Source organism: Bos mutus, chromosome 25 (genome assembly GCF_027580195.1).
Source record: "Bos mutus isolate GX-2022 chromosome 25, NWIPB_WYAK_1.1, whole genome shotgun sequence".
Lineage (NCBI taxonomy): Eukaryota > Metazoa > Chordata > Mammalia > Artiodactyla > Bovidae > Bos > Bos mutus.
In genome coordinates this window covers 15,949,205-16,180,948 of record NC_091641.1, presented here as the reverse complement: position 1 = coordinate 16,180,948, position 231,744 = coordinate 15,949,205, and the positions used below count along the sequence as shown (strand labels likewise).

Here is a 231,744-nt window from a genome sequence, read left to right as displayed (position 1 = left end):
AGCCCTACATATATATGTATCTAATACCTATTTTTTAAAAACATATTAAATTTTTATTTTAAAACTTTGAAAATAAAATAAAACAGGGGAGGCTCTACCCAACTCTGGCCTGTGATTGCCACACGGTAACACAAAGCCAGTCTTGCTAGACCTGTCGTGCTTCTAGAAGAAGTGGGAACTGAATTCCATATGGAAATTACCCATGTTCTTCACGGTGGCAACGGTGCAGAGCCCACTGTGACACTCCCGTTGCTTATTTCTTCCTTAGTTACAGAACTCTGATCTGAAGTCACGATGTGATCACATTAAAAAAAAGAAAGTATTTCCTGGCCTCCTTTGCCATTAGGATTAGCTAGTGAAACAGAATCTGTGGTCTCCCTGAGTGGAGATACACAAAACCTGGAATAGGGGCTTTGAGCTGGTGGGAGAGGAGCCCATTTTGCCTGACCCAGCCCTTCTTCCTCCTGCTGAAGCACAGATGTGAGTACTGCCAGCCATCTTGCGACTCTGAGGATGGAGCTAAGAGCTGACGATGGTCACACAGACATACAGAAGGAAGCTGGGTTCTTGGTAATACTGTGGAGCTGGCACACCTCCTTGGACTGGGCCTACTTGACTTGTAGGGCACATTCACACAGTAGACATGGCAGGTTCACATGTGTACGTGACCATTTTCTAGACGACAATAGTGGAAAGTCTTGTTTGAACAAAATCAGCATAATCACGACAGTTTTTTTCAACAAGTGGAAAAAAGTCTTGGAGAATAGGGTATCTTTCTCTAATTTACACAAAGAATTAAGATTATTATTTGCCTAAGCTACTATAGTCAGGTCTCAATCAAATATAAATCCAACTAACCCAGCAACTACTTTTTAAAAATTAAATAGAAAAAAATCCACCCTAAAATTCATATGAAATCTCAAGGAACCCTGAATAGCCAAAACAATCTTGATAAAGAACGAATTTAGAAAACTCATACTTTCTGATTTCAAAATTTATTACAAAGCTACAGAAATCAAAAGAGTGTGGTGCTGCCGTAAAGACGGGCATATAGATCCACGAAAGAAAATAAGTCCTCACATATATGGGCAAATGATTTTCAACAAAGTTGTTAAGACCATTCAATGGGAAATGGATAGTCTTTTTGACAAATGGTATTAAGAAAGGTGGATATCCACATGCAAAAGAATAAAACTGGGGACTTCCCTGGTGGTCCAGTGGTTAAGAATACACCTGCCAATCCAGGAGACACAGTTTTGATCCCTGGTCCAGGAAGATTCCACAAGCCAAGGGGCAACTAAACCCATGTGCCTAGAGTGCATGCTCTGCAACAAGAGAAGCCATCACAATGAGAAGCTACCACAGCGAAAATCCAGGATAGTCAAAAATAAATAAATACAAATCTTTTAAGAAGTAGAATAAAGTTGGGCCTTTACATAATACCATATACAAAAATTAATTCAAACTGGATAAAATACCTAACACTGTAAAAACTCCTAGGAAAAAATAGAGGGGAAAAGCTTCATGAATCGGATTTGGCAATGAATTCTTGAATATGACACCAAAAGCATAGCAACAAAAACAAAAAAAAAGATAAAAGGGACTATGTCACACTTAAAAGGTTCAGCGTCTCAAAAGGCATAATCAACAGAGTGAAAAGGCAACCTACAGAATGGGAGAGAATATATAAAGAATCCCACAACTCAACAACAAAAAAACAATAGCCAGATTTTTAAAATGGACCAAAGTCTTGAATAGACATTTCTCCAAAGATGATACACAAATGGCCAATACGCATCATTAATCATTAGGGGAATGCAGAAAAATCACAATGAGATATCAGCTCACAGTTATTAAGATGGCTGCTATAAAGAACATTTTTTTTTTAATCAGAAAATAGGGAATTCCCTGGCAGTCCAAGTGGTTAGGACTTGGTGCTTTCACTGCCCATGGGCCCCAGTTTGATTCCTGGGTAAGGAACTAAGTCCCTGCAAGCCACGTAGCACAGCCAGAAAGCAAACAAATAAACAAAAAATAATAAGTGTTGGGGAGGAGGCAGGGAAATTGGAACCCTTGTGCACTGTTGGTAGGAATGCAAAATGGTGCAGCCATTACAGAAAACAATATGGCAGTTCTTTAAAAAATTAAAAATAGAATTAGCATGCTGCTGATGCTGCTAACTCACATCAGTCGTGTCCAACTCTGTGCGACCCCATAAATGGCAGCCCACCAGGCTCCCCCGTCCCTGGGATTCTCCAGGCAAGAGTACTGGAGTGGGTTGCCATTGCCTGCTCCAAGAATTAGCATATGATCCATCAATTCACAATAGCCAAGAGGGGGAAGCAACCATCCATCAACAGATGAATGGATGAGCAAAATGTGGTGTATACATACAATGGAATATAATTCAGCCTTTAAAAAGGAAGGAAATCAAGGGTTTCTGGGGTAAAGAATCCACCTGCCAATACAGGAGACATGGATTCGATCCCTAGTCTGGGAAGATCCCACATGCCTCAAGCAACCAAGCCTATAGGCCCAATTACTGCACCTGTGCTCTAGAGCCCAGGAGCTGCAACTACTGAAGTCCATGCGCCCGAGAGCCTGTGCTGTGCAACGAGAGGAGCCACTGCAATGAGAAGCCCCAACACCACACAGAGGAGCAGACCCTACTCACCACAACTACAGAAAAGACCTCGCAGCAACCAAGACCCAGCACAGCCAAAAATAAATACAATTACTGAAAAAAAAAAAAAAGGAAGGAAATCATGTCTCATGCTACAACACGCATGAACCTCGAGGACATTACACTAAGTAAAATAAGACCATCACAGAGGGACAAATACTGTATGACTCCACGGATATGAGATCACTCAAGCCAAATGCATAGAAACAGAAAGTAAACTGGTGGTTGCCAGGGGCTGGGGGAATGGGAATGGGGAACTGTTTGATGGGCCTAGTTTCGGTTTTGCAAGGTGAAAATGTTCAGGGGACCTGTTATACGACAACATGAATTTATTTAACACTACTCAACTGTACACTTAGAAATGGTTAGTATGGTGATCTTTCTGTTACATGTGTTTGTTTGTTTGTTTTAATTACAAATTAAAAAAAAAAATTAAACACCGTAGTGGGTCAGCAGGTTGCCATCCTTCTCTTAGATAGTGCTTCCCTGAGGCTGGATGTATTAGAACTGCAAGAGCCGTGGGGAACTTGTCTCTTAGGGGCTCATATGCTTGTCTGAGGCTCTCTCTGTCTGTCTTTATTGAATTTGTTATAATATTGCTTCTGTTTTATATTTTGGTTTTTTGGTCACAAGACATGCGGGATCTTAGCTCCCTGACCAGGGATTGAAGCCACACCTCCTACGTGGGAAGACGAAGTCTTAACTGCTGAACCACCAGGGAAGGCCCTTAAGCTCCCTTTTAATTCATTCATTCAGCAGTACTAATTGAGCACTTATTCTGTGCCAATATCTATGCCAGGCCCTGGAGTGACAGAGATGAAGTAGCTCACAGTCTAGAGAGGGGACAAATGATAAATGCCAACTGCATAAAAAGATCAGTGTTATTGACTTTTCAGCCAATTCAGGGGGACGACGGGAACCAGGGTGATTTTGAGGGGGGACATGATTACTTGAAGATCCAAATGACGGAAGGAGAGGGCCATGTGAGGACATGGGAGAAGGGCTCCTGGCAGAAGGAAGGGCAAGTGCCAAGACCCAGGGGCAGAAATGAGCCTGGCCTGTTTGGGGAGGATGAGGCAGGAAGGCTGAGTGACTGACTCAGAGAGCAAGGGGGAGGTGAATTGTTAAAGTACTGGCAGCAAGCCCACGTATACGAAACAGAGAAAAAGCAGTGTTTTATCAGCATAAACTCTTTTTTTAAAATCAGCATAAACTTGATTTGGGAGTTCAGATATATCATTAGATTTTATGGCAAAAATATATATTGTAAAACCATTATCCTTCAATTAAAAATAAATTTAAAACAACAAAAATACCAGGCAAAAATAAATTATAACAATAATTTTGTTTTAGAGAAAGACTGGGTCAACAGACACCCCTCATAGTCTGCTGTTTACCTCAATACATCCACTGTCTGCTGAATCTCTGAACTAGTTCCTCGGGAAAATTTAAAAACCACTGATCTGCGTGGGTCCCATCGCCCCAGTCAGCCGCTAGGTGTACTGAGGCCCGGAGCAGAGAAGGAGCTCCAAGTAAGGCCAAGGGAGAGCAGGAGTTAGGCCTGAAGGTGAGGTGCACCTCTCCCCAGTGTGGGCTCGGTGGGCACGGGAGAGGAAGCAGGCCACAGCCTATGACCCTTACTTTTGTGGTAGGAGCTATGAGTAGTGGGACACTGAAAGGCCCTGAACCCACTTCCTGTATGGGGAGAAACCTCTCCCTCACCTACCCCCACAGCCTGGGCACAAGTGTGGGGCCTGGGAGGGACCACTGAGGGTCAAGCTAGTGGCCTGCTGGCAGGGCTGGGAGTGTCTGAGCAGAGCCACTTGTGCTGAGACCTTCCCCTCACTTCCTGCTGGTTTTCCAAGCCCGCCTCGGCCCTCTGCCATGATCCTCTGGGCCTGGCTCCCCGTCTAGTGCTTCTCTTTGAAGCCAAGAGTCTCCCTTGGTTTCTGTTGCTTGTTGTCAGGAACTCTGCAGGATCTGGAGGGTCTCCCAAGCTGTGGGGCTTCCATCATCAGTCCTGTAGCCCCTTCAACGGCCGCTTGGGTCTCAGCTCTGCTACTGACTGGCTATGTGGTCTGTGAGAGGCAACCTCGGGCTCTGCCAGGCTGGGAGGGACATTGGCAGAGCAAGTAAAGGGCTCTCAGTCACTGACTGGCTCTGGGTTTCCTAAAACTCAGTTCTGAACCCACATGCAGGATCTTTACCATATCCAGAACTGCCTGGACTCAGTCTTCCCATTTTTCTTTAAAATGACTTCCTTTTAAAACTTAAATTCAGGGACTTCCCTGGTGGTCCAGTGGTTAGGACTCCATACAAGGGGTACTGTACTGCAAGGGGGTACAGGTTCATTCCCTGATTGGGGAACTAAGATCCCACAAGTTGCACAGCAGAGCCCAAACAAAACAGAACACTCAAATTCGTTTAAAAGTCAACTATGTGCTATATTCCTAAATGGAAAACCTGTATTAATTTCCTCAAACAAAAGGAAACCCTAAAAGATAAATCCATCAAAATCAAAATGATTAAATTCTATCCAGCTGTCTTCACAGGGCATGGAGCTTGAGGTTTCCTCTCACTGCAAAAGGGAGATCAGCAAGTGTCTAGGTTGGATGACATCATCGACTCAGTGCATATGGGTTTGAGCAAATTCTGGGAGATAGTAAAGAACAGGGAAGCCAGCATGATATGGTCCATGGGGTCACAAAGAATCTGATGTGACCAAACAAAGCAAGTGTCTAAGGGTAATTAACAGCACCCAAAGAGCCTTTCTCCATAGCCATAATCAGAATTGAGGAGAAAATTACTCTCTTTCCCCAGGATTTAAGGTGAGTTGATGACGCTACTGAAGGAGGGCATGGCAGCCCACTCCAGTATTCTTGCCTGGGAAATCCCATGGACAGAGGAGCCTGGTGGGCAGCAGTCCATGGGGTTGCAAAAGAGTTGGACATGACTTAGCGACTAAACAAGGACAATGTTGCCACTGTTTAAAACAGGTGCATATACGGTGAACCTAGACATTGGCAACGACCAGTCTAATCCAACCAGAGTCCTGTCACGTCAACAGTTCCTTCAGAGTGACCTTGGGCAGGTTGTTCAACTTCTCTGTGCTTCAGTTTCCCCCTCGCTAGAATAGGATAAATAACAGAACCCAATTCCTCAGGGTGCTGTGAGGATTAAAGCCGTGAATAGAAAAACCTGCGATGGAGAAAGGGTCGAGAAATCCCTTGAAATACATAAGCCCACCGCGTTACAGGCGGGACTCCTGAGGAGCAGGTAGGGGAATGGAGGAGCTCAGAGCATCTGGGAGCCCCCTTTCCTCAGCCCCTCACCAGCCCCAGCCAGCCTCACCCCACCCCACGCGCTCTCTCTACCCCTCACTCGCCCCATTTCCCGCCCCCCAACCCCAAGCCCCTGCTCCAGCCAGGAGACTTGGTTGAATTCTCACAGGAACCCCGAGAGGGAGGCGGGTTCATCAGGCCCAGTCCCCAGAGGATAGGGCTGAGCCCCGAAGGGGTGACATAATTCCTGTCAGTCTCTGCGTGCAGCAGGGCCGGGAGGAAGACGCGGTGGAGTCTGGGCTCCCCCATCCCCCATCCAGCCCGCGCCCCCCACATGCACTTTATCTCTAGGCAGCAGCAGCTGAGCCTCCTGGTATCTCTCTGATCCCCCAAATTTCCGGTTCCCCAAAGACAACTCAGGATGTGGGGAGGGAGGGGCAGGGAGAGGAGGAGGGAGACAGAGAACCAGAGAGAGAGAGAGAGAGACAGGGCAGAGAGACAGACAAGAGAGAACAGCTTCAAGACAGAAAAACAGATTGAGGCCCTCAGAGACGGAGACAGATAGTCAGACACGGGACAGGGACCCAGAGGCACCCAAGACGAGAGGAGACGGGAGGGCATAAGTGGAAAGTGGCAAGTGGCTCAGGGAGACAGGGGGCCGGAGTCAGAGCCTGGGGTTGGGTGTTGGGAGGGGACCCGGAAACAGAACGACAAGGCAGACCTGAGAGTCAGTGGGAGAGAGTAAGAGGCACTCAGAGGCCCCTGCCAGGGCGCACGAGGAGGCAGACAGGGACCCCTAGCCTGGAGGCAGGAGGGGCTCCGGGTCCCCCTCTCACGCAGAGCTCAGAGGACTCCCAGCCCCCACAGGGCCACAGATAGTCCAAGTATCCACTCCTCAGGCTCACGTAGTCTGTGTGTCCTCAATAAGAGGGACTCAGCTCAGGCCCAGCTGCTCACAGCCCTGCATCTCTCTTCTAGATTCAATTATTCATCTCCCCAGAGCTAGCAGCCCATTTGAAGTTCTGCCAGGGAGTGAGTTCTGAGTGGCCTTGTCTACCCGCTGAGAGACACAGGTGGACAGAGAGGCTGAGGGGGGATTTGGTGGGTACAGATGGAGGCACTCGGGAACAGGGGTTGCTTGGACCACTCGGTCAATCCCCTGCTTGGTCTGGCCACCTACCTGCCTTCTCTGAGCCTCAGTTTCCTCATTTGTAAAAGGGTGATAATGAGCAGAACTTACTCAGGGTCACAGAAGCCACCGAACATATGTGAAGTGTGTGGCATCTTGCGTGGCCTATGTCAGTGCCTGCAGGTGGGCCTTGTTGAAAGTCGATGATCCACAGCATCCTGTCTAGATGAGTCAGGGCCCTTTTATTTGCAAATGACAGAAACCCAGCTGGAGCGGAGCCAAGTGAGGGGTGGTTATTAACTCCTGTAACTGAGCAGTTCATGGGTGGCGCCAGTTTCAGGAACGAATGGATCCAGGACCTCAACCCACAGTCTCAGAAGCCTTTTTCCCCCTACCTGGCGCTGCTCACCTCTGTACTGCCTTCTCCCTCACAGGTGCCCTTCACATGGTGGCCCCTGGCAGCTCCAAGCCCACATCCTCCATGTTGAGGGGTCCCAGGAGAGAGAGAAAGAGACAGCCTTAGTTCCAAAAGTTTTAGCAAAAGTCCCTAGGCCAATGATGTTTATAATTGCCTTTATTTATTTGGGTTGCACTGGTCTTCCTTGCTGTGAGCAGGTTTTCTCTAGTTGCATCGAGCGGGGGCTACTCTTTGTTGCGGTTCGCAGGTGTCTCATCACTGTGGCTTCTCTTGTGGAGCACAGGCTCTAGGCACACGGACTTCAGTAGTTGCAGGACTCGGGCTCAGTAGCTGTGGGGCCTGGGCTTAGTTGCTCTGCAGCAAGTGGAATCTTCCTGGACCAGGGATTGAACCCATGTCCCCTGCATTGGCAGCTGCATCCTTAACCACTAGACCACCCGGGAAGTCCTGCCAAGCAGAATTTATTCTCTGTGGAATTTCTCCTTTGCTTTGCCTCTCTCTTTTCACCTTCTGCACCAACTTTTAGGGGCTTCCCTGGTGGCTCAGACATGAACTTCTAATATGGCCTCCCTCCCTCCCTTCCAAAGTAGGCCCTGCTTTCATAAGTAACTTTGGGATTGCTATATGACCTGAAGCAAATCACTTAACTTCCCTGAGTCTATTTCTCTTCTCTACAAGAGGGGCTTCCTCATACCTTGTAGACAGGAGTGTTGTGAGACTCGGTGAAATCATGAGTGTGGTTCTCAAAAAATGTGAGAACCTCAAATGTGCGATGTCATCCCAACCACCATCTTCCCTTCTACCAGCAATAGCCCCTAATTTTCTTTCGGCGCCTTCCCCGTTGCCAATCCCTCAGAGAGGAACATAGGACCCAGGCCCAAATCAGTCAGTTTATGGCATTCTCCCAGCCAATGATTGGTTCAGGCAGCCTTGTATGTGTGTGCTAAGTTACTTCAGTCATATCTGATTCTTTGAGATCCCAAGGACTGTAGCCCGCCAGGCTCCTCTGTCCATGGGATTCTCCAAGCAAGAATACTAGAGTGGGTTGCCATTTCCTTCTCCAGGGGATCTTCCCGACCCAAGGATTGAACACACGTCTTTAACGTCTCCTGAATTGACAGGCAGGTTCTTTACCACTGGTGCCACCCGGGAAGACCAGGGAGTCTTGCGACCCAAGCTAAGGTCATTAGAGTAAGCTTACGGCTTTTGTTGGAGATGCTGGGACATCCCTCCCTTCCCCCCACACTGCCCCAAGGCTAGAAATTGGAAGGACATATTCCCTGCAGCTGCTCGAATTGTCACATGACCACAAGGGAGAGAAAACAAAATCAGTGGAGAAAGGAGAGATGAAGAGGAACTAGAAGTTGGTGGTGATACTTAAGCCTCTGACTCCAGCCATACCTGAGTTCCAACCTTCTCAGCAACAAGGGATTCCATTCTTTTACTTTCAGGGACACCTTGTGGGGCTAGGGACCCCAGAATGAGAAGGTTTTAAAACTTAAGTTCAGGACTTCCCTGGTGGTCCAGTGGCTAAGACTCCTCACTCCCATCTCAGGGGGCCTGGATTCGATCCCTGGTCAGGGAATAGATCTCACCTGCTGCAACTGAAGATTCTGCATGTCACAGCTAAAAAGATTCCTGCATGCCACAACCAAGACCTGGCACAGCCAAATGAATAAATAAGTTCTTTTTTTAAAAATCATGCTTTAAGGAATTAGCCTCCAATTAAAATAAATAAATTTGTATTAAAAAAAAAAAAAAACCAACCCAAAACTTAAGTTCAACGTCCTCAAAGATTCCCAAAGCCCAGAAATCTCATGGCAGAGTTAGGATTCAAACTTCAGTCTCCTCACTTGTATTCCAGGGCTCTTGCCACCAAACTTGGTTCTTTTTCTGGAATTCTTGCTCATCAGCTCTAAGACTAATAATACCAAGTAAGTAAAGCAAAAGTTAAGAAAAATACAGAAGTATTTCCCTACAGGGTTGAGGAGGAAGATAGGCACAGGACAGATGGGTTACCAGCCATAAAGTGTGCACCCAGGTATCTCTGAGGGGTAGTTAGAAGGTGAAGAAAAAGGTGAGTTTCACACATTGATCACCAGCCCAGGCTGGCCTGATTGTGGCTGGGATTTGGTGGAAATGAGAGGAGCCATGGCTATCCACGAGCAATCGTTTTGTGGCAAGTGAAAGAAAGCCTGGCTCAAACTGGCTTAACTGGAAAAAAAAAAAAAGATAAACTCATCAAGGAGTAATGCCTTCAGGCACAATGGATCATTGGATCTGGGAGTTTATACAGCTATTAGGATTCAATTTTTCTGTTTTTATTTTGTGTTGACTCTGCTTTCCTCTCCGGAGTCTTCATTCTCAGGCAGGCTTCTTCCAAGTGGAAGCCTGCAAAAGCTCTAGGTCTATGTCTTATGGGCTTAACACCCCCAGTGGACAACCTACTAGGAACTCTTCCCCATTAGTTCTACCCAAAGTCTCAGGAATGTGTCTCATTGGCCTAAATTTGGGCATGTGCCCTTCTATCAACCAATGACTGTGGTCAGGGGGCGGGATATAATGAATGATTGGCCAGTTCTGGGTCATAGGCACATCTAAGACTTCAATTCCACCTGAGCCACATAGACATTTCAAATCCAGGTGGCATCATTGAAAGAAGGCATGGATACAGACAAGGAAAAACAAAAGAGGTCTTCTGTAGACATTAAAAAGGTGGCCAGCAAAATGCTAATAATAACATTTTTTAAAGGTTCTGAAGTCAAATATATGTGGGGAGTACTAGGTTAGACAAAGAGTCACAGGAGCCCTCAGAGCCAGGAACTCATCAAAGTGCATCCGACCCTGCCAGAAGGATTCAGAGAAGGTGGTTTTCCCAAACTCTTCTGAATGCAGAATGCTTTCTTGAGAAGCTTCTCCCAGAATTTATGGGCCATACAGTGCATTTTGAGAAAAATGGGATTGCCCCAAGCTCTTTATTTATGGCTACACTGGGTCTTTGTTGCTGCATGCAGGCTTTCTCTAGTTGCAGAGAGTGGGGCTACCCTCCAGTTGAGGTGAGCAGGCTTCTCATTGCAGTGACTTCTCTTGTCGCAGAGCACGAGACTCTAGAGCACAGGTTCAATAGTTGTGGTGCACGGCTTAGTTCCTCTGCTGCATGTGGGATCTTCCCGGACCAGGGACTGAATCTGTGTCCCCTTCGTTGGCAAGTGGATTCTTAACCACTGGACCACCAGGGACGTCTCAGCCCAAGTTCTTGTAGCAGGCACTGACAATGCCTTGTCAGTCTGCACCTCCTCACCATTTCAGGGTGCAGTGGCCCACGCATCTGCCAGAACCTGCCTTCCTCTGTTCCAGGCTTGCTGGGGCCACGGAGCCCACTGTGTCCACATAGGTGGGAGGCCAGAAGTTCTAGAGAATAAACATCCCCGGCTTCTCCTGGAATTGCCCTCAGTGGTAACTGGTGGGAGATGTTGTCAAACACCTCAGCTCCCTCCCAGGGCAGCATGGCTCACACCCACCCACTACACTAGGCTCCCAGCCCGCCCCCGCTCCTCTCCTCACCAGGCTGTTGACTGCAGGGGAACTGGCTCTTTCATACACCCTTTGTTAGCTGCCATCTCTTTCCTATCTCACTTTCCTGTCATTGTTTTTGGGACCACCTCCCAAATAAACTATTTCACTGGGACCCCTGTCTCAAGGACTGCTTCTGACACTAAATCTAGAGAGCTGTTACCTCCTGATGGCCTTTTTTCTTTTATTATTATTATTTTTTAATGTTTAATTTTATGGTGGTGGTGGTTTAGTCACTAAGTCATGTCTGACTCTTGCAACCCCATGGACTGTAGCCCACCAGGTCCCTCTGTCTCCAGACAAGAATACTGGAGTGGGTTGCCATTCCCTTCTCCAGTGGACCTTATATATTTCTCTGACGGCCGGACTTCCCTTAAGACTTTTAATTATATTTGTTTTATATTTATTTGGCTGTGCCAGACCTTAGTTGCGGCATGCAGGCTCTTTAATCTTCCTTGCAGCACGAAGGATCGCTAGTTGCAGCACTTGGGGTCTTCCAGTTGAGGCATGGGGAATCTTAGCTGTGGCATGTGGGATCTAGTTTCTGGACCAGGGGTCAAACCCAGGCTCTCTGCATTGGGAACGTGGAGTTTTAATCATCAGGCAAGTCTGGACCATCAGGGAAGTCCCCAAACTCAGGAGACTGGCTGTACACCTATGTATCAGACCTTGCTTAAAAACAAGACATTATACATATCATGAAGGCCCTCTTGAACCCCTTCCCAGGAACCCTCCCACTCTGGCCTGTGGTAACAACCACTCTCATGAGTTTGGTATTCCTCATTCCTTTATCTTTTATTTTTTGACTGGGCTGAATAGCTTGTGGGATACTTAGTTCCCTGACCAGGGATTGAACCCAGGCCCACAGCTGTGAACGTATGGAACCTTAACCACTGGACCACCCGAGAATTCCCTCGTTTGCCTGTCTTGGTATCTTTGCATATATGTGTATCCCTGGACAACATATACAGATCTTTCATGTATCATTTTTAAGTTTATATAAATAAAACCATTTGTTTTCCTTTGCCCACTCCACATCCTGTTGGTGATATTCATCGGAGTTGACAGATGTTGCTCCAATCCAGTTTTCTCTGCTGGTGGGTTTCCACCGTGTCACTAGACTGCACCTCCGCTGCCCACTCCCCCAGTGACGGCCTCTGCCGTGTCCACTGTGGGCCATTACAATCTGCCCTGAGCCCCTGGGGCCCACTCCCTTAGCCCACGTGCTGGTTTGTCCAGGTTTATACCCAGGGATTTGCTAGGCAAGGGGACACACCGTCTTCTTGACAGATGCTGCTAGATGACCCTCAGGGTGACCGCACCAACATAACCTTTTGGTAAACTCTTTCTGTGCCTCAGCCCAGGCAGGAAGGTGCCTCTGCCCTTTAACGGCATTTGGAATTATTTCAGGTTTGGGTTGTTTCATTTATTTATTTGGCTATGCCGCATGGCATGTGGGATGTTAGTTCCCAAACAGCTTGTGGTTATCTTAGTCCCTAGACTAAGGGATTGAACCCATGCCCCCTGCAGAGAAAGTCCACAGTCTTAACCAGTGGCCTGCCAGGGAAGTCCCCCTCTGCCTTGTAACTACCTCCAAACCAAATGACTTAATGCCACCTGTTGACATCTAGCTTGTCAAGCCCCTCCCCAGACCTCCTTCCCCCACTTTTACAACAGGCCTCTCACAACCTCCCCGCCTGGGGCAGCCAGCAGCTAGTATAACACCCAGAGCAAAGGTGTTGCCAGCAATGATTCTGAAGACCAACAGGCAAACATCTCACCGTAGATTTGCCATTCTGGCTGTTTGCCTCTGGGCAAACTGCTTTTCCTCTCTGAGCCTGCATTTTCTCACCTGCAAAATGGGGATACGGGATAGGCACCTTCACTGACAACAGGGGCACGATGATGATAAAATAAGCCGGAAGATGCGACAGGCGCTCCACAGACGAGCTGTGACTAGCTATCACCTTTGGAGCCCACAGCTTTGCAAAGGATGCCAACGACTCTGCATCTCACTCAGGCCTACTCTGGTTGTGTAAGACAGAAACCCCCCCATCAAGCTGGTTGAAGGAAACTGGTCATTTATTGGCCCAAGTAACTGGCAGTCGGAGGGGATGTCTATCTTCAGCTTGGACTGGGTCCAAGCATTCTGACACCCCCAGGAAGCCAGCCCTGCCCATCTCCAGGCCGTCTCTCCCCTCCACGCTGGCTTCGTTCTCGGGAGACTCTCCAGGTGGGGGGGCTCCAGGGCCACGTTCTCCCTGCTCCACGACTGCCGTGAACAAGAAAGCTTCTCCTTCTTGATGCTTCTCACCCACATCCAGCACTGGGCCTCATTCTGACCAGGTTGTCACGCGCTTGCGCAGGGAAGCCAGTCACAACAACCAGGGTATCCACCAGACCCTGCGACTTGGAACAGGGTCTCAGAACAGCAATCGTAGAATCACCACTTGGGAGCTCCTTAGGAATGCAGAGTCCATCCAGGCTCCATCCCAGATTGACTGAATTTGAATCTGCATTTTAGCAAAACCCCCCCAAGTCATTTGTATATCCAAGCCTGAAGAAGACTGTGCTGCCCGTTAACATTTTCAGTCGCTTAGACAATTTTTTAAAGTTCTGTTTTATTAAGAACCACAAAAATTAAGAATTAAGAAGGTCCTCTGAGGTCAGTGAGTCAACTCCTTTGTTTTAAAGATGGGGAAACTGGGAGCCAGTGGGGAGGTCTTGCCCAGCCAGTGCTTTCCCATACCCCCTTCTCCCATCATCACAGTCGTCGCCTGCCACTTCCAAGGACTATCTCGTGGGCAGATGTGTCTGAGCCCCAGGAGTGCCAGTCGGGGTCAGAAACAGCCTCACTCAGAAAGCAACGAATCCCAGGCTTCAGTGCAGTCACTCACACATACCTGGTCGGGACCCTTGGGAGCACGAAGGGCCTGTGAGAATGGAGATCCAGAAACACACATGCATTCACACAACCACACAAGCCTTCAGACACAGCCCACCCTCACCCTGACTCCAACCCACTGGCCAGCCAAAGCCAAGAGTACTGCAGACCGCACCAGCCTTTATTCTCTGACAGAGTAGGGCTGGGGCCGGGTGGTTCACTCTCAGGCTGCGTCAGAAGGTGCAGAGTTCGGGGCCCACAGAGACTGGACCCCAAAGTGACAATAAGTTAGGGGGAAAATTCTCAGGCTTTTGTCAGGCCGCAGCTGGGGCAGGTTGCCAAGTGGGGCCCCGTAGAGCCACCGCCAGCCGCCCAGCTCAGCACTCCCAGGCGAGGCTGGTTCCAGATCAGGCACGGCCGCACACTGAAACACAAGAGGACAGGGAGATGGGGAGGGGCTGTGAGTCGGGGGAGATTGTCGGTGGGGGTCAGAGGGGGTCCCCAGAGTCAGACAGAGAGGGCTGAGAGGGTGGGAAGGGTCAAGGGCCTGCAGGCCCAGGGCAGGGCTGGGGCGGGCAGGGCCTCTCACCAGGCCCTCAGTTCAGCTATAGATTCTCGTAATCCGGAGCTTCCTCGTCCTCCACCTCCTGGGAATTCTGGGTGTCTGTGAGGGAAGGGGAGGCTGCTCTTCAGCTCATAAAGCGAACCCACCCCTATCTCCAAGGCGGCTCCCACAGGGTCTGCCCCACCTCCCCCACCCCCTCCACACACACACACACACAGACACACACCAGGCTTGGTTTTCGCCCCGGGCTGCAGCTCCTGGGACACATTCACATATTCCCGACTCCCATCTGTGGGGACAGATCAGAAGGTGGGACAGCCACACCCAAAGGGGGACAGGTCACACGGAGGATGAGAGAGCAAGAGGACACCCAGGCAGAGGGCGAGGGAGCCACGGGGGGCAGGGGACTGGAGACACCCACCCCAGGATGGCATGAGAGTAAGGATGGGGTAGGGGCAAGAGGGAGGGAGGGAGGGATGGCAGACCCCAGGAGGGCATCAGGAGGGCCCCCCACACTCACTCAGAGATGCGTCGGCACTCTCCTCACTCTCAGGAACATTCACGTAATCTTCCCCTGACTCCACTAGAGGAAAAGCATGGGTGCCCCGGGGACTGTTACCCAGACCCCCCAAATGCAGACACCCAAGACTTCGCACGTAACCAGCCCGAGACGCCTGCATACAGGAACCCCCACCACCACCCAGAGATCACGCCCACCATCAGCCCGGAGTGGTACAGAGAGGCTGGCCCTGTGACGCCCATGGCCATGGAGAGAACCTGGGCAACTTAACCAGAACTGATCAGAGAAAACAGAATTGTGGGAGGAGAGGCAACAGACCCCAGCACATCCCCCAGGCTGGCGAGCAGGGACACAGGGAGCAGCTCGGGGCGGTGGGGCTGGGCGACACGTGTGGAGAAGGAGACAGCACGCAAGGCTGGGTGGTGTCAGGGGCGTCATCAGCCCCATTGGCTCCTCCTCCTCAGCCAGGCGTGCCCTGACCCCCTCTCCTGTCCTCGTCCCTTCCTGGTGCCTTGCGCCATTGACGCCATCTTATTCTTTCAGGGGTTGACTTATTTTCTCCATGAGGCTGTGGACAAGCAGGTTTCAGAGCCAGAATGCCCAGGTTCAAGTCCAGCCTCAGCATTAACTAACCTCAGATGATCTACCTAACCTCTCCAGCCCTCGGTTTCGTAAAATAGGGTGAGGAACGGTACCCACCGCAGAGGGGTGTTGTGAAAATGTGAATTAAATAAAATAAGGTCTGTCATATAGTAAGCGCTGCCAATCTTCTGTTAAATACACAAATCATTGTACAGATGGGACAAATGAGAGGCAGGAGGGGAAGGGAGAAGCTCAAAAGCCCCTGGGAATTATGAGGTTTAATATTAATAAGTTGGTCGGGAAGATCCCCTGGAGAAGGAAATGGCAACACGCTCTAGGATTCTTGCCTGGGAAATCCCGTGGACAAAGGAGCCTTCTGGGCTAAGTCCACAGGGTTGCAAAAGAGTCGGACATGACTCAGTGACTAGATAACACCAAATACACATAAAACTCTTAGCAGCGCATGTACTAGGCCCTCAGTAATGTTAGCTGCCTTAATCACAACTTTATCTCATTAGCAGTGATTATTTCAGGGGCAACCAGTAAGTATGCTGGATGAATTGTGTGAGTGGATGGATGAACATGAGTGAGTGAATGAATGGATGAAAATAAGCACCTGGACAGATGGTTTGGGGCCCAAGAGAGAGGCCATGAGCTAGAGAGGATCTGGATGGCAAATAAAGTCAGGGTGTGGACACGATGGCACAGAGCAAGCATAGAAGGAAGAGAGTAACGGACACTGAAGATCACAAGACACTGATAAAAGCCTCCAAGAGGCAGGATGAAACCAAAACGAAGAGCGAAAAGTAGCCCAAAGGAAACTGAAACAGCACTGGAAGCAGAAGAAAACTTTCCAAAGAAACCCAAAAAAGACAGCTGATCATCACTATCCTTCAAGATTTGCAAGATGATATCGCCTTCATGAAACAAGAGAGGAGGCTCTGAGAAAGGAATATTCAGAAATGAGGGAAGAGCTTTTGGACAAGAAAGACAAAAGCTCGGAGTCAAAAGAATAGAGTCAAGGAAATCTTGCAGACAATAAAGGCAAACGACAAAGAGGGAAGAGGAGAGAAAAGAAAAGAAGACTGGAGCCGGAAGTCCCCTAGCTGAAGGACAGGAGGGCCAGAAAGAGAGAAGCGAGAAGATGGAGGGCCGCAAGGATCCAGGAAGAGAGGGAAGACCCGAGGCGCCGCAGCACGGAGGGGCAGGGAGTGGTCAGACGGCCGACTCACTGGAGAAGGCGCTGTCTCGGAGGCCGGGTTTGCTGGACGCAGGAGCCGGTGAGACGGCGTTGCCAGTGCTGGTGGCCGGGTCCCTGTCAGGAAGCACCACCCTGCGGGAGTCAAGGGTCAGGTGAGCGAGCAGCCCTGGCCTCGGCCCCCACCTCCCGCCTGGCCACTCACAAGTAGCCCTCGTTGTTATAGTCTTCTTCATAGTCATCTTCGTCTGCATCCTCACAGGCTGCCTCTGGGGGTGACCACACAGGGTCAGCGGAGCCCAGGATGGGTCTCAGCCGCCTCCCAGCTGGGGCCACAGGGGTTCCAGTCACACCCTCGTTCTCGTAGCTGGCCACGCTGTTGGCTGCAGAGAGAGCGCGAGAAGGAGACTGAGTCAGCTCAGAGGGGGCCTTTGCCCAGAGGCCCCAGCCCTGTGGGTCTCGCTCCACACTTACCACTATCTGAGTCCTGCCGGGACGATGCCATACAGTGGGAGCCTCCGAGGGGCTGCGGGGACCTTCTGGATGTCAAAGGTCAGAGGTCATGCTGGGATGGGGCTCTAAGGGGAGAGGGCTTGCAACAGGGCAAGAGGCCCCCAATCCAAGGAGGTGAGGGGGTAAAGGGGGGGATTTGGCAGGGGGAGCGGTACTTACGGGATGGGGAGCAGGTCTGGCTGGCTCGGGAGCGGATAGGGAGTGGTGGATGGCCGTGGGACGAGTGTGGCTGAGGACACAGTACCAAGCTGAAGGAATGACTCCACACCTCACGCGCCTATCCTGGACAAGGCCTCAAAGGGCAGACTGACCCCTGCCACCCCTGGGGCCCTGGAGAGGCCTGGGCAGAGGGACACCATCTCCCTCCCCACCCCCAGCTCAGGTCATGTGGGCGGCCACAGGGGGGAAATAGAACATAGGCACACGCTCTCCCAGGCCAGGGGACCCTCTCCCCGAACTCAAGGGAGGGGACACTCATGTACTCACGAGGCAGTTTGATCATGATGCTACTTGGGGTCAAACTGGCAGGAGAGACACAGCAGGTCAGCAGCTGGGAGAGGCCCTGGACCCCACCCCAGTCCCCCAGGGGCCCAGCCCCACACTGGGCGTTGAGGGAGTCGAACGGGGTCGACAGGGCGGACTCACCTATCGGAGACGGCAGTGTCATATGAGCCTGGGGAAGAGAAGGCCCGTGAGGCAGGAAAAGAGGGTGACGAGGGCAGAGGGTGATGGAGTATGGGGCTCTCAGCGTCTCCGCGTGCAAGAAAGAGTTACAGACAGTTAAAGGGAAAGAAGGGATCAGAGAATGGAGTGAGGATCCCTGGCATTGTCTGGGCATCTGGTCAACCCACCGGCACCCACTCACCTGGCAGCTCCCGGCAACGCACACACAGAGCCATCAGCAACACAGCCAAGAGAGGCAGCAGCAGGGGCCCCAGCACGTAGACAGCCGGGCTGACCGCCTCCATCTGCTTGGACCAGGCCCAGCTGCTTGCTGCACACCCCTCCACACAGAGAAGCAGCAGGGCAAGGGCCAGGCCGGGAAGGGTACTGGCGGCCAGCTGGGAGCCTAGTGGAGGCGGGGGTTCCTCTGGATCCCCTCCCCTCGCTGGGCTGAGCGGGCGTCAGCGCTGGCTCTGGAAGACCCTGGACCCCAGGGTGGTCAGGCCAGGGCCTGGGCTGGAGTCTGGGGCACCAGCCACCCCTACACAGACCCTGTGCCCCAGCCCTACCTGCCCCTCGCTCCACGCCCGCCTCTCCTCAGCGCCTGCCTGCCTGTGGCAGGAAGCTGTGGTGAGCGCCGGGTGAGGGCAGGAAATCATCGGGGCTCAGCCGGCTGCACCCGCCCCCTTCCCACCCCCACTCAGCCAGTGAGGAGGGGGAGGAGGCCACCTCAGGAGCCACCCTGGGCCCTCCAGAAGGGTCAGCTGGTCTCCCTGGCAAGGGGCAACTCATACTGGGGGGAGGAGGGAAAGATGTTTACAGGCTGGCCAGTGGCTGTGGCCTCCACAGCCATGGCTCACAGAGGCAGCAAGGAGAGCCTCCAACACCGGGAATTCTGAGGGGCCCCCGGTGTGCCCACCCCCACCTCGCCCAGGCCGGCCTGCTAAGGAGGGCGGGCTCTAGGGGAGACACGGGCATGACTCACGGTCACACAAAGCCAGCTCACTCCACCCCAATGCTCACCGGCCCAGAAGGACAGGGCTTTGCCCCAGGGCCCACGGGGGTCACCCAACAGCCCCTGGGACCCTGGGCCTAGAGAGGGGGCATCTCCCACCATCCAGAGGTCAGAGGTCCCTAACCCAGAGAGACTCCAGCAGGCACTTGGGGTTCTGGCTACAAATTTTATTCAGTTACAAATAGCACCGAGCCCCAGGGCTGCTCCAGGGGCAGGGGCTCCCCCGTCCCGAGCCCCCAGTGTCCCCACTTGGCCACCCATGTAGTGTGTGGGAGCTGGAACATGGCCCAAGGCCCCTCCCAGAAAATGGGCTAGCCGAGGAGTTGGGCCCCGGGCACCTCCCAGGGTGGGCCCAGGGCCAGCTGTGATAGGTCTGCAGATAGCAAGCGGTGATCCCTCAGATAAGCACGCTGGACACAGGGACCCGGGTGGAGCGTCCTCGCTGGGGCACCACGATCCGGTCATCGGTGGGCCCAGTTTCAGGCAACAGACCTGCCGGGGAAGAGAATCAGAGCCAGGGCTGGATGGAAAGACAGACACAGGCCCAGGGAGGGGACAAACAAGCAGTGGCAAATGGACAGGGCAGCAGAGCTGGGCACACAGCAGGGTATAAGCTCATGGGTCAGGCAGCCCGGAAGCCAAGGAAGGGGAGGGCTGAGGACTAAGAGAGGCCAGGTACACGGGGCTGGGCGGGCAGACAGACGGACCAGCAGGCAGCATCATGAAGCTAGACAGGGAGCTGTGGACGGACAGAGGGGAGGCCCGACCGACCCTGCACGTGCAGCTGAGCCTGCCGGCGGTCGCTCTCGATGAAGATGGCGGTGCCCAGGAAGGCCGCGCCCCCGAGCGCCCCCACAAAGGCGCAGAGCATGAGAGAGAACTGCAGGGCCCGGAACTCGGACAAGAAGGAGGGGGGCCAGTCCCGGCGCAGGCGGTCAGAGATCTGCAGGGAGACAGGGAAAGAAAGGTCAAGAGAGGGACTTCCCTGGCGGTCCAGTAGCTAAGACTTGGCCTTCCAGCGCAGGGGGTGCGGGTTCGACCCCTTGTCCGGGAGCTAAGATCCCGCATGCCTCACAGCCAACAAACCAAAACATAAAAAAGAAGCAATACTGTAACAAATTCAACAAAGACTTTGCAGAATTTTTCATCAAAAAAATTTAAAAAAAAAGAAGGAAAAGAAAAGTCAGAAAAAAGAGGCATGGAAAGGAAGCCCCCAAACTCCAGAAGAACAAAGAAGACTTAAGCCAGGACCTCACCGGCGGAAATCTACCAAGACAAAATCCTGCCGGCAGAGCTGAGGCTTCGAGGTGAGGGGTGCCTGGCACTGGGACTCGGATGCCTCACTTGGACTGGACCCTCTTATTTGGCCTGTGCTCAGGCCGCTGGCAACTGGCTGGTGCCAGGAACGTAGGGTGCCCCTGAAGCCTACCCCAGGCCTGGCCAAGAGGTCCTGCTCACCGAACCAATGAGGTACGGGCTCCCAGCATCACCCAGCAGGTGGGACAGTACAATCTGGAAGGCTTCGGCAGTGGAGCGTCGTGTGGGGATCACCACGTACTGGTGGGAGAGAGGAGCAGGAGGCAGAGGGTAAGGACAGGACCGAGGCACACCCCAGGCTGACATCAGGGGAACCCCAGCTCAGAGGTGTGGCTGGGATGAAGGGCAGGGCAGGCCCAAACTACAGGCCCACTTGGGGCTGGAAGTCAGTCTCAGGACTAGGTTCTGAAAAAGGGGTGACCATCACAATTCAAGACAAGTGAGGTTCCCTATGGGGCTTCCCAGGTGGCCCTAGTGGTAAAGAATGCGCCTGCCAATGCAGGAGACATAAGAGACATGAGTTCAAGCCCTGAGTCAGGAAGATCCCCTGGAGGAGGGCATGCAACCCACTCCAGTATTCTTGCCTGGAGAATCCCATGGACAGAGGAGCCTGGAGGGGTACAGTGTCCATAGGGTTGCAAAGAATCGGACACAACTGAAGCGACTTAGCACACATGAGGTTTCCTACCCACCGCCCGCTCCCATCCGCCACTGGGGTAACCTTGGGCCAGCCACCTACTTACCAGCAGAATATCAGCCACGATGGCCCAGTTCATGGACAATAGTGTCTCTCCAATAAAAATGAAAATCTGGAGGATGGGAGGTAGGTGGTGAAGGAGGGGGCATGGGGTGGGTCTCACCACAACATGAGCAGACATGTGGAGGGCTCACCAGGTACCAGGGCCCTCTGTTAACTCCTTTAACCTGTTAACTCTGTTAACCCTCACAACACCCGCAGGAGACAGGTACTAATAGCAATCCCATTTTACAGCAGTTGACACTGAGCACAGAGAGGTTAAGTCACTTGCCCAATGTCACACAGCTAAGAATGGCCAGAGCTGAGATGCAAACCCAGGCATTCCTGCTCCAGAGTCAGCTCTGACCCCAATCCTGCCCCTCGGTGCACCATCCCTCCACCCTGGACCCAGACCACCCCCCTAGACACCCGCTGGCTACTCACATAGGTGGCCACGATGCTGCCACGGGCGCAGGCGAGGGCCAGGAAGAGGAAGGGCGCAGAGCCCAGGAGGCCAGCAGCACAAACCAGTGGGTCAGCCCGGGGGTTGGTGCGGCGGAGGCGGCGGCTGATCTCCACACCGAGGCCCACACCCAGGACCCCGGTGAGGCAGGTGATGAGTCCGAAGATGAGGCTAGGGGAGGGGGATGAAAAGGGGGGCTAGTCCTTCTGCCTGGCAAGCCCCCTAGCCTCACCCCCAAGGCCCAGAGATGGTCCATCGCAGCCACGCTCACAACCCAGGTCTATCTAGGCACAGAACCCCATGGCACACAAAGCTCCAAGAGGAAGACACCTACTCCCAGACCAGGAAACCGAGACTCTGCGAGAGGAAGTAGCTGTGGAGTCAGGATTCAGACGCTCCTTGCCTGAGTCTGAATCACAGACCCTCTCCACTTCATCCCCTGCCACCTGCAGGGCCCCCCAGCCCAGTCCCCATCCAGGTACCTGTCAGAGGAAGAGCAGGAGTCTCCAGGAAGGCAGGGTGGGGTCTCCCCCAAGACCACACGGGAACGCAGCAAGAAAGCAGGGGCCCAAAGAGCCAGGGAGCCCGTGACAAAGGCCACAGCAGTGAAACCAAGGGAAGACAGGATGAAACTGGGACTGTAGACAATCAGGAGGGAGGAAGTTAGACTCCACTGAGGTATCAGGGTCAGAGACCTCTGTTCTTCCTCTCTGGCTTATTTGAATTATCTGGGCACTGGGTGTAATGGTTGTCCCAGCTCCAGGATCTGGGCCTGTAATTCAAGCAGCTGCCACAAAGGGGCCAAGGTGATAGCATTCCTTGCCTTGGGGTAGGGTCAGCTGGTAGAACACACAAAGACCACACCCAAGTAAATCTCAAAACAGACCCCAGGGCATCCCTGGGGGCCTCAGATGTTAGGTTAGGATGGAACTAAACTCAGATCAAACCAGTCAGTTTCCTGTAAAGGAAATCAGTCCTGAATATTCATTGGAAGGGCTGATGCTGAAGTTGAAACTCCAATACTTTGGCCACCGGATTTGAAGAACTGACTCACTAGAAAAGACCCTGATGCTGGGAAAGACTGAAGGCAGGAGGAGAAGGGGACGACAGAGGATGAGATGGTTGGATGGCATCACCGACTTGATGGACATGAGTTTCAGCAAGCTCCTGGAGTTGGTGATGGACAGAGAAGCCTGGCGTGCTGTAGTCCATGGGGTCACAAAGACTCGGACATGACTGAGCGACTGAACTGAAACTCACTTTCTTGCCAGAGCCCTCAGATCTGCCCACCACGACGTGGGGTTCAGGGGTGGTGAGTCTGAGTGGCGCTCCACAGCTCCCCTTGGTGGCTCCCGTACTACCAGGAACAGCAGCACAACAGCCAGCACTCCTAGACCTGGCGTCACCTGGGGAAAGAGTGGGCTTCAGGAAGGGAACAGACTGGGAGGTACTCAGCCCTGGGGAATGAGAGACCGTAAGGGTGTGTAAAGGCAAGACCTCAACCAACCAGGGAGTGCTTGCTCAAGGGAGTTAAACCTGTGACTGAGGGGAGGGATGACTGTCACTGTCAATGGATCCCGTTTCTGCAAGCCTAACTGCTCCCTCCTTGGCAACCACGGACTTTCCCTAACTTTCTTTTGGGAAACCACTCCCTACATCTCTCTCAACTCATTTGGTTCAAACAGGGTGGGGCTTGAAACCCAGACTTAGCCAACAAGAGTCACATTAACCTCCCAGGCCTTGGTTGATTCAGTGGAAGGCATGTGACCTGCATTCATCTAATCAGACACCATCCAGGACTACTACTCAAGGATCCAGGCTGCTAAAGTTTATAAGTGGGAAGATAAACATGTGGAGCTTTTATTTGCTTGAGAATGAAGATAACACAGAGGAAAGTAGAGCTGAGAAAAAAGATGAGCAAATTCCTGGGACAGTGTGGGTGTCTTGATCCAGCTTTACCTGAAGCTCACCCTGGGACTTTCCAATACAGTCCCATTAGGGGGCTTACAGTTTACAATGGCTTCTGTCACCTGTAACCAAGAGTTTTATCTAGTGTGTGGCTTCATAGTGAGGGCAGCTAGGCTTCCCGCAGGCTTAGCAGAGTGAGTAATGCCTTAAAAGGGGGGTGCCTGAAGGTAAAAAAGGGTCAGTGAGCATATTGCTGACCTTCACCCAGGCTGTGACCCAACTCACCCGCAGAGCCCAGTGCCAGTCTCCGGCCACATCCTTCACTTTGGAGCCTGCAATGTAACCCAGACCACTGGGGAAAGAGGGTGGGGGAGGAGACAGCTGGTCAGTCACGTCCCAGGCGAGGCCCTCCTGCCTCCCTATCAGGCTCGAGGTCCACTCACCTGCCCACCGGGATGGCAAAGTAGAAGACGCTGAGCATCCGACTCCGCTGGTCTGCCACGAAGAGGTCAGCGATGAGGGTGGGCGCGATGGTGGAGTAACTGGCCTCCCCAACCCCTACCAGGCCCCGGGTCAGGAGGAGCAGCCAGAATCGCTGGGGAATGAGATATGGGGGAGGTGGCACCCCGCGCTGCGGCCAGCCTCCCCGCCAATCTCACCAGCCTGCTCTGGGGAGGTGGCGGGGATGGCAGGAGAGGCCTGGGGTTCAGAAGCAAACAGACCTGAGCTTGAATCCTGGCTCCACTACTTACTAGCTGTGACTTTGAGAAAGCAACTTAACCTCTCTGAGCCTCAGTTTCCTTATCTGCAAAAGGGGATAATAACAACAACTTGTTCACATAACTACTGTGAGAACTGGACCACCAAAGGTCTACTCATTATTTTGCACCTATTGGTGCAAAATAAATCTTTATTTCTATCTCGTCCACCCATCCAAGACACCCCAGTAGTGAATAATGATCTTAGGTGGGGGTTTACTTGTCTGCCAAAGACACTAGAAGCTAAGGACAAGGCACGATCACCCAAGGAGAGTACGTAGTGTCCAGGGCTGAGGAGACAGAGTCCCAGGGCAGAGAGTGACAACAGACAGAGGAGAGTTTAAAGGAGTAAAGAAGCAACAGCCAGAGAGGCGGGGCAAAAACCAGAAGAGGGGAGTCAGAGAAGTCAGAAGAGTTTCCGGAAGGAAGAAGTGGGTCAACAGAGCCAGAGGCTTCCAGGAGATTAAGGGAGAACAGGCCTAGGAAGTTGGGAGCTACAGTTAGCAATTGAGAGGGCCCTGTTGACTTTGGCAATGGAGTGGTGGGGGCAGGTAAGCCAGCCGTGCTCAAGGCGAGAGTGAGAGGAGAGGAAGTACAGGCAAAGCAGAGCCTTTGACCGGTTGCCCCTTCACCCAGACTGGAGCTGGGTAAGGGGGCCTTTGGGGAAGTCTGGCTAGGAAAAGGAAGACAAACAGAGGGCAGTCGGGTAAGGTTTTTCCCATGGCAGAGGAACAGAAGCGTTTGGTACGCAATGGAAGGAGTCAATCGCCAAAGGGCGAGAGGGGATGATGGACAGAAGAAGGTTCTGGAAGAACAGGGGAGAGGATGGGGTGGGCAGATGATTCAGGCAGGCAAGGGATAAAAGATGGTATGGACCAAGGGAAGCACACAAGCTCCGCAGGCCCACTCTGCAGTGACTCCAAAGAGCAGCAGCGAAGACTGATGGGAGGGCTGGGGCAGGGGGTGGGGGTGGGGGTAGGGGTGGGAGCAGGAACCAGCATGGGACCTCACCTCTCTGGGGATGAAGGACGACCCCAGTGTCACCAGAGACCAGAAGGCAATGCCCCCGCACATGAGATACTTCCGATTGTACCTGTCACCCAGGTAGCCAAACACAGGTGCCAACACCATGTAACTGGAGATGAACACTGAGGGGAAGCAGAGAGTCACAGCCCAGCCTCAGTACCCCGACCCCAGCCTCCACCCCAGCTTGGGAGTATGAAGAGGGCTAGAACAACTCCCAATCCTGAAACCATCACAGCTTCCTTCTGGGGTGTGGATGGATTGGGGCGGGGGGAGTAGTCGTCCAACCCCGTCTGCAATGTCTTTCAAATCTCCCACTGTAGAATGGATGGCCCAGCTGACTTATCCTATCCTCCACACCCGGGCCCGAAATCTTATCTGATCCACCCCTCCCTACCTCTCCAACCTCACACTTATCCACATTTCCACTTTGCACCAATGGCCCAACTGCCAAGTTCAATACCAACTTAAGGCTTTGGTATTGAAGGCTATGGAGATGCTGTCCTCTCCATCTCTCCATCTCTCCTCTCCCCTGAGCTTCACAGACCTCAGCTCCTTTACCTTCGGCTCAGAAACCTTCCCAACCACCACATATCCAATCTCTATCTCATCTACTCTGTCTTCTTTGACATAACAGTTATTCCTATAGAATACTACCTCATTACTAGTTTAGGGACTGTTGCCCGCTCATGCACAGCAAAATGTTAGCTCCAGAAGAAAAAGACCTTGCCTGTAATGGGCATGACTGTGTTTCCATCCCTTAACACAATGCCTGGCACAAAACAGGTGCCCAGCAAACATAAGGTGAATGAAAACGTGAACAAGGTTGCCAAGAAAGACCTGTTTCTTCCCTAACTCAACAACTCTTTGGAGCTGGGCAGAACTGGACCTGTGATCCCATTCTCATTCCATCCAACTTTGGCTTAAATATCTCCATTTCCTTAGTGGCCTGGAGTGGAGCAAAAAACACTGCAAGACCTTGTTTCAAACTCTTCTTCTGCCTCAAACTCGTTGTATGACCCTAAGCAAGTCTTAACTTTTCTCCAAGCCTCAGTTTCTTTATAAAAGTATAGCTTTAAAAATATTTTTTCTTTATAAAAATACTACCTACTTCCTTTATAAAATAAGAATAATAACCCAGATTCTTTGGCTGATAAAAGGGTTAGAAGACAATGAGACTAAGAGGTCTTGCCATGCTCTTTGGATGTCATCAGCACTCCCTCCAGAGCCTGGCACAGGTAGGTGCTCAGAAATGAATGAAGGAGGGAAGGAAGGTAAAGAGGAGTAGGTCTTGGCTTTGCCTCTCCCACAAATCCCAAAGTTCTGAACAAGTAACACTCACCTCTTCCCCTCCTGCCACTATTTACTGGGTGCCTACCATTTGCCGACATTGCACAATCCACTTCACAGGCATTACCTCATTTAATCCTCACATCAGCCCTAGGAGGTGAGTCTGGTTATTATGAGTTCCATCTCACCCACAAGGAATGTGAGGCTTAGAGAAACCGAGGGCCTTACCTACCATCACATTCAGTGAAAAGCTGATGTTTAAACCCATGTCGGCCTAAATACCATTACACTAAACTGACTCCCTCTTGAAATCTCTTTAAATGTGGTGTCCTATTCAAACAGGACAGCTTCAGGGTAGAGTCGAGGCCATCTCCCCTAGCTCTGGCCACAGTACCTCCCAAAAATGAGGCCCCAGGCAGGCCAGCATGTGGCCTCAAGGAGGGCAGGACAGAAAGAAGAGCCGCTCTGTGTGCCTAGCCTCCACTTACCGGTCTGGATGAGGCCGGAGCTACCGTCTCCGATGTCGAAGAACTGCTCAATGTCCGGAAGGACTCCTGGGAAGGAGAAGACTCAGGATGGGCCGTCCGAGGCAGCCCCACTCAGGACCCCGCTCCCTTCCCCTCTTCTAACTTTCTCCCAGAAGTCAGTACCAGCCACGGTGAAGCGGTCCATGTAGTTGAGGAGATTGATGTAACACAGCACGGCCACTATGAGAGCCGAATGGCCCGAAGACAAGCCCGTGATGCGCTGCAGTCCTTCCTGGTCCGGGACCGCGGGATCCTCGGACTTCGGGTTCCCCATGGACCCCGGCAACCCTGGGGTGCCGGGCGCCGGCCCGTCGTCCGTGTCATCCGCCTGGCTGAGGAAGGGCGCGGTGTCGGACCCGGACATGGTCCCGGTGGGCCGCGGGTCCCACCGACGATCCCACCTGCGAGAGGAGGAGGCTGGAGAAAGGAGGGAATCCAGGCGAGGGAGATGTGCCTGGACACACGAGAGGAGCTTGCCCCGAAGCACAGAGCCGGGGGATGGCAGCCGGGCTCTATCATGCGTCCCCGCGCCGGCGGACACACCGCGCGGAGGGGACCAGTGGAACTCGGGTGAGATCGGAGACAGGAAGGGGTTGAAGAGAGTTTGTGATCCTCTGCTCCCCGGTTGAGGCCACCCCTCGGCCCGGGTAGGAGCCCACTTGCACTCGCGGTCGCTCAGCCAGGGTGCTGCAATACGGCCACCGCCATGTTGCCAAAGAGCCTGTCATGTGACCCTGGAGCAGGGGCTGGGGCGGTAGACGCCCGGGCGCCGGCGCGGCTACGGAAGCCGAGCGCGCCCCTGCGGCCTCGCAGCCTCTCCCGTGTCAGGTGACTCTGGCCGCTCGCTGGGGTCCTCCGCCGGCTGCGTTCCCGCCGCGACCAGCGACCTAAAGGTGTCTGGGTGAACTGGTGCAGTGCCTCCCCGCTCCGAATCTCTGGCTTCCTTATCTGCAGCGCTACTGGGCAGACCTCTTATCGAAGGAGATCAAAAGAGATAATGGAGCCTTAAAAGGTTCTGGAAGTAGTAAACATCTCTCATTTCAGTTCAGTCGCTCAGTCGTGTCCGACTCTTTGCGACCCAATGGCCTCTAGACGTGCCAACAAACAGCTCTTAGTCTCTCCCCCACGGTGTCCAGGTTGGGGCTTTCATACGTGTTGGATGAATAAATGAATGCTGAACAGCGCGACCCCGTCCCTACTTCTCCAGTTCCCCAACCCAACTACCGGTAAACCCCTGAACTTTCCCAGCGGATGCTGAAGAAAGCATCCCTAGACTCCACCTTCTGGAGCCAGTGTGTCCTCACCTCCCAGCGGGACCAAGGTCCTTGCGCCCTCAGATGGTCTCACTTGAAATAGGCAGGGGATAAGGACTGTGGCTCAGACCACGAACTCCTTATTGCCAAATTCAGACTTAAATTGAAGAAAGTAGGGAAAACCACTAGACCATTCAGGTATGACCTAAATCAAATCCCTTATGATTATACAGTGGAAGTGAGAAATAGATTTAAGGGACTAGCTCTGATAGAGTGCCTGATGAACTATGGACGGAGGTTCGTGACATTGTACAGGAGACAGGGATCAAGACCATCCTCATGGAAAAGAAATGCAAAAAACCAAAATGGCTGTCTGGGGAGGCCTTACAAATAGCTGTGAAATGAAGAGAAGCGAAAAGCAAAGGAGAAAAGGAAAGATATAAGCATCTGAATGCAGAGTTCCAAAGAATAGCAAGGAGAGATAAGAAAGCCTTCCTTGGCGATCAGCGCAAAGAAATAGAGGAAAACAACAGAATGGGAAAGACTAGAGATCTCTTCAAGAAAATTAGAGATACCAAGGGAACATTTCATGCAAAGATGGGCTCAATATAAGGACAGAAATGGTATGGACCTAACAGAAGCAGAAGATATTAAGAAGAGGTGGCAAGAATACACAGAAGAAGAAAAAAAAGAATACACAGAAGAACTGTACAACAAAGATCTCCATGACCAAGATAATCACGATGGTGTGATCACTCACCTAGAGCCAGACATCCTGGAATGTGAAGTCAAGTGGGCCTTAGAAAGCATCACTATGAACAAAGCTAATGGAGGTGATGGAATTCCAGTTGAGCTATTTCAAATCCTGAAAGATGATGCTGTGAAAGTGTTGCACTCAATATGCCAGCAAATTTGGAAAACTCAGCAGTGGCCACAGGATTGGAAAAGGTCAGTTTTCATTCCAATCCCAAAGAAAGGCAATGCCAAAGAATGCTCAAAGTACTGCACAACTGCACTCATCTCACACGCTAGTAAAGTAATGCTCAAAATTCTCCAGGCCAGGCTTCAGCAATATGTGAACCGTGAACTTCCAGATGTTCAAGCTGGTTTTAGAAAAGGCAGAGGAACCAGAGATCAAATTGCCAACATCCGCTGGATCATGGAAAAAGCAAGAGAGTTCCAGAAAAACATCTATTTCTGCTTTCTTGACTATGCCAAAGCCTTTGACTGTGTGGATCACAATAACTGTGGAAAATTCTGAAAGAGATGGGAATACCAGACCACCTGACCTGCCTCTTGAGAAACCTATATGCAGGTCAGGAAGCAACAGTTAGAACTGGACATGGAACAAAAGACTGGTTCCAAATCGGGAAAGGAGTACGTCAAGGCTGTATACTGTCACCCTGCTTATTTAACTTATATGCAGAGTACATCATGAGAAACGCTGGACTGGAAGAAGCACAAGCTGGAATCAAGATTGCTGGGAGAAATATCAATAACCTCAGATATGCAGATGACACCACCCTTATGGCAGAAAGTGAAGAGGAACTAAAAAGCTTCTTGATGAAAGTGAAAGAAGAGAGTGAAAACGTTGGCTTAAAGCTCAACATTCAGAAAACTAAGATAATGGCATCTGGTCCCATCACTTCATGGCAAATAGATGGGCAAACAGTGGAAACAGTGTCAGACTTTATTTTTGGGGGCTCCAAAATCACTGCAGATGGTGACTGCAGCCATGAAATTAAAAGATGCTTACTCCTTGGAAGGAAAGTTATGACCAACCTAGATAGCATATTCAAAAGCAGAGACATTATTTTGCCAACAAAGGTCCGTCTAGTCAAGGCTATGGTTTTTCCAGTGGTCATGTATGGATGTGAGAGTTGGACTGTGAAGAAAGCTGAGCACTGAAGAATTGATGCTTTTGAACTGTGGTGTTGGAGAAGACTCTTGAGAGTCCCTTGGACTGCAAGGAGATCCAACCAGTCCATTCTAAAGGAGATCAGTCCTGGGTGTTCATTGGAAGGACAGATGCTAAAGCTGAAACTCCAATACTTTGGCCACCTCATGCAAAGAGTTGACTCATTGGAAAAGACTCTGATGCTGGGAGGGATTGGGGGCAGGAGGAGAAGGGGACAACAGAGGATGAGATGGCTGGATGGCATCACCGACTCGATGGACATGAGTCTGAGTGAACTCCAGGAGTTGTTGATGGACAGGGAGGCCTGGTGTGCTACAATTCATGGGGTCACAAAGAGTCAGACATGACCGAGTGACTGAACTGAACTGAACTAAGGAGACTGCTTTCCAATTAGTGTTGGAGAAGACTCTTGAGAGTCCCTTGGACAGCAAGGAGATAAAAGCAGTCAATCCTAAAGGAAATCAACCTTAAATAATCATTGGAAGAACTGATGCTGAAGCTGAAGCTGCAATACTTTGGCCACCTGATGCAAAGAGCTGACTCATTGGAAAAGACCCTGATGCTGGAAAAGATTGAGGGAAGGAGGAGAAGGGGGCAACAGAGGATGAGACGGTTGGATGGCATCATCAACTCAATGGACATGAGTTTGAGCAAACTCTGGGAGATAGTGAAGGACAGGGAAGCGTGACGTGCTGCAGTCCATGGGGTCAAAAAGTGTCAGACATGGCTCAGTGACTGAACAACAAGGAGACTCCTAGCCCCAAGGGGACTTGAACACAACAGAGCCCTGGCACCAAAACAGCTTGGTTCTTAAGCATCTGCTCACCCCAAATCGCCAAGCTACAGTTAATAAACATACACTCTAAGTAAAACTAGTGTTGTCGTTTAGTTGCTAAGTTGTTTCCGACTCTTTAGTGACCCCATGAACCATAGCCAGCCAGGCTCCTTTGTCCATGGGATTTCCCAGGCAAGAATACTGAGGCTTCTCCAGGGGATCTTCCTGACCCAGGGATTGAACCAGAGTCTCCTGCATTGCAGGTGGATTCTCTACCACTTAGCTACCCAGGAAGTTAACACTCGTTGAACTGTAGGTTTAAAATAAGTAAACTCTTAGGCATGTAAATTAAATTCCATTAAGCACCTCTGGACATGAATGCAAATAAAACTTTCTGGTTATAAAGACAAATATTTTGATGCTTATTGGTTTTGGCAAATGGGAAAAATATTTGATTCTTCACCAAGTACAGGTACCTTTTATTTTATTTTTGGCCATGGGGTATATTAGTTCTCCAACCAGAGGTTGAACCCATGCCCTGCAGTGGAAGTGAGGAGTCCTAATCACTGGACTGCCAGTGAGTTTCTCCAGGTGTCCTTTAATTTTATGGATGTCACAATTAAAATTCCTTTAAGGTCAGATAAATAAGATTAAAATTCCTTTAAGGTCAGATAAATAAATACTGTATGAAACCATACAGGTCTATTGGTTTCAACTGGAGCCCAACTTTTTGCTCTGGAAATTGTGGTTTGTGAAATATAAGTACACGTGGAATTTTTTGGGAAAAAAAGTTCATCTATGACAAGTGTCACAAAAAAAGAAGTCTGGCATATGGTGTTATAAGGACCTGATATCAGGGGCATTTGACCTGGTCAGGGAAGTTTGATAGCCTCTCTGAGGAAGTGGTCCTTGAGCTCTGCAAACAAAATAAGAGCACTTAGCCCTCAAGCCTGGTCTTCCCTGGTGGCTCAGACAGTAACAAATCTGGCTGCAATGTGGGAGAGCTGGGTTCAATCCCTGAGTCAGGAAGATCTCCTGGAGAAAGAAATGGCAACCCATTCCAGTATTCTTGCCTGAAAAATCCCATGGACAGAGGAGCCTGATGGGCTACAGTCCATGGGGTTACAAAGAATCAGATACCACTGAAGGTCTAACACTTTGATTTCACTTTTCGAGCCTAGAGCCCATGCTCCACAACTCAAGAAGTCCCCATGTGCCTCAACTAGAGAAAAGTCCGTGGGCCACTCTGAAGACCTACTGCAGCTGGGAAAAAGTTAAAAAAAAAAAAGAAGCATCTCAACATCGTACAAAGATTAACCTGCCGCAGCTGCTGACCAACAGCACACGTGGTGTTCAGACGAAGAGATTAAGTTGATAATCAGGTGAAGCACTTTGTGCTCCAGACAGAGGAAGTTAAGGATAATAGGATGCTCTGGGATTGGAATTAACAGGCTGTTAGGTAGTTAATACTCATTTCAAGAAGAGTTTTAATGAACCCTGATGGGTGCATCTTCCCGTACATAGAAAAGTACTATAATCATTAATTTGAGAAAACTGTTCTTTGTTTTTTGTTGTTCTTGTTTTCTGTTTTTGTTTGTTTGGGACCACACCTTGGGGCATGCACGATCTTAGTTCCCTGACCAGGGATCAAACCCGTGCCCCCTGCAGTGGAAGCATGGAGTCCCAACTGCTGGACCGCCAGGGAAGTCCCCGAGAAATCTGTTCTTTGTGACTGTCAGTAATCTTTTACCAAAAAGTATACTGACAGCTTGTATTTCCTGACCAAAATATATACATGTAAATTGGCCTTGCCTGCTAGCTCTTTGGAGCAGTTTCTCAGTAAGCTCCTGAATAAAACCTCAGTTGTTGGGGAGGAGTCAGGCAGCAGAAGAGCATGTGCAAAGGCCCTGTCACAAAAGGAAGCACAAGGAGCACAAGGATCTGAAAGGGCAGTGTGGAGAGCAGTGAGAGTGGGAGACTGGCTCGGGAGTAGGCGGGGAGCAGGCTGGGCAGGCCCGGGCCATGTTTAAGGATTTCCTTCATTTTGAGTCCAATTTGCATTTGAGAAAATCACTCTGGCTGGATGGGAAGGGTTCAGAGATGCAGCAACCCGTGGCACTAGGCTGCAGGCTGTGATGGCCTGTAACAGGATGGGACAGAGGCAGGGAAGTGAACTGCTTTGGGGCAGTTGATTTGGTGATGGAGAAGATATGGGAATGAAAGGGGTGTGTGTTAGTTGCTCAGTCGTATCCAACTCTTTGAGACCCCATGGACTGTACATAGCTCACCAGGCTCCTCTGTCCATGGTGTTCTCCAGGCAAGAATACTGGAGTGGGTAGCTATTCCCTTTTCCAGGGGATCTTCCTGACCCAGGGATCAAACCCGGTCTCCTGCACTGCAGGCAGATTCTTTACCATCTGAGTGTGGCTCCATGAAAGAGGTATCAAGAATGAAACTTAGAGGGACTTCCTGGCAGTCCAGTGGTTAAGACTTTACAATGCAGGGAGTTGGGGTTCAATCCCTGGTCAGGGAGCTAAGATCCCACATGCCTTGTGGCCAAAAAAACCAAAACATAAAACAGAAACGATATTGTAACAAATTCAATATAAAGACTTTTTAAATGGTCCATATTTTTTTTTTTTTAAATCTTGAAAAAAAAAAGAACAAAACTTAGGGAATTCCTTGGCAGTCCAGTGGTTAAAATTCCTAGGACTCCATGCTTCCACTGCAGTGGGGGCTGGATTAAATCCCTAGTCAAGGGAACTAAAATCCCACATACTGTGTTGCTGCTGCTGCTAAGTCACTTCAGTCATGTCCGACTCTGTGCGACCCATAGACGGCAGCCCACCAGGCTCCCCTGTCCCTGGGATTCTCCAGGCAAGAACACTGGAGTGGGTTGCCATTTCCTTCTCCAATGCAGGAAAGTGAAAAGTGAAAGTGAAGTCGCTCAGTCATGTCCGACTCTTAGCGACCCCATGGACTGCAGCCCACCAGGCCCCTCCATCCATGGGATTTTCCAGGCAAGAGTACTGGAGTGGGGTGCCATTGCCTTCTCCGACAGCCAAAAAAAAAGAGTTGGACTTAGGTTTGCGGCTCATGGATGGTAATGGGATTCTTTGAGATGAAGGATTTATTTATTTATTCAACAGACATTTGTTAGGTTAACTACTATGTGTCAGACACCGGAGAAGGCAATGGCACCCCACTCCAGTACTCTTGCCTGGAAAATCCCATGGATGGAGGAGCCTGGAAGACTGCAGTCCATGGGGTCGCTGAGGGTCGGACATGACTGAGCGACTTCACTTTTACTTTTCACTTTCATGCATTGGGGAAGGAAATGGCAACCCACTCCAGTGTTCTTGCCTGGAGAATCCCAGGGACGGGGGAGCCTGGTGGGCTGCCATCTATGGGGTCGCAGAGTCGGACACGACTGAGGTGACTTAGCAGCAGCAGCATGTGTCAGACACAGAGCTAGGGAATCTTTGGGAAAAACAAGATATAGTATTTTTTTCAAGGAACTTACAGTCTAGTAGGGATGAGAGACACAGACCAAGGAAGACAGCTTGGGAGTTTTGAGCTAGATCCTTGGTCCAGGCTAAGGTGGGACACACACAGGAGAACATGACCAGTCCTGGGGGGGTTTTATGGAGGGAATGGAAAGGATGGGGTCATGGGAAGCTTTAAAGTTGTGAAAGTGAAAGGGTTAGTCACTCAGTCCTGACTCTTTGCAACCCCATAGACTGTAACCTGCCAGGCTCCTCTGTTCATGGGATTTTGAACACTGGAGTGGGTTGCCATTCCCTTCTCCAGGGGGTCCTCCCAATTCAGGGATTGAACCCAAGTCTCTTGCATTGCAGAAAGATTCTTAACTGTCTGAGCCACCAGGTCACCTTAAAAATGTGAAGCTCTAACAAAAAAGGAAAATGGCATCTTGCCACTCAGCAGTGTGGCAGCATCTGGGAGCATTGTTAGACATGCAGCAGCGGACCTCTCCGGTGGTCCAGTGGTTAAGAATACGCCTGCCACTGCCGGGGACACGCATTCAATCCCTGGTCTAGGATGATCCCACATGCCACAGGGCAACTAAGCCCACGCACCTAGAGCCCGTGGCTCCACAAGAGAAGCCACCACAATAAGAAGCCCAAGCACTGCAACAAAAAGTAGCCCCCGCTCACAACTAGAGAAGGTGGCATGCAGCAAGGAAGACCCAGAACAGCCAAAAATAAATAATTTTAAACCAGAAATGCAGCATTTCAGGCCCCGCCCCGAACTGTGGGTCCCCCATCTCCATCATGACAAGCTCCCCACCTGATCTGTGTGCACACTGAAGTGTGAAAAGCACCCAGCTCCTTAATTGAGTCATCAGCAGGCCCACCTGGTTTTCCTTCTTGCTCTGCATTCTGTGGCTATGTGGCCAGGGACAGGTTATTTCATCCAAGCTTCTATTTCTCTTCTGTAAAGTGGGAAGTATCACACCTACCTCCCAGGATCTCCCTGAGGATGAATGTGATTAGGAAAAATGCTGAGCTTGGTACGTGCTACCAGATTAGGGCTCCTTCAAGTTGTGAAGTTTCTCATCGGGAGAATGGTAGAAAGATGTCCTGACAGGTGATCAATCTGTTTGATTAGAAGGATGAATAATCACTCTCATCAGAGAACTGCAAATCCTTTTACAATGCGGAATCTTTCCTGAATCCTCCCCAGATGAAGTGCCGAGAAAGAAAAGAAGAAACTGGAACCTTCTAGTATCTGCTAAGGCATTTATCATAAAGAGGTCCAGCCACTTGTACTCAAGTGAAAATGGGTAGGTGCACATTTGAGGATCCGTGATTCCATCCCTGGATATAAACCTGAGGAAATCCCACTCAGGGTCACTACACCACTGCTTGTAATAGCACCATCCTGGGCTAGGATGGGGTTTGCTTACAAATGACAGAAATCCTCCAAAAGTAGGGGTTTTTTTTTTTTTTTTTCTGTCTTGTCATATGGCTTGTAGGATCTTAGTTCCCCAACCAGGGATCAAACCCAGGTTCCAGGAGTGAAAGTGCGGGGTCCTAACCACTGGATTGCCAGAGAATTCCCATCCAATAGCAGTGATTTAAATAAGACAGGAAGTTCCCCTTCCTGCCAAATCCAGAGGTCAGTGGTGCGGGGCTAGTAAGATACTGTATGGAAGTTGAGACCCACGTGCCTTCTCTCCTCGTCCTGCCCTGCGTGGCTTCCTTCCCCAGGGTCACCAGGTGTCCATGCGGATGCTCCACCTCCAGTCAGCAGCTTGAAAAAAGCCAAAGAGAAGGGCACACGCTGCCCACTTAGGACTGATCCTGGAAGTCAAACCCCATTTCCCTGTATTGGCATTTGGCCACACTAGGGCTACAGTGGAGGCTGGCAGGCACTGTCTTCACCCTGAACACTCTGTGCTCTGCCAAAAACCGGGGCTTCTGAAGAACAGATGTGAGGGGCCAACTGATGGTCTCAGCCACGGGATTCATGGGGGTGGTGGGTCACACGGGGAGGCAGAGACAGAAATCCTCAAATATATACAAGTTTAATGTATTCCTGTTTATTCTGTTGACACTGAACATATCATTTTAATGTATTCAGACTTATTAATGGATATATCTTACCTGAAAAAAATGAGCTATACCATATCATGGATTATTTAAATATTAAAAATTTTCTTTCTATATTTCCCACATTATAAGTTCAAACGAATGCTACATTCCAACAACAAGAAAAAAACTTTTTGAAGAGAGTGATGTGCTTTTGCCAAAATCATACCACATATCAGGTGGAAAATTCATGGCTTTATTAGTAGATGGCAGAGAAAACTGGCTCATTATACAGTGAAACTAAAACTTGGATCTCATAGACAAAGGTGAATTTTAAATAGTTTAAAAGTACTATTCAACATTTCAGCCTGGCATCAAGCAATGAAAACAAATATTTGACCACGCAGGGCAGATGTCAGCCAGTACACACACCAGCATGTACTGGCTGGACTTCAGCCCAATATTTAGTGGCCTAGATGTGAAAGAAAAGCCAATAAAACTAATAGAAGAAACTGCAAAAGTATTGTTAACTATTTTTAAATAAGAAATCAAAAAGCAACAAATGATATAACAAAATAGCTAATTAACCTACATTAAAATTAAGAATGTCTGTTCAGTGAAGGACACCCCTGGTTATACAAACACAAGTGCCATCTTCAGAGTTTTTGCAACTTCCCAGGAATATAGGAGGAACTTTTGAGAGTAAACAAAAAAAAAATGCTAAGAAGCCCCCATGAGAAAAGGAACAAAGATAAATTAGCAATTCACAGAAAGGGGCACCAGAAAGGCTGACAGGAAAATGAAGAAATTCCTCAAATTACTGGTGACCAGATGAATGTACATTAAAACAGGGCACCACTTTCTACCCAAGAGACTGGCAAAAGTTAGAAAGTCGGGCAGTAATAAATGCTGGTGGGGATGAGCAGAAATAGGAAGCTTTAAGTGGGAGAGTCAAAGACCATTCTAAAAAAACAATAGAGAAATTAATCTGTCTGATGCATAATTCCATCCTGGGTACCTCTGCTGGAGAACTTTACATAAGTATGGAAGGAGACATAGAAAAAGATGTTCACCATGACCATGGCCTTGCCTGTGGGCCGAGGAGTTGCAGGTAACCCAGGTGTCTACCACTTAGCAAATGTCTAAAAGAAATGCACTTAACACCCACCATGGAATATCTTGGAGCAGCTCAAAGAAATAAAGCTGATGTAGCCTAAGCAACCCATGTTGAGTGAGAAAAGCAGCAGGGCAAGATCAACGGGATTATATTACATGTGGGCAAAGTATATGCACACAGATAGCAGAGCATGTTCAAGGAAACATTCATATTCAAAGACATGGAGTCAACACACTAGAATGGATGCTTACAGGAGAGGATGACATGAAGGGAAAAAGCCATAAACCCTGTGTGGACTGCGATCCTGAGATCAAAACCAAAAGGTTCAAGGTGCTCAATTATGCTTTAAACAACACGTGTGCATCAGGAAGGTGGCTCAAAAGGGTCCTAGGGTGAGGAAGACACCCAAGCCTGAGAATCTACTGTACTCTTCAAAATAATAACCCACTGTTTGCCTCTGGTGAAGCTATTGCATTTGTGAGGCTCATCATCTAGTTTCCGGCTGGGCAGAGGAACCACACCTTGGTTCAAGTCAACTTCACCTCCATCCCCCGATGACCCTGAGGCCACGGCTGGTCCTGGATGTGGCAGAATTCTGAGGCCTGGAGTCCCCTTCCAACCCTTACTAATTTCAACTCACTCTTTCAGTATGAGAAGTTTCATATAAGAGACATTTCAGTGAGTGATGGTGGACGAGTGAAGGTGAGGGATACCTTCTCCATGTCCCAGAGGGCCGTAAAATTCAGCACACCCTGTGGATGGAGCCACAGTCCACCTAAGGCAGCAAAGACCATCATACAATTAAACCAGGTAGCTAACGGCTTGAAACTGGGGTCAAAGGAGAGGGAGTCAAAGATCACTCCTGGATTTTGCTTCAGCTTGAAGATGAGTTCTAACTCAGCTGCAGCTAGCAAGCCCTTACGGGCCAAAATGGGGCAGCCCATTCTCCCCAACTCCAGGCTGGGCCTCCAAACAGGGAGTGGGGTTTCAGCCCCAGACCTCGATGAGGTCCCCAGATTCCATTCCCAGGTCAGCCGGCAGCTCCTTGCCTGAAAGCTTCGTCCCATCAAAAAAGAAGGAGAGCTTGTGGCCGGAGAGTCCCATAGCCTCCTCGTAGCGGGACATGAGGGTCTTGAGAGGAGAATCCTGGGCGGAGAAGAAAAAAACATGGACGTAAGAATCTGAAAAGAGAGACTGAGGAAAACTTGTAGGGACAGACAGAGAGCTTGGGACATGTCAAGTTGGAGCCCACAGAGGGGGATACAAGTGGACGAAGAAGCCAGCAGTAGCTGGTTCCTTTCTCTAGGGAGCTGGGCCATGGAGCCCAGGGCTGGGATGCTGGCTCTGGGTCGGATACATTCTCCAAAGCTGGTCTCCTCACCTAACATGGAGGCATGATGCATAAGGAGGAAGCCAGCCAGGCTCTGGAGTGAGCATGACCCAAGCTGGGGGCCAGGTGCCCTTATTAAACTAGATGTGTAAGCTTAGCCAAGTGCTATGGGTTTGAGAGTCCCTTGGACAGCAAGAAGGTCAATCCTAAAGGAAATCAACCCTGAATATTCATTAGAAGGACTGAAGCTGAAGCTCTAATACTTTGGCCACCTGATGAGAAGAGCCAACTCATTGGAAAAGACCCTGATGCTGGGAAAGATTCAGGGCAGGAGGAGAAGGGGACAACAGAGGATGAGATGGTTGGATGGCGTCACCGACTCAATGGACATGGGTTTGAGCAAACTCCAGGAGATAGTGAAGGACAGGGAAGCCTGGTGTGCTGCAGTCCATGGGGTCCCAAAGATGGGGACACAACTTAGTGACTGAACAACAACAGTGGATTGACTGTGTCCCCCAAAAACATACCGTATGCTCCTAACCCTTAAGAAATGTGCATGTGACCTCATTTGGAAGATACGATCAAGATAAGATGAGGCTGGGACTGCCCTGTGGTCCCGCTGCTAAGACTCCACCTCCCAACACAGGGGGCCCAGGTTCAATCCCGGGTCAGGAAACTGGATGCTACATGTTGCAACTGAAGATTCTGCACGCTGCAACAACTAAGACCCAGTGCAGCTCAATAAATAAATACACATTAAAAAAAAATGAGGTCATGGTTGATTACACTGTGCACTAAGGTGACAGGACTAGTGTTCTTGTAAGACGGGAAAACAGATACATACAGAGATACACAGGGAGAACGTCCTATGACAAAAGAGGCGGGAGGCAGCTGCAAGTCAAGGACTGCTGGCCACCCGCAGAAGGTAGGAGGAAGCATGGACCCAGAGGCTCCGAGGGAGCGTGAACCTGCTGACAACTTGATTTCAAACTTGCAGCCTCCAGAACTGGGAGAGAACACATTTCTGTTGTTTTAAGCCGCCCAGCCTGTAGTGGTTTGTTACAGCAGCTCTCAGAAACAAATACAGCAAGTCATTCCACCTCTACAGATGTTGGTTTCCGTATCTGTTAAATGAGGGTAGCAACAGTGCTTTCTCATACAAGACTGCTGTGAATTTCAATAATATCCTGAATGTGAAATAATTAGCCTTAGCACAGGGACTGTCACTTCTATGGTACTTTTGATCGGTCTTACTGGTTACTATTCAAGGGTGATTTCCACTTTAACCAGGAGGAGTTAGGAGACCAGAGCCAGCTTCCCAGAAGAGGGAGGGAACCTAAACACTGAACGTCATACACTCTCTAGGATGGGCAGGGACCCAAGACCACAGAGGGCAGGGACTCCATCCTCCACCCACTGAAGGGAGACTGCAGAGCACAGGGCAAGGGGCGTGGCCAGCCGGCTCCCCCACTCACGGGAGGCAGCGAGACTTCCAGCGTCTGGTGCTTCTCTTTTCCCTGGACCCGAAGTTGGAGCAGTGGCGACGTCTCTGCAGCCTCCGGAGAACTTGCTAGAACCACACAGTCTGTGGCAGGCAGGATAGGGAAGCCAGGCCTAAACAAGGGTTGGAAGCCAGGCCCCCTCTGGGCCTCTCCCCACATCCCCTCCCTGTGGCAAAATCCTCCTCAGGCCTCGTTCCTCTCACCAATGATGTCAGCCACGCCGAGCTTTAGGGCCCTGGGGGTGGCGGTAGGGGACAGCTCGGTCTCTCCCAACAGCAAGAGGATCCTGCTTGGGGACACCCCAAGGCGGGCGGCCATGTGGTCCACCACGCTCTTAAGGGGCTCCGACTAGGAGGGGGACAGAAAGTAAAGGAGGCCTTCCTGCCTTGACTTGCTTCCCCATCCCCATCCCCCAATTTCTGGCCTTAACTACTCGCTGAATTCCTCAGCAGTGAGTTCCATCACATTTACCTGGAAAGGCACAAAATAAAATCATGTCAATAAGGGGTTCAGGCAAGTGACACAGACACAAAGCAGCCATGAGTTAGGAGGGGAAAAAAGGGAGTGGTGGGGGTTGTGGCCAACCAGAACTGGATATGCCCCATCTAAGCCTGGGCAGCTGTTCCGCAGCTCTGGCTAATTGGTACCAGCTGGGAATATGGGCCAGGTACTGATGCTTTTGAACTGTGGTGTTGGAGAAGACTCTTGAAGAGTCCCTTGGACTGCAAGGAGATCCAACCAGTCCATTCCGAAGGAGATCAGCCCTGGGATTTTCTTTGGAAGGAATGATGCTAAAGCTGAAACTCCAGTACTTTGGCCATCTCATGCGAAGAGTTGACTCATTGGAAAAGACTCTGATGCTGGGAGGGATTGGGGACAGAAGGAGAAGGGGATGACAGAGGATGGGATGGCTGGATGGCATTACTGACTTGATGGACGTGAGTCTGAGTGAACTCCGGAAGTTGGTGATGGACAGGGAGGCCTAGCTTGCTGCGATTCATGGGGTCGCAAAGAGTCAGACACGACTGAGCGACTGAACTGAACTGAACTGAACTGCATCTTCCTATTTAAGAGAAGCCAGAAATCTGGACCTCAGTATCCAATCACCCATTGCAAAGGTTGGAAATGAACTATTTGGTTTTAAAATCACCGTACAGCTTGAAAGAAGATGCACGGGACTTCCCTGGTGGTCCAGTGGTTAAGATTCCCCGCTCCCGATGCAGAGGGCACAGGTTCAGTCCCTGGTTGGGGAACTAATATCTCACATGCCAGATGGCATGGACAGAAAAAATAAAGAAGATGATGCACTGTTGATAAGGCCATGGGTTGCTAGTTGGCAAGTTTTGGCTTAGCTGCTTGTCTGATACACTGTTACTACTCAGTAAGTAGTCATTTCTGTTCTTCTTTTGGAATGGGGGTCATCCCTATAATAGTAGTCATCACCAGGAAGCTAGGGGAGCTTGGAATGACCAAGTGACCCCTGGGTGTCTGAAGCAGTAAGAACAAGCACAGGAGGGCAGTACAGGGTCCAAGGGAAGGAAGGAGGGAGGGATGCCCCTCCCCCGGAGAGGGCCTACCAAGCAAAGTTTCTTAGGATGTTTTAGTGGAGCCCTGAAGAATAGGTGGGAAGTTTGCCAGATAGGCAAAGTTTTCCTTCTCCTTGGAGAAGGAAATGGCAACCCACTCCAGTATTCTTGCCTGGAGAATCCCATGGACAGAGGAACTATGTGGGCTACAGTCCACGGGTCACAAAGAGTCGGACACGACTGAGCAACTTCACTTTCACTTTGCCAGATAGAGAGGGCAGAGGGAGGAAAAGATCTGGACAAAGGGGACAGTGAGTGCAAAGGCGCAGAGGGCTGAAAGCGTGCTGGGCAGCTCCAGACAGCAAGATGGGCAAAGGAAGACACTAGTCTCTCCATGGGCAGCTCCTGGAACCCTGCTCCCAGACCCTTCAGGCATTTACCATTCTGATGGGCAACCTGACCAGGTCAGCTCGGCACCGGATTTTGAGTGGCAGGAGTCGAGAGTTCTCTGGGAGACTGGGCCCCTCCACTAGGACCACCTCATCCTCTTGGCTCAGGTGGTCTTGGCCCTGGGATTGCTTGGGACTCAGGCAGGAACGGAGATCTTGGAGACGCTTGTTCACCTCCCTGAGGTGCAGAAAGGACTGTGCGTCAGTCAGGGTGGGCCCCCTCCTGACCGTCCCTTCTCCAATCTAGCCCAGAGCAGAGCACACTCCCCACCCCTGCCCTTGGTACCTTAACTTCCGGAGTGCCTGAGTATGCTTCCTGCTTTTGGTACGTGGCAGAGGTGAGGGCAAAGGCGAGGTGTCCTGATCCCTGCAGACAGAAGAGAGGGACAGAATAGGGAAAGAGATGAGACCCCAGCCTCACCCACAGCTCTCCTTCCAGGGGGCCCCTGGGCACCAGACGGGGACCAGGAGGATCAAGACGGAGCACTTCTGGTGACATCCGTCTTATTTGAAGACTGGGGTGGGTATGGGTAGGGGGTGAGGGGTGGAGGACAGGGAAAACCTGAGTCATGATTTTTATACTTATATGGCCCAAATATGAGGGAGGAGAATGCCTCACTTTTAAGATAAGTTGCTTTCCAGGTGAATATCTGATAAAATCCAAATGACACCAAACACTTACTATATGTTAAGGGTTAACTCTTCATTTACCGTAAAATTTTGACCCAAGTACCACTATTATCTCCATTTTACAGAAGAGGAAACTGAAGCACAAAGAGGATGGCCAGGGAGTCCCTGGTGGCCCAGTGGTTAAAAATCTGCCTTCTAATACAGGGGACGAAAGTTCAATCCCTGGTTGGGGAACTATGATCCCACATGCAACTAAGCCCTTATGCCACAACTAGAGAAGCATATACACTGCAATGAAGACCCCTTGCAGCCAAAACAGAGAGAGAGGATGGCCAAAAGACAGGGTCTGAAGCACAGGGCAGCCTCCAGAGCCACACCCTTCAGTTCCACATCACTACCTTCTTAGACACAAAGCGGAACCCCTCCACTTCCTGGCCAGTCTGGAGGGTCTGCTGTCATCCTCCAGTGGGACTCACTGCTTCTCCCAAGAGTTTCATTCCTCATCCAAGCCTCAGGATGCCTTATGGGAAACTTCTTACCCTTCCAGGAGCCACCCAAGGGTCCTGCCCGCCTCAGCCCACCCTTCCAATTCCCGTTCTGCTCCTGAGGCCCCAGTACTCTTGCCTCACTCACAGTAACATCTTTTTCTTCTCTTCTCCATCCTTACTCCTCAGCTTCTTCTTCCAGGGGGAACTGGGACATGGGAAATCCACTGCATGGGGACTGCTGGCATCCTCCACATCTGCCTCTGCGGACAGGGGAGGAGGAAGTGGAAAGGGTTAGCCAAGAGAAGGCAGTGGGAGACCAAGAAGAGACAAGGCAGGGGCTTCAGAAGGTTCTGAAAAAGGAGGAGATTAGGGGGCCCCGGACACACATGACCACCGGGGAAGGGTTTGGGGGGACGAATCAAGAGAAAAGCCTAGAGGGCTTCCCCAGCAGCACTGCAGTGGTGCAGTTAAGACTCTGCCTTCCAATGCAGGGACGTGGGTTTGACCCCTGGTCAGGGAACTAAGATCCCACATGCGTGTGGCCAAAAAAAAGGAAGGGGGCGCCTTAGAGAGAAGGATGAACTGGAGTCTGACAGTGAGATTAGGAAAGTGTCCACACCTCGCACCAGTGCATGACACAGGGCCAAGAGTGGACAACGGGCAGTGGCTCACCCAACTACAGCGTGCTCTTCTCATTTTGATCACCTGCACCTCACAAATCAAAAACCCTGAGCACACAACCCGGAAAACATGTATTTACTTAATACACAGGTACTACTGACTATACATGTACAAACCATTATATATGTTATGAATCATACAGTATAACAAATGCTATCAAAGGATGATTTTTTTTCCCAGCTATTTCTCTTGTTTTCTGCCCCTACTCAATTTGGTGGGCACAAAGAAGACGTGTCTGGGGCGGGGGCGGGGAGCGTCTTTGGTAAAGAGGTTAAGTACAGGCCCTCTAAGTCCAGGCTTCTCAAACGTCATCCATGTGAGTGTCGTTGTGGTATTTTGCCATATCTCGGTATTACGTGATATGTTTCTTTAAATCACTCATCTTCACTTAAATGTCTTAGAAAAGGAAACCAGGTATTATTCTAGACCACAGAAGCTCTTTTCCGTTTGCCTGCCACCAGATCATCGTTAACCATCGTTATTTATTTTTATAAATAAATACCATGAATACAAAACAATGGTAATAAATCCTAGATCAGTGGTTCTCAACCAGAGGCAATTCTGCCTCCTGCGGGACATGTGACCATGTCTGGAGACAATTTTGGCTGTCGCAGCAAGGGGAGGAAGGGGTTGCAGGGGGTGATGACGTTTGCTGGGTGGAGGCCAGGCTGCTGCTCCACACCCCGCAGGGCATAGGACAGCCCCACACAAAGAAGGATCCAGTCCAAATGCCAGTAGCACCAAGGGTGAGAAACCCTGTCCTAGGAGCTGCCATTGGCCTGAGACTCTGCATTTCTAACAAGCTCCCGGGAGATACCCAACACTCCTGGGCCCACATTTTTTTTTTCTAAAGATTGTTTTTATATGGACCATTTTTAAAGTCTTTACTGAATCTGATACAGTATCGCTTCTGTTTTACGCTTTGGTTTTTCCATGTAGGGCATACGGGATCTTAGCTCCCAGATCAGGGATTCAACCTGCACCCCCAGCATTGGAAGGTGAAATTCCGAGCACTGGACCACCAGGGAAGTCCCTGGGCCCTGCATTTTGAGTGGCGAGGACAGAGGTGCCTTGGTACTTCTCTGTTCCAGATACCATATATGTAAACCTTATATGCAGCCCAAGGTGGGAGGGGGGACGTGTTATTAAAACATATTTTCTTTCATTGGGCTTCCCTGGTAGTGGCTCAGCTGGGAAAGAATTCACCTGCAACGCGGGAGACTTGGGTTCGATCCCTGGGTTGGGAAGATCCCTGGAAAAGGGAACAGCTACAGACTCTAATATTCTGGCCTGGAGAATTCCATTGACTGTATAGTTGCAAAGAGTGGGGTGGCATGGGGTGGCAAAGAGTCGGACATGACTGAGCGACTTTCACATACGTATATAGTTCCAAGTACCATATATGTAAACCATATATGTAGCCCAAGGGGGGAGGGCTTTCTATTAATACATATTCTCTTTAATTAATTTCCACCAGAATCCTTTGACACAGGTCTATTATTTATCCCCATTTGGCTGATGAGGAAATTGAAGCCTTAAAAGATTAACTTGCACAAGGTCACACAGCTACTAAGGGGGAGAGCTGGTTCCTAAATCAGCTCTTCATCGCCCTGCCATACTCCCTCGTGGCACAAAAGTCTTAGTCCAAGGTCTGCATTTGCCCACTGGATCTCTTCCCTAGCAGACCTGATTTCTATTCACTGCCCTTGAGCAGTTTGCAAAAAATCACGTCACTGCAGGAGGACAAAGGCTGGGCAGCCCTGATAAGATTCAGAGAACACCCTGTTGGCTCAGAGTGTTCCCAGGAAACTTGCTACAGATGTAAAAAGATGTTACAAATTCTCAACACTTCTCCCTTCCACTGCTCCCAAGGTTATACAATCAAAGTCTCTGGGGATGACACCTGGAAACCTGTATATTAGAGACTTCCCTGGTGGTCCAGTGGCTAAGACTCCAGTGCTTTCACTGCTGAGGGTCCAGGTTCAATTCCTGCTCAGAGAACTAAGATCCCACAAGCCACGCAGTGTGGCCAAAAAAAATTTAGCACATTCTGATGCTTATTAGAGCTGGGGGAAGGAGTCTGGACAACACTTTCTGTGTCTTCTGGTTAACAAGCCAGCTCCTTTCAGGACTGGAGGTTTTTCTGGCTAGGATGCAGAAGTCACCTCTTTCATGTCCTCCCCTTTAGCTTCAGGAAACAACTAACTACAGGAATGTAAACTCCAGAAAGTCTTCTCAGAGAGGCCAGTGCTGGACAACTCTCCCTAGAAGCCCTCCTTACCTTCTTCAGCCTCTGGGGGACATAATTTCAGGAGGGACACGTTATCTGGGATAAGGTGGAGGCTGCTTTTCACCTGCAAAGAAATAGTAGATCAGTACCAAATGCTCCCTTACACTTAAAGAGAAAACCGGGGTCAATTCTCTCATGCTCAGCCTCCTCCAGCTCCCAAGCCCACCCTGAGGATGTAGATATTACCACTCTCCCACAGGGACGCAGGAGCTCAGCTTCACCAGGATCCAAAATTGGAATACTCTACCATATGATATTACTTGTATGTGGAATCTAAACTATAACATAAATGAACTCATCTAGGAAGCAGAAACTTAGAGAACAGACTTGCGGTTGCCAAGCAGGGAGATGGGGGAAGTTGGAGGGGGGGTGCGGTTGAGAGATGGACTGGGAGTTTGGAGTTAGTAGATGCATATTACATACAGAATGGATGGACAACAAGGCCCTACGGTATAGCACAGTGTCAATGTCCTAGGATAAACCATAATGGAAAAGAATATGTGTATATATATATATATAACATAACCTCAGATATGCAGATGACACCACTCTTATGGCAGAAAACGAAGAACTAAAGAGCCTCTTGATTAAAGTGAGAGAGGAGAGTGAAAAAGTTGGCTTAAAGCTCAACATTCAGAAAACTAAGATCATGGCATCTGGTCCCATCACTTCATGGCAAATAGATGGGGAAACAGTGGAAACAGTGGCTGATTTTATTTTTTGGGGCTCCAAAATCACTGCAGATGGTGATTGCAGCCATGAAATTAAAAGACACTTACTCCTTGGAAGAAAAGTTATGACCAACCTAGACAGCATATTGAAAAGCAGAGACATTACTTTGCCAACAAAGGTCCATCTAGTCAAGGCTATGGTTTTTCCAGTAGTCATGTATGGATGTGAGAGTTGGACTATAAAGAAAGCTGAGTGCTGAAGAATAATAGATGCTTTTGAACTGTGGTGTTGGAGAAGACTCTTGAGAGTCCCTTGGACTGCAAAGAGATCCAACCAGTCCATCCTAAAGGAAATTAGTCCTGAATATTCATTAGAAGGATTGAAGCCGAAGCTCCAATACTTTGGCCACATGATGCAAAGAGCGGACTCATTTGAAAAGACCCTGATGCTGGGAAAGATTGAAGGCAGGAGGAGAAGGGGAAGACAGAAGATGAGACGGTTGGATGGCATCACCGACTCAATGTACATGAGTTTGAGTACACTCCGGGAGTTGGTGATGGATAAGGAGGCCTGGCGTGCTGTAGTCCATGGGGTCGTAAAGAGTCGGACACGACTGAGCGACTGAACTGAACTGAACATATATGTGAGTCACTTTGCTGTACAGCAGAAATTAATCCAACATCGTACATCAACTACACTTCAATTTAAAAAACACAGGAGTACTCTGATGAGGAGCACCCTTCCCTAATGCACTCTAAGGATGCAAGTTTCATTTCCCTTTCTTACAAAGGAGCTAGCCATCCTGCTGTCTTAGAATCCTTGGCAATTTCAGGCCCCTCGCTCACCATACCTCGTGGGGACCCCAGTCCTCTCTGAATTTTCATGGACCCCAGTCCCCATCTTCCTGAATCTTTAGCATCGAGAAACCCAACATGCCCCAAATCCCACCCAGCCCTAGGTCCTCCAGCTCTTCCCTTAACCATCAGATATCTCAACCTCTTAGGCTCCCTATACCCCCCGCCCCGACACTCCAGCTCCTGGGAGTCTCAAACTCCAAGCCCACTCCAAACCCCTTCAAGCTCCCCAATTTGCATCTTTCTGCCTCCAAGGCCCCTAGCCCCTGCTTCCATTTCGTCTCCCAAGACCAACCCTAGAACCCTACCTCAGCACTCCTAAACCCAGTCCCTCCGCGCTAACCGTCCCGGGAACCCGGCTGCACCTTCTCCGAGTACACTGGAACCGCCGGTGCCTCCCCAGGATCCAGCAGCAGCCGCCGCCGCCGCCTGACCAAGACCCGAGGGGCTCCACCAGGCTCTGCGTCCGCCCCTTCGCTGTCACTGTCGCTGTCGTCCCGGGACGCGGCCGGGACGGGGGATTCGGGAAGCGGGACCTCGGCCGCGGCCGCAGCGCCGCGCGCGGTTGCAACCTCCAAGACATCCTCATCGCTGTCGCTGACCAAGTCCACGAGCCCCGAGTCCAAGGTGCGTCGAGCTGGGGATCGCTGGGCGCCAGGACATCGGCTCCGGCCGCCCCGGGATCCCCGAGCCCTTCGGCCGCCGCCGCCGCCTCTGGGACGACCGGGTCTCCTCACCGGCTCCGCCATGGCACGCACCGGGTCTCCACAGTCGCCAGCTTCTGGTCGACTGGCCTGGCCCCCTCCAGCGGATTCCGCCCTTCATTGGGCGAACCGCCTGCTAGTCAACACCTCTCTCCGTCCACGCCCTCTGGCTCCACCTCTCCGCCTTTTCATTGGTCGCTGGACCCGCCCATCACGCATTCACCACTGAAACCAAGGCGCCAAAGATTCCAATCAACCTCGGCACAATCGTCGTAGGTTTCGATTCGGTCCGCCTCACCCATTGGCCTGGCCTTCTACAAGGCCCGCCCACTGGATGGAGTCTTTTTCCTGGTTGATGGAAGGGCGAGGTATCCTGGGAATTATAGTCCGCAAACCCTCAGGCTGGCGTGGAGGAAATCGGGCTGGGAATAGCTTTTAGACACTGCGGATCTCATAGGTATCCGCTTCCCCTTTCCCCCAACTGCGAGGTGGGCTCAGTAATTACACTACACGCCGAGACCTCGCATACGCCCCTCCTCATGTACAGAATCCACGCAACACACACCCGGAGCCACACTTCAGTACCATACAACTCTCCGAATTCCCTCCTACAGCGTTCCTCACACAGGACGTCCCGACAGACACTACACGGGCTGTATCAACACAACATGTACTCTTGCAACACTGTCCCTCGATATACACCTAAGAACACCCGCCTCGCAAAAAACCTGGAAGGGCAAATACAAATGAAAAATAAGAGGTTTAATTCTCCCTGTTGAAAATAAGGATCATGACTTCACTCTTTCAGAATTTCTTCCTTGAAACTTTTCAAAATGTGTGTAAATCTGTGTGTGTGTGTGTGTGTGTGTGTGTGTTAACTGAAGTAGAGTTGGTTTAAAACATTGTGTTAGTTTTTGGTGTACAACACGGTGATTCAGTTCTTGTTTTTGTTTTTGTTTTTCTAAACGTTAGCTTTTTTTACATCAACATTTTATTTTATTTTTTTGGCTGGACTGGGTCTTCCTTGCTTTGTGCGGGCTTTCTTTAGTTGCAGTGGGGGGAGGGGGGTGGGCAGCTACTCTTTGTTTTGGTGCCCAGACTTCTCACTGGGGTGACTTCTCTTGTTGTAGAGCACAGACTCTAGGCATGGGCTTCATGGGATCAGTATTTGTGGTGCACAGGCTTAATTGGCATGTGGAATCTACCCAGACCAGGAATCAAACCCATCTCCCCTGCTAACGCAGGCAGACTCATCCACTGTGCCACCAGGGAAGTCCATGATTCAGTTTTATATATATTTTCTTTTTCAAATTCTTTTCCATTATAGTTTATTACAAGATACTGATTGTAGTCCTCTGTGCTATACAATAGGACTTTGTTGTTTATCTATTTTATATATAGTAATTGTATCTGCTTAAAGCTCAACATTCAGAAAACGAAGATCATGGCATCCAGTCCCATCACTTCTTGGGAAATAGATGGGGAAACAGTGGAAACAGTGTCAGACTTTATTTTTGGGGGCTCCAAAATCACTGCAGATGGTGACTGCAGCCATGAAATTAAAAGACGCTTACTCCTTGGAAGGAAAGTTATGACCAACCTAGATAGCATATTCAAAAGCAGAGACGCTACTTTGCCAACAAAGGTCCATCTAGTCAAGGCTATGGTTTTTCCATTGGTCATGTATGGATGTGAGAGTTGGACTGTGAAGAAGGCTGAGCGCCGAAGAATTGATGCTTTTGAACTGTGGTGTTGAAGACTCTTGAGCATCCCTTGGACTGCAAGGAGATCCAACCAGTCCATTCTGAAGGAGATCAGCCCTGGGATTTCTTTGGAAGGAATGATGCTAAAGCCAAAACTCCAGTACTTTGGCTACCTCATGGGAAGAGTTAACTCATTGGAAAAGACTCTGATGCTGGGAGGGATTGGGGGCAGGAGGAGAAGGGGACGACAGAGGATGAGATGGCTGGATGGAATCACTGACTCGATGGACGTGAGTCTGAGTGAACTCTGGGAGTTGGTGATGGACAGGGAGGCCTGGCGTGCTGTGATTCATGGGGTCGCAAAGAGTCGGCCACGACTGAGCGACTGAACTAATTGTATCTGCTAATCCCAAACTCCTAATTGATCCCAACCCACCCCGCACGCTTTCCCCTTTGGTAACCATGAACTTGTTTTCTTCTGCTGTGAGTCTATTTCTGTTCTGTAAATAAGTTCTGGAGCCATCTTTTTGAAAGCCAAGTGTCAGGGGAAATAGCTCCAGCTCCAACGGGAGACTAACAGCCTAACTTGTAGAAGCTCCTCTGCAATATACAAAACCACCTACCATCTGAAAGATGCTAGAAGCTTGTTTCACCCTTGGATAAAAGCCAATCGCCATGATAAAGGGTGATCTACTACGTATGTCTTAAAGGTGAAGTCAAGTCCCCTTCTTGAGGCCTAGTCATTGGAAACAGGATACAGTTTTGAATATTTATCTTGAAAAGAGGATAATGGGTTATACCTGCTTGGCCTATATGAAAGTGTGAGATTTCTTTCGGCTTTTGCAATCAGTCTCTTAGGGGACTGCCTGTGATGTGCATCACATTCTGTTTAATGCTTATTTAATAATAAAATGGTTTTCTGTCTCTACTACCTCTGTAGAGAGGTTTTCTGGGTTGGAAGAAGGTTTTGTTTTTTCATTATATTTTCCCAACCAACCCAGCAATGACACTGTGTACCCCAGAGGTTACCTACCCTCCACGCACTACAGTTTTCACAACTCCTGTATCAGATGCACCCCAACACACACAGCACAGATACACTCCCTCCTACATGTCACACCTCCCACATTGCCTCCAATTGCATGACACTTGTTGACCTAAATAAAAGTCAGTTATTGTAGAGAATTCCCTGGCAGTCCAGTGGTTAGGACTCCTCGCTTTCACTGCCAAGGGCCGGGGTTCAATCTCTGGTTAGAGATCCCTCAAGGGGAGTGGCACAGTCAAAAAGACAAACAAAACCGAAGTCAGTTATTTTTACCAGCAAGGATAGATTTATTCAGGAAGAGCAGAGAACAAGGAAGTTATAGCAAAAGCCATAGGCAAGGCCAACAAACAGAGAAGGTTATTGTATAGGGAAAAAAGGGAAGACATTGGGAGGGGTTGTTCTGAAGGAATGTCCACTGGAGAAAAGTGAGAGTTCAGGGTAATGATGGCTTCTCACTGTCCGAGTTGCTGGGGTAATGGATTTCTTCTAGGAGATGAAATGTACCTCTTTCCCTCTTGGGACCTATAACTGATGATTCTTTCCAGTCCATGGTTCTTCCATTAGGGTCTTTAACTGACAGTTCTTCCTGTAATTGATGATGAGTGTCTTCAACTGACAACTGTTCCTGCAATTGACGAAAGCATCCCCTTCAACTGCATTTTAGTGAAAGTGAAAGTGAAGTCGCTCAGTCGTGTCCGACTCTTTGCGACACCGTGGACTGTAGCCCACCAGGCTCCTCTGTCCATGGGATTCTCCAAGCAAGTACTGGAGTGGGTTGCCATTTCCTTCTCCAGGGGATCTTCCTGACCCAGGGATCGAACCCGGGTCCCCTGCATTGCAGGCAGACGCTTTACCCTCTGAGCCACCAGGGAAGCATTTTAGTGAGGGTTCCCTTTATTAATTTTCACACCCTGACACCTCACACTATACATGCTATACCATATTTCACTCAGAACGCCCACCCAGCATACAGCCAATACCACCTGTCTCTGACACACATAGGGTTCATGTGGCTTGTGCTTCACACACCCATCCAATACAGCATCTTGACATCCACCCACATCCTATCCCATCCCCCTCTTCTACCACACTGATATCCACTACACATACACCTCAAGTCAGCCAAAGTCAAGACTGAGGTCACACAAGCCCAGCAGGTGGGGCTGTTTCCCAAAGGACAAAGACTGGCTCTGGCAGTGTGGACTCCAAGGACTTCCCAGCCCCAGGAAATCATCTTCTCTTTGCAGCAAAGCTGGAAGAATAGAGACTGCACCAAAAGTCTTTCTGCCACCTTGGTCCCTACCTGAGCATGCTCAGCCTCTGTCGTGTCCGACTCTTTGCAACCCCATGGACTGTAGCCCGCCAGGCTCCTCCGTCCATGGGATTTCCCAGGCAAGGGTACTGGAGCAGGTTGCCATTTTCTCCTCCAGGGGATCTTCCCGACCCAGGGATTGAACCCACGTCTCTTGTGTCTCCTGCATTGGCAGGCGGATTCTTTATCACTGTGCCACCTGGGAAGCCCCTCCCTACCTGAGAGGCTCCTGCAAACTAGGGGTGACTCAGGGCCTGAAATTTCCTTCAAGCCTCTGTCTCCCTAAATCCTGTTCACGAGATATAAGCGGTCCAGTACCTGCCAAAGAAACAGATCATGGGGTGGGAAGTTGGGAAACTTTGGAGTGTGGCCATCTTCTGAGCAGGTGCCTACGCTGGAGGAAGTCCTGACCCAAATGTTCTGGGTGGCCTCTGGCTCTTGGGACACAGAGGCCCTTAATAAATGCCAAATAATTATAAGAGCTAGGACTTCCCTGGTGATCCAGTGGTTAAGACCCCATGCTCCCTATGCAAGGGGCAGGGATTCAATCCCTGGTCAGAGAACTAGACCCCCACATGCCCCAACTAAGATTCTTCATGGTGCAACAAAGATCAAAGATCCCGTGTGCCACAGCTAAGGCTCAGCACAGCCAAATTAGTAAATACATATTTTAAAAATAATAGTAAAAATAGCCAATGTTCGAGTGACTACTATGCCACTGTCACATGCTTCATGTTTCACTTAAGACTCTTTAATGTAGCTATCATTACAATGGTTATTTTACAGACCAAGAAACTGCAGCACAGACAGCTTGAGTCACACAGTCAGAAAAGAGTGGATCTGGGATCAAACCCAGATAGTCTGATTCCAGAGCACTGGGCTGGAGTTGGCACACCTTGGTTCCTCTCTTCCCCCAAGCGTTCCCCAGGTAACCGAGTTCACAAGACTCTTGTTTTTGCCCCCAAATCTCAGGACTTGCCAGAGTCCTTCATTCACTCCTCCTTTTCCACTCATTTCTTCATCTTTGCCATCCTCTGATTGGGTATTGGAGGCACAGAAAAGACCCAGACCTGAATTCACCCTCAAGGAGGAAGGATGTTTTCACCAGGAGTCACAAATTCACATGCTTCAGGCAGAGACAGGAAACCTACATGAATGAAGCCCACTGGGTGAGAGGCAATAGAGAATGGTGGGGACTATGGCAATATGGAAAGTTCATATTAGTTGAAGGATAAGGTAGGGAGAGGGTGAATCTTGAGCTAGATGTGGGAATTTTATTTTATTTTTTGCCACATGGACTGTGTCCAAGATGGAAGCCTGAGGAAATGCTGAAGGTTCATTTCCCAACCCCCACACTCCAAACATACACTATGCAAATATAACAGGAAGCATCACTTTCTTTCTTTTCTTTCTCTTAGTACATACCTGAGCTCAAATGCAGGACAGAATTTTCCCAGTGCTAGAAATCAAGAAGGAAATCAAAGTCACAGCAGTGAAACAGAAGCCCATCAGAATGCTGGGGTCCCTAAGATTGGAGTTTTAATGTCCACCTGGGGACAGAGGTCAAGTCTGCAGTTTCAGGAAGAGCAGCGAGCTGAAACTAAGCCCCCTGCACAAAGCTGGGAGCTGAGAAAAGACTGTCTCTCCTGGGCACAGAAGACAGAGGGGGGAAAAAAAATCCATCCACAAACCTTGGGATACAGCTTGGAAAAAGTCATCAGAATTCCCGGAGCCATTGGAGTATGGGTTTGGATTCAGACCAAACCTCTAGGGTAAAAGCTTGCTCTGAATAAAATGATAAGAAACCTGTGTAGCCTGTAAAACTGTGGCAGAAGCCAAATCAAGCTGGCCCCAGGAGATGTGAGTGGGGCCCAGGGAACTCAGGGGACTCCTGCAGGAGAAACAAAGAATGCTTCCATGGTGACATCGCCATGTACAGATGACAGTAATCACCTCCTCCCTAATCCTACTTTATAACTGGGAACACTGAGGGTCAATGATTTTGAGTAAGTTACTTAAAGTCAGTTAGCAATTAAAGTATTTAATTTCTCTGTGCCTCAGTCTTCTCAGCTTTAAGGCAACAATAACTTTAGTGTAACTTCTTCATAGGATTGTCATAAAGATAAAACAAGATGCTACTTGTAAAGCATTTATTAATATTAGAACTATGCCTGATACATCATCCTATGAGGAAGGCATACTAAAATAGCTAAAATCAAAGTGTCAGTTGCTTAGTAGTGCCCGACACCACTACCCCATGGACTACAGCCTGCCAGGCTCCTCTGTCCATGGAATTCTCCAGGCAATAATACTGGAGTGGGTTGCTATTTCCTACTCCAGGGGATCTTCCCAACTCAGGGATCAAACTCGGGTCTCCTGCACTGCAGGCGGATTCTTCACCGTCTGAGCCACCAGGGAAAAAGTAAGTTCTAAAGTTTCAGAGACAAGAAAGAACCGAGTCTCAACAATAAACATAGGACATTATGAAGAAGCGGAGCATTAATAAAAGGAATTCTAGGACTTCCTTTGTGGTTAAGGTGGTTGAGAATCCCCCTGACAATGCAGGGGACACGGATTCGATCCCTGGTCCAGAAAGATTCCACATGCCACAGAGCAACTAAGCCCATGCACCCTAGAGCTCTGTGCTCTGTGCAACAAGCGAAGCCACTGCGATGAGAAGCCCACACACCGCCATGAAGAGTAGCCCCACTCACCGCTACTAGAGAAAGGCTGCTCACAGCAATGAAGACCCAGTGCAGCAAAAAAAAAAAAAAAAGATGTATGGCTGAGTCCCTTTGCTGTCTACCTGAAACTATTACAACATTGTTAATCAGCTATACTCCAATACAAAAGTTTAATTGAAAAAGAAAAGGAACTCTAGAAATAAAAATGTAGGTATTGAAAAAGTCTAGCAGTCTTACAGAGAGCAGGAGAGGGACTAGGTTTCAGATACCAATTTTCAGAAGAGCACTGGAGCTGGGGCGGCCAGGCAGAAGATCCCAAAACCGTCAATGACCAAGTCCCTCTTTGCCTGAGACAGGAACCCGGGTGTGGTGGAGCTTGCTACATCATAGTTTCAGGGCCTGGAGACTTTTAGCTTTGAAGTCTTTGTGATTTACATCACAGGCAGTTTACCGGGTAATAGGCACAGTGGCTGGAACAGGAGCCAGGTTTCTGGATTCAGCTCTGTGAAGTGCTAGTCATGTGACCTGGCCTCTCTGACTCAGTTTGCCATCTACAAAACTGCACTTAGGAAGGGAGGGTGTCAAGAATGATATAGGTTCTGGAATTAGACTGCCAGAGTTCAAATCCTGACCCCAATCTTTATTAACTAGGCAAGGCTTGTGCATGTAATTTAGTGTCTCTGCCTCAGTTTCCTCATCTATGAAATAAGGTTGTTCATGAAGGTAAAATGAGTTAATATACATAAACATACATACACATGTAATAAATATAAAATACTTTTATACAGTCTTGGCACATAAGAGCTCAATAACCTTGTGAGGTGATTGGAAAGATTAAATGCGTTCACTGATGTCAGACTATAGTAGACACTCAGTAAATAACAGTGATGGGACTTCCCTGTGGCTAAGACTCTGTGCTCCCAAAGCAGGGGACCAGAGTTTGAGCCCTGGTCAGTGAACTAAGATCCTACGTGCCATGGACAACTAAGCCCATGTGCCACAACTAAAGAGAGCCATGTGCCACAACGACTGAACCCTCTAGAGCCCATGCTCTGCAACAGGAGAAGCCTATGCTCCGAAATGAAGAGCCTACACAGCAGGGGGGGAAAATGCCGAAGCTAGAGCCCACATGCCGCATCCAAGGTTGCAGATCCAGATTGCTGCAACTAAGACCCGCCACAGCCAATACCATAAAATAATAAGTGGAAGTGATGACTGCCAATTCCTGGATTGCTTCCTCTTCAGTTGGCGCCCCTCGTACGACTGTTGAATGAACCATGGTTGAATGCCTGAATGGCGGGAATGGCAGGCAAGTAAGGGAGATGAGTGCAAGCCAAGTCACGGGCGTAAAGGCCCGGTGGTCCCCAAGACACAGTTCTTGCTGGATTCCAGAGGACCACAAGCGTTTGCGTCTTCCCTTCCCCTCTCCCACAAGGGCACTATGTCCCAGGATTGGAAGAGCTCACTGAGTTTCGGCTTCCCAGGTGGCTCAGTGATAAAGAATCTGCCTGCCAATGCAGGAGACACAGGAGACATGTGTTCAATCCCTGGGTCGGGAAGATCCCCTGGAGGAGAAAAATGACCATCCACTTCAATATTCTTGCCTGGGAAATCCCATGAATGGAGGAGCCTGGCGGGCTACAGTCCATGGGGTTGCAAAGAGTCAGGCATGACTGAGCGACTGAGCACACAAACATACACAGTTTATTTGGGGAGTGCAAAGGGGGCTGAAGTTTCACTTACACACACACACACACACACACACACACACACACAGAATTATGCAAATCCAAAGGGTGACATAACATTGCTCCAGAGGCTCACGCTGTCTTCTTGGGGTCCCAGATTTCAAAGTCGGGTGAGGACTTCAGGGCCCTGAGGAGGCCCAGGCTATGCAGAAGAAAGGCTGATGGGGAACGGGCCCAGCAGCCAGCACCCCACTTCCATCCCTTTTCATCTCCCTCCTTTCGCATCCTCTGGAGGGCAGTTCCCAGCTCACCTGAAGGGAGTCACCTAGTGCTCCACCCTATTCGAGCCCCTCCTCCCCATGCCGGTTCTGGTCCATCGGGATTATCCATGTTCTCATAAGAGTCTGCATCTGGTCAGAACCAGGAAGGAGTAAGGTGGGAGTAGAGCCTGAAGTCAGCCGGGAGGGAGGAAGTCTCAGAGGACCACAGGAGGTGGCAGGAGATGCACCCACCTTCCTCATGATTGGCACCAGGCTGGGCTCGAACGAAGCGGAGCTGGGGAGCTGCATACAAGATCCCTCTCATATCCTCATAGGATTGGGACCCTGTGTGGGCAGGGCACAGAGAGTTGGAGGCCTAGGAGCCATCCTGGGGACTTGGGGAAGGGAAGTGCAACCTAAGATATGGAGGGGGGTCTTAGGGCCTTGAGCAATATTGTGCTAGGAAGAGTTAGCACCAGGTTCTGGGCCCTTGTTCATTGTAAGGTTTGGTCACATGTGGGTTAGATTACATTCATGGTCAGAGGAAAAAGTCAAGAACAGAATTGGAAGGAGTAAGAGTCAGAGTTGTCAGGAGGTTGTAGAGAGAGCTTGGGTCAAAGCTGAGGTCTGCACTGGGGCTGGGGCGAGCTGGAGGTCAAAGTCCAGGCTGGAACCGCACTGAGACTGGGGCACTGAGACTGGGGCTGCTGTTGATAGTGAGGGATGGGGGTGGATACTGGGAGTCAAGATAGGCCGTGGGGTCAGTGCTGAAGTTAGGGTTAGGAGTCCAGTCTAAGGTTAGGATTGGGCCTGGGTTGGGGGTCAGAGCCAAGGTCAAGGTGGGGCTTGATTTCAGAGCCAAGACCACATCAACCCAATCTGGGCAAGACAGGCAGGTCCCAAGCACTTCTCACCAAGGGAGGCTGCCTCTCTGCTGGGGTCCCAGGCTGATCCATGGGGGCTCAGCAAGTCTGGAGAAGGAAGAGGGAAGTCATTTCTGGCTTTTGGGTCACACACACACCCACCCACCCCACAGGAACGTGACCTCCTCACACACACCTGTTGTCCTGGTGACGGTAGGGGCCAGTTCTTCATCTTCATTCTCGTAAGACTCAGCTCCTGCAGGAAAAAGAGAACTTCAGGGACCACTCCGCCCTGTAGGGGATTCCCAGCCTCGTGGATTCTCCCGAGTCTCCGAGGCCCCACGAGGTCCCCAGATTACCGTTAGAGAAGGAGTCTTCATCCTGAGGATCCAAGCTCCCTTCCTCAGGGTTCTCATAGCCGCTGCCATCTGGTGGGAAAGGAGGAGCATCCACCGACAGCCCACAGCCCACGGCCCCGAGGAGGTGAGGATAGGGGAGGGCAGTCTTACCCTGGGAGAGTTGGTCCTGCCCAAGGTCGGAGTCGTTCTCGTAAAACTCGGAGCCCTCTTCACTGTCCGGCTCCTCGTAGGCCTCCCCTTCCTCTTCTTCTGGGCCTGGGGTTCGGGGATGGAGGTGGGAACCGGGTCACGGGCCCCCTCCTCTAGGCCCCAGTCCACTGTTCCTACCCCAGACCGCTCCGACACCTCTCAAGTGAGTAATCACCACCCCCATCAATCACCAGGTCCTGGCGGGCTCCGGGACCCCGCGGCTCTGGCCTCCTGGACGTCGCTGCGTGGGTTTCCGTAGGACGGCGCGGCGGCTCCGAGGCCCGCAGCCCACCGCAGGGCGCGTCCTGGCGGGTGAGAAGAGATGGAGGCGGTCAGGGGTACGGGCAGAGGATGCTTCCAGGCCCTGCTGGAGGACTCCGCGTCTTGGTACCCAGCCTTGAGCCAGGGCAGAGGCGGGACCTAAATATAGAGGCGAGGTTCTGCTCTCGCAACCAGACAGGGGTCTCGAGTCCTGGGGGCGGGGATATGAGTTCTGAGGGCGGGCCTTAGTCCTGGGGGCGGGTCTCAGATGTGGGTGGTCTCAGCGTCGTGGGGGCGGGCTCTTCACTGAGGGCGATGCTCCGGGCTCGGGAAGACTTGGAGCTCAGGAGATTGGAGGAAAATGGGTGGGATGCCCGCTCTGGGTCAGGTACCTACCCGTGCCAGAGTGGGGCATGGAGAGGGAAAGCATGTTTCCGTACTGGCTGTTGGCCCCGTTTCCCGGGGGAGGCGTCACTTTGAAGAACCTGGGGGAGGAAAAGGGAGTTGCACTTGAGGCCAGGCCTCAAGATTCAGGCTAGGGCTTCCCTGGTGGCTCAATGGTAAAGAATACGCCTGCCAATGCAGGAGACACGGGTTCGATCCCTGATCCTGGCAGATCACACATGCCGCAGAGCGACTGAGCCTGGGCGCCACAACTATGGAGTCTGTGCTCTAGAGCCCCCAAACCGCAACTACTGAGTCCACGCGCTGCAATTACTGAAGCTCTCTCACCCTAGAGCCAGTGCTCCACAACGAGAAGCCACCGCAAGGAGAAGCCCGGGCACCACAACTAGAGTAGCGCCCACTCTCCGCAGCTAGGAAAAAGCCCGCAAAGCAACGAAGACCCAGCACAGCCAAAAATAAATAAATAGAACTATTTTTAAAAGAGATTCAGGTAAACCCTTAGAGGTTAAAATGTGGTCACTTGTTGAAACTTCGCTGGTGGTCCGGTGGCTAAGACGTGCTCCCAGTGCAGTGATTGGGGAACTAGATCCCACATGTTGTAACCAAGAGTATGCATGCCACAACTAAAGATTCCGCATGCAGCAGGGAAATCAAAGATCCTGCATGCCTGAACTAAGACCCAGTGAAGCAAAAAAAAAAAAAAAATTGTAATCACTTGTTATTAGTTAGCACCTCTCTTCTGACATAGTGAAGCGACTTAGCAGCAGCAGCTTCTGACATAGCCTACAGAGGGATCTGTGATCATCCAAGGAGGACTTCACAGAGGAGGTAGCTTTGGTGCTGGGCTTTGAAGGCTGGGCAGCATTTCAACCATAGAGATGGAGAAAAGACAGCATGAGCAGAGGAAACTGAGAGCAAAGCATAAAGTGAAAGTGTAGGAGTGAGAGCCTGGAGGGCACTGGAATAATTACCTTCTATTGGGATCTGTCATTCGCTTTCTTTTCCTCCTCAGGATCAGGGCTGGTGGGAGTTAAGGGGAATGATCAGAAGAAAAACTCGAGAGTGAAGATTTGGGAGATGCTGGGGAGATAACTTGGAGGAGAAGGGAGTTCAAATTTCAAAGGGCTCGGGTAGTTTGGGGAGGGTAGGAAAGGACGGAGGGCGGGATTCTGAGGTCTGTTAGGGAGGTGTGGGAGGAAAAATGGTTGTCAGACTGGCTAGAGTGGGCTCTCTTGAGGAAGGAGGGATAAAGCTTGGGAAGACAAACATGACTCACCTCTTCGAAGATAAAGAAAACCCACCAGGGAAGTCAGGCAGAAGATCAGATAAATTAAAGTCACAACAGGGACTTTCCAGACACCAGTCTCCAGCAGCCAATGCCATACTGGTAGGGGGAAGGAGCTATGAGATGAAGATCCCAGGCTGGCATCTTGCTTTTCAGCCTCAGTTCCTCAAAGCGCCATAAGTCTGAAAGACCCTGGCCAGATATAGATCCTCAACATCCCAAGCTACACGGAGGGCTCTCCTCCCTCCCTCTGAGGACCCGGAACCTCACACAGGGCCTGGAGCGGCATCTATTAAGCAAATTGTTGACGAACTACGACTATCAGCAGATGCTATGTTAGGATTTAGAGGAGCAAGATGATCAGCTTCCTGCTGCAGCTAAGAACAGCTATGGTCAGTGTGAAGGGCAGAGTGGGGTTCACAAGGTTAGATGTGGGATGTGGCCATGTGCTGAGGTTAAGTTAGCAGGGAAAATTCAGGTTGAGTATGAGAGTTGTGGTTGCAGTAGCACAGTAGGATTGAATGAAGGGAGACAGAATGGGCAGAACATTATGACCAATTTAATGGACGGGAAAGAAAAAAGGAAGGATGCCCAGGTTCCTGGCTTGGGCCTGTGGGCAGGTGTCCTTCACTTATGCAGGGCCACCCAGAAGACTATCGAGTTTGATTGTGTAAAGGTTGAGCTTGCAGTGTCCATGGGATATCAAATGGCAATTCCAGGTGTTGGCTGGGTGTGGGGTGTGATGGAGCCTGAAACCATGCCTCTTTAGGCATGGTGGCCTAAAGAGGCATGGGGGTAAAGGAAGTCAAACAGGATGTGGGAGTGTAGACAGACATAAGAAGAGGGCTCAGGGCTTCAACAGTGAGGCGTGAGGGAGGGAGGAAGACTCCCCCAAAGTTTATGGGAAGAAATAACCAGTGGTAGGAGAAGACGGGGAAAAGTGGGTGTCTCGGAAGCAAGGGAGGAAAAGAGTTGGGGTCGGTGTTCAGTGTAGAGGTTGGAGTTTGGGATGATGAGACTGGTACTAGGTCTCAGGTCAAGGGGCCAAGGTTGCCTAGCATCCAGTTCTTCCCTCTCCTCAGCCAGCCCTCCCTGCCCCAGCTACTCAGATGAGCCACAGTTGGGAGAAACTCACCTGACTGGGCAGTGACCTTCAGCTGCATCTGGGTGGTCTTGTTGCCGTGGTTACAACGATAGATGTCAGCATCTTGAGCTGTAGCTTCAGGCAGTAACAGAACCACCTTTCCCCCAAGGGTGCCCATGACCCACATCTCTCTGAGCTGGGCATGTTCGCTGACATATAGGCTCAGCAGTTTGACCTCAGGCTTCATGGGATACTTGTGGATCCAGGAGACGGAGCCTCTGACCAGGGAGGTATGGGAGGCCCCACAGGACAGCAAGAGCGTGGAGCCGGGGCCACAGTGAGATCTGGGGCAGGGAGATCCATGGCTAGGAAGGCGTAATCCTTGGGGTGGGGGCTCCTCCTCCCCTGTAGATCATCCAGTTCCCAGTCACCTTCCCCGCTCTTCCTGGCACCACCCCCCCCCCCCCGCCCCCGCCATCACCTTACCACGGTTGTCGCTCTGGTTCAATGTGCTGTTAGGTGGAGCACAGGGCAGGTCTGCGTGTGAGATCTCCTTAAAGTGGTCCGTGCCCCACACATTCAGCTGGGACTTTGTGGGGTGACCAGAAGAGGACCTGGGGCCCTTCGAGGTTTTGTTCCTCAGGTCACAGCTTGGGTCATTGAGGTCTGAAGCATTCCACCGGAACAGTTTCCCTGGGAAGATACCCAGAACCAGAATACAGAGACCAGAATACAGAGACATCCAGGAGAGGAAGAGAGATACAGAGACCCAGAAAGGCAGATGCAAAGACCCAGAGAGAGACAGAGAAAGAGCGACTCAGAGAAAAGAGTGAAAGACACAGAGCCACACGGCGCTGACGTCATAAAGCCGCAGGGGGTTTAGAAGCCACCTAAAACTAGCTCCCAGCGTGTCTCTTGGCCCCTCCGGCCCCTCCCTCCGGATTCATTTCAGCTGCTGGACCTCCTCCATCTCTGGTGGGCCTCCCTCTTCTCACTCAGCCCTCCCTGCCCCAGCCCGGACCTCACCGCTGCCCTGCACGCTGACTGTCCAGCCGGGCTGCCAGCCCTGCTCAGAAGACAGGCCTGGCTGGCACAGGTAGAAGCCCCCCATATGTTTGGAGACATTGAAGAGGAACAGCAGGGTTCCCTGGGGCTCCTTCAGGGTGCCCAGAGGCCCCACATGGATGCCCAGGCCTGGTAACCCTAGGCTCAAATTTAAGAAGGGTGTTGTTTGGGAGCCCCGAAACCAGGCCAGTTGTTCAGGGGGACCAGCCGAGGAACCTTCGAGGCATGGCAGCACAGCATCGCCTCCCTCTGTGGAGAGAGAGAGAGGGACAGGGTGGGGTGGCAGGGTGGAAGCGGGGAGAAAGGAACCCCCAGCCCCCTTCACTCCTCACACTGGGTGAGGAACCCCCAGTCCCTACAGCAGGGAGTGGATGAGTCCTCAGAGTCCTTCCAATCCTCCCCTGGATTTTACAGATAACAAAATGGAGGCTCAGAGAGGGTAAGTGACTCAGCCAAGGGCACCCAGCCGGAACCCAGATTTCCAGCCCTTCCATCCACCTCTGCCCTCCGGACATACCTTTAGCCTCCACTAGGCGTGGATCCTCGGGCCTGACTCCTACAGGGGTAAGGAAGAGGAGGAGAAAGAGGAGAGGAGGTGGCATGGTGGCCAGACTCCCCGGGGCGCCCAGCTTCGCCGCGCGGGGGATGCTGGGGCAGGCGGGGACCCGGTGGGCACTGAACCATGGGCGTCTGTGGGGGCGGGCGGACAGTCCCCCCGGAGAGGAAGGGGTGGTCACGCCTCAGGCCCAGTCTCCATGCACCCCTCCAGAACCACAAAACTCGCCTCCTCCCTGCTTCCCCGTTTTATTTTCATCTCAGCACTTACCACCATGTGAATGACCTTGTCTGTGTGTTTCCTTATTTGATCGCTTTCTGTTCCCCACCCCTCTAGAATGTAAGCCTCTTGTGGCAGAGATTGTCTGGTTCAGACTGTACACACGGTGCCCCAGAACAGGGCTTGGCACGCTGTAGTTGCCCAAGGAATATTTGTTGAATGAGTGGGTTCAGACTCCTTCCTTCTCCCCCTCCTCCCTCCTTCAACCTCAGGCTCTGAATTCATTTCCTTTCACACACACACACAACCCCGTTCATTCATTCAACCGACATCTCTTGGGTCTTCTTCCACCTCCATACAATCAGCCCATCACACATAAGGTGGGATCCGGCAGACCTGAGTTTGAATCCTCTGCCTCTGCCGCTTGGCTAAATGTCTTCATCTTTCTGAGCCTGAGCGTCATTCTTTTTATCAACTGGGGATAATAATAGTACTATCCAAATATTGTTTGTGGAGATTAAACCAGATGATATACATACAGCATTTGTAGCCCAGTAGAGCACATAGCAAGCCCTCTTTGTCTGTGAGAGACGGGGTCCATTAAGAGCTAAGGGTTCAAGTCATTTTGCCATTGGGGCTCCTTTGCAGTGGTCCTGAGAAATGACTAATGGTTAATGCCCCTTTGTCTCCGGATGTCCCCCCATGAAGCCCCTGCTTCAGTTATGGGAGGAACCCATTCAGAAATGGGACGACTGAGGCCCCCCAAAGGGCAGGGTGTGTCTAAGAGCACACATTCCGCTGGTGGTATAATTAGACATCAGAACGCAGGAGTCCTGACTCTTAAATCTTTTCTCTGCCCCACACAACCCACCCCCACCACGTCTCCTCCCACCCTGCTTTCCCTCTCTCTCTCACCTCGCCCCACCCCTGCATGTGAAGCTCTGTGTCTGTCACTGCTGCAGTCACGCAGGGAAAAGGGCCAGACCCAGGAGACTGGCTCTCTCAGTTGCTGGTTCCCAGGCCCGTCTCACTGGGCTGTGGCTTCCTGTTTGCCTGAGTCGAACCTCAGGGGACCCTCCAGCCGCCAGGGCCCCCACTTCCCTTTGATCGGGTTGGGGTGGTTACAGGGGAAAGATTGGGGCATTGGGAGAATGGAAGGGGCGAGGAAGCAGGAGCCCATGTGCCTTTCATTCAACAGAATCTCTCTAATCCCTTCACTGGCTACTCAGCTGCCTCACACGTCGAGTCTTCTTGCTAAAGCATGTCAGCCCCTTGCTTAGAACATTCCAACGACGGTCATCTGCCTAAAGTCAACATTCCAAACCAGGGCCTCCAAAGGTCTGAGTGAGGCTACCCGTGACTACATTTGCTGTCTCAACCCTCTGACAGTCTGCCCCACTTAGGGCCTCTGCACTTGCTGCTCTTCTTCCTGGAACGACACTCGGCTCTGCGCTCCACTGGCTCCTTTCCATCACTCAAGTCTGTTCAAACGTTACTTCCTCCCAGAGACCTTCCCTGACACCCCAGGTACTTTTTTTTTTTTAATTATTTATTTGGCTGAGGTGGGTCTTAAATGCTGCTTATGGGATCTTTTGTTTCTGCATGCCAACTCTTAGTTGCAGCATGTGGAATCTATTAAGTTTCCTGTCCAGGGATCGAACCCAAGGCCCCTGCATTGGGAGCATGGAGTCTTAGCCACTGGACCACCAGGGAAGTCCCACCCCCGGGACTTTTAATTTCACACCTCTGTTTTATTTCCTTCCCAGCATTTGCCCCAGTCCCAAAGTCTGCTTGTTTATTTTTCAAATCTTCTCATTGGCCTCCTACCCTAGATTATTCACTCTGCTACAACAATGGTCTTTGCTTCACTGACATCCAGAAGGTGGTCATTAAGTGTTGGTTGTATAAAGGAAGGACGTTAGTTATGGTCACCAAAGGGGAAAGGGAGGGGGGTTATACACTAGTAGTATGGGATTAACAGGTACAGACTGCTATACAAAAAATAGATAAGAAACAAGGATTTACTGTATAACTCAGGAAACTCCATTCAAAATCTTGTAATAACCTATATTGGAAAATAATCTGATAAAATACATGTATATAATTGAATCACTTTGCCATACACCTGAAACTAACACAATATTGTAAATCAATTATAAAAAATTTAAAAGTAAAAAGGAAAGGAAGTTGGGAAGAGTGACAGAATACTTTTCTCTTTCCCCCATGTACAAAGTCACCAGTTAGTCCATTTCTGATCCTTAATAATTCTAGTGTCAATTTCCCCTATTTTGGACTCTTCTCAACCAGAATAATTTCAACAGCTTCGTTTATTTATTTGGCTGCATCGGGTCTTAATTGTAGCACATGGGATCTAGTCCCCTGACCAGGACTTGAATCCCAGCTCCCTGCATTGGGAACTTGGAGTCTTAGCCATTGGACCACCAGGAAAGTCCCTCAACAGCATCTCCTTGGGGCTCTCTGTCCTCTACCTTCTAATTCCCATCCACATGGCTCACAGAGAGATTTTCCTTGGGATCAGCCATGTGCTTCCCCTGCTCAACAGCCTTCAGTGACTCCCAGGGTGTCAGGTTAAAATCCAAACCTGATAGTTGACTTACTTACAGGCATCATTTCATGCCCTCATTTCATGCCTTTCCCAAGAAACCCTGCCGCATATACAGGGAGTCTGGACTTTATTCTGAGGGCAAGAGGCTCCTGGGGATTTGTAAGCTAGGAGTTGACCTGGTCAGATTTATATTTTCTAAAACTCTTCTTGCCTCAGTGGCAGAGGAGGGGATTGGAGGGAGTCCAGAGAGATCAGAAAGGGAAGCGTTCATTCATTCATTCACAAAATATTGACTACTTTAACAGTCAGTGTCACGGTTTATTTATTATTACTATTTTGGCCGTGCTGCCTTTCTCTAGTTATGGATCTCGGACTTCTCATTGCGGTCGCTTCTCTTATTTCGGAGTATGGACCCTAGGGCGAGCAGGCTTCAGTAGTTGCACCACCTGGGCTTCAGCAATTGTGGCACACAGGCTTAGCTGTGCCACAGCATGTGGAATCTTCCCAGACTAGGGATGGAATCCATGTCCCCTGAAAGGCAAGGTGGCTTCTTAACCACTAGAGCACCAGGGAAGTCCTGTTTACTACTGTTTATTTACCGGACACTGTGCTAGGTGCTGGGAAAATAACAGGGGACAAGAAAGACAAGATTCCTAATCTCATGGAGCTCTGATTCAAGTCCTGGGGCCACAGAAGGCTAAAGGGTGCCAGGTAATAAAGTGAACCAATAGACAATTGGTTTGTTTATTATTAACCAATAAACAAATGGGGAGACGTCTCTAACGTGATCTAATGGTGGACAGGTTATTGAGCTGGTGACTTAAGACAGCGTGATCAGGGAAGGCGTCACTGAAGAGGTGACTTTTTAAAAAATTATTTATTTTTCCTTTTGATTGTATCGAGTCTTCGTTGCCATGTGCAGGCTTTCTCTAGTTGTGAAGAGTGAGGGCTACTCTCTAGTTGCAGTGTGTGGGCTTCTCATTAAGGTGGCTTCTGTTGTGGAGCACAGGCTCTAGGCAGTTGGGCTTCAGCAGCTGCAGCATCTGGGCTCAGTAGTTGTGGCTCATGGGCGTAGTTGCTCTGCTCTGTGGTATCCTCCAGGACCAGGAATCAAACCTGTGTCCCCTGCCATTGGCAGACGGACTCTTATCCACTGCACCACCGAGGAGGTCCAAGGAGGTGACTTCTGAGCCAAGACCTGGGGTGGAGAAAGCTTGGTGTGTTCAAGTAAGGTCATGTTTAGTCTCTAAAAAAAACTGTCATACCCTTCCACAAAGCGGCTATACCATTTTACATTCCCATCAGGAGTACTTGAGAAACTGTTTCTCCATCTATTCACCAGCATTTGGTATTATTACTCTTTTTAAATTTTAGCCATCCTGGTAGGTGTGCCAATAGGAAATTTGAACTTCTCTAATGGCTAATGAGGTTGAGTACCCTTTTTCATGGTCAATTTGCCACCTACATCATTGAAACTCGTGTCCTTTGCCCATTTTCAAATTGGATTGAACCAGATTTTAAGCAGGGATGAGACATGATCTGTTTTACAAAGATCACTCTAACTGCTTTGAGAATTAATTAACGGGCCCAAACGGTGACACAGGCGGAGCAGGAGGCAGTGTGGAAGTTCAGGAGACAGATGATGGGGACTGGGGCTGGGTGTCAGCGCTGAAGATGCAGAAATAGGGACCCTTTCTGGAACATTCAGTCCTTTGGAGGTAGAGCTTGCAAGATTTGCAGGCTCCTGGAATGTTACTTTACAGAAGGAGAAGCGGGTTTGGGAGAAGGGGAATCACGACTCTAGACTTAAGTCTGAGTTACCTGTCACTGACTAGGGGAGATCTCAGGTCGGCTGTTGGAGGGAGAGGTCACAGATAATGAGGGCTTGACCTAGGGCAGTGGCCGACAGAGGAAAGGAGGGATTTGAGCGGCACTGGGAGGGGAAGATTAGCAGGAAGCGGTGACTGGCTGAATATCAAACTGGGGTTGGGACATGGAAGTTTCAGACTTCCACGACTGACGACGCGGGGGCCCAGGCGCCCAGAAAAGTGAAGTCGACCCAGCAGCCCTGCTCCGAGGGACGCTCCACGAAAGCGGAGGTGCAGGGAGGCTCAACTACAATTCGTTGTAACCTGAGCCAAGCTCCGGCGGAAGGGCGGCCAGGGACCGATCAAAGGGGTCAGCTCCGGGGACTGGGCGAGACCGCGAGAGCTTTGTCCTCCTTAGGCTGAAGCCGGCGGGCGTCCCGGAGGACGTGTAATTTGAGCAGAGCTTCCAAGGTCACGCGGAGACGCGCGAGGCCTTTGATGAAAGAGCTACTTTGGGATTTGAAGGGTAGGCGTCCTTGTCCAACAGTGGAACTCAAGAAAGAAGGCGGGAGCGGCGGGACCCCGGGCCGCGGCCGGGCGTCCACTCGGCAATCTTCGGCTGAGGCTCGGCCACCGCCCCCACTAACTCCGGCCTCAGCCTCGAGCTCAGGGCCGATCCGGAAACAGCCGAGCGGATCCGGAAACAACCGAGAAGACCCGGAAGCGGTGAGCGCCGTCACCAGGGAGTGCGGGAACCCGCCGTTTGCGCGGAGGCAATGGCGGCAGCTGCGCCGGCGGCCGCGGGCGAGGATGGCCGGCGGCGGCTGCCAGGGGCCGGTACGTGAGGGCTCGTCCGTGCACGCGAGGGGCGGTGAAGCCGGAGGCGGGGCCGAGTTCGGCGTCGCTGGATGGGGGGGGGGAGTGGGGGGAGCCTGGAGAAAGGGGCGGGACCACGCCGCCGGGAAAAAAGGTGGAGGGGGCGTGGTCTAGGATGCAAGGTGGAGGGCCAGTGGCAGGTTAGAGGTGGGGCCCAGTGTGGGAGGGGCGGGGCGGGGCCAGGTGGGCAAGGGGCGGGGCCACTGGAAGGGAGGGGGCGTGTCAGAGAAAAGAGGGGATTGGGTGAACCGAGGGAGGAAGAGGCGGGGCTCTAGACAACACGAGGCAGAGCTAGGTGAGAAGGAGGCGGGGAAGGGGCGGGGCCAGGTGAGCAGGGCGGGGTTAGGTAAAGGTGCAGGGACCTTGGCTGTAGTACTAAGTTGCAGCACTTGAGGATTTGATACCTTGGGAATATTGGGAATCAGAGTGATGAGAAAAGAGGCTGATCCCTGTGCTCCACAGCGCTGGACATCCAGCCCCAGGAGGGGGCAAAAGTTGAGGCTGAGTCCGGGGAGCTCGAGCGGCTTCGGGCTGAGCTAGCAGGCGCCCTGGCAGAAATGGAAACCATGAAGGCTGTGGCCGAGGTGAGCGAGAGCACGAAGGCCGAGGCTGTGGCGGCGGTGCAGCGGCAATGCCAAGAGGAGGTGGCCTCGCTGCAAGCCATCCTGAAAGGTGAGGCAGGTGGTCCTCCCAGCCTCCCTCGGCCCCATAACGGGGAGTGCATGACAAGAAAGGGGTCATGACCTACACCCATGGGGTAGTTTGGCAGGACTGCCTAGCACAGGCAGGCTCGGGACTCCGAGGAAGAAGCAGAAGAAGCGTGCTTTTTTAATTTGCATAGAACCCCAGCCTGGGCTCCAGCAGCACCTCTGTCAGTTCCAGCTAAGTTTAGCTCAGAAGGCTACCTCTTCCCTGGCCTCATGTCATTTCTGGTCCCTCACTAATGACTGATCAACCCTGAAAGTGAGCAGTTTCTCAGTTCCCCGAGAACTCGTTTGAGTCTTTGGCCTTCAGACTCAGCCCTGGGCCTCATCTCTGTAAATCTCATTATCTGATTTCCTTGCTTCCCCAAGCAGCCCTACATCCTCTGCTTCCATGGCCACTGCTATAGTAAAGCTCTCTGTCTGCTCCTGCATATTGTTGCCTCAGCCTTCTTAAAAGTGTCCCTCCATAGTCTGGCCTTGACCTTGGCTTCCAGATTAAACTTCTTCAATTCCCATCCCACCATGCCATTTCCCTTTCTAATGACCACTCCTGGCTCCAGACTTCTCTGGGCCCATATTTCTTACATTTTAGGCATCCGTGTCCCATCTGTGCAACGTGGTTGTCTCCTTGTATGACTTACCTTGTAATCTACTTGATGTTTGTTCTTCAAATAGATCCACTTTTTAAAAACTTACACACATCTATTTTAAAGGGAACTTCCTATCTGTCTAAGAAACTGTGTCTTAAATAATAATGATAACCAACATTTATTGAGTGCCAGGCTTCACTGGTGGCTCAGATGGTCGAGAGTCTGCCTGCAATACAGGAGACCTGGGTTTGATTCCTGGGTTGGAAAGATCCCCTGCAGGATGGGATAGCAGTCCACTCCAGTATTCTTGCCTGGAAAATTCCATGGACAGAGAAGCCTGATGGGGTAGAGTCTGTGGGTTCCCATAGTCGGCCACAACGGAGCGACTGACACTTTCACTGAACTAAATACTTGATGAATATTTAATCTTCATCAGCTATGGGGTCACACAGAGTCGGACACAACTGAAGTGACTTAGCAGCAGCAGTAGCAGCAGCAGCAGCAGCAGCAGCAGGAACTGTTATCCATCTCCGTTTTACAGAGGAAGCTCTGAGGCTCAGAGAGGTTAGATAACTTGCCTAAGATTATATAGCTGGAAAGGAGAAGATTTGAACCCTGGCAGCCTGACAACAGAACCTTTACTTCTGATGTTAGTACGTGTTAAAATAAGTAACTATGCAAATGAAAAATGACCATGTTCCACTCAACATCACCTTTAACTCCCACTGACCTGTTAAGATGAATTCTAAATCCCAGCATGACATTCTGCATCTTCACTGCTGTTCTTCCAGTGTCCACTATGCCCCAGCCACACCATCCACTTTCCCACCCGTGAGCCTTTGCGCCTGTTACTTAATTAATGTGTCCTTTCTGTCCTTCACCGCTTGCTGGTGTCTCTCCTGGCCAGGCAGGCAGAGCGAGGGTCTCCTTCTTCTGGGACCCCCAAGCCCAGGAGTGGTCCTCTCACAAGCTCTTCTCAGACTGCTTTGTAACTTTCCACGGCTGTCTTTCTCATTGGACTGTGGGCTCCTGGTGTCAGGGTTTGTGTTTGATTAATTTCTCTATTTCCAGAGCCCAGTTCAGAGTCTGGTCCAGAATGAATATTTATCACTATTATTAGATATTGCTTATTATTCTTATGTATTAGTAGCAACAGATAGCCTATCTTTAGCATTTATTATGTACCAGGAAGAGGGTTAAAGCCCTTCCCGATATCATGTCATTTGATTCTATAACAAGCCAGCAGGGTTATCATTAGCTGAGGACATTATGCAGAGAGGCAAACTGCCCAGGACCTTGCTGTGCTGTGCTCAGTTGCTCAGTCATATCCAACTCTTTGCGACCCCATGCACTGTAGCCCGCCAGGCTCCTCTGTCCATGGGGATTTTTCAGGCACGAATACTGGAGTAGGTTGCCATCTTCTCAGTCCAACTGCAAAGCCTCCTGTCATCACCACTCTGGTAAATTGCCTTGCAGAGAGCAGCAGTGATGGAAAGCTCCCTGTTCGCCCCCAGGTAGGGCTGACGTACTGACCCTCCCTCTCCTCTGCCCTTCCTGCCCTGCCAGACTCCATCAGCAGCTATGAAGCCCAGATCACGTCTCTGAAGCAGGAGCGGCAGCAGCAGCAGCAGGACTGTGAGGAGAAGGAGCGGGAGCTGGGGCGCCTGAAGCAGCTGCTGTCTCGGGCTCACCCCCTGGATTCCTTGGAGAAGCAGATGGAAAAGGTTGGGGTTGGGATAGTCTACTTGCCCCCTCCCCGGGGACTTGAGAAGATGTTGAGGCAGCCAAAGGTGACCTTGGGGCACAGGGTTTGTTGATGTCCCACTGCCATGTCACTGGGAGCAGGGCACTCAGCAATAATTCTAGGTGCTAACCCTGTACTCAGCATGGGAAAATTGGGACTTCTCTGGTTGTCCAGTGGTTAAGACTCCTTGCTTTCACTGCAGGGGCCACAGACTCATTCCCTGCTCGGGGAACTAAGATCCAGCATGCTGTGTGGCATGACTCAGAAAAGTTAAGTCATGTGTGGGGGGCGGCTAACATTTAAGGATACCTCTTACGCACTAGGTACTGTGGACAGACTCAGTGTCCCCAGTCTTTCCCGTGAAAGACAGGTCCATTAGATCCATTTAACAGATGAGTAAGGTGAGGCTCAAAGACGTTTAGTCATTCTTGCCAGGTTATGCGCATAAAAAGGAGCAGATCTGGGACTTTCCTGGTGGTCCAGAGGTTAAGAATGCTCCTCCTGCCAATGCAGGGGACACGGGTTTGATCCCTGGTCCCGGAAGATTCCGTATGCTGCGGAGTAACTAAGCCCGTGTGCTACAGTTACTGAAACCCAAGAGCCCTAGAGCCCTTGCTCCACAACGAGAGAACCCACCACAATGAGAAGCCCACGCACCATAACTAGAGGGTAGCCCCTCCTCGCTGCAACTGGAGAAAGCCCATATGCAGCAAGGAGGACCCAGCACAGTCAAAAAAACAAAGGAGCAGATCTGGGACTTTAAAATCTAGGCAGGCTAGTTCTAAAGCTTTATTCTTAATCTCTATGGCATACCATCACTTTTATTCCTGCTGTCATAAACAATCATAGGAAACACAGATTACCAAACTCTTCACCTTTCAGGGCAAGTTCACATTTTCCCTCATTTGAACCTCACAGCTGCCCTGTGAGGTAGGTACTTACCTCACATTATGCATGAAGAATGTGAGGCTCACCTTATATGTGAGGCTCAGGGAGATGGAGTAAATCTCCTGGTGAGAAGGACAAAGATCTAAACAGGAGCCCAAGAAAGGAAGGCTTCCAACCCACCATTTGCCTGCAGAGGCTGCCACTATACTCGGATTCCGAGTGTTCCTCAGGGAGTGGTTGCGCAGGGTGGTGAAAGAGAAGGCTCTGCTAAATTAAATCTGCCAGGTACGGTGGAAAGAAGCACAGGCCCAGAGTCAGGAAGTTCCGATCCTGGCCCTGCATCCAGCCGTCATTCATCCACTGTGTGGGCATCTGCAGAGCATGTACTTCAGGCCTCCAGATGGGATCGGAGGTGTTTTGTGTGGGCCACACAGGCTTACCCTACCTGCTGGCAGTGTTCACATAAGAGATTTGGAGGTTTGCACTGAGCTTGTCTGAGATGGGTTTTTGAATTACTCAAGAGGCAGAAATTGTATGAATTGGAAGAGGATAGATGACTGGCCAGTTTCTGCCTTGGACAACTGGGTGGATAGCAGGGTCATTGTTGACCTGGTGCTAACGAGAGGAGAAATGGCAGTGTGAGGTGGTTTAGATTGGCTGTACAAGGACAGAAGAGCCTGTCCAACACCCAAGTTGAGGTGTCCAGAGGCTGTTGACTGTACAAGTTCAACAGAATCCCAAACCTGAAAAGAGAGCAAAAGAAGCAGCCAGCAATATGGCGGTGACAGGAGTGTGGGGAGACATAACAGGTAGGACAAAGTTTGAAAACCCAAATCAACAGTGGCTTAAACGAGGTAGAAATTTATTTTTCTTGGGCTTTCCTGATAGCTCAGTTGGTAAAGAATCCACCTGCAATGCAGAGACCCTGGTTCGATTCCTATGTCTGGAAGATCTGCTGGAGAAGGGATAGGCTACCCACTCCAGTATTCTCGCCTGGAGAATTCCATGAACTATATAGTCCATGGGGTCACAAAGAGTCAGACACGACTTTCACTTTTCACTTTTATTTTTATTAGAGTTCAGAAGTAGACATTCTAGGACTGATGTAGCAGCTCAACAAGTCATTAGGAACTCAGGCTCCTCCTATGTTGCTGTTATGCCATAGGTAGCGTACTGCCTCATGATCCAGCATGACTGCTTGAGCGCCAGCCATCACGTCTGCATTGTAGCCAGCCAGAAGGAGGAGGAAGAAGAGTAAATACAGCCTTTCCCCCTGAGGGGTTGACCTGGAAGTTATACCCAGCACATCTGCCTACATCTCATTAGCTGAAACTTAGTCATATGACCATGCTTAGTTACAGGGAAGCTGAGAAATGTAGATGGTATTCTAGGATTCAGGTCACGAGCCCAGCTAAAAATGTGAGGCTCTATGATTTAAAAAGGGGACACATGATATTGGGGGAGAAAAGTATGTCACTCTACAAGTGGGCAACAGGAAGGTGGTTGTGACTTTAGCCACCTACCATGTGACCTGGGGTAAGCCTTGTAACTGCTCCGAGCATCTGTGTTTCTGTCTCTAAAATGGGGGTGATAGCACGTGCCTGGGAGGATTAGAAGAGCTGATGTGCTTGGAGGGAAAGCTCTGGACAGGCCTGAGGCTCCTGCAGTCGGGAGGACTGCCTGTCACTGCCCAACGCCCCTTCCCCTTCCCCAGGCCCATGAGGACTCGGAGAAGCTGCGGGAGATCGTGCTGCCCATGGAGCAGGAGATCGAGGAGCTGAAGGCGAAACTGCTGAGGGCGGAGGAGCTCATCCAAGAGATCCAGGTGAGGGGGTGGCCAGGGGGCGCTGAGGGAGGCAGGGGCGCTGCAGGACCCCAGCCCCTCAGCCTCTTCCCTGCCCCATCTCCCTAGAGACGGCCCCGGCATCCCCCTTCCCTGCACGGCTCCACGGAGTTGCTCCTGTCCCGGGACCCATCTCCCCCGCTGGAGCCTCTTGAGGAGCTGAGTGAGGACGGGGGCCCAGCGGCTGAGGCCTTCGCCCACAACTGTGACGACAGCGCCTCCATCTCCTCCTTCTCCCTTGGTGGGGGGGCCAGCGGCAGCGCCTCCCTGCCCCGCAGCCGCCAGGGCTTGAGCCCCGAGCAGGAGGAGACAGCCTCTCTGGTGTCCACGGGCACCCTGGTCCCCGAAGGCATCTACCTGCCCCCTCCTGGTTACCAGCTGGTCCCAGACAACCAGTGGGAGCAGCTGCAGTTGGAGGTGAGTGGAGAGGGCAGGGCGGGCTGCCAACACACATGCATCTATCCATCCATCTCTCCCTTCAAGTCCTGACTGAGCTAGAGCCGGGCATCCTGCAGTGAAGAAGAAAACTACTCTCTTGGAGCTTCCTCTAGTGAGGGAGCCAGGCCCAGACAGACACACGGGCCCATGAGGAAGACAGCGTCACAGGGTGAGACTCCCACCACAGAACTCAACAGGGCTGTGGAGGGACTTCCATGATTGTCCAGTGATGAAGATACCGCCTTCCAATGCAGGGGGCCACAGGTTCGATCCCTGGTCAGGGAGCTAAGATTCCATATGCCTTGCAGCTAAAAACCCAGAACATGGAAACAGCAGAAGTAACATTATACAAATTCAATAAAGACTTTAAAAATGATCAACATACAAAAAAAAAAATCTTAAAAAAAAATTAGGATTATGAGGTAGAGACTGGCAGGGCAGGAGATCTTCCTAGCTGGCAAGAGAGGTGCTTTCTGAAGATCAGAGACCAAAGGATCTGCAGGTTCCAAGGCCCAGAGGATGGACATACCGTGGTGTGTCTGAGGAGCTGGAAGGCTGCCAAGGAGGGGAAGAGAGATGAGGTCAGAAAGGCAGGCAGGGGCCACAGGAGGTCGGCCTCGGCTTCTGGGCCAGCCATGAAGTTTGTGTTTCAGACCAAGAGCTGTGGGAAGCGTCTGTGGGGTTTAAGGCAGGGAAAGGCCTGCTCTACTTTGGGCTCATCATGGGTCACTGGGCTCTCTGGGTGAGAATGGATTATAATCGGGGGAAGGGGCAAGGGGAGAAGCAAGGTGGCTGCTTGGAAGGGTGACGCTTGATGTAGTTTAGAGGAAGGTGGTGACTGGGGCCGTGGTCCCAGGAGGTGGCAGCCGAGATGGAGACGAGTGGATTTGGAATTCATTCTGGAGGCTGCCGGGCAGGGCCTGCTGGTGGTCTGGACCCGGGTAGTGGAAGACAGAGAAGAGTCAACGTCCGTTCCTGAGCTTTCAGCTGGAATGACTGGGTGGATGCTGGTGCTACCCAGGGAGATGCAGGAGGCAAGGCGTGAGAGGCCTGGAGAGGAGGGAGGCCTCCCCTTGGCCGTCGAGCCTGAGGCCGGGATCTATGGCAGGGGCGGCAGCTGCAGAAGGACCTGGAGAGCGTCAGCCGGGAGCGGGACGAGCTGCAGGAGGGCCTGAGACGGAGCAATGAGGACTGCGCCAAGCAGGTGGGTTTGGCCTCAGCTCCAGCCCCGGGGGCCTCTACTCCCGGCTTCCTTCTGGCCCCGCCTCACCCTCGCCTCACCTCCACCCACAGATGCAAGTCCTCCTGGCTCAGGTCCAGAACTCAGAGCAGCTGCTGCGGACCCTGCAGGGAACCGTGAGCCAGGCGCAGGAGCGCGTTCAGCTGCAGATGGTGAGGGCTGCGGGGCCAGGGAAGCCAGAAGAGGAGTGGGAGGGGAATTGGTTGAGGCCCATGTGGAAGGTCAAGACACCTGTCCTACAGCCCTCCCCCTCCCCGATCCGCTCTGGCTTCGCCCTGGAGTTGGTACCAGGCAGATAAGAGGGCTTCCAGGGCACCCAGTACCTCATTTAGACAGAGCCCACCACACACTCAGTGATCTTTAAGCTAATCCCACAAGCCCAGAGCCTCAGCGTTGACGCGTTGAAATTGAGATAATGGGTCCTAGCTTGCAGAGTCATGAGGATGAAAAGCAGAGATTGCAAAATCAGATGCTTTTTGAGACAAGAGAGGCAAATGATTGAACCAGGTCTGGTGTATGGCCAGAAGGAGCAGCAGGCAAACGGAGACCCTGTAAAGGTCTCTTCATTTGTCAAGAGAAGCCAGATCCAGATATTTGTGTGTAGTCTCCCAGGTTTTAAAGTTGTGGTTTAGTCGTTCAGTCATGTCCGACTCTTTGCGACCCCATAGACTGCAGCACACCAGGCTTCCCTGTCCTTCATTGTCTCCTGGAGTTTGCTCAAACTCATATCCATCAAGTCGGTGATGCCATCGAACCATCTCATCCTCTGTCATCCCCTTCTCCTCCTGCCTTCAATCTTTCCCAGCATCAGGGTCTTTTCTAATGAGTCAGCTCTTTGCATCAGGTGGCCAAAGTATTGGAGCTTCAGCTTCATCATCAGTCCTTCCAATGAATATCCAGGGACCACATAAAACAACCAGTGTGGCTTGTGGCTGCCACTGTGTGACCTCAAAATCATCGAGGAGGCTGGAGAAAGAGCTTGAGGGTCTTCCAGGTGGTCCAGTGGTTAGGACTCCATGCTTCCACTGCAAGGGGAACCAGGGGTTCCATCCATGCTTGGGGAACTAAGATCCCTCAAGCAAACAAGGGAAAAAAAAGAAAAATAATGAGCTTGGGAGCCAAAGACGCTTACTGAAGGGTGTTTCTTCCTTTCTCGGCTGAGAAGGAGGGCGTGGGCTTCCTGGTTCTCCTTCCAGTGTCTGGGAGGAGGGCTCAGGGTCTGGCCTCACAGGAGACGCCGATCCCCTCATCGCCTCGTCCTAACTGTCCACCCCCAGGCAGAGCTGGCCAACTCCCACAAGTGCCTGAGCCACGAGGTAAAGCGCCTGACGGAGGAGAACCAAGGGCTCCGCGCTGAGCAGCCGTCGTCCTCAGTCCCCCGGGTCCTGGAGCAGGATGAGGGCTGGGAGGAGTCTCTGCCCAGCTCGCTGCCGGTAAGGGGGGTGTGGCCCTTCCTCTCCACGCGCAGCGAAGCACTGGCCTGCGGCCAGGGGACGCAGGGACAGACTCAGGCTGCTGTATCAGCTGCATCACTGTGGTCAACTCATGCGGCTTTGCTAAGACTCAGTTTCCTCCTCTGCAAAATGGGGCCACACCCCTTCCCAGCATTGGCACGGAGAGAAAATGAGTTAACAGAGCGCTTGACATGAAGAGGGGCTTCCCCGGTGGCTCAGAAGGTAAAGAATCTGCCCGTAATGCAGGCAGGCTACAGTCCATGGCGTCACAAAAGGTCGGACACAACTGAGCGACTAACACTTTCACTTTGACACAAAGGAAGCAGTCATTTGGCTTGTTATTTTTACTTTATCAATTCTTTTGGCCACACAGAACAAGCCTGTATGCTAAGTCACTTCAGTCACGTCCAGCTCTTTAGGACTCTATGGGCTGTAACTCAGTAGGCCCTTCTGTCCATGGGATTCTGCAGGCAAGAATACTGGCGTGAGTTGCCATGCTCTCCTCCAAGGGATCTTCCCGTCTCAGGGATCAAACCGATGTCTCTTAGGTCTCCTGCCCTGGCAGGAGAGTTCTTTACCACTAGTGCCACCTGGGAAGCCCACCAGCATGCAGGACCTTAATTCCCCACCCAGAGACTGAACCTGCGCCTCCTGCGATGGAAGTACCACTTCTGAAGCCCTGGACCACCAAGGGAAGTCCCTGACTTATTTTTAAGTGACTGGAGATCCACAAAATTGAATTCATCGGAATCTTTGGTTTGTTGAAAGCTATCATTGATCCGTGCATGGCCTCCGTCCATCAATTGACTTTATTAAGAATATGAAGATCACCTGGAACCCTTGCCCACCCTGAGAACTATGACTGACATCTCCTTACGTGCGACCCCGCCCCACATTCCTTGGCTCTGCTTCTGCCGTCCCCAGCTTTATCATTCCTTTGCCTTCTTTGGTGTCATTTTATTATTGGGTTGGCCTAAAGAGTCGTTCTGGTTTTTCCATAACAGCGCCCAGAAAAACCCGAATGAATGTTTTGGCTAAGCCAACACACATGCATGTCTGCCTAAACTGTGGAGTGCTCATAACTTTAGTTGTTTCTGAGCATTACAAGAGCTCCAAGTCTTGCTCTGGGTAATCTGGAACTTGCACTCAACTCCACTCCTGAGGGTCCTCCTACCTGGGCTTGTGCTGCAGGAAGCAGCCATCCAAGGGTGTGTGTGTCCACCCTCCCCACCATCCCCTTTGAGTCCCTGGCCCCCACGGCCTCTGCCCCTCCTCCCCCCCCCCCCCACACACACACACACCACCCTGCAACCAGCCAGTGACTTGCTTCCTCCCAGGAGCTGCAGCAGCTGGTGCGCCGCACGCAGCAGGAGGCACGGGCCCGCCAGCAGGCCCAGGAGCACGAGGCCGAGAGGCTGCGGATTGAGATCGTGACTCTGCGGGAGGCGCTGGACGAGGAGACGGCGGCAAGGGCCAGCCTGGAGGGGCAGCTGAGGGTGCAGCGGGAGGAGACAGGTGAGGAGAGGGTGCCAGCCAGCCCCCCTCCCTCCCCAGGAGGCCAGCTCTCACGAGGACCCCCCCACCCCCCCAGGCTCTGGGAGGGGTGAGAGGTGCAGGGCGAGAAGGATGAGCCTTGACCTGTCTTTCTTTCCTTCCCACACAGAGGTGTTAGAGGGTGAGTATGGGCGGGAGCCTGTCCCCGCCAGGCCGGGAGGGGAAGGAGCAAGGGTGTGGGCCTGACGTTTTGGCCCTGCCTGACTCCCCAGCCTCCCTGTGCAGCTTGAGGATGGAGATGGAGCGCGTCCAGGAGGAACAGAGCAAGGTGAGGCAGGACCCGGGCCAGGCCGGGGTGATGGGGGAGGCTGGCAGTGCGGACAAGACCCTCACCGGTCCCTGCTGCCCTTTATGTCTCCCTCAGGCCAAGCGGCAGGAGGTCCTCAGGCCATCACAGGGCACGGGCCGCACAGAAGAGGTCAGGATCAGGGGTGGTACTGAAGGGGTAACCCCGTCCAGACATCCCATCCGAGACCCCAGCTCTATGTCCTGTGCCCCCAGGCCCAGCTCACAGACCTGCTCTCGGAGCAGCGGGCAAAGATGCTGCGGCTGCAGGCGGAGCTGGAGACCAGTGAGCAGGTGCAGCGGGATTTCGTACGACTGTCCCAGGCCCTGCAGGTACTGCATGTCCCTTCCCCACCGGGCTGGCGTGACTCCCGGCGACTTGTCCTAGGTCTTGCAAGGACAGGCCCCCGGCTAGAGGAGTCTTCTTCCTCCCCCTGGGGCTGGCACAGTCCTTTCCTCTTAGCTGTTGCTCCCTGTTACTCGAAGCCCGTGGCCCAGGGCCGGGCTTGTGGGCATGCCACGTGCTCATCTCGTCAGTCCCGCCTGCCCCTGCCCGCCCCTCCTCAGCCTGCTGTCTGAGGACCTACTTCTTCCCTTGAAGTCAGTTTCACTGTGGGTTGGGGAGGAGGAGTCCTGAGCCCTTGCCCCTCGTGGCGGGGAGCAGCTGGCCGGCGGGGTGGAGGCTGCATTTTCCCACCGAGGGCCCTCTGCCTCCCTTGCCGGCCCCCACAGGTGCGCCTGGAACGGATCCGCCAGGCAGGGAGCCTGGAGCAGGTGCGCGGCATCATAGACGAGGCGCCCCTTCGGGACGTCAGGGACATCAAGGACACCTGAGGGGCCGGCACCCGCCCACCCTGGGGGAGACCGCCCTTCACTCCTGAACCGTGAGGCCGAGGCTTGAGGGGGGTGGTCTCAGGATGGAGTCGTCACCCTCTCCAAGGCCAGGGTCGAGGTGACAGGGCCACTGCTGCCCTGGCCCCTGCAGCACTCCTCCTAAAGACGGCTGGGCCTTCTGCTTCCAAAGATGACACCCGGGCGAGGGTCCCAAGCCCCTCTGTGAGCCAGCTCGGCCCTGTGGCTTTCTGGCTGCCATGCTGCCTCCTGGGTTCCAACCCTCCTGCGCCCGCCGCCACCCAGACTAACAGCCACACCCGTCACCTCACGTCCCCTTCCCCCAGGGACAGCTGCGAGTGGTGGCCAGGAGCCTTGGGGTGCGTCCCCAGGCCCTTCTGCACCCGCGCCCTGGGCCAGGTGGCTGCTTCCCAGACTGCGTTGACACTAAGATGCTTGTCCCCAGGGGCCCGAGCCAGGCCCCAAGATGTGTGCATGGAGACAAGGCCAGATTTTTCTGTCATTTATTTTCAATAAATAAGCAGCTCAGCTCAATCAGTCGCCTTGTCCCTGCGAGCCCCACGGGGTCGGGGAGGGGAGGTTTCACAAGGGCAAAAGGGGGACAGGTTGCTGAGGGGGGAGGAGAAGTGAAGGGGACATAGTGTTTATAAACAAGAATGTCGGGCGGGAGGAATAGGGAACGTTGTGGAGGGTGGGGCCTGTGCCACAGCTCTGGCCGAAGATGCGTCACTATGGGGTGGGGAGGGAGGGCAAAAGGCCTGGTTGCTTCCTTCTTTCATCTTCTGGATCTGGAAGGGGAAAGGGAAGGATGAGACTTTCTCATCTTAGGTGGGGTGGGTGGAGTGGGACCTGAGAAGAACAGTTCCTCCCAGCTCCCTGCCTGTCCCCCGGCACACTCACCTGGAGGGCCCCACCACCACCCAACCACTCACCTGTGTCCCCAGCCCCCCTCCTCCCAACCACTGCAGCCCCAGCAGCAGACAGCTCAGCGCCCAGCCAGCGCAACGCAGCGCAGCCCAGCACACAGTGGTGCCCGACACCCGGCCCCACTCAGAAGCGCGGCGGTGGCGGCAGTGGCTCCAGGTGGAGCTGCGAGGATAAGTGACCTCGGCGCCACCTGAAGGGAGAGGGGCGGGCAAGGGGCACAGCAGCTGGGGCGAGGGCAGGAAGAGGGGTGATACCTGTGACACGGTTCAAAGAGATGGAGGAGGGGGAAACGGGTTATCCTATGGCCAAAGAGGACAGAGAGACACCATTATCCAGGGAAGGAGGCAGGCACAGGGGCCAAGAGGGCTGGGGAGGTTGTGGGGGTGCCTAGGAGACCATGTCTGCATGGGGTTCAGAGGGGCGGGTGGGGGGAAAGGAGGGAAGGGCCCAAGTGGGCCACTCGGCGAAGGGCACGGGCCGGCGGAGCCCAGGACTCACCCACCTGCAAAGGAAGGAGGAAGGGGGCAGGCGCCTTGGCAGCACGCAGGGAGGGGGCTATGCTGGGGCTTTGGGGGGGGGGGCAGATGGGGCTCCGAGGAGGGGAGCCTCTTACCCTCCAGGTAGTTTCGAGCAACGAACTTGAGGATTTCGTCGAGCCCAATGACTGGTAATGAGATCTTGAGGACCATGAGCCAATGGTACAGGTCCAGGGCTTGGAGCTTGAAGATCATCTAGGGGGGAGGCAGGAAGGGCAGTGAGAAGGAGCCCGCGGAGCTGCCACTGCGCCAGCCTGACTATCCCTCCCTCTGGATCCCTGAAGAGACCCCCATGGGTGAGGTGGCAGGTGGCTCCTGGCCAGAAGAAGGCTCACCGGCAGAGGGTCCACGTAGAGGATGAGGAAGTGGAGGGACATGGAGAGGCCGATGGAGCCCACCAGCCAGATGTTCACCCAGGGTGGCATCCGCACGAGGGACTGATTCTCAGACAGGCTGCAAGCAGGCGGCAGGCGGAGCCAGGGTGGGGGGCGCACAGGGGAGAGAAGTGATGAGCGGGAGGGCTGGAGGACAAAGGCGGTGGCCTCCAGACAGGTGGCGGGAGGGGAGGTAGGCCCACCTGTTGAGAGCATTGCACATCTCGATGGTGACCAGCACAGACAAGGCCATGGTCATGGGCTGCGGGGCCTCGAAGACCTCACAGTCCACACCCTCGAAGTCTGTGTTGTGCTCCGAGCACTTCATGAAGTGAGTCTGCCGAGGGCGAGGGGAGAAGCTGGGATCCCCAGAAGCCTCCGCCACCCTCCTTCACTGCCCCCTCCTCCCGTCTCGGTCCTGCCCTACCAGCTGGCTGTAGGTGACGTGAGGCCCGTCCTCAGCATACAGGAACCACCAGGCCGCTGCTCCCACGGTGGCTGCACCCACATAGCCTGTGTGGAGAGGAGATGGGCATTGGGGGGGCGGTGCCAGGGCTGGGGAGACAGGAGGGCTTGAGAGGGCTGGTGGCCATGAACAGCGGTGCAGGCAGAGGGCCCACCAGCCAGGGTAGCTGCCATGGGGAAGCTGAGGGTGGGGAAGAAGCTTGGGGTTCCGTCCTGCTCACCCCCAATTGCCATGTAGCGGAAGAAGAGCCAGCCACTGATGAGGGGCTCCTTGGGGGTCCGGGGGGGCCGGTCCATGATGTCCAGGTCTGGGGGGTTGAAGCCCAGGGCTGTGGCTGGGAGCCCATCGGTCACCAGGTTCACCCACAGCAGCTGCACAGGGATCAGGGCCTCGGGCAGCCCCAGGGCAGCTGTCAGGAAGATGCTGCCAGAAGGAGGCGGTCACAGGTCTGTCCTGCCTCCCAGGCCTGTGGTCACCCCATCCCCCATACCAGCCACAGGTTCCCCGCTGATAGCCCTTCCGGCTGCTCACCAGACCACCTCGCCCACGTTGGAGGAGATGAGGTAGCGGATAAACTGCTTCATGTTGTTGTAGATGGCCCGGCCCTCCTCCACGGCAGCCACAATGGTGGAGAAGTTGTCGTCGGCCAGCACCATCTCGGAGGCTGTCTTGGCCACGGCAGTGCCGGATCCCATGGCAATGCCGATTTCCGCCTTCTTCAGCGCAGGGGCGTCATTGACGCCATCACCTGTCTGCAGGGAGAGAAAGAAGGTGGGAGCTGGCCCCTTCCTCGTATCCTCCTTGACACTCTTCCATCTGGGCCCGAATTCCTCCCCTCTGCACATCTCAGCAGGGCCCCCGCTCAGCCATGTCCTCCCTGGGCCCCCAGCTTCCCAAGACCGACATCTCAGTAGACACTGAGCAGACCCCACGTGCCCCGGTCCCCGCACCATCGCCGTGATCTCATCGAAGGACTGCAGATACTCCACGATCTTCGACTTGTGGGTGGGCTCCACGCGGGCGAAGCAGCAGGCGCGTCGGCAGGCCTCCCGCTGCTCGGCCAGGGGCAGGTCATCGAACTCCCGGCCAGTGTAGGCCCGGTCAGCCACATCCTCGTTCTCCCCGAAGATGCCAATCCGTCGGCAGATGGCAATGGCCGTGCCCTTGTTGTCTCCGGTGATCATGATTACTCGGATTCCAGCGTCTCGGCATAGTTGGATGGAGCCCATGACCTCCTTGCGGGGCGGGTCCAGCATGCCCACGACGCCAACGAATGTCAAGTCCGTCTAGGGGGACAGAGCAGAGAGTGACAGACTCAGGGGAGGAGGCTGGGGGGTGGGAGGGAGAGCTGTGTCTACGCCTGGTGCTCAAACCTCAGCCAGGCCTCTAAGCTCAAGGGCAGGAAACATTCCTTGTTCCCATGAGGGCCTGTGGGATGCCAGGCCCATCCTAGGTGGCAGATCCTGTCTTTCATAGAAAGAACTCGACCTGGAAGTGAGGGAAGTGCTTTCTGCTTTCAGCAGGGCCACTTGCTTGGTCTCCAGCTTTGAGTGTTACCTGCCAGACCACACTGTTCTCTCTATAAAATGGAGTGGACTTCCGTGCTACTCAGAGCAGGTCCGCTATGAGATAAACAGCCGGTCCCAGGATACAGGTTGATGCACCTCTTAAGAAAACCTCACTGTGGGACTTCCCTGGCAGCCCAGTGGCTAAGACTTTACCTTCCAATGCAGGGGGTGCGGGTTTGATCCCTGGTCAGGGAGCTAAATCCCACATGCCTCAGGGCCCAAAAAATCCCAAAACATAAAACAGAAGTAATATCATAACAAATTCAATAATGACCAAAAAAAAACCCCACAAAACCTCACTGTGAAAGCACGTCAGCTGAACCCAAGCGTGCTTAGTGACCCGGCTGGCTTCTGTTCTGGAACAAGTGCCTCACCCTCATATCAGATGAGTCCACGGACCACAGGCCAAGTGGCCTGGACTGGAAGACTCCTAAGATTCTTTCAAACTCTGACGTCCTGTGACTCCAGGCCCCGTGACGAGGCAGGACATGACGGGTGGCAGAGGGGGTGAGGCAGGTGACTCACCTCGTACTCCATGAACTTGGTAGAGTCATCCAGGACCATCTCCTCTCGCTTGGGGGGGGTGTCCCGAGTGGCCAGCGCCAGGCAGCGCAGGGTGTCCCGGCCAGTACCCCACTCTTTGATCACCGACAGAATCTTCTCCTTCACCGGCCCTGTCATGGGCACCCGGGTGGTGCCCACTCGCACGTAGTTACAGCGATCGATGACCCCCTCAGGGGCACCCTAGTGGAGCAGAACAACACTCAGAGACGGCTGTTCTTTCCAGCACGTGGTGAGCGGCACGGGTAAAGAGAAGGGCTCAGGATTAGGAAGAAGGGGGGCCAAGGCACACTCGGAAATTCCTGACCTTGACAAACATCTTATTGCCCACAGCAGCCCGGGATTTTGCTGGAGAGCAATAGACAGACATGGACTTTCGGTCCCGGGAGAACTCCAGGGTGAATTCCTTCTTCATTAGCTGGCGGATCACCTGAGAGAGAGGAGACAGGGAGAGAGAGGCCAGACTTGAGATGGATGGGGAAAGAGCAATGATGCTGTGCTAGAAGGGTCCCAGACCCTTAAAAGCATAGCCAAAAAAGATCTGGAGGTCAGAGCAGACCGCAAGCTGAGTCTGAGATAAAGCTGAGTCTGCTACCTACAGCAGAAATGGAGAGAATTCCAAGGCTAGTGGAGCTATGGTCTTAGTGTCCAACTGAAAGCACAATAGAAACAAGATGACGTAGTGCAGCACTGTCCAATAGAACCTTCCAGAATGATGGGTATGTTTAATAATCTACGTGGCCGAATGCAGTGCAACTGAACAGTGGCTACTGAGCCCAGGATACGTGCTTAGTGCATCTGAAGAACTGAGTTTTCACTTTATTTAATAATTTAAATGTAAGCAACCACATGTGTGGGTCTGTGTGTTGTTAGACAGCGGGGAGCTGGTGCCTGGCATGCAGTACCAAGCACCTCATGAAAATGAATGTGCCAAATGCAGTCTGGATGTTTCTCCACAAAACAATAATAGCAACAGTAAATAAAAAATGTTGATGTTTATATTATAATTTGTAAATTTTAAAAAATGAATCCTCTATTGATACTTAGGTGGCTTTCAATATTTTTGTTATATTAAAACAGCAACAAGCATCTTGCCTTTACCAAAAAAAAAAAGAATGAGCAGTGTGGGAAATTTAATAAGACAACCCTGAGGAAATCAATATAGACCTTTAGTAAATATTAACATTGGGAACTTAGAGTAATAATCTCAGATTTGGACTTGTGTATCAGGGAAGCAGACACATATGAAGTAGTCATATTTCTCAAATCCTAAATCAGGTCTTGAAAGCATTAGTCATTCAGTCGGGTCCAACTCTTTGCGGCCCCATGGACTGTAGCCTGCCCCCTTGACTGTAGCCCACCAGGCTCCTCTGTTCATGGAATTCTCCAGGCCAGAATACTGGAGTGGGTAGCCATTCCCTTCTTCAGGGGATCTTTACGACCCAGGAATTAAACCCAGGGTCTCCCACATTGCAGGCAGATTCTTTACCATCTGAGCCACCAGGGAAGCCACAAATCAAGTCTTGAGATCTGATAAAAAAAAAAAATGAGTGTGTTCCTAGAGGCAGTGGGTAGCAGTTGACATTGGGCTGTCCCAGGATAGGTCACTCATGGTTTCTGGGACCAGCTCAGTCCCTTTCCACTAGGAACATGGTGGGGAAGGTGACTGTCGGTGCATCCAGGGATGCTCCAGCTGGGCACCAGAAAGAGCGGTGTAAGTGAGGGTCAGGAGACCCCACCCCAAGTCAGCCTCACCAAGGAAAGCTGTGGACAGGCCAGCTGCTTGTTGGGGCTGGCTCCCAGCACAAGGCCCTGCGGGGCCCCATCTCCTGAGGTTCCTTAGGTCCTGGCCTGTACAGGGTGGAGACAAACGGGAGGGAGCGCCCAGACTCACCGAGTTGCAGGCGTTGGCCCTCTCTACCTTCGAGAGGTTTCTCACTTCAGTGTTGAATACATTCATCTTCTCCACCAGGGTGGTGAGGGCTGTCTCGGTGGCCTCTCCCACCTTCTCATAAATACCTTTGGTCTGAGAGGGCAGAGAAGGAAGAGGAAGTAGGTGCCCTGGGCTCCTGGCCCCTTGCTCCCACCTTCCACCTAGAACGGGAAGGGAGCAAACTACTCTCTTCCCCTTACACCCAGGAGAGGCTTGGTATGAGGGACCCCCTCCCCCAGATCCCTTCTTTGCAGCCTGTGGGGGAGGCCTGGACGCAGCCAGCTCGAGGGGCAAGGAGGGGCCGCTTCAGGAGAGGAGAGGTTACCTCATTGAAGTCCAAGGAGGAGTCATTGCAGAGGGCACAAATGGTGGCCAGCTCCACCAGCCCGTCATACTGCCCTGAGCGGACTGGCTTATCATTCTTCAAGCTGGCGGCGGGGCGGGGAGGAAGGAAGGGAAAGAGACAGGTAGAGAAGATGGGGAATGAGATGCAGAGAGAGCACGGGGAAAGCAGCGAGGGACGGGGGCAGGTGGCACCAACGTGGTGATGAGCGGCGGCGGGAGAGAGAACGAGGCCAGGGAAGAACAGGAGAGAAACAGGAAGACAAAACTAGAGGGAGGGCCCCGGGGGAGAGAGGAGGTGTGTGTGTGTCTGTGTGTGTGGTGGGGAAGGGGCACAGGGAAATGGAAGATGACCTTTGAGGGGACTTACACCTCTCCTTCAGGAGCGTAAGTGGAGCCAGTGACAGAGAACTCGTTCAGCAGGCAGAGGTCCCCATCTATCCTGTCGATGATGAACATCTGCAGAGAAGGGGGTGTGCACACATGGCTAACTCTCCTTGTGTCCAAAGGCAGTCTGCACCAAGGCAAGGCCCAGGCCACGAGCATCCCTGTCCAGCCAGCTGCACACACTCACCCAACTTCCCCCCACCATCCCCCCACTCATTCTTCCTTTTTCCTTCCTGCATCCTCCCCTTTCCCACCACTCCCTTGCAAATCATTCTTCTTATTCTGTGTCCATGGCCTTAAAAGTTACGGGACTTCCCTGGTGGTCCAGTGGTTAGGACTCCACACTCGCAATGCAAGGGGCCTGGACTGGCTCCCTGGTCAGGGAACTAGATCCCATGTGCTGCCACTGAGAGCCCACATGCCGCAGTGAAGATCAAAGGCCCCAGGTGCCACGACTAAGACCCCGTGCAGACAAATAAATAAAATGAACATGTATGTATTTTGTAATTATTGCAGGGCTTTCCTGGTGGCTCAGTGGTAAAGAAGCCGCCTGCTAATGCAGGAGACACAGGTTTGATCCCTGATCCGGGAAGATCCCACATGCTACGGATCAACAAAGCCTGTGTGCCACAACTGTCGAGCCGTGCTCTACAGCCCGGGAGCCGCAGCTACTGAGCCCACGTGCCATGGAGCCCAAGCTCGGCAACAAGAGAAGCCACCAAAAGGAGAAGCCTGCACACTCAACGAGAGAGTAGACCCTGCTCGCCACAACGAGAGAAAACCTTGCGCAACTAGAGACCCAGCACAGCCAATAAATAAATAAAATTATTTTTTTTAAGTTATTGAAGGTCACACTGAAGGTCCCTCCAGATCAACTGGTAAAATAAGAGGTGCATCACAAGGTGTTCTGGGGACTGTGGCCACCGGTCCACGTGCCAGCACGTGACCCGTCTACAGCTCCAGCCTCTTGCAGCCAGACCTTCCAGTTTTGCAGGAAGAACTAGAAGTTCAGGTTATTTTTCTATGAAATCTCTTAACTTTTCAAATGTGGGCAATGAGTTCATTTTTATGAAACATGACAGGAGCCCAGTGGCCTGGCTTTGACGCCTGTGCTTTGGAGGGAATGTAGGTCACACAGCACAGAGGCGAGAAGCCCACCCTGAACCAGAGCAAGTGTGGAAGGGATGGGGCTTAAGACATGTTCCAAGATAAAATGGTTCTGCGGCCAGCAAAGTCTGGGAAAATCTGGGTTAAAAAAAAAGTGAAATCCACCCTCTCTACAGTCAGCCTCCTCTGAGGCTTTCAAACGCCAGCAGGCCTGTGCCTGGTCTGAGAGGCCTTGATTCTTTGGACAGTCATTTCTATTTCACAGATATGGTAGTCCAGAGAATTGTTTTTAGGTCAGGGGTTCTCTGCCTGGGGTCCATGGATGACCCCGCAGACCAAGGGATCTGTGAACTTTGATGGCAAAACAAAACTAACATCTTTTTCAGGTATACCTATGGCTGATTCATGTTAGTGTTTGGCAGAAACCAACACAATACTGTAAAGCAATTATCCTTCAATTAAAAATGAATAAAAATTTTAAAATTACATTTCATTTTTTCTCTTATATTTAGCATTTCCTTCCAGTTATGAATGTGGGCAATGCACCACGTTAGCATTAGCAAAAGCTGTGACTTGGCCACCAATAAAATCATAAACACTCTCCTATCACGTTGCACTGTTTCAGGGCTCTCAAAATAGCATTTATACTCATCCCTGCCTCAGCGTTACGGCGCTTATGAGAACTACTGTTGGACTTGCTACTTAATACATTATTAAAGGAGCATATGTGTTACCAAACCACGAATCTGTTTTTAAAATATTTTGATTGCTATATTTCAATCAGTGGTTTCCTCTGTAATCCAGCGCATTTTATTTCTGTTTTTGCCTGCGCTGCCCGGCTTGACAGGATCTTGGTTGCCCGACCAGGGATGGAACCTGGGCCACAGCAGTGAAAGCATCGAGTCCTAATCATCGGACCGGCAGCAATTCCCAATCCAGTGTATTTTAAAAACAGGATCTTGTGTGTTTTACTTTATACACTGAAAATATTAAATGTAGAGGTCCAGACGGTCAAAGGGTCCAGGGCACAGAAAAGATCAAGGGCCCTGGCTCAGGAAATGCCATTTGGGATTCATGCGACCAGGTTCCTCCTGCCCCGTCACAGAGGATCACTCTGGAGGGTAGTGTGGTGCACAGGCAGGTACTCTAGGGCCAGATAGACTTGGGTTTGAAACTCAATTCTGCTCCTTATTAACTGTGCATGGAATTTCCCAGAGCCTCAGTTTCCTCCTCTGGAAAACTGGGTAACAAAACCTTCCCCTGGTGGGGCAGCTGTGGGGGATTAGAGCTTACACACGGCAGTGTCTGGCACACGGATGGGGGCCACAGAGAGCTGTCTGACGAGGACAGGCGGGCTTCTCTGCCCCCTCTCACAGCTGGCAGGATGGCGCCCTGTGCCCTCCGAGCATTTCTTTCTCAGGCCCAAATGAGAAGCTGCCCGTGATGAAGGGGTCACGCCCACCATTTCACCTCCCATCTGAGTGGGAGTTGCCACCCTGCCCTGACCTTGCAGACAGACATCTGGTTGGTGGTGAGGGTGCCCGTCTTGTCGGAACAGATGACAGAGGTGCAGCCCAGAGTCTCCACGGAGGGCAGGCTCCTCACGATCGCGTTCTTCTTTGCCATCCGGCGGGTGCCCAAGGCCAGGCAGGTGGTGATGACTGCAGGAAGGCCTATGGGGAAGGAGGGGGTGAGGGAACTAAACCGGGGCACAGAGGGAGACCTAGTGGGCTAGGCTGAATGCGTGTGCGTGCGCGCGCGTTGTGTGTGTACAACGCGTGCTCAGTTGTATCCAACTCTTTGGGACTCCGTGGACTGTGTAGCCCACTAGGCCTTTCTGTCCATGCAATCTCCCAGGCAAGAATATTGGAGCAGGTTGCCATTTCCTTCTCCAGGGGGACTCTTCCTGACTCAGGGATTGAACCCATCGCGTCTCCTCCACTGACAGATGGATTCTTTTACCAACTGTGCCACCTGGCTGAAGAGCAGCCCCCAAAGATACCCGGTCCTAATCCTTGGGGCTGGTAAATGTTATCTTATTCAGATAAAGGGTCTTTGCAGCTGAGAGGAGCAAATGGGAGGAGACAGAGAGGTCGCCCTACCCTCGGGGATGGCAGCCACAGCCAGGGCCACGGCGATCTTAAAGTAGTAGATGGCACCACGGATCCAGGAGCCCCCATGCACGGGGTCGTTGAAGTGGCCAATGTTGATGAGCCAGACGGCCACGCAGATGAGGGAGATGACCTTGGAGAGCTGCTCCCCAAACTCATCCAGCTTTTGCTGCAGAGGGGTCTTGTCCTGCTCTGTGGCGGCCATTTGGTCACGGATCTTCCCAATCTCGGTGCCCACACCGGTGGTGGCCACAATGCCGATGGCCTTGCCGGCTGCGATGTTGGTGCCCTGGGAAGGGGAAGAAGAGGCAGGGAGTCAGGTGAGGCCCCAGCTGTGGGCCTCATCTCTTCCCTTGCCGTCACATCTCTCCCAGACCAGGGCCCCCTGGCTGGAGAACAGGACAGCTGGCCCTGAAGGGCTCACCGAGAAAAGCATGTTCTTCTTATCCTGGTTGACAGCTCGGGGGTCGGGAACAGGTTCTGTGTGCTTGATGACAGAGACAGACTCGCCTGTGGAGAAGGGCCGGACGGGCTTTCAGATGACGTCATATCTTTCACTCAGACTTCCTGCCCCTAACTCTCTCCCTTCTCAGCCTAGGAAGGATCAAGCAACAATCCTGGAGGAAGTCTGGACTCTGAAAAGAAGCCCCTGGAGGTAGATGGGAAACTCATTGCCCTTAGAGTAAAAGGCCTTGACCCCAATCCCCGCCTGACTATGCACAAACTGCCTGGCTTTGGATGACTTAACCTCGGTTTGCTCTGCTGTGAAACGGGGACAATGATGTGCACATTTCAGAACACAGTCTTGGTAAAAATCAAATAAGCGGATGTACCTGAAAGTGCGCTCTCAATTGGAGAGCGCTTTCGTGGAAGGGAGAGGCCCCCACCCTGGGGACCTTGTATCCCTCACCGGAAGGGCAGGAGCTCAGGCAATCACCCTGAGCCAGCCCAGCTGGCCTCCTTGGACCACAGAGCAAGCTCACTGGCTCTCTCTTCTCTCTCCCAGGGCAGAAACGGAAGCAGCTGAGGTGTTAAGTGGATCTGAACCCTGTATCTGATCCTAGAACCTATGCTTCCTCACTTGAGGGCTTTTGAAGAGGCAAGATGGTTCTCTGGGTGACGGTGCCCACGTATCTGTGTGGAAGGGATGAGTTATGGGCGATCTGGAGATGGGCATAAACATCCCACTGTCTCCCATGACCCCCTGTGTTCCAGGCTCAGGCTGTGAGCAAAGCTGACCAGGGCAGACATCGCTGCCACGATGGGGCCAGGACAGGGGCCCTATGGCCAGGGGTCCCCTTTCTCTCTGTCCACTCAGTTCCTCCCACATGAAATCCTCCTGTGATGCATCCCCCGCCCTGCCCTCTGGCCAGTAGACCTGTCAGGATGGACTGGTCGACCCGGAGGGTGGTAGACTTGATGGTGAGGATGCGGATATCTGCCGGGACCTTGTCCCCCACTGTGGAGAGAGAAGAGGGGCATGAAGTCAGCAGAGAAGGGAGAAAACCCCATCTTTGTCTGAAGACCCCTCCTCCTTCAGGTCTCAGGGGGTCGTCCTGTCATCCCAGCAAGGCTCTCCCTCTAACCCTCACTGCCACTGTCTCCCTGCCGAATGTTCTTCTCCCTATTAGGCAACCACACGGACTGTAGCCCACCAGGCTCTGCTGTCCATGGGGATTCTCTAGGCAAGAATACTAGAGTGGGTTGCTGTGCCCTCCTCCAGGGAGTCTTCCCGACTCGGGGATCAAAGCCATGACTCTTGAGTCTCCTGCAGGCGGGTCCTTTACCACTGAGTCACCAGGGAAGCCCTAAAAGTGAGGATGCTAAGTCACTTCAGTCGTGTCCGACTCTGTGCGACCCCATAGACAGCAGTCCACCAGGCTCCCCCGTCCCTGGGACTCTCCAGGCAAGAACACTGGAGTGGGTTGCCATTTCCTTCTCCAATGCGTGAAAGTGAAGTCACTCAGTCATATCTGACTCTTCGTGACACCGTGGACTGCAGCCTACCAGGCTCCTCCATCCATGGGATTTTCCAGGCAAGAGTACTGGAGTGGGGTGCCATGGCAGACAGCAAAACAGAGAGGGAAACGAGAGGGAGAAAGGTGAGGAGGGACAGGCATGAAAAGAACTAGAGTAAATAGGGTGAGTCAGGGACCTCCCTGGCAGCTCAGTGGTTAAGACTCCATGCTTCCAATGCAGGGGTTGCAGGCTCAATCCCTGGTTGGGAAAGAAGACCCCACATGCCACAAGAGGCAGCCCCAACCCGCAAAAAATAGGGTAAGTTGGACAGACGTATATCCATGGACGAGAACAAAGTGGAACAGCTGGAGAAGGTACAAGAAACAGGAAAAAAAAAAATTGGGAGTTGAGAAAATCAGTGTCAACCCAGACAAAAGGTGGAGTAAGAAGACAGGAGAGGGAATGAGAAGAGAAGATGCAGGAGGAGAGGGGACAGCGGTGGAGGTCCTGCCAGGTCCACATGGAAGGGATGGATGCACATCAGAAGCCTGCTGGGCCGTGGTCTGAGCATCAGGGGAAGGCAGGAAGCCAGCGTGAGTGAGCTGGGGAGATGGGCTGGGGAAAACGGGCATCTGCAGGGAATAAGGCAGGGGTGGTGGCTTCAGTGGGGTGGGGGCAGGGGGGAGCCATAGACAGCAAAGAGCTGATAAAAGTGGGGGGAGGCCAAGGGATGTGCACAGAAAGGGGGGTCAGCCTAGGAAACCGCCTGGGAGACACGGCGGATGCCCCACCAGACTTGGAGACCTCTCCACGGAAGAGAACCACCCCCCAGCCTCATCCCGCCTGGTCCCAAGGCTGGTCCTGGGGATGGGGTTTGACTGCTCTCCTTTTCCTGCTCCCAAGGTTCCTCCTCCCGTGCCAGAGGAAGCTGACGGAGGAGGGAGGAGGTCAGCAATGGAGTTGGGCGGGACACCCTGTCACCCAAGCCAAAGGGATATTTATAGACATTCATGGCGCTGACTCCAAAGCGTCATGGTGGCAGATGGGCCCTGGGATGCGGCACTGGGGTCTTCAGCCCGCCCTCCCTTTTGCCAAGCTTCCCAGGGTAGCAACTTGGGTGTCTGGTGGAGGGAAGCAGGCCCTAGAAAGACACAACTCCCTATGCCAGGGGCCTGGAGACGTGGGAAGGCCTGCGTGGGGCAAATATAAAAACCGCTGAAGGGGGCAGAATCCCAGTAATCTTAGCCTCCTGGCCCCCACCCCTCCCTGGTCAGGCATTAAGTGTCCCTCGCCGGAGAGGCGGGGCCCTCCTTGAGCTCCCCTCCTCCAGGTCCCGTGCTCTCTGCTGGGGCCTGAGTTTCCCTTACATGGTCGGGGGCTCGAGCCTCTGGCCCCCCCTTCCCTTCTACCGTCGCTCCTTCCCCTTTGAGAGGCCTCAAGGGCACGGAGAGGTCAAGATTTAAAGCTGACCAAGCTTGGGGGTGGGTGGAAGGAGAGGGAAGCCAGGCCTCAGGAGGGGGTGGAGACGGGGCCCTTGGCAGGGCCTGGGTTCCACCTGTCGCTCGCAAGGGCTGGCTGAGAGGAGGGGGAACAAGGGGTCTGCCTGCAGCTTCGGGGACAGGACTGGCTGTTCCTGCTCAGACTCTGGTAGAGAGGATGTGCCGTGGCCACAGTGCCCTGGAGTGACCCCCGAGGAGTCTGAGAAGGAGAAGCCGAGACTACCAGACATCATCCTGGCTACCTCCTGGACATGGGATCGGGGCTGAGCAGCCCCCACCCTCCCCACACACATCTTCTTGGCCTCAAAACCCATCCTGGACCACTCGTTCCCATCACTCACCAGCCACCTCCACGATGTCTCCAGGAACAATATCCCGAGCTTTGATCCTTTGTACTGACTTGCGGTCAGCCCGGTAGACCTTCCCCATCTCGGGTTCATATTCCTTCAGAGCCTCGATGGCATTCTCTGCATTCCGCTCCTGGGGGGAATAGGGTTGAGGAGAGGAGGGTCAGCAGAGAAAGGAAGGTAGTGGAGTGAGAAGGGACCGATCAAGGAGGATGGGGTGGGGTAGAGATGGAGGAGCAGGGGCCAGAGTCGTGGGGGAAGTTGGGGCATCACAGAGGAGGCAGGTTATGTGGTCTTGGCTCCTGGCCCAGGGGAGCAGACAAACTTCACACGATGAGTGAGGATACCGTCACCCATAGCTGAGAATAGGTGAGGGGGTTTAAGGCCTTTCCTGGTGGCTCAGACAATAAAGAATCTGCCTGCAATGTGGGTTTGATCCCTGGTTGGGAAGATCCCCTGGAGAAGGGAATGGCTACCTACTCTGGTATTCTTGCCTGGAGAATTCCATGGACAGAGGAGCCTGAAGGGCTACAGTCCATAGGGTCGCAAAGAGTTGGACACGACTAAGCAACTAACACTGCTACTACTACTACAGGGGTTTTGGGAAGAGAAAGAAGGAGAATCAAAGAAAATCAGGAAGCAGGGGATAGGAAAAGCAGAGGGTGGGAGAAAGCAAGAGGAAGAAGGATATCAAATGAGCATTTACTGAAATCTTCCTACATGCCAGACACAGGGCTGGGTACTTTCACACTCATCATCTTGTTAAATTTCACCACAACTCAAGGGACAGGATTATGAGTCCCATTTTATGGATGAGGAAATTGAGACTCAGAGAGATGAAGGCATCTGCCCAGGGTTGAACAACCAGCAAGTGAAAGTGGGAATACCAAGTCTCCTGAACTGGGCAAAAGGACCAGATACTAGGCAAGCCCAGGGTAAGTGATGGAGGAGGAGGAGACAGGGAGGGAGGCTGGCCTCAGGTCCAGTGTCAGGATGTGAAGGAATGGGGGGGTGGGGTCAAAGCTAACCTGCCAAACCCCCACGATGGCATTGGCAATGAGGATCAAGAGGATGACAAAGGGTTCAACAAAGGCGGTGACAGTCTCTTCGCCTTCCTCAAACCAGGCCAGCACCTGGGGAGCAAGGGAAGGAGATCAACAGATAATAAAGCCCCTCAGGTGGTTAAGGGGAGCAGACAGAGATGAGAACACGTGCAGGAGCAAAGGGGGCGGGGCATCACGGAGGCACTGCAGCCCCACATCCCTTTAAGTGCCTACACGGTCCACTCCTTTAACTCACACAAGCGCAGCCACTGCTGTTATTCAGCGAGAACAGGCGGGCACAGACATGCACAGCTCGGGGATTAACTGGGAATGCTTTCAGGTTTCCCTGACCAAGTTGCTGGCTTGTAAACGAAGCTCAGGGGACACCCAGGCCAACTACCCCCAAGCCACATCCATCCCACGGGAGCCAAAACCCTATAGAAAAAACCCTGTGGTCCTCGCAGGCGCCCTGCCCACCCACAGCCCTCCCCCACAGCCCGAGGCAGGGAAGCTCCAATTTCATGAGGGAGCAGGAGGAGGGGATAGTGTTACGGGGCCTCCTGTACACACCCCACCCCAGCTGTTGCCACTGCCAGGCAACAGCCCCAGGCAAATGTCAAGGAGCAAATCTGAGAAGGGAGAAGTGAGGTTCTGCCAGCTAGTACTCAAGGGCCCGCGAGGCCTCTACCACAGAGACCAGGGGACAAGGAGACGCTTTTGCCTCCAGAGTCCTGTCTTCCAGGAGGACTACGATGTTAAGGAAGTAAGTCCAAAATGCAGGCGGGACTGCTAGGCTGGTGTGTGCGCAAGGAAGCTCCAGGGCAGGAGCGGAGGCAGGCCCTTGAGAGGGAGTGGGGGCAGCCCTGAGGTTGAGGGGGAAGGGGAGGGTCAGGTCAAGTGGACGAGGAAGGGGGTCCCGGGAGTTCCAGCGCTGATAGGGGGAGCAGGGAGGCGAGGCCCAGGGACAGGTGAGGGGTCTGGGCCTTTGGGAGCCTTTGGAGTCCCCCTCGCACCAGCAGCTCTTTCCCGCCTCTAGGAGGGAGTCTCTGTCTCGACCAATCAGCGTCAGGAGGGAGGGGCAGGAGCTTCTGGACGCTCGGGGATTGGCGGAGCCCTGTGTGAGCCCCGGGGCATGCTGGGAGCCGCAGTGGCCTGGGAACAGCAGTAGTGTCTGAGCCCCGGAGCCCGGCGCTGGGGGGGTAACCCGAGCCCTCGGAGCCCTTGAAGCTCCGGGGGCGGCTTAGCTTCAGTGTTTTGGCTGAGAACATCCTTAAAGCTTAAAATAAAACCTGCCTGCGGGGTGTGGGGGAGGACAGAGGAGTATGCAAGTCAGCGTCATCCCACTCCCTCAGTTCTAGTCTGTAGGACAGGATGCTGAGGGCTTGGACCAAAGGAGCCGCTGATTTGGGGTTGCCCACGAGCAGATTCTCCAGATCCCCCCAATCTACAGCCCAGGCTAGCCCCTAGATGCACCCCCCTCCCCCCACCACCGCGCAACACACTTACAAAGGAAATGCAGGCGGCCAGGAGAAGGATCCGCACCAGGAGGTCTTCAAACTGCTCTAACACCAGCTCCCACAGGGACTTCCCTGAGGGCAGAGGCAAGGGGAGGGGAGGGAAGTGGGGGAGGGGGGCGGTGTTAAGGTCTAACGGATGAATGCAGGGACTCCAGGTGCAGGCTGGGGTCCAGCCTGGAGCAGGAAGGGTCTAAGGTGACGGGCAGGCCATTTGGTACTGAGAAAAGGGCTGAGGGAGCTGGCCCGAAGTCCAGAAACAGGCTCCTCAAAGTGGTGGGCAGTTGTTCAAGGATTGGATGCCTCAAGGAGAACGTGCCTGGAAACTTCTGCCCCCAGCCAGACTCTAACCTTTGAGGAGGAACATTTCCCCCGGGAATTGGAAGGAGAGGACTGGGAGAAGGGAGTGGGGCCCAGAGGGAAGGAGGTGTCATTTATGAGAGCTCAGGGCTTCCAGTAACTTACCCTCCTCAGCAGGGAGCTCTGCCCGGGGAAAAAGAAGAAAAGGACATTATTCATTTGGCACTCAGTCTAATGCCACCCACAACCAGGACTTTGTGGCTAAGGTAAGAGAATCAGGCCACGAAAAAACTGAGGTTCACTGAGGTTGTCCCAAAAAACTTCCCAAAACTCAGGGACTCAGGGATCCTGCTTTCTCAGTATCCTCCCCTCCCTTGCCCTCAAGTGACCAGGTCTTGCCTCTTCCCTAAGATACCCTGGAGGGAGAGGCTTCAGTGTGTGTGTGTGTCAGTGTGTGTAAGTGAGTCTGTGTGTGTGTGTCTGTGAGTGTATGTTGTGGGGATGTAGGAGGGCATTACCAGCCTTTTCCTCCAGGGAACACTTACCATTATGGCCATATTTCTCCAGATGCCGCTTAACTTGGTCCGGGGTGAGGCCTGTAGTTTCGCTCACCCCAAAATAGGCCAAACATTCTTCTGTGGTCTTGGAGTGCGCAGCCTCCATGGTGCTCCCTTCCTGGGGGCCAGGGGGCGGTGTGTTCCTTCTGGGGGGGTTCTCACACGTCGGGGGCCTTCCTCAGTGTGTCCACCTGCCTGTTTGTCTGGGTTTCTTCCTTTTTCTTTCCTTCCCCCCCCCAGGTTATTCTTCCCTCCACGAAGCTCTGACCCCCGTTCTACTTACAGCAGCCAGCCACCCCCCCAGCCCCCAGCTGGTCCTTATGAGGGAGTGGGGGGGGCCAGGCTCCCCCCTCCCTCAGACCAGGGATTGGCTGGCAGGGACTCTAGCAGGAGGGGTCAGAAGAGAGAGATATTTCTGCTGACGAGGGGGAACAGTGGGGCTGCAGCCTGAGATGTCACTCATGAGGGAAGCTAAGGTGGCCCCAGCTCTAGGGAAGGGGGGCAGGGAGAGACCTCAATTTCTGTCTTCTGCTGCTGAGCCCTTCCCCAATTGCCCCAACTTCTTGAGCTGCACTGAATTTCTTATTCCAGAGTCACCCCTTCCAGTTTTCCCTTCAGCCCCCTTCTCTCTATTCCCTTTCCTCGAACCCCCTTCCCATCTCATCCACCCTGAACCTACTACTGCTGCAGTCTCATCCTTCCTTACTGAGTTTGTTGAAATGGCAGCAGAGATACCCAGCCCTCAGGGGGCTGAAAAGGGGGAGAACATCCTTTGGGGGCAAGAGGAAGTGGCTCTAGAGGGACAAGGGGAAGCAGGGAGGGGAGGGGGTCAAGGGGACAGGGCAGAAGATGGTAACCCTACCCTAGGGAGGGGTTGCTGCAGCCATCAACAAGGGATTTAGTGTCCAGGCCCTGGTGAGCAGAGCCAGGACTGCTTGTCTCTCCCCTAAACCGCCCCCCCCCCCATGGCTCTAACTCAACCTCTGGGAACAGAGCCTTCAGGGCCCCCCCATCCTTGAGAGGGAATCCCCCCCCCAAGAAAATGGGATACCCAGGCAGCCCGGAAACCCAAGAGCCTACAGAATGTGCTGATGGCAGACAGAGAGGGATCAAAGTTTCAGAATGGGGGCAGGGGTCACCCCAAGTCACGGAATGAGGGTCACCTCGTCCCACGCTGTGCTCTCTTCAATCCACAGGGTTTACATGGCAGACCCTGGATGGCATGTGGTCTGCACTCCACCCTGGCCCTGAAGGAGCTGCGCTCAAGGGGAGTGAAGATGGAACTGTGTGCTCAGGCGCTGGGCATACCCCGTGGGCAGAGGCACGAGGGAAGGGGCATCAAAGGCAGGGGCTGGGGAAGCAGAGGCTCCAGACGCAGAGAATGGACGCAGGCAGATTGATGGGAACAGGTCTAGGGGAAATAAGGACAGACAGAGCTGGGGGACTAGAGACCAGGCTTCCAGGGTCAGAGGGAAGTCTGAGGAGCAGTGGGGAAAGCGGACAGCAGGGAGCTGGCAGGCGGCAGCCAGGTGGGTGGGGGCCCAGAGCTGGGTGCAAAGCCACAAGCTGTTGCTGAGCGGCTGGCCTCGGTGTCAGCTTCCTCAGAGAAGCAGCTGCTCCGAACCCCCCACCCCCACCCCTGCTCTGGGATAGGGGCGTCTGTTGGTCACTACTAGGGTAGCGGCGGGAGGAGCAGACAGAGGGTGGCGTGGGGCGTGGGCAGGGGAGGAAACGGGGGCAGAGACGAGGAAGGTTCCGTGAGAGAACGGTGCGAGGTCAGTGAGGTGAAGCAGCAGCCTCGTGGAAGCAGCCCTGGCCTCAAGTCCTTCTGTCTGGGGCTCAGTTTCCTAAGTGCACAGTGAGGCACATGGACCGCTGCAAGGGTTCTCACGGTTGCTTCCTGTCTGGCGCCCAAGTTCCCAAGCAGACAGTGGGGCAAAGGAAAGGGGAGCCCCACTTTTGGGGGTGGGTAGGCCAGCAGGGGTGGATGGCACTGCAGGATCTAGCCGCCCCCACCAGCTCATCCTTTCTTCTGCCTGCACTTGGGGGGAGGGTGGCCTCTCGGGTGACTTAAGGACACGGTGCTCCCTGCCTCCCCCATTTCATAAGTCCAATAACCCTCCCTGAAGCAGAATCCTGTGGTGACCTGGGGGAGTTTGGGGGGCTCATACAAGGGGGTATGCGTGTTGGGGGTCACATCACCAGGCACCCCCACCTGGGCAAGCACCCACCTTCTTAGGCCAATATCAAGCCTTTCGGTGCTGGCTGGCCTGTCCCCGCCACCACCTGGAGGAGTGACAGGGGCACTGTCTTAAAGGAACAGGAATGCCCAAACAAGGAGAAGGGGGAGAAGACTGGACAGATCGTGGCTTCAAGGGCCTCAGACCATGAGGCTGAGGAAGGACGCAGGCTTTGCAGGGCACCGCTGCCAACGAGGCCCTTTAAGGTGATTCATTTCTGCCTCCCCCAACTTCCCAGAGAGGAAATGGCAGCCAGGAAGGGAAAGCCACCAGCCAAGAGCTGCAAAAGGATCACCGTCAGGGAGGCTGGGTGTGAACGGGGATGGAGGCGCGTGCTCTTTTGGAGCACCCCCCGCACACACACACACACCACTATGCCAGGGTCTCCAGGCCCAGAGTTGGAAGGTGTTCATCCCATCCTGAGGGCTGGAGCTGAGAATGGGAATGGTGGACTTCTGAGGGACCACTGAAGCACAGCCTGGCCATTCCCCATCAGTTCGGAACTTCGGCCGAAACATCCGTAGACAAGCTTAGAGAGAAAGTCTCTTAGGCTCCTCCAGCCAAGACATACACATCTTGGGGGGGTGGGGGAGGGGGAATGAGGGGGTCCTGGTACTCTTCGCCCACCCACCTTCAGAAGGCGAGGCCCTGAAGGGTGGCAGGGTTGGGGGCGGGGAGGGGGAGCCTCGCAGCACCAGTTGCTGCTAGATTAGGAGACGATGAGCTCCTGCTTACCCTGGGGCGCCACAGCCTTCTCTCGCCACCTCTCTGAGAACACAGCATCCAGATCCCCAATCCATCCCCCTCCCTCTACAAGGCCAATTCTATCCCCAGGCTCCTGAGGCCCAGGTTTGGGGGAGCCCCAGGGATGAGACCAAACCAGGAGAGCTTCCCCCAGCGAGCCCCCAGGCTGGGTGGCCCGTGAGCCCAGCTGTCTCCTGTCCATCTCCCAACAGGACGCAAGGCCCAGAATAGCAAGGTCATGAGCATGGGTAGGGCCTCCTGGAGGTGGGGGCAGAGGCTGAGGGGCGTGAGCGTGGAGCCTCCACACTGCCCGGGAGGGGAAGTGGGAGGCAGAATGGGAAGGGGCCCAGCCAGATGGAGGTGGGGGAGGGAGAGGGCCAACAGAACAGGTGGGATTCTTCAGAACCCAGCTCCTCCTTGTTGGCACCTGCAGAGCTGGGAAGCCCAGGGGTGCCCTCAGTTGGAGGAGAGCACAGCCGCAATTCAGTCCAGAGAGCAGAGCCTGGGTGCTATGGGGGGAAGGGTACAGGGAGGAGAGGGAGATGTCACAAATTCAAACACTCACAGGCCCAGCTAGGCGCCTCCTGGGAGTAAAGTGGGCTGGTGGGCATGGAGCAGATGTGGAAGGCGGGTACCACGTGAGGCTGGATCTTCTGACTTTGGGGAGGAACCAGTGATCTGAACTTGTATGTGAAATTCCAACGGAAACATCATTCAGGCCAAGTAAATCATGTCAGTGGCTTCAACCTAGATGAACCTTCCCATTTTACCGATGAGGCTACTGAGGCCTAAAGAGGTTACACTTTGCCCAGGACACACCACAAATGAGAAGCAAAGGCCAGAGTGAAGCCAGCGCTCTTTATCATCCAGCCTTCAGCTTTCCAGCTTGGCTCTGAGAAGAGAGGTGAGTCAGCCTGCCCCTGGGGCTCTCTGCAGCTAGGCTGTGGTGGCCACATTCAATCTCTCCCAACACAGCCACCGTGCCCCTAGCCCAGCCCCTCACAATCTCTCCTGGCCTGCTTTCTCCCCAGGGTAAGAAGCCTTAACTGAAGAATTCAGAGTAGGAAGGTCTGAACTGATTGGAGATCATCGATCCTGCTGTACACGGTCCTGTCCCATCAAGTTAACTTGGCTGGAGACCCCGAGAAGCATGATTTGGCTCCGCACTTAACCCTCAAGAAACAGGACAGCCCCCCGGGGAGCAATGGGCCAAAAGCTCAGGTCTGGGAGCAACAGGGATTCAAGCTGACCCAGACCTCTGGCCTCTCAGCTCTGAAGTTGGCAACAGAGTGGGCTACCTTCCTGACCCGCCTGTCCCAGCCCCCCACTGCAAACACTGGCCACAGCCATCACAATGGAACTGAGATAAACCCTTTTATTTAGTTATGCTTCTCCATTTTGTTTAAAACAACAAGAACAACCACCTTAATATAACTGACAGCCCTTCCCCCTCACCCTTCCTTGGGCTGAGGGGTGGTTAATGGGGAAATGGCCCCCAGGGGTGGGGCTGGCCATAAGAGCCCCGTAGGGAGGTAATGGAGCCTGAATCCCCTGCCCAGGGGATGGGGCACCTGTAGTGTATGAACTGGGGAGTTAGGGCTTTTGAAACTTTTTGTACCAACATACATGCCCTTGGCCGTCAAGGGTCAGGAAGCATGTGGGGAGGGGATTCCCACCGCTCCTCTGTGTCTCGGCCCAGCCCCAATCTCACCAACTGTGGGCTGGGGAGCAAGAAGAGAGAAGGTGGGGTAGGGTGTCTCACACAAAGGAGTACTGGTTATTTATGGCTCTGGGATGGCCCCCTTCTTCTCCGTCGCCCCCTAGTGGTAACTGCTGGAGCTGCACCATCAGGGTCACCCCCGGGGCCCCAGCAGATCCAGCGCCTCCCTGGGCCTCCGTGCCTGGGGCTACGGCCTCTTCCAATTCAACCACGGGGACCAGCTCAACCACGGGGACCAGCTCTTCCTGGATCCCTCCACTGCCCGCTTTCTCTTTCTCTTGCCTCTCTTTGGCTGCTGCGGCTGCTGCTGCCGCCACTTCTGGCGCCCCCGACGCCTCTTCTGCCCCAGGATGTGGGGGATCTGTCCATGAAGGGGGTTCAGGGGGCTGGGGTGGGTCATGGGAGGTGCTCGGTTCTGGATAGGAACGGTAAGAAGACAGACTGATGGTGGAGGGAGGCAAGGTCTTGGAGCAGCCTCCCCTTCGCTCATCCCCTCCCCGGAGCCATGTGCTATCTCCCCCAGATCCCGTCTCCTGAGCAATCCCCCCATCCATGGAAGATGGATCATGGGCGGCGGTGAGAGGACCACACTTACACACAGTCACTCGCTCCGAAGGGCATGAGGGTGGAGGAGGCATCGGGGTAGCATCGATCTCCCTCGCACACCCCTGCATGGCTCCCGGCCTGCTCCCGGCCTGGGGGGGTAGGGGAGGGGCAACGTGGGGACAGATGGGACATTGGGGGTGGGGAAAAGGGAGAGATCAGACAGGGACATCAGACATCAAGGGAGGAGGGAGGGGGATCAGACCGAGCACCCCCAAGAAGGGCAGGCCCAAGGCAAGGCTGTGATGGAGGGCAGAGACAAGGCCAGGGAGGACGCGTCTAGGAGACAGACAGACGATGGAACAGACGGGCCGATGGAATGGGAATGCGCGAAACCCAGGTCTCCACTTCCTCCCAGCTCCAGCATGGAGCCTGCTGCCTTCCTACGTCCCCATGGGCTCCTTTCCCCCGAGAGACCCAACACACAGGCATCTCCTCTGCCCCCGCTCTCCTCCTCGGGCCCCCCACCCCGTCTCGCTGGCACACACACCTCCTCACTTCTTGGGTGCACGGGCACCTCCTCCCCTGCAGACCTGCTCTGCTCACCCTGCTGTCGCTGGGAGGACACGACATAGCTGACAAGGACAACGTCACTGGAGCCTCCAGACTCCAGGGGGATGGGGTGCATCCGGAAATGCTCGAGCATATCAAAGATGGACTGGAACCACAGGTGCTGGACCCGGCACTGACCTTCCTCATTCAGCGAGAGACGCAGGTGCTGAGGGTGGGACGAGCGGGATAAAACGGGAGCCTGAGCCCTACCAGTCATAGAACCCTCCTCCCCCGATGGCAGCATTCCCCGACTAGACCCGCAGGCCCGCTGCCTGCAATGGAGCCTCCTCCTCAGGCACTCACCTTGGCCTTGCCCTGGAAGTTGAAAGTGAGGACATATTCACCCCGCCTCGTCTCACTCTGACGTACCAGGAAAACCCCATGGGAGCCAGTGCCTCCAGCCAGCACTAGCTGGGCGGCCTTGAGTCGAGAAAGCATCCCATGGAACCAAGGATACCCTGAGAGGGGCTGGTCCCCCTCGCCTCCCTCTGGCTCGCCTTGGAACAGTAAGGACCCTTCAGGAAAGAGGGAAGGAGACCGGGTGTCAGGGAAGCCATCCCGACCCAAAGAGAAGCCTTGCTCCTCCCTCACGGGTCACTCCCAAGCCCCCCAGGTCGGACCCCTGAGGATCCCAAGACAAGAGTTTCAGGCAGCTGGGCACCAGGCCTGGAAGCAGACACACACTCACACCTCTGGTACCTGTGGCTGTTTCCGGAGTGTCCAGGGGTGGGTAAGGGGCTGCGAGGGGATGAACGGTCCCTGCTGGGGGACCCTCTTCAATAGGGATCCGGGGGGGCAACTCTGGGGGAAGCAGTTCCATTGAGTCAAAATGGGAGGCGGCGATGGAGGCAGAACTGGGGGAGATGGATGCTGAGGGGCGGTCTGACAGGCCTCCGTAGGCCCCTGGAAGAAAAAGGGGAGAGCAAAACTGAGAACTTGAAGCTTCTTTTTGGGAGGACTGGTCTGCCGGACCCACTTCCCCAGCGGCCAGGCTACCCTGTGGGCACTGGCATCAGCCGGCTGAAATGCTGGCTCCTTCTTCAGGCACTGAGCCTGATGGTTCTCATCGGTGGCTCCTAACTTATGCTTCACACACTGCTGAAAGGGCTGCAATGATTCCAACAAGGTCTTAGAATCCAAATGTGCCCACATCTCTTCTGAATCAACAGTTGAAATTACAGCAACTCTATAGTTGCAGAATTGGGGGGTAGAACCCCTCAAGTATTTTCACATTAAAAATAGGTACTTTGTCTACAGGACAAAGCCCTCAACTCTCAGTGGCATCAAAGATTCTCCTGTGAATTCTGTCAACCTAACCAACCTGATCTTCATGTTATCCTATATTCCTGTGTCCTCTGATTTAGCCCAATTACCCCACCTAACTTTTTCAGATGTCCAGGGCTCTCCCCATCTCAGGTCTCGGCTTGCACCATCTCCTTTCTCCAAGCCATGTTCTTTTCTCCTCCTCTGTGCAGAATTCCTCATCTAGCCCACCTTCCCTGATTCTCTTCCTCCCGAGTTCCCAAGGCCTCCTGCTGGTGCTGTTCAGGCTCACCAGGTCGAAGCCCTGCTTTTTAGGAGGGATGTCAACTCAGATCTGAGCTCCTCATCCCGCCCAGAGCCTAGCACAGGGTCGAGGATGTACTAGGAGTTCCTGAGTGTCTGCTGAGCAGCAGGCAGGAGCCTACAGGCGCGTCCTACATATTAGTGCTCAGAGAACAGGAATATGCGGGGTGCAGGGCGCTGCGGCTCAGGAACAAGCTGGCATAGCCTTTGTCTTTGTCAGTGATCCTCGGATGACCTCAGAAAAGCCATTTCTCCTCTCTGCTCTTAGCTGCCTGAGAAATGAGGCGATCAGAACTGAAGACCTGGTAAAGCCCATTCTGGTCCCTAAATTCTTTAATACATTTCTTTACTCAGGCTGTGTGCAAGGCACAGTGAAACTGGAGCTCGGAATGGGGAATCAGAAGAGTGTAGTGGAGTCTAGAAAGGTGAGCTGGGGCCAGGTAGACACGTCTTTTTGTGTTTATGTGTGCGGGCAGCGTACGTGTGTTTAGAAGTTGGGACTCAAAAGAAATCCTAGTACCATCAACATATGCGTGGAGGTCAGAGTAAGAACACAACAAAGATGTACACAGTGTTCTGCGAGCTTGAGAAGAGAACCATTATCTCCGGCCAGAGTGGTGGCCAGCACAAGGCTTATGGAGAAGGTGAAGGGGCGGGGATAGAATGCTGGAGAAGGGCTGGACTGGGGCTTGGGTCGGGGCAGTGATGATGATGGTTCCAACTGGTAAACCGTGGCTGGGCCTGTTCAGGGACAAAAGTCAAATGTTTGGTGGGTGGCAGCTGAGGTGCACAGCGGAGCCTGGAGAGAGGGCCAGGGCCCGGGCCTCCCAGCTGGGGGGCTTGCATGGCAGGTCCCAGGGTCCTCGGCTCTCTGAGGCCCCACCCTTACCCTGCGAAAGGCGGTCGCTGCTCTCACTGGGTCCCAGCAGCAGGCCCTGGCTGGGCAGACTCTCCAAGTGGTTCAGGCAGGGCGGCTCCAGGCTGTCTGTGTTCTCCCTTGTCAGGAAGGAGGTCCCAGGGGCCAGGGGGAGGGTCATGGGGCGGGGACTGGTAGCAGGGTAGGGTCTGCAGAGACAGGGAAAACGGTGCTGGGAGGACAAGTCACCTCGGAGAGGCGGACAGCTGCTCCCCACCCCCACCCCTGGGCCCCTCAGTGACAGAAGTCGGGCTCCTCACCCCGGGCTCAGGCATTCTTGGATGTCAGACACCCAGGCCTTCACATGTAGCGCATCAGCTGTCTCCAGGATGTACTCCGAGGGGCCTTCCACCTATGGGGACGAGAGGAGGCCCACAGGCCACTTCCAGGTCTCAAGGCCCTAATGCAACCCTAACAGGAGCAAGGACATCCTCCTGCTCACCCCCCTCCCAGAAAAGCCGCCGCCCTGGGGACACATTCTCAAGGCACCTGGCATCTGTGCCCTTCCTTGCATGTGTATCCCTTGCTTCAATCTCCGAAAAGAGCTTTCTCTCTAACGTGAGTGCTCCAAGAGGGCAGGGAGCCCAGGCCTCCTACCTTAACCACAAAGGTGTTCTCCCGGTCAGGCATCTCCAGGGCTGTGGTTGTCCGCACGTCGGTGATGGTGGAGCAGGGAATGCTCAGTCGAGGCCGAGATGCCTAGGTCACGAGAGAGAACAAGACCCAGACTGTTGGTGCGGAGAGACAATCGTACCCCTCCCTGCAGAGAGATTCAGCCTTCCTTCCACACCCAAAGGGAGTTAGACAAGTAACACTGCTTTCTCTGTCGTGCCCACAGCGACTAATCCAGAGTCAGGAGCTAGCTTTAAAAAACCCAGGCCCTCCCGGGTGGCTCAGTGGTAAAGAATCTGCCTGCCAGTGCAGAAGACACAGGTTTGATCCCTAGTCCAGGAAGACCCCACATGCTGCGGGACAACTAAGTCTGTGCGCCACAGCTACTGAGTCTGTGCTCTATAGAGCCCGCGAGCCGACACTATGGAAGCCGGAGCGCTCGAGAGCCACGTGCTCCTCAACGAGAAAAGCCACCGCGGTGAGAAGCCTGCAAACCACGAAAGTAGCCCCCATTTGCTGCATCTAGAGAAAAGTCCACGCAGCAACGAAGACCCAGCACAGCCAAATAAATAAATACAAATTATTTAAAAAACAACAAAACAAATGAGCATAGCTCGGTATACGGGCCAAGGCACCACCCTGGTTGCTCAACCCCTTGCTCCCAGCCACTCCACCTCTGCTGGGCCTCACCTTGGGGGGCACGAAGAACTCCAGCCGACTTCCTCCTCCTTCTCCTTCACTTCGAAGCAGCAAGCGACACTTCTGCCACTGAGGCTGTCCCCCTCCCCCTGAGGTAGGCCCCGCTGCCCCTCCTCCCCGGCCCACTCCGGCGGGATCAGGGGCAGCCTCTTCAGCCCCCATGAAACTCAGCAGCTCTTCCCGCTGCACCACGCCTGCACCATCCTTCAAGGCCCCCCCTCCCCGACTGAGTCTCAGCCTCTCAAAACGGTGAGTCCATCTGTCCCCGGGGGACGTCCCGTCGCTGACCAGTCCCCTGCTGACAGTCCCAGCCCCGCCAGAGGAGTTGGAGTTGCTGTTCCCACCTAACGCCGGGGGTCCCGAAGCCGTCTCCAGGGGCCCCGCTGGAGAGGGCGGGTCAACGGTCCCCCGCCACTGCAGGATGCCGCGGACCGAACCGCGGACCGAGCGACCCACTGAGCGGAGAGAGAAGCGCTTCTTGAGCTTCGGCTTCGAGGAGGTTGTAGAAGAGGAAGAGACCGAGGAAGGGAGGGGGCCGGCCAGGTCCTCAGATGAGCGAGAAGGGCCCAGCACAGCCAGGGGCCCGCCCGCCCTGCAGCTCTCAAGGGACAGGTCGTGTGGCGGGACCTCCACACCAGGACTCAGAGGAGCCAGGAGGGGTGGCGACAGGGAGCCGGAGGCCCGGGCCACCTCCGCTTCAAAGTGCTGCAGGAAGAGCTCGGCAAAACGGCGGGAGAAGGCGGCCTCGGCCCCTGGCCCCGCGTACTGGGGGTGAGAGGCCAGGTAGAGGCGAAAACGGCGGGCAAAATCCAGGGCGGCCGCCCGGGCGTGGGACTCGCAGAACTCCCGCCAACTTGGGGGAGGCGGCGGGGGCAACGGGGGAGGGGAGGGCGAGGCCCCATCCTCCGGGGAAGGGGCACCATTCATGATGGCCCCCAGGAGGTGGAGAGGGGGAGCCTGTGGGGAGGGGCGGCAAAGAGAGAAGCGGCCAGAAGACACGGGGTGAGCGGCAGCAGCTGCAGAAGGAAGAGGCACATATATGGAGTCACTGCTGAGGTGGGACGGGGCCAGACCCCCTCCTCTGGTCTAGACTTCTTAGAGTGCAACTGGAACACACACCACACTGCCTCCCTGCCCTTCCCCAGGTCCTTGCGCCCCACAAGCCCCAGCCAATCAACCGCCCCCCTACTCCAATGTCTAGCCTGCACCCCTCCCCCTGCTGTCTCCCCGATCCACATTCCCTGGCTTCAGCTCCAGGTGTGATGGACCGCTGGACAGCGCCTTCCTCTAAACAGGAATCTGTTCCACGTTCCCTCCCTTCTCTAAAATGATCCTTTGATATTTATCACCTGCTTCCCAGTTGCCATTCTTACCTTTCCCTGCGAGAGGTTTTAACAACCTCTGTAACAAAAGAGGAACCCGGAGCTCAGAAAGTTTCAGAACTCCAAGTCTCCTGTTTTTCCCACTGCATAGTCCTCGTCCCCAGGCACTGACTGTGCCAGTCTCAAGCCACTGCCCCTCACTGCCCCAGCTTGCAAGGGAGCCAGGCCTGCAGAGCTTAAGAGACCCTGCCTCCCACGGTCCATCACTGAGGACGGAGGTTGCTCATTAAGGACAGACCGATGAAAGCCAACCCCAGGGCCCAGTAACCAAGCACTGTATTTGGAAGGCTTGGAAGGGCCAGAGCCCACTTCTTGGGTGGCCCTCCAGCCTGGGGCCCAGAGGCAGCAGCAGTGTGGGCTGGGTCTGGGCGAGTCTTTGCTGGCCACAAAGTAAAACAAAACAGGGAGCTGGGGCCCTGGGTTTCTCACCTTCCTCTTCTCTCACAGAGGAGTGTGCCCTAAAGGCTGGTTAGCTTGGTAGTTAAGGCCATAGGCTCTGGAGTTAGACTTAGGATGAAATTCCATCACTGCCACTTATTAGCTGGGTGATCTTGAACAAATTACACGTCCTCTCTGAGCTTTGGTTTTCGTATTTATAAAACAGGACTAATGATCCCTAAGCCCTAGAACTGTTGGGAGAATTAAACAGGACGTGTCCCGGCTTGACACAAAGTAAGCACACAACAAATGACAGTCGTTATTACTATTTTTATGGGGTTCTGATTTTCTCAAAGAGAAATCAGCAAAAGGAAGAGCCTTCCCAAGGTCTTACAACTAGCAAGTGGCAAAGCTGGGCAGGGAATTTACAAACCCATGGCTCTTCTGTTAGTGTTCCTCCCCCATGTTATACTTGAAGATGACTGGCACCAAGAAGGGGGTGAAGGCAGTTCAGGCAAATCTCCCCAAACCCCAGACTCCTGTTCAGACCCAGGTCAGCGCCCCCTCCCCTTTCTCTTTGGCTTGGACCCTACACACTGAGATGGCTCCAACCATAGGGGCAATTCCAAACCAACGAGAAGACGCCAGGAGATTAAAGAGTCATGGAGCACGGGGGAACCGAGCCAAGAGGTGTAGACACAGCAGAGAGCCCAATCTCCAGGCAGAGGCCACCTCAGCTCACACCGGCCCACCCAACCCTCTGCACCACAGGCAGACCAAGCCCCCCTTCAGGCCCGCTGACCCTGCGGGCCCTAAGCTGGTGAGTCAGTTTCTCTTTCGTCAAGCGGGACTCAGATACATTTTCCCACTGCACCTGCCTCTTGGCTCAGTTCTGATATTTCCCGAAGGGCGGGTGGTGGAGGGTGCAGGCTCCGCTCCTGGCTCGGACCCTCCGGACCCGGTGGTCAATCCACTTCGACCCGACCCTCCTCCCCGGACACCCTCTACCCGCCCATTCCCCGGGGCCGCAGCCCCCAAGGAAGCAGCCCTGTCTGCTGCACTCTCCGGGGCCGGGCGCCCCTCCTGCCTCTAGACCCCCCCACGCCCGCCCCCACCCAGGGCTCCTCGCAAGCGTCGGGGCCGGGTCGCGGAGAGGGAAGAGGGACTTGAAGAGGGGGGTTCCGGTTCCGGTCCCACCTGCATCTCGGTCCCCGCGGTTAGCTCCGGCGGCGGCGGCAGCTCCCGCTCCTGCCCCACCCCCCTCCGCGACTAGCTCCCAGCCCGGTTCTGCGCAGGCGCCGGGACCCCCTTTTTTCCCGTCACCGTAGGAAGCGACCATAGAGAAGAGCGGGGAGAAGGAAGGGCACCTTCACACTCACTTCCGCCATCCTCCCACTCCGTGCAGCCCTTCCAGAGCGGAGAGTATGTGAGTCTCGGAGGGCTCAGTGACTTCTCCAGTTGCGCCTACCAGGATCGGCAGGAGCAGCCATAAGAAGGGGTTGGGTCCTACCAGAACATCCTCCCGGAGGAAAGTCGGGACAAAGGGGAGCTGTCAACCATAGCAAAGGGACTTTAGTGGAGTAGAGTCTCGGGGGCCTGACGGAGGCTAGAGGAGCCAGGTACCGGAAACCAGCGAGTTGGGAAGGCTGTTTGAAGGGCCCGCCGCAGCCTAGAGCGCCGTCCTGGGCCGCTGAGGGGTTCGAGGACACCGCCCCCAAGGAGCTGGGGGAGGGAAGATGCGGGTGACCTTGGTGAGGCCCTGAGAGGAGGCGGAGCCTGAACTTACGACCTTGGTGGTTTCTTTGACGAAAGTACTGGATGTTCCAGGAGATTCCATCTCTGAGCTTGGGAACTGGAAGTGGGGGCGGTAGGAATAATGAGGTCAGTTTTGGGCGTGTTTGTGGGACGTCAGGAGACAGTTGGACACACAGTCTGGAGCTCAGGAGAGACATCAAGGCCAAATACAGAAATTGAGACGGTATTAAGGTGTAGAGGGCAGTTGAAATCATGAGCAGGATGAGATCCTAGTCACTCAGATCTCTCATTGACCCAGCTCCACTGGCCTAAGCAATAAGGGACTCTTTGGACTCAAGCCATTGAAAAGAATGGATCAAGTTTATTCAGGAACAGCTGAATAAAAGGGCCAAAAGATATCAGTAACCTGTGGTTCACCTCTAGACTGAGCTCTCCCCGTGCCTCCCTTAGTGGCAAAATAGATTTCTATAGCTCCAATTTTAAGTCCTAATAGCCTAGCAACTCTTGCAGGGGCATGTTTTTGCTCTGATATTTGCAGTAAAATTTCCAGAACTGACTTTAGCTGATTGGCTTGGATCACTTGATATTCCTGAAACACAAAGTCTTGGCCTAGCCAGTCTTAGTCCCCATCTCTCCCCCAGCTCTAGCCGAATTAGCATCAGCTCACCAGGTGGCCTTTGTTAAGGTCTTCGTCACCATCTTTGTCCATCCATCTTTCCAATTCAGAAGATGTCAGTGGAAAGGACTCTAGTTCTGTGATCACCCCGCTCCTCCCTGACAGGTTCACACTCCCTTTCTCTGTAGTTGGCCCATTGTTGTCCAGAAGAGAGACAAGGTGAGGAATACAGAAAGGGGCTGGTGATGATGAATTAAGTTTGGAAATACTGTCTAAACTGTCCAATAAACTGTGCAATGACTGAAATGTTCTCTATCAGGACTGCCTAGTATGGTAGCCACCAGCCACATGTGGGTTTTGAGCACTTGTAATGTGGCTAGTGTGACTAAGGAACTGAAGAGTTTTTTTAGTTAATTAAAATAGTCACATGTGCCTAATGACTTACTGTATTGGTGTAAGAGATGTCTGAGGACGACTAGGTGGAGCTGTCCACCAGAGACAGATCTACAGTCTGAGCAGTGTGATCCGTGATCAGACACAAGTAGTGGTTAAAGGCATGGACATGAATTAGTTTGTCCTGGTATTACCTGTAGAGAGAATAGGGCCTAGAACTTAATTTTGGGAAACAAACCACATTTAACGGGCAGGCCAAAAAAAAAAAAGAGTAGAAAGTGCCGAGATGATGTCTTGGATCAGGTTTTCCAGAAGCACACCCAGAGATGAGAATTTGTGTGCCAGTGATTTTTTTTTAGAGTGCTACCAGGAGAAACTAGTAAAAGAGTGGGAGGGGCAGGAGAGGAAACCAAGAGAACGTGTAATCTCAGAGAACGTGAGAGTAGTTCAGCTTGATCCCTCAGGGAAGTTCTGGATGTAAGTTGTGACTCAGATTTATCCAGAAACAAGGGAGCTGGGCCTTTCCTGTACTAGCATTCTTCAGCGGTTAACTAGGGCTTCCCCTGGGAGACGTCAATTCTCAGGCACTTCATCAAGGCAAAGCTTCCAGTAGCCTGAGGACAGGACAGTTATCAAGAAAAAGAAAAAACATCTAGAAGGTCTAATTGTATGAAAAACACCACAGACCAAAGACCAGGGGGTGTGGTAATAAGAGCATGTGCATGCACATAATTGGGTGGGGTGGGGTGGTTGGGCAAACACTTCATACACAAATGATAAGGGATCCATGGGACTGGGCATTGCTCTTGTCTCCTATAGAAAACACTGACTTAGATTGCTTAGTGACTTTGAGAGTCATTTTTAGGGAAGTGAAGGAAGCAGAAGCCAATGGTAGCAGACTGAGGGATGAATGGAAGGTGAACAAGTGGGGGTGGGAATGTGAAGAGCTGTGCTACACAGTTTGGCCAAAAAGGGAAGGAGATACGGAGGGCTGTAGAGGATGGAAAGGTTTGCTTGTTTGTTTATATCCTGAGGGAAGCTGGATTTTATGTCTGAAGTCTTAGGAGAAAGGAGCCAGTAGAAGGGATGGTAATTGAAGGAGTGAAGTTTCAATTACCATCCCAGGGGAAGGATGGGTCCAGAGCCCAGGTTAAGCAAGCTGTTAATGTGAAAAGCAAAACACTTCTTCCTCCTTAGGAACAGGGGATGTAATATTAAGGATGCTTTCAGCTACAAGTAATAGGACCACTGCTTCCCCTACTCCATTTAAGGTCCTAAAAGAGGTGGAGTTTGTTGGTTCACAGAATTAAAAAGTAAGAGGTATGGACTTCCCTGGCAGTCCAGCGGTTAAGACTCTGTGCTTCCACTGCAGGGGGCACAGTTCCATCCCTGGTCTAGGAAGACCCCATGTGGCATAGAAGATCCCATGTGGCATGGCTAAAAAAAAAAAAAAAAAATCAGAGATAGAATGACACGAGGCATGGCAGGAGCCAGAGGCTCAAACAGGGTCCATGTGAACTTGCTCTCTTAGCTCTGCTTTCCTCTGGGTTATCTTCCTTCTCAAGCAGATTGCCCCCTCCTAGGGAGCAAGATGGCCACCAGAGTTCCAAGCTTACATTCTACTAGCTTCGGTCCCAGCAGAGATAGATCATAGCTTTTCCAATAATTCTAGCTCAAGTGAAGTAGGGCTACATCTCATCAGCTCAGCTTGGGTCACCCAGTGCCCATCTTTTGTATAATAAGGAATTTGTCTGGTCTTTGTTGCAGGTTCCTAGCACAGAACTTTTAAAATTCCTGCAATTTCCTGAGTGACAGAAGTGTGTTACTTGTGAACCCCTTCGATCACACCTGAGTTTTTGCTGATGAAATGACTAATGGCAAGCCTCTACATAGCTTCAAGTTGGGGGCTGGTCAGCAGAAGCCCCAACTTTATGATTAGAGGGTTGAGATTTTGAGCCAGTTTCATCTCCAGAGGGAAGGGGACTTGAAGATTGAGTTCAGTCACATGGCAGTGATTTACTCCACTGTGCCTAAGTACTGAAACCCCTAATAAACACTTTGGACACTGAAGCTCGGTGGGGCTTCTTGTCAGTGAAGACACTGATGTGTGGAGAAAGTGATATGCCCCAAGTCTATGTGGACCCTCCAGGACTTCTCCCTATGTAGCTCCTCATTTAGCTGTTCCTGACGTATCCTTGATTATAAAATATAATCGTAATTGTACTAAAATGTAAGTATAGTGCTTTTCTGTACCCTGTGAATTCTAGCAAATTATCAAACCTGAGGGGGCTCACGGACACTCCCGGATCTGTAGGTGCTTGGCAAGAAGGATAGATGGCCAGGGGACCCCACTTGCAGCTGGCATCTGAAGTGGGGGCAGTCTTGTGGAGTGAGCCCTTACCTTGTGGGGTCTCTGCTAACTCTGGGCAGTAAGTGCCGGAACTGAACTTCAGGTCACCAGTGGGGGCTGAAACACAATACTAACCCTGAATGGACAGTTGTGACCATGAAGGATAGATTAGGTTGATTGGTAAACACTGGATCATGGACCGATCAATCACCTGAGGTAGGGATGGGCTGAGCACAGCAGAGGGTGGTTCTTCAAAGGAAAACCAGAGTCTCTCCCTGAGGGGAAAGTGGCTGCTTACCGGCTGCTTCTGGAGGTCATCTGGACCCTCCCCCACCCCAAGAGATGGAGACGTCAAATTCAGCCTTGGTGTTTTGGCCAGAACTTCCTGCCCCTCCAAACAAATCATGCTTTGCTCAGTCAGAACATCTGACAGCTAACACACTCCACCTTCATGTAGGCTTGTCTCTACGTAATATTACACGTAGGTATTACACACGCCATTCCCCTGCTTCTGCCAGTCTTCCTCCTCTGGTTTCAGGCTCCAAAGTGTAGCCCCCTCTAAGAAGCTACGCAAGGCCAAGGCACTGAGGCAGCCTCTCAAGTGCCTTTTATTTAGCAGCTTTTGTGTGAGCTTCACAGAGTGTTTCCAACTGGAATGTCTCCACTCACATCTGAGTGACATGAGTGTGATCGGAGTTCTGTGTTTGGAAGGATAATCAGGGCCAGTATGGGAGCGTTGAGACTGGACATAGAGAGGAGATGGGTGCAGTGGTCCAGGAGGGGGGTGATGCTGACCCGGCCAAGGCAGAATTCCAAGGAGAATGTCCAGAGGGATTTCTGAGGAAACACTGCCAGGCTGGCTGGAATATCCTGAGTGACAGAAGTGTCTGTAACTTGTGAGCCCCTGAAAAGAGTGAAAGATGCCCCTGAGTTTCCAATAAGTCTGCTGAGTGGTATCAAGGACAAGGCTTTAAGTCCTAGTCCCCAATTTGCTACTAAGTTATAGGTCAGCCCAGAACCCATTTCAATTACAGCAGACCCACCTCCTTTTAGAAGTTAAACAGCTACAAAAAATCCTTACAGATCATAAATTTTAGCCTCTTCACTCACCCCCATTTTATAAAGCAAAGGCCTCAGAAGTTATAGTGATTCACTTGTATTTTTTAAGTGAATGTGAATACAAAATTTGCTTTCCACTGAAAACACTGAGAAACTTAAGCCCAACACAATGCGTCACTGAATGATCAACTGAAATGATTCAACAAATTCTTCCTTCAACAAATGTTTCTTGACCTAATTGTTAGAAACTATTCCTAAAATAAAAAATAAGTTATTAGTATCATGAGCTGGTGAGAGAGAAAAAAATAACAAAAAACAAAACCCAACAAACAAGCCAACTACTAAGATAATTTTGGATACTTAGGTGCTATGAAGAAAATAAGAGGGCCGTTGGTAAGAGGGTGTCAGAAGAGGTGACATGTGAGGTTGGAAGATGAGAAGGAACAAGCCATGGGGAAAGCTCCGGGGAAGAACATTCCAGGAAGACGAAAGCACATTTGCAAAGACCCTGAGGTAAAAGCAATCGTGGGGTGTTTGTGGAACAGAAGGATGCCCAGTGTGGCTGGAGAGAGTGAGAGGAAAGTACCAGATGGGGATCAGAGGGGTGGACAGGGGCTAGATCATGCCCATGCCAGATCACAGGCCGTAGGGAGGATGTCGGACTTTTTTTTCTTATGTTTACTGACCAAAAAAATATATGTTTACTGAAATATATTTACCTGCCATACAATTCACCCATTTAAAGTAGGAGTTTGGATTTTATTCCACGTGTACTAAGGAGTCATTGAGGGAGGATTCATTTCTGATTCACATTTTAAAGACTGATCTGGTCGTGTGGAAGATGGATTTGACAGATATTGAGAATAAGGACAGAAGCTGGAGGACCCACTGGAGACATCATGAGGTAACTTAGGCGAGAGATGATCCCAGTTTGAACCCCAGTGTTGACAGGGGAGAGAGAAGCGGTCACACTGAGATTTATTTTGGAGAGAGAACCAGTGGGACTGGGTAATGGACAGATGTAGGGGTGGGGGAAAGGACAAAGGTGGTGCCATTTATTCAGATATGTAAGGAGAGTAGGGGAGAAACAAAGTGTCCTGTTTGGGGTATGTTAGGTTCATAGCATCACAGTGGTAGCACCCTTCGATTTGGAAGGCTCGTGAACAGTTCAAGTGCAAATATGCACAGAGGCCTGCTGTGGCCAGGCACACAGTATATGGACATAAAGGAAGCCCAGTCCTCACCCTACTCAAGTCACTTAGTCTCAGACAAGTGACACCAAGAAATACGTCCAAGTGCTGTAAGGCAGACTTAACTGTTAGGGTGTATTTGGCTTCAAGTAACAGACAACTCTTAACACTATCTGCCTTAAACAATAAAGATACTTGTCATCTCACACCATGTAGAGTCCAGGCTTCTAAGATCCTCTTTGCTTTGCCCACTTCTGGATTTTTGGCTTCACCATGGATGGGAGCATGATGGGCATGATAGTTCCAGGCTTCCCATCCTGATGCAACAACTCCCAGAGTCAGAAGGTGGTCTGTCTCCTCGGTGTCTCCTTCTTTTTAAAATGTTTATTCATTTATGGCTGTGTCGGGTCTTAGTTGTGCCAGGCGGGATCCTTGTTGTAGCTTACAGACTCCAGAGCACTCCACCAGCTCAGTAGTTGTGGCACATGGGCCCAGTTGCCCTGCAGCTTGTAGGATCTTAGTTCCCCATCTGGACTTGAACTCAAGTCCCCTGCACTGGAAGTCAGATTCTTAACCACTGGACCACCAGGAAGTCCCAAAGGTCACTCTCTTGATGTGGAAGTGGTTGCAGGACCATGAGCAGCAGCTGTTGCAGACAAGTCCAAGTCCTGGCATTTAGTGTCTGGTGGCAGTGGCGGTAGAAGCGGCTTTCTTAGCAGGTCAGATCAGACCTATGGCTTAGGATCTGTTTCTCCAGCCCACCCCACAATTCTGTAGGCCGCCTACCACCTTGACACAATTTTCCAACCAGCCCATGTAAATTCTGTTATCTGCAAATCAAGACTCCTGTGACATAGGGTGCAACAGTCAACAGCTCTACAAAAACTCTCTCTCTCTGGACTCTTCTGAGCACTGTGTTTTGCAAATTTCAGTCATTCATATACACCTCTCCCCAGATTTGCCATATATTCATATCACCCATTTTATCTACCAAGTGTTTCTTTTAATTGATTCAACATTTTTTTAAACATTTACAATGCCAGCCTTTCTTTCAAACTAATACACATTAAAATAAATATAGCACCACTAAAAAAAGAAAGCATTAATTTAAGTACCAGCCCCCAATATTTCATATCCTGGTAGTGGCTGACAGTGTCTTAGGATAAATTTCTAGAAGTGGAATGACTGAGGTTCAGGTTGGGGACAAGCCCTTCCTCATATTGTACAAGCCCTTCCTCATCAAAGCTGATGGGTTTAGAGGGCCAGGAAGACGGAAGTCTTAGGAAGTTTCTCATTGTAAAATGACAGTTAAATTATAGTATGGTGAAGTAGCTAAGTGCACACTTTTTCGGAGTTTAGCTGTGTTGGGTTCCTTAATTACCTTGATGCTCAGTTTTCTCACTAATAAAATGGGGTCCTATCACACAGGATAACATTGAATGTGATACTGAATGTGACGCAATATGAAGCACAACGCCTGAACCATGAAAAGCTCTAATTCTGAGTCCCCCAAACTCCTCTGAGTTTAAGAAGAGTGTTAAAAATAAATATGGTTTTCTTGTCTGTACCCAGACACTACTGAATCATAATCTCCAAGGGAGGAATTAAGGAATCTATTTGAAACAGACACCATCAACTGAGTCTTAGGAGCTGATGAGTTTTGGAAACATTAATCAAGGTTAAGCAGCTGCTATTATCATCCCACGGTGATGAGATGATGGATGAGAAAGTTAAAGGTCATTTACTATCCTTGCACTCATTCATTCAGTCAACAGACATTAATTGAGCACTCACTGAGTGCCCCGCCCTGTGGTAGGTGCCAGGGACACAGCGGGAACAAGACAGACTCAGGCTGCCCTTAAAGGCACAAGAAGTTGGTCTCTCACCTGGTCATCTGTAAAACTAGGTGGGTTGACCGACGGTCGAGAGAATTACTCTCTGGCCTGCTGAGGGGCGACAGGGGTGGGCAGGAAACTCTGTCCCCGCAGGCTGTGAGCCGGGGTGTGGGGGTGTCTCAAAGACTGTGGGCTTTTCTGTCTCTTGCCCAGCTCATTTCCTCTCAGAGCTAGATGTCACGATCTTCCTGTGAAATAGATACTATTCCCACTTTACAGATAAGAAAACAAAGGCTTAGGAGAGAGGTGGGTCACACTAGAGACCCACGCCCAACAGGTTCCCGGGAGTCTTCCCTCAGCCTGGCCGCAGCGGCTGGTCCTACCTCCAGCTGCGACACAAGGCCGCCAGATCTGTCGTCAGACCCGCGCGGCGGGTCGGACTGGACTCCAAGTGGTTCAGGGCCAAGACGTTCTGGAGTCACCCACGCCGGGGCCGCTGCCTCTGCTTCAAGAAGGCCTGGACCGTCCCTCCGGACCTGGCCTCGCCCTCCCACGATACGTGCCAGCACAGATTACGGCCCTGGGAACTACAACGCCCATGAGCCTCCCGGGCGTAGGCGCGCTATGAGATGCTCCACATCGCCGCCCGGCGCCACCAGAGAGAACTGCGTGGCTCCTGAGCCCGCGAGGTCGGAGGGCGCCTTGGAAAGCTTCCCCACCCTTACACCATCAGCACTTTCCTGGACGAGTTAGGTCGCGCGCCCGGAAGTTGATAGGGCCATAGAGATTGGAGGCTAGAGGGGCCCAGACGTGCCCTCTCGGCCCTAACTTCCGCCGGAAGCGACTTCCATTCTCAATTGCCCTTTTCCTGCTGCACGCGCCAGCGCCGGTGCTCGGTACACTCTACGGCGCCAGTACGACCACAATGGCGGCCGCTACCCTGCTGCGCGCGACGCCCCTTTTCAGCGGTGAGGGGGCGGGGAGGGCCATGGCAGCCCGGGTTCACGTGGGGGTCGTCGGGAGCTGCCGGGCTCAGACCCGCGCGGTGACTCCAGGCATCTGCCCCGGCAGGTCTCGGCGCCGGCCCGGCACCACTATTGCAGGGTCTTTTGCGGCCGCTGAAGGCTCAGGCACTGCCCGTCTTGTGCCGTGGCCTGGCTGTGGAGGCCAAGAAGACCTATGTGCGTGACAAGCCCCATGTGAACGTGGGTACCATCGGCCATGTAGACCATGGCAAGACCACCCTGACCGCGGCCATCACGAAAAGTAAGTGGGGTTGGGGTGGGGGGCTTCCAGCAGCGCCTGCTCTGCAGGTGGGACTTGGAGCCAGGGGGGCGGGGCCCGCGGAGCACCTGCCTAGATGTTTAGTGCGGCCCCAAGGCGCCAGGTGGCTTCCCAGGTGGCGCTAGTAATAAAGAACCCGCTTGCCAATACAGGTTATGCGTAAGAGACGCCGGTTCGATCCCTGGGGTCGAGGAGATCCCCTGGAGAAAGGAATGGCAATCTACTCCAGTATTCTTGCCTGGAGAATCCTATGGACAGAGGAGCCTGTCCATAGACTGTCCTTTTCTAAAGTGAAAAGGGCCTTGCTGAAAAGTGTGTTCCTTTCCGGGAATTCCCTTAGTTTTAGCAGGCTACAGTCCATAGGGTCGCACAGAGTTGGACACGACTGAAGTGACTTAGGGCACAAGGCGCCAGAAATTGGGCGGACAGTACACTGCAGGATGCAGAAGACATTTCCCATGAACACGAAGTTTTTGATGCATAAGTTGGGGGACCCCCCGCAGTGGCCTCCCTCCAGCCCTGGGAAGGTGCCCTGTAAGCAGAACTGTTAGCCTAGAGAAGTCACAGGGCTAGCCCTTGAGGCTCTATAACCTTTTTTTCTGACCTGAAGTTACTAGCCCCAGGAGTTGAGGGAGGGTATCTTGGAAGGTTGCTTCTCCTAGACAGTCCTTTTCTAAAGTGGAAAGGGCCTTACTGAAAAGTGTGTTCCCTTCCTTCCCTTAGTTTTAGCGGAGGGAGGTGGGGCCAAGTTTAAGAAGTACGAAGAGATTGACAACGCCCCAGAGGAGCGAGCCCGAGGTATCACAATCAATGCGGCTCATGTGGAGTATAGCACAGCCGCCCGCCACTATGCCCACACTGACTGCCCGGGTCATGCAGATTACGTTAAGGTGAGAGAGCCACTGGGGACAGGGCTTGGGAACTGCCCCCCTCAGGAAAAATGTTAGGATTGTGGGGAGGAGGTTAAGATATTTGAGATGTATGGGTTGGAGATCCTGGATCTGTGGGCCTGACCAGTCATACCAGGTGGTAAAGAAGTGTCTGTGCTTAGCTAGGTGGCTGGGGAGCGGGGGAGGTGTGGAATCGCACTACTTCCTCTCCTCTCTCTCCCCAGAATATGATCACAGGCACTGCCCCCCTCGACGGCTGCATCCTGGTGGTGGCAGCCAATGATGGCCCCATGCCCCAGACCCGAGAACACTTACTGCTAGCCAGACAGGTACTCAAGAGCCTGGGAAAGGGTGGAAGGAGGGTGGGGTGGTGGGCCATTCAGGACACCATCTGTGTGTCTTTCTTACCTGCAGATTGGCGTCGAGCATGTGGTGGTGTATGTGAACAAGGCGGACGCTGTGCAGGACTCTGAGATGGTGGAGCTGGTGGAGCTGGAGATCAGGGAACTGCTGACTGAGTTTGGCTACAAAGGGGAGGAGACTCCGATCATTGTCGGTTCTGCCCTCTGTGCCCTTGAGGTGAAGGCGGGGTCAGGCTGGGGATGGGGCTGGATGGGCACCCAGAGCTCTGCTCTGCGGGGCCTGGCTCTGGGCAAGTAACAGGAACAGAATGGAAGTTTCAGAGTCTTGTCACCTCCCGCTCATAGCAACGTGACCCTGAGCTAGGCCTGAAGTCTGTGCAGAAGCTACTGGATGCTGTGGACACATACATCCCGGTGCCCACCCGGGACCTGGAGAAGCCTTTTCTGCTGCCCGTGGAGTCAGTGTACTCGATCCCCGGTGAGGACCTGGCTCACCGCATTCCCTTCCCCTCTCTGCTGCTTCATCCGGTGTCCCTGATGCCCTGTCCTGTTCCGTCCCAGGCCGGGGCACAGTGGTGACAGGCACGCTCGAACGTGGCATTTTGAAGAAAGGAGACGAGTGTGAATTCCTGGGACACAGCAAGAATATTCGCACTGTGGTGACAGGTACAGGAGGCGGCCTTGGGACCCAGAGCCTCCAGGATGACATCTCCCCCCGCAGACCCTCCCCCGGCCCCCGTGCCTTCCCTCTGCCCCCACACCCTTCTCCCGTGTGTCTCCCCTCTCTTAGGCATTGAGATGTTCCACAAGAGCCTGGATAGGGCAGAGGCGGGCGACAACCTTGGGGCCCTGGTCCGAGGCTTGAAGCGGGAGGACCTGAGACGTGGCCTGGTCATGGCCAAGCCAGGTTCCATCCAGCCTCACCAGAAGGTGGAGGCACAGGTGAGGGCTCCAGGTGATGGTGGGCAGGCGCTGTGGAGGGCCGGTGCTTCCAGCCAGGCCCGGCTCCACCATGCTCCCTCTCACAGGTGTACATCCTCACCAAGGAAGAGGGTGGCCGCCACAAGCCTTTTGTATCCCACTTCATGCCTGTCATGTTCTCCCTGACTTGGGACATGGCCTGTCGGATCATCTTGCCTCCAGGGAAGGTATGATGTATATGGCAGCGAGGGTGACTTTTCCCTGGTAAAGAAAGCCTGGCTGATGATGCAAGGGGAGAGCTGGTGATGGAAGGGTCAGATCAGTGGATTCAGGCGGAACGAATCCTCACCCAGGGTTTCTTAGCTGTGTTAGCCCTGACCCACAGATTCCCCAGCAGAGTTCGTATAGTAGAGAGTCCCACTGTATTTTACGTAAAGGCTCAAAAGCAGTCTTGAGCCCAAGACCTGCATAACCCAAAATTTTATAAACGTTTTTTTTCTCAAGAAAAACTTTAGAGACACTAATTGCTAGTCCTTTTAAATTTTTATCTTTATAGTTTGTTTATTGGCTGCCCTGGTCTTCGTTGCACTGCACAGGCTTTCCTGTTGGGAGAGTGGGGGCCCCTCTCTAGTTGCAGTGCATGGGCTTCTCATTTCGGTGGCTTCTCCTGTTGCAGAGCACAGGCTCTAGGGCACGTGGGCTTTAGTAGTTGTGGCACAGGGGCTTAGTTGCTCTGCGGCATGTGGGATCTTGTTTCCCAGATCAGGGATTGAATCCATGTCCCCTACATTGACAGGCAGATTCCTAACCACTGGACCACCAAGGAAGTCCCATCAGTCCTTTTCTGCCTTTGCATATGCCTAACAGCTGGGACAGAAGTTTCCCCAGAAGGAATCACCCTGCTGCATTTTCCCATAACCTTTAACCTTGGTAACCAACAGGAAGTGAAGATGCCCTGAAACACGCATGGTCTGTCTCTGCCTTTCAGGAGCTGGCCATGCCTGGGGAGGACCTGAAGCTCACTCTCATCTTGCGGCAGCCAATGATCTTAGAGAAAGGCCAGCGTTTCACCCTGCGGGATGGCAACCGGACCATCGGCACCGGCCTCGTCACTGACACGCCGGCCATGACCGAGGAGGACAAGAACATCAAGTGGAGTTGAGTCTGGACCTCTGCTGGGGCTCTCTTGTGCTCAGGGCTGCACTGGCCAGCGTTCTCTCCTGCCTCTGCGGCCCTCTTTGCAGGGCAGAGGCTGTGGTCCAGCCGAATTGCAACTAGACTGATACTTCCCCTGGCCCAAGGGCCGTGTGGCCAGCCAGGTGAGGTAGGTCAATAAACCGTTCTGTGAATAGAAAGACAGCCTGTGTGTCTTGTGTCATCTGTACTCTGGGAGGGTGGGGGATATAGAAATGGAGCTGAAGCCCAGGATACATGAGCTTGGGAGTGATCCCTGAGCCATTGGAACTGAGAGTACTTCTCTGGCCTCAAGAGTTCATCTCTGGTACATGGTGGAAGAGCTCTTAAAGCACTGCTGTGGCAACGTGAGGAAGGTAGAGAAACTAAAGGACTGAAAGCTACCCTAGTGAGCTTTGTATGATTGCTTCAGTTCAGTTCAGTTGCTCAGTGGTATCTGACTGCGACCCCGTGGACTGCAGTACACCAGGCTTCCCTGTCCATCACCAGCTCCCAGAGCTTGCTCAAATTCATGTCCATCGAGTTGGTGATGCCATCCAACCTTATCCTGTCGTCCCCTTCTCCTCCTGCCTTCAGTCTTTCACAGCATCAGGGTCTTTTCCAGTTTGTCAGCCCTTCCCATCAGGTGGCCAAAATATTGGAGCTTCAGCTTCACCATCAGTCCTTCCAATGAATATTTAGGACTGATGTCCTTGAGGATTGACTGGTTTGATCTTGCTGTCCAAGGGACTCAAGAGTCTTCTCCAACACCACAGTTCAGAAGCATCAGTTCTTTGGTGCTCAGCTTTCTTTGTGGTCCAACTCTCACATCCATACATGACCACTGGAAAAACCACAGCTTTTAGACAGACCTGTGAAGTCTTTTAATATGCTGTCTAGGTTTGTCCTAGATGCTCCTTTCTTCCAAGGAGCATCCCTTAATTTCGATTGCTTAGCAAAATGCTACATAAAACAGGCTAAATGTTGGATATTCCTGGAGATACTGGTCAAACGGTTATAGCTTGGGCCCAGGTCAGGTGCCTGGTCTCTTTGAGTAGGCACCAACCTATTCATGTCTACCTACCCTTATTTAAACTTGATACTGGGTGTTCTATCCTGCCTCTAGACCCAGCACATAGAATATTATACTTGGTAAATAATTTGTAGGCTTGATGGGTTATCACTAAGTCCAAACAGGAGTGAGACATTATAGAATGAAAGTTTCATTTTTAATGTTAATTACTGAGATTTAAAATTAACAAGGTTTATCAAATCACATAGGGTAAAACGCTGAGATTTTGGGATGACCCCCAGTAACACAGGTGGCATTCAACAGGGATTAATGGCACCCTTTCAAACTTGTATCCTGACAAATGAATATACTCAGGACAGGCAACCTACTCACAAACAGCTCAAGAGAATGGACGCTCTTAGGCCCAGAACGAGGCAAACTTCAGATAAAGCAATTTCATGAAAAGTGCTGTCCACCAGGAAAACGTACTTGTTTTACTTCAGCGTGCAATGAGAAGCTGAGAGTTTTCAGGCAGATTCAGTCAAGGTGGAGGCTAAGTTCCTTATAGCTCATCAGATTTCTGCTCTTAGGAATAAATTATTAAGAGGGCTACCCAGGAACAGCTGCAATTACGTACGTCTCCAGCACTACAGAAACCAGGTCTCCATCTGCACTGCAAACATCTGGAGCCCACCGGAAAGCTTTCCTGCTGCTACTTCCATCAAGGCCTCCCAACCCCAGTTGGAGAGCTGTCACTTGGGACCGCACATCTGCGTCTTTAAAAAACATCTGGCTGCACCGAGTCTTAGTTGCAGCATGTGGGATCTAGTTCCCTGACCAGGGATCAAACCCGGGGCCTCCTGCATTGGGAACACAGTCTTAGCCACTGGACCACCAGGGAAGTCCCAAACCCGGCCCTTTTTAACAGCCAATTAGAGGCTACAGATGAGTCCCATTCTCTATCCTCTACTGGTAAAATATGCACTTTACAGATAAGAAGCGAATACCAGGTCCTATTAGTAAAGAATTCCCAACTCCTCCTGGAGCCTATTCTTTCTCCATCCCATACCTGGCCCCCGTCTATCTAATCCAGCCCCTGCTTCCCTCAGCCTGGCTCAACCCAGCCCTCCGCCACTTTCACCAGCAGCTTCATCCTATAGCTCACCCACAACCAGGACCTCTCAGCTGTGCACCACTCCGCCCTTATTTCAGGTGGCCCAAAACACAACTGTACTTTTTAGTGCAAAGAGATGTAATTCACAAAGTACTTTCCTTAGAAATGAAAACCTCAAGTCACACCTCACGATGAGGCCAGTTTTGAGGTGAGAAAACAGCCTTTGAGACAATGGTGGGCCTGCACGGCAGAGCCAGAAAGGGCATCTCTAGATACTCTGGGCGGGCACCTACAGTGCCCCCACCTTAGAAATCTCGTAAAACCAACCGCTACCGTCTTCCTATTCAAACAGAAAACTACAGGCTGGTTAAGTTAGTTTAAAATTTTATTTTTTTATTTTTTTAAATATTTTTATGTAATAAAAAGTAAAAGTCCTTGTCCAACCATCCTTGCGGGGCGTGTCTGTTTCTCTTACGCAGGTGACTCAAGTTAATGGGGAAGAAAGAACAGGGGGCCCAAGGTTATAAATAATAGAAAATAAAAGATCTTCCGTCTCCAGCGGGGAGGGGGGGATAGATGAGGACGGGAGGGCAAGATGGGGTGGGGATGGGCAGGGGCAGAGCAGGAACCCCCCCCACCCCCGCTGGACCCTGGCCCTGCCCACTTTGAGGCCCTTCCCATTCAAGGTGCTTGGCAGGAATTCCCCAGCTCCCCCGGGGCGGGGACAGGGGGTGGGGGGCTGGGACTGGTCCGAGCTGCTGGGGGAAGAGACATAGATCACTCTTCCCTCCACTCATGGAGGTCTCAGGTCGCGGCCAGGACAATCTTCAGTTCCCCGGGGGGTGGAAGGGGAGCTGCTGGGAGGGATGAGATTGAACTGGTTGGAGGGGAAAGAGAAGAGAGCAGGAGCATTAGAACCCAAGCAGCTGTCCCTTCATCCAATGCCGTCCAGTGTGGGGTGTGGGGGGGAGTGTTGGTAGGAGCGGCCGCCTCGAGGTGTCTCATGGGGCTGTCAGAAGCACAGATCAATCGCCGTTTCCCCGTGAGCCAGAGCCCTTCCTCACGTGCCCAGCTCAGCCCCCCACACCCCAGCCTGGCCCTGTCTACTGCGCTGACCTTACCTCGGCTAAGTCAGGAGACAGTCGGGGTCACTGAGAGCTGGGGAGGCAGTGGGGAGGGGGGCTGCTGGATCACAACTGAGCGAGGACGGAGGGAAGCAAAGGACAGAGCCAGGAGCAAGCCCCTGGCGGCGGCGACTGTGGCTTCTGCCCACCCTACATACTTCACAGACAGGTGCAGGTCGGCAGGCGCCCTGTGGGACAGCCCTGCCTCCAAGACCCCTCACTCCCCGCCCAGAACCCGTGCATCCTGCCCCACCTGCAGCCCATCAGCTCTTCCATGCCAAATACCCCCAGCTAACGAGAACTCACGAATCCTGTCATCGGCTCCTCCTGGAAATCCAGGCGCCTGGCCAGGCTGCTCACCTTGGGGGTGTCCGATGTAGGGATAGGGTGAGGGTGTGGAAGCTGAGAGTGCAGGCACCCCACTCTGGGGCACCGCGCCTTGGGGGGGGCCCCCATGGCTCTGGGGTGGGTGCAGCAGCATCACCTGGGGCGGGTGGGGAGCCCCAGGGTGCGGGGGCGGGGCTGCTGTGATTCCAGTTTGGACATGGGCCTGTGGAGAACAGAAAAGGGGCTGCGAGCACCATGGCAGCTTCACAAGGTCGGAGAACCCCAGGCAGCGGCACAGAGGGAACAGGCGCACCGCTGATTCCAGGAGGGGCACCCCACGGCTCAGGGCAGGTGGCGTGGGCTCTTACCTGGGTAACATGGGCCATGTTGGTGAAGCCGTGGGGCAGCTGCTGGTGGGCATGGATGGCATATACAGCGGCTGGTTGGGGGAAGCTGCTCTGAGGGGACTGGGCAGAAGGTCCCGGTGGCAGAGAAGGCGGCGTGCCTGTCAGGGCCCCTGGGTGGTACAGGTTCTGCTGCGGCTGTCCACTGCCCAGGTGTGGGGCCTGCCCCGCCTGGTGCTGTCATCAGGGCAAGGTGACCAGTGAGTGCCACTTCCGGTACCACCTCTGACCCCCAGGTTCTCCCCACTAGGGAATGACCCCAAGTCCTAGTCCTTTCAGCCACCCATCCCTGCTCCACCACGTGGACGCCCCACAGCAGGCACCTGGACAGGACTGGGGGCCGCATGCTGGGACGGCGGCTGGCTCCCAGTAGGCGTGGTGGCCGGCTGCGGCTGGTGGGCATGGAGCTGCGTGGCATGGTGCGGATAGGACTGGTGAACGGTGGCTACAGCAGGAAAGGGAAGACAATCAGTGACAGGCACCCCGGAGGGGCTGAGCAGCATGGCCCGGGTTGGGGGACAGGACAGAACTCACCATAAAGGGCCTGGGGGGTGGGCTGCTCTGCAGAAGGGTACTGAGGGGTGGAGGATGACACGATGGCCTGGGGATGGCTCCCCGACGTCAGCATGCGTGCGTTGCTTTGAAGCATGGGGGCAAATACCGGCTGGAGGAGGAGAGAAGCGGTTGGCCCAGCAGAGGGCCTGGGAGAGTACCCTGCTGCCAGACAACCCAGACACAGTACTACTCTGCTCTCATCATGGTCACCTTACTTCACATTCACAATAACCTTATCAAGTAGATGCTATACTTTACAGAAGGAAAAAACAAAGGCCCCAGAATCCACTGCCTCCCTGGGGTCCTACTACAGCCAAGACAGAAGCCCAAGTTGGACCCCACCACCCAGAACTCCTGCTGGCTTCTCCTGTCAGCTCCTAAGTATGGGAGGTGGAGGAGGCTTGCTAAGATGCCAGGACTCTGTACCCCACCTTCCTCCCTGCCTCAGTCACCTGCGAGGGGTAGTGGGCCATGGGCTGCATCATGGCGGGCTGGCCTGGGAACTGCTGTGGGTTGTAGGGGATGTAGGAAGAGTAAGGGGTGGCGGCCACCAGAGGTGGACCGGCAGCGGCGGCGGCAGCCTGCATCATGGGAGGGGCGGAGGCTGGCTGGTGTTGGTCCGAGCGCTGGGGGGGCAGGGAGCCTGCGGGTGGGGGGAAGACGGTGCAGAGCTCAAGCTCCATCTGCCAGCAGGCAGCGGATGGCGCCGCGTGGGGCCCCTCCTGACCCTGCTCACCTTTGGCGCCCCGGTACTTGCCCTGCTGTCCAGGCACTGAGTTGGACACAGGATAAGGATACATCTGCGGTGCCTGGGGACCAGAACACAGGCGAGGCTGAACAACCCGCTCGTAAACGCCCACGACAGGCGGGCCTTGGTCCCCCAGTCAGCCCAGTCATACCTCTTACCCTGGGCCCACCCGTCTCTTCTCTTACCTGAACAGCTGGTCCCATGTGGATCTGAGGTATGTAGGAAATGTACTGGGGGCTATAGAGCCCACTCTGGCCTGCTGTCAGCACCGGGATGGAGGGAGTTGAATGAGTCCGGGGCCCAGGAGAAGTCGGAGTACTGGTGGATTTATTCTGTAAGAGGCAAATGAGGACATGTACAAGATACCTTAATGACTTCTCTATACCACCCTCCTCTGCCAGTCGAGGGCATCCAGAGTGCTGTGCACCAAGCATTTCCTACACTTTATCTTGGTTAAACCTCACATCAACCCCCAGGAGATGAGCAATCTTAAATTACAGGCAAGGAAACTGAGGCAGAGAGGTTAAGTGGTTCATCCAAGATCACAGAGCTTGCAAGAGGTTCAAGCGCAGTCAGTGGGCCCAAATGAAGCCCATGCTCCTAACTGCCAAACTCTGACTCCCCCCGAACCAAACGCCAAGTCCCAGTGAGGAACCCATAATTATCTGTCAGATACTTCACGATACCCGGCCAGCCACTGCTAAGACCTGCTTCCACAACTGCTGCGGTCCTAATATACTTGCATAACTGCTCCTCACTCCCCCCACACCCAGCTCCCACTCCTCATGGAAACCCCAGCCCACATTCCCCTGTCCCATCTCACCACAGACAGCAGGGGCTTAGTGGGATTGAACTCCTTGGCATTGGGGTTCAATGTTGACTTCTTTACTTGTCTAAGAGAGAAAAATGGAGTAAATTCTCACGGCCTGCCTCTTGTCACCAGACACCCGCCCCAGCTCCCCACCCCACTCACTCAGCAACTGGGCCCTCATCCTTGTCATCTCCCTTGATGAGGCCCACTGGGGGGCTGCCAGTTTGGCTTGGGCAAGGTGCCGGAGGCTGCTCCGGCCCCTCGGCACCCCCTGCTGCTGGCAGGGGCGGTTTGTCCTCCTTGTCCGATACTGATTCGGCCTTCGAGGAAACAGGAGACCCCAGGGGCTCTGAAGCCAAAAGACCATCCACCTCCTTCTCCTTCCCTTTGGCCTCCTCTTTCAGGATCCGTGGAGGAAAAGGATCCAAGCTGGTCTCAGGGGAGCTACTGGGCTGAAGCTACAAGGACAGAAACATACAACATAGAGAGTACTCTGCTATCTCAATTCCAGACTCACCTTCCTTCCTTCATCTTTGCGTGCTCTAATCTCTAAATGCCACACAGTGCCTATTCCATAAACCTCTCCCCCGACCCCCCAACCTGCATCTCCTTCGTGTTAACATCCTAATCATTCCCACATTTCACTCACCTTAAACTGGGCCCCAAACTTTCTCAGTTCTTCCAGCTGAAAACGCTTCTGTTCATTCTGAAGGCCAGGGACTATGAGAAAGAGAAAAAAAGGAGGAAACACACTTTTCTTTTCTTGAAGGTGGCTACACAGCAACCCAAAGAACAAAAAAACCAAGGGAAAAAGCTGAGCTTGTTAGAACCTTTAAGTTAGGATCAAAGGGCTGATCCACCGTCATCTGTTTCCGAATCGCAACACTTCCCTAACTGAAATGCTCCCTAATCAAAAGGGCACGAGACGCTGGCAGGAAAGACAACAATGCTCACCTTTCGCTGCAATCCGGGACAACTCCTGGGACTCCAGCGTCCTTCCAGGTTCCTTGGCCGGGAGTTCTTTTACTGAGCAAGAAAGAACAGACACATGAAGGCCCTTCTGTCCAGAAGCACACTTCCCACTGTCCGCAGTCCCCCACCAGGTGGCTCTTACCATCTGTGGGGGCCAGTGAGATCTTTGGAGAAGCTGGGGAAACGGAGCCTACTCCAGGATCCCCAACTGCTGATGTCACTGGGATGGAAGCTGAAGAGGTTGGTACTGCTGAGCCCATGGGAGGCTCAGGACAGGAAGCTGAGATTGGGGCGGGGGCAGCTGATTTGGGAGAGCGCGGCGGGTACATCCGGCCCACTGGAACAAAAGGGAGAGTGATTTGTGTTGGTCACTGCTGGACATTGAGCAGTGAGTACTAGGGACTCACCAGAAACACCAAGGAAAGTTTATCTACAAGGTTACAAACTAAATGTTTAGAAGTGCAAGGCAGGTAAGGTAAGCAGATAAAATGGCCTCATGGGTACCATGAAAGACTGGAATGCTCCAAAGGGCAGTCATGACTCAGTTCCAGCCAACCAGAACTATACAGCAAGACAGGTTCTGTGTTGGCAGAACTTTCTGTATTTCAAAAGATATTAAAACATTTTCTATGATTTCTCCTCCCTTAAAATTAGTTGCTAACTAATTTAAACAGAAGGCACCTGCCAGCCAGACACAATGCATCGATTGCCATGCTGGAATTTCTCCCTGAGGGAAACTGAAAAATTCTTTCCTAAAAAGCATAAATCCTAACCTCCAAAACACCTTTATCTTGGAACTCTCCCAGCCCAGCATTCTAACAACTGACTATTTACACCCCTAACCATTTCTTCATGTAACACTGCTGGAATCTTACCTGCAGGAGGAGGTGGAACAGAGGCTTCTCCAGAAGGCCTGCTGCTGGGGGAAGACAGAGTCTTGGCACCTCTCAGAGGTCGCTGGGCCTTAGGGGACATGCGGGAAGGGCCTATTTTTTTTTTTTTTTTTAAAAGATGGGGAAAAAAGAGGCAGAGTTCCTGCTATTACATGACTATCAATGCAACTTCCATCCAACCCACCTAAATCCTTTTCCTTGCCACCTACCACCATCCCCTTTCCCGCCACCATCAAGTCGGCTTCTTAACTCACCTCCATTGATACCGCGTGCCTCAGAACCTGGGCCAGGGCTGCTATTGTCAAGATGGTGAGGGCCACGAGGCGGCAAAGAGCTAAGGCCAGGCCGGCCGCCCCGAGAACTACTGCAGCGAACGCCTCCCCGGGGACCTTCCCGAACTCGCTGGGGTAGAGGGATATACTTTCCCTCCCTGGGGGAGAGAGTTCAAGTAACATCAAGTAGCCACAAAACACACATTTCCCAAGAATGAAACCCTCCTTATAAAGTCCACCTCCTGCCTCAATGCACACACACAAATATGCCTGACTTCAGCTTTCTGCACTATTTCCCTTGAGAAACTGTCCTGTGGTTCCAGGATTATGACCCTACATTGCAGCTACCCCTGACCAGACCAAAGCAGCCAGTGCTCCATAATCCTACCCTCCTCCTGACCTACAAAACAGGTAGTATCACACTGTGGATTAAGGTACAATACACTTCGGTTTCATTTTCATGAAAGGAGAAGTTAAGACACACGTAGGCATGAAACGGAAAAAAAAAAAAAAAATATATGGGGAATTCCCTAGGGGTAGGACTCTGGACTTTCAATGCTGAGGGTCTAGGTTCCTGGTTGGGGCACTAAAATCCTACAAATTGCAGAGTGCAGCAGAAAGCAAGAAAAGGAAAAGGAAAAAAAAAAAGTATCAAAAATCTGGGCGGGGGGTGGGGGTGGGGAACCTGTCTTAATCCCTAATCTTTAGCCTTGTTACTTCAGACAAATTAATAGTTCTAGGCTTCAGTGTCCTAAACCCGCAAATTCGGAATAACTACGTATTAACCTATATGATTGTGAGGCTTCAACAAGAGTATTTAACAAGCCCTTGGCCCTAACCTAAACCAAAAAATTGGGAGTAACTACATATTAACCTATGCCATTGTGAGGCTTCAACAAAAGTATACAGCAAACTCCGGGTGCAAACACTGAGCCCCACCAGGACCAGCCGCCCCCAGCAATCACCTGGCTGCCAAGCTGGGGCTCTCACGCCCTGAGCCCTGTCGCTGAACTGCACTGTGCTTCTCCTCCTCCGTGCGCCCATCATCATTCTCCATGGCGATCCGCAGGCGGTACTGGGGGCTCGATTCAATCTCTCGGGCCAACTGGGCAGCACGCAGCTCCCGCTGACGGAATTCTTCTGAATTGTCCTTCTCTAAGGGCACCCTGTGAGGACCGTCACCACCCCAGGGCCACGGGACAAGAGGGAAGAAAAAGAAAGACATTTCTATCAGTCCTATCACTAGCTCAGACATGTCGGTGTTTAAACCCTCAACAACTCAGCATACACTGATCTGGCATGTAGCAGGGTCCTAGGCAGAGCAGCAAGGCATCTCTGAATCTGAGGGACACTGAGACACACATATAAATTTGTTAAGATTTTACAGGAAAAGTATGCACTAAAAAAGCAGTTAATTCTACCCACAGAATCAAGACTATGAGAAAGAGAAAAACCTTTGCATGAGGAGTTCACAAGGCAGATCAGGAGTGGGGAGACGGCAACCCAGACACCCAGAAAAACATGTACAAAAGCTATGGTCCACCTAGAGACCTCCCTTCTGTTGATGGCCCCATACCTCAAACTGCACCATGGGGAACTACCAAAAGACACTCACGTGTAAGAAGAGAGACTGCTGTCATAGGTGGTCTTTACACCATAGTTCTCCTCATTGAACTTGAACATTTCGTTGGGGTCCCATCCATTAGACTAGATAAAGAGGGAGAATGTTTCAAAGATCAGCAAGGAAAGCAATAATAACCAATCTTTTTCTTCCCTCAGGTTGAAAGATTAAAAATCTGACCAAACCAAGAGTGGGAAAAAAAGGAACAGGGCTGATGGGACGGTCATCTACTGACTGCAGTACAAACTGGCAGTTTCCAAGACATAGAAGTCTTTAGGACCTGACATCCATTTCCAGATTTATATCCCAGAGAAATTCTGACCTAAGTGCATGAGGATACACATTCTAAAAATTCAGTGAGATACTATTTTTAGTACCAAAATAATGGCCCAGAAACACCAATAAGAAAAGGGATAAATACAATATACTATGCATACACCCAAGTATATACATACAAATAGCTCAAAGCATTTAGTTAAAAGCAATGACTAGGATCTATATACCAAAATGAAACATCCAAAAATAGGTAGGAAAAGCAAATTTTAAACAAACTAATACAGTGAAGTAACAATTCACTGACAAATTTTAAATCAAGATAGTTGTTCGGAGGAAGAGAAATGGGCCTATACAACATGCAATCTCATCTATATCTTTTTTTTCCCCAGGCTGGAAAAAAACTGATTTGAAGCAAATTTTAACAGTTATCAGTTACTGATGGTAGAAAAATGAGTATTTGTTTGAGTATGTTCTACATCTTTCCATTGGACTCTGACCACCATCAACAGCCAATAGTAAAAGATTTCCCCCCTGCCCACCCCAGCAATTCTTGGGTCCAAGAATGATGTCACGGCTAACACCCACACTTGGGCAGCAGCTCCCCTGCTCTAGGGCTCTGCAGAAGGGACTGTACCATGTCAGACTCCAGGTCGTAGTCATCACTGTTGCTATCACCGCCCTCCCAGCGCTGAAGCACCTTCTCTTTGTGCTCCCCATTCACCTTCGAGTTCATGGCAATGGCCGAGTCAGTGAACTTATCTGTGAGGGTAAATTGAAGATCAGGGGTCAGGTGGTATTTCATAGCCTTCTTTCCAACACCCTTCCCACCACAGAAGCAAAGGCAAGCTTTTGTGTGTCAGAGTTTGGGGGTGCAGGGCAGCATAAAAAGACTTGTTCCAAGAGTTCAAAAGAAGCAAGGAGTTGAATACAAAGCAGGGAAAGTATGAACCACAACACAGGCTGGAATTCACCCCACTGTATCTTAGACATTAACACATGTTCTCAAGGAAAAACTTCCAGTCATCCTCCTCAGAAATAAGGTGATAAACAACAGGAAGGAAGAGAATCAGAACATCATATTCTCTGCCTTCTACTCAAGAACCAGGTCTGACACAACAGCCTGCACCAATAAATACCTTTAGTAGCATAATTGAAGTCGACATTTCGGAAGTGGACAAGCATGACATCACTTGGCTTAAACACCATGGTGTCCACTATGTCTTCCCGACGAGGGCCACCCGCTGGCTCCGATACCTTCCGGTGCACAGCGTCCACTGCCAGTTCAAACTATAAAAGTTCCATTTCCCAGCAACCAAGGGTCAGTATTAAGAAACGTGAAGACAAAAATATGACTTTTAATTTTACCCTTTTTAAACTTTCCCCAACACCACATTCTCAAGTGCACTGTCTTAATAACATCACCCACGGGATTTAGTCAAAGCCCCAAACTTAAAACATCACATCAAAATACCCAGCCCTCACATTTCAAACCCACGTCTTTAACTGCATGCAGCACTATTCTGACACAGGCCTACAAAAATGAGGCTAGCCATCATGTTGTCCAAAACCACTCAACTTTGTATCTTCAATGAACCTATTTCATTCTCTTCTTTCTCCCATGAAACTCCAAAAAGAAAGCTAATTTGAGTACACTAACCTTTGAGCTCAGCGTCTTGAAGATACCCTCATAGGTGGTACCGTTCTTCACCTTTACATCACAAGTGGAACCCTGAAAGAGCAGGGGAAAGAAAACAGAAGAGTACCTCTAGCAAACCGATGCGTTACATCCCTCAAGCTAGCAGCAAGGGGCCCACTTACCACAACAGCGGTAAGGAAATGCAGCATTCTGGAATTGTTGTAGACACCCTCAAACACCTGTCAGTAACACAGGAGAGAGACAAAAATAAAGAAACAGCCAGTCAACACCTTACCCTCCTTCACAATGTCCACACTCCACTCATAACCACCTCGAACATACGGGATCCTTGCCCTTCGGAACACATCTATTTCTGCACCTAGTCTGCCCTCTATTCCCATATATGTATCTTTTAAGTATCCGTGCCTTAGGGGAGAAAAGGCACTCACCGGTGACTGTGGAGGTCCCTTTCCTGTGCTTTGTCCCCTATAAGAGAAGGAAACAAGAAGCTAGTTATTTAAGTACGGTCAAGCCCTTTTATTCAATTGCTTTCAAAGGACTCTATGCCAAGACCACACACTATGTGACGATGACGACTTAGGCTACAAATCATTAACCAACAGATTTTCAGATTCTCACTTCACAGAGGAAGAAAAGCACTAAAAGCCATCTCCTCCAAATACCAGTAAAATAGGCTCAACCATCAACGTCTGTCAACTGCTTTAAAAGCCAATTCAACACAACGTTTCTGCAAGAGGGCCAGGGCTGCAGGCTTCCAAATGACGAACGTTACGGTTTTCGACAATAACCCCAGCCAGATTTAACAGTGGGAGCTCAGAGAACGCAAATTTTGAACTACCTAGGTTCAGGTAAATTACCTCCCAAACAGGAAAGACCATCATTTCCCGCAGCCTTACGCCCCAAACTAGGAGTGAAGGTACTCCCTCTACAATCTACCCTTCTGGACCTCTTTACTCATTCAGCCTGTTACCCACTCTGGGAGGGGTCACCTATCACCCAGTAACCCTGCTTCTCGCTGGCTGATGTAACCGGCGGTTGAAGAGGGCGATCAGGGGGCCGCTGGCAGGGCTGGGGGACAGCGCAGCCGCAAAAGCTATCCACCCAGAGGCCTCGCCCGGTCTGCGCTTGCGCACTAAAGCCCACGGGCCTCTTCAAAATCGCCCTCCCTCCCGCGATCAGAACCCACTGCGCCTGCGTGTACCTCCACTCTCAATTCCATAAACCCACAAACAGAAGAAACCGAGTCGGGTGTGCACCACTCATCCAAGAACACCAGGCGAACCCGTCCACGAACACTCCCAGCCGCTGCCCTATATGTTACCCGAGGCTGGAGAATGGCCGGGTCATAAGACACAGCATCCGCGCGCACGTACGGGAAGAGCGCGCGCGCTGGAGGTTCCCAGCCCGCAGTCCTCTCAGTCCCTCCTTCCGTCCCCCCGCCCACCCTGCTCCCCTCCTACTGGCCAGACTGGGACGGGGAGGTAGCAACTCGCTACCAAGTCCCTCCCTCCCCATTGGCCAAACTGTGAGCCGCGCGCCCCTCTCCATTGGCTACGGCCAGGGACCCCTTCCCGCAGCTGACTCCCCATTGGCTGAAGACGGGAACCGCGAGACCCTTCGTGGTAATGGAGCCGGGGACCCCGATCACCTCTTCACCCCCCCCCAACTCCCCGTTCCGACGCCGCCGGCGGGATGCGCCCTGCTTGCCCTTAAGGCCCAAGCTCCCGAGCCCTGACTACGCTCGCAGAACTGAGCACTGCCCCTGAATACCCCGGTGGCCACCAGGGACCCTCTTCCTCCGACCAGTTAGGACCTGAGGGCCCACCCCCAGCTTCACGGGGCTTTCCCACTCCCCCTGGTGCCCCTCAAAGGTGGCCAGGCTAGAAGTCTGCCTGGCGCGGTGTACACGTCTCGGCCACCTCGGCTCTAGCGCCCGGAAACCCACCATCCTCACCTGGCGCTGCCGATGGCCGCTGCCGATGGCCTCTCCTGATGTTGCTGCTGCGGTGCCGGCGGTTGAGGCGCCAAGATACCCTCGGCTCCCCGGCGGAGCCCGCTCCCGGCAGCGGCTGCAGGCCCCAGGCAGGGGGAGGCGGCCGCAGGAGGTCCTGGGGGAGCCGAGGTGGAGGCCAGGGACCCCGGGAGACCGCCGTTGGGCGGGCTGGTGCCCCCGGGAGGGCGACGGGCCACGGCCTGTTGCGTGGGGGGCGGCTGCTGGGGCTGGGAGGTCTGTTGTGGCGGCTGAGGCTTCAACATGATGGCAGCGTCCGGAAGGGGAATTAGGGGGAAGGGAGGGAGAGAGGAGGCCGGGGCTGGGCCCCCGCCGGAGAGCGCGGGAAGCGAAGGGGACTGGGAAGCTGGGGACCCGCCGTTGGCGGGCGGGGGCAAGCCCCGCGGTGTCGGGGGTGGATAGAGAAGACCGCGGCGCGAGGAAGCACCGCGAGGCGGAAGGGGAGGGGGTCTCGCGGGCCGGAGGAAAGCGAGAGGGCGCGAGCCGGCTTGGCGCGCGTGCGCGTCGCCGGGGAAAGGGGAGGGGGAGGAGTGCGCGGGCGGGAGCTCCCGAAGGGGGAGGGGCGGGGAGGAGGGAGCGGCGGCCCGAGATGTCCGCGCGCACCGGGGCGGTTAGCTGCGGGCGGGAGAAGAAAGAATAAAGAAAGGTGAATCTCGCGCCCCTCGCCTTTGGAGTGGGGAAAGAGCAGCGCGGGGCGCTTGCGTGCGCCAAGGACTTAGGGTCTCTAGGTCTCAGGCAGCCTTGAAGACTGCCTGCCGCTGTCGCTTCACAATGAGCGTGTGAAACGCTGGGGGTGGAGCCGAAGAAGCAGAGGAAGGAAGAGCCGGCCGCCCCGCCTACGCCGGCGGCGTAGCGTCGGGATACCTCCGCAGTAGTGTGAGAAGTCACGACGTAGCGTGCAGTTCTTCCGCCATTTGAGGCTCATGGGCGGAGTCTTGAGTACAAAAAAAGTCCCGGCACAAGAACGGATACTTATTTTAGGCTTGTGGTAGGTTTCATGGGGACTTTATCTGCTTTCCATAAAAGGTTGATAGGCATTAATGTTACCAGTTTGAGCATGCTGATCTTTGGAGATAACTCTATACCTAATTCTAAATTATTTCAGTGATTTTCAAACTAATGGTTTCTCCATGCCCTAGAATGAACCCTTAAAGTAGAAGTGGCAAGTCAAAGTGCAGTCGCTCAGTTGTGTCCGACTCTGCGACCCCATGGACTGACTGTAGCCCACCAGGCTCCTCTGTCCATGGAATTCTCCCTGCAAGAATATTGGAGTGAGTAGCCTATCCCTTCTCTAGGTAGTCTCTCCCAGAGACATTGCAGGCAGATTCTTTACCATTTGAGCCACCAGGGAAGCCCAGAATGAATCTTAAACTGTAGTAACAAAGAGGGTGAAGACCAAAGTTCCTAGGGTCTAGTTAAAAATCTTCCACCCTACTCTACAATGAAAACAGCTTTCAGTCATTCAAATTAGTTGGGCATTTAGGACATGGGACTTCCCTGGTGGCTCAGACAATAAAGAATTTGTCAACAATTCAGGAGACCCGGGTTTGATCCCTGGGTCAGGAAGATCCGCTGGAGAAGGGAATGGCAACCCACTCCAGTCTTCTTGCCTGGAGAATTCCATGGACAGAGGAGCCTGACAGGCTGCAATCCATGGAGTCACAAAAAGTCGGACACAGCTGAGCAACTACACTCTTTAGGACATTAGACTAGGTGCCTTGGATATAACTGTTAATAATTAAACCACTTCCTACCCTCAAGGAGTTTAAACTAGCAGTGGATTCAGACAGATGGGATCTATTAGGTGAAGCACAGGCCCCTAAGAGTAGGTAAGAGTGACACCTACTTCAATGTTGGGTGATGGATTTCTAGGCAAGGGGAATAGGACACGACAAGGTAAAAAAACTTCAGCATGTCTGTAGCATAAAATAAGAGGAAGGAAGTTTTAAAAATAGAAACTGAAAAGATAGGTAACCTGAGACCAGTGGGGAGCCTTTTTCAGAAAATGAAGAGGACAGATTTGCATTTTTAAAGGATTACTCTTTGCAAGGTGGAGAATGCAGTGCAGGAGTGATAGGTCTTAGTCCAGGTGAAACTTTGAATATCTCAGTCTCTCTTCCCTCCAGGTGTTACCATTGGAACTCTTCCATCTCTCAACTCTCCCCTGAACATGCACATACTTAGCTAAAAGTCTGTCTTACTCTGAGAAGTGCTCCTTCACCCAGCCTCACTCCTAGTTTTGAGAGTTTGGGGTTCCCCAAACTGCTGTTTGGCCAGCAGTTTCCCCCCACTTTATTCTGTGAGCTCCTTCCATTCTGTCTTACTGCTGGTGTGTGTGCTTAGTCGCTCAGTCGTGTCCGACTCTTCACGACCCCATGGACTGTAGCCTGCCAGGGTCCTCTCCCCTGGGGAATCTCCAGGCAAGAATACTGGAGTGGGTTGCCATGCCCTCCAGGGGACCTTCGCAATCCAGGGATCAAACCCAGGTCTCCCGAGTTGCAGGTGGATTCTTTACCGTCTGAGCCAGCAGGGAAGCTGGTATCTGCTCCCTAATGGTTGAGATCTTACTCTTACTCACTGCTCCTTCTGTGGTACCTGGCATAATGCAGGCAGTCTGTTAAATACCTGTGAAGTGAATGGATTCAAGTGTTATTTTGAAGACCATGTCTCCTGAGTGTCTGAATAACTGTCCAGCTTTTCCTGGCATTAACTGTACCACGTGGTGCCAGGCCACCTCTTCAGCAGCATTATGGGCGCTCCCGTCTCCCCACTCACATACTGCTCCCACACTCTTATGTTTCAGCCCATTAAACTCTAATTTCTGCAACCTGCCTTGCCCTTGTTCAACTCTGCCTTTGAAAGTGCTGTTTATTCACCTAGTTCTCATTATTCAAGCTCAGGTGTTAGTCCTTTTGAACAACTTGTTATTGACTCCCTCCTCTAAGTTCCCAGAGCACTGTGATGGTTGCTGCTGCTGTTGTTTGTTTGTATGATTTCGCTTTCTATTGGAGCCTGAGATCATTAAGGTAAGGGGCGATATTTTACTCATTTCTCTCTCCTTCCTGTCTAGCTCAGTGGCTGGCACAGTCATTCAATAAATTGATAAATGAATGAAATATTGTCATCTTACATACAATTTAGAAATGATAGGGACTTCCGTGGTGGTTCAGTGGCTAAGAGTCTGGGCTCCCAATGCAGGGGGCCCAGGTTCGATCCTTGGTCAGGGAACTAGATCTCACATGCCACAACTAAATGTCCCAAGTGCCTCAGCTAAGACCTGGTACAGCCAAATGAATAGGTACTTTTTAAAAAGAAAAATGGTATCACTATGATTTGCTCTGGAGTGATTCCCAGGATTTAAGTGAAGAAAGTGTAAAAGTGCTTCCTTGTATGCAAGAAGAAGGGGAAATAAAACAGAAATGTATCCACAAATTCTTGCAAGGAAGAACAAGAAGAGTAAACCAAAAACTAATAAAATCGGGCACCCTTGAGGGGTAGGGAAAAATAACAGTTCCTTGGTTGTTGGGTTATGTCCCTCTTGTTGAGGGGAAACAACAGAACCCTGAATGGGGAGAGGGAGACACTTCTTTGAGCCTTTTCATATAGTTTTGGCTTTTCAAGTAATGTTAATGGTCAACATACTCAATTAAATCAACAGAGTACCTAAAATCTGAATACAGATGTAAATAAATGAACCCAACTCTATTGTAGATGAGTAAAAAATAACACCCTGAAGGGCAAAACAGAAAAAAAAATGGAACTAATTCAAGTCACTTTCAAACACCTGCTGAAGAAAAAAAAAATCTCTACACCTTGAATTCTTAGGTCGGTTTGTTCTAGTAAGGGCATGGCAATTCTGAAGCTATTTGGAGTGTATTGTAGGATTGAACACATAAGTAAATGTGCAGGCAGGTTGGGTCCTAGGGTTCTTGCTGAGGAAGTATGGAGCAGCAAATGTGGGCTGAGAGAAATGAACACAAATGGGGGACCGGAATGGAAAGCAACAGTATAACATTTCTAGGAGGGACTTGTGGTCCAGGGGCTAAGATGCCATGCTCCGCCAATGCAGGGGACCCAGGTTTGGACCCTGGTAGGGGAACTTGATCCCACATGCTTCAGCTAAAGATCCCACATGCCACAACTAAGACATAATGCAGCCAAATAATATACACATAATTTTTAAGTAAAATAAAATCTATGGGAAAAAATTAGATAGATAGATACACTGATATTTACAGAAGTTCCCAGAGCTTGTTTTCTAAATATCCCACAGAAACAAACCAGGGCTCCTTGAAGAAAGTAAGTACTAAAAACATTTATTGGGACATCCCCGATGGCTCAGTGGTAAAGAATCCTCCTGCCAATGCAGGAGAATAGTTCAGTCCCTGGTCTGGGAAGATCCCACACACTATGGAGCAACTAAGCCTGTGCACCACTACCGAGCCCACGTGCAGCAGCTCCTCAACTACTGAAGCCCGTGCGATTTAGAGCCCCTGCTCAGCAACGAGAGGCCACGGCAACGAGAAGCCCTCGCACCACAACTAGAGAGCAGCCCCTGCTGCCACAACTAGAGAAAGTCCACGTGTAGTAACAAAGACCCAGTACAGCCAAAAATAATAAATACAATAAAGTTTAAAAACATTTATAAGGGCATCAAAGAGCCATAGCAGCCATCTTGAAGAGGACAAATCTGGCACAAGTGGAGCATTGAAACAAATAAAAATAATAAATGATTATAGCTCCTTGGTGGCTTTCTAGGTGACGCTAGTGGTGAAAAAAAAACATGCCTGCCAATGCAGAAGACGTGAGAAGTGGGTTTGATTCCTGGGTCGGGAAGATCCCCTGGGGAAGGGAATGGCAACCCACTCCAGTATTCTTGCCCGGAAAACCCCATGGACAGAGGAGCCTGGCAGGCTACAATCCACGGGGTTGCAAAAAGAATTCCATGAACCAAGGAGCCTGACGGGCTACATTCCATAGAGTCGAAAAGAGTTGGACACACTGAGGGACTTAGCGTGCATGCGTAGCTCACTGAATAAAAGAATCCGTAAATCCGTACTGTTAACATATAAATGTACATGCGTACAAAGCTGAAAAAAAAAGAAACCTAGGAATGACTGTATTTTTCAGAACTGTCCATGGCATAAAACACAAAGGCTGAGGAACTGTTTCAGATTAGAGGCAGCTAAAGTGACTAAACCTAGATAGCATATTCAAAAGCAGAGACATTACTTTGCCAACAGAGGTCCATCTAGTCAAGGCTATGGTTTTTCCAGTGGTCATGTATGGATGCAAGAGTTGGACTATGAAGAAAGCTGAGCGCTGAAGAATTGATGCTTTTGAACTGCGGTGTTGGAGAAGACTCTTGAGAGTCCCTTGGACTGCAAGGAGATCCAACCAGTCCATTCTGAAGGAGATCAGCCCTGGGATTTCTTTGGAAGGAATGATACTGAAGCTGAAACTCCAGTACTTTGGCCACCTCATGCAAAGAGTTGACTCATTGGAAAAGACTCTGACGCTGGGAGGGATTGGGGGCAGGAGAAGGGGACGACAGAGGATGAGATGGCTGGATGGCATCACCGACTCAATGGACGTGAGTTTGAGTGAACTCTGGGAGTTCATGATGGACAGGGAGGCCTGGCATGCTGCGATTCATGGGGTCGCAAAGAGTCGGACACGACTGAGCGACTGAACTGAACTGAACTGAAAGTGACTAAAAACTAGATGAATTACTTGATCCTGACCTAAATCCTGAACAAAACTGCTATAAAAGACATAGTGGGGAAATTGATTAATTTGGAATATAGACTATGAAGTGTTACATGCAGATAAATTTCCTAAATGTGCTAACTCTGTAGATGTGTTAAAATGTATTATAGGCAAAGGAACATGACTTATGCAACCTACTATTAAATAGTTCAAGTTATGGGACTTCCCTGGTGATCCAGTGATTAGCATTCTGTGCTTCCAAGGCAGGGGGTGAAGGTTTGATCCCTGATCGAGAAACTAAGATCCCCCATGCCGTGTGTAAATAAATAATTCAAGTTATAGATATTCTTTATACACACACAGAAAATGAGGCAAATTGGCAAAATGTTAGTTTGTGAATCTGGGTAAACATTATGGTTCTGTGAAGTAGCCTTTTAATGTCTCTGTAAGTTTGAAATTATTTTAAAAATAATGAATTACATCTAATTAAGTAAAGTTATTTGATACCCCTAAAGTCAGGGAAAGGAGTGAGAATAAACCATCTAATTATATACTAAACATTCATAAACTCATTGATAAATTAGGTGAAGAGTTTGTAGCTCATGAGACTCCTTAGGCAGTGCCCCATTGGTCACTGCATTTTATTCAAGTATATCTGGGAAGTTAAGGTTACAAGGTAAAGAATCTGCCTGCCAAGCAGCAGATGTGGGTTCCATCCCTGGGTTGGCAACATCTAGAGAAGGAAATGGCAACCCACTCCAGTATCCTTGCCTAGGAAATCCCATGGACAAAGGAGCCTGGTGGGCTATAGTCCATGGGGTCGCAAAGAGTCGGACATGACTGAGTGACTAAACAATGACATCTGGGAAGCAATTCCAGTTTGAGATTCAAGGGTTACCCAACTCCACTGATACCAAAGAGGCCATATTCTCACTTAAGACTTGTCAAGAGAGTGGCTGGGGCAGCAGGAGACATTCATTATGATTAAGTCCAAACTTGACTACATCTCCCTGACAAATCCTATGGAGGAAGTTTTCCTTCACAAAGGCCTGAACGTTTCCCAAGAAGAGGCAGCATCTGGTAGCAGAAGAAATAAAGGGTCCCAGGAGACAAGAGTTCTGGCTCTGCCTTTGTCTGATTAGCACTAATAAAGGGCAGGTGATTGGACTTCTGGGACCCCCGTCCCAATCTATAAAAGGAGAGGCTAGATTAGAGGAAAGATCCCAAACTCAAATTCTGCATGAGATGGGTGATACAACAGAGTGAAGCAAAGAGGCACCATGAAACTGGAAAGCACGTTCCCTATCTAAAAGGGATGCCTACTTCTCAGCTTCAACCAACTTCTGCCAGTCAGGGATGTATCCCAGTGTTCCCAGAGATCTCAATTAAAATGTAAAAAAAAGGACCTCCCTGGTGGTCCAGTGGTTAGAATTCTGCCAACCCAAGGGACACAGGTTCGATCCCTGGCCAGGGAACTGGATCCCACATGCTGCAACTGAAAGATGGTGTGCGCCACAACCAAGATCCAGTGCAGTCAAATAAATACTTTTTTAAAAAAGCATTTCTTCACTTTTCACTTCTAGGATCTGGCTCTCTTTGTCTCCCTTGACCAGTCTCTCCTGTTTATCTCTGTCCTTCTGAATGTAGCCTCAAGGACTGAGCTCATTTGCTCCCAAGCTCACTGCTTCCATCTGCTTCCAGGAACCTCTCCATCCTTCAAAACCCATCTCTCTCTCCCATCTGTGTCTGGCCCCCAGTCCCTTCGCACTTTGCTGGGCTTTGCACTTCAGTATTTACCTATCATGTTTTCATCTCTCCCCACCTTCCACTAATCCAGAGAACTTCGGGGTCCAGCACTCCCGTCTCCTGGGAGCTCCAGCCAATGTGATCACAGGGACTCTGCTTCCAAGTCCACTGCAAGGACAGGAACTCAATTCTCTGTGGCATTTCTTCCTTGTCCCCTCCATCTGCTGCTTTTCAGATCTTGGAGACCGGGGTATGTAAGGATGCTAGATGCTAGTTTCTCCTTCAAAAGAAACAATTTCCTGGGAGTTCCTTAGTGGCTAGGTGGATAGGAATCCGCCTGCCAATGCAGGGGACACGGGTTCAATCCCTGGTCCAGGAGGATTCCACACGCCGTGGAATGCGCCACAACTACTGAGCCTGTGCTCTGGGACCCGAGAGCTACAACTACTGAGCCCACATGCCGCAACTACTGAAGCCTGCGCACCTAGAGCCCATGCTCCACAACAAGAGAAGCCACTGCGATGAGAAGCCTGAGCACAGCAACCAGAGAGCAGCTCCTGCACACTGCAACTGGAGAGAGCCCACGTGCTGCAACGAAAACCCAGGGCAGCCAAAAGTAAAATAAATTAAAAAATGTTTAAATAAACAATTGCCTAATTTTCTCCTCTCCCTGTCTAGAATCCCAGGATTTCCACAAGAAAGGCAGCAAGATTCCAGTCCTTTTCAAGAGGCCCTGAACCTCCCAGTCCATGTCACCATGGTGGCAGTGTTTATTTCTTGTCTCATTCTGGGCTCTTCACCTTGCTCCTTCTCTACCCCAGATACCTCTGTGATTCTTTAGATATAGAAAATCACACAGCCAGGGTAGTGATGCTCAGCAAAATAGTCCTGATAATATCCCTCTGGTTCATCATCACCCTGAAAACCCTGTCGCCAGTCTCCTGACCATGGAGGATGGAAAAAGTGGAGTCAGTTTCCTGAAACCTCTGGAGCAGACTCTTCTCCCCGATAATTTACTCACTTGTTCCAAGGAGAAAGCCCTTCCCCTAGCTAAGTATTCAAATCCTTTAGAAATGACCCATCTCTTGAGTATCCCCCAAATCTCTGACTATCCAGCTTCTTCTTGATGTTGGCTGGGTGAACCCACATTCAGGAACATTCCTTGTCCAGTCCTGAAGCCCAGACTTTTCTCCATGAATACCCTCTTCTGCCTCTCAGACCTGAGTTCATTCCTGCAGTGCCCTCCTGTCTCTCAAACCTAAAAGGCCACAGGCTGATTTAATTTTTCATTCACTTCCCCACGTGACTTCTTTTCTCTGTCTGCTTTCTCTTTTCTGGTTCTCTGCCAACTTCTACCTTCTCTCTTCCTTCAACCTTTCCAATTCTCTTTTAGTTGGACTCACTTCATACCCATGTCCCTATCTCTTCACTTCTGTTTTCCAAAACTGTTTCCTTTCCAGCGATAACCATCTAGTCCATCCCGTTTCTCATTCATTCATTTACTTACGCATCAGCATTAATGTGTCTATTATATGCCCACAACCAGAGCAATGAAGGGTAGATTTGAAACTGAGAGGCAAAAAACTGATAACCATCAACGTAGCCAGCTTTTTGGCTACTCAGCTTTTGTATGCTCCCCTCCTTTTTAAAAAAAAAAAAAAACACATTAGGGCACCTATACCACTGTTTTCACAATATAAAATACAGCTAGCCTTCATACAAGTGAAGTTCTTTCCTGTTGCCTAAAAGGAGGGAAACATCATTGTATAACTTGCTGGTTATATGAATTACTCCTCAAAGTCACAAACCTCCAGAATATTCTACTACCTAAACACTAATTATAAAGTTAACCCCCAACAACTTGTATAAAAATATAAATGAAGACAGAAAAAGAAATTGGCTAGCATATACAAATAAACATGTGGATATATTAAAGGAAGAGGAAATATGCCAAGCTTCTACAATTGTCATCTCTGTAGCTGTTCATGAGGCTGTAATTGATAGGGATTCCCAGGTGGCTCAGTAGTAAAGAATCCGCCTGCCAATGCAGGAGACTTGAGTTTGGTCCCTGGGGCGTGAAGATCCCCTGGAGAAGGATATGGCAACCCTCTCCAATATTCTTGCCTGGGAAATCACATGGACAGAGGAGCATGGCAGGCTACAGTCCATGGGGTCGCAAAGAGTCGGACACAATTGAGCAACTAAAGAACAACATTCCAAGCTCAGGATCCAGTTCTTTCCCAAACAGTGCCCAGAATCACATGTAAGAAATTGGTGAAACTGGGGACTTCCCTGGGGGTCTAGTGGCTAAGACTCAGAGCTCCCAATGCAGGGGACCCAGGTTTGTTCCCTGGTCAGGGACCTTGATCCCACATGCTGGCACAGTCAAATAAATAAACATTAAAAAAAAAAAGAAATTGGTGAAACTGAATTTAACTATCGTTGTAATTCATCAACTCAAATAATTCATTTTTAAACCAGCCTGAGGTATAATTAAAATACAATAAATTGTACAAAGTACAAAATTTGGTATGTTTTGACGTATGTATACAACCATTAAACCGTTACCACAATCCCAATAATGAACATATCCATTACCTCAAAGGTTTGTGATCCTCTGTCATCTCTCCCACCTGCCCCTCTCCAAGCTCTCCCATCCCCCAAAAGCCACTGATCTGCTTCATGTCACTATAAATTGTTTGCTTCTGTACCCTCCCCCCAACCAGTGCCATTTGGCATTTGGGATCTTATTAATAGTACCTTGACCAGGGATTAAACCCATGCCCCCTGCAGCGGAAGCACAGAGTCCTAACCACTGGGCCAACAGGGAAGTCCCTGTTTGCATTTTCTAGAGCAAGAGTTGACAAACATTTTCTGTAAAGAACTAAATTGTACATATTTTAGGCATTGGTGGGACAACAGGCAAAAATGAGGATATTATAGGTACTTGTGTAACAAGACAGAAAAACTATTTTTTACTTGTCAGATTAAAAATATAACAATAATTGAGTACACTTTTTCTAATACAAGTCTACTAATAGAATTTTTTGTGTAACATTTTTGTTTAATTGGGGTTCAAAGTGAGGTTCTCTATCGTCAAAATCTTTTACATTTATGTTAATTCAGATTTATAAAGATATAAAAATATTTATTCATCTGGACTTGCTGGGTCTTAGTTGTAGCACTCGGGATCTTCGATCTTTGTTGCAGCATGCTAGATCATTAGCTGCAGCAGGTGGGATCTAGTTTCCTGACCAGGGATTGAACCCAGGCCCCTTGTGTTGGGAGCGTAGAGTCTTCACCACTGGACCATCAGGGAAGTCCCTGTAATGAATGGTATTTTTAATCTGTGTATTTCACACAGATAGGTACTGCCAAATACAGATATCGGTACATAAGCATATTTTATTTGAGCATATTCATCATTTGGAAGGCATGAATTGTATAGAAGAATTCTGTTAAGAGTTTTCTCTGATATCTGCTTTAAAAAAAAAAAATTTCTTGTTATTTGCTCTGTAGCATGTCACAACACTACAGATTGATCACTTCCAATGGAAGGTTATGTGAAATTCCCTCAATCACACAGTTCAGTGGATTCTGAGATATGGAAATTTCCTCTGTACTGCCCATATTAAAGTCCTAAAAAATGCTGCTGAAACTACAGTTTGAGCTTGCAAAATAACTGCTCTTACAAATCGGTGTCAGATGCTGCTTCTTAATTTTTGACATCGTCTGCAGAATGCAGTTTGACATGTGATTCCAACAATGTTGTCATTGAAACTACTTTACGTTATAATGTATGTATATAAGTGCTATTCTGCTTTGTAATTTTAGGTTTAGTTCATTAATAAACATTATCAATTCTGCAACAAAAGCTAGTTACTAAAGCCATTCAGTGTGGGGTAGCAGTGTTTGAGTGTGATTCTTTCCACTCAGGAAAAATTTCAATCTAAACCCCGAGTTCAAAAAACCACAATGAAGTTTTAGCACTGCTAAGACATCAAACTGCCATGTGGTAGGTTAAGACAGCATATTTAGCTTCCATTTCTAGCAAAAATTCATGATGGTTAAGTCCACAGGAGCAAATGAAGTTCATAATAGACAGTACTAGTTTCATATCATGTAACAGATTCGAATAACTTCTGAAAAGTACCTGTTGATGAATAATACAGTTATTAGTTACAGGCTTTAAATACCTCACATTTTCACAAGCCTTCTGAATTTATCCAACTAAGGCTTTTTTTTCTACTCCACAAAAAATTTTACCAGTATCATTTATAACACATCTTAGCAGAATCCCCGTCAGTTTGTATTGAATTAATGTTTTCTCAATTTTTTTTTTCAATTTCTTTAAAAATAGTCTTGGATGTGTGGTTTAGTCACTCAGTCATGTCCAACTCTTTGTGACCCCATGGACTGCAGCCCACCAGCTTCTTTGCCCATGGAATTCTCCAGGCAAGAATACTGGAGTGAGTAGCCATTCCCTTCTTCAGGGGATCTTCCCAACCCAGGGATTGAACCTGGGTTTCCTGCATTGCAGGCAGATTCTTTACCATCTGAGCCACCAGGGAAGCCCCTCCCCCAAATATTCTTACCTGTAGTTATTTCACACAGACTATTCATAGAGACTAATTTTGAGTTACTGCAAACTCATCGATTCCTCAAATTAACATGAACTAAACAGTACTGGCAACATCTGTTAAATCAAGAGGTAAAAAAAATCACTTGAAATCAATCAGCTTGGTTTTATTTTTGTTTTGTTTTTGTTTTTCCTTTGGCCAAGCCACATGGCTTGTGGGATCTTAGTTCCCCAACTAGGGATTGAACTCTGGGCCCTCAGCAGTTAAGAGAATGGCATTCTAACCACTGGGCCACCAGGGAATTCCCTCTAGTTTTTTAAGGTAGAGATTTTAGCCTGTTGATTTAAGATCTTTCTTTTTTTAAATATAGATATTTATAGCTATAAATTTCCCTCTAAGTATTGACTTTGATGATTTCCCTAAGTTTGGTATATTTTAGTTTTGTTTTCATTTAAAGTAATTTCAAATTTCCTTTGTAATTACTTCAATTCATCAATCATTTTAGAAGTGTGGTCTTAAATTTCCACGTATTTGTGAATTTCCAAAATTTCCTTCCGTTTTTGACCTCTAATTCTTTTATGGGTGGATAAGATATTTTGTATAATTTCAGTCTTTTAAAATGTACTGAAGTTTGTTTCCTGGCCTAATATATGTTCTATCAAGAAGAATGTTCCAAATAAACTTGCAAAGAATATTTATTCTGCTGTTGTTGGGTAGAGTGTTCTATAGATGCCTGTTAGGCCTGGTTACCTATGTGTTGTTCAAGTCTTCTGTTTCTATTATCTTCTGCCTGCTAAGTCACTTCAGTCGTGTCCAACTCTGTGCGACCCCATAGATGGCAGCCCACCAGGCTCCCGTCCCTGGGATTCTCCAGGCAAGAACACTGGAGTGGGTTGCCATTGCCTTCTCCAAGGGATCTTCCCAATCCAGGCATCAAACCCAAACCCTGCCTAGTTATTTATAATTACTGAAGTGAGGTTTCCAAGTTGTCAACTATTATTGCTGAACTGTCTATATCTCTCTTCAATGCTGTCAGTTTTTGCTTGATAAGGCTCTAATGTTGTTTAGTCGCTAAGTCGTGTCTCTTTTGTGACCCCATGTAGCCTGCCAGGCTCCTCTGTCTATGGGATTTCCTAGGCAAGAATACTGGAGTGGGTTGCTATTTCCTTCTCCAGGGGATCTTCCCGATCCAGGCATCAAACCCAAGTCTCCTGCACTGGCAGATAGGTTCTTTACCACTGAGCCACTGGGAACCCCGCCCAAAGAGTGAGGCTCTAATATTAGGTGCTTATATGTTTTTAACTGTTATATCTCCATAATTGTATCCTTCTATGTTATAAAATAACATCTTTGTCTCTAAAACCATTTTTTTGTTGTTGTTCTTGAAGTTTATCTTGCCTCAGTTTACTATACGCACTTCAGCTTTCTTTTGCATAGTATCCTCTGTAATATACAAAGTGGGTCTTGGTCTGTTTTTTAAGGAATGGCGCCCCCTGGGGAAATAAAAGTGGTACAGAAGGTGAAGACAGACACTAGGTCAAGAAAGGAAGTCAGTTCAGAGTGAGGATTGAAAGGCAGCAAAATTGACTCTTCTGCACTCAGACTTGAGGAATCTGCAGCCTGGTGGCTGGGTCTGAGGGGATCCTGGGTCCTGAAGAGGGGACCAAAGGCTTGCTTTGTTTTCTCGGCTGTGGTCTTCGTTGTGGTACGCAGGCTCTAGAGAACAAGGGCTCAGTAGTTGCCAGATGTGGGCTTAGCAGTTGTGGTGAGCAAGCTCTCTGTTGTTGCCCGGGGGCATGTGGGATCTTAATTCCCTGACAAGGGATCAAACCTGCGTCCCCTGCATTGGAAGGTGGAGTCTTAACCACTGGACTACCAGGGAAGTCCCCTAAGGCTTGCTTGTGACAACTGTCTGGACCATCCTGACCATCTTTCTCATCTCTTCTAACTACAGATCTGTTCTCCAGAGCCCAGGATGGCTCTTCCTTTCCCTGGTCTCTGGAGAGTAAGACTTTGTTCATATGTATCCACAGGGCCTGGATCAGGGGCTGGCACAGAGAAGGTGCACCAAAAATGACTGTTTAAATGAATGACATTTACTGAATCTAGCCCCAGTGCCTTCCACAAAGCCATGAGTGAAAGCCTCAATAAATTGTGGTTGAATGCTTAACTAATTCTTACTAACTGCACGATGAGTGCAGAATTCAACAAGCTGAGAGCCCTGGGGATGAACCTAATCAAAGTTTCTGCTTCTGAAAAATCAGCTTTGGCAACACTAGGCCCATACTCTGAAGCCCTGCCTCCTGATACAGGGCGAAGCTCTCCAGTTTGTTACCTTTCCACCATTCCCTACTGCCTTTCTCATTATCTTGTTTCACTGCATTATTTACTCATCACTGGTCCCTGTAGGCATTGTCTTATGATCCTTAGACTAGAATGAAGGGGTGTCTCTCTCCTGACCCCTGGTAAGACACTGGGAAGTGAAACATCATTCTCAGAAGTGGTTACCCAGGGACCTGTTTTTCCTGTTATTTTCTGTTAAATTTTTCTGTTTTTTTCCTGTTAAATTTTCTGTTAAAAATTTTTCTGTTAAAAAGACTGTGACTCAGGGACTCCCTTGGTAGTCCAGTGGTTAAGACTCCGAGCTTCTGGACTTCCCTGGTGGTACAGTGGATAAGAATCTACCTGCCAATGCAGGGGACACAGGTTCAATTCCTGGTCTGGGAAGATTCTACGTCCCCAGGGGCAACTAATGCTGGCACTCTAGAGCCCCCGAGCCAGTATGCCTAGAGCCTGTGCTCCACTGCAACAAGAGAAGCCAACAAAGAGTAGCCCCCACTCTCAGCAATTAGAGAAAGCCCGTGTGCAACAATGAAGACCCAGTGCAATGAAAAATAAATTTTAAAAAACCCTCCAAGCTTCCACTGCACAGGGGTGTGAGTTTGATCCCTGGTCAGGAACTAGGTTCCCATGGTTCAAGCCAAAAAAATAAAAGCAAACATGACTCAGAGCAGAAATCCTAGAAGCCAGGTCAGAAATTCCCCTGGAAAGATCCAGTCGTTGTTATCCAGAGGCCAAGAAAACACACCCATGCGTGTACCAAGCCCCTCCTGCTGGCCCACCCCACTCACTGGAGAGTTACACAGGATGATCCCAATCAGTAGTAAATTAATACAGACATGACAGAAAAAAGGGGCACTAAAATAAAATAAAAGTGTTTATTTCCTCTAGGTAGTGGGAGGTATTTTTTTAAATATAGGTGATTTTATTGTTTTTATACTTTCTCCTGTCTTCCAAGTTTCCGACAATAAGGAAGAGTGACTTTTATAGTCAAAGTGTTTCCTTTGAAGTATCACTTGGATTGCATGTTTATTGGAGGGTCTGCCACACCTATAGACTACATGCTCCTTCCTACCACATTCCATACCTCCCGAAGTCCCAGAGCCTGGACGGAACCCAAGTGGTGGCTGGACATTTGTTAGCAAGGCTCTTAGCTTTCATTTATTTATTTTTGGCTCTTAGCTTTTAATTGGCCATAGTCTTTCTCTCTACCTGACCGAGACACACCTTGGTCTTCAGATCAAATGTTTGGGCTGTGTAGCCACTTTCTACCATAAACAAGGCTACTGCTCGTTTTCAGGCTCCAGAATTTGTTTCTTAGGTCGAGAAGTGTCAATACAAGGGTGAGGAAATCTGCTTGCTTTCTGAGGGATGCCAGCCCCAGGAATTGCGGCAGAGATTCCAGGAGAGGCATCCGTAACTTGTGTGTGTCTATGTGTGCTCAGTCGTGTCCGACTCTCTGCAACCCCATGGACTGTAGTCCTCCAGGATCCTCTGTCAAGGGATCTCCCAGGCAAGAATACTGGAGTGGATTGCCATTTCCTTCCCCAGGGGATCTTCCCAACCCAGGGGTTGAATCCAGGTCTCTTCTGTCTCCTGCACTGGCAGGCGGGATTCTTTACCACTGAGCCACGTGGGAAGCCTCACATCCCTATGTGACTCCCACCAATGCTCACGCCATGATTCTCTCCCCCTTTAGTATGGGAGAAACTCAGCCTCAAGTTATCATCTTCCTGCTACAAGTTATGGGCTTCCCAAGTGGCGCAGTGGTAAAGAATCTGCCTGCCAATGCAGAAGATGCAAGAGACATGGATCCCATTCCTGGGTCGGGAAGACCCCCTAGGGAAGGAACTGGCAACCCACTCCAGTGTTCTTGCCTGGAGAATCCCTTGAACAGAGGAGCCTGGAGGGATACACTTCAAGGGATCGCAAAGAGTTAGATGTGACTGAGCACGCACAAAAGGATGCAAAAGACCTTGGGAAAACAGCTCTCATTGTATTTTACCTTACTCATCTGGCAAATGTCAGAACTGACTACAACACCTGAAAATCCCTTCAAGTTCTAGCATTACATATTTTTTTTGCATTTCTTTTTAATGCTATTATTTTTAATTAATTCCTAGCTTTTAAAAAAAATAATCGATTTTTATTTTTGGTTGCACTGGGTGTTCGTTGCTGCACACAAGCTTTCTCTAGTTGCTGAGAGCAAGGGCTGCTCTTTGTTGCAGAGCTCGAGCTTCTCACTGCAGTGGCTTGTTGCTGAGCACGGGCTTTAGGCACACGGGCTCAGTAGTTGTGGCACACCAGCTTAGTTGCTTCCAGGCACATGGAATCTTCCTGGACCAGGGATCAAACCCGTGCCCCCTGCATTGGCAGGCGGGTTCCTATCCACTGTGTCACTAGAGAAGTCTCATTTCTTTTAAATTTAAAAGCTGTATGACCTCAAGCAAGTAATGAAAACTCCCTGATATTCATAATAACATAGCATATTTCATGCTTAAATAGCTTTTTATGATACTATCACATATCTTGTTAAATCTTAGTGGGTCAGTGACGGAGCCACGGAGAAACTGAGGCTCAGTGAGGTTGAAAGAAATCTAGCTCAGACCACAACTACACCAAAGCGGTGGCAGAGGAACCAAAGCCAGGTTCTGGCCCTGCTCTCTCATATCTCTCTGTCCTTCCTATCCACCGGGTTTTCACCAGCCCAGGGAAGGCAAACCAACCATGGACAGTATTATAAATGGGTGTCCTCAAAGCTCTAAACCTCTTGAGATCTCTATCTGTATGGTGGCTCTTCTCAAGATAAAGTGCCCAACTGTTTTCCAGAGTGGTTATGCCATTTTACATTTCCATCAACGGTGTATGAGAGCTCCGGCTCCTCCACATCCCCCGCAACACTTATTACTGTCCGTGTAATTTTGGACATTCTCATAGGTACATAGTGGTTATCTCATGGTAATAACCAGTGACGTTAAGCCTCCTTCCAATGTGCTTACTGGCCATCGATATAGCTTCTTTGGCGAAGTATCTCTTCAAATCTTTCACTTATTTTTAGATTGGGTGATTTTCTTAAGAGTTCCTTATATATTCAGGACACAAGTCCTTTGTTAGATAAATGATTTGCAAATTTTACCCAGTCTGTATCTTGTCTTTTTGTTCTCTTTATCAGGACTTTTGAAGAACAGTTCTCAGTTTTGATGGTCCAATTTATCATTTTTTTTTCTTCTTTGAACTACGCTTTTAGTATTATATCTAATACCTCTTTGCTTAACTCATGGTCACAAAGATTTCCGACCAATGTTTTAACAATTTTATAGTTTTACATTTAGGCCCTTGATTCATTTTTTATTGTGGTAAAATATACGTAAGATGAAGTTTACCGTATAAAAAGACAATATTTTTATGAGGTGTTATGGGTTTCCTGTGCTTTTTATGGCTATGCTGAACAGCTTGTGGGATCCTAGGTTCCCAGACCAGGAACTGAACCTGGGCCCTCAGCAGTAGAGCGGAGAGTTCCAACCAATGGGCCACCAGGGAATTCCCATTAAGAGCAACTTTAGGTTCACAGCCAAATTGGGCAGAAGGTACAGAAATTTCCAATATACCCCTTGCTCCCACTCATGTACAGCCTCCCTATCAGCGTCCCCTCACCCTCTGTACATTTCTTAAAATTGATGAACCTACGGTGATACGTCATAACCCAATGCACATCATTTACATCAGGGTTCATTCTTGATGTTACATGTTCTGTGGGTTTGGAGGAATGTTTAATGACATGTATTCATCATTATAGTGTCACACAGAATAGTTTCACTGCCCTAAAAATTCTTTGTGCTCCATCTATTCATTCTTCCATCTCCCCCAATCCCTGGAAACCACTGATCTTTTTAGTTACCATAACTGTGCCTTTTACAGAATGTCACACAGTTGGAATCATACAATATGTAAAAACTTTCCTTCTTAGCAATGTATTTCGTTTCCTCCACATCTTCTCATGGCTTGAAAGTTCATTTCTTTCTAGTGCCGAAAAAAACTCGTCTGGATGTACCACCGTTTATTTATACATTCACTTGCTGAAGGACATTTTGGTTGCTTCCAAGTTTTGGCAATTATGAATAAAACTGCTATAAATATGCAGGGGCCGGTTTTTGTGTAGAGGCAAGTTTTCAGCTCCTTTGGTAAATACCAAGGAGCACGATTAGTGGATGGTATGTAAGAACATGTTTTGTTTTGTACATAATTGCCAAAATTATCTTCCAAAGTGGCTGTGCTATTTTGCTTTCCCGCCAGCAATGAATCTGATTTCCTGTTGCTCTACATCTTTGCCAGCATTTGGTGTTGTCAGTGTTCTGCAACTTGGTCGTTTCAATAGGTGTACACAAGATGGTACTTTTTAACCATCATTAACTACACAATTCAGTGGCATTAAATACATTGACAATGTTATGTAACCATCACTATGATCTACTTCCAAAACTTTTTCTTTCATCACCCAAACAGAAACTCTCTAGCCATTAGCAGTAACTCCGTTTCCCCTGCCTCAGCCTCTCTAAACCTCTATTTTCGGCCCCTATGAAGTTGTCCATTCTTGATTCCTCATTTAAGAGGACTAAGAGAATTATCTGTCCTTTGTGTCTGGCTTTTCCCTTAGCGTATTTTCAAGGTTCATCCATACACGTTTTGTTTATCCGTATCTTTTAGCTATTGTGAACAATGCTGAAGCAACACTGGTGTGCAGGTGCCACTTAAGTTTGGTATTTCCAATTCTTTGGGGGTATATACTGGGAGTGGAACTGCTAGGTCACACGGTAACCATTTAGCTTTTGGAGGAACCACCAGTCTTCCGCAGTTGCCTATTTTACATTGCAACTATTACAGAGACATAGAAGAGTTCCAATTTCCTCACACCCTCACCAACACTCATCTTATGTGAGACGGCAGCCATCCTAATGGGTGTGAAGGTGTATCTTGATGTGGTTTTGACTTGCATTTCCCTGAAGTTTTAATAATAATGTTGAGCATCTTTTCACGTGCTTATTGGCCATATGTTTACCTTATTTGGAGAAGTATCTTCAAGTCCTCACTTAAAAATCTTTTTGTTGTTCTTTAAGAGTTCTTTATGTATTCTAAACAGTATCTCATCAGATATATAATTTGCAGGTAATTCCCATTTCTGTGGGTGGCCTTTTCACTGTGGACTGTAGTGTCCTTCAATGCACATACAACTTGTGTTAACTATGTACTCTGTGATTTTGCTGAATTCATTTGATCAAGTAGTTTTCTTGTGGATTCTTTGGAATTTTTTCTATATAGGATCACCTCATCGGTGAATATTTCACTTTTTCCTTTCCAATTTGGATGTCTCTTTCCTGTCTAGTTGGTTTGGCTCAACCTTCTAGTACAATGTTCAATAGCAATGGTGATAGTAGGTGTCCTTGTTCCTGATCTTGGGGGAAAAACTTTCAGTCTTTAACCAGAGGATATTGGCTGTCAGTTCTTCATAAATACCCTTTGTCAGGTAAAGGACATTCCCTTCCATTCCTAGGTTTCTAGTATTTTATCACAAAAGGGCATTGCTTTGTCAAATGCCTTTTCTGCATCATCTGAACTGCTCATATGAGTTTTTCTTTGTCCTATTAATGTGGTACATTGTCTGATTTTCTTACGCTGAATCATGCTTGCATTTCTGCAATAAGCCCTTTTGATCGTGTATAATCCTTCTAACATGCTGTTGGATTTAGTTTGCTTGTATTTTGTTGCTAAAAAATGTCTCTCTCTCCATCCACTTAAAGTGTGTTTATATTCATTTCATGCAGTACTAATAGCTGGCATCTGTCAATGGACTTTTCCCTTGAGAACTGGTTACATGGTTAATTCTGGATGGTCTCCTGGACATTTTGATTACGTTGTGTGACTCTAGATTCTGTCTAAATCCCAGGAATATTTTTGTTTTAGCAGGCAATTTAATGTCAGAAAGATAGGGTTCCTTAGACCTTTTAGCTGCCTATGCCACCAAAACAGCTCTAGCTCTACGATGGGGCCATACTTGGGCCGCAACAGGAGAAACAGAACAGTGATTCCCCTTCTTCGGTCTAGCGTCCCCCTTTCCTGGTTCCTCTGCCCAGAAGGTAACAGTTTTGGCTGTCAGAGCTAAACTGCTGCAGCCTTGCAACTTTGCCTGCTCTTAAGGACGAGGAAAGGAAAAAAGAAGTGGGATTTTCTATTATGTTCTCCAGCTCACAGGGTCCCTTTTTCTGGTCCTCTGGTCAAAGCTAAGCTGGGTTCTTTTAGGGGTTTTGCAGCCATGTGTCAGAGGTGAAAGTCATGAAAAGGAAAAATGCCAGCAAACTCAGCCCTGTAGGGACTATGTAAGTTTTGACTCCCCCTCCTAATCTGCTTTTATTTTTCAGAATCCTCAGGTTAACTTTTGGTATTTTTGCCAATTTTTGGTTATAATCAATTAGAGACAGGCTGTTGTGGATTTAAATCTTGACCAGCAGGGACTTCCCTGGTGGTCTAGCGGTTAAGACTCTGTGCTTCCAATGCAAGGGACTCGGGTTAAATCCTTGGTCGGGGAGCTTAAGATCCCACATGCCACAGAACTTTTTTTGGTGTGCCCCACCCTTCCACCCTGCCAAAAAAAAAAATCTTGACCAGCACCAGAAGCTGGGAAGCATCTATAAAGAACTCATGAGTTTGTGCTTTATACACAATTTCACAAGAGCCATTATTGTTTTCCATCTAAACTTGCTCAAACCAATGCTAGAAAGTTACATCAGAGAACAGTGTGAACTGGAGCTTGCTTTCACAAAAATGTCTGTCTCAAATTCATAATAGGAAAATTTATGAATCAGCTTAACTTTCACAAAAACTGCTTCATTATTATTTCATCCAGATTTGTTTGAATATAATTTTGAGATATTTCTAACTGGAGTTTCTTTTAATAAAAATCGTTTTTTAACCTCTAGGTTTGTTCAAAATACTGCTGGTGTTTTGAAAACTTTTAAATCTGACCTTATTTTCATAAGACTGTTGTTTCAGCTAGATTTGTTCAAGTAACTCATCTTGGGAAATTTGATGAACTCTAGAAAATTTTAAGAAAAACTTGTAAATTTGAGCTTCTCACCAAAACGGAAGGGCATGCATTGGTAGCAGCCATGTTTTGCCTCCCTCCGCAGGGTGAAGGCTGAGGCAAAACCATGTGGAACGTATTCTAGGCCTCTGCCAATAATGCCATGTGGTACAATTCCAGGAGGCACCAATCACTTTGTAAGGACAGGGATTGGGACAAACCTCATCCATGGACTGTTTTTGTACAGTTAGCCAAGAATGGATTTTACACGTTTAAAGTGTTGCTCAAAAGAAAAAAGGTGTATGTGACAGATCATATAGGGCCTGCTGCTGCTGCTAAGTTGCTTCAGTCATGTCCAACTCTGTGCAACCCCATAGATGGCACCCCACCAGGCTCTCTTGTCGCTGGATTTCTCCAGGCAAGAACACTGGAGTGGGTTGCCATTTCCTTCTCCAATGCATGAAAATGAAAAGTGAAAGTGAAGTCGCTCAGTTGTGTCCGACTCTTCGAGACCCCATGGACTGCAGCCTACCAGGCTCTTCCATCCATGGGATTTTCCAGGCAAGAGTGCTGGAGTGGGGTGCCATTGCCTTCTCCACATACAGGGCCTACAGAGTTTAAAATATCTACCATCTAGCTCCAGACAGAAAAAGCTCTGACAACACTGTTCAATGGTTACTACTTCTAGACTGGAAAACGGAAAGATACCTCTTGGAAATGGGCAACATAATGGATCTACCTTTGGCCCAAAGATGCTAAACTGGCCAAATTTAGCACAGGGCAGCCTTGTCTATAGAGATGTACTCTTCAGCCTTTCTCTTACCCTTTCTCCTTGGTTCTGCTACCTCTGTGGCCACACGTTTCCCTGGCTTCCCTTTCACCTACCACTCCCATCTTGAGAGTTCAGTCATTAGCTCTCTCCTCCTCTATGCTGCCCATCCCAGAAATATAAGTACCACTAAGTACAGTGGTTAAAAGCTACGATCACGGAGTCAAGTTGCCTTATTGTGCATCTACCTATCTCATTTCCTAGTTATGTGATCTCCAACAAATCACTTAATGTCAGTTCCCCAACTGTAAAATAGGGTTATCAATGGACTATAAACTATTTTCTTTGAATCACTGTTTTGGAGTCCCTTTGTTACAGCAGCCTTAGCCTATAGTCGGATTAATATGCATTGCAAACACTTAATCTCCAACTGCCTTGCTTATGTCCCAAAGGCACCTCAAACTCAACATTTATAAAACCAACCTCATCATAAAGCCCACTCTGCATCCCTGCTCTTGTATTTCTGAACACAAAGACTAAATTGATAACAGGCCTATTACATTTATCCCCACACAGATTTAGACTAACTCTCCCGTTTCCCTGCCTTGTGAATCACCACCCATCCACCTGAAACGTTCATTACTATTGCCTCCATTATGCCGTCCCTGCCGTTCATGCCCCACTGTGCTGTGCTGTGCTCAGTTGCTCAGTCATGTCTGACTGTCTGTGATCCTATGAACTGTAGCCTGCCAGGCTCCTCTGTCCATGGGGATTCTCCAGGCAAGAATTATGGATTGGGTTACCATGCCCTCCTCCAGGGGATCTTCCCAACCCAGGGATTGAACCCAGGTCTCCTGCACTGCAGACGGATTCTTTACTGAGCCACCAGGGAAGCCCCTTTATGGCCCATAATCACATCCTATTCAACACTTCCACCACCTTCAAAAAAACAAACTAAACCCTGTTATAACTTATGTTTTTACCATTTTTTGCCAAATGTCAAAGAGCAGCAAGCTCATGAAGTCGGGAATATGCCCAAGTCTACCCTGAATCCTGAGCCCTGTGCCTGTCACGGGATAGAAACTTAGAAACATAATTAGCAAATAAATGCATCTAACACACGTGCCAACCTCTGGCAACATGCAGACAACCAGGAACTGCAGTAACTCTAAACAGACCTTTAATGACAGACCTTTAATGCAGTGTGGTTGGACCTAAAGGGTGAATTGTCTAGGGCACTGGGGACAGAAGTCAAGCCTTCAGTAGGCCGTCTGAGACTGCTGCTGGCGGTAGCCACCTCGGCGCATGTAGCCCTCATTTTTCCGGTAGCCGTCTTTCTGGTCTGCAGGAGAGAGATGGGGAGGGGAGGTGGTGAGAGCCAATGGAGGGGCGGGAAGGGGGCCAAGATCCTGAGAGCGAACAGGGGTGGGAGCACTCACCTCGGAAGTAGCCACCATAGGTACCCTGCTTGTGGTCAAACACCCGCTCGTTGTTCTCCACCAGGCTGCCCAGCTTCTCGGCCAGCTGCAGGGCCAGGTTCTGCTGGGCAGTGGGCTCCGTGCGGTGCATCACCACGGTCTGCGTCGGCTGGTCTAGGGAGGCCTGATAAGAGGGAGGCAGAGCAAGGGTCGGATCAGTCTCCTCCATGCCGAACTCTCTATGACACCACCTGCCCTGGCGCCACCCCTGGCTCTCACCATCAACTCCTCGTTAATGATCATCTTGCTGATGATGGAGTGTACCGTGGGCAGGTCCAGCTCAAACATGTCGGACAGTGTCTCCATGCTGGGGAGAAAGAAGGCCCAGAGCAGGGAGCGATGAGAATCCGTGACCACAACCTGGGGCTCCTGTGTCTCCCCAGGGCCCATCCTACCTGATGGAGTCGTAGACACTGCTGTAGGTGAACAGGTAAGTCCGCAGTGACTCCTCCTGGATCTTCCTGTGGGGAGAAGGAAGCAAAGGGGGAGACTGTCAGAGAGAAGACCAACCGGTCTTTTCTTTTCCCCCCACCAGGATCTCACTCTCGGCTCACCTAACCAGCATGGTTCTGACTTTGTCGGCCTCCGGGAAAAGGTCCCACACTTTGCCATTCATCTTCTCATTGATGATAAAACTGTGGCAGGTCTTCCAGTCGCCCATCTTCATGGCCTTAGAGGCAGCAACCACATGTTCCCTCATGGACTCAGGGGGGCCTGAAAGGTTGGGAATGAGGCAGGAACTAGGGAAACTTGGGACAAGGGTCCTGTACCCACAAGCACTGTTTAAGGAGGAACCCGGGCCAGGAGAGCCAACAGCCAGACTGAGACTCTCCCTGCTCTCGGTTAAGTAGCCGTGTGACTGTACAAGTCACTGAGTATCAGAATAAATTTATTTAGACTAAATCAGTCCATGACGTGCCTCAGGGGATTGGTCAGTTCCCTGAAAACGTTGACAAATTGCTGTGTGCACCCTTATGTACCTTTTCCTAGGAAAGGGTCCAGAGATTTCATCAGGTTCTTACAAGATTCACTAACCTAAAAAAAAGTCTAACATCTCAATTGTTCTCTACTTTTGGTTTCACGCGGGCAGTAGTAGAGAGAGGCGGGGAATGAACTAAGAAGCCCTAAGAGACGCTGGACACACAGATTTTCACTGGAAATTTTCCAATTAGAAAAAACACAAAGCACCACTCCAGAGCCCAGACAAAAGGTGCCTCAAGTGCACGTGCACTTAACACGACCACACACTTATCGGCAGAGGGCAAGTGCCTAAGGGGACGTGGCGTGGGCAGGAAGCCTGGCTCAGTCACCAAGTCCTTCCATGCACCAGCCTCACAGGAAGGACGCAGTTCAAACTCTTTTCCCAGTGAAATCGCAAAAACCTCTGGACTGAGTGACTGGATCTTTCGAAGTAATCAAAGGAGCCAATGCTAGACTCTTAATGCCCTGGATCTAGTTCATTAGCTGAAAAACATGCATGAAAGAGGAAAATGTCAGAGAGACACATATCAGCTGTGTTTACCCTGGGTAAAGTCACTTAACTTTTATGCCTCAGTTTCTTAATCAGGAAAAAGGGGGTCATAATAGTATCTACATCATAGGATTATTACTAATGAAAAAAATTACTATTTATAAAACATCTAGCGTCAGACAGTACTATGTAAGTTTACAGTAATTTAAAAATATTGTTGGAATCAGGTCACAGAAAGTTTAAACCATTCTGAGGGAAAGTTACTCCCTGTAGCGTCTCAATCCTCTGATCACAAGCAGTGACGGAACAAACGAGCAGAGTCTGCTGCGCCAGAGCCCCCCACTCACCCAGCAAGGGCTGCCGCTCGCCCACCCGCAGCTGGTGATGGAACTGCTTGCTGATCATGCGTCGGCGGGCGTCACTCTCGTGGGCGGCCATGTAGGGGATCTCCAGGAGCATGGCTGACACCAGGTAAACACACTCCAGCAGTTCCAGATTTATGTGCAGGTGGAAGGGCACCTGCCGGCGCCGCTCCACCTTCTCCTGCTCCTGGTTGCGCTCCTGCAGGCTGCGCAGCAGCAGACCCTGGCCCAGAAGCTCCTTGGCCCGGCCGCTTGACTGGATGTCCAGCAGGGCGTTGTGCGCGTCCTTGGTCAGGCCTTGGCGGAAGGCACAGATGCCCAGCTGCACCATGGTGCGGTTGTACAGGATCTAGGAGCGAAGGGCGATGCGCTCAGAGGTGACAGCCACAAGGCAATCGTCACACATACAACAGACATCGAGGACTACGCTGTGGGCTAGGACAGACACAAAACAGACCAAGTCCTGCCCTTCCATGGGGTTTACACTCTAGAAATAGGGGTGTGGAGGACAAAATAGCCATAATACACAGGTGGTGATTCATGCTAAGGAGAAAAATAAAGCAGAGGCGTTAAGAAGGGACTTTGTGTGGTGGTAGCAGTGGTGGGAACTCACAATTTTATGCAGGATAACTAGCGAAGGCCTCATTTTGAAGGTGATGTTTAAAAATAAAGACCAAATAGAAAAAGAGCAAGTCATGCAAATATCTGGGGGAAGAAGAATATTTTAGAAAAAAGGAAAAGTAAATGCAAAGGCCTTGCGGAAGAACTGTGCCAGACATATTCAAGGAACAAGGAGTTCCATATGAATAGAGCTGGTAAAAGATGTGATCAGAAACTGGGCAAGTACAGGACCTTGTAAGCCATGTTAAAGATTTTTAAGATGATGAACTACTGGAAAGTTTTGAGCAAATAAAGTGATATAATTTGACTTTATCAATAGGATTACCCTGCCTGCTGTATAAAGAACAGCCTGAGGAGACGTAAAGGCAGAAGCAGACAGACCAGGAAGCTAACAGTGGCTTAGACCAAAGGGCAGGAGTGGAAGTGATATAAGTGATCAGATATGGATTTTCAACACAAATGCCTGGGGAATCAGATGTGGAATATGAGAGAAAAACAAGAATCAAGAAGGTTCTGCAAGGTTTCTGGCTTAGGCAATTGAAAAGATAGACTTGTCAATAATTAAGATAGGGACTATTGTAGGCAGTGTTTAAGTACAGATTTTGGCAGGGGGGAAAGACCAACAAAAATATAAACATCAATATCAGTCACGAACTTAAAATACAAAGAGCCTTAAAAAACACTAGCAAGCAGAATCCAGCAATATATAAAAGAGATAATACAGCAAGACCAAGTAGGATATATCTCAGGAAAGAAAGGCTGGTATAAAAATCTAAATCATGGTTATTTACCATATAAACAGAATAATGGCAAAATAACTGTGCACTATTTCAACAGATACAGGAAAACATTTTAACAAAACTCAACACCTATTAAGGACAAACATTCCCAGCCAGCTAGGACCAGAAGAGAATTTCATCAATCTGAGAAAGTCTATCTACAAAACTACTACAGCTAACATTATTTTACATGGTGAGATGTTTACTGCTTCCTTGCTAAGACTGGGAACAAGGCAAGATGGCTGCTCTCACTTCTATTCAGCACTAAGTATTAGATATTTGAATCATTGTAATATGGTAGAAGAGAAATTAAAAACAAAGAAGTCATAAAGACTGGTACAGTAATAAAATTGTTCCCATGTGCAGATAACATGATTCAGCAAAAAATCTTAAGTAATTTATAAAATACTAGACCCAATACTGTTGCCCCTCCGTGTCCATGGGGGATGGTTCCTGGATCCCCCCAACACCAAAATCTGCAGATGCTCAAGTCTCTTACATGAAATGACAGAGTATTTGTATATTTACAGTATGTGTGACCTCAGTTGTCTGACTCTTTGCAACTCTATGGACTACAGCCTACCAGGCTCCTCTGTCCATGGGATTTTTTTCAGGCAAGAATACTGGAGTGGGTTGTCATTTCCTCCTCCAGGGAATCTTCCTGACCGAGCAATCGAACCCGTGTCTCCTGCATTGGCAAGCGGATTCTTTACTACTGAGCCACCTGGGAAATCCACATACATGGTACATCCTCCGAAATAATTCAAATCATCTCTAGATTACTTGTAACAACTAATAGAATTCTAAGTGCTTTGTAAATACTACCAGTTAAGACAAATTCTGGTTTTTTGGAACTTTCTGGATTTCCCCCCACAATGCCTTCAATCTGCAGTTGCTTGAATCCTTGAATATAGTCTGCTAGACTAAAACTGGGAGAAGGCAGTGGCACCCCACTCCACTACTCTTGCCTGGAAAATCCCACGGACAGAGGGAGCCTGGTCGGCTGCAGTCCCTGGGACCTCGAAGAGTCAGACATGACTGAGCGACTTCACTTTCACGCGCTGCAGAAGGAAGTGGCAAACCACTCCAGTACTCTTGCCTGGAGAATCCCAGGGACGGGGGAGCCTGGTGGGCTGCCGTCTGTGGGGTTGTACAGTCGGACACAACTGAAGCAACTTAGTAGCAGCAGACTAAAAGTGAATTTAGCAAAATGGCAGGATCCAAGGCCAAACATGAAAAAATTAACTGTATTTTTAAATACCTGTAGTTAACAATGAAAAAATGAAATTAAGAGGGGTTTCCTGGTGGTCCTGTGGTTAGGTGCCTGCACTGCCACGGCCCAGGTTTAATCCTTGGTTGGGGAACTGAGATCCCACAAGCCACAAGCCAGCCAAAATAAAAATTTAAACTAAAAATTACATTTATAAAAGCATCAAAAATCATATAATTCTCAGGAATAATTTTTAAAAGGATGTGTAGTATCTATGCAGTGAAAACCACAAGACACTGCAGACAAGTTGTAGAAATTAAATGAAGAGATAACATGTCAGATTGAAAGGTTCAAACTTGAACAAAGTCAGAGAAGTCATATGGCTTGACTTCAAAGACTTACTCTAAAAGAACAGCAATCAAGACAGTAGGGGCTGGCATAAAGAAAGACAAAAAGATGAAGAAATGGCATAGAATAAAGAGCTCAAAAATATACCTACAAGGTCATGTAATTTTTCATATGGTTTTTGGTTTCAAAGGCACCAAAGCAATACAATGGGGAAAGAATACAGTCTGACCCTGACTTCACACCATTTGCAAAAATCATAGATCTAAATGTGAAAGCTAAAACCATAAGAACTTCCAAAAAATAAAAAAAGAATATCTTTATGAATTACAAGTAAGCAAAGGTTTCTATAGACAGAATTTTCAAAATAATAACTGTAAGAGAAAAAACTGATATTTTGACTATGTACATTCAAAACACATGGTTAAAAAAGTGAACAGGAAAACTACAGACTGGAAAAATATCTGGAAAACATTTATCTGACAAAAGACTGATCTCCAAGATACATAAAGATTTCCTACAACTCAGTAAGATGAACAATCCTTTAAAAGAAAGGGATGGAGGAGTTGACAAGACATTTTATGTAAAAAACATAAAAGGCCAACAAAGCTTAAAAAGTAGTCAATTTCAATAGTTACCAGGGAAACACAAACTGATACGAGATGCCATTAGACAACTATTATTATGGCCAAAACCGAAAAGACCAACAACACTAAATATTGACAAAGTTGTTCAGCTGCTAAGTCGTTTCTGACTCTTTGCAACCTCATGGACTGCAACCCTCCAGCCTCCTTTGTCCACTGGATTCTCCAGGCAAAAATACTAGAGTGGGTTGCCATTTCCTTCTTGATGGGATCTTCCCAACCCAGGGATCAACCCCTTTCTCCTGCATTGGCATGTGGACTCTTCACCACTGGGCCACCTGGGAAGCCACGTGCAGGAGAACCAAAGAACGATGGCACCCGGGAAGAACCAAGCGTCTCCCTGTATCTGCGTCAGCCAGACAAGAGGCTGATCCGACTGAGCCGCCCCGCCCGAACAGAGAGAGAGGACAGGGCCCAGCCTGGTCTTCCCAGGGCCAGAGCGCCTCCCTGTCATCTTACCTGGACTGGTGGGTCTGCGTGCTGAATGTTGTCCTGCAAGTGACTCATGAGCATGAGGTCCCGGGCCTGGTACCAGCGGGAGTGCAGGGCGTGATGGTAGATATGGCAGAGGATGGCGCACGTGCGGATTCGGTCTGTGCGGTCCTTGGCATAGATGTACTTGCACAGTCTCTCCATCAGCACAGCTGAGTCCTCACCCTCATTTTCGGCCTGATCTTGCTCAGACTGGAGGAGGAGATACGGCAAAGATAATGGTTCTAAATGGCTCTGGCTTCAGCAACCAAAGACGAGACTCCACCCTGCCTCATCCTAGTCCCTCGGGGTTTCCGTCTCTGCTCCACCTGACAGTCCCCAGGGAAAAGGAGATCTGTCATCAAGTCCCAATAGATGAGCAGAACCAGTGGACACACCCCCTGCCCTCTGAAATGGCGGCGGAGCACTCACCTTTGAGGAGCCCTCAGGGGGCGTAAGCTGCCGCTGATGGGCCTTGTAATCAAACTTGTAGTAGGTGTGGAGAATGCGCCTCAGGTAGATGCGGCAGACCTCCTCAGTGGTGCCCTTCTCCTCCAGGTAGCGCTGCACACGCTCAATGATGGCGCATACCTGGGCCTCGTCCTTCAGGTGCTCCACGTACTCTGGCAGGGACAGCACCCACCCTCCACTTAGCCAGGCACCCAGGCCTCCCCAACCATTCGCCCCTCATCAATCCATCAACCTGTTTTCTGTACCCATCAGAAAAGTGTGCCCATTGTGCGCTCAAAACACCATCCTCTCCTGGGACATGTTAAACTCACTTTCCAAGCCTTCTGTCAGGCATTCTCTTCTGCTAACTCCCCCACGATTAACTCCTCGTCCTCATTCAGCTCTCCCCTCAAATGGGCCCTACCTAAAGATGCTTTCTTCAAGCATTACTTCAAGCCGGCCACCACTTGTGTCATCCTCTGTTACAGGTCCTGATCTGAATTTTTACACTATCTATAACTGGTTCATTGTAAAAATTTATTTATTGGGCTGTTCCGGGTCTTAGTTGCAGCATGTGGAATCTAGTTCCCTGATAATTTAAACCCAGAACTCCTACATTGAGAGTACAGAGCCTTAGCCACTGAACCACCAGGGAAGTCCCTTGTTCATTTTTTCCTGTAGAACTGCCTTTCTTTAGCACCGAAATGTAAGCTTCACGAGCATGAAAGCCACAGGCTTTCTCATCCATAGTAACACTGTTTACTTGGTGGGCATAGGTGGACACTCACATTTTACCGTGTAAACGTCCTGTATTTCTTCATCCTAGAGCCTAAGGCATGCAAGCCAAACAAGTCAAGTGGACAGAGATCATATCCCAATGGTTCTCAAAGTTGCAGACAGCATCACCACTCAGAACATGTTAGCAATGCAAAATCTGATGCCGCATCCAGACCCAATGAATCACAAGCTGTGGGAGTGGGGTCCAGCATCTTATAAAGGCCCTGTGGTGTGAATGCTGGAGTAAGGAAGGGCTGGCTTCCCAAACACTCTTAAGTACAATCCTTCATTTTAACCCCTGTACTTTTCCTCCCACTGATGCCCATGCCTTCTCAGGCTCACCTTGGGAGTGAGGATCAGTGTTCTGCATTATTTTGGTAAATTCTTCATCCATTCGTTCCACCAGAGTTAAGATGCAGCCACGGACACGCAGTGGCTGAAGAGAAAGCAAAGAAGGAAATAAATTAGTCCACATTCCAGTCCTAGCTTTCAACCCTTCTGTCTCCGACGGGCCTTCCCAAAGCAGACAACACACACCTCCAATTAGGTGCCGAATCCCCTCTTTACCTGGTCTGCGTTATGCAGGTTCTCACTCTCTTCCAGAATGTTCTCTCCAACAAAGATGTTAGGGTTTGCAAACAGGATGTCCATCAGCTCATTGATGCAGTCCAGACACTTCTGCCACATCTCAGGCTGCCAAGAGAAGGCAGTCAAGGTGTGCAGGTGGAACAAGCAGATGCCTCCCACGTGCCTTTCCCCAGGAATCCAGGGGCCTTCCTCAGCCATTGAGTCCTGAGACATGAGTTCCCTTCCCACGACCCACCAGCTCCACCCTGGGATGCTCAGTATCACTCTTACCTTCATGTATGTAGCCAGGTTGGGGTTGTAGTCATAGAGAGAGGCGATGATGTTGAACTTGATCTTGACGATGACGCCCTCTCCTAGGTTGTTTTCAGAGGCAATCTGAACCAGCAGCTGCAGCAGCTCAATCTGGGCTGCACTGTAGGGGGGAGAGAATTGGGTGAGGAGGAGGAGACACATTAAAAAGCCTCACCTTGTCCTCTTCAGACAAGCAAGGCAACCTTTTTTCCAACACCCACCCCCAGCCTCACCACCTGTACACTTGCTTTTCCTTCATAAATTTCAAACAGAAATAGGAATAATGCAAACTACCATCCTCTTCAGTCATGGAACAACTAAAGAAGGTGAGCATTACTCCCATTTTACAAATGGGGAAACAGCCCCCAAAGGTTAAGTGACTGAATTAAGGTCAAAGGGAATGCAACTAGCAGACAATGGACCGGGAGTATTCCAACTACTTCAGTCCTTCTACTGTAGCCACACACAGATCTTCCCAAAAAGCACTATTTCCCCACCAACCTCCAGCTCCATTATCTCAAGAGAAAATGAGCTTTCACTCTGTAATCACGAAGCCCAGGCCCACGAATCTTACCGATCAGTTCCCTTCTTGCCTCGTGCCTGTAGGATCTCATTCAGTTTCTTGATGACAACAGCATGGGTGATCTCAGTTCCCTTGGCAAACATTTTTGGCTTTTCCTAAGTAACACACGTTACCATGAGCAGGCTGCCGTAACTTTTCTCGCAAATCTGACATGGACAGCACCCATATGCTCTCTCAGACTGGTTCCCCATTCATTTTAGTTCTAAGATCCTCACCTTAACGAGGGGCACGCCACCTCGGACTCTCTCCCACTCGCCACCCTCATTGTCTTCCTCCTCCTCATCCGGGCGCCTGGACTTCCTGTCGTGCTTCTTCTTGGCTTTGTCCTCCCGTTTCTTCTCAGCCGCCTTCTTGTCCTCCTCTGTGGTGGGGGCCCTGCCAAGAGCCACAGGAAAAGATTAAAGATCAGTCCCCTCTCCACCTGAGGCATTTCCCTCCCACAAACTTCTTTTTCTCCACCTAAACCTGGGTCCAAGTTACACTCTACAAGAATGACCTACGGTTAACTATAACCATCGCCAAAGTAAGGGCTACTAAGCAGCTGCATCTGTCAGGCTACTAGCCAAGGTCTGTTACCAGATCACACTGAGAAACTCATGAAGGGAAAGGTTTGGCCTGGTTTAAGAATACAGAGATGCTAACTACGCTGCCACAGACACAGAAACAGCCTGTCATGCTGCTTCACAACCGAGCTCAGAGGTTTTCCAAAAAACCCATAAGCAACACAGTTGTTCTCTGGTACTAGCTGCTCTGTCCAGACTAGGTTTTTATAGGCAACCGACTAATTAGTTTAAAATCAGTGCTTAGGGAAAAAAAGTGCAAGATTATTTTTGCTGTTCCCAGACTGGCAGCTTTCCCCCTACCCTTCTTTCCTCTCTTATGATGAATGATTAATAAAAAATTCTGAATTTTAAAAACAAAACTGCTCAATACAACAAAATGTACCGCTGCCCCTAAGAGAGAAAGAACACTGGCTACCTCGAAGTGGGTTTAACCCACCTGATGCCTGAAACTATCTCCAGATTCTAATACTTATATTAAACCAAATACTTATAATAAGGTATTAAACATTAATACTCATAATAAGCCAAATGACAGGGACAAATTATTTCAAACTTGATACATTTAAACATTTACAAATAAATTTTATTTTAAATGCTTATAAGATTTGACTACATTTTAGTAATAGTTTATAAATTTTCCAGTTGGATTAAAACTTTCCCTTGGCCAAAAAAATTATGCTGTAAGTTTTTTTTTTTCTGCCATGCTGCACTGCTTGTGGTATCACGGTTCCCCAACAGGCAATGAACCTGGGCCATGGCAGTCAGAGTGCTAAATCTCAACCATATGACCACCAGGAACTCCCTGTGCCTTAACTCTAAATAAAAGCTTACTGGTTTCCCTTCTGTACTATTGCAATATTCTCTAATAAAAATTCATTTCATAGGCAAAGTCCTTTGAAAATATGTAAAGCATGTTCATTAAGCTGAAACTGTCTGGTCTGCATCATCCATACCCAAAGCTCTGAGATCAAAGGACCTGTGTGTGTGCCTGAGTGCTCTCACTTCAGTCGTGTCCAACTCTGTGACCCTATGGACCACAGCCCACCAGGCTCCTCTGTCCATGGCATTCTCCAGGCAAGAATACTGGGATGGGCTGCCATGCCCTCCTCCAGGGGATCTTCCAGAGAACCCATGTCTCTTACATCTCCTGCACTGACAGGGGGATTCTTTACCACAATGGGCCACCTGTGAAGCCCAGGACCTAATGCTATTTAAAAATCAATGCTGTCTATACTTAAAAAGAATTTAATCTTCCTTGGCCTAAAGTTTTACTCTAAACCCTCAAGATACTATGATTCACATATCAAAAACATGATGAACTCTCACCCTATGCAATTCTAACTGAAAGACCTAAAATTTGACTTGACCTCTCCCCTATGGCAGAGTATACCTTGGTATATTCAAATCTTGTTAGAAATGATCAGAAAACTAACATTTCTGCTCTCAGGTATATATTCAACACATACAATCTACTTTTCTAGGACATTACCAGATACACCTCTACCTAAATACACAACTAAGAAATTGAGATGGTTAGATAGCAACACCAACTCAATGGACATGAATTTGAGCAAATGCTGGGAGATAATGTAGAATGCGGAGCCTGGTGTGCTGCAGTCCATGGGGTCACAAAAAGCAGAACATGACTTAGCGAATGAACAACAAAACTACACTGAAAAGGACCATTCCACATCCTCTTTACCACAACTCTTATCTAGAGCTGCTAGACATACACATACTAGATTTCCTCAGTTTGTACTTAAGAATTTCTATCCCAACTACAAATTCAGAAACACAAACACGTGATTTATAATTTATCTCCAGTATGGTCCAAAATAACAAATAATTTAAAATTTTAGCCCCAAACTAAAAAATTCCTTAAGTAAGAATTAACCCTAAATAGAGAATTCCCTGACAATCCAGCGGTTAGGACTCTGAGCCTATACTGTTAAGTGCATGGGTTTGATCCCTGGCTGGGGAACTAAGATTCCCCCAAGCCATGTGTCTCAGCTAAAAATTTTTAAAAAAGAAAAAGAATTAATCCAAAACAAAACTGATTTCAAATACTGGTCAGTCAGGTTAATAAATAAAGATGTGCAGTAAATAACAATTTACTGTACCTGGATAAATATTTTGGGAAAAAAATCAATTAAGAAAACAGCCACTTGATTAAAAGTTCACTCAACTGACTTCTTAATGACATTCTCCTAGACAGACTTAGCCTGATTAGAAAATTAAACAGACGAAAGATCCTAAATGTTTATTATATCTGTGACTGTCCTCATATTTTCTGCCCAAACCCACTACCTAATATCCAGGTGCTTTAATGTTGCTAGACAACCTTATTACCCTTATTACATCAAAGAGACTGAAGCTCTTGAGATTAAACCTGTTTATGTGTTTGTTTTGACCAAAAGATGAAAGCTGAGAAATTCTGGTATAGATTGGCTTAAAATGGAGATGTTGAGAAAGGATGCTGGCAGACATTACAGGAGACAGCCTGTCTTGTTTCTAGATAATCCATTAAGAACTGAAATCAACCCTGGCTGGCTTAGATAGCTAATGAGTTTACACACACACAAATGTGCAAACAAAATTCAATATTCCCACCGCTGTCTGTGGTTCTTCCCTTCTTTGTTCCTCTTTCTTATACAAATTCTCTTTTGTCCTAGCTTGGAAACCAATCTTAAAAATTGGTCTACCTCGTTACACAAATAAAACAGTGTATCTGAATTATCCTTTAACACCACAAAACCAAAAGCTCTTAATGTCAATAAGACCTTTGAGGATTCCATAGTTAACTAGACCACTGACATTTAAATTTTAAATAAATCTAATCTTAAAAAAAATTTTTTGGGGGAGGGGGGCTCTGGGTGAGGTTAGGTGTACAAAGTAAACTTTCATAGATTTGAAAAAAAAATCTATCCAGGGTAATCTCTAAAGTGAAAAATTAATAAAGACAGGATTAATCTTTTTTAAAAAAAAGGGCTTCCCCATAGCTCAGTTGGTAAAGAATCCGCCTGTAAAGCAGAAGACCCTGGTTTGATTCCTGGGTCAGGAAGATTCGCTGGAAAAGGGAAAGGCTACCCACTCCAGTATTCTGGCCTGGAGAATTCCATGGACTGTATAGTCCTTGGGGTTGCAACGAGTTAGCTGGACATAACTGAGAGGCTTTCACACTTCACAATCTTAAAGTAATTATTCTGAAAAATAATTTGCAAAGTCAAACCTCTCTTGGTTTTCGTTGAGGATTTTTAAATTCAAATTTCATGAAAGATACTGGTTTGTAGCTTTCTTTTCTTGTAATAGCCTAAGTTTAACTTTAGAGTCCAACTTGTCTCCTCAGTCCAGCTTGACTCCTGTGCCTTTGTGCAGCACACAGGTGAAGTGGACACTGACACACACTGGCCCGAACAGTGGGACGTCAATACCCAACTACTGAAAGACAAACCCATAAAGGAGATACAAAAGCTATGAACCAGTAATAAGGGTGACAGTTCTACAGGCTGTCAACAAGCATAAAAGATGAGTTTCACAGTAAAGCGAACTTAAGAGATGGTTAATAAAACAAAGTTAAGCAGATTGAATTTGCTTAACTGATGCATGGTTGTAAATCCTCTGAGAAAGGAATATGATACTGTGGTATAAGAAATATGTATTTGGTCTTTGTCCTCGGTTCCTGGCACAGAGCTCCTAAATCCCTTGGAACTTCCCAAGCAATAGGATCATCTTTCGTTCTAATGAGGCTTTGGCAGGCTTCAAGAAAGGTTTCAGGATGGAGGCTGGTTGCCAGAAAGACACGGGCATGAACAGAGGGTTGGAACTTACAGCCCCACCTTCTGACCACTGGGGAACAGGAGAGGGACTGCAAATGAAGCCCATGATTAATGGTCAACCATTTAAGCAATCATGGTCACATAATGATGCCTCCATAAAAATCCCTACATGACAGTCTGGATGGAGGCATTCCTGGCTGGTGAACCACGGAGGTGCTAGAAGGATGGTGTGCTCAGAGAGGAGGACATCAAAGCTCCATGCTGCTTCTCCCACATCCTGCCCTATGAGTGCTTCCATTTGGCGGTTTCTGAGTTGTATCCTTTATAACAAGCTGGTAACAGTAAGTAAAGACCTTGATGCTGGGAAAAACTGAAGGCAAAAGGAGAAGAGGGCAGCAGAGGATGAAGACGGTTGGACAGCATCACCGACTCAACGGACATGAACTTGAGCAAACTCTGGAGACAGCAGAGGACAGGGAAGACTGGAGAGCTGCAGTCCATGGGGTTGCAAAGAGTCAGACATGACTTAGCGACTGAACAAACAAAAACAACAGTAAAGAGCTTTCCTGAGTTCTGTGGGTTGATCTAGCAAATTATTGAACCAGAGGAAGGGGCTGTGAGAACTCTCTGAATTTAGAACTGGTTGGCCAGAAGTATAGGAGTCAAACTTGGAACTTAACAACTGGCATCTAAAGTGGCGGCAGTCTTGTCCGGTCTGTGCTAACTTTGGGGAGTTAGTGCCAGAACTGAATTGAGTACTGAAAACCCATCTGGTGTCCAGAGAGTTGGAGAACTAACTGGTATGAGAAAAAAACTGACACATATTGGTGTCAGAAGTGTTTGGAATTAAAAAACACAAAGAGATATACCACACTCCCTGAACCTGACCACATTTGCTCCCTGGAGCACACAATGAAAAATGTTTCACAGTAAAATGGCTATGTCTAGATTCCTGTAATGTCACAGAACTCACTAACACCTGAAGCAATGTAATTCCAACTTTTGAAAGCAGAAAAGCAACCCTTAGAGCATCAGTATTCCTGCCAGTTATCACTGAGCTTGATACTTGACTCCTGCAGACTACGCAGGCACAGCTATCACTCTGAATTCAAAGGAGGAAGGAGAAGGATCGAAGAAGGTTAAGTGACTCACCCGAGTTGACAACAACTGAAGTAGAATGGGCTAAGACCAGAATTCCAATCAGACTCCTCTCCCACTCTGTAACGGTACTAGTAAAACTCAGGAAGGCTTGCTGCAGTCTACATGCTATGTACTAAGTTCTCAGAAGAGGGACAAGAGAACCAGCTATCACTGAGGACTCACCAACCCCAGTCCTGGGCTGCGGGGGTGTACCACTCTGCTGTATTCTTACAAGCATCCTTAAGGCAGGGTCAAGTACCACCCCATTCTACAAATAAGAAAACTGAAGACTGGAAATGTTAAAGATAGTTTATCCAATATTACACAGTTATTAAGGGGCTTCCCTGGTAGTTCAGAGGTAAAGAATCTGCCTGCCAAGCAAGAGACACAAGTTCGATCCCTGGAAAAGAAAATGGCAACCCACTCTAGTATTCTTGCCTGGAGAATCCCCATGGACAGAGAAGCCTGGCAGGCTACAGTCCATAAGGCTGCAAAAGAGTTGGATATGACTTAGCAAGTAAACAACAATCAGCATCAAAGAAAGATAAAACAGTCCACAGGCAGTGAGTATTGCTGTCATTAAGTATCTGGACACTGGAGCCTTCAAATCCATCTGCAAGACACATTAGCTTCATAACCTTAGCCAACTAATACACTTGACTTTGAGATCCCTCTGTTGGCCTCTGCAACCTAAAAGGACCTCACAGGGGGAGAGGCAATATAGGGGCAGGGGAATAAGAGGTGCAAACTACTTTGTTTTTGTGGCTCAGTCGCTACGTCCGACTCTTTGCAACCCCAAGGACTGTAGCATGCTAAGCTCCCCTGTCCTCCACTATCTCCTGGAGTTTGTTGGCATTCCAGCGAGTCAGTGATGCTATCTAACCATCTCATCCTCTGCTGCCCAGGTACAAAATAAGCCACAAGGACATATTGTATAACATCAGGAACAGAGCAAATATTTATACTCTATAAAGGGAGTGTAACTTTTAAAAATTATGGATCACTGGACTTCCCTCGTGGTCCAGTAGTTAAGAATCCACCTGCCAATGCAGGGGACATGGATTCAATCCCTGGTCTGGGAAGATTCCACAAGCTGCAGGGCAACTAAGCCTGTGCACCACAACTGCTGAGCCAGCACGTGCCTAGAGCCCATGCTCTGCAACAAGAGGAGCCATCGCAATCAAAGCCCACACGCTGCAACTAGAGGGTGGACCCTGCTCGCCACAACTAGAGAAAGCAAACGAGCAACCAAGACCCAGTGCAGGCAAAAATAAAGTTTTTTAAAAAATTACGTATCATTGTATTGTACATCTGTAACTTATATACTATACAGCAACTATACTTCAATAAAACATGTTTTACTGTAAAAATAAATAAAAACTAAAACTGAAAGGGAAAATAAATAAGTGGGACTCCAGAGAAGGAGCAACAACTTTCCAGATGACTTTAAAGGCTTCCTGCCCTTTGCCCTTTCCCTGTAGCCTGCAGTACCACTACTTTTCTTACTTTTTAAGGAATCTTGAAGCCAGCACAGTCTGTTTCCCTTCTTCCTCTTCTGAGTCTGAATCAGAAGATGTGGAACTTGTATCCCAAGCTTCTGAATCCTCTGACTCTTCTGAGTCCTCATCTTCATCCTTAAAAGAAAAAAAGATCAGAAGAAAGACAACGGGAAGACTGACTGGTGCTATCTCTGCTCTCCCTGCTGACCCGTGCTCTAAAGATTCTTAGGAGCAGAATGAGTGGTTGAATCAGGACATTAACAGCTGGATTGGTCCACCAAGACCCAGAGAGAAGTGGTGACTTGCTCCAGGAACACAAAGCTCCCCAGAGGCAGAGGTGGGACCAGAATCTAGTTCTCCTGATTCCAAGTCACTCTGTGCTCTAATCGAAAAGGAAATCTGTTCTGAGACCATACTCGGCTAATCCCCACCCTTCCCAACTCTAGGCCCCTGAGAGTCTATTCTTCTCCCTAGAGACCCAAGCATGATCCAGAGCAAGCAAACCACCCCTCAGTGTAACCCTGGCTCTAACCTCCTTTTTGAGGAACTTTCGACTCTCCCCAGACGGGGCTTCTGATTTCTTCTTTAAAAAAGCTGCAGCAGTGACTCCATCATCATCCTCATCCTCATCTGAAGAGCCTGGTAGGGAAGGGGAGAGAGGAAAAAAACAGAAGGGGGAAGAGGTGAATGGCAACCAATACAACAAGCCAAGGAAACCCCAAATTTTAGATCTCCTTGTGCTTTGTGCTCAATCGCATTATTTTTGGAGACCCCATGGACTGCAGCCAGGCAGGTGCCTCTGTCCATGGGATTTCCCAGGCAAGAAGACTACAGTTGGCTGCCATTTCCTTCTCCAGCAGATCTTCCCACCTAGGGATTGAACCTGCATCTCCTGCACTGCAAATAGATTCTTCACTGCTCAGCCACCGGGAAAGTCCTTTTGACCTCCTGCTGCTGCTGCTAAGTCGCTTCAGTTGTGTCCGACTCTGTGCAACCCCATAGACGGCAGCCCACCAGGCTCTCCCGTCCCTGGGATTCTCCAGGCAAGAATACTGGAGTGGGTTGCCATTTCCTTCTCCAATGCATGAAAGTGAAAAGTGAAAGTGAAGTCGCTCAGTCATGTCCAACTCTCAGAGACCCCATGGACTGCAGCCTACTAGGCTCCTCCATCCATGGGATTTTCCAGGCAAGAGTACTGGAGCGGGTTGCCATTGCCTTCTCCGTTTGACCTCCTAACCAATTGCAATTAAGGGTTTTCTCACTCACCTTCTGAATCCTCCTCGTTCTTCTCAGCATCTTCATCTGCAGACTGCTCAGGGTTCTTGACAGAAGGAAATGAGAAAATTAAGGATGCCTGCCAGCCACTACTCCATCCCACCCTCTCCACCCCACAGAGCTGTCATCATGATTCCTTCCCCAGCCACACACTTCAGATGTGCAAATGCTTTTTTGTCTCAGTCATGGGGGTCACTGTCCCCACAGTTTAAAAAGTCTCCCTCTAGCACCCCTACCTGCTTGTAATTTGTAATATGGGACTCAAAATCTCGGTTGTATTTTCGGATCTTCTGGCGCAGAGTGCTCAGGGCCTTGGCATTATTCTTGTTCATCTTCTTCTTCCCTTCTTTATCTTCCCATAGCTGAAGGAAAGAACAGGGAAGAAAAAGAGAATGGAGATCTGAGATTAAGTAGTCTTCTCTCAACTTCAGGCTTCACACTGTTGAGTCTTGCTATCTACATTCATATCTACTACTTAATAACTGCACATATTAACTTATGTTGCTTAATGACCCTTTATGTATGTATCGCTATGAAAAGTACAAAACCACAAGTAAAAGAGTAATACAAGAATAAGTATGATTAAAACTCTTAGCCTAAAAAAGTCCCTCTCCTTGCTTCACCCCCTATTTCTTACGTTTTGGGAAACACTGAGTATTTGGCAAAAACTCGAGAGGAGACATGATCTCTGGATATGGGTTAGGACAAAGCTCCAGGTCCACAGTCCCCTTCTGGATCCCCCAGTAATCACAGGAATCACACCTCATTAAGATAGTCCTCCAGGTCAGCTAGGATCCGGATATAGAACCGGGGGACACCTTCCTTGTCCACAATGCTCTTAGCCTTCCCATATGCTTTTCCAAGGAGCTCAAACTCTTCCAGGCACTTGGTGACATCCCGAATCTTCATGGCATTACGGATGGTCCGGATAAGGTTGGTCAGTTCCTCAAACCTGGTTTGAGAGCCCAATACCACATTGGACATGCCCACCGTCACCAACCAGAAAACCCAACACTGCCCCAGAGACTCCCCATCACCCAGCCTCCCCACGGCCTCACCTTTTATCCTTGGCGCTTCGGACAACTCTCTTGGTGTCTTCTTCATCCTCACTCAGCAACAATGGCCTATTTGAAATGAACAGAAACTATTAACTTCTGTTCCTAACTCCACTCTTTCCAAATGCTCTCTCTTTTCCTCTTCCAACAGGGCAGGTGGAAGTGAATAACTTAGGCCCACTCCTACCACACCCATCCTGTTTCACTCTTCCTCTTCATGGCCTTATCATATAGAACTCAATCTTCTTAGCTTACTTCAAGTGAGGGTGTTTGTCAAATGTTGTAACTCATACAAGGATGAGAATGACTGTCTCCATCCTCAAACATAAACAAACGAAGGTGCTTATTTATTGTGTCAAAAAAATTATGTGAAGACACAGGTCACTAAGAATTACAAAAAGTCAAGAGAAAAGGTACCTTACCTAGAATGAATGGAAAAGGTGGTACCTGAACTAGGTCCTGGAAAGCAACATTTCCCACAGTGGGAAAGGACAAGGAAAGAGCCTCAATGGCTTTGACACCTCCATTTCTAGTTATTTTCCTTCAATAATTAAAAACCACACCACAGACAGAATTCAGCTGGTAACAATATCTCTTTTCTTTCCATTCTATTAATTTTTCCAATTATTTCCTATTTTATAACAAGTAATGTGATTTTCCACTTGTGACACAGATACAGAACTATATCCATATGGATATATATAGATTCTTTTTCTTCATCTTTAAAAATGAGTTTTATGCTGAAACAAGACTCTGAAGTGGAAATGTATATATATTCTTCAGTTCAGTTGCTCAGTCGTGTCCGACTCTTTGCAACCCCATGAATTGCAGGACGCCAGGCCTCCCTGTCCATCACCAACTCCCGGAGTTCACTCAGACTCACGTCGATCGAGTCAATGATGTCATCCAGCCATCTCATCCTCTGTCGTCTCCTTTTCCTCTTGCCCCCAATCCCTCCCAGCAAGCACAGGTATATGACAAAAATAACGAAGGTGGCATGGATGATGGAATTTTGAGGAACAACATTTCAATGTTTCGAAGGGAGAAAAAAATTTCAATTTGCAGAGATGGGAGAAGAGTATTTAAATGGAGGTAAACAACAGGAGGGGGGATTCTCTGGTGGCTCAGAGGTAAAGAATCTGCCAGCTAATGCAGGAGATGCGGGTTCCATCCCTGGGGTGGGAAGATCCCTGGAGAAGGAAATGGCAACCCACTCCAGTATTCTTGCCTGGAGAATCCCAGGGACAAGAGGCCAGTGGGCTACAGTCCATGGGGTGGCAAAGAGTCCCGACAGGACTTAGCAGCTAAACAAAACAGGAAAATACTAACAGACGTTTAAGAACCTCAGAGTCACATCAAGGAACTCCCAAACATCAAGCAAGTATTTGGGGTTTCTTACTGATTCAACAGGTTTAGCCAGTGGGAAATCTTTAACTCTATCCTTTGCCTGGTGGGAGGATTCCCACAATTCACAGCACCCTAAGCTTTATGATCTCCCCCCCGCAACAGTGCTTCAGTCCCTTAAACTCTCAACATCCTCAGAACCCGCTCTCACCGCCCCCACTTCCATTCCCCTTTCCTCTCGCGTATACAAGGCCTTCCAGGCTGCTGAACCTCCGGCCCCCCACCCCGAATGGTCCCCATGGCCTAGGCCCTCACTCACTGTTTGCCGTAGTTACCCCCGACAGGTTTGGTGACGAGCTCCTCCCCGGACAGGGACGACTCAGACTCGCTGTCCGAACCCGTGGTAAAAAACCGCGACATGGCGACGGCGCTGAGCGGCTGCGGCCGGACCTGTGAAAGAGACCAAAAGTCAGGGGCTCCGAGAAGGGGACGGGGGCCGCCATCTCCAGACCCCCACCCTTACCGTCCCCGCACATACGCTAACCCGGCTCCCCCTTCCCGAAGCACGAGGCCCATAAAATACGTACCAGCTGAGCTCCCAAGTCACACTGCTTAACCAAAGCAGCGGAAACGCGGCGAGAAGGCGGGACTTTGCGTCACTTCCGGGAGTCGCCGACGAACTACATTGTGTCACTACAACTCCCAGTGGCCCTCGCGGCACGCAGGCCCTGAAGTAATTTTGGCTAAACGCGTTCTACAGATTCCCGGATCCTACAGCGTTTCAGTACAGTTGCTCAGTTGTGTCCAACTCTTAACGACCCCAGGGACTGCGGCATGCCAGGCTTCCCTGTCCATCACCAACTCCAGGAACTTGCTCAAACTCATGTCCATCGAGTCGGTGATGCCATCCAACCATCTCATCTTCTGTCGTCCCCTTCTCCTGCTTGCAGTCTTTCCCAGAATCAGGGTCTTTTCCAATGAGGCAGCTCTTCGCATCAGGTGGCCAAAGTATTGGAGTTTCAGCTTCAGCCATCAGTCCTTCCAATGAATATTCAGGACTGATTTCCTTTAGGATTGACTGAGTGGATCTCCTTGCAGTCCAAGGGACTTTCAAGAGTCTTCTCCAACACCACAGTTCAAAAGCATCAATTCTTCAGCATTCAGCTTTCTTTATGGTCCAACTCTCATATCCATACATGACTGCTAGAAAAACCATAGCTTTGAGTAGATGGACATTTGTCAGCAAAGTAGTCTCTGCTTTTTAATATGCTAAGTTGGTTATAGCTTTTCTTCCAAGGAACGAGCATCTTTTAATTTCATGGCTGCAATCACCATCTGCAGTAATTTTGGAGCCCAAGAAAATAAAGTCTGTCACTGTTGCCATTGTTTCCCCATCACACGCCTCACCTATGGAATTAGAAGCACAGGATCAGGAGTTTACTTTTTAAAGTGCCAACGTGATGCTGATGACCTGCAAGGTTTTTTGTTGTTGTTGGTTTTTTTTTTTTTTTCAACTTCTTTTAAGCTTTATTGAGATATAATCATCAAATAAATAATTCTGTCTTTAAGGTACACAACTTGATATTTTGATCCACATTGTGAGAGGATTGAGAGGATTACAGTCAAGCTAATTAAGATATCCATTACCTGCAAGGTTTTAGAACCAGGCTTAGAGCAAACTTCAGATTGGACTTTGTTATTCTAATCCCAGCTTTGTCGCTTATTAGTGTGTGAATCTAGGCAGATTTCCTAACTTCTCTGTGGTTCAATCGCCCCAACTAAGGACCATAATAGAACCTACTTCATAGAGTGTTCCCAGGAGTGCATGCACATGCTAAGTCACTTCAGTCACCTCAGACTATTTGCGACCCTATGGACTGTAGCTCATCAGGCTCCTCTGTCCCAGAGGTTCTCCAGGCAAGAATACTGTGGGTTGCCATACCCTCCTCCAGGGGATCTTCCCAACCCAAGATTTGAACCCAAGTCTCTTACGTCTCCTGCATTGACAGGAAAGATCTTTACCACTAGCGCCACCTGGGAAGCCCTAAGAGTAAATGGTAACACACTCCAGTATCCTTACCTGGAAAATTTTATGGACAGAGGAGCCTGGTGGGCTATATAGTCCATGGGGTCGCAAAGAGTCTGACACGACAACACATAGGGTGTTTTGAGAATTAAGTGACAGTATATGCGAAGCATTCAAGACAGTGCCTTGTACAACATAAGCAGCTTCCCTGGTGGCACAGAGGTTAAGCGTCTGCCTGCAATGTGGGAGAGTGGGAGACCTGGGTTTGATCCCTGGGTCGGGAAGATCCCCTGGAGAAGGAAATGGCAACCCACTCCAGTATTCTTGCCTGGAGAATCCCCTGGACAGAGGAGCTTGGTGGGCTACAGTCCACGGGTCACAAAGAGTCGGACACGACCAGGGATGGCGGAGCCTGGTGGGCTGCCGTCTATGGAGTTGCACGGAGTCGAACACAACTGAAGCAACTTAGCATCAGCAGCTAGTATTCTTTCATTAGTCCACAAATCCTTATGTAACTGTCTTATATTTTTAAAAGGTGGGTTTCATTCATTCAACATTTGCTGTGTATCTGGTACTGTTAAGCACTGGGGGTACAATGTTCCCTTGAAAGAAAAGCGGGATTTAGCAGATCATGGGGAAAGGAAGGATCCAACATTCTCCTCTCAATGTTTATTCGACAAGACTGGGAGCTAACTGTGGCTCAGATCATGAACTCCTTACTGCAAAATTCAGACTTAAATTGAAGAAACTAGAGAAAACCACTAGACCATTCAGGTATGACCTAAATCAAATCCTTTAGGATTATACAGTGGATGTGACAAATAGATTCAAGGGATTAGATCTGATAGAGTGCCTGAAGAACTATAAACAGAGTTTCATGACATTGTACAGGAGGCAGTGATCAAGACCATCCCCAAGAAAAAGAAATGCAAAAAGGCAAAATGGTTGTCTGAGGAGGCCTTACAAATAGCTGAGAAAAGAATAGAAGCTAAACATAAAGGAGAAAAAATAAATAAATAAACATAAAGGAGAAAAGAAAAGATACACCCATCTGAATGCAGAGTTCCAAAGAATAGCAAGGAGAGATAAGAAAGCCTTCCTCAGTGATCAATGCAAAGAAACAGAGGAAAACAATAGAATGGGAAACACTAGAGATCTCCTAGAGAAAATTATAGCTACCAAGGGAACATTTCATGAAAAGATGGGCACAATAAAGGAGAGAAACAATATGGACCTAAAAGAAGCAGATGATGTTAAGAAGAGGTGGCAAGAATACACAGAACTATACAAAAAAGATCTTCATGACCCAGATAACCATGGTGGTATGATTACTCACCTAGAGCCAAACATCTTGGAATGTTGGAGTGTGTTGGAGTGTGAAGTCAAGTGGGCCTTAGGAAGCATCACTATGAATAAAGCTAATGGAGGTGATGGAATTTCCAAATGAGCTACTTCACATCCTAAAAGATGATGCTGTGAAAGTGCTGCACTCAATATGCCAGCAAATGCGGAAAACTCAGCAGTGGCCACAGGACTAAAAAAGGTCAGTTTTCATTCCAATCTCAAAGAAAGGCAATGCCAAAAAATGTTCAAACTACCACACAATTGCACTCATCTCACATGCTAGCAAAGTAATGCTCAAAATTATCCAAGCTAGGCTTCAATAGTATGTGAACCGAGAACTTCCAGACATCAAGCTGGATTTAGAAAAGGCAGAGGAACCAGAGATCAAATTGCCAACGTCCGCTGGATCATTGAGAAAGCAAGAGAGTTCCAGAAAAACATCTACTTCTGCTTTATTGACTATGCCAAAGCCTTTGACTGTGTGGATCACAATAAACTGTGGAAAATTCTTTAAGAGATGGGAAAACTAGACCACCTTACCTGCCTCCTGAGAAATCTGTATGCAGGTCAAGAAGCAACAGTTAGAACTGGACATGGAACAACAGACTGGTTCCAAATTGGGAAAGGAGTACATCAAGGCTGTATATTATCATCCTGTTTATTTAACTTATATGCAGAGTACATCATGCGAAATGCTGGGCTGGATGAAGCACAAGCTGGAATTAAGATTGCCAGGAGAAATATCAATAACCTCAGATACACAGATGACACCAGGCTTGTGGCAGAAAGCAAAGAGGAACTAAAGAACCTTTTGATGAAGGTGAAGAGGAGAGTGAAAAAGCTGGCTTAAAACTCAACATTCAAAAAACAAAGATCATGGCATCTAGTCCCATCCCTTCATGGCAAATAGATGAGGAAACAATGAAAACAGTGACAGACTTTATTTCCTTGGGCTCCAAAATCACTGCAGATGGTGACTGGAGCTATGAAATTAAAAGACGCTGGCTCCTTGGAAGAAAAGCTATGACAAACCTAGATAGCATATTAAAAAGCAGAGACATTACTTTGCTGACAAAGGTCCATCTAGTCAAAGCTATGGTTTTTCTAGTAGTCATGTATGGATGTGAGAGTTGGACCATAAAGAAAGCTGAATGCTGAAGAATTGATGCTTTTGAACTGTGGTGTTGGAGAAGACTATTGAGAGTCCTTTGGACTGCAAGGAGATCCTTGCAGGAAATTAGTCCTGAATATTCATTGGAAGGACTGATGCTAAAGCTGAAGTGCCAATACTTTGGCCACCTGATACGAAGAACTGACTCACCGGAAAAGACCCTGATTCTGGGAAAGATTGAAGGCAGGAGGAGAAGTGAATGACGGAGGATGAGATGGTTGGATGGCATCACCAGCTCGATGGACATGAGTTTGAGCAAGCTCCTGGAGTTGGTGATGGACAGGGAAACCTGGCGTGCTGCAGTCTATGGGACTGCAAAGAGCTGGACACGACAGAATCACTGAACGGAACTGAACTGAACTGGGGAAAGGAGGAGGCCACTTTAGGTAGAGGAAACAGCCTGAACAAAATCCTAGAGACAGGACAGTTCAGGGCACATTCAACAGCTGGTGTGTTGGGGTTAGACTGTGACAGGGCTTTTCCACACATCCTGGCCTGTCATCCCTCTTCTTCTTCCACCTTCTCCCTTTTCTTTTCTGTCTCTCTTTCTCTCTTCTTTTTTCTCTCCCTCCCTCTCTCCCCACAGATCTCAACCTCTTCACCGCCCAAAACAGAAAGGGAATGCACTGAAATTGCCATGGGAGCTTGAATAAAGGGGAAAGGAGGCTGAGTGATTTGAAGATCACTGTCACTGAAGATGAAGAAATGCAAATTCAGACTAAAGTAAAGCTACTGATTTTAGAGTGGTTTCTCGTTACTCCCAAGACCCTGATCGTGTGCAAAGAAAAAAATCATATCCAAACTCTTTATTTTTTACTCATCCTTTACTAAGTCATTATGAAATTTTTCAATTTAACAGGGAGGGGGCTTTTTTAGTAGAATTTTTATTGAACTGCAGCACAGATTCAGATGAGTGACAGATCATAAGTGCACAGCTTGATGTGTTTCCACGAAGCTAGCACACCTGTATGCCCATATCAAGAAAAAGAAGATGATCAGAATCTTCCCCCCCCCCGATACTCCCTTCTCGTAATCTCCCTCCTGTCACGACTGAGTACACTTCTTAAGTTTTTTTTATTGTGAAATATTTCAAACATAGAGATAAGAATAAAGATTATTTTAATGAACATCTATGTATCCACAATCCACTAAGCATTGTCAAAACTTAATAAGATACCACATACCACATATTGCTCTGGCTCATTTATATTTTTTAAGCAAAAAATACATTTGGGACATCCTAGTTAAATGAACAAGGTTCACTGGACATTCACAAATTTCTTTAAAGCACCTGCCATTCCAGGCCCTTTTACAGGATCATCTCTCTTTATTTGAAACTACTACTCATATATGTTTACAAAATGTAGATGATACAAAAGAAAATGTGCTCAGTCATGTGCTCTTTGCAGCCCTGTGGACTGTAGCCCACCTGACTCTTCTACCCATGGACTTTTCCAGGCAAGAATTCTGGAGTGGGTTGCTACTTCCTACTCCAGGGGATCTTCCCAACCCAGGAATTAAACCTGCTTCTTCTGTGTTTTCTGCACTGGCAGGCAGATTCTTTACCACTGCCCCACCTGGGAAGCCCTACAAAAGAATACAGAGGGAAAAAAAAAATCTCTTTTTCACCCCAGTTTCCAGTTCCTTAACTTCTTTCCCTGGCAGCAAATATAATGATCAGTTTACAATATAATCTTCCAGATCTCTCTCTATATATAGATATAGATACATAAAACAATATAGATATATGGGTGTATGTATATGTATAAAGATTATATAAAGATCTATCTCTTGGATGTCTACATGTGATACAGGATATCTGTCTCTTTATATATCCTTATCAATAAAATCTTTAGACATGAGCATGCATTTATCTGGGCTTCCCAGGTGGCTCAGATGGTAAAGAATCCATCTGCAATGTGGAGGACCTGAGTTCAATCCCTGGGTTGGGAAGATCCCCTGGATAAGGGAACAGCTACCCACTCCAGTATTCTTGCCTAGAGAATTCCATGAGCGGAGGAGCCTGGTGGGCTACAGTCCATGGGGTCGCATATCTATATCCTTTTACATATCTATGCCTAATTGTAGAGAAAAGTTGATAGATCTATTGATAATTTATCCATCTATAATCATCTCTCTGTCTACCTAGAGAGAGAGATGGAGTGTGTATATATATATGTGTGTGTATATCCCACCCCTTTTCTTACACAAGTCCTGTCATACTTTATGTGCTCTTCTGCATCTTATTTCATTGTTCCTATATCTTGCAGGACGTTCTATAATGCCTATGGATCTCTTATTCTTTTTTTAAAATTTTATTTAATTCAAGTATAGTTGATTTACAGTGTTTCAGGTGTCCAGCAAAGTGGTTCAGTTACATATGTAACTGTCGTCTTTCAGATTCCTTTGGACTATAGATTATTACAAGACATTGAATATAGGCCCCTGTGCTATATGGTAGGTCCTGGTTGTTTCTCTATATACAGTAGTGCATAGCTGTTAATTCCAGATTCCAAATTTATCCCTCCCTCTCCCTTATTCTTTTTAATGGCAGACTATCGTACCACTGAAAGCAATGGCAACCCACTCCCGTATCCTTGCCTGGAGAATCGCATGGATAGAGGAGCCTCATGGCTACAGTCCATCAGGTTGCAGAGTTGGACACGCCTTAGTGACTGAAGAAGGAGATTTTTTAAAAGTCTTCACTGAATTTGTTACAATACCGCTTCTGCTTTGTGATTTGGCTTTTTGGCCACAAGGCATATGGGATCCTAGTTCTCTGACCAGGGATGGAACCCACACCCCATGAACTGGAAGGGTAAGTCTCAACAACTGGATGGCCAGGGAAGTCCCAGGTAAGTGTGATCATTCCAACTTTTTCTTTTTCCACATCTCAGTGCTTTTGGGGCCTTAGTTCCCCAACCAGAGATCGAACCCACACTGCCTGCAGTGGAAGAGTGGCCCCCCAACCACTGGACCACCAGGGAACCCCCCACTCCAACTTTAGAGAAGAGGATATTGATGTCCTAAGAGGCCAAGTGACTCGCCCAGGATCACACTGCCAGCCTATATTTTAACTCAAATATTTTTTCACAGTCATCTGAATTATTGGGAGGTTGGCTGTTTTAGAGCTAGAGCCTAACAACTTTTGAGCTGTTGCCACAACTTGGTCTTGTCAGTAAGATGGATGGGAATGAGGGCAGCAGAATAAAAAACCCAAGAATGTCTTCCTTGAGTGTAACTAGTTTCCTTAACTGGAGCCAAGCAGAACATGAACGTTTTTAATGGATGAATTTCATTAACGCTTAGATTTTTTTTGTGTGTGTGGTCTTTGATGGTTCCAGAACAAGAAGCACACCCTGGAGGAACTTGAGCAGTCTGGAATCTCCCATCCACTGTGGGTGTCACATGGCCCTTAGTAAATTGCTTCTCTCTCAGTGCCTGTAATAATGCAACCAGTAAACAGAAAGATGATAATCTTTACTGGCACTTGAATCGCAATTTCAAATGCATAAAGGCATTTGAAACTCATAACAAACTTGTAGGTAGGCAGGAAAAGCTGCTTTTACTAACCTCATTTTACAGATGAGAAAAACCAAGACTCTGAAAGGGCTGCTGCTGCTGCTGCTGCTAAATCGCTTCAGTTGTGTCCGACTCTGTGCGACCCCATAGACAGAAGCCCACCAGATTCCCCCGTCCCTGGGATTCTCCAGGCAAGAATACTGGAGTGGGTTGCCATTGCCTTCCTCAATGCATGAAAGTGAAAAGTGAAAGGGAAGTTGCTCAGTCGTGTCCGACTCTTCTCGACCCCATGGGCTGCAGCCTACCAGGCTCCTCCGTACGTGGGATTTTCCAGGCAAGAGTACTGGAGTGGGGTGCCATTGCCTTCTCCGTCTGAAAGGGCAGGTAATGGTTAAGCTAGTGACGGAGTAAGGTCTTAAAAACTAGGTCCCTTTATTTAGAGGCCACAAAAGACTCATAGAAACATATTGTTTTATTTTCTAATATTGACCACAGTAGAATACATCATGATTTGGAAGAGGGTAGACTGAGAGGAGGCAGAGAAGAGAAGCGGGGGATGGCGTTAAGACTCCTCTCTGGGGCTAGATCCTGGGTACTATGCTTACTCACTCAACTCTAGCCACCGAGGTCTCAGCTCTGGCAGATGCAATGCCCTGCTTTTAAAACACGTATCTTGAAACATTTTATGAAATGTATAGATAATACAACCTTCTGACACACAGTTTTACTTTGTTTGTGTTTTACTTTCCCAAATAGCCACGGAACTCCTTGAAGTTAGGGATAGTGTCTTTTTGTGTATCTTAGTTGCCCCCTCAGTGAATTTCCAATAGTATGTGTTCAATAAAGGCTTCCCTGGTGGCTCAAACGGTAAAGAATCTGCCTGCCATGCGGGAGACCTGGGTTCGATCCCTGGTTTGGGAAGAACACCCTGGAGAAGGGCATGGCAACCCACTCCAGCATTCTTGCCTGGAGAAACCTCAAGAACAAAGGAGCCTGGAGGGCTGCAGTCCATGGGTCTCAAAGAGTTGGACACGACTGAGCAACTGAGTGTTCAGTAATGTGTTCTTTTCATTATTATGCTGAAAGACAATAATTATTAATGAAGACACATACAGCTGAGTGCGCCAACTGCTTTGACTTCTACCATAATGTATTAGTTTTGCCTTTTCTTGAGTTTCATGTAAACATAGAATTAGAAGGTATGTTCTCTTTTTGCGTCTAGCTGCTTTCAGAAGCCTATAAGATTCATCCGTTGTTCCATGAACTGGAATGTCCTTCTTTTTTGATTGCTGAATAGTCTTCAATTGTGTGACTACATCACAATGTATTAATTTGCCTGTTGATTTGGGCTGTTTCCAGTCTCAGGCTATTAAGAATAGAGCTTTTATCAACATTTAGATATGAGTCTTTTTGTGGACATAAATACTTATCCTCTTGGGTCAGGTAACTGAGTCATAAGTAAGCGTATATCCAGCTTCAGTAAATCCTGCTATCCTCTAAGTGTGTTTATAAAGGAAAAACAGGGGGAAAGTTTTATTCTAAATATGTATTTGGGGACTTCCTTGGAGGTCCAGTGGCTGATTCAGGGCTCCCAATGCAGGGGCCCTGAGTTTGATCCCGGGTCAGGGAGCTAGATCCCATATGCTGCAACTAAGAGTTCGAAGGCCACAATTAAGACCCAGCGCATCTAAATAAATAAAAAATATGTATTAAAGTATGTAAATATTGATACAGTTCCTTAGAAGATATAAAGAAATAGAAAATTGCACCTATTTGCAGTGACATTGTTTGGATTTATGAAATGACAATTATCCTATGAACAAATGTTGAACTTCTTCCTTCACGTTTGACATTTTGAAATAAGGATGTATATGTATACTTAGCATTTTTATATATACTTAGAATCACAGTGAATGAGGCAATGGGTATTCCCTTTACTAAGGGGATTTTTCAAACATAGCAACAAGCTCTTGATAAATGTTCAAACAAAACATGATACTTGAGATCCTGGAAAATTCAAGTATACTAGAGCTAAGCAAGATATACTCTGGGCTCACATGGAGCTAGATGTCCTGGCGGGGGGGGCACTGAAAAGTCACTCAGGCATAGAAAAATTGCTCTTCACACGGGACCATGTTGTACACAGTAGGATGGCTTGGCCCTCAGCCTCTAGAAGGCTCTCTGCCCCATTTATAATAAGATTCAAAATCCCACTAACTACCAAAATGACCATAGGGGGCAGTACCAGCCCATTGACTACCACTGTTCAAGACCTGTTCTACAAGAACAACCATCTGTGCTTTATTATATTTAACTTAACTCATTAATATTAAATGAAATTAAAATTTCAGTTTCTCAGTCATACTAACCACATTTCAACTGCTCAAAAGCCACATGTAGCAAAAACTCTGGGAGACAGTGAAGGACAAGGAAGCCTGGCATGCTGCTGTCTATAGGGTCGCAAAAAATTGGACATGACAGAACAATAACGACAAAACAATAACAAAAAAGCAAAAATTACCCACAGAGAAAAGCCTGGAACCACACGGTTTCACTACCTAACTCTACAAATATTTAAAGAATTAACACCAGTACCTCACAAACTCTTCCTTCAAAATAGAAGAGGGAATACTTCTCAACTCATACTCTGAGGCCCACATTGCCCGGATATTAAAACCAAACAAAAATGACACAAGAAAAGGAAATTACAGACCAACTTCTCTCATGAATCGAGGCATAAAAGTCCTCAGCAAATTACTAGAAAATCTCATACATAAACCATAAACCATAACCAAGTGGAATTTTCTCAGAAATGCAAAGTCAGGTTTGTTTTTCTTTAGTTATTTTTATCTGGCTGCAGAGGGTCTAAGTTGTGGCACACAGGACCTTTAGTTATGGCAAACTCTTAGTTGTGGGATCCAGTTCCCTGATCAGGGATTGAACCCAGGCGCCCTGCATTGGGAGCACGGAGTCTTAGCCACTGGACCACCAGGGAAGTCTTGCAAAGTCAGTTTTAATTAAAAACCACATGATCATCTCAATAAATGAAAAAAAAAAGCATTTGACAACATTTTTCACCCTTCATGATCAAAACACCTAACAGAGTAGGCATAGAAGGGAACTTCCTCATATAATAAAAGGCACCCATAAAAAAATGCACAGCTAATATCATACTTAATGAAGAAAGACTGAAAGCTTTCCCCTAGGATCAGGAACAAGGCAAGAATGACCACTGCTGTCATTTGTATTCAACGTTGTACTAGACGGTCTAGACCAGAAAGTGAAACAAAAGGCATCCAGATTAGGAAGGTTTGCCGAGAACATAATCTTGTATATAGAAAATCCTAAGGAATCTACAAAAACCTATTTGAACTAATAACAAATTCAGCAGGGTTGGAGGGTAAAAATATCAATGGACAAAAATCAATTGTATTTTTAGACACTTGCAATGAAAAACTCAGAAAGGAAATTAGGACAGTAACTCCATGTACAAAAGCACCAAAAAGAGTAAAATATTTAGGCAAAAATGTATCTTTTTTTTTTTTTTTTTTTTTTGCTATGCTGAGTCTTCACTGCAGCGGGCAGACTTAGTTGGCCTGCAGCATGTGGGATTCTAGTTCTCAGGCCAGGGATCAAACCTGCGTCCCCCTCACTGGAAGGCAGACCCCTTACCTCTAGACCACCAGGGAAGTCCCTAGGCATAAATTTAACAAAAGAGATACAAAATGTGTATGATGAAAGCAACAAAACATTGATGGAAAAAAATAAAGAAGATCAGGCTTCCCTAGTGGCTCAGACTGTAAAGAATCTGCCTGCAATGCAGGACACTTGGGTTCAATCCCTGGGTCGGGAAGATCCCCTGGAGAAGGAATTGGCAACCCATTCCAGTATTCTTGCCTGGAGCATTCCATGGACAGAGGAGCCTGGCAGGCTACTGTCCATGGGGTTACAAAGAGTCAAACACAACTGAACAACTAACACTTTCATTAATAAATAAGTGAAGGGCATCCCATGTTCATGGATCATCAATTAGCCCTTTCATTGATGTGGTTCAGGTTTAATCCTGGATGGGGAACTAAGATCCCACAAGCCACAAAGCGCAGACAAAAGAAAAAAAGCCTTTTTTTAAAATTCCACATGTAAATGAAATCCTACAGTATTTGTCTTTTGCTATCCATCTTATCCACCTAGCATAATGCCTTCAAGCTTCATCCATGTAGCTGCAAATGGTAGAATTCGTGTGTATTTTTTTTTGCCACAACTTCTTCATCCACTTATCCTGGATACTTGGGTTGTTTCCATGTCTTGGCTACTGTAAACAGTGCAGCTATGAACATAGGGGTGCAGATATCTTTTAAACAATTTAAATTTATTTTTGGTTGCGCTCGGCCTTCGTTGCTTTCTCTAGTTGCAGTGAGCCAGGCTACTCTTCCTTGAGGTGCACCGGCTCCAGGATGAGTGGGTTCAGTAGTTGTGGTGCTCAGGCTTAGTTGCTCCACAGCATGTGGAATCTTTCCGGACCAGGGATCAAACCTGTATCCCCTGTATTGGCAGGCAAATTCTTATCCACTGAGTCACCAGGGAAGTCCAGATATCTTTTCAAATCAGTGCTTTCATTTCCTTTAGATATATTCCCAGAAGAGGAATTGCTGCATCATATGGTAGTTTTAATTTTTTGAGGATCTTCTTACCGTTTTCCATAGCGGCTGTGCAAATTTACAATCCCACCAATGCCCAAGGGTTCTCTTTACTATTCATCCTTGACAGCGATTGTTATCTCTGGTCTTTTTGAGGATGGCTATTCTAAGAGGTGTAAAGTGACATGCTACTGTGGTTTTGATTTGCATTCCCCTAATGACTAGTGGTTTTTTTGTTTTGTTTTGGCCGCCCCACTCGGCTTGCGGGATTTCAGTTCCCTGACCAGGGTCTGAACTCAGGCCACAGTTCTAAAAGCCAGGAATCCTAACCACTAGGCCACCAGGGAACTTCCATGACTAGTGATGTTGAGCATCTTTTCAAGTACCTGTTGACCTGTTAACCTTTCATATTTCTTTGGAGAAATATCTATTCAGTTCCTTTGCCCACTTTTAATTGGATTTTTCTTTTTTGCTAATGGATTGTATTATTTCTTTACATATTTTGGATGTGAATTCAGCCATCTGTATTTCAACAAGCCTTATGGTGCACACTCATTGGAAAAGACCCTGATGCTGGGAAAGATTGAAGGCAAAAGGAGAAGAGGTCAGCGCAGGATGAGATAATTGGATAGCATCACCGACTCGGTGGACATGAACTTGAGCAAACTCCAGGAGATAGTGAGGGACAGAGAGGCCTGGTGTCCATGGGGTCACGAAGAGTCCGACACTGACTTGACGACTGAACAACATGGTGCACACTAAAGTTTGAGAACCACTGAAATAACACAAGATGAAAGGTAGAGTCAAACCACAGCATGATCTGAGCCGACATTAACTGAGTAGCACGCTTTCCCAGGGGCCCATGTAATTTCCACAACCGCCTTACGATCTGTTGGTCTCATTAACATTTGACAAGAGATTGAGGTTCAGAGAGATGAAGAGATTTGCATAAGATTTTAGAACTACCTGGATAGCAGATTTGGGACCCCCAAACCAGGTTTCTCCACCTCCAAAGCCCATGCTGTCAACCACCAAGTCCTCATTTTCCCTGAATGTGGGCCAAAAATATCACTGATAGAGATGGGGTAGTCTCAGAGGGTACCTGAATGTTCACTTTACATTCCAATAGCTATATATTTCAACACGTTCTTGAAAAAATATATATAACTAGCATTCCAAACTCATGATTTTTAATAGTAACATTGTTTCCCTTTAAAATAACCAAATTTTATTAAAAGTTAATTGCTTTAATGAAAAATCTTAATAAAGTATTAAAGTATTGTTATGCACAGATCAGATCAGTCGCTCAGTCATGTCCGACTCTTTGCGACCCCATGAATCGCAGCACGCCAGGCCTCCCTGTCCATCACCAACTCCCAGAGTTCACTGAGACTCACGTCCATCGAGTCAGTGATACCATCCAGCCATCTCATCCTCTGTCGTCCCCTTCTCCTCCTGCCCCCAATCCCTCCCAGCATCAGAGGCTTTTCCAATGAGTCAACTCTTCGCATGAGGTGGCCAAAGTACTGGAGTTTCAGCTTTAGCATTATTCCTTCCAAAGAGCACAGGTATAGCAAATATGGTAGAGACAGTAATAATGAAGTGTGGGAAATACTGCAAAGTCAACCTCAGTTACTTTGAAAATATGTAACAGATTTGTGCATTTTACTGTATATAAATAATACCTTGAAAAAGGTCTGTAAACAAGACTGGACTCTAGGTAAAACTGCATGTTGAAGCATTTAGAGGGAGGTGTTTTGTAGTCACCCTCTTTGAAATACATCACAAAAATAAGTTGAACTAAGGAAAGGTTAGATGTGCGTGGAAGGTTGGCTACATGAAAAAGCAAACAGAACAAAACATTCATTGTAGAAGCCAGGTGGGGCATACAATAGTACTCATTGTGCAAGTTCTTTCTGCCTCTGTAGGTTTGGAAACTTACATGTTGGCAGAAAAAAAGGCATATAGATTGTCCCACACAGTGAATGAATGAGTAAATGAATAAAGGAATTAACAAATAAAGCCTCAAAGACTAGACAATTTGCTGAAGTGCTTCCTTTACACTCTCCTGTATATATTCCATAGTGAACTTAGACTATTTTTATGAACAGAAGAAAATGTTTTTGTTTTTTAAAGTCTTTATTGAATTACAATATTGCTTCTGTTTTATGTTTTAGTTATTTGCCCCAGAGGCTTGTGGGATCTTACCTCCCCGACCGGGGATCGAACCCCCAACCCTTGCAGTGGAAGGTGAAGTCTTAACCACTGGACTACCAGGGAAGTCCCAGGAAATGTTTTCAGAGAGAAAAATGGCACAAGAGTCAATTGATAAAATAGGCATTTATTCCGAGGGTCTAATGGCAAGAAATTCCCCGAAACCAGCTTGGTAGTGGTAGGAAAATTGCTGCCCCTCCATCCAAGGGGAATGGGGCCTCAGCACTTCTATACACCCCAGCCATGTAGAGAAGGCTGGAGATAGACCTCATAGATGGGATCTGGGTGGGCATGGGGTCAGTCCAACCTGCCCACCTATCAGTAGAGTCCCAGGTCAGCGTGTCCTGTGTCCCAAGGAGTCAGAATGTCAGGAGAGTTGGCAGAGGAAGTCATGCAGAGGCAGGGCCAGGAGCCCTGAGAGCGAGATCCCCAAGGTGTCGGAGATACAGGCGGTTGCCATGGCAAATTCCCGGTGCTCATCACTGGTCTGGGGAGGGTGGGGAGCAAAGGTGAGGCTTCAGTCTTCAACACCCCTGCTTGGGACTCTTCCCAGAGAGGCCGCCCACCCACAGCCCTCGCCCGGCTGGTGCTGACCTCCAGGGCAATGTTGTGAAAGGTGTTCACGTAGGCTGCACCCCCCAGGAGCCCCTCAAACATAATGATCAGGAAGACGAGGTAGATGCTCGGCAGGTAGCTCAGCCACACGTCCACCAGTAGGAACGCCAGGTTGAGGCACTGTGGGTGCAGGGAGAGAGGAGGGGAGAACCGGGGACCAGAGGAAGGCGAGAAGGGAGGTGCCATCCTGTCCAGTGGTCCCGGTTCTGGGACAATGCTGATGAAGGTGAGGGCTGATAGGCGGGGACCAAATTCCAACACCCAGCTGGCCTACCGGACCCTGGGATCTGGGGGAGGCCTTCTCCCTACCGCTTCCCAGCAGCCTGGACCCTGGGGGTCTCCTCCCCTCCTCCCTGTGCCCGTGTCACTCCCATTGTCTGGGATGCTAGCCTGCGGTCCCCTACTTGGGCTCTCCTAGTCACCACTGTTCACGGCTCAGCTTGGATGAAGGCCACTCTCACTCCCATGATCTCATTCCTCCTCCCAAACGCTCCCTGAGTGGAGGGGTCTCCCCTCCCCCTGATTTTACCAACCAGATGCTAAGTGAGACCAGAGGTTCTCAACTGGGTGTGACTCTGCCGCCTACGGGACATGCGGCAACATCTAGAGATGTTCCTGGTTGTTACACCTGGGGAGGGAGGGTGCTACGGGCATGGAGTAGGCAGAGGCCAGGGGCGCTGCTCAACATCCTATGGCTCCCAGGGCAGCCTAACAACAAAGAACCATCCAGGCCCAAAATGCCAATAAAGCTGAGATTGAGAAACCAGGGCTTAGATGTTCCCTTGCCTTCTAGGAAGGCTTGTTGACCCCACCCAAGGGTGTAGGTCCCTTCCTCCATGCCCTAGTCCTTCAAGGCATTCTACTGACCCAAGTGGGACATAAGTTTGCCTCCCCAGTCTGTAGGCCACCTCAGGGGTTCACATGCTTAACGTATTGGGTATGGCGTGGGGAAACCCGAACGAACTTTTTGGCCAAGCCAATACATACAGATCGCCTGTGGGTCTTGTTACCTACACAGGCCTTGCCCTCAGAGGTTCTAATTCAGGAAGCCTGAGGTGGGCTCAGATCTGCATCTAAAAGAACACACCCTAGTAATACCAAGGTCACCCTAGAAATACTATAGACACATTCACCTGGCTCATTAGGGCCAGATGCTTTCTGTAATGGAATCAAACGATTATACGCCGCTAATTCTATGAAGTGGCCTTGCTTAAAATTATAGCGAAAATCATACGTGACCCATTTCAGTGGCATCTAATGAAGAATCCTGAGTTAACAGCTGATACAATTTGGAACTTGGCAAGTACAAAGCCCTGGGCTGGCAGTGGTTTAAATAAATAAGGAAGAAACTGAGAGGATATTTGCATGCAGTTGACTTAACATTAAAGTATATCTATTCTAATGCTGTACCTTGTTATCATAGAAGTGAGTTAAAATTATTAAAAAAGGGCAAAGGACTTTCCTTTAAGTTCAGCCGCTCAGTCGTGTCCAACTCTTTGAGACCCCATGGACTGCAACACACCAGGCTTCCCTGTCCATCACCAACTCCCGGACCTACTCAATGTCCATCACATCAGTGATGCCATCCAACCATCTCATCCTCTGTCTTCCCCTTCTCCTCCAGCCTTCAATCTTCAATCTTTCACAGCATCAGGGTCTTTTCCAGTGAATCAGTTATTCGCATCAGGTGGCCAAAGGATTGGGGTTTCAGCTTCAGCATCAGTCCTTCCAATGAATATACAGGACTGATTTCCTTTAGGATGGACTGGTTGGATCTCCTTGCAGTCCAAGGGACTCTCAAGAGTCTTCTCCAACACCACAGTTCAAAAGCATCAATTCTTTAGTGCTCAGCTTTCTTTATAGTCCAACTCTCACATCCATAAATGACTACTGGAAAAACCGTAACTTTGACTAGATGGACCTTTGTGAGATTTATTTTAAAGGTCACCTTTCTATATGCCCTTCTGGGCTTCCCTGGTGGCTCAGACAGTAAAGAGTCTGCCTGCGGAGACCCAGGTTCAATCCCTAGGTAGGGAAGATCTCCTGGAGAAGGAAATGGCAACCCACTCCAGTATCCTTGCCTGAAAAATTCCATGGACGGAAGAGTCTGGCAGGCTACAGTCCATGGGGTCTCTCAGTTGAAGACTGATCAAGTTTACTTTCTTTCTTTCTTTCTGTTCCTAAGAGCATGGTCCAGAGGGATATTAAAATAATTTGGAGGTTGCCAACCACTTGCTTTGGGCTTCCCTGATGGCTCAGTGGTAAAGAATCTGTCTGCCAAGCAGGAGATGTGGATTTAATCACTGGGTTTTGGAAGATCCCCTGGAGAAGGAAATGGCAACTTGCTCCAGTACTCTTGCCTGGAAAAAAATCCCCTGGACAGAGCAAACTGGCAGGGTACTGTCCACGGGATCGCAAACAGTTGGACATGACTGAGTGGCTGAGCACACAATAAGGACTTACTTTTGTTTGACCAAGAACTCTGACATTTAGAAACAAATAAAAAGATATATGAATGTTTAAAATCATGTTTTCTTCTAAAAAAAAAGTTGAAGGTTTATTAGTTACCTTCGGTGGCTTTAATCGCATGACAATGAAACATGATTGCTGGTTACGTAAAATTCCTTTCATTAAAATTTTTGTACGGAAAGGTGTTTTTGCTCATTTAAAGCTTAATCACTTACATGACCTTTGCCATGAATTTGCTCACCAGTCTTGAGATAAATAACCTACTTTACTCACAAAGTCACTGGTTCTATGTAATTAACCACCCAGGATAAAAGAACAGGATGTTTTCTGATTGTCAGAAACATTCTTTGAAAGTCTGTCTCTTTGCATGAGGCTTGGGTAAATAGTCATCTAACTGATTAAGACATGATACACAAGCTCTTTCATGCTTCACATTTCCATTTCTTACAACCATGCCCAGTTTACAGATGAGGAAACTGAGGTTCAAGATTAGTTCAGAGACCTGCCCTAAATCACACAGCTACCTAGTATAGAAGCTGGGATCTGCACCAGGGTTTGCTGGGCACCTGAGGCCATGCAACTTACACAGACCCCTGCTGGCCTCCATTCCCCATGATTAAAACATGATGGGATGCGATCAATAACCCCTGCTGAGGGAGGGAAATGATGGAACCTGGGGAAGCTGGGAGCCAAGGGAGGAGGAAAGTGAGGGCCAGGGGCTCAGTACCTGCAGTAAGGCCAGGACCCATGTGTGGCGGATGCGACAGCAGCGGAGGGAGGAGCGGGAGGCAAAGACACCAGCCTGGTACAGCATCTGGTACCTTCGATGGGGCACAGAGAAGGAGGAAGCCCCTCTGGTGCCTCCTCGGCAGGGCAGCCCCTCCCAACCCCAGTCCTTATCATCAAGGGGTGCCCCCAGCCCCCTGCCAGTCTTGCCACACACCCCAACACTTCTCACCAGCGGTACTGCTCAGCATGAGTCAGGAACGTGTTCCGGAAGAAGAGGAGTTCAAACTGCAGCAAAGAGCAGACAGGGGAGATGGACAAGGCCATGTGGGTCCCCACCCACATTGTTGTTCCCCACCCCATCATTGCTCCCACACCCCTCCTGGCAGCCCTCACTCACAAGTCCCTGGTTGATGAAATACTCAGCAAAGTAAACCAGCACCAAGGGGACGATGTAGTGCAACAGGCCCTGGAAAGTCAGGAGACATGAGCGGGAGGCGGGTGATGAACGCTGGCCGCGGGGGACACGCCACAGCCATCGTCTGTACCTTAAACACGGTCCACCTTTCCTGAAGGGAGAGGGGTGAGCCGGAGCCTGCAGGGCAGTAGGGAGAGAAGGGCAAATGAGGTCAGCACCTTGACTCAGAAAAAGGGGTGCTGGTGTGCAGGAATCAACCAGCCAATACTACAATGTGAATGCACACAGACCACTGGACTGTACAATTCAATATGGTTAAACTGCTAGACTTCATGGTATGGATATTACCATGATTAAAAAAAAAAAAGTAACCAGATAAAAGACTTTTTCATGACTCCTGTTTAGCCTTTTTTTTTTTCTTGCCACATGATTCAGCATGTGGTATCTTAATTCCCTGACCAGGGATTGAACCTGTGTGCCCCTTGCATTGGAAGGCAGAGTCTTAACCATTGGACCATCAGGGAGGTCCCTATAGCTTACAGCTTGATGGTGGTATACAGGGCCCTGCTCCCAGCCACACTGGGCCCCTCTTTCTGTTTCTTTGAACAACCAAGCTCATTCCCACCACAGGGCCTTAACACTTGCTGGTCCCTCTGCCTGGAACCTATTCACCCCAATGTACACAGAACTGACTCCTTGTCTTTCATATTTCAGCCCAATGAGATGTCCTCAAAAAGGCCTTCGATGAGCACTTTCTCTAAGTAGAACCCCTCTCCTTTGCACCATGTCATTTCCAAGCACATCACTCTGTCATGCTCTTCTAATACTAATCAACAACATGTGAAAATGAGTTTCTGATCTGGTTATTTGTTTACAAATGACACAACACATAGTATTTGATAAATTTTTTTTTTTTTGGCCATATTGCACGGCATATCGAAACTTAGTTCCCTGACCAGGGACTGAACCCACGCCCCTTGCATTGGAAGCACAGAGTCTGAACCACTGGACTGCCAAGGAAGTCCCAAAGACGAGTGTTTCATGAAAAGATGAATGTGATTGCTGCTGCTGCTGCTAAGTCACTTCAGTCGTGTCCGACTCTGTTCGACCCCATAGACAGCAGCCCACCAGGCTCCCCCGTCCCTGGGATTCTCCAGGCAAGAACACTGGAGTGGGTTGCCATTTCCTTCTCCAACTCATGAAAGTGAAAAGTGAAAGTAAAGTCGCTCAGTCGTGTCCAACCCTTAGCGACTCCGTGGACTGCAGCCTACCAGGCTCCTCCATCCATGGAAGTTTCCAGGCAAGAGTACTGGAGTGGGGTGCCATTTCCTTCTTCGATGAATGTGACTGGCTCTCATCATAACCGACATGCCCATCCACGTCCCCTCCAAACTTCCCACAGTAGAAAGGAAAAGACTGAAACCCAGAGAGAGAAAGTGACACTGCTCTGAGGGGCTCCTGAGTCTCCTACCTGGCTTCGACTCTGAGGCCTCATTGTTGATCAGGGGCTGCCGAGCTGATGTGTCTGAATCCGCTTCCCCTCCGGGATCCTGTGGCCCAGGAGACGTGAGCAACAAGAAATAGCTAGAAATGGACAGAATGAAGAGAAGATTGAAGAGCCTCTGTTGGGCTGGAAAGGCCGCTCCCTCCCAGGATAGCCCCTATCGTTCCTCCTCTCCTCCAAGACACCTCAAACCCGGCCAGAGAGCCTCCAACTGTGCAAAAATGCTTCTTCCTCTGGAGCTGAAATATATATCCTTGTTGTTTCTAATCCACAGGCCCTCGTTTTGACTCTCGGCTCACAACAAGCCTGTCAGTTCTGCCTTCTTGTTATTTTTCTAATAATCACTCTTGTAGTTTAGTCACTAAGTCATCTCAGACTCTTTGTGATGCCATGGACTGTAGCCCGCCAGGCTCCTCCGTCCATGGGATTTCTCAGGCAAGAATACTTGAGTGGGTTGCCATTACCTTCTCCAGGGGATCTTTCTCACCCAGGGATTGAACCCGAGTTTCCTGCATCGGCAGGTGGATTCTTTAGCACTGAGCCACCAGGGAAGTCCCAATAATCGCTCCAGCTTCCATTTATGATGCGTTCATCCTGTACTAGACCAGAACTTCCCAAAGTTCGGTCACTTATGTTTTGCCTTCATGATATTTGCCACGTCCATATCCCTCCTGTATATCATATTTTTAATTTAGTATTTCCCTTTCGATTGATTCCCTTTTGCTACATGGCCTGGTCCTAAGCAATCTTCTGTGAAATCACAGGTTTGACTGACCAGTGAAAATGTTTTCCTAACACACATGAAAATACACACAAAATGAACAGAGTCCACCTATGGGAAAACTGAGGGTCAGAGACATAAAGCAACTTGTCCCATGTAACACAGCTAACAAGGAGCAGGCTCCAGAATCCAAACCCAGGCCTGTCAGAGAAGCCACATCCTCCCACTTGGCTGTAGGGATCTGAAGATCGGGATCATGGTCAAGTTCTCGATCCTTGAATCCCGGCTGCTTACCTGGCCAGCAGCAGGGCGGGGATGCCCAGCATGGACAGCAGGGTGTGCTGGGGAGAGAGGCCAGCCTGGGTGAGGCCCAGGTAAGACAGCGCCCCTAGCAGCCCTGCTCCCCCAGTACCTGAGGACCAGCAGGAGATCACGGCCCTGAGAAGGAGAACACAGTAGCACTAGGCAGGACCACAGCCAGCGGCGGGACCCCCCGCTCCCCTCACTCCCTGCTCTGCCTGCTTACCTGGGGTAGAAGGCAGTGAGCGAGAGGAAGGTGACTTCCCCCAGACCTGAAGAGATGCTAGCCAAGACCACACCTGGGGGAGGACAAGCATGGCAGTGGCCACTCCCAGCCTTTCCCCGACAGCCCTAAGCAGGCGTGGCCACAGCCTCCTCTACCTCTGCACGGAGGGGCTGTAAAAGAGATCTCCTGGGACTCTCCTGCTGATCCAGTGGTTAAGAATCCGCGTCCCAGTGTAGGGCATGTGGGTTCAATCCCTGGTTGGGGAACTAAGATCCCACATGATGCCAGGCAACCAACTTCATGCTCCGCAACAAGAGAACACTGAGCCACAACTAGAAGACCTCACATGCCACAAACTAGAGAAAGCCCTCATGCTGCAAGGAAGACCCAACGCAGCCAAAAATCAAATAAATAAAAACAGCTCCCCTGGACAGGCTGGGCTCCAGATGTGAAGTAGAACCAAGCCCCTTGCTCGTACGTCCCCTCATAGGGAATGGCACCCTCCACCCACCCAGCTATCAAATCAAGAGTAAGAACTCATTCTTTTTGTTTGTTTTGGCTGGGTGTGCAGCTTGCAGGATCTTAGTTCCCTAACCAGTTTTCCAACCTGGGCCACAGCAATGAAAGCGCTGAGTCCTACCATTGGACCGCCAGGGAATTCCCAAGAATTCCCTGTCCTTGATGCCTCCTCCACCTCCATCACAAACTCTTGGTGACTGCTCATCTCGATCTCCATCTATTCTGTCCATTTTCTCCCATCTCTCCTACCTATCCCTCCAGATTGACCTCATCTCCCGTCTCCTACCGTGACAGTCTTAGCAGGTGTCTGAGGGTTACAAAACATGATCTTTCTCCTCTGGGAAGTTGGGGAGACTACCCTGTCTGTTGTAGATCCTTTGAACCCCCCACTTGACATAAAACCTCCCACTCACCACACAGGCTGATCGTCACCGAATGAGAAAAGGCAACCAGGAGGAAGCTTCCTGCGGCACAGATCCCACTGGTGAGCACCCGGGGGCTGAAGGGAGGTGGGAGATGTGGATGGTCAGCTACCATTCCCAGCTCCCCAGCCCTCCTCACCTCCCCACTCACAGACCCCACATGCCTTGCCTCCCACCGCCCACACCCAGACCTGTAGGGCAGCAGATGAAGGCCAAGAGGAGCCAGCAATTTGATGACGAGGGTGGGAAGGATGTCGGCCAGAAGCACCGCCTGGGATCAGAGAATCGAATGAGACCCCAGACCTTCCCAGGGACAAGCCTCCCAACCCAGTGGCCAGGGAAAGACAGAAATCCGATTAGATGGGCTACACACACAGGTTCGGACATCACACAGGTCTGGATCCCAGTCCCAGCTCTGCTGCTCCTGAGCTATGTGTTCAGTATTCACATTCTCTGAGTTTCAGTTTATTTAGAAAATGGAGATAATTATAGAGCCTAACTCACAGTACAGTTATATGGATTCAATAAGCTAATTCTTGCTGCACACACGAAGTGCTCAGTAGATGGCAGCCTTAATGATTAGAATCATGGGTGCTGGGTTCTGAGTGGGTGGGATCTATGGACCCAGAAGAAGGGGAAGGGGAGGACCAGATGGGTACTCACTGCTGTGGAGACAGGATTGCAGTCAAATCGAGATGAGCTATTGTGGGAGGTGGGCGTTGGGTCTGGGTCCACCTGATGGGAGAGAAGAAAGTTTTTCACCCAGGGAGGCAGGAGGGCAGACAAACAAGGCCTGGTTCCATTCCCAGCTTTGCTCTGACTTGAAGGATATCCTTGGTTTAGCCCTGGCCTCTTGAGATCTCACTTGATGGGCACAATGGGGAGGGGGTTTCCACGGGAGTCTCAAATTAATGGTCGACATGCCAAAGGGGGCCCTGTAAACGGACTTTATTTGGGTAACACACTCAGGAACTTTAATTTTAAAAACCTAGGTTTCCAAAAAAATTTGGTCTTGGGCCAAATTCCCTGTTGGACCTGCAAGGTGGTAGCTGCTCCTCCTAGGCCTGCCTCTTCCAGCTCATGATAAACAAGAAGTTCTCAACCAAAGGTGATTATACCCTCCAGGGAACATTTGGCCATGTCTGGAGACATTCTTGGTTGTCATCAACTGGAGGGTGAGGGACATTCTATTAGAGTCCAGTGGGTAGAGGCCAGAGATGCTTTTAAACATCGTATGATGCATAGGAAAGTCACCCAACAAAGAATTATCCAGCCCAAAATGTCAACAATAATGCTGGGGTTAAAAAACCATACTTTAGACCATAGTCCCACCTAGCCAAAATTTGAGTTTGCAATTGGTTTTGCAAGCACCAATTGATTATTTTCTAAAAAAAAAGCTTTAAATTTTATTTACTTTTGGCTGTGCTGGGTCTTTATTGTTGTGTAGTCTTTTCTCTAGTTGTGGCATGTGGGGGCTACTCTCTAGTTGCAGTGGGCAGGCTTCTCACTGTGGTGGCCCCTCTGGTTGCAGAGCAGGGGCTCTAGGGCACTCAGGATTCAGGAGTGGCAGCCCACAGGCTCCACAGTTGCGGCTCCTGGGCTCCAGAGCACAGGCTCAATAGCTGTGGCTCATGGGCTTATTTGCTCTGCAGCATGTGGGATCTTCTCAGATCAGGGATTGAACCCTTGTCTCCTGCATTGGCAGGCAGATTCTTTACCACAGAGCCACCAGGGAAGCCCATACCAGTTGATTCTTAAAGGCCCTTACTGCTCTGAGGTCTGGAAACTTTAGCCATCTTGCCCCACCCCTTACCCACCCCATTCCATGAGTGTTTCAAGTAGGTCTCTGCCCGAGGTGAGTCCCTCCTCTTCCCACAGCGACTGGTGGTGGTGGTAGAGAGGGTCACTTACATGGCTCTGATTCCCAGGTGTTCTTTGGTGACTAAGGATGTCGTGGGCAGCGCTGAGCATCACCACGTAAGAGAAGTTGTTGCAGAGGCCCAAGAGCCTGGAGTGAGCAGGACAGAGTCCCCCCACCCCCAGTTTTATTGAGATACAATTGACAAAAGACAATAGATCATAACCTCTATTTAGGACTACAATCTATCCACCGTCCCAGCACCAAACCTCTCACTTTCCCATGCCTTATTTTTCCTCTGTCTTCTGACCACATCCCCATGTAGTGGGAGGGTCCAAAATACAGGCCTCGGGATGACAAATTTAGGTTCACATCTAATCTCTGAGACCTCTCCCAGGAAGAGAAGAAAGTCATCCTTGATGATTCTCTCCTCCAAGCTCCCATCATGACTCAGTTCCTGGGGCATTTCTCATCCACGGATCCACTGTCTCCAACTGTGGTACAGTAGAAAGATCCTGGGGGCTTGAAACCCAAAGGACTATGTTCAGGTCCCAAGTCTGCCACTTCCTACTTGAGTGGACTCAGTCGAGTCATATGTAAAATGGGGGTACAAATTTTCCTGCTGACTATCTCACAGAGTGATGTAGAGATCAAAAGAAGATAATACCCTTTATGATCTATGAAGGATCTTGTTCACTTGCTCTCATCTCCCACAGCTGCTGTCAGTGATGGGTAGGGAACATGGCACAGCAATAGAATTTCATGTGTCCTTTTTACAAGCCTACGAAGTGGTACTGCTGCTCCTCCCATTTTACTGCTGAGAAACTGAGGCTCAGAGAGAGAAGCCTCACTTCCCACCCAATCTGCTATCCAAGTCCTTGATGCTTGCTGCTGTTGTTGTAAACATCACCAAGTCATGTCCAACTCCTTGTGATGCCATGGACTGTAGCCAGCTAGGCTCCTCTATCCATGGGATTTTCCAGGTAAGGATACTGGGGTGGGTTGCCATTTCCTTCTCTAGGGGATCTTCCCGACCCAGGGATCGAACCTGGTTCTCCTGCTTGGCAGGTGGATTCTGTACTGCTGAGCCACCAGGGAAGCCCCCCTGATGTTTAAGTTAGTGCTAAAATTATTTCCCAAGGCTTAGTGTTTGAATGATTTCAGGAGGCAGACAGAAAACTTTTTAAAGTTAGTGATGCATTTATTAAAAAATGCATTAAGAAAATACTGGTTTTCCATTTAGGGTAATGACTTACCGTTTTCTTTTAAAAAATACAAGTATTTACAAATTTAAAGGCTGAGTTGATTGCAGTAAAAACAAGAAGAAAATAACCCTCCAGGTGATATGCGGAACTGACTGAAAGTGAATGAGTGAAATGTGGAAAATTTACAGTGGACCTCGGGGCAAAAAAAAAAAAAACAACTTCCCTGGTGGCTCAGTGGTAAAGAATCTGCCTGCCAAGGCAGGAAATGGTGGGTTCCATCCCTGGGTGGGAAAGATCCCCTGGAAAAGCAAATGGCATATCACTCCAGCATTCTTGCTGGAAATCCTGCTGGCAAAGGAGCCTGCCTGGCAGGTTACAATTCACTGGGCTGCAAAAGAATCTCGACTTAGCGACTAAAACAACAAACAACAAAAATATTTTGTGAATTCAGCTCCCTTTTCTGAAACCCAACTCTTTCTTTCCTCTTTCCTCTTGTTGCTTCCCTCTTCCCACACGCTTTTTACTTATTCAGGCCACTCACCAGAAGCCCACCGCGTTCTTCCAATGGGCGCCCTGACTGTCTTGCAGCGGAGGCCGAGGTGCCAGGTCTGTCTCCTCCCCTGAAAGGGGGAGAGAAAGAGGGCATGACCCCCACCCCAGTCTCAGGTGCACGATGGTCCCATGGATATTCTCCCGGGGCCGACCAGCGCCCGAGCCTGTCAGGTACGTCGCGAGGACAGAGGAAGTCAATCCCGTGAGGGTCGGCGGCTATACTCACCCTCGGAATCCGAAAGGCGCCGTCGTGAGCCCGCACAGCCTCCCATGGCATCAAGTTCTGGTCCCCCCGGGAGTCCGAAGTCAGCGAGAGTTCAAAGTTGGCTCCAATGGGACGGATGAGGATCTGAGACAGGTAAGAGGGATCAACGCCCCACTGCCGTCCCAGCTCCGAGTCAGCTGCACTCACGTCCGGCGAGCCACGACCCTAACCCGGGGCTCCATCTCCCGCCCTCGCACGCCCTACCACGCCCCGCTGTCGGACTCTGCCCCTGTCCCCTCTAAAGCAGGGGGCCCTGCAGCCTGTACCTTTAAGAGCAGCTGAACATTTCGCACCCGCACCCTTAAACAGACAGTCACGTGACAGCACCGGTGGGTCCCTCATCACGTGCTTCAAGGTCCTCACCACTTCCGGGTCTTCTCTCTGACTTCGTTTTAGACCTTCCCAACTTCGGCGCGTAGGAGAGATAGAGGCTGGGAGAACCCTGGAACCACCGGTTTAAAACTGGTGTGTATAGGATAAGCAAGAAGAGCCATGATGTTAGGCAGCAGCGCCCAAGGCCTTGAACGTTGTGCCAGCACTAGTCATGGCTACCAACGGCTTCAGCTTCTATCACGGCCTGCAACTGCCAGAAACAAATATGGCCCACAGCTACAGCCCCCGCCCCCCCCCACCCCGCCCCAGACTGTTTCTGGCTGACAACAAAGGCAGCCGCATCACATCATTCTTGTTCCTATCTGTTGCCTTTAGATTGCTTTAGAAACTGTAAGTAAAGATAGCACCCACCTAAAAAGATTTCATGACTTATCTCTTGGCAGTATCCAAGAGTTAAGAGAACTCTTTTCTTAATTTATGTTAGAACCAAGGTAGGTCAATCCTGGTTTTACAGATGAGAAAACAAAAAAGGAAAGCTACTGATGATCATACAACATCAGACCTAAAGGTGACTTTAGAAACTCGGCATTAAGAATAGAGCACCATGGGCAGGGTTGCTGGCTGAGCTGGCTGCAGATTCCTGCCTGCATTAAGGGTGCTTAGACCAAATGATTCTAAGGCCGGAGATTATGAGTCTGCGATTTCATCTAGTTCCTCTCATTGAAAATTTGGAAAGTGAGGCTCCAGGAGGGGATAGAGGAAGAGGTGTAGATTAAAGTCATTTCACGTAGTCCCAAATAAGGAGCATTTATTCTCTTACCTTCCTCTAGGTGGTAAAGTAGCATCCTGCATTTTCTTCATCACGTCCTTCCCCTGCTAATCTCTCTTGTGAGCTTCCAACAGTCAGTGCCCACCTCTCCCAGCTCTTCCTCCCCACCAGGCCCTCAGACTTGCTGTTTGAAATGTACCCCCTTTGGTATGCTTCCCAGATCACTCAACCAGTGAAAAACAGGATCCTACTACCCATACTGGCTCTAGAAATTCAGCAGCATGTCATACATGGCCTCCTCCTTCAAGGAACTCGAAGGTGGGGGGTAGACGTGAATAACCACAATACAAAGTGTAGCCAAGTTTCGTTTTGCAAGAATGACTACAGATGAGCTAATGGGCGCTGGAGCCACCAATCCAGCTCTTTCTTCCTCTTGGGGAAGCATTAATGACCCTGAAATGAGAAACCAGAGCTCTTACCAGCCCCCTGCTCACTCCTACTTGTCCCCAGGCAAAACAGGAACCACAAACCCCAGCTTCCTCTCACAGAGAGGCTGTGGCTTTGAGGGGAGACGGAAATGGCCGAGGTGTAAATACAAGACCTGAGTCACTTGAGCTGCAGTTGCCCCTTACTGCCTCAGTAGACCCCAATTCTGAGGTCTCCCGCTCCCACTTTTCCCTTTTGGTCTTCTTCCCTTGCTCTCTAGCTCCAAATGCACATCCACATCCCTTATGTGATAGATACCTATTTCCCAACCTGCGCTGGAAGCATCTGTGGGCAGGGCTTGGGGTGGGGATACGTCAGGAAGAGACAGGGGAAGAGGAAGTGTCTTGGGTACTGGGGAAGACTGGTTCGGTGGGTGGGGACAGTCATTATCCGTTTGCTGGACACACAGACAGAGACAGACAGGATGGATTTCCTCCGGCTACATCTCCCTGGGCTGCATCAGGCCTTGAGGGGGGCACTGGTGAGAGGGGCATAGAGATGCTGGAGACTTTCACCCTGCTCTCTAGGGCCTCACCTTCCTTTCTCCCTTTGAGTCTCTCCTCAGACCCAGATTCCTTCCCCAGGATCACGCAGCCTGTTAGCCCAATATTCTCCGGATTTCAATCCCCCAATCCCCGCAAACACATCCACAGACCTCTCATCTAGGCCCTTTCCTACTCCTTCTGCAGATCCTGTCCTCCTCTTTCCCCCAGATCCTAGAACCCCTCTTTCTTATCCTGAGTTCCTCTGGTCCAGGACCCCCAGGGAAAGGGCTGGGCCTCCCCTTAATGCCTTTTGTCTCCCTCCCTCTTTTTTCCTAGGAGTCTCTCAGCACCTTTGTTTCCTACCTTATAGGAGATGAAGTCCCCACTGTAGAGAGGAAGGAGGCATGTGCAGCTGAGGAACTGAGGGAGGTGGCTGCAGGAAGGCCCCTGGGGAAGGTGGAAGAGGAAGCCCAGGAGGCCCTGGAGGGTCTTGGAGGCAGTCAAAGCAAGGAGGATGGAGGGCTGAGACAGCCTGGAGAGACTGGAAGATGCTGGGAGGAAAGCTCAGCTACAGAACAGACCCGGGGTGGGGGAGAAGGCAGCTCTTGTGGGTCTCAAGCTGAGAGGCAGGACACTGAGGACTGGGAGGCAGCCAAAGCCATCAGATGCCAGGATTCAGGTATCCCCGTGGAGGCCAGAAAGAAGTCTGAGGCAGGGTCTGAGGCTGGTCAAGATAGGAGGAGCCAAGCTCTGGAGAGCCAGGAGCATGATGAGCAGGAAGTGAAGAGAGAGGAGACACTGGGAACATGGGAACGGGAGGAGGAAGAGGTCAGGGCAGCAGAGTCAGTGGCGGGAGGGGTGGAGTCAGAGCGGACCTGGCACAAGAAGCCTGAGGGGAAGGCCGGTGCTGACGGGCACAAGGTGGCAGGGGATGGCAAGGAGTCAGAGCAGGTGGTCAGTGAGGCAGCCGCAGAGGAGATCCAGGGCCCTGGGGCCAAAGGGGCTGGGAGGGAAGAAGGGGTGCCAGTGGTCAGGTGTGGCCGAAGCACAAGGGCACAGGGGACGCAGGAACCAGGGGCAGAATTTGAGGATGGGGAAGCCTTGGGCAGGGAGGAGGCTGACCTCCCAGGAGTCGAGGAGACAGAATATGGGGCAGTCCCAGGAGAAAGGATCCCAGAGGGTACTGGGAGAGTCTGGGCCCTAGAGGAGACCTCCAAGAGAGACCAGGAGGAGGAGGTGGATGAGAACAGAGAGACCGAAGCAAGCCTGTTCCCTGAACAGACCCAGGTCCTAGGAACCGGGAGAGTGGAAGAAGAAGCCAAAGGCCAGGCAGCAGGGAGGGAGGCTGAGGAAGGTCCGAGGTCAGTGGGGGAGGTAAGGGAGGGCTTTGAGGACCAGGCAGATCGGGCTGAGGAAGAGGCCATGGGGAGGCAAGACTCAGAGGTCAAGGCTGGTCAAGCCAGTCTCAAGGAGGTAGTACAAACAGAGGAGGCTGAGGAGCAGAAGAAGGAGAGTTGCTCGGCCGCAGAGGCTGAGCTGCCCCAGGACAAAGTAGCCAATGAGGCTAAAGGGGATGCTGACTTGGAGGCAACCCCAGAGGCCAGGCCCGAGCAGTTCAATGGGGAGAGCGGGGAGGAAGAGACTCAGACAGGGAATGAAGCACTGGAGGGGGAGTGGGGTGGCCTTGAGCACAAGGTCACTGAAGGCCAAGAACCTGAGCTGATGGGAGGCCCACAGACCACAGCAGAGCAACTTGAAGAAGGGCCGGTGGGTAAAGAAGAGCTCTGGAGCATTCTAGCCCCAAGCAGAGAGGAGACAGGGAGGAGCCTGCAGGAATATCCCAGGCACGTGGGGCATGTGAAGCCTAACAGCTCTGTGGCCAAAGCCTGGGAAAACAGAAGAAAGGATGTGGAGAGAGATGATGCCCAGGAGGAAAAAGGAGATGCTGAAGAGGGGGAGGAGGAGGCTACAAGAGGCCAGGCATCCGTGGTGGAGGCTGGAGGAGGCCAAGAGTTGGCACGGCCAGCGATCCCAGAGGCAGGTGGGGAGTGGATGGAAGCAAAGGAGGCCTGGCATGGAGCAGAGGAGGGGGAGGCCCCGGGAGCAGAGAACCAGGAGTGGGGCACAAGGCTCGGGGCAGAGGCAGGGACCAGCCAGTTCCTGGGAGAGTCGGACACCAGAGAAACCCAGGAGGAAGAGGTAGAGGCCCCTGGGCCCTGCGGGGAGGACAGAGCCTCCAGGAGAGGCTGGAGGCTGGAGGCAGAGGCTGTGAGCCTCCAGGGCATCGAGGGACTGGAGGCAAATTCTTTGGCTGTCGAGATGGTGGAGGATAAGGCAGCTTTGGAAGGAGGGGCCCTTGGGCCTGGGGAAGGGCCTGAAAGAGAGGCTGGGGATGCCTTTGGGAGAGGCTGGGATTTGGAAGGAAGAGAGGAAGCTCACAGAGGTGAAGAGCTGGTGGAGGCTGCAGAGGGAGAGAAGAGAAGGGGGCAGGAGTTTGGCCTGGAGGGCTCAGCTGAGGAGGAGGTGCCTGGCCGAGGTAGCCAAGCAGAGGCCCTTGAGGTTACCCTGGAGGGTGAGCCAGAGGGAGAGCCGGTGGGGCTGGGGGAATCAGCAGGGGCAGAAGGAATCTGTGGGGTGGATGACTTTCCCTCGGGCTCGCAGAAGCTGAGGGCAGAGGACCTCCCGGGAGGGCAGGCACTGTGGGAAGGAGAGACTGGGGGATGGCGAGTGAGGGAGCAGGGGCAAAGTGGTGAGGCGCAGCATGGGAACCAGCACCCCGAGGAGGGAAAAACACAAAGGCCCCTTGACGTGGAGGATGCCGGGGTGACTGGAGGCCAAAAGGCAGAGGCCACAGAGACTGATCCAGGAGGCCTGGAGGGTGTCCAAGGCCTGGAGGGTGTCCAAGGCCAGGAGGACCAGTCGACCGATGAGGACCCTGCGGAGGCTGGGCCTGGACCACAAAGGGAGGCTGACGGGAGTGCTGGACAGGATGCTCACGGCAAGTGGGGTGAGGTGAGTGCTCCGGGTGGGGTCCAGGGCGGGACGGAGCAAAATCCCAAAGCTGTAGCTGGCCCCGTGGTACCCTGTGCCCTCTTCCCTATAGGCCCTGCTCCCCGGGTCCCGCCTGGACGTCTCTGTCTCGAGGAGCCGAGTATTCCTGTCCCGCAGCTCCTCGCAGCGCCGCTCCCGGCCCTCTTTCCGCCGGACCCCGGTCCCTGAGCCACCCGAGGGGCCTCCCAGCCCTCCACCTGAGGAGGAGCCATCAGCCCCAGAGCAGAGAATCCAGCCAGAGCAGCCACCGGAGCCAAGGTCCCTCAGGCCTGAAGGGACTCCACTGCCAGCCAGGAGAAGTCCCTTGGGACAGGGGTGAGCACAGGGTGGTGGGGTGACCCGGCCAGCCTGGGGAAGAGGCTGACAGCACCTGGAGGCCAGCTCCCCATGGCCTGTCTTCCATCTGCAGGTTTGGCCTGGCACACCCAGGCATGATGCAGGAACTGCGAGCCCGGCTGGGCCAGCCAAAGCCCCAGTGACTGGGATTCAAGGCCCCGGGAGCCAGGCGCCGAGCAAGGCTTCTGGGACAGCTGGATTGAACCCTGCTCAGCCTGACTCCCTCTGTCACTTTGGACATGTCCTTTTCACACACCCCCAACCTCCCCCCTGGGCCTGAGTTGCTGCGTGTGTCACCGTGGAGCAGACAGAACCAGATGCCGGCGAGAACTGTGAACTTAAGGAGTCTGCCTCTTCAGTGTGGCTGATGGACCCCTGCCCTGCTGGGGTTGCCTCTCTCTGAGGGCCTGCCTTGCCTGCCTCCTAAATCCATCTCAGCTGCTCAGAAGACCGAGTGAAAACAGAGACAGTTCTCCCTACAGCCTTCCCTCTCGGACGGCACCCACTCTTTGCTCTTCCCAACCCCGTCCCTGACCAGGCCTTCGGCGCTGTGGAGGAGGAACGCAAACCTCTGAGGTTGAAGCCAGCTTGGAGGAAAGGGTCATTGCTCCATTTGCAATCAAAGGGAAGCATTCTGGTTGCCTGGAACTTCCAGAATGGGAGCTGAGTCCAGGAACTCTGCTGGTTACTATGGCAACCACCAGCTGAACAAACCAGAGTGGGAGAAGGTGGGCCAGAAACCCTCAAAATGGAGGAGCAGAGAGGAGTCCAGGGTGGCCAAAAGCTGCAGCCTCTGCGCCAGGGCCCCTCAGGGTGTCAGGCACCCCTTCTCTGGAAAGAAACCAAGGCAGAGAGAGGGTGGGAGTGCTTTATTAGACAGCATGGTGGCCTAGTCTGAGGATGACTAGCAGGCCCCCATTACAATAAATAAACCTTCATTTTTCTAAACAATAAATAAATATCTAAGAAATAAATATCTGACAAGGACCAGAGGGGCCTTAAGTTATTGGGTAGGGTGTGGGATGGGGTTGTGCCTTGTCTAAGGCAAATGAGCTGGAGGCTGTCTGATGGCCCAGACTCCAGTCCTCAAGTCCTAATGGGTTCAGCCAAGAGGTCACTCCATCAGGGCTGGGAGCTGGGTGTGGGGAACCCCAAGGCCTGGACTGAGTTCCCGGCCCGGGAGAGCAGCAGCAAGTCCCGCACGGTCCGAGATAAGACAAGTTCCAAGGAGTGTAGCAACCGGTAAGTGTAGAGGAACCGGGACCAGGATACCTGGGCAGATATCTGCAAGGGGGCACCCAGAGCCCCTGGAAGCAGTCCTTTTTCCTCCTCATTCTCATGCTCTTCAGGAAGGTTGAATCCTGCAGCCAGCACCTGCAAGGAGAGGCCCAGGGGGTCAGAGAATGGCCAGCCTGGGACCCCAAGTGAAACCTTATCTCTTTCTGTGCCCCATGGTATAGAGTGACATCAGAGACCACAAAGTTAAGATTTCCCTGGATAACCCCTACTTCACATCCTCCATGATGTCATTGTTTCATGTGAACTGCCTGATTCATTTTTTGGTTCAAAAAAAAATTGGAAGTCACAAGGCAAGATGGTGCTCACAGAGCAGGCTGTTACCCAGGATTGCCCTGGGACTGGGGGTTCTGGAAGTTCCTCTCTCTCTCTTTTTTCTTTTTTTGGTTATGGTGGTCCAGGGTTTAAGGATGTTCCCCAACCAGGGATTGAACCTGGTCCCCAGGAGTGAAAGTCTGGAGTCCTAAGAGGCTTAGTAGGAGTCTCACTAGGCCACCAGGGAACCAGAAGCTCCTCTCTCAAGAGTCATCTTAGGATCAGAAATGGGCATAAAGGTGATCTGGTTAGTTTTTATGCTGTCTTCCTTTTCTATTCTCCTTTTATTAAGGATAAAATTCCTATTTCCCTTTGAAATGTTCAAGAAAATCTGGTGATGTCAGAGGATGAGAGAGAAGGAAACCTAATTGGCTGCAGGACCTGCTGATGCTAGGTGCTGTCCTGGCGTCTCTCATTTAAGACCAAGACCCCAAGAGAAGAGATTCAGGGGGCAGAGCCAGGGCCTCATGCACCTACACATACACACTCACACACACACACACACACAGCATCTCCTTCCAGACACCCTATGTCTGGGCAGGGGGAGTGTTTTAAAAGGGAGCCAATGAAAAATAAAAGAAAAAACTACAAAAAAAAAAAAAGAGCCAGTGAGTCTTAGTTTTGTGTGTTGGTCTCTGGAGGTGGAGGAGGGTGGATGGACACTCTACCTGGAAGCGGAGATGCTGCTGCAAATCTCGGAGATCCAACTTCGTGGCCTGCAGTTGCATCCTCTCTGAACTGGTCCAGAACTCCTGTTTCCCCAGCCCTCCCAACAGGGTATGGAAGGGACGAAGTGTCAGGGAGAGAAAGCAGAGTCGTTCTGGGTCCTGTGGCAGGGGAAGGGAAGGCATCAGGAAAGGCCTGCAGGCCAAGGATCCACTTGCAACCCACCTCATCTCTCTCTGGGTCCCATCCCCAACACAACTCCAGTCTCCATCCATTCCATGACCAAATCTATTCTTGATAGAGCTTTTTTTGTTTTTGGCCACATCACACACACGGGATCTTAGTTCCCCAATCAGGGAGTGAACCTACACCCCCTGCAGTGGAAGCATGGAGTCGTAACCACTGGACCACCAGGAAGTCCCTCCATATCTATTCTCATCCTTAACCCCATCTCCATCCACACTTCTTTCTTGTGCTCATCACCATTCCTATCTCCACGGTCTCTGATCTCTATCCTATCTCCTTTGCCAACCTCATTTTCAGTCTTAAGTCCAAACTCATTTCTAACCCGTAACCGCATCTCCACCCTCCTGTCACTCTCTACCCACAGCCCCATTCTGTTCCCTCTCTACCATCCCATCCCAGCTCCAGCTCCTCACCTGTTTTTATTCTGTCTCCACCTTCCTTCCCATCCGTATTCCCCTTCTTATCCCAGTGCCATCCGTCTTCCATGTGTCCAGCCTCCCTGTCACTGTGTCTCCATCTCCAGCTTTACCCACCCCCATTCCAGTCCCAGCTTCACCAGCAGTCCTCACTCCTCCTCTGTCCCCCACTTCATTTTCACCCATCTCCAACCTCTTCCCATTCCTAACCTCTCACTATTCTCACTCCTCATACCAACTGCATGCCTCCTCCCTACTAATCTCTATCCCCAATCCTGTTCTATTCCCATCCCGGCCTCTGTCCTTGCTCGGCTTCATTCTTACATTCTTCCTAATGCCATTTCTTTAGTCCAGCCTCATCTTTATACTCAATGACCTATCCAGCCTCATCCAGACGCTCTGCTTCAATTTATCCCCAAATCCATCTTCAATTCAGTGGACTTTATCTCCATGGACCCAGACCAGCCTTACTGCCAGTTTGCCTGCCCCACCCTGCCAGTCCCCTACTCACAGAGAGGCCACGCCAGGCCTGGAAGGTCGTGGAAACGTTGGGGAGCTGCTCTCCCAGAGGCAAGAGGTCGAGGTTCACTCCTGGCAGGTGAGATTCAGCCTACGGGACAAGGTCTTTAAGTGGGGGCCCAAGGGGGTTGGGGATCTTCCCATCCCCAGAGCCAGCCGCGTTAGGGAAACTCACAAAGTGATGAGCCTGGACCCGAACCGCGGAGAGCAGCTTCCTGGCGAGATGCAGGCTGACCTTGAACTCCCTCTGCAACTCCTGCAGGCTCAGGGGGGGCCTCCCTGGGGGCCTCGGGAATCCCCAGACACCAGCTCGAGCCAGAAGCAAGAAGAGCAGCAAAAGGCTGAGCCCTGAAGAGGTGGGGGAGGGGAGTGGACAAGATGAGGGGCGAGCTGGAGGAGAACTTGGGCGAAGGAAGGAAGGGACCGTGCCTTTTCTGAGCCTGTGCTACAGGCACGCACTGTGTCATCCCACTGACCCCTCAAAACCACTAATGAGCTATTGAGACACCATATGGCATCTCTTGTGGGCTTCCCAGGTGGCTCGAGTGGTAAAGAACCGCCTGCCAATGCAGGAGACAGAAGAGACTCGCATTCATTCCCTGGGTCGGGAAGATCCCCTGGAGGAGGGCATGGCAACCCGCTCCGGTATTTTTGCCTGCAGAATCCCACAGACAGAGGAGCCTGATGGGCTGCAGCCCATGGAGTCTCACAGAGTCGGACACAACTGAAGTGACTTGGCACACATGCACGCACGTATGTGTCTCTGTACAATGAAAGGAAAATGCCCCTTCCCCAGGTATACACAGCCCGGCGCAGAGTGCCCACTTTTGAAGCAAATCTCGGGCTGCATCTTGATCGCCACTAACTCCCTTGGCCAGGTGTCTTCCTCAGTGCACAAACCGCACAAGGGTGCGAGGTAGTCTGGGTGCTATTATTCTCCCTATTTTGCAGATGGGAAAAGTGAGGCTCAGGAAGGGTGACCTGCCAGAGGGTGAGTGGACCAGAACTGGCATCCAGATTGGCCCAAATGCAGAGCCTGAGTGCTTCCTCCAGGGACCTCAGAGGAAGGCCACCACCTCCACCACAGCGGGCACAGTCTATTCTGCCAGTGATTCCCTGGGCTTAGCCAGGCGGCTTGGATGGCCTGAACCAGAACCCCAGGGGAGGGCTGGTGATGCTGAAGGCTCTATCCCAGGGAGTCAGAAGGACAGATGGGTCCAGCCTGCCCCAAGGCAGGTAGATCACTCCGCAGTGTGGGAGAATCAGGGCTCCCAGGAGAGGGAGGAGGGCCTGGAATGGGAGGCAGCAGCCCTGTTTCTCAGTTGGGTTCTTCCCTTGAGCAAGCCACCTCTGATCTCTGTGCCTTGGGCTCCCATCTGTAAAATGGAGGATCAGATGGGCTGATCTCTCAAAGTGCCTCCCGCCTTGCATTTCCTGGAAAGAAGGAAGAGGGGCAGTGGGGCTGGAGCTCTGGGAAGAGGGCAGTTTCTTCTTCAGGGAAAGGAAATCTAGCAATCCCTAGGCAGTTGCACAACTCTACTCGAAACCCAAACCAAAACAGCTTACTAAGTCAAAGTCTATTCTTGACTCCCTCTTCTTTCCCTGCCTCTTTCCTATCTGTTCTCTATCTCCAAAGCCTGAGCTCTGCTCCTTGAGATGTCCTCTCAATAAAGAGTAAGGGGAACTTCTGGGCCCTTCCATTACCCCCATGGACTTCCAAAGATGGTGGGTCTTGTCTCTAATCTCCAGCATTCAGGTTCCGTGGCTTGGGGGCCACTCTGACACCCTGGAGACTTAAGACAGAGTGAGGTCCTTTCTAGTTCCATATATTGCCCACCCAGAACTGAGCTGTGCCATTTCCTGCTGACCCCCTATTTTTTGCTTGGACTCTGGAGCCCCCAGACCCTTCCCTTGGCTTCTCCTTCCCCTCTGCAGCCAATCCTGGGGGTTTGGACCTGGTCTTTAAGTGTTCTGTCCCCATCTTCCAGCCCTTGGTCCCTACCCTGAGCCTCCCATCGGCTCCTCTGCTTATAGCTCTGGTTCCACCTCTGAGTCCTTCAATCACCCACGGTAGCTTGAACCTCCTTCCAAGCTTCGAACTCCACATCCTTGACCCAGTAAGGCTGCTGACTCCTTGGCCCCAGTCCCCTCCTCCTTCTGTCCTTCCTCTAGCCAGCCCCAGTTCTCAGCCAAGCTGACTGAGCAGGGGCTCATTCATCCTAAATAAATGCTTAGTTTATCTGCCTGGCCCTGATCCTGGTCAAACTGCCTGCCCAGTTTTCCCCATTCATGCCAGTCAGGTCTTCCCATCCTCAGCCCAGCTCTCACCAAATTTCCTCCTTCTACTCCTATCCCCTCATTCATGCTAGCCAACCTGCCCCACCCTCTGTCCAGCCCTAACCTCTGCCTCAGCCCCTCTCCCCAAGTTATGCCTCTTTCATTCCCATCCTTCAGCCAGCTGTGTCCTATATCCGTGTGTGTGTGTGTGTGTGTGTGTGTTTGTGTGTGTGTGTGTGTTAGTTGCTCAGCCTCTTTCCTTAGTCTTGGCCACATAGCGGCCCCTCAGCCTTTGGCCCCCATCCACAGTGGTCAAGTTCACCCATCCTCTGCCCAGTCTCAGCCAAGCCCCCACCCTTCTGCCCCCACCCCTGGCCTCAAACTCACGCCAGCCAAGGTTGCCTGCCGTCTGGCCCATGGCGGGGCCCAGCCTCCTTGGACAGCCATCTCCCGGGCAGGGGGAGTCTTATACTGGGGGCTGCGTCCAGTTTCACTTTCCGTCCTGCTTCTACTTTCGGCTTTGTGTTCACCGAGTCTTCCCTCATCACCACCCCTTGCTAAAATGGGGAAATGTAATTTCCCTTCCCAGAGAGGGTGGGAGGTGCAGTGGGGGTGGCGGGAAGCTGGGGTTTCGGTCAATCTCAGCTCCTGACTCCCTGCTGCACTCTACAGTCCAGCCATGCCCTTACTTCCCCACTCGGGCGAGCCGCCCCACTCTGCTTGCTGGTAGGTCCCAGAGACTCCAGTCCCCCTCCTGTTTCTCTTCTTTGTCACCATCATCCCAGTACCATCACAGTCCATTGTCCTCCCAAAGATGGATGGCCAGGTAAGGGGATTGCCCATTAGAGGGGACTTGGGGTTTTGAGTCATCCTTATGCTCTGCTGGTTTACCAGATGGCTGAGGGAGGGAGTGCCAGGGAGGTCAGGGTTTAGTGGGTGACTGGGATGGGGCTTTGTGTGAGGCGGTAGGGTCTCAGTCTGGGCAGAGTCAAGGGTTCAGTCTGTAGTCAGGGTCAGGGCGGGATGAGAACAGGTTCATTCAGGGCCAAGCTCAGACTTTAGCCAGGATCAGATCTAGGATTAGCACTCAGGACTTGGTCTAGAGCCAAACTTGGAACTTCATCTGGGGTCAACGCCCTGGTTCTGCCTGTGTTTGGGGTCAGAGCTATCAATGATGTGGGGGCCCTGTGTGGAACCAGTTAAGGTTGGGCTCAGAGCTCAGACCAGACAGGGCACAAACTTCAGTCTGTGGCCAACATCCCGACCGCTTGGGTGACTCAGGTCAGGGCTCGGGCTTGGGCCGAGTTAAGAGCTCAGTGGATGAGCAGAGTCAGGGCTCAGCCCATAGCCAGTTTGGGGTTCTGTGAGGTCAGGATCAGGGCTCAGCCAGGTCCCCGAATTGCTTTGGTGTTTCTGCTCTGTAGATGGCTGTCAGGGCCGGTTACAGATCTCCCTTCCAGCGCTGCCCCGCCCTCAGGCCCACCCTGGATTTCCCATCTTCAAGGAGAAGATGGGGTTTCTTGGTCTTCCCCCAAGCCCACTGCTGCCACTTTCCTTTTAGGACCCATGGGGTTTCCCTGCTGGGCCCTGGGGGTGTTACAGAAACCAAAGGGGCTTCCCCTTCCTATACCCTGCCTCCCCAGCCGTGCGCATGCACAGGGCCACCAGGGACCAACTCCCAGGGAAGTATCAGCACCGGCCGAGGAACCCTGCAGAAGGCCACTGGAGGAGAAGGAAAAGGAAGAGCGGCTTGCACCTGCCTATCCTGGATCAGTTTCCTTTGCAGCGCCCCCCAGTGGTGGCAGCCCGTTCCCCCACATCCCAGGCAACTAATACTCCTCCCTGTCAGGTCCCATCCATCCTGAGACTGATGCTGACAAGGCCCTGGCTGGTCTTCCTCACATCCCTGAGCCCTGCTGTTGTCCTGGAGGCATGCACACTCTGCCTCTTCTCCGACCACAGCCACTCCTGACTCTTTGCCATCACCCAGAGCCGCTTTACCTTTCAAACCTCGAACCCCATCTTTCACTCTCTGACCACAACCTCCTGACCTTCCCAACCGTCTCAGTGTTCCCCGAGCAAGGGACCTCCTGGCCCTTGCTGCTTCTCAATTTGGCTGCGGCTGACTCCTCCAGCCTCACACCTCCCTCCAGCCCTCTTCTTGCTCCACCAATTGCTTCTTTGCCTTTGCACAGGCTGGTCTCTAGGCCTAGAATGCCCTCACTGCCTTCTCTGGAGTTCCCTTTCCCCAGCCTTTTCTGTACCCAGACGCCTCAGCATGGGCTTTCTTCCCTGAATGGCTCATCCCTTCCTGCCATGAACCTTGCCTCCAGTGGATATCTCACATTTCTTTGTCTTGCCCACTGTATCCTCACTCATACCTCTCCAGCCATACTGGCCTCTTCCTGGCTCTTAGAACATCCTGCCTCAGGACCTTTGCACTTGCTGTTCTGCTTCATGTGTGCAAAGCTCACTGTCTCCTTAATACTGTGCACAAATGTCTCCTTCACAAATAGGATCTTCACTGACTACACTGATACTCTCTATTCCCTTCCCTGCACTACTTTTCTGTATAGTACTTTAGATAGCAAATGTTTTTAGATATTGAACATTTTCTCTCTCTCTCTCTCTCTTTTTTGGTTCTGTCTCCAGGCACGAGAATATGGGTTCCACAAGGATGGGAATTTTTGCCTGTTTTATGCACTGATGCATCCTCAGTAGCTAACAAGAGCAGGTTCTCAATAAATCATTGAACCAATCTGTCTTCTGCCAACAAGTGTCTAATCCAGGTTTTGCTTATGGCTGGTGAGCTATAAACTGCCAGGATGAAACAGAAGGTCTGGGACCAGCAAAGCCCTGAGTCTCACAACCAGCTTTCTCCCAGTCTGGCCAAGGCTTCAGCCAGGTGCTGAGCGGGTAAGAAAGCACCTGGGCTGCTGAGCACTGGCCCTGCGAGAGATCTTAGTAGATCCTTGGCAAAAAGCCAGAGGGCCAGTGAAGGCTGTGCCAGCCTCTGCCCACATCCTTGAAGGATGGGCCTGTGTCTACCACCTGGGTATCAGCTTCCATAAGTGGATCTTGGCTGGTGGGCTGAGGCTTGGGCTGGGGCCAGCAGGAAATGGAAGGGATGTGGTGAGGGGTAACAACTGCTGGAAAGAGCTCTAGACTCTGGTGTGCAGCTAACCCTCCTGGTGACCTCAGGTGAGTCAATAGCCTGCTCTGGACCTCAGTTTCCTCATTGAAAAGGAATAACAATTTTCAATGCTGCCACTATGATTACATAGGGAAATTAAAACCCAGATGATTAAAAAACAGAGAGAGAGAAAGGAACCATCTGCCAATTTTTCTGATTATTTTCCAAGCCCTGTTACAGCTCTGACCATGTGGGGCACTCCATGGGGTTGCATGGGAATCCTGAGTGCAGGAAGCAGAAGTTAGAAGCCTCAGATGTGACATCAGGACAGAATCAGGGCGGGGAAATCTTGTTCAAGGTTACAGAGCAGATCAGTGGCAGAATGAAGACTGGAACTCAATTCCCTCGTTTTCAGCCTGGGATGGCCAGGGGAATCCCTGGGCTCCATGATGTCAGCTTCGAGGTTTGGAACTAACCCCTTGGTGAAACCAAGACGGCCTTCAGTGAAGGCAGGAAGACTGAGGGGGGAGGTAAGTCCAGTTTGGAGCTGGGGTCACACTGCTGTCTCCAGAACACAAGTGATAAGACCCAGAGGCTAGCACAGCACCCATCAGCTCTCACGAGATGACAGGCTAATAAAGTCCTGCATCCCAGCCCTGATCATTGCGCTCCTTGTATGCATGCGCCTTTCCTTGCCACATCTATGTTTTCCCCTGCAGTGTCTCAGGGGTAAAAGAACTTGCCTGCCAATGCAGGAGACGCAGGGGATGTGGGTTTGATCTCTGGGTCGGGAAGATCCCCTGGAGGACAAAATGGCAACCCATTCCAGTATTCTTGCCAGGATAACCCCATAGACAGAGGAGCCTGGCAGGCTACAGTCCGTGGGGTTGCAAAGAGTTGGACACGACTGGAGTCGAAGCGTCCTGCCCTGAGCTCAAGGCATCAGTGAGGCGGCTTGGGTGCCACGACCCCTCCCCCCCACCTTGGGTGCATCTCTTATGGGACAACCAACCCTGGGGGTGGGGTGGGGGAAGTCTAGCAAGAAAAAAAGGCTTCTCACCCTCAGTCTCTCCTTTTTTTCTCCCATAGAGGGGCACTGTCTAGGTCACGGCAGGCACATGGGGAGAGCTGAGAGAAAGGGGGTGCAGGGCCCACCTTGCCATCCACAAGACTTTCATCGCTGGACATTCTATGAAAATGACATATGAATACAGGGGCAGGAAGATTGCGCTTCGCAGAATGTGAGGAGGTGGGAAAGCCAGCTCTGCTGAGTGCCAGGAAGGAAGAGTTTGAAGCCCAGGAGTCAGGGCTGCAGAGAAAAAACACCAGCCTGGGGATGAAAAGTCCCAACGCAAGTCCCCGCTCCTCTCTGCCCAAACGTGCTAGGCTTCAGTTTCCCCATCAGGAACACGAGGCCCGCCATTCCAGCCCTGCCTACCTCTCAGCCCAAACGAGAAGACAAAATTAGGAAGGTAGAGGGTTTCACGGAGAAGGCAATGGCACCCCACTCCAGTACTCTTGCCTGGAAAATCCCATGGACGGAGGAGCCTGGTGGGCTGCAGTCCATGGGGTCGCTAAGCATCGGACACGACTGAGTGACTTCCCTTTCACTTTTCACTTTCATGCATTGGAGAAGGAAATGGCAACCCACTCCAGTGTTCTTGCCTGGAGAATCCCAGGGACGGGGGAGCCTGGTGGGCTGCCGTCTATGGGGTCACACAGAGTCGGACATGACTGAAGCGACTTAGCAGCAGCAGCAGCAGCAGAGAGTTTCAAGGCTCAGGACTCCACTGGGGAGTCAGACAGACCTTTTGCAGCTCCAAGAGTTTCCAGGGTGACCTTGGACAAGGCAGGAAACCTCCCTGTGCTTGATTCCTCTACCAAGTGGGGATGCTACTCCTGCCAGCCAGCTGCAACAGCAGTGACAATTATACACATAAATGCCTGCCACTGCTGCTGAGCAGCTGTGTGATCTTAAGCAAGTTATGTAACCTCTCTGTGACTAGGTTCATCATCTCTAATGTGAGGAAAAGGGGACCTCTCTGGTGGTCCAGTGGTTAAGAATAATCTGCCTTCCAATGCAGGGGACATCGGTTCAATTCCTGCTCAGGAAACTGAGATCCCACATGTCTTGGGGCAACTAGAGAAGCATGAATCCACTGCTACTGAGCCACAAGCTCTGGAGCCTCTGCTTCCCAAGAGAAGCCCGCCCACTGCCAGGAGAGGCCCTTGCACAGCAGCAAGAGAAGGCCACGTGGCAACTAGAAATAGCCCGCACCACAGCAAAGACCCAGCGCAGGCCAAAGGAAAACAAAATGAGGAAAATAATCCAAAGTCATAAGACTATTTAGAGGATTCAATGAGCTATTGTTTGTAAAGTGCTTAGAAGGGGGATTGGCACCTAGTAAAGCTGTAGATTCTAGCTCTTAATGGTAGTACAAGGCCTGCTCCACAAGCTCTTAGGAAACGCTTGTTGCTAAGTCGCTTCAGTCGTGTCCAACTCTGTGCGACCCCATAGACGGCAGCCCACCAGGCTCCCCTGTCCCTGGGATTCTCCAGGCAAGAACACTGGAGTGGGTTGCCATTTCCTTCTCCAATACAGGAAAGTGAAAAGTGAAAAGTGAAAGTGAAGTCGCTCAGTCGTGTCCGACTCTTAGTGACCCCGTGGACTGCAGCCTACCAGGCTCCTCCATCCATGGGATTTTCCACCCCACTGGAGTGGGGTGCCATTGCCTTCTCCGTAGGAAACACTAGTTGTCATTAATAAATACTCTGGGATGGTTGTTATCAATGGGCAAAGAAAGGCTAAAGAGTTGCAAGAAGAGAGTGAGGAAGAGGGCTTCCCTGGTGGCTCAGTGGTTAAGGAATCCACCTGCCAGTGCAGGAGACATAGGTTCGATCCCTGGTCTGGGAAGATCCCACATGTCTTGGAGCTGCTGAACCTGGGCACCACAACGGCTGAGCCTGTGCTCCAGAGCCCGGGAACCGCAACTATTGAGCCCACGTGCCACAACTACTGAAGCCCAGGCACCTAGGGTCCGTGCTCCACAACTAGAGAAGCCACCGCAACCAGAAGCCTGCACACTGCAACCAAGAGTAGTCCCTGCTCGCTGCAACTAGAGAAAAGCCTGTACAGTAACGGAGACCCAGCACACAGCCAAAAACAAATAAATAAAATTAAATATATGAAAAATGAGAGAGCTAGTGAGGAAGGAACAGAAGAGGCTGCAGTTAGAGCTCGGGATGTTCAGACAGGTTTGGAGTGCAAATGGGGGTCCCCAGGCCAAAGAAGCCTGGTAGCCAGAGACGTGCCTCTCTGGAGCACAGTCTGGGCCTGAAGCAGAGGGGTCTGGGAGACAGCCCTCCAAGCAGGCCCTGGGCCACAGTGTGGACAGCCTTGGATCTGAGCACCACTGGTTGGGACTCATTTCCTAGCTTGGGTGAGGTTTCATCAAGCCTCCCTATGGAGAGAACTTGGAATGAAGACTGACTCTGGGCTGAGCCCTGGGCCAGGCCCTGCTAAGTGTCTGAGATAGACAGCAGGCCCTGGGCCGACACCAGGTCGTCCAGCAGCCCTACCTTCTGAGGCTGACCCTGGGCCCCATGCCAACCCCGGGCCCCTCACCTGGCAGTTGCCATGAGGTCTCTCCCACCCCTGACTGCTGTGTCTGTTACTTAATCCTGAGCACTGCACTTGGAGCTCCTTGGTGAGTGGACAGTTCACTTCCCAGAAGTGGGACACGCTCACAGTTTATAAATATATATTTAATTTATTTTCGGCTGCACTGGGTCTTTGTTGCTGCACTCAGGCTTTCTCTAGTTGTGGTGATCAGGGGCTACTCTCTAGTTGCGACTCGAGGGCTTCTCATTGCGGTGGTTTCTCTTGTCTCAAAGCACAGGCTCTAGGCATGTGGGCTCAGTGGTCATGGCACACGAGCTTAGTTGCCCCACAGCATGTGGGATCTTCCCAGGCTGAGGATAGAACCCATGTTCCCTGCATTAGCAGATGGATTCTCAATCACTGGACCACCAGGGAAGTACCTAATCAAGACTATGTCTGATGCATTGATTTGTGAATATTACAGAATATTACAGGCACCTACTTAGTGCCAGGTACCAGCTCTGAAGCAGAGGAACCAGAGGACACTGATGCTACGGCGCAGGTGTTTGAGGCCCTAGAATGCCACACCCAAGCAGAGAGTGTTAACTACTGGATCACGAAGAAGTCCCACACCAGGGTTCAGTAGCTGTGGCTCCCAGGCTTGAGAGCACAGGTTCAAAAGTTGTGGCACATGGGCTTAGTTGCTCTGAGGCATGTGAGATTTTGCTGAATCAGAGATTAAACCTGTGTCTCCTGCATAGGAAAGCAGATTCTCTATCGCTGAGGCACCAGGGAAGACCCAAGGTATTTTAAATTGCACAGAAATAAAAGTGTTAGTTGGTCAGTCGTGTCTCACTCTTTGCGGCAACCCCTTGGACTGTAGCCCGCCAGGCTCCTCTCTCCATGGAATTCTCCAGGCAGGAATACTGGAGTGGACCATTCCCTTCTCCAGGGGTCTTCCCAACCCAGGGATCAAACCTGGGTCTCCTGCGTTGCAGGTGAGTTCTTTACTGTCTGAGCCACCAGGGACAAGCCACACTGAAATTCATGTTTTTTTTCTCTTGTTTGTCTGCCCCTCACTACAAGTTCCAAAAGGAAAGAGCTCATTGACACTGTATCTGTATCTTTTAGAATATTCTCTGGCTCAGGAAATATCTGCTGAGGAATAAATCTTTCCTTAAGTAGTTAACAACTCTCCCAACTGTTCTCCAAAAGAGAGATAACAGGGCGAGGCTGCATAGAGCTGGTGCAAACATTTCACAAAGTGCTTAATTTTATAACTCCAGTGTTTTGCTAAAGTTGGAAGGAGAATGTGTTCACTCAAGAGGACAGAACAAGAGGTGAGGAGTCATCTTCTGATTCCACAGCGTGGGTGTGTGCTAAGTCAGTGCTCAGTCATGTCCGACTCTTTGCAGCCCCATGGACTATAGCCCACCAGGCTCCTCGGTCCATGGGATTCTCCAGGCAAGAATACTGGAATGGGTTGCTGTGCCCTCCTCCAGGGGATCTTCCTCACCCAGGGATCAAATCCATTTCTCCCGGTCTCCTTCATTGGCAGGCAGTTTCTTTACCATAGCGCCTCCACAGCATCAGCTGCTTTTGTTCTCGGAGAAGCAAAAAGAACCTTGTTTTACAAAGAAAAGAAAGTGCTTCTGGTTGGCTGAGACCTGGATTCCTGGTCCAGCCTCTGGGGAGCAGTCTCCTCTCTTCAGGCTGGCTGCTTGCACAGGGCCTCGGGGGAGTGAGGTGCCCTTGCTTCTTAGCTTGCTCTCCCTGGGCTCCCTGAAGACCACAGAATTCTCTAGAAAGCTTGGGTGTGGGTGTTAGCACACCTGGTCTCCTCCTGGCTCAGCCCGTGACAGTTGGTGAACCCATGACCCAGATCTTTTCCCTCCCACAGGACTTTGGTAAATATTCACTGTGATAATAAAAGTCACTGCGATTGTAGACATTTCTTTTCTACTAACCCAGGTGGAGTTTTCTTCCTCTTCTTTTTATGCTCATCCCATCACTGTTTAATCAGTGTGGACTTTCATGGCTACAGGGAAGGGATGTCATTGAAGTTTCCTTTTTACTTCAACAGCCTTAGGGGACTCCTGGTGGAACCCTGGTGGCTCAGATGGTAAAGAATCTGCCTGCAATGCAGGATACCCGGGTTCGATCCCTGAATCGGGAAGATCCCCTGGAGAAGAGAATGACAATCCACTCTTTTCCCCTGGAGAATCCCACAGACAGAGGAGCCTTGCGGGCTGCAGTCCATGGGGTCGCAAAGAGTCAGACATGACTAAGCTACTAACACCGGGGACTCAAGGCACAGAGAATCATGAGGACACAAGAGCAGGGTGGATGGGGTGGGGAGTGGGCAAATTTTAAAATACTTCCCTGGTGGTCCAGTGATTAAGAACCCACCTTCCAATGCAGGGGATACGGGTTTGATCCCTGGTCAGGGAACTAAGATCTGCTATGCCATGGGGCAACTAAGCCCACGTGCTATAGCACACAGAGAACCCTGTGTGCCACAGTGAAGACCCAGCACAGCCAAAGATAAAATACTCCCCAAGTTAAGGAAGAAGGAGGCAATTTGGAAAGGACAGAGGGAGATCTTAGAACAGACATGTCCTTGAGAAAGGATTCTTCTGACCACGCTGTTCTGAAGAGTTGGGTGAGATCTGAGGTATGGAAGGAACTGTACCCCATTTTCCAGGTGGACAGACCCTGGCAGTGCCCCTGCACCCCAGCGTGACACAAAGGCTGCGGGAGGTGGCCCAGAGAACACAGACAAGAGCAGGCGCTGTGTGGCTGACAGTAAAGAACAGACAGAAAGGACAGGAAGGCAGAGGGGGGACATCTTGGCGGATTCCAATGTACCCAGGGGATGTCAAGGCCAAGAGGATTCATGCTGCTTCTCAACTCTGCTCCTGGGGAGCCCTGGGAAAAGGAGTGGAAAAAACGGCAAACTGACCCCTTCAAAGACCTGCCGCCGGCAGAAAGGGAACAGGAAATAGCAATTCAGATCTCATTTCTTGCACACCTGAGCTACGTTGGCTGTTCCCTTGTTTTAATAGCTCACTCACATGATGTTTACTATGTATTTCACATTAACCCAGTCACAGCCATAATGCTATGTTGAATGTTATCAGCACTCTTACTTCCCATATGGGGAAATGGAGGCATAGAAAGGTCAAATAACTGGACCAAGATCAGACAGAGATGGTGAGCAAGCTGGGACTTGAACTGACAGTCTGGGCCCGGAGCCCATGATGTCAGCTGTCACTCTGCTGCCTTCTTAAGATCTTTTTTGGGTACCCTATGAAGTGCTTGAAAAACAGTTTCCTTGCATCCTCAAACCATTTCAGGAGGTGGGTATTCCCTGGGTGGCCCAGTGGTTAGGACTCCATGTTTTCACTGCTTTTGTTGCCAGGGGCCAGTGTTCAGTCCCTGGTCAGGGAACTAAGGTCCCTCAAGCAGCAAAAGAAAAAACAACAATAAAAGCACAATTCTGGTGACTTCCTGGTGATTCAGTGGTTAAGACTCCATGCTTCCACTGCAGGGGCCACGGGTTCCATCCCTGGTTGGGGAACTAGGATCCCCAAACTCTCAAGGCTTGGCCAAAAATCAATCAATCAAACAAACAAAAAAACACACCACACCATTCTGGGAGGTGAATGTTTGCAGTAGAGAAAATTAAGATACAGGGTAAATAATCACTTGTCCCAGGTCACAGCCAAGTTTTTAGGCAGGATCTGGAATGGATCTGGGGAAACTCTAAGTAAGGCTGGTCTAACAACAAACCATCCCCAAACATAATGGTTACAAACAGCTATTTGGTTATGCACCCAGATATTCTGTGGATCAGGAGTTGGAGGTGGCTTGTCTCTACTGCACTATATCTCAGGCCTCACCTGAGAAGATTCAGTTGCTAAAGATGACCCTACCCTCTGTAGGCTCCCTTCACTCACATGTCTGGAGGCTGGAGACAGCTTTCAGCTGGGACTTCCGCCGCACCAGAAGTCAGACCACTAATAACACGTGACTTTCTATGTTGACTTTCACGTGGGCTATCTTGAACTTCCTCACAACAGGGTGGCTGGGGTCCAAGAACCGCCAACAACAAGGTACAAGCACTTGGTGTTTCAGGAAATACCACTTCCGCCACAGTCTATCAGTCATGGCGGTCACAGAGGTCCTTGTGTGTTCGGAAGGAAGAGAGTCCTATATCCCCCAGTTGATGGAGGGAGCATCAAGGTCGTACTGTCAGAAGAGCTTGTGGGGTGGGATCTGGCTATGGTCATCTTTGGTAAATACAGTTCTCAAACTTCACTGCATGTTTGAATCTCTCTCTCTGTTTTTTTTAATTGGGGTAGAGTTGATTTACAATGTTCTGTTAGTTTCTGCTGTACAACAAAGTGAATTGGCACTACATACACATATATCCCCTCCATCTTGAACCTCCCTCTCCACCCTCATCACACGCATCTAGGTCCTCACAGCATGGAGCTGAGCTCCCTGTGCCATACAACAGGTTCCCACTAGCTATGTTTCACACACAGCAGTGTCTTTATGTCAATTCCAATCTCTCAGTTCTTCCCACCTCCTCTTTCCCCCGACCCATGTCCACACATTCATTCTCTACGTCTGCATATTTATTCCTGCCCTGCCAATAGGTTCATCTGCACCATTTTTCTAGATTCCACATATATGCATTAGTAGATCATATTTGTTTTTCTCTTTCTGACTCACTGTTCAAAGTCCCAGTGCCCAAGCTGCACTCCAGGCCAATGAAATCAGAATCTCAGGGGGAAGGAGCCAGGAATCAGTATTTTCTTCAGTTTCCGGGTGATTACAATGAGGCGGTCTCCCATGTATGCAAAGTTCCTGGCACAGTGTCTGGTTCGTGAACAACTGATATTTTTCCTCCAAGTGTGGACACTTATGACTCAATACACAAAGTTGTCATAGGTAGTACCCAGGTGGACTTAAAATTATGGTTAGGTATTTCTTTTTACAGTTATTTTCTAACTATGACAAGTGATTGTGGGCTTCCATTTTTGAAAGTTATGTAGTTTCCTTTTAAATATATTTGAGTAAAAAAGTAAGAAGGTAATTTTTTAAATGCTTAGTAAATAATGGTGTAGCTTGAATGCCCATAGGGCAGAAATCACAAAACTGTGAAAGGCAAAGCTGGGAAAACCCTGAGACAGTTCATCAATAACAGTATCTAGGACTAGGACTGCTATTATTATTAATAGAACCACTTTTAAAAAATGCTACTTGAGGGACTTCCCTGGCAGTCCAGCGGTTAAGAGTCCACATTCACTATGCAGAGGGCCCATGTTCCAGCCTTGGTCAGGAAATTAGATCTCCCGTGCCTCAACTAAAAAAGATCCCACAAGCCACAACTAAGACCCAGCGTAGCCAAATAAATTTTTAAAATAATTAATTTTTTTAAAAGTGGAACTTCCTTGGTGGTCCAGGGGTTAGGAATCTGCCTGTCAATGCAGCGGACACAAGTTCAATCCCTAGTCCAGGAAGATCCCACGTGCTGCGGGGCAACGAAGCGTGAGTACGGCAACTGCTGAAGCCCCTGCACCCTAAAGCCTGTGCTCCGCTACAGGAGGAGCCACTGCAATGAGAAGCCCACGTACCACAACTTGAGAAAGGCTGCCCACAGCAACAAAAAATTAAAAAAAAAAAACTTTAAAGTGCTCATTTAAAATCAACTTCGGGTGATCCTGAATTAAAAAGATATATATATATCTGAGTGCTGGCCTTTAGAGAAAGGAGTGGACAGGCAAGGACAAGCAAATACAGAGCCCCACAGCGTCTTTCCAGATTCTCTGCAAGGAGCTGGGAATCCCTTGAAGTGTGGCAACCTACCTGGAAATTTCCATAAGCCCCTGAGGGAGAAAGAGAGGTCAGTCAACTCTCCAGTTCTCAGAAGGAACCCAAGAAACTGGGGAAACAGGTATTACATACAAGCAGGAGAAGATAAAGAAAGGAGTGGAAGGGAAGAGGGAGGTTCTGGAGGGTTCTTGTCCTGATTGGATCCCCAGTCCCCCTGTGCGTGTAAGCCAGTTCCACCCTCCTGCACTCCCCCCAGGCCCATCCTATAAGTCCAAGAATTATCTGGTTCCTGGAACCTCCCAAGCAGAGGCTGTGCCAGGGAAGGGTGGGACCAGGAGTTCTATGAGGGGTCGTGTGTGGGGCCTCCTGGCAAGTGCGGATCAAAGGATCCATTACCTAGGGAGTGACCACACCCAGCGAGACATAACCCTTCCCAGCCTATTTTCTCCTTTGAAGCTGAAAGAAGACAGGATAGTCTCAGCAATTGACAGAGGAAGGAAACAGGCTCAGACCGGAGTAATTGACCAGAAATTAACTAGCATCTAGGATTCCTCATGGTCAGTTCCTCTCAGGCATGTAGTCACAAAGAGAAAAACCTGGCTTTGAAAATCAGACAGACCTGATTTAAAAGTCTCAGCTTCTGCAGGTTGTGCCTGTGTGACTTTGATGAAGTTACTTCTCTTTTACAGAAACTTTGGTTTTCTGGTCTGTAAAATGGGATCAGTAATACTCTACCTGGCTCCCAGGTGGCTCAGTGATAAAGAATCTGCCTGCCAATGCAGGAGACACTGGCGATGCAGGTTTGATCTCTGGGTCAGGAAGATCCCCTGGAGGAGGAAATGGCAACCCACAACAGTAGTCCTGCCTGGAAAATCCCATGGACAGAGAAGCCTGGTAGGGTACAGTCCACGGGATTGCAAAGAGTTGAACACGTGTAAGCAACTGAGCACATAATACTATGCCTACTGAGTTATTGTGAGGATTAAATGGGGCAGTACCTATAAAACATGCGTCACAAGAGTAGTATCCCAATGCATGGGAGCTGTTGCTATGCTCTTCTGAAGCTGACGCATCAGATCTATCCTAGGCAGAGAGCTACTGCCAAGTGCTGCTCCTGCCATTTGACTCCTGAGTCCAAGAA

General features: G+C 50.2%; 13 protein-coding genes across 32 annotated transcripts; 3 read left to right on the top strand and 10 right to left on the bottom strand.

The window, feature by feature from the left end:
- Window positions 1–13,275: 13,275 nt before the first annotated feature.
- On the bottom strand, window positions 13,276–18,635 carry LAT (linker for activation of T cells). 4 transcript variants are annotated; one of them, XM_070363094.1, is made up of 11 exons: window positions 18,212–18,635; window positions 17,992–18,097; window positions 17,833–17,867; window positions 17,506–17,575; window positions 17,308–17,369; window positions 17,039–17,216; window positions 16,868–16,968; window positions 15,054–15,116; window positions 14,760–14,822; window positions 14,558–14,632; window positions 13,276–14,392 (listed from the first exon to the last, which is right to left on the bottom strand). In XM_070363094.1, the coding sequence occupies exons 1-10, from the start codon at window positions 18,312–18,314 to the stop codon at window positions 14,574–14,576; spliced, it is 840 nt and encodes a 279-aa protein (XP_070219195.1). In that variant the 5' UTR covers window positions 18,315–18,635; the 3' UTR covers window positions 13,276–14,392; window positions 14,558–14,573. The 4 variants fall into 4 exon arrangements, with proteins under 4 accessions (XP_070219195.1, XP_070219194.1, XP_005894572.1 ...); XM_070363093.1 differs by having other exon boundaries at window positions 13,278–14,392; window positions 17,308–17,372; window positions 18,212–18,633; XM_005894510.3 differs by having other exon boundaries at window positions 13,279–14,392; window positions 17,308–17,372; window positions 17,992–18,019; window positions 18,212–18,631.
- Window positions 18,636–19,176: 541 nt separating this feature from the next.
- SPNS1 (SPNS lysolipid transporter 1, lysophospholipid) lies at window positions 19,177–27,787 on the bottom strand. Its single transcript, XM_005894507.3, has 12 exons — window positions 27,170–27,787; window positions 27,008–27,073; window positions 25,218–25,354; window positions 23,892–24,043; window positions 23,734–23,800; window positions 22,801–22,946; window positions 22,023–22,178; window positions 21,522–21,711; window positions 21,085–21,150; window positions 20,483–20,581; window positions 19,796–19,967; window positions 19,177–19,516 (listed from the first exon to the last, which is right to left on the bottom strand). The coding sequence occupies exons 1-12, from the start codon at window positions 27,408–27,410 to the stop codon at window positions 19,422–19,424; spliced, it is 1,587 nt and encodes a 528-aa protein (XP_005894569.2). The 5' UTR covers window positions 27,411–27,787; the 3' UTR covers window positions 19,177–19,421.
- Window positions 27,788–36,779: 8,992 nt separating this feature from the next.
- On the bottom strand, window positions 36,780–48,887 carry NFATC2IP (nuclear factor of activated T cells 2 interacting protein). Its single transcript, XM_005894506.3, has 8 exons — window positions 48,449–48,887; window positions 46,549–46,621; window positions 43,732–43,846; window positions 42,755–42,835; window positions 42,460–42,646; window positions 40,697–40,841; window positions 40,467–40,576; window positions 36,780–38,807 (listed from the first exon to the last, which is right to left on the bottom strand). Exons 1-8 carry the CDS (start codon window positions 48,830–48,832, stop codon window positions 38,649–38,651), a joined length of 1,254 nt encoding a protein of 417 aa, XP_005894568.3. The 5' UTR covers window positions 48,833–48,887; the 3' UTR covers window positions 36,780–38,648.
- A 2,928-nt stretch (window positions 48,888–51,815) lies between these two features.
- On the bottom strand, window positions 51,816–63,796 carry CD19 (CD19 molecule). Its single transcript, XM_070362528.1, is given in 16 exon segments — window positions 51,816–52,160; window positions 57,531–57,629; window positions 57,732–57,824; window positions 58,394–58,450; window positions 58,539–58,598; window positions 58,702–58,770; window positions 58,852–58,956; window positions 59,082–59,195; window positions 59,548–59,636; window positions 60,528–60,576; window positions 60,833–60,940; window positions 61,977–62,258; window positions 62,261–62,269; window positions 62,412–62,618; window positions 62,952–63,239; window positions 63,508–63,796. Coding segments are annotated over 15 exon segments (1,704 nt in total). The 5' UTR covers window positions 63,593–63,796; the 3' UTR covers window positions 51,816–52,160; window positions 57,531–57,540.
- A 4,498-nt stretch (window positions 63,797–68,294) lies between these two features.
- Window positions 68,295–81,141, top strand: RABEP2 (rabaptin, RAB GTPase binding effector protein 2). 2 transcript variants are annotated; one of them, XM_070363211.1, is made up of 14 exons: window positions 68,295–68,976; window positions 69,478–69,687; window positions 71,876–72,033; window positions 74,656–74,766; window positions 74,854–75,201; window positions 76,331–76,426; window positions 76,516–76,614; window positions 77,740–77,895; window positions 79,254–79,431; window positions 79,580–79,591; window positions 79,683–79,738; window positions 79,835–79,888; window positions 79,972–80,088; window positions 80,488–81,141. In XM_070363211.1, the coding sequence occupies exons 1-14, from the start codon at window positions 68,916–68,918 to the stop codon at window positions 80,587–80,589; spliced, it is 1,758 nt and encodes a 585-aa protein (XP_070219312.1). In that variant the 5' UTR covers window positions 68,295–68,915; the 3' UTR covers window positions 80,590–81,141. The 2 variants fall into 2 exon arrangements, with proteins under 2 accessions (XP_070219312.1, XP_070219313.1); XM_070363212.1 differs by lacking the exon at window positions 79,580–79,591.
- ATP2A1 (ATPase sarcoplasmic/endoplasmic reticulum Ca2+ transporting 1) lies at window positions 81,095–98,421 on the bottom strand. The gene is made up of 23 exons (XM_005894504.3): window positions 98,127–98,421; window positions 97,747–97,764; window positions 97,274–97,356; window positions 95,753–95,857; window positions 94,719–94,857; window positions 92,298–92,378; window positions 91,344–91,429; window positions 90,911–91,208; window positions 90,315–90,481; window positions 87,685–87,773; window positions 87,298–87,400; window positions 86,934–87,065; window positions 85,347–85,469; window positions 85,004–85,222; window positions 83,861–84,196; window positions 83,442–83,662; window positions 83,131–83,333; window positions 82,872–82,957; window positions 82,648–82,781; window positions 82,406–82,523; window positions 82,148–82,265; window positions 81,789–81,833; window positions 81,095–81,395 (listed from the first exon to the last, which is right to left on the bottom strand). The coding sequence occupies exons 1-22, from the start codon at window positions 98,242–98,244 to the stop codon at window positions 81,829–81,831; spliced, it is 2,982 nt and encodes a 993-aa protein (XP_005894566.2). The 5' UTR covers window positions 98,245–98,421; the 3' UTR covers window positions 81,095–81,395; window positions 81,789–81,828.
- Window positions 98,422–103,090: 4,669 nt separating this feature from the next.
- On the bottom strand, window positions 103,091–111,071 carry SH2B1 (SH2B adaptor protein 1). Of its 4 annotated transcripts, none has more exons than XM_070363208.1 (10): window positions 110,748–110,869; window positions 107,782–108,806; window positions 107,077–107,178; window positions 106,740–106,831; window positions 106,453–106,628; window positions 104,697–104,900; window positions 104,301–104,512; window positions 103,992–104,163; window positions 103,438–103,537; window positions 103,091–103,257 (listed from the first exon to the last, which is right to left on the bottom strand). In XM_070363208.1, the coding sequence occupies exons 2-10, from the start codon at window positions 108,715–108,717 to the stop codon at window positions 103,239–103,241; spliced, it is 2,013 nt and encodes a 670-aa protein (XP_070219309.1). In that variant the 5' UTR covers window positions 108,718–108,806; window positions 110,748–110,869; the 3' UTR covers window positions 103,091–103,238. The 4 variants fall into 4 exon arrangements, with proteins under 4 accessions (XP_070219309.1, XP_070219311.1, XP_070219308.1 ...); XM_070363210.1 differs by lacking the exon at window positions 110,748–110,869 and adding an exon at window positions 110,930–111,071 and having other exon boundaries at window positions 103,118–103,257; window positions 103,936–104,163; XM_070363207.1 differs by having other exon boundaries at window positions 103,118–103,257; window positions 103,936–104,163.
- An 8,489-nt stretch (window positions 111,072–119,560) lies between these two features.
- Window positions 119,561–123,564, top strand: TUFM (Tu translation elongation factor, mitochondrial). Its single transcript, XM_005894501.3, has 10 exons — window positions 119,561–119,716; window positions 119,820–120,014; window positions 120,756–120,922; window positions 121,147–121,251; window positions 121,337–121,501; window positions 121,630–121,762; window positions 121,846–121,950; window positions 122,075–122,226; window positions 122,313–122,432; window positions 123,194–123,564. The coding sequence occupies exons 1-10, from the start codon at window positions 119,674–119,676 to the stop codon at window positions 123,365–123,367; spliced, it is 1,359 nt and encodes a 452-aa protein (XP_005894563.1). The 5' UTR covers window positions 119,561–119,673; the 3' UTR covers window positions 123,368–123,564.
- Window positions 123,565–125,879: 2,315 nt separating this feature from the next.
- ATXN2L (ataxin 2 like) lies at window positions 125,880–137,956 on the bottom strand. Of its 9 annotated transcripts, none has more exons than XR_011462686.1 (23): window positions 137,119–137,955; window positions 135,593–135,629; window positions 135,326–135,382; window positions 135,165–135,236; window positions 134,644–134,794; window positions 134,142–134,266; window positions 133,226–133,317; window positions 132,576–132,776; window positions 131,593–131,768; window positions 131,321–131,431; window positions 130,588–130,782; window positions 130,428–130,499; window positions 130,123–130,193; window positions 129,636–129,931; window positions 129,486–129,555; window positions 128,848–128,994; window positions 128,651–128,723; window positions 128,367–128,557; window positions 127,894–128,023; window positions 127,683–127,804; window positions 127,324–127,536; window positions 126,626–127,178; window positions 125,880–126,381 (listed from the first exon to the last, which is right to left on the bottom strand). XR_011462686.1 is itself a non-coding variant. In XM_070363086.1 (23 exons), exons 1-23 carry the CDS (start codon window positions 137,418–137,420, stop codon window positions 126,631–126,633), a joined length of 3,303 nt encoding a protein of 1,100 aa, XP_070219187.1. In that variant the 5' UTR covers window positions 137,421–137,956; the 3' UTR covers window positions 125,880–126,630. The 9 variants fall into 9 exon arrangements, 6 of the variants coding, with proteins under 6 accessions (XP_070219187.1, XP_005894560.2, XP_070219188.1 ...); XR_011462687.1 differs by lacking the exon at window positions 137,119–137,955 and adding an exon at window positions 136,366–136,460; XR_011462688.1 differs by lacking the exon at window positions 137,119–137,955 and adding an exon at window positions 136,022–136,158.
- Window positions 137,957–160,569: 22,613 nt separating this feature from the next.
- Window positions 160,570–180,768, bottom strand: LOC102275797 (eukaryotic translation initiation factor 3 subunit C). Its single transcript, XM_005894493.3, has 21 exons — window positions 180,704–180,768; window positions 180,436–180,566; window positions 178,776–178,841; window positions 178,480–178,669; window positions 177,954–178,079; window positions 177,709–177,763; window positions 176,975–177,081; window positions 176,450–176,577; window positions 169,680–169,839; window positions 169,456–169,559; window positions 168,861–169,002; window positions 168,570–168,695; window positions 168,345–168,438; window positions 167,208–167,398; window positions 166,764–166,988; window positions 162,691–163,054; window positions 161,427–161,586; window positions 161,268–161,333; window positions 161,092–161,179; window positions 160,834–160,996; window positions 160,570–160,736 (listed from the first exon to the last, which is right to left on the bottom strand). The coding sequence occupies exons 2-21, from the start codon at window positions 180,534–180,536 to the stop codon at window positions 160,654–160,656; spliced, it is 2,739 nt and encodes a 912-aa protein (XP_005894555.1). The 5' UTR covers window positions 180,537–180,566; window positions 180,704–180,768; the 3' UTR covers window positions 160,570–160,653.
- A 14,369-nt stretch (window positions 180,769–195,137) lies between these two features.
- CLN3 (CLN3 lysosomal/endosomal transmembrane protein, battenin) lies at window positions 195,138–208,411 on the bottom strand. 5 transcript variants are annotated; one of them, XM_070363122.1, is made up of 17 exons: window positions 207,984–208,411; window positions 207,097–207,292; window positions 206,792–206,914; window positions 206,542–206,633; window positions 204,862–204,958; window positions 203,614–203,685; window positions 203,142–203,221; window positions 202,942–203,027; window positions 202,010–202,082; window positions 201,778–201,921; window positions 200,730–200,842; window positions 199,389–199,435; window positions 199,241–199,309; window positions 199,073–199,128; window positions 198,842–198,935; window positions 195,625–195,765; window positions 195,138–195,517 (listed from the first exon to the last, which is right to left on the bottom strand). In XM_070363122.1, exons 3-17 carry the CDS (start codon window positions 206,840–206,842, stop codon window positions 195,398–195,400), a joined length of 1,335 nt encoding a protein of 444 aa, XP_070219223.1. In that variant the 5' UTR covers window positions 206,843–206,914; window positions 207,097–207,292; window positions 207,984–208,411; the 3' UTR covers window positions 195,138–195,397. The 5 variants fall into 5 exon arrangements, with proteins under 5 accessions (XP_070219223.1, XP_070219222.1, XP_070219225.1 ...); XM_070363121.1 differs by having other exon boundaries at window positions 207,194–207,272; XM_070363124.1 differs by having other exon boundaries at window positions 206,555–206,633; window positions 207,194–207,292; window positions 207,984–208,408.
- A 338-nt stretch (window positions 208,412–208,749) lies between these two features.
- APOBR (apolipoprotein B receptor) lies at window positions 208,750–213,280 on the top strand. The gene is made up of 4 exons (XM_005894515.3): window positions 208,750–208,899; window positions 209,240–211,915; window positions 212,007–212,269; window positions 212,364–213,280. Exons 1-4 carry the CDS (start codon window positions 208,843–208,845, stop codon window positions 212,431–212,433), a joined length of 3,066 nt encoding a protein of 1,021 aa, XP_005894577.1. The 5' UTR covers window positions 208,750–208,842; the 3' UTR covers window positions 212,434–213,280.
- A 132-nt stretch (window positions 213,281–213,412) lies between these two features.
- On the bottom strand, window positions 213,413–218,571 carry IL27 (interleukin 27). The gene is made up of 5 exons (XM_005894489.3): window positions 218,413–218,571; window positions 215,924–216,096; window positions 215,741–215,839; window positions 214,570–214,728; window positions 213,413–213,664 (listed from the first exon to the last, which is right to left on the bottom strand). Exons 1-5 carry the CDS (start codon window positions 218,441–218,443, stop codon window positions 213,413–213,415), a joined length of 714 nt encoding a protein of 237 aa, XP_005894551.1. The 5' UTR covers window positions 218,444–218,571.
- Window positions 218,572–231,744: the final 13,173 nt, after the last annotated feature.

Coding starts and splice junctions, on each gene's coding strand:
- LAT (XM_070363093.1), bottom strand. CDS start 18,314: ATGGAGGCGGTCAGCCCGGCTGTCTACGTGCTGGGGCCCCTGCTGCTG. Junction 17,217..17,307: donor CCGGCAGGACTCAGATAGTG/GTAAGTGTGGAG, acceptor CTCTCTCTGCAG/CCAACAGCGTGGCCAGCTAC. Junction 14,823..15,053: donor GAGTGCCGACGCATCTCTGA/GTGAGTGTGGGG, acceptor CTGTCCCCACAG/ATGGGAGTCGGGAATATGTG.
- SPNS1 (XM_005894507.3), bottom strand. CDS start 27,410: ATGTCCGGGTCCGACACCGCGCCCTTCCTCAGCCAGGCGGATGACACG. Junction 21,151..21,521: donor GCAGCATCGTGGCCACCTAT/GTGAGTAGCCAG, acceptor CCCATCCTCCAG/ATTTTCATTTTTATTGGAGA. Junction 20,582..21,084: donor TCGTGGCTGATATTCTGCTG/GTAAGTAGGTGG, acceptor CTCTCCCACCAG/TACGTGGTGATCCCCACACG.
- NFATC2IP (XM_005894506.3), bottom strand. CDS start 48,832: ATGGCGGAGCCGGTGAGGAGACCCGGTCGTCCCAGAGGCGGCGGCGGC. Junction 46,622..48,448: donor TTCCAGTGTACTCGGAGAAG/GTGCAGCCGGGT, acceptor ATTTCTTTGCAG/GTGAAAAGCAGCCTCCACCT. Junction 42,647..42,754: donor CAGGCACTCCGGAAGTTAAG/GTACCAAGGGCA, acceptor TCTGCACCTCAG/GGAGGTGAACAAGCGTCTCC.
- RABEP2 (XM_070363211.1), top strand. CDS start 68,916: ATGGCGGCAGCTGCGCCGGCGGCCGCGGGCGAGGATGGCCGGCGGCGG. Junction 76,427..76,515: donor ATGAGGACTGCGCCAAGCAG/GTGGGTTTGGCC, acceptor CTCCACCCACAG/ATGCAAGTCCTCCTGGCTCA. Junction 76,615..77,739: donor AGCGCGTTCAGCTGCAGATG/GTGAGGGCTGCG, acceptor GTCCACCCCCAG/GCAGAGCTGGCCAACTCCCA.
- ATP2A1 (XM_005894504.3), bottom strand. CDS start 98,244: ATGGAGGCTGCGCACTCCAAGACCACAGAAGAATGTTTGGCCTATTTT. Junction 91,209..91,343: donor AGAAGAACATGCTTTTCTCG/GTGAGCCCTTCA, acceptor TCCCCTTCCCAG/GGCACCAACATCGCAGCCGG. Junction 87,774..90,314: donor ACCAGATGTCTGTCTGCAAG/GTCAGGGCAGGG, acceptor CCTTCTCTGCAG/ATGTTCATCATCGACAGGAT.
- SH2B1 (XM_070363210.1), bottom strand. CDS start 108,717: ATGAATGGTGCCCCTTCCCCGGAGGATGGGGCCTCGCCCTCCCCTCCC. Junction 104,513..104,696: donor CACTCCGGAAACAGCCACAG/GTACCAGAGGTG, acceptor TCTTTCCTGAAG/GGTCCTTACTGTTCCAAGGC. Junction 104,164..104,300: donor ACTTCCAGGGCAAGGCCAAG/GTGAGTGCCTGA, acceptor TCCCACCCTCAG/CACCTGCGTCTCTCGCTGAA.
- TUFM (XM_005894501.3), top strand. CDS start 119,674: ATGGCGGCCGCTACCCTGCTGCGCGCGACGCCCCTTTTCAGCG. Junction 119,717..119,819: donor CGCGACGCCCCTTTTCAGCG/GTGAGGGGGCGG, acceptor CTGCCCCGGCAG/GTCTCGGCGCCGGCCCGGCA. Junction 121,502..121,629: donor CTGCCCTCTGTGCCCTTGAG/GTGAAGGCGGGG, acceptor TCCCGCTCATAG/CAACGTGACCCTGAGCTAGG.
- ATXN2L (XM_070363086.1), bottom strand. CDS start 137,420: ATGTTGAAGCCTCAGCCGCCACAACAGACCTCCCAGCCCCAGCAGCCG. Junction 131,432..131,592: donor GGCACGCGGTATCAATGGAG/GTGAGTTAAGAA, acceptor AAAAAAAAATAG/GCCCTTCCCGCATGTCCCCT. Junction 128,024..128,366: donor TGGCCCACTACCCCTCGCAG/GTGACTGAGGCA, acceptor CTCCTCCTCCAG/CCGGTATTTGCCCCCATGCT.
- LOC102275797 (XM_005894493.3), bottom strand. CDS start 180,536: ATGTCGCGGTTTTTTACCACGGGTTCGGACAGCGAGTCTGAGTCGTCC. Junction 176,578..176,974: donor GAAAGTTCCTCAAAAAGGAG/GTTAGAGCCAGG, acceptor TTTTCTTTTAAG/GATGAAGATGAGGACTCAGA. Junction 168,696..168,860: donor ACCTGGCTACATACATGAAG/GTAAGAGTGATA, acceptor TTCTCTTGGCAG/CCTGAGATGTGGCAGAAGTG.
- CLN3 (XM_070363121.1), bottom strand. CDS start 208,024: ATGAAGAAAATGCAGGATGCTACTTTACCACCTAGAGGAAG. Junction 204,959..206,541: donor GCTTCTGGTGAGTGGCCTGA/ATAAGTAAAAAG, acceptor TGCTCACTCCAG/GCTCTTGGGCCTCTGCAACA. Junction 199,310..199,388: donor AAAGGTGGACCGTGTTTAAG/GTACAGACGATG, acceptor CTGACTTTCCAG/GGCCTGTTGCACTACATCGT.
- APOBR (XM_005894515.3), top strand. CDS start 208,843: ATGGATTTCCTCCGGCTACATCTCCCTGGGCTGCATCAGGCCTTGAGG. Junction 208,900..209,239: donor AGGCCTTGAGGGGGGCACTG/GTGAGAGGGGCA, acceptor CTTTTTTCCTAG/GAGTCTCTCAGCACCTTTGT. Junction 212,270..212,363: donor AGAAGTCCCTTGGGACAGGG/GTGAGCACAGGG, acceptor TTCCATCTGCAG/GTTTGGCCTGGCACACCCAG.
- IL27 (XM_005894489.3), bottom strand. CDS start 218,443: ATGGGCCAGACGGCAGGCAACCTTGGCTGGC. Junction 215,840..215,923: donor GGGTCCAGGCTCATCACTTT/GTGAGTTTCCCT, acceptor CTTGTCCCGTAG/GCTGAATCTCACCTGCCAGG. Junction 214,729..215,740: donor AGGCCTGGCGTGGCCTCTCT/GTGAGTAGGGGA, acceptor CCCCTGCCACAG/GACCCAGAACGACTCTGCTT.